The sequence below is a fragment of the Chelmon rostratus genome, chromosome 21, assembly GCF_017976325.1.
Source record: "Chelmon rostratus isolate fCheRos1 chromosome 21, fCheRos1.pri, whole genome shotgun sequence".
Classification (NCBI taxonomy): domain Eukaryota; kingdom Metazoa; phylum Chordata; class Actinopteri; order Chaetodontiformes; family Chaetodontidae; genus Chelmon; species Chelmon rostratus.
Window position 1 is genome coordinate 8678042 of NC_055678.1, and position 288358 is coordinate 8966399.

The 288358-nt window shown below is 42.9% G+C and overlaps 6 protein-coding genes across 16 annotated transcripts; 5 read left to right on the top strand and 1 right to left on the bottom strand.

Annotated features, from left to right (window-relative positions):
- The first annotated feature begins 219 nt into the window (after window positions 1–219).
- LOC121624762 (zinc finger MIZ domain-containing protein 1-like) lies at window positions 220–115982 on the top strand. Of its 3 annotated transcripts, none has more exons than XM_041962630.1 (23): window positions 220–335; window positions 30693–30791; window positions 72742–72861; window positions 78630–78743; window positions 83734–83839; window positions 104557–104692; window positions 105125–105239; window positions 105572–105789; window positions 105901–106132; window positions 106487–106762; window positions 106853–107035; window positions 107207–107284; window positions 107394–107562; window positions 107645–107786; window positions 109142–109352; window positions 109607–109712; window positions 109807–109967; window positions 110189–110256; window positions 110371–110439; window positions 110536–110780; window positions 110905–111068; window positions 111975–112247; window positions 112343–115982. In XM_041962630.1, exons 3-23 carry the CDS (start codon window positions 72793–72795, stop codon window positions 112448–112450), a joined length of 3243 nt encoding a protein of 1080 aa, XP_041818564.1. In that variant the 5' UTR covers window positions 220–335; window positions 30693–30791; window positions 72742–72792; the 3' UTR covers window positions 112451–115982. The 3 variants fall into 3 exon arrangements, with proteins under 3 accessions (XP_041818564.1, XP_041818566.1, XP_041818567.1); XM_041962632.1 differs by having other exon boundaries at window positions 105901–106102; XM_041962633.1 differs by lacking the exons at window positions 220–335; window positions 30693–30791; window positions 72742–72861; window positions 78630–78743; window positions 83734–83839 and adding an exon at window positions 89779–89879.
- A 1417-nt stretch (window positions 115983–117399) lies between these two features.
- On the top strand, window positions 117400–122081 carry LOC121624424 (peptidyl-prolyl cis-trans isomerase A-like). Its single transcript, XM_041962046.1, has 6 exons — window positions 117400–117630; window positions 117826–117856; window positions 118520–118608; window positions 118695–118791; window positions 119483–119558; window positions 121601–122081. The coding sequence occupies exons 1-6, from the start codon at window positions 117478–117480 to the stop codon at window positions 121734–121736; spliced, it is 582 nt and encodes a 193-aa protein (XP_041817980.1). The 5' UTR covers window positions 117400–117477; the 3' UTR covers window positions 121737–122081.
- Window positions 122082–122807: 726 nt separating this feature from the next.
- Window positions 122808–137740, bottom strand: LOC121624641 (zinc finger CCHC domain-containing protein 24-like). The gene is made up of 4 exons (XM_041962440.1): window positions 137464–137740; window positions 135941–136141; window positions 125115–125279; window positions 122808–123877 (listed from the first exon to the last, which is right to left on the bottom strand). Exons 1-4 carry the CDS (start codon window positions 137674–137676, stop codon window positions 123764–123766), a joined length of 693 nt encoding a protein of 230 aa, XP_041818374.1. The 5' UTR covers window positions 137677–137740; the 3' UTR covers window positions 122808–123763.
- A 2045-nt stretch (window positions 137741–139785) lies between these two features.
- anxa11b (annexin A11b) lies at window positions 139786–148674 on the top strand. The gene is made up of 15 exons (XM_041962439.1): window positions 139786–139892; window positions 142277–142643; window positions 142820–142860; window positions 143050–143184; window positions 143310–143397; window positions 143503–143597; window positions 143762–143875; window positions 144122–144212; window positions 144691–144770; window positions 144911–144967; window positions 145072–145165; window positions 145300–145395; window positions 146079–146137; window positions 146277–146399; window positions 146493–148674. Exons 2-15 carry the CDS (start codon window positions 142286–142288, stop codon window positions 146550–146552), a joined length of 1491 nt encoding a protein of 496 aa, XP_041818373.1. The 5' UTR covers window positions 139786–139892; window positions 142277–142285; the 3' UTR covers window positions 146553–148674.
- Window positions 148675–152201: 3527 nt separating this feature from the next.
- Window positions 152202–185292, top strand: LOC121624491 (disks large homolog 5-like). 3 transcript variants are annotated; one of them, XM_041962165.1, is made up of 33 exons: window positions 152202–152877; window positions 158289–158357; window positions 159239–159407; window positions 159764–159907; window positions 162039–162222; window positions 163874–164130; window positions 164472–164784; window positions 165352–165582; window positions 166868–167052; window positions 167177–167302; window positions 167564–167696; window positions 167786–167910; window positions 168111–168286; window positions 168532–168635; window positions 169056–169148; window positions 169912–170871; window positions 170981–171104; window positions 171520–171664; window positions 172365–172486; window positions 173761–173841; window positions 173937–174096; window positions 174855–175017; window positions 175109–175242; window positions 175567–175731; window positions 175870–176053; window positions 176333–176481; window positions 176780–176950; window positions 177081–177277; window positions 178496–178639; window positions 178826–178953; window positions 179827–179936; window positions 181864–181973; window positions 184155–185292. In XM_041962165.1, exons 1-33 carry the CDS (start codon window positions 152580–152582, stop codon window positions 184256–184258), a joined length of 5958 nt encoding a protein of 1985 aa, XP_041818099.1. In that variant the 5' UTR covers window positions 152202–152579; the 3' UTR covers window positions 184259–185292. The 3 variants fall into 3 exon arrangements, with proteins under 3 accessions (XP_041818099.1, XP_041818101.1, XP_041818102.1); XM_041962167.1 differs by having other exon boundaries at window positions 159254–159407; XM_041962168.1 differs by lacking the exon at window positions 158289–158357.
- Window positions 185293–186195: 903 nt separating this feature from the next.
- On the top strand, window positions 186196–272853 carry LOC121624492 (calcium-activated potassium channel subunit alpha-1). Of its 7 annotated transcripts, XM_041962174.1 has the most exons (30): window positions 186196–186855; window positions 199562–199705; window positions 224119–224180; window positions 228450–228543; window positions 228629–228740; window positions 234633–234708; window positions 235601–235676; window positions 235827–235997; window positions 238079–238170; window positions 241428–241538; window positions 241681–241786; window positions 241894–241976; window positions 242765–242834; window positions 242974–243129; window positions 243370–243479; window positions 244200–244268; window positions 244758–244844; window positions 245760–245836; window positions 250826–250858; window positions 254557–254650; window positions 260263–260386; window positions 260742–260966; window positions 261204–261396; window positions 262325–262438; window positions 263754–263884; window positions 264619–264813; window positions 265567–265685; window positions 265792–266013; window positions 266519–266520; window positions 270555–272853. In XM_041962174.1, the coding sequence occupies exons 1-30, from the start codon at window positions 186622–186624 to the stop codon at window positions 270704–270706; spliced, it is 3534 nt and encodes a 1177-aa protein (XP_041818108.1). In that variant the 5' UTR covers window positions 186196–186621; the 3' UTR covers window positions 270707–272853. The 7 variants fall into 7 exon arrangements, with proteins under 7 accessions (XP_041818108.1, XP_041818103.1, XP_041818109.1 ...); XM_041962169.1 differs by lacking the exon at window positions 266519–266520; XM_041962175.1 differs by lacking the exons at window positions 250826–250858; window positions 266519–266520 and adding an exon at window positions 269670–269698.
- The last annotated feature ends 15505 nt before the right edge of the window (window positions 272854–288358 follow it).

The following is a 288358-nucleotide window of genomic DNA, read 5'->3' on the forward strand; positions in this document are numbered from 1 at the left end:
TCGGTAGCACCCTCGGAGCGGGTCTCTCCAGCAGATCCAGTGCACCAGATGGCTGCTGAGCGCAGCGACGGAGTCCGGCTCCGCTCCCGGCTCTCGTCCTGACGGCGTCTCCGCGCAGGAATCCGCGACACATTTTGTCAGCAGCCACCGAGCACGGGTCCCTTTGGTAATAGAATAGCCGATGTAATTTGACACTTCAACTTACTGCGCTCTCTCCGAGTCTGTTCAGTTACTCACCCACTGACGTTGAGCCCATTCTCAGTGGCCGTGAGGGGGGAAGATATTTAAAAACAAGAGCCGAAAATTACCGAGGACTTTCTCCGCTTAATAACCCGGTGAGTAACTGCAAACTTAACGCTGCTTTCTCCCGGTGCGGCGCTGCGAGGCGCTTGTCTCGGGAAGGTTTTGTTTCCACTTTGGCTCAGATTGTTTCTCAACAATAGAGTGACCACTTGAAGTGGCAGTGAGGTGCGCGTCGGAGCCTCTGATAATCAACCGCGGCTTTTTATTTACTATCAGTGCGCCGTGCGCCGTCGGGATTGAACCGGCGGGCTGTTGAGCAGGTTGTGCATTTCGTTGGTAACAGATGCCGCGTTGATCTCCAAAGCGTCGGGGCTTGGAGGCTACATTGTAGCAGCCTGTGTGCGTTTTGCTTGCAGAATGAATCATGCCGCGCTGTGTGAGCCTGTGTGTGTGTGTGTGTGTGTGCAAGGTTTAGAGGTAGGTCTTGCTTTTTTTGTACCTTTGGCTTCTGATGTGCACAAAGCACATGGTTTGCCCAATGTGGGTTTAACGGTGCTGCGAGGGGATTCACGCAAGCTGCAGAATGACTGTGGACACGGCGAGGCAGCGGTCACTGCGCGGATTATTCATCAAATGTCACGCTGAATGTTTATTTCTGAACTTTGGTAACAGCAGCACGTGTGTATACTGTTTAAATATCAGTGTATTTATGTCACAGCCTGGAGCCATCCTGCTGCTGTAGGTCATTGCTGTCTCACAAGGGTTTAACAAGTTGACTCCCCAGACTCCTGCTGTCTGGATAACCAGTTGGGATTGAGGGGGCCTCTCATATAGAGCTGGTTTCATTTCCACTTGCTGTACATCTGCCCAGGAAGCAAACAGCATGGCCAAGTGGAAAAAGTAAGCTAGACTCCCTCATCTGCCTCCTAACCATTGTCAATGGAAGAGTGTGTGTGTGTGTGTGTTTGTGTGCTTCTCACATATGCACATGCTGTGTTTCTTCTTCTGCTTGCTTCTGAAAATCCCAGTTTGGGCGCATCGAGCAGGCAAACAAACACACGTGCAGATGTTTTTCGTCTTTTTCTGGTGAGACGTCCAGGAGAAGCTCTTCCTGTTTTTGTTATGCTGCTGAAAAGTTCATTCTCTTCGCGTCTGCCTTCAGCTGTCTGCTGCAGCATCCAGATCCGTCCTGCGTGGAGCAGGCTGCCCGGACCCAGCTGCAAAACTTCTGTGGTGGTGTTGCCGGTCGTTGGGCGGCCGCAGCCGCTTTGTGTGCGCTTCTGTCGTGCAGCTCGAAGGGTCTGGTTGGGTTTAACAGCCGCCTGACTGACAGGCTCCTCCATTCAGCCGCCTGTAAAACTTTCAGATGTGGCCGTGATGCGGGACGGGAGAGGATGTCAAACTAGGAAGCTGCCATTTTTATGCACCTGGTCCTTTGAATGCTCTTCACTCACATCCCTGCATGTGCCACCTTGCAGTCTGCCTGCATCACGAGCACTCGATGGCACGTGTGATTAAACGCTGATTGAGCTCTGCTTGTGCTGGGTGGAGGGGGGGGGTGGAACTTCAAACTTCCAGTGGCTTCATAGACTAGGGTGGTGTCAGACAGAGTAGGAGGTTTTCTGCCCCATCCCCTCCCTCCCAGTCACCCCACCTCTGTGGGGCCCCAGGTTGGGCTCCTGAATAACCATGGGGCAGACCCCACCAGGCTGACCTTCTTCTATTCAAGTTGAGGATGTTGAAACACCAGCCGTCAAACAAAAGACACATTGAAACAGAGATCTGCAACCCAGCACGTGCGTCTGGGTGCTGAAGTAGCCCATTTATTAACTCTGAGACTGACCACTGAGGAACGTCAGCACACGGGGAGGCAGAATAAAACGGTAAAAGGACACGGAGCTGCTTCTGGCACAGATTAGAGAACAAACTCTAAAAATAGAGCTTTAAAAAAAATAAAGCTTTGCTTCTAATTTGAACCAAATCGCGTTTATCTTTTCCACTTTTGAGGCAAATCTCTTTCTGCCTGGACTGCAGCCAGCCCGAGGTCTGTGTGTGGCTCCGTGGATTGACAACGGCAACACGTTTTCAGTGCGGGGTGGGAGCTTTTCGCTCTCGCCTCTCCACCCACCCGACGAGGTGAGAGTAAAGGCGGAAGCTGGAAATGGCCGTGCCACATGGGAAATAATTCAACTCTCAGATCAGAGAGGACACACAAGAGGCCTCATTACCTCCAGCAGTACCGCCGGCCGGCCTGCGAGCAGAGCGGGAGCCGCTGTGCCTCCGCCAGCCACACTGCTGAATTATTATCTGCGTGCTGCATCTGATGCTCCTTTTGTCTGGAAATATTCCTGACACACAACATAGTGTGCAGTGTCATTTTACACCCAAACAGTCAAGAGATGAACACTGCATCAAACCCTCTCCCAATGGTTTGCAGCCCGAGCCCCCTTTTACCAACAATGTGTGCTTAAGCAGCTGGTAAACATGGCTGTTAGATGGTGAATAACGTCATAATGTTATTGATTCGACTTGGGAATTCCACTTGTGGCGAGCAGCCCTCTGAAGCACTCTAACAGGGAAAAAAAAAAAAAAAAAAAGGCGAGCGAGCAAACGACCGACTGCTCTTCCTCCGCGGTCAGAGCCTGTGGGAGGTTTGTGTAGGTTTCGCTCAAGGTCCCTTTTGTGTTGTCTTTGCAGGAGAGAATAAACTCCTGGGATGAATCACCCTGCTGGTATGGCTATTTTCAATGAGCGGGGAGAGTGCGCTCAGAAAGTGTGTCACCGGACAGCTGGAGTAGCTTAATCATGAGGTTTAGTTTGGTGTCAAACAGCACTTGTTTTTTAATAGTCCTGCTTTAACGTTACCCGTGAACAATTTTGACATCGTAAAGGGTTATTTTGATGCTGCAGTATCTCTGGCAGGGAGATTGTTTCGGATAACCAGCGGTGGAGAGTAATCGAGTACATTTACTCAAGAACTTTGAGCACATTTGAACCTTCACTCCACCACATTCCAGAGGGAAATACTGTCTTTTTTAACTCTGCTGCATTTGTTTTGCAGCTATAGTTGCTAGTTATTGTGCAGACAAAGATTTAACACACACATGATATTTTTATAAAATATGTTGCATTGTTGTAGCTTAAACCTCTGTTTCCCAGCCTTTATGGCTTGTGAGTCCCTTAATGAATGACCCGAACCATCTTGCTCTCTGCCCATCACTTGTGCTCACTCTGCTGAGGACTTTTCGGTCCTTAGACCTTCATGGGGTCCAGTATTCCCTGACCATCTTCAGGTTTGACGACTTTTCCCCCGAAGAAGCTAAAAGTTTGCAGGGAATGTTAATAAAGCGCGTTCAAGTGATCAACAGTGTGCAGGATATTTTGATTCTGTCAGTCAACCTGTTAGGACTTCTTGGAGCGCCAGAGCGTTTGTGGTGAGTTTTAATGGCTCGTGACCCTTTAAAATGACGCAACATGTGCTTGCAACCCATTGCGCACAAACACAGAGCATTATTCCGCTGTGGTAGTGCCAGTTTCACTCCACTAAGGCATCTGAATGCCTCTTCCAGCACTCAGAATAACAAAATAAGCTCTACATCACGCCACGGTATTCTTCCCACACGTGTTATTCTGCATTCCTCATGTGTGTGCCTGTGCTGATTTGCGACGCTCCACCTCGGTGACACGCTCGCCGTGCCAACATGTGTACATCGCAGATATCCACAGAGGGGTTTTATGACGGAGAGAGCGGTCAGACTGTACCTGTCAGCCTGACTGTTGACTGTTAATATGAAGCTTCTATTTTCAAAACACAGCTCAGGGAAAGGGAATCTGTGTGTGTTTTGCGTTCGTGCAGCGGGGAGATACAGGGCAGAGCGAGGGATGGGAGAGGTGCTGGGAGTGACGCCAGACCACACATCATTTAATCATGTTAGAGTGTGCAACCGCTCTGTGCATATTTTCAGTCGCGCTGGTGATCGGAGTTGTTATTGTACAAACTGCTCGCAGAGAGGGCTTGACGGGAGGGGAGACAAATAACTCCTATTTTGGCGTATTTGAGATTTGTCAAATTGTTGATTAATGTCATTTTTTCTGACCAAAATATGATAATAAAAGTCAGATTTTTGTCGCGGGTGCATGTTGTGAGATGTGTTGTGAAATTTGAAGCAGCAGCATTTCAGAGCGCTTCAAATCGGAGCCTGTGGAAGGATGACCATTGTGCATATTAGCATTGGATTTGAACGTGTCCCTTTGGCTTAATCCCACTGTTGACTCGCCTGCTAAGCACTGAGTGTGTTATTTTTGCTCTTTTTAGGGAGCCCCTCTCTGCATAATCTCACTTAATCTAATCTATCCCCCTTTATAATAGACTGGGAATGATGTGACTTTATAGGAAAAGCTTTAGCGTAGATCCATACCAAACAGACTAGTGTGCCGGCTTCTTCCTCGGGCCCTCTGGCAAAGCTCTTGTGAAAATGCAAGTGACCTCTGCGCCCCTTGTTAGTCTGAACAATAGGCCTGCCTCCTCTTACAGCTGCAGCCATGCTGGAGGGGAAGTTAGCCGGAACAGAAAACACACATCTCGTGATTAATAGGTCTAAATACTGTATTTTGGGCTTGATCCCACGCTTGCTCGGAACACCAGGAAAATTCCCTCTTTATTTATAATATCAATTATGTGCGGGATTCCGGGGCTGCAACTAATGGTTATTTTCATTTTGCCTATAAAACGTTGAAAAAAATAGCAAAAAAAAATGGCTGTTTTAGTTTCCCACATCCCAAATTGATGTTTTCAAATGTCTTCTTTTGTCTCAAGAAAAGTCCAAAACCCAAAGATGTTCAGTTTGCTATCATGCGTTTCAAAGAAAAGCATGAAATCTTCACATGTGGGGCACTTGAACCAACAAATGTTCAGCATTTTCGCTTAAAAATATTTTTCGATTATCCAAATAGTTGCCGACTCATTTTCTCTTTGCAGCTCTTGCTGGATTTAGGTGGTTGGCGCTCAGAGTGACCAGCAGAGTTCCCGAAGATATGGATGGCATGAGACGATAAGGCGATTAATCAGTTGTTCAATTAACAGGAAATTTTGATAACTGATTATTGGTTTTAGTGGTTTATTAAGCGACAGTGTCAAACAGTGTCTGGCTCCTCTAAATGATGAGCAGTTTTAATTCAGTTCATTAAAGAATAATGAAAAGAATCGGCTCTCCGTCTCAGCTATGAGCAGGATTCTGGTGACTGGGGTTGTTTGTGCGTTGGCTGTCAGCTTTCCTGAAGGTCTGGATGACGTGGAAGTTAAATATGAAATGCAAATGCAATTAAAACACACTGATACTTTGTTTACACGCTTGTTGCCACGGGGCAGGGTTTGGGAGCCAAGCAGGCAAGTTGGAGGGCGTCATGAAAAAAACAAAATCCAGTCTGAAAGTCTTAACCCACGATGGACCTAATTGGAGCTTTTGAGGCCCCCAGCAGTCGCGGACTCATGCATGTTGAATGTGACATGCTGTGAAAAACATACGCAGATGATGTCACAGCGCGGCGCCGCAGCGTTAAGTGTAAATGAAAGGTTCTGAATCATGAATAACATCCGGCTTCTCCAGAGCCTCATCATCTATAAATTAAACAAGGTCCAACCCAGGAACCTTGAAGGGTTGTCAAGACCTGCCGCGTCGGATGGTGTTGCATGGCAGACATATTTTCCCTCCTTAAATTTCAGCGTAAACCGAGAAACCGGCAGCTGCTCTGGAAAATTTGAAGAGGTGTAATCTCGCTATGAGGAAAAAAATGGGCGCTGGAAAGACTCCTGAGGGGCTCTGCTGAAGCATCACAGTGTCTAGTTATGGGAGTATAGAAGAGAGGGAGAGATCCACACCTCTGATGAGTAATGAAGGTGATTCTGAGCAAGTGCTGGAATTACATTCAACAGAGCCCGCGGGGGTCCATATCTCATTGTTCTGTGACAGGGAAAATTAACTGGGATTTACTAATACGCAGGGAACGTCCTCCCCCCCATCCGCTCTCTGGCTCTCAGAGAAAAGGTCTGAGGGTAATCTCTTTCCCCAGCAACACCAGCCCCCCATCGGAGCCCTCCGCCACCCCTCCACTCCGCCCCGAACACAAATGTCAGATGCCTCCAAGTTCGCTATCAAGATGTGAAACACAAGGAGACAAAATCCCCGACATGTTGCGCCGTTTCTCCGTCGTCTGCTGCCGCTCCAACACACGAGAGGCTTCCATTCAAATGCTGTTTTGCATGTCACCTGTTTTCCTTTGCATAGTCGCTGTGGCAAAGCCTGAGATGACCCAGAGCGAGGAGGGCTTCATGGGTTTTACCTCTCATAGGCTTTGATTCGGGTCGGTATGTTACTGGTTATGATTTCAGAACAGTTTAACACTCTTGCTGCTTTTCTCTAGTTTTGTATCACTGAACACTGAGTGTTGTAGGACTTTATGGGGTTTAAGACTGTTGGATGAGTCAAAAACAAGCTATTTGAAGGCGTCACCTTGGGCATTAATGGTGGCTATTTTTCACCATGTGTCAATTAGACTAATTTAAGCTTCTCTATTGTTAAATTTTGATTGATGTGTGGAAATAATTTACAGCTGGTTTCACAGTCCACAGAAAAACAAAAGAAAAAAACAAATGCAAACCCTTTCTTTCCAAATAATCCGGTAGTTTAATCTTTGGTTTCCCTAAAGGGAAGAAGCTGAACAAGAACATTGGTTTTCCAGATTCAGTTTTGGTCCAGGTTTGGTCACCTCTCTGACAAATACAAACATAAAAGTGTAATACAAACTCTGTCCTGAACAGCAGCAATGATTCATCGGTAAAAGCTGCAGTTTGTACAGTAGCATCTCACCCACAAGAGTGCTGCTGTGTGAGAATTATGAGGCCACATAAATTAACATTTTTATAATCTATCAACAATTTTTTGATCATTTCTTTATTAATATTAGCCTATAAAACGTCCAAAATAGTGAAAAATGTCCTTTGCAAGTCCCCAGGGCCTAAGGTGATATATGAAACAAGCCTGACCAGCCAATTAGCTGACCAATCAAGCAGGTCAGCATCTGTTGACTGAGATCTCTCTTCAATCAGTGCAGCTTTAACCGAGTCGTCAAGTCCCTTTTGTGACGCGATCGTCTTACTGTTCCTCACGGTGCTCAAACAAAACAGTCTAACTGATGATGAAGCGCAGACAGCAGCGACGCCACACCCACCGCCTGCGTGTCAGCTTACACTGTGCCCTCACTCCAACACGCTGTCTGTGTGCGGTCGCCTTCCCAGGTGCAAGGCACGCATCGCAGACCAGAACCGATACACTAACGTGACAGCTGTGGGCAGTGAAAGAAGACCATGACAGACGTCTCGGCTCCGGATGGGGTGGAATACGTTAACCCTTGGCGTCCGATTGATGGGCAAAAATCGCGCCCCTCCTGTGCCGCGTCTTACTCGTTCCAATGATGGTAGCAGTTCAGTCGTCCATCCTGGACAAACATCCAGAAATCGCCAGAAAAGTCATCATAATTTTACATTTAGCCTTATTTGATTTGGTTTCGTATGGTTGGGATCAGCACTTCAACTTCCATGTTTTTACAGGTGAATAAATGGATCTTGAAGCTTGATCTTGTGTCATAATAATCAAATTTAGACCCTGATGAAGGGGATGTTGGTGACTTGTGTAAGCAGAAGCTGCTTTGCCACAATGTAAACAAACATAGGCCAAAATGCAGCCTGCAGCTAACTTGACATCTCCATGGCAACACAATACTTCCTGTTTACATCACCCAAAGCATGATGGGAACTGTTTGTGCCAAAGCATTTGCATCAAAAATGGAAATAAGACAGAAAAACCAACAGCTTTTTATTTTTCAATTTTACATAGGACGTCCAATCAACATGGTTGTTATGCTCCTGGAACAGTGACACCCGCCTCCATCACCCATGTTTGTGCTCTGTGTTCTTAGCACGTATGAAACAAAGGACATGTTAAATAAGGGTATTTCTGAGTAGCCAGACTTATTCTGAACTTAATTATGCAGGTTAACAGCTAGTTTTACTGGATATAAAATGTGCATTTGTGTGTCAGCACAGCGTGCAGGTGACCAAAAACATGGCTTGTAGCCACGTGCGACGCCGCCCTGGCGTGACTTTAAATAACTCTGCTGTAAACACATCCTGTCTGTTTACTTACGTCGGCTCGTCCGGCGGCCGGCGTGCCGTCCCGTCCTCAGCGGCGGCTTTGGGAAATGAACAGGAGATTGTTTCACACACTAATAGTAATCACAGATATCAAAACAACTACAGCCTGATGATGAATGCTAATTAATTGGGAAATAGCCGTCTGGATGTAAACACACAGTGAGACACATATGCAGACACACTTCACGCTGCTATTTATAGGTGCAGATTGCATAAGCTGTGTTTTTTTTTTTCTTCTCCTAACAACAGGGTGTTCTCACTTTGTCAGTATCATGCAGAGAGACGCTGTAACTGACCGGATTATTTTTACACACACATACATTGCACCCCTACTCCTTCTTGGCAAACGGCGTGTGGCCCGACGGGTCCCACGGCTTACAAAAATGTTGACGGCGGACGCTATTTTTGACCATCTGCTCTAAAAGGAGGGCACGTTTGAGTCACAGACACTGTGGTGTGAGGCTGCGCCCGTGATGTGCCTGGCATGTGGAGAGACAGAGAGACAGAGAGAGAGAGGTGGCTCGCCCGAGGACCCAGCATCCTTCGCGTCACCATGGGCGTGCACAATGCGCGGCTGGTTTCACTAATGTGTGTTACATTAGCATGAGGGGTGATGGAGGCGGGGGGGTCGGGGTGTCGCGGGGAGGGAGGAGGATCCTCCTCGTCTTGGACGAAGAACAAGAGAGATGATGTCCTTGTGCTTGACTTATGGTGTAAACATCGTCAGTGAGATGAAATGGTCTGAGGTCAGAAATGTCTCAACAAGTGTCTGTGTCTTATTCCACCTCTCTCTCTCTCTCTCTCTCTCTCTGTGTGTGTGTGTGTGTGTGTGTGTGTGTGTGTGTGTGTGTTATTTGTAAGGTAGGAATGTGAAACCTAATCTGGTCTGGCCGGGGGGGTTGGGCACAGTGGGTTTCTTTTGGAGAATTAGTTTACGACTCCTTTTCTTTGGACTATTTTGACTTTTCATGCTTGTTCTCGTGTTTTTCACGTTCTTGTGATTCTGTACTTCCAACATATTTCTTCATGCATGTGTGCAGATAATCTTCCATAAAGTCTTCTTTTCTTAAAACGAGCAAAAATCTGCACATGGAGTAGCTTTGGTTTTTAGAAGTTAGAAAACCTGTTGATTTTCTGGATTTGGCTGTTTTATTTTGCTGCTGAGGCACTTTGTAATGTGGATTTTGAGAAGTGCTCTATAAATCAAGGTTATCATCATATTATTATTGTGTTATTTCAACCTGGGGATCAACTTGTTTAAAAAAAAGTTCAGTTTTTCTTGATTGAAGTGCAGCAACTGTCTTTATTTATTCTTTTTCTCTTTAATGGAAAACGGTAGAACTATTCTGATTTCACTGGCAGATTTGTAGAAGGGTTTTGGACAGATTTGACTTGATTGGATGATGTTCTGTCAACATACAATTTTAAAAAGTAGGACTGCAACTGATGATTATTGTCTCTATCTGGCCATTGTTTCCGTGATTCATCATTTAGCCCATCAGACATCAGCAGGTGGTGTCTTTAAATTATTTGTTCTGCATGAACAACAGTCCAAAACCAAATAATGTTTGATTTGCTTTCACAGAGGACTAAAAAAACAGCAAATGTTCATATTTGAGAAGATTTCTTAAAAACGCAGTTTAGTAGGTAATCTTTCAATACGATCATTTTCCATCCACCCTTCCATCCAATTATTAGCTGCAGCTGTTAAGAACCCCCCCCCGCTGCCGTGTGCTCTTCCTCTGTGGTTTCGCTTGACCTTGGACGTCTTGGATTTGGTGGCACAACTATCCTCCATTCAGGAAAAAAAGTGCATCGCTATCGAGACCTCCTCTGAGCGCTGATGAATCCACGATACCTTGTGGCTTCGTTATTGTCGTGTTTGGCATCAGCTGATCTTGAGGAGCAAGTTGAAAAAGCAAATCGCTCGAGGCTGCGCTTCCTGCGCCCTCTTTGTGTGGCGTCGGCAGACACCTCCTTCGGAGGAGGGAGGTGGAGATGATCATGTGAGCTGTAATTATATTTATGTTGGGTCCCATTCAATCTGTCACAGTAAATGTTGCCTCACTTGTCATATTGTAAATCATTACAGCGGATTAGATGCTGGTTATGAACTCAAAAGGCCGGGGAAGGATTCCTTTTTTTTTTTTTTTGCCCTTGTGATCGCTGTATTTGTTTGTTTTTGACAAGCTAGTTGTGATGATATTAGCCGTGCAGTGTTTCCTGGATGTTCTCAATAAATTTTAATTGGGAGGAGAATGGGTAATGTCACCGGCGTTTGCTTTGAAGAAAACCCCTTTCAGAAGAGCGGGCAGTCTTCCAAGAGTGGAAGAATGCCTCTGAAAGCCTCCGTGTTTCACGAGCCGTCCTCGGCTTTTTGTTTTCTTATTTGTCTGCGATCAAAGACGCCCGATGAGCGCCGATGGAAAGTTTGACTCTGTTTTTGGCAAGTGGCTTCTTTCAAACTAGTGCGGTTGAAAGAAAGAAAAAAACCCCTTTTGATTCATCTCAATCAGCTGCTCAGCGCTGAAGCGGGATGGACTCCTGGTGGCCTCCACGCTCTCGTCCCGACTTAAGATAGCGATCGGCCGCACGCTTGCTTGTAGCAGCCGGCGCAATATTAATCGCAAATATCCTAATCATTAGCTCAGTCCCTCATTCATTAGTGAGTGGCACGAACCGTTACTCCCAAATCACTAAAAAGATTAGTTCAGAATGAATGAACTTCTCATGCCGCTCGCGCTTCCACCGCCGCTCACACAGCAATGCTTTTGTTGGGCCCCCGTTTCTGCTCGCCCCTCATGAATTTTCCCGCGGCTAAATCGGCTCGCGGCTGCGAGTTGTCGCACATGTGTTCATCCACCTTGAGCACAAAGACTCACATGTCTGAGCAGTTGCTTCATTTGTCTACAAAATTCGCTTGTTTGGAGAAGCGCTGAGTGTTGCATCCCGCCATTTGTATGCGAGTCACATCTACCCAAATAAAGCCTCAAAAATTTCCCTAATGTTTACTCCAGCAAAATCACATTTCAGCCTTATTTATGCTACTGTCTACACCTGAAGACATAATTTCATCCTTAATCTTTTAGGGACGCTCTAACTTGCTATATATTATGGATTTCAGCGTGCCAGGAGTTATAAGAGGGAAAGTGTGAATTATTTGTGTCATTACTTTTGCTGCTGATAGGAAATGTTTTGCATAATAAACAGCCAAGACAACAAGTGAAAAATTAATGAGAAATATATAGTTTATGATGCATGCGGTGTGATCTTTGCTGATGACTTAAAAAAAAAAAGCGCTCTATTCTCTTTGGAATGATTGTCAACCATCAGTTTTCATAACGTCATTGTTCAGCGAGTGAGTATTTGTTTTTATTAATCTCCACAGTTTGTATTGTCATGTTAATTTACTCTACAAGGGTCTCGCTACAGTGTGAAGTCTTAAGAACAATGAGGATGAAAGGCAAGAAGGCGAGGCTCATATCAGCGGAGAAGGATATTGGAGAGGAGTAGTCTACACTTTGCTGAACTCCCAAAGCGTCTTTTTTTAATATTTAGCTCCTGTCAGTTAAAATCAAAAAGTTTCTCACTTTCTCTAAAGCTCGCAGAGAGGGAGGGGGGGTGGGAGAGAAAGAGAGGGGGAAACTGCTTCACGGGTGAAAGCCCTCGCACATGAATATTTAATGGTTGCATTTTAACCAGAGTCATAAAATCCAAGAGGATGTGGCTGAAAAGAGAGCAGTGAGGAGTGTGCAAAGTAGGCTACTTTGTTTCTTTATAGTCTGAGCTGAATGCCTGAAAGTCATGTAACTCTGTTCTGGCTGCACAGTGAATCAAATATGTGGATTGTGTCGGGCTAATTTAAAGCCCGGGCCACGTTTAGCGATGTGTTGCAGCCTGTTTTTGCAGGCTAAGCAGCTTGTTCTACAGCAGGATGAAGAAATCCTGGACCTTAAGGGGCTAAATTGAAAATGTTTCATTTTGACACTTCCTCAATGCACTCAGGAAAATGGATTTGATACACTTAATCCATTTGGCCAGTTGACCAGATTCAGAAGCAACATCTATTCAATACGCATCGGTTTTAGCTTAATGGAGTTTGAGCCAAAAAAAAGGAGGATATCTGTGTATATTTAATATGCAACCTCTCCTCCTCCGTCTTCGTCTTCTTCTTCTTCTTCTTCTTCTTGTCATGCATTTTTTAAATTCTGTTCAGCCCTCCGCTGAGCCAGACTCGCAGCAGACAGACACTGAGCTGATTGTTAAGTTTGATAAAGCTCAGTCTTGTGCGTGCGTGGCGGGGGTTATTTTCGTGTATGTAAGCTTTGCTTCACCGAGGTAATCATTTGTCATCCAATATTAAATCTAGCTAAATCGACTCATAAATTGCAATCACTTAACTCTGCCCAACTATTATGTTTAATATTGCTTTGTGGAAAAGGTCAGCCGGCAGTAGATCAGGTTCCAGCAACCCAGATAATTCGGCTGCCTTTTATGAGTCTTTTTGAGCTCCGGAAAAATCAGCAGTCAGGCAAACTGAGTGTACAGTACTCAACAGCGGCGGCGGCAGCAGCACACAGGATATGCTGCAGCTACTGTTTATGTTTTCTATCCTTAGATATCCTTAATGCAGTGTTTAAAGTGTGTGTGGTTGGCAGCTTGCTGATAAACCACAGTGGATGCCCTAAAGGGAAACAAAATAGAAGGCTTTCCCCACTGAAAGGTCCAAAGTGCAGTTGTCCACTCTGCACAGCAACAATGGAGCGGTTGTGCAAACGGAGCCATCAGCGGCGCTGGCAAGCCTGGCAAACCAGCTTATCAGGAGGCAGGGTGCACTGAGCATTGACGGCGAAAGGTGGGGGGAGGTGGGGCGAGGGGCTTGTAAGCGGAGGTTAGAGTGCATGTGTGGCACACAACCTCTCAGTTCACTCGGAAGCTGCGTGCTCGCCGGGGATGCAGAGATGCAGCCGGGCGGCGCTCCACGCGGGGGCCCTTTGTGTTCGCATGTCACTGACAGCTCCGATTGGGAATATATGGCGTCTGCATGTGTGTTTATGTGTGCGATCATGTGTGAGCCGCTAACCATCCCCGTTAAAGGGATACGCCGCCAAAGATATTTCCATCGCGAGTATCAAATACCTTTTATTAGAAACAGGCTGAAATCAATATGAGAATAATTAAGGATCATGTTTTCACTACATAGCAACAGAATATGCTCATGTCAAGACAGTATGATTCTAGTGAACACTAGCAGGGCTACAACACATGATAATTTTCATTATGGATTCATATGCAGATGATTTTTGAGATCATTGTATCGGTGAAATGTCAGAAAATAATGCATGCATGCAAAACCTAAGGATATTCAATTCACAATGATACAAAACAGAAAATGAGTAAATGCTCACATTTCAGAATCTGGAATCACATAATGTTAAAATTACTAAAACGGCTCTGAATGCTAGTAAGTAAGTATAAGTGACACTTACAGGAAATAATTGAACATTTCCTGCTCTGCAAAGTGTTAATGAAGGTAGAGGTGCTGTTGGACGAAGCTCTGAACCTGAACCTATAGACCTGAACCGTGATTGGCTGATGGATAAAAGGTATCAGCATCAGTTTTCAGAATCTGTTGATCGTTTAATTGATTGCTGTATGAGAAGCGTGCGCTTGTTATGGCGAGCGGCATGAATTATGCCTGTGATGCCAGTCAGTGCTGAATTAACGAACTATCATCCGATCTATTAGCTTAAAGGGTGGCTCTGAAAAGTTTGGTTTTTTTTTTTGACATCTGAAGGATAGATTTTGAGAATGGTCTTCCATGAGCCCCCCCACCCCCCTCACCTGGAATAGCACTGAGCAGATGTTAAATGGCTCTGGCAGGACAGGTCCAGTGGATAAGTGTGGCGAGGACTATCAAAGTGTCAATATTTGCATTACTTTTTCTCGTCGCCGTAACACATTTAAATGCACTCGCTCGTCTCACACTGGAGCGACTCTGATTTTAAGCAGCGCAGTTTGTTGGTGGCAGATATTTTTTCTTTCTCGGAGCCGTTTGAGGTGTTGGAGGAATGCGTCTTGTGCTCGGTGGAGTTTACTCGCTTGCAAGATAGTCTGTCGTGCTTTCACTGCATTTCCTTTGGGACACAACACTTGGAAAAAAAAAAAGGGAAGTCTCAAGGTGCCTGTGTTAGGCTTTAGATGTGACTCTGGGTTGGTAAATATTTAGAGAGCAAACATTTTGATACCAGCAGGGATTATAGTTGAGGGAAACATGTTTTTCTAAGAATGTAAATGTCAGCATATTGCAAGGCATAACGCTACATATTTTCATTTTAATGCCAGTTTCCAAAAAACAGCACTTTAGCAACTCAAATCCCACAGAGGAAATCAGATTGTTTTTCCAAGTCCAGCTTATTTTGATGTTGCTCGCCCACTGAAACTCATTCTCTTTGTTCAAAAACCATCCAATTCATCAGCAGGGATTGCTGCCGCCCACAAACAACCAACATATTTGTTCTGCTGCTTCACCTTGTTGGCTTTGTAGAGGGAAGGTGCCAAAGGTGGATGTTAAACATGTCAAGTGCTATCTGCCTTATTTACCCGGTCACTGAATATTCATGAGCCTTGATACCGGTGTCAGCCTTCAGCCAGCCGTGCAGAGAACCAGCAGCAGCCTCTACAGTCGTCGGACAAGCTGGAGCCTTCGTCATGCGGCCCCTTCCATCCTTCCCAGAGATCCCCTTTCACGTCACATTTACGTTTGTTTTCTAATAAGGTGGTGATTTCGCCCGAAGCTGACAATCGCTTCCTGTTCCAATTTGTGCACGAGGGGAGCCGCGGCGCTTCTCGCTCTGAGGCGCTCTGGGACGAGTCCGCGAAGCCACCCAGCGAAGAAGAGGGAGGGTATAACCCCGTGTTCTGCACTCATGCCCATTTACTTCCCCTGACACCTCCGGGGACACGCTCTGACCTCTGCAGGGATCTTGCCTCCCTCCTCGCCCTCACTCATGCGTTTCCTCTCTGCTCCGAGGAAAACCGCACCAAATTCCTTGTGCATTACAAGAGCTTTCAGGCGGCCCGGCCGCCGCTCGGCCTCGTCTAGACTGCCATGACTGTTGTTTGGCAGCGCCGCCGAGCTGCGGTGTGGGTCAGACTCACTTAGGATGGCAGCGGAGTTTGCAGTGGTTGTCTCATTAAATATATGTTTCCTGTGTTAACATGAAAAGCTCATGCTCTCTGCTGCTCCTTGAATCGGATGAAAGACACCCTCTACAGGCTGTACCCTTTCAGAGCTGTCAACATGCTTAATGCTGTACATTATTAATTTGTAGGTTGTTGCAACGAGATTTGGGCAGTGGTGGAAGAAGAATTAAGGTCCTCACCTAAGTAAAAGATGCAATACCACTGTGTGAAAATATTCCATTATATGGCCTGTAAGTCCTGCATTCAAAACTTCACTACAGCACAGCAGAAGTACAACTGAGGTACTGTACAAATTAAAGGTACTAGTTCTTTAGTTGGAATTTTTAATGCATAAATGCCAAACATGGTTTCAGCTTGTCGAATGGGAGGATTTGCTGCTTTTTCCATCTAATTATTTTAAGAATTTTAGGCTTCTTTTCAGTTTGACCAATACATGAACAAAACAAGTGAATTCCATGTATTGATAAATCCAATCTAGGCAAATGTGATGCCATTTCACACAACTACAAATCAAGCAATCAATCTATTAATCAATTTAATTGATTTGTTGCCTTTATATAAAATATTTCTAAATTAGCTCCACCTCAACCAACTACGAAAGTAAAATGCTACAGATACACTGATGCAGGAGTAATAAGGATATAGTTTAACATTTTTTGCATTAATTGACAGTTGGGGGTAGTGCAGCTAGCTGTAAACGCAACACTGATATATTAGCAAGTTGTTATGGCGACCATGTTAGCTAACATGTTTACATAGACATGGAGCAACATTAGCATTAATAAATTGGCATTTATTTGGAGTCATCTCTCCACCTCATGAATGTAAGTCCAACATTCACTCTCCTTTTATCTCTATTTCATTCAACACCAGCTCCTGAGGCAAATATTTGTCTCTTTAGTTGCTAAGTGCTTCACAAAGTTCACCAGCTAGCTTAATTGCTAAACTTTTTGGCGCTGGGCAGGTAGCGCACAGACGGTGCAAAAGTACATATACTTTGATTTCGTTCATGGGTTTCATATTTTCTTATAAGCTGTGAACTCTGCAGTTAAAAATGAAAAGTTGTTCATCAAAGAATTTTGGTCAAGTATGGTCAAACTGTCCCTGTGAGGGGTCTTCCTGATGAAATGGAGAGCTAACGTTAGCTAAAAACTGGCAGTTGGTGATGCATTTTTCACAATATAGCAGCCCAGAAGTTGTCCTTACTGATGGCGTATTGCTGGTCCAATAAATTTATAATAAATTATGTATTAACCATAAACAAAGCCATTAGTTACAACCTACAAATCATTTATAAACTGTGATATATTCAAAAGTAGTTAAATGTTAAAGCTGGTGATGGATGAGCTCATGTGACTTGTATGTAACATACAAATATGGAAAGTGACTGGAAACTGTATCTTTGATTTGAGTAACGAGTACAGTATTTACCTCTAAATGTAGTGGATTAAAAGGGATTAAGCAGCATATCATGAAAATACCATCAAAGTACCATAAAATAATACAGTATTTGAGTAAATTGACCTCCCAGCACTGGATTTGTGAGAGGAGGAGCAGAACGAGCCTGAGTGCAGGCTCCAAGTCCTGATACATGATACATGGCTGCAGCAGAGGGAATTTCATCTCCTGTCATCTCCCCGTTGATTAGTATTGATTGGTTGGGCTGAATTGGCCTCTTGAATGGAAGTTGCATCAAATAATCCCTCGTTCTTGTTTCCCAAATCCATTGTGAGGGCTGGGGAACGATTGTATCAGTGGCTTTCCGAGCACACGGCGGCAGGCTGAAACATTTCCTGCGGGGGTCGGAAAAAAGACGAGTGTTCTAGCCTCTGTGTTTTACCTCTTAATGAGACTGGGGTAAAGTTGACCTACCGAGTAATTGTGACAAACATAGCCGAGGGGGAGCTCGGTGTCGCCCTGCCCCCTTTTCACTGTGGTGGTTTAAGAAAAAAGCTCGCTGCACCTGCGGTTTGTATAGACATGAATCTGTTCCCAGACAAAACGAGGAATTCACTGCAGCTTGGAAGGATCCCCCCGCGGTGCACGGATGACACGGTCTGCTGTGTTGCTGCCACCGCCACTGCTGCTGGTTGGCTTTGGATGGGGGCAGCTTGAGTGTAATGATGAAATGGAAAAGTTCCAGCACAGTGAACACTCGCACGCAGAAGGTAATTGGAGATCTTGCCACCAAAGAACTCTGCACGAAATGCTTTCAATTCCGCGCCACAGAGAGACAGACCACAAAGTTTGATTATGTTTGCTGTTGACTAAACGCCTGCTGTTGTCGAGCGAAATGAGATCCTGTTCAGACAGGACGCAAGGTGGGAAGGTGAGAAGGCAGCGACTCGGGCTGAAGGTGTTTTTTATTATTATTCTGTTATATCATAAAAGTAGCATCATCGTTAATATTTCAGTCCAATTCAATCTGTAGTTTTCACCATTGAGGTATTTTCAAAACACAAAGACACACACAGGAGTCAGCACAAATAGGTTTTGGCAACCTATTCGTAATTTATGAGACCTGAGTGTTGTGTGGTAAATGACTGACAGGTGACGGATTGTCAGTGCGGCTGCTCTTAGAGCAGGTGTTTTGGGTTCATGACATGTTAGCTTCGTTTAATTAAGGAAAGACTTTGGATTGGTGGTTCTTTAGCCACTTCAAGTCTGATTTGACACCAGAGGATCGGAGTGTGTTCAACGGAAAGCAAATGAATGATTGATAAGAGAAGCAAAGCTGCTTCAAGTCCTGCTCAGCTGACATTAATAATGGAGGACACTTTGAGCGCCTCAGTGGCGTATGGAAGACAAGAGATTTCATCACCTTCTGGATTTTGCACTACTATTTTTTTTTTGTGAAGTTTTACTGATAATTTTATTTTGATTTTAATATTTAGATTCTATTTTACTGTATGTGGAAATGAATCCACCCAATTATTGGTTTCTCCACTAACAGCCAGCAATATAAGTATATACATATATGCATGCAGTTTTAAGTATTGTACACATTCAGACGCCATGTCATGTTTATAATTTTTTGTTAAATCTGGCCTGCAAATTATGTATTCATTTTTCTCCGTTTTTCCCCAGATTTTTCTTATGGTTAGTTGTTGAAAAATAAGAAAACACCAGCTCGCAGGTAATTTGTGTTTGAGACCCATAAACTACATCATTAAGTGCGTTTCCACCCATGTTTTTATGCGCATTTTCAATTTGTGCATAAAAAAAACCTGAGTGGAAGTGCCAGCAATTCAACAAAAATATTGCAAAAAGCATAATCTCAGTATAGTGTCTTCTTCTGCAATGGTGTAATGATACCTGACTGAAGAATTAGCTGCTTATCTCAATGCGCCCAACTCCAAATATTTGCATATCAGTAGAGGATGGAAATGCACATTTATCCACATTTTCTTTTGCCAGTTTTCTGGAAAGCCAGTTGAAATTTGCTCTGAATTTGGATGGAAACAATTGATATCTTCCAATTAAGATTCGCTTAGCTCGTGCCCAATTGTTTGGCAGTGACTGGCTTGTTTCGCTCCACAAGGTTGTGCTCATGGTGGTGCTCAAAGTTTGATTGTTCACTTTTGAGTTATGAGTGCCAGAGGTGCCAAAACACATAAAAGATGTTGGAAGGGGAAAAAGGAAGATGAGGAGATGTTTTTTGGCAGTGTTGCTGCTCTGTGAAGCTGCCTCTCCTGTCTGCAGTGTAGATCCTGCTGCTCTGTGTGTGTCTGTCAGGCTCCATGTCATCCTGCTATTGTTCGGGCCAGAAATCAGCACAGACTCCCATTGTTCTCCACACAGATCTGCAGCTACAGGCTGTTCTGCCCAATATCTCTGCACTTTGTCATGTTTGTAAAATACAGTGTCATCTCTCAGCTATGATAAGAGGTCGCCACGGGTTCTGCTACCCCTACTGTGCTTTGGAAGTTACAACAACATCAAATTCTTCAAACTAGCCATAATTTATTTCATCCTATTTGGGCTTTAAGTGCAATTGTGGCAAAAAAAATTAGTCTGAGCATTGCCACAGAGTGTCTGCACAAGCATCTCCTCTCCCTCGATAAACCCTAACCGGCTCTTGACAGTAAAGGAAGACATGCCTCAAAGTGGATCAAAGTAATTCCTCCCTCCCCCTGTCTAAACGGAGCAACATGTTGACACGGTCCCAGTCAAAAGCTCGGTCGTTTGTGGAGGAGGAGAGCGGCTGAGGATTGCTCCGGCTCGTGGGAAAGCATTCCGGCTGAAAAGACGTCCTGACATTTGTTTTCCAAACAGTGTTTGTCTGCCTTCATGTTAAGGGCCAGTGAGGATCTTGTGTTCAGTGGGTTTTCTGTTGCACAGCGGTGTTCATGCAGGCTGACTTCTCCTACGCGAGCTGATTGTATGTGCTTCCGTCATGTGGTTTTACTTTGTGAGGCACCTAACTTTCACTTTGCCGCTCCGTCTCTTCAACCTGGCCAGCCTGTGTCCCAGTCAATGGCCACTCAGCACGGCTCCTCGACAGGCTACAGCAAGTAACCTTTCGTTCAGAGGAAAAAATCATTTTTCTCAGTAAGAAGTTCGCTCTTATGCCACATGCACCTCTTGGCCCTGGCAATGTTCCCTCTTATACTGTAGTCATGAAGTGGTCTCACATTGAGCAAAATAAATGATTGTGTTTGCATTAAATCTTGCAGAGCTTGGCTTGATGCTACTAACTCCACAAGAAGAAAAATGCAACGTAATACATACTGTATTTGCTGTTCAGATGCCCACCAGACTCACCGTAGTGAAAAAGAGGTTATTTTTGCTGTCTGTGGTTGTGGAATAAAAGTCAGAATTTTCTCTATAGATAATGTTGTGTCACCGCGGGAGCACTGCTAAGGCTTGGATGGGCAAGAAAAACAGTTGAATCATCAGTGCAAAAGATGAGCAACATGTTAGAAAACACTTTGTTCTTTGACAAAAAGTCAAATGTATAAGCCTGTGTGCATAAAAGCCTAGGAAGAAAGCTCATCTGTGATTCCCAAGGAGCATTTTGCAAGAAAAAATCTCGCCACAGAGTTTAAAATTCTGTTGTGCATGCCACCAAAGGCCTGCAGAAGATAGAGGCACAACCCTGCAATACATTCAACAATTCACTTTTTGTTCAGTTTTGGATAAATTCAGCACTGTGTTTGGTTCCCAGCATCACAATAAAGCATTGTGTAGTTAAGATTAGATAAGATCATCTTTTTTTGAGCTCCCAGAGGGGAAATTCAGGTGATACAGCAGCAAAAGGACAGAAGTAAGCACAGATAAATAGAGAACTTAGCGAAAAATAATAAAAGCTGTATGAAATAAAAGTAAGAATAAAAGAAAATGAAATAGAATCAATACAGTAGCAATTAAAACTCAAAATTACAGGCAATAACAGTACACATATAGCACCACATATAGTGTTATACTATACTATACGGATTACTTATCTCAAGCAAAGTGGCATAATGGTGTGATTAATAATCAGTTAATTTGATTGTCTTTGACTGGCTTCATCTCTGTAGGAACAGCGGCTGAAGCTGATAGTTATTCTAGCATATATAACCATCTACCATGCCGGTGACTGAAACCATTTATAACACACCTATTATGAATTCATTTAAACTGACAGTCAAAACAAAGACCTGTAGTCTTGTTACGTCATCCAGGACAATGGGAAGACCCAAGAATACCAAAGAATAAGTATTAAATCTTAACTTATATATGTTATAGATCAAGTTATCTGCCAGCTGCATAAATGACACTGATGATCCAGAACAGTAATGTGAAGCAACTATGAGCTGGAAGAGGTGAAAACACTGCAGAGCTGGATGATGACTCTCTGCAGGTGACTATGAGCAACCTTCTTTTATGTTACTCATACTGTAGTAATTTTTCCATTCTTAGCATAAAATATGGTTCTGTGCAGCTGTAATTTGGCAATAGCAATCTGAAAGTGCACACGTATTGTCATCTGTTGGCCGTGCATCTTGTATCAGTTTGTGTTTGTATAGAATAAAGATAAGTGCATTGATTTTCTTTGCATACAAACTGCAAATGGAGTGCACAAGAATTATTGGTACATACTGTGTGTTAGCATGTTGTGTATGATATATTAGTATGTAATATGTGTGGAATTAGCCTCATGTGTCTATTTTGGGACTTAAATCCTCATCATTCAAGATAACCGCTAAGGAACAGCTTGAATGTGATCAACATTTGATTGAATTCTTAATTTGTCCTTGATTGATGCCGAGTGCGTAAGAACATATGGCTCTGGTGTCTGTAATGGCCTGCCGGGTTCTGATGTTTTGCTCCAATAAGCCGCCAGACATTTCTCAGCCAGCATTGCCTTCGCTATGACACATGAAGAGACCGCAGATGAGAATCACCTGTCTGTGGTGAGCCCCGGGAAGCAGAGCCCATCTCCTCTCAAGGCAGGTTGTCACCGCGGCTATTAAGACTAATAGCGGCAGCCTGTGATAAGCACAGTTAGCTGAATTCATGACCCGAGTGGCTGGAGCGGCGAGATCATTTCCACTTGTGTGTTTTTCTGCTGATGCGTTTAATTTTTATCCTGTCCGGTGCTGTGACACAAGAGGGAAACCAGAGAGTGCCAGAAAGAGAGAGGAAAATAGAAAGGGAGTGATGGATCCTTGGGTGAAGTATCGATTGGTACAATCCAGGGTGAAAGCACTGCAACAACAGACGTACATTATATTTTCTCATATGACACACAAGAAAGCCTCTCTGTATTGCTGATTGCATAAGACTGAAAATCCATCCCTAGTTTGTCGTTGATGGTGTCTTTTAATGGTGATTTACTTTTTTCAAGGCAAATTACATGAAAATTACAAATCACATCACAGTGTTTCTGTTTCCATGAATGGCGTCGAAATAATCAGCCAGGTTGAGTGGTAAAGTGACCTCCTTCAAGGGTCCGTTTCATTTTTCCACTTACCTCCATGGTGGTAAGTGGAAAAATTAGCCACACAGGGTTTTGGGTTTTATTTGCCCCAGTCTTTTTTGTCGACGCCCCAGTACAATGGAGGTGAATGGAATTCCATTTGTGATGCCCAAATTATGGGAAATTTACATTTCAAATATTCAGCAGCAATGCGTCTGTCAGTGAACAATGTCCTGGTTATGTTCACACATCTTGCTGTGAGCAGTTTTCACTAGAACTGCTTTCTTCTGGAGTCCCTGTTGGCCCTTTTTAACCAAATATTTCAGGGAGTTTAGGAACCGCATGAACTAAGCCATTCCTGTTAGCTTCTCAAGAACCATGAAGATTAGGAAATGAGTCCAGATTTATGGTAAATGAGAAATAACAGTTTAAATTGAGGTTACAAAGTAGACCTACAAGGTTCCTGGGTTCCTAGAAAGGTTTCTGAAATGGAAAAAGGCTCTCAGTTTGTCTCTAATTTGGGTGAACTGGCCCTTTAAGGCAACACGATTGGCCAGATGAGGTGTTTATAAGATTTGCTTCTCCTCCTCCTCCCACATTTGCTCTCCAATCTTTCTTCCCAGTTAAAACCAGCCAGATATTTGTGGAGCATCAGATATGTGTTCCCCTCCCTGACCCCCTCTCTGCCAACACATGGCCGGTATTAGCCGATTTCCTAGAGATCAGTGGAGGATGTCGTCGGAGCACTTGTGCTCCTCTTTCTCCCTCTCACTCGCTCTGCGTAGAGTGGCCCGCTTAATGCATTGTAATGGTTGACCATTATTTACGCAGGGGATAAACAAAGAGAAGCGAGGAATTGATGGAGTAATCCACTCTCGCAGTCATTAGGCATTGAGATGGAGGAGCTGGTGGGAGCAGCCTCCTCCTTATGCCTCTCGAGTTGAGCAGCTAATGGAAATGGGACTCATTAAGACACCTTATACTCCGACGCACCCAAGATCATGAGCAATTGCTAATTGATTGTCGTTAGTGCTCTCGCAATGAGACGCTCTGCCTGTTTTCTCATTTGTTATGAACGGCTTTGTTTTCTTCCCCCCGTCTCCTTCACTTCATTATTGATGTTGCTGTTTTTCTTTCTCTTTCCCCTCTCCCTTTTACCTCCAGAGTCCTCTGTAACTAAGTCATTTTAACACTGTTTTACCTGGTTAGCCGCAACAATCACAATGCTGAGGAATGTGTAAATTCTGTCGTATTTCCTATAATTAGGACGTAGCGCTGTTTTAAAAATCAATATCCTGGACCCCGCTAATGACTGCATGTGCGTGAAGCACACAGGCCATAGACTTGTGTAAAAGGGCGGATGTAGAAAATGTGCTTGTGCCGGCTTGGTCATGGTTGAATAGCAGGGAGAGGCAGGTCTCCCTGCGATGCTTTGATTATTGGCTCTGGAAATTCCTTCCTCTTTCCTCTAGAACCAGCAGATTGTGTTCATCTCAGCCTTTAATCATTTTTGCCCTCCCAGTAGTAATGTGCTCTCTTTCCCCTCCCTGGATTCCTCTGTGTATATGTCCGCTCCCCACCTTTCTTTCCTCTCATTGCTTTTTCTTTTTCCTTATTATGACAAGAGGGAAGAAAAGATAAGGGAGGGAGAAAATGCAAATACAGGTCCGTGATTCTTTTTTGTGACAGATCAGGCCTCATTACACCCGCCTCTCCTTTGCAACAGGCTCAGGACGATCTCCCCTCTATATCTCCTCTCTCTTGCCTTGTCTCCATTATATGATGAAGTCTTTCACCTCTAGTAAACCCTCCTCTGCTCCCGGGCCGGTGAAACTGTGAGGACGGCCAGTTGACCAAAGAGGAATCTCTGGCTGCAGGGCACACGATTTGCTTTGCAGATGAAGCAGGACAGGAGCAGGGGGGGTAGGGGGCATCATTTTTATGTCTGTGGTCAGACGGTGCAGCATTTCCTTGCTTTAGCGCTCTGCCAGCAGCCTACACCTCTATCTCCATCTCCCTCGTGGGAGTTGCTACCACCTTCTCGCTCTGATAGGGAAAGACTGGAAACAAAGGAAGAAAAATACAGGCGCCCTCTTGGGTTGCTCTCGCTTTTGAAACAAGATATACGGTGGAGAGGGGGAGGAGGACGAGAAATAATATTGAAGCCATCAATTCATGTGAGACCCACATTAAGCATCAACTCACTCCTTTGAATTAAGAAAAAAAAAACAGACATTAAAGTGGAATTCTGGTTTCATACAACTTTGGTCATATTTTCATGGTCTCTAGCCACGCCACTATCACGTGACAATGTGACGATAAAGTTCAGCGCCTCTTTACTGAAAATCAGAACCCAAATTGTCTGTCATCATAAGTCATCGTAACTTATCGAAATCATTCAAGCAAAATGAAAACCCGAGTTTTAACGAGCCTTTTAAATTAACCTTTAAAATGATTCTCGTTTGTAAGAGGAGCCGCTTTGGCGTCACTTCATTCAACTGCTCCGCTTGTTTTGGCGATCCTCAACACAAACAATTGATGCTAGAGGGCAAACACATTGGGACGTTATGCGCAGCAGGAAGTAAATTACCTGCATTTGCTTGAATAAGAGACATAATTGGTAGTTGCTGTGATGCTGATCTAGTGGCACACAACATGTATACGACAGCACTGTTCTGAGTGTGTCGGCCTGCGTGCGTTGTATAAGTTATGTGTATGTGTGAGTGTGAGGCTCCACATAATTACAGCAGCGGTGGTTAACTAGGCGCCGGCGTTTGTGTTAATCAGTAGAGAGTGAAGACTGGGGAGCTAGCTGAGCTGGTGTCTCATGCTCTCTAAATGTATCACGCTAAAAACCATTATCTCTAAAACCTGTAATCATGGCCACAGCACTCATTCACTGCAGTGATACACTTGATGTTTATGGCTTTACCCCACAACAACAACAACAACATGTGACTCTAATGTGATCATTCCATGTGATGTCCTGCAGCATGTGTTGTGTCAGTACAGTGCATACAAAATACAAAGGCATTATAACCTTACTGCAGTAAATTACAAAATTAGGATAACACTTAATAAAAGTGTTGGTTTGCAATAACCTGTCTTCTCCACTAACCTAAATTTGCATGCTTTTTTAAATAATTGGGTTACTTGTGTCTTTGGGAAATTAGAAGTGCCACAAAACCCAGAATCATTGTGTTTACATTGAGTAATGTGTGCAACTATTAGTTACATAAAAAGAATTTTTGCTGTTGCACCAAAAAAACATTTTCTTCCACCCTTTTTGGCCGTGCTACTAAATCCCAGTAAGCATCAATTAGCTGGTTAGCAGGTCAAAAGGTTAAAATCAGGCAAAATTTAGTTGAATAATGAAAGTTTATTACACATCTAGGTTACATATAACTACTCTTTCAATGGTGTTCCAATGGCAGTATTTACATGCGTGGTTATGACCTGTTTTACATGGATATTTATAGTCAAATTGATTCATAGAACTAGCAATCAACAGATTTGTTTATAGTGAAATTAGTCTTTAGTTGCAAAACATGTAATCAGAATGATTGATGAGTTATCGACGTTTAACCTTAATTCTAGTAAAATAACCCAATAAGAGCGTTACATGAAGGTTGCAGAAGTCAGAGTGTCCCCCTTAATTAATTTGTCTGTAATCACGTCATTAGTGTATGTAAACACGCCGACTGCGAGGCGAGAGCACACGGCCCTGCATTCATCTGAAAACCTGCTGCTCTGCCGAACGACCACATGTGCTGTTCCACAGCTCGTCCTTTGACATCAGCTGTCTTCGTCGGGCGTCTTTTGAAAAGCAGAGGTTCGCGTCTCCGTTGATCTTGCGTGTCTTGAGCGCATCAACAACAGGAAGCAGCCTACAGGAGGCGTCGTGATTTCTGTGCCAAGGCAACGCAGAGTGAGGCAGTGTTGAAGGAGGTGAATGGGAGGTCAAACCTTTCAGAGCTGGTATTTGCTGAGAACATCGTGGTGTGATTAAAACCGTTCCTTTTCACACATTTCTCTGCCTTTGTCTGCTTCCTAATACTTCGAATCATTGCAACAGACTCTCATTATATGTGAATATGTGGTTTAAAAAAAGGTCGAGGTCATTTGAAGTTATTAATTTCACACAACAAACAGCATTTTAAACACAAAGTAGCTCTGCGCATTTCTAAAGGACTGTGACAATAACCAAATAGGCATCACATGCACATACTATATATATATATATATATATATATACACATACCTGTACCCCAGGGTTGAGTACTTGTGATATCTACAGATATTAAATTGAATATGTAATACACAGACATGACAAACAGAAGTGTAAATTAAACAGTTGGAGTTCAGTTGTAATTGCAAGTGCTTGTAGGAACACTACACAGCGAACACTAACACTTATAGTGGTAAACTGCCAAACTGTGGGGATACGTTGTTTGTTCAACACGGTCAGAAAAAATCCATACCATCACAGCTCCGGTTTGTGAGCTGTTTTATCACCTTAGCTCATTGTTTCCTGTTTTTCCATTGAAGCCAAAAAAAAAAACCCAGCTTAAAACCTCTTAAATCCTTATCCTGTTCCATTTGCTCACATGTTTCGTGTCCGTGCGCATTCAAAACCTACTGTATTTACCAGTTAAAATGCAAATGTGGCGCATTGGGAATAATAGCCCCAGAGAGCTGGCTGGGTGGACGGGACAGCCTGTGGCTCTCAAGAGCTTTTCCCACAGCGTTGAGAGCAGGGCCAGGTGAGAGTTTCTCCCCAGGTGTCCCTCTGCTTTGCCATTGTCCATGCTTAGCGGGTGGCGTCCAGCTCCCGCCACCCGTCTGACTCACCAGCGGGTTTCATGGCCACTTTTTGCAGAATGACTGTTCTCCGTGCAGCCACTAAAACCCGGTGCTGACTTGGGAGGAATGAGTCTGTCCAGCTCTGGCGGCGGCAGCGACAGTGGGGATTTTGACTCCATGAGGACCCAATTAAACCTGGGAGGGCCTCTCTGAAGGAATAATAACAATGATAAATGCACCTCTGAGGTCGGTTTAAAGGAGGCAGGGAGAACGGTTTTATTGTGCTGGCCTGTCTTGACACAGTTTGCTCCCAGCTTCTGTTTTTTGCAGTATCAGGAGGTTCAAAATCTCACCTTGTGAAAGCTTTTTTTTTTTTTTTTTTTTTTTACATTTTTTTTAGTGTCATCTTTTAAACATTTGCATGACTTGGCTTTAAACCCTTCAAACCCTGCATGTGCTTTGAATTGGCTTGGGAAGTAGTGACTCCCTGCCAAAAGTACAAGTGTGTGTGTGTGTGTGTGTGTGTGTGTGTGGGGACTCGATTTTTTATGTGCGTGTCATTTTATTGATTAATCAATTTACAGAAAAATGTATCAATTGTGGTCATTAATCAATCGTTGAAGTCAACTGAAGGCAATTTGAAGGTGTTAATTTGAGTTTTGGGAACTTACGAGGGAAATTTTCTCAAAGTGTTTGCACATTTTAATCAAAAGATAATTGACATATTAATTGAATTAGTCTGCATGACTAACTTTACACTCCAGACCATCTGGGAAGTTGTTCATGGAAACTGTTTGGAAAAGGGGAGGAACTTAAAAATATTGATAGGTGATTGGTTGAACCATTTCTCAATCACCATCTTTTACAGGCAAACTTCAACCAATCAAATCAATGAACCATTTGGCATAGTAGGAGAGCAAAATATCTTTTCCCATCAAGACAATCCTTCAGTGCCGTTGTTTGGTTTTCTTTCAATGAAGAAATGCTCTCCAGGTCTGATTGGTTGCTGTTATGGCAGCGTCTGTGCTCACCTCTTCAGGAGCCGCCATTGTTGTTCTCGAATGAACAGTCGCGCCGAAACCATGCCCGCCCGAAGCTGGCGGTACTTCCTCTTTGGATGCTGATTGGTCAGAAGGATTGTAATTGAGGCCTTAGCAAGATGGATTCTCGTGATCTTGTGTTCTTGAGAATCCAGCTGCCTCGCAAGGTAATAAACTTAAAGAAAAGAACACAGATCCCTTTTTAAAATTCTGTCTTTTTTTAGTGTTTTTTCAAATCATGTTTAATTTTATGGCTTTTAAAAGCCTTTATTTTGGCTTTACTCTGTCTGAGAGAAGATATGCAGTCACTGGAGACTCAAAGTGTATTTTCCTCTGTCAGGTGGTAATTCAGAGAAAAACTACTTTAATTAGATAACAGGCCTCTGTATTTCAGATTTGCACTTTGCCAGCAGTTTGTCAATTACTGCTTGTGGTTTCATAGTGCCAGTCAGTCTTTGTCTGGGCGCTCGAGCCTCCTCCTCGCCGCGCTGCAGAGCCGTGTTATTGTACTTAAACAAATCAATTCTGTTGCAGTTGAGCTTTTTTTCCTCCATCCCCCGTCATTATGAACTGTTTGCAGTGCAGAGCACATTGATTTTTCACAGCCCTGGAAAAGCTGTTGATGAATAGCACAGAGGTATCTGGGGAGAATCTGGCTTTAAAAAGGAGGCACCCAGCGTCAACCCCTCCTCCTCTCCCGACCCATTGAGCCCCCAGCGCTCCTCCACTTTCTCTTTTCAGAGAGCGGTACTTCCAACAGGGGAGAAATGCTGCCTGAAAAATCTTCCAATGATTAAAAAAAAGAAAGAAAGAAGGATTAAAAAAAAAGTGCAAGAGCACAAGGGACCGCCTTCTCCCGCTGAATGTGAAAATACACCTTGTGGTTCGACAGTTTTTATATTTGGAGCATTAGCCTTGTCCTGTCAACCAAAGCATGAGCTCAGGAGGGGCCAGAGGAGTTCTGGCTGGGGATAGAAAAGCCTAGCATGCTGTGTCACTATGCAGACGCTTGATGAAAATGATACTCTTAACAGGATTCAGCGAAAGACTTTAAGGTGGAGAGGATAAAGGAGCAGAAGGGTGGGAGAAAAAATGCCATTTGTCACATACTTATACACTCCACATATATATAAGACATTTTTGTTTTTATTATGTCCTTCTACCATCTCAATTAGCTCCTTGAAATTTGTGTGCAACATTTTGGGAGTGGAAAAAAAAAGCTCGATAGCGCCCTCTTTGAACAAAGGAGGGAGTTTAAAGAAAAACTGAGTACAAAACAAAAACCCACAGAAAGGGCAACAAGTTTGTTTCACCTGCTGAGAGTCGTGCTGCCTTAAAAGCTGACTATCTTTATGTGCCACCTTAACTGAAACCCTTCATGCAGGGTTTAGGACTTTTAGGACATTGTACTCACCCTCTCATGAACACCTGATCCACATTTGACATTTTTCTTCACATTTAAGGTCTTGTGGAACTACACAATAAAGTTTCAGCGCTCAGATAATCCGCAGCCACTCATCTGAGTGTTGAATTCTTGAAAATGTAAATATACAAGTGCTTTTCCTGTCAGATGCCATCAGAGGGAAGTGTGATTTATGGAACGATAGCATATCATAGACTCCAGCCTATGTATTTTATGCTAATAACTACAATGAACTATGATTGATTCACGAAGGAAAATGAAGTCTCTGTACTTAGTTGCTTGGATGAACATAGATAAGAGATGATTATTAACTGGGTGAGATAAATATGGTTGTCTTTATTTAAAATTTGGTCACTTTTTAATGCTGTATTATATTCAGGGTTGTTGTGTTAAGACCTTTACTGGCTAATATTTAATGTTTTTCTTAACTCCAATAACTAATGCGGTCATTTTCAAGGCTCTGAATGTCACTGCACCAGCCCTGCCAGCCCAGGCTAAGTGCAAAACGACAGTGAAGGCCTCTCTTAATAGGCTTATCTGTCAATCGGGAGTGAATTGTGAGTGTGCCACGGCAGTGAACCTACTCTGTGCTGGATGTTTATGATACCGCACTGATCATGTGAAGTATCGGTTGCTCTTTTGATTCGTCCTTCATGTGCAGGAGAGCGTGAAGGAGCTTATCCGTGCAGGGAAGACATGCAGCACGTTAAGCAAGGCGCAGATGGAAGCCACTCAGAGCCCGTGGGCTTGATTTTCAAGCAAAAAAAAAAAAAAATGCAAATGTAATAATTCAGTGTTTGGAGATTGGTGGATAAAGCAGCGGTGATTGATGTATTTTCTGTTTTTGTCCCCGGTTTCTCTCAGGGGCAGAAGACGTGAGGCGCTGAAGTGTTTCTCCTCCTGGTGTGTGAATGGGTGGGGGGGTCCTTCGAGGAGAAGAATCAAGGATTGAAGTCAACGCAGGTGAGTTTTTATGTTGTTGTTTTTTCTTATACACATGTGGCGGGTCCTGCAGAGCCCAGCAAGCATCAGGGCTACATTTTCTATTAAGTTGTATGCACAAATTGGAAATTTCTGTTCTGAAACTGGTGTTACTGTAGGTAGACACTGAAGGTGGAGGTTGTTGTGGCTGGTGCAAATATAATGAATTTGCACCGTTGACCAACAGGAACGAAGCAGGAGAGTCCAAAATGAAGGAAGCCATTGTGAAAAAGCCTATTCTTACATTATTAACCAAGCCAATGAGTTTGCTTACCAATAGTTAGCAAGGTAGCTAGCACAGAGAGCATCAATAATTCTTTTTTTGAGATACACCCCTGAGAACAAAATGCTCTGGGGGAGGAAAAGGGACAGTAGAGAGAAAATGAAAACAAGCTTTTAGAGCTAATTTTGCTGATTAGCGCCAGCATAACCCACATTAACCATCGACAGTAGTTCACCAACTAGCCTGGAGAGTAGTCACCTCTAGCACATGAGAAAGCACAGGTGACATAATGAATTAAGTTTATGATCTATAAATTTGAGAGCAGGAATTACTCATTTGTGTGCAAGAACTGAATAATTTGAGAGCAAAAAATAGCTATCAGTGTGTACATTCATAGTTTTTTTTTAATCCCTGAAGCTTTCCGGCCTCTGTAAGGACCTTTTTAGTTGCCCGAGATGCTGATTTGCCTGAAATATCTCTGGGAAAAGATGTCATGTCACAACTGGAATGAAAACAAAGCTTGTTACTGGAAACAGATATCTGCCCCCCCCTGTCACTACAGTGATTTAAAGACTACAACTTTGTTTGCTCGGACATGCTCCATCGTCCGCTGTGCTCGAGTGTCTCTGGTAAACATTCGATGGCAGCGGTTCGTGTGTGGCCCCCGTCAGCTCACCTCGCAGAGCATGTTGATTTCATTAGGAGAAATGCAACATGGTCGGGGGAGGGGGGGCTTTGAATAACAAAGTGCTGAGATGTTGTGTCCATTTATGTTTTTTGCAACATCCAGGTCCTTATGAAGTCTGGTGAATGTGTACACACACACAGAAGGTCATAACGATCCACTTCACCAGCAAGCCACCAGTTCATCCTTATGCAAAATGTAGCTCTGTGTATGTTCCACTAAAAGGGAGAATTATGTTGTTGAAAGGGAATGTAATTGGTTCGTCCACTGTATTATACAATACAGCCATGGCTTTATGGATTAGGAATTGGGACATCCAGCACACACACACACACACAGAATGATAAGAGTGGTTAATCTTGATTAGAGCAGTGTGAATGCAGAGAAATACGGTGCCCTGACAAACATCTGCCCGCCACACAGCTGAGTGGGATAAACCAAAGTGATTATTGTGGAAATGTCAGGCGAGGTAGACAGTGAGAGCAAGTGAAACAAGGGGGGGATATGACATGAACAGGGGCCATGACATGAGTGCTTCACAGTCGGCTCTCTCTCTCTCTGTCTCACCCTCGCTGACAGATTTTTTCACTCTCGCTGTCGATCTAAAGGCTGCCTCTGTGGAGGGAAAATCTGGCTGGGTTTGATGGAAAGGCTGCATTCAACAGTCGCAAATAGAGAGGTGTGATCTGTGAGGTTCATGGCCAAACACAATCTCCAGCAATGGAACGTGTGTTTTTATTCGCTGTCGTTAATGTTTTTGTTAGAAAACTGTAAAACAATGGCCATCACAGGTTTCTTGAGCACAATGTGACATCTTCAGATTGCTTGTTTTGTCTGAGCAGCACTCCGAAACCAAAAGGTATTGAGTTTCCAATGATATGAAATAGAAAGAAACTGGAACCTGGAACCAATGAAAGCCTGACAATTTTTTGCTGGATAAATGACTCAAACAATGATTGAAATCTTTTGTGTTTTCTGTCAATCAAGTAATTGACTAGTACTTATAACACTAAGCAGTTTTGGCTCCCAGTTTCATATCAGCCGGTTGATGTCTGAAGGTTGCCAGGTTGGTCTCTGTTAAGCCCTAATGAATAACTGCTTTCCTCTGTGAAATGTGAGGGGTGCAGACATTCTGTTAACCTCGCTAAAGGAAAAAAGGGGAGGAGAAAAAAAATCCCCTTCCTGTCAGTGGCCTGTCTTTCTCTCTGTTCTTGTGAGATCTGGAACTGATAAGTGTGAGGCCTCTGGTAACTGAACAGGAAGGATAGAGGGCCTGGCCCCGGAGCCCCTGCCTCTGCACACATGTCCACCTCCCCTGCAAACAAAGACCACAGAGCCTCCCACTTCAAGTTTAAAAAAATATTTAAGCCTATTAGAAGGATTATTATCACTTGTTAGAGTGAACTCTTATTCTTAAGAGATTGCTGTTGAATATAATAACAGGGAGCTATTTTGATTAAATAGACCTGAGCCAAATTAATGCTTTGCAGCAGCTTCACACCCAGGCACGATCACAACTCCCTTGTTCCACTGACCAGTCAAGTAGAAGTACTTGATTAAACAAGCACACGGCAGAGCAGTGAGAGCTTAACATTCAACCTGAACACCCGGAGGTCTGAATGACAAGCTGTTAAACTGATAACCGTGATGGCTGCGCAGAGATGTTTCCTGAAGCTGGTGCTCTAAGGGGAAAGACACCACAAACAAAATGGAACGTAGAATGAACTCTGACATTGTGCGTGAAATGCGTGAATAAGCTGTTGAAGAGAGGTCGAAAGATCAGTTTCGTGAGTTAACTTTGCCGCTACATCAAAAAGTTGTCGGGAACTATTTCGGTGAACTTGTTGTGCCAACAGAACAGACAGGATGGCATTTGTGAAGTATTTACTGCATGAAAACAGAAATTACAGACAGGCTATCTGTAACTTCAGGGTTATAAACAACAGATTGCTCAAAGTTAGCGGAAGATAAAAGCGGCTGGGACGGAAAAAGTAGATCTGTAATCTTTGTAATGATAATAGTCTAGTGCACGACTATGATTCTTTCAAATGTAAAAATGACATAGTTTAAACCAGAAAAGTGTTTGCCAAAGTGCTGTTAAACCCATCCGGTTATGTTTATTTTGCTGTTGCAACCACATAAGTCAGAAGTTGTATGTAAACTAGATGCTTTCTTTAAGGATGCCATCCATTAATTTGTGGAATACAGGCTTCATTCCTGCCGTGTGCCATTTTTATGGCATTATTTTGTCATTGTTTGCACTCCGTACCGTGCTAATGTCGTCATGACTTAATAAAAATGAATCCGCCATTGGGAGGGTATTGCCTTACATTTCTGGGCCATTTTCTTCTCAGACTGTGCATTTTATTCCTATCAATGACAGGCCAGGATATCAAGATGCTTTCAGTTACCATGGAGAGTGATTGAAGGTGTTTTTGTCATCACATAAACCATCAGTACCAACAGTGCAGTGCAAAACTGTTTTACTTGCTCCGTCATCTAGAAGAAAGGTCCTCTGTTTCTACACAAACACTAGTTTCAGTAAGTGAAGTGAAGTGCAGCGCAGCCGCAAGGCACGTTGCAGGTTCTGTATGGGTTTTCACTGCACTTTTTACCAGCAGCTGGAGTGTCCAAAAACATCCTGGCAAATTCAGGAACTCACTTAAATAGATAATAATCCCACAATTTGTGTAAAAGTGGCTACAACAAAATAGATAGAAATACAAAGCACTTTGCCACAGTGAAAACCCTGTGAGATGAATTGACACACTCATATTGATAATAGTGAACAGTTATCCAAGGATTTTGTCCTTGAAGCTTTTGTGTCATCATGACTGAGATGGTGCAGACTATTAACTCAAAGTCTCAGCATTGATGTGTAGCAGATGAGCCGGTTTGCCTTGTCACAACCATCCATGTATTATCTAATCTAGCTGGGTTTTCCTCTGTACTTAATGCTCATGTGGATTTTCCACCTGATCCCATCTTGTTCTCTTCACAATACCTTTAGCTAAAAAGCAACTTTGGGAATCTAGTGCATATCTTGTTCAAGGCTGAGACTGCGGCGGAGATGTTCCAGGATGGTATCCTTCTCCTGAAAAAGTGCAAGATAACGTTCCAGGGTGACAGCTGAATTATTAGCCCATTAGTCACCGGAGAGAGAAAGAGGTGGATGAACATGGCATCCGTCATGAAAGTGCCTCTTTTTTTGCAGATAGCCTCCCCTAAAAGCTGCACAGGAATCTTGTAAGTCTCTCCCACTGATGTAGGAGCCGGAGGGCCGGGGTCAGGGAGCAGACCTGGAGCTATCCCGGTGCTCTGCTGCTGATGATGACCCGGCCGGCTGTTCGAGGAACAGAGCAGCACAACACAGGCAGAACTCAGTGTACTAGACTAAAAATAGACATGGTGTCAACCCTGCTTTCCCATAGACACATACAAATGTGGACGCGCTCATGCCTGTACGCGCACCCCATACCAGCGTGGGCACACGTCTTCAGAGGCGATCGCAACCGCTGGTGATCGTCGGTGACATGCCAGAACATGTTTGATTGACAGGGTGACTGCGGCGGTACAAAGCGCGTGTGTTCAGGACAGATGTTCTCCGCAGCCCGCTCAGATGGTCTGAGTTGACATACAGCAGGAGGAAGCCATTAAGCAACACTTGGCTCCGAGATGAACCTCCCCACTGTTCCGTGACCCTGTTGAATCTCCCAGCCTCCTTTACATCTCGTGTGTCTTTGTGTGAGCTATCTGCCTGGCTCTTCTCAAACGAAGGCGCCGCAAAGAAAACGCCAAGTATTGAACAAATGGTGTAGCGCTTGCTGCTTCCTTTGATGCAAAATTAAACCTGATATCCCTTTGACATGCCTTCCACGGATAACTTGTCAATTTCCTGCTCATGATGAATAGCCTGAATAAGCTTCGCTTGACAAGCCAACAAATTAATTAATGGCATGGCGTAATATGTTTTAAGAACGCTTGGCATTGAGATGCTGTTGGCTTGTGAATGGTCTACCTTGATGCTGATTCGTGAAATACGACCGCATTAACGAGCCTTTCTTCTGCCGAATGCTGCCATATTATTGCATTTGTCTTTGTCAGTGAACACTGTTACTGTGGTCTCATTAGGTTGGTAGAATACACCAGTCTTATTGTAGAATATAACCGAACAAGCTTGACTTGACTCCACACAGCTTCTGCTGAATGTTCTATTTGTAATATGTCTCTTTAAAGCTAATGAAATGATGATGGTGGCAGCGCTGCAGGGCCTTGAATTAGCCCATCAGCTGATCTGACTGTCAAGTGGCCCAGTTTGAAGATGTATTTACAGCATGAGGACAAATGTAAGCCCTGATCCTAGTTGCTATAGCTGAAGTTCATCAAGTTTATGTGTCTTCTTTAGTTACATCATGCTTCTTCCCCACTATATTTCAGATATTGTTGATTCTCCACTACATTATGCTCAGCTTTATGAAGCTTTATAATAAGTTTCAGCCAATTGTTTAGATTTCTGATGAGAGGAGGCAGCTGTTTTCAGCAGGTGGAGACCAAAAACAGAGCTAAAAGAGCATGAATATTCAGTCATAGTCATTCATCAGGTGGACACAAACGCGACTACAAAGGAATGATGATGCTGTTTGCAACTGCTGGATGTGAAAGGAAGAAACAGTTCACTATATCAGACCTAAAACCTGATAATTCTGTAGCCCAGATGTGGCCGAAACAAAGGTTTAAAAGAATGCTGTGTTTTCTGAGGGTTAGATGAGAAGATTGACACCGCTGTTATGTCTCTGCATTGATTAACCAGGAGGCAATTAGCTTAGTTTAGCATAATGACCAGAAGCAGGTGGAAGCAAGTAGTCTCTCCAGAGGTGGTGTTACACCACCTGTGCTGTTTCCAGTCTCACTGCTAAGCTAAGCTAATTTCCTCCTGGCTCCAGCATCAGACTGAACTGATATAAGAGTGATGTTGATCGTCTCATCTTACTCTTGGAGGGAAAACAGACAAAGAGTATTTCCCAAAATGTCAGACTGTTCCTTTAAAGTTAGCAACAAATACTTGCAAACTTGGGGAGAATTTTGCACGTCAAACATTCACTTTCACATTCATATAATTGAGTACTTTTACTGATCCACGGCTCTTAGATTTTCTTTAGCCGTGGAGAATCGAGAAAAACAGATATTTGAGTATTTACAGATATACAGCACTTTGTCACGTCAAAAAAAGCGAAATTAAGAATTTGTTTTTCTGGTTCTTTCAAAGGCTTTGATATGAAATATGGTGTATATTACCAGTTTATCTCTTCAAGCTCTGTAGCACGATTGACATACAATGAAGTCAGATCTTTTCAAAAGCTCAGGAATTCATGGCAGACGGGCTGATAGTCATCAATTTCAGACTTGTTTGGTAATTTTTGGGATCAAAGGCGATGATGAGGATGATGATACTGATGCTAATCCCACTGAAGGGGATGATTGAGTCATCAAGGCAAAACAGCTGTCTTATGTGCCCCCCCTCCCACCCCACCCCCCCACTAATGGCTGATGATGACGGTAGCAGAGTGTAAGTGAGTGCAATTGACAGCGGAGTTCGAGTTTCCTCGGGGAGGAGGGAGAAAGGCTGAGTCTGAGCAGAGGGAAGCAGGCAGCAGGGTGGCCATGAAACATTCATGCACCTGGGGACTCTTTGCATAAGGAGAGCAAGCTGAGCCAGTAATGAAGTAAAGAGCAGAAGACTTTTAATGGCTCTGTTTGTCCTTTTATGAGATTAGCTTTAGTCTGGCTTCTTATATGAATTGCGTTAAAAGCCTAATTGCATACAGTGATTTAGTGATTTGTACTCACACAAAAGGTGCTGCCTGCTGCAGTGCCCTGTGGAAAATATTATTTACATCTGGAATAATCTAATTGTGGTTGGCTACAAGATAATTGGTACCACAGGTGCGCGGCTGGTTAGAGCTGAAAGCCGGACAGCAGAAGGTGAGTTATTCCCAGCCCTCGGCCCCTCTGCCTCGGACTGTTGACATGACAACGGAGCACCAAATGTGGACGTCCCCAGCTGTGCCGGTGGAACAGTTGTCCCTCCTAAACTCATCCTGCTCGCGCGGGGACAGAAAAAAGCGAGAGGAGGAGCAGAGGAATGGCGAGATGAAGAGCAGAAGACGGGAGAAGTAATATTTAGACAGCTGCACGTGCAGTTCTGCGTATCGCTGTCAGCGGGAGGGGGGTGGAAGTGGAGGGATATTTCAGTGTCCTCAGCTGGGCCTCAGACAAACTGCAGTATTGATGTCACTGCACCCTCCTGACTGTAAATCAGTCCCTGTCATCTATAGATTTACAAACACCTGCTACCCCAAGCCTATATCATAGCAGTATATTATCTGTGTAAACCGAGTAAAATGAGAAAACTTATTCCAACGTGTTTTTAAGTTAATCCTTGAGAGAAACCAATCTGAGAGCTCGCTGTCAGTGTCTCCGTCCTTACCCCTGACTGGCGAGACGCGGTACAGTAACGATGGTTGTGCGAGACAGCTGGTCACATGTCTACGGTCCTGTGCTAGACTGGCCCTGTGCCTTGAGGTGGTGGATGGCAGCTGACTGCTCTGATTCACTGGGAACTTGACTTGTGTGTTGTGCGCCTCACAATGGACTGACTCATTGGAGTACACGCCGAGCTTGTTCAGTGTCCATCTCTCAGACGTTTTACTGGAACGTTCTGTTTGACTCCTTTGTTGCCTCTGTGTTTTGATGGAGACAGCGGTCTTTTCTTATGAATGTGTATTTTTCCTGCATTGTTCCCTCTTTCATGGGAATGGTGAGTTTCCCTCCCTTCCCTCCTCGCACTGGGCTTCTTGCTATCCCTGACTCTTACGCTGTTTTCCCGGAGAGGATGTGGACTATTACATGGAGGTGTTTCTGCAGAAGTATGAAACATGCACCCAAATAACCACCCCATTCTCCTTCAACCTCTAGGATATGCTCATGATCCCTCACTGGCTTCCCAGCAAACGACTCCAGCTTCTTCCAGCATCACGTTTTCAAATATGTCATAACAGAGATACTAGAGAGATACGATAAATTCTGTTACACCACCACTAATCACACAACAGCTCACAATTAACACACAGTAAGGCGACGGGTTTTTCAGCTCCTGTTTTCCAGGTAGTCAGCAGTCAGAAGTAGCGACTGCTTTCGCAGCAAGCAATGGAAATATTTGTCACTGTAAGTAGAGCTCAAAGAAACGCTGACACGTCTCAGCCCCCAACACAGTCTGTGGCTCAAATCGAATCTGAGCAACAGAATTAAGATCAGATTGAGCGCTGAAAGCTACCAGGCTCACTGACCATGGAGAAACATTTCCCGCGGCGGGGTGCCATAGTTTCGAAAAGTATGGGAATGACTGCCAGTGTTAATAGTGTGTGGCGCTACCAGCCATTTTCTCCTCTCTCTGGACGATTGCAAATTATCCCGCAATTTCAATATTTGTAAGAAGCCAGCATAATGATAGAAGTGTATGCTCTTTCAGTGGTTTATGTTTTCATTACAGTTTTTTGCGCTTCCCTGCTTGCCTTTGAAACTGTTTTCTATTTCGTGGCTCTCTGTTTAGCCACGTGTGCACCATTCAGTAACCAGTTGTCTTTGTGCTCTTCAATGAACCGCTATGCTTGGCGACAGCATTCAGAAACCCAACATTAAATCTCTACCTGCGGTCACTCTCAGTCCCCTATCACATAATAACATGTGCAACATCCGCGCAGCAGCCACTAATTGCTGCTGGATATTAGAGCGAGGTCTCTGAAGACACTGACCTTGCTTTGGCCAATCATAACAGAGCGTGTTACCGGGTTGAGCTGTGATCAGAAGAGCCCCCGCAGCACGAACAGGAGGAATTAATTATTCAGACTGGCTGCTCGCACGTTTTGCTGGACACCACATTTAATGACATCTATAATGACATCTTTGTGAGAGATTAATGGTGATGTGAGGCTATCAAAGCAGAAAATGCACAAAAGTCCGGCCAGACAGCTCTCTGCGTGCCAGGTACAAACAAAGGGAACGAAGGGTGTGAGCATTTCTTTGCCCTGAAATTCATCACTTAGGATGTTCCACATCTTTATGCCTCGTCTCTCATTCGGTGCAGTCTGGAAATTCTGGCTCACGCTGACACGCGTGAACCTATGGTAATGAGATTTGCTTAAATATTTAGTATACGAGGAAATGAAGAGGTAAGAGATTAGAGCCTTTCCTCACAATATTTACATCTCTGCCACCGCTGTTTAGCTTCTACAGCTCGAGGAAAAGGCCGAGTTCTATAATGATCAGTAGTCTGGTTCCCACTGACCTTTTCGAGGCAGGACAGCACTTCAATGGATTGAAAATGTTTTCGTGTTACTTAGGAAAAGGGGAATTTTTTGACTCGGCGTTCTCTTGATCATGGATGACAACTTCAACACAATGATCCTTCAGCTGACAAATGAATTAGTCATTATTTTCACTGCTTATTCGGGCACAGTACATTACTGAGTGGAGAGAATTGGTTGAAGTAAAAGGCTGGAGAATTTAAAAAAGGCTGGGAACTTATTAATGGTTAATTAATGGTGACTTCAGACTTAAAACCTCTAAGTTTTGCCATTTTTATCTAGCTTTACTTTTTATTTTGCTGGTTAGCCTGTTGAATTTGCCGTTAGCACATTCTGTGGCTAATGTGGCTGGTAGCACATATTGTCGTCCCACACGCCACAGCAGTGTTTCATTCATTCATGATTGAGGGACAGTCAAGAGAAATGGTATGAATGTTATGCCTGATTTGAAGCCAATTAAATAGCCAGAGTTACTGCTTTTTCACGTTGCTTTTTGTGTCGTCTCTCAGAGCCAGGCGTAACGTTATCTCCACACTTCACACAGCAATGCAAGCTCAGCTGGTTTTGTTGTTAGAGGAAAGCTGCGTGCCGTTTGGGTACACGTGTCTGTCGATGCTGTATGTAAATACTTGATAGACATGCCCCGTGGTGCACTGGCTGTACGACTTATACCATGTACTTTGGGTTGTCTGACTAATAAATGCTGTTGAGATGCCTAAAACTACCCTTTGTCTAACTCTGAGAATGAATCACATTATACTTACTAATTAACCTATATTATGGGGCGGGTTACTTTTTCCAAAACGCAAATAGGTGGAGCCAGTAAACACATTTATTTTCTTTTGTCATACTGTGATATGCCATCACTGTAAAAAAAACAAACAAAAAAACCACTGCGATACAAATTTTATGTCTTATCACCCACCCATAATTGATATATAAGAGGCGTGTAGCAAGAAAGTACGTTAGTAGAGAAAAACTGTCAACCACTGCACCTCTCACTGCTTTCGTGTGTATTTGCTGTGAATAGTGCTTAGCAACAGCAAGGTTACTGACTCTGGTTGCATCTGCATTATGCTAATGTAATGAGTGCAGGAAGCCGATGGAGGCTAGTTGCTCCGGATCGCTACGGGGACACAATCGCAAGAGTCATCATGCGAATAAGCAGGATGGCTGATTGCTCGAAAAAAAAACAACAAAGTTTTAATAAGAGATAAAGCAGCCAAACCGGACCACACCTCCAGCGACAGATCAGACTCAGATGTTGAGTTCTGCCTTGATATTTCTATCGTTCTTATCGCGACCCCCCCACACCCGAGCAAACGTGCAAACAATCTGGCCTGTGTGTTTCAAGTCACATGGGTCTGAAGCTGTGGAGAGTCAGCCTGTCTGTCTTGGTATTTCCTGAGGCTTCAAAAACATACATGCAGTCCTGTCTCTCTTTCCTCTCTCTCTGTCTCACACACACACATACAGGAGGTTCTATTTAAACAGTTTATATTAATATAATGATCATGATAATGATCTTTACTTGTATAGTAGAGCAAGTGTTTACATGGCAGAAGCAAAGTAAAACCTGTCACCATGAGACATAAAATGAAATGAAAGATAAGGCATGTTAATACAGCTTCTGCTAGTCTCTAACTCTTTGTTATTGCTACTGTCTTGGCCAAAAGGCTTCCCTGATTAAGTAAGGGTTAAATAAAATGTATAAAAAAAACTGTAAATATTGTGTAAAATGCAAGAAGTAGTTTGCAAGGTCAAATCTGTAATCATTCATAAGTTAATAGTTCCATTGTTGCGCTTGCCTATCTGTCTTTTTTCCAGCATTTGGTTGTTATGTTGCCGTTAGTGGAATAACTGTGAATCTGCCTCTAGCTTGTATTTACTCCTGCCTCAGAATAGAATAGAAAAACAGAAGGAAGTGTGACTTTGTTTTGTACTTCTCCTTTTTTTTTAATCTTCTCATACTCCTCAAGAAATATCTTTACAATAAATAAAGGTGGATCAAAGCTCCAAACTGTACACCCAGCAGAGAAAGCTTCAACTATACATTAATAGAACACAGCTTAATCCACTTCTTATGCATTTAGCTTGCTAAAAAGCATATTTTTAGCTATTGCACCAGCATCACTAAAGCCATTAATGGATGCTGTTTGTGTGTGAGTATGATTATTGTGCTGGACTTCGCCAGAGGATGGCCATGCATTAAATCATTATTCGATTTAACCAGTTGAAATGTGTGTGTGTGTGTGTGTGTGTGTGAGTGTGAGTGTGAGTGTGTGTGTGTGTGTGTGTGCGCTCGCACTGGTCCATCTAATTGATTTGGAGTGTTAAAGTGCAGGGTTCAATGAATACTCTAATCAAAACCTTGGAGGCTGCTGCTAAACGGTAAAGAATGATTTAATGTGTCTGTGGCTTTTGTTTTTTAAGCTTGCGGCTTTAAGTGGATTGGTCTATGTGTTTTAGCTCCGCGCTGTAGTCCAGAGAGGGAGTCAATATACGAACTGTAAAGACAAATGTTTGCGTCTCAAACTGTCAAGTTGGAATTAAATTAAACAAACTGATATCACGAGCCCACATTTCAACCTCCAGATGCGTTACGTGCTGTCAGTATCTCTTGCCGCTAATCTCCTTTTTTACCCATTTAGCTGCCATCTAACACAATTTCATGGTGTTGATGCACAATCTAAAAATTCAATAGCTGAGCATGTATGCTGGGATTATAATTTGGAGTCTCTGTGGGGGATGTAGGTCAACTGAAAGGCTCTATTTCCTCAAATATTGTAATCCCCATTTGTTCTGCTTTTTCACCAGAAACACAGCTTTGAGGTCTTTGTCAGACCACAATGCCCTGGGCAGGACAGTGGCTCTGAATGCTGCTGTCATGTTTCTAGATGATTTCTCTACTCGAGTGCCCCTTTGCTTTTTTTGTCATTTCCAAATCATTTTTAAATTGCTGTCTTCACCTTAGCTCCCTTCTTTTTTTTCTAACAAATCGCACCAAACACTGGAAAGCACAGCCTCAGTATCACTTGTTTTCCTTTACTTCCAGCTCAAACTTTCACTCCCTGGGTTGTGCACTCTGCCCTGCTGCAGTGCAGGAACCAACCCAGGTCGTGTTTATGGTTGAACTGGTGAGCGGGGTCAGCAGGATATGCCCGTTTAACCTTGCTGGAGACCTGCGCAGCACAGAGAAAGGAAGTCATTCATTTAGTCTTGAGTGATAACGCACGGTTGAACGGCTTAGTCTGTCTGCCTTTTCATTGACTAAAATAAGAAAAAAAGATTTCTCCATCACTTTCCCAAACGGTTCCACTAATTCGGCGTATTAACGGCCACACTCAGCCAAAGTAATTTCGTGCCTGTTTCTCTGGGCTGGAGGAATAGTTTTGTCAAACCATGCATGAACATAAAAAATTGATTTGTTTATATATCATTTCAGTTTAATGGGTTTTTGCCCTGATTCAGTGACAAAACCTGATTTACCTTGCAGGAGGAGAAGTGGGGAAGGATTACTCCAGTCGCTGGCATGTTCATATTCTGCTCCTGTGTTGTATAAACCTGATAACAAGTATGGCACAAGACAAGGCTGTCCATTGTGGAAAGAGCTTTTTCAACAAAAGTCATTATGCTGGATCAATGCTCCCCAGAGAAACAGCAGGCTCAAACGCCACACACAGAGATGGAGGAGTGCGTCAAAATATGTAACAGCCCCAGGCTTCTTCTTGATGGTTCAGCAGGCCAAGGTACACACCACATACCTGCAATTATGTGGATGTTTTTATTCAGCTCGCAGAATTCATCTAATGTCCGTCCTGTCTTTTATGAAAACTGACACACAACATTAAAATGACATGGAATTGTTTATGCACCCACTTTCACACTTAACTCTAGTAGCTGTGCAGATTTTATTCTCCCAGGTTTTAAGGTATATGCCCACAGGACAAAAAAAAAGGAGGTGAATGGAGTTATTTGAAACATTAAATAAGAAAGATTCAACAGCACGATATCTTTCCAGAAACAATGTCAAGGTTGCTCATTGTTAGGTTTGTGGCAGCAGAAATTTCCAAGATGAATGCATCCAAACCCGAGCTAATAAAACCGTGACTGTCCACGTGCTGCATTGTGGATGATGTGGGCGCCAGGTTTCGACAAGGAAGAGGAATGCATGGAATAAAAAAGACGATTTCTCCAGTTCTGCTGCATCAATTTTGATCCTTTTTATTTCCCACTGTCCATCATGGGTCTGACAGTGTTACAGGAGTGCGATGTTAAATTGGTGGAGTGCTCTTTTAAGTTAGTATGAGGCCTCAACAGTGTGAGTTGGACAAATCAAATGGACATCTTCCAGTGCCAAAGTCTTTTTTAGTACAAAATTTCCTCTGCTGCAGCTCAGCTAGGAGATGCCGTCTTGGGGGAAACGAAAGGGTAGTATTCAACTGAAGAGACTGAAAGCTCGGAAAATACTCACTTGATTTGTCCAAGCCTCATATTCACTCCAGCTGAACTTTTGAATGCAATCTTGCAGGAAAAGAGGACTGTGGATTTATGTCCTATCACTTCCACTGGAGATACGCTCTCTTCCACAGACAGTATGAACAGAAGAAGCAACTACAGCAACTAATAACTCCTTTAGTGTACATACAGACATGTGGGTAGTGTAAAATGTAAACATATCCTTTAAGTGAGAAAACATGATATTTTTGTAATTTGGGGGATCTGACACTTTAAGATAAGGGAGCCACACATGAGGAAATGAATGCGCATGAACTCTAGTGTCCTCCGTTCATTAAATCATGTCTGCCGGTCTGTCTTTGTCATCAGCCCGCAGCCTGTCTGGGCAGTTCCACATGACAGCAGCATGTGTATGTATGGACAGCGCATTTAGCCTCTCTGTCTCATCTTGAATGTTTATACCCGCGGGTCAAATAACATCTCATTTAGACAATAAACTCAGAAGGTTGTGTTGGGGGAGCTAAGTATTTCCTGGTTATATGCTCTGAAAAGTCTGTCTGCATGGAGCTGTGTGGTGGTGGATCTGCTGGAGGGGGATGTAGAGGCAAGTTGGGGAGAGCAGGAGAGGCGGCGGGGTTGGGGGGTTGTAGGTTCTGTAAATAGCCCACCCTGCGTTAAGAACTGGCATGCCGGGGCTGCGCTCTGTGCAGTCCTGACCTCACCGACCAAGCCGCCGCTCACATTTCCTCACTGTGCGGGAGGCTGTGGAAGTCAGCGCTGACTGTTTCTCCACTTTATCCAGGTCAGATCTGATCTACTCTCACTAGTAAAGCACTGACGCTCGTGACCCCGCTGCCCCCCTCACTGCCAGCCAGTGTCAAAATAACACAAGCGGCTCTGCGGAGGGCCTCCGCTGCCTCTGCCTGCTGTTATGAAATCACCCTGCCCTCATTTGTGTTTCTAAATATCTACACTCGGGTACATTTTCAGATCAAAACAAAGCGCCGGCTCGATTTGATTTCCGTATTCCTCCACATTAAGCTGTTAAAAGAGAGTTTGCCTCGCAGCGTATGTGCAGTGGATATATGTGTGTGTGCTTGGAAGTAGGTCATTGATTTGGAACTTGGACACTGATTATGTGCTGGCCTAGAAATGAGCTATAATCGGTGTCTCTCATACCAAAACAGCTTTTCATAAGTGGCAGTTATTTCAAGGTCAGGACAACAGTTGTGTCTCAGTGCTGCGCATACATACAGACTTTATTTATCTTTTTCTCAGTTTCAACAGATTGCTGCGTCTCGAATCTGTTCAATCTTGTGAGATTGCTCATTTTAGGATACATTACCACTGGGGAAAAAAGACTCTGAATATCGTGTTCATCTCTCTTTATAGGGATGAGAATGTGCCAAATCTGCAGGCATGCCCTGTTCTGTCCTTGATGGGGGTTTGATGTGCTCATTCGGATGCCATTTGAGCCAATAATGTAAATATTCGTGGTCTTTGAACAAGCCAAGACTTGATCTAATCTGTCTCTTTCCAAACTCTCCTGGAACACGTGTAAAAAGGGAGTTTTCCTCATGACCATGTTGGAGTAAATCTTGCACTCAAAGCTGGGAATTAACTGTCAGCTAGCATCATCACAACTCCCTCTCTCTGCCTCTCTCTATAGCTTGAAGCGAGCGCTGTATTAGGAGTGGATTTTCCTGAAACGCCCTCAGGAAGAAGCCTTGATATTGTTTTGTAAATGTAGCTGGATATAGATTCAGCTCTGTTTACAGTATGAGCTGATATTCAGCTTGAAGGACTCGTCGTGCTCTGTGAATGGTGGTTGTGGGAGGTCAAAAAGGCATGTTTGTGTACTTCCTGTTCTCTTCCTCAGTCTTGGCTGGTGTGGGTCAAGAACAAACATTGGGAGCGTGCTAGCATGAATGGAGATCTTTTATTGTTAAAGTGGCTGCATTCCCTCGTGTGTTCTCGTGTTGTTGTAGCGTCTTTTCATAATGACACCAGGAAGAACTCGAAAGAGCAAATCTGAGTTTGCATATCATCACGGGTTTGCATGAGAGCGGCGTTGCAATCGCTCCTCCTCCCCTCCGTGTGTCCCACATGGAAGATCCTCAGCGTGCGCCTGTTTAAATGAGCCCTCGCCATGTTTGCATTTGTTTAGGCAGAGAGGCAGAAACCAACAAGCTGGCACAGACAAAAACCTATCAAAAAATGACATCAGCCGCAACAGCTGCAGGCTGTGGCACTGGGAGGAGAGGAGGGAGAGAAAGAGGGAAAGAGGGAGAGAGAGGGAGGAGAACAATTGACCAGAAGCGACACGGGAAAGAGAGGTGACCTGATTGCTCAGCTGGCCAAGAGCACGGGAAGGAAGCAGCAGGAAAGGCTGGTCCCCTCAGTCTGGCCTGGCTCTCTGCTACTCCTGGTGGGTCCCTCTGAGGCCTTCCTCTCCTCCCCTCCTTCCCCACCTCCTCCTCCCGCCCTCCTTCCCGCACTGCTGCCTGTCACGGCTCACTACATCGGAACAAAATGATCAGCTTTCACCTCCTCATGAACACGGGTCATCGTGGTAGCCATGCAAAGGCTGGGCCCTTTGTATTAGATAGGGATCACTGATATCTGGGGAGGAGGAGGAGCTGCTGCAGCCGACTGGAGGAGTCAATATTGTTTTGGTTTTTACTGCACATATATGTAAGGGTGTTTAATTTTTATTATTTTATTTATTAGCGATGGCCTCGAGGTTACCAATTTTGTGGCACTATTAATTTCATCTTGTCGCACTCAAGGAATTATTGGGTGTGTGTATGTTTATGATTCCTCTCTCCACAAGGAAGCACGTCAAGTACCTCTTTCACAGTTCCTGTAGCTCATAATGTAATTAATTCTAATCGCAATCATCGTAATAGCTTTTCAGATCAAATACCCAAGAGCGGTCCTAACAAAATAATCCATTGCTCTGAAAAACAAACACCCAAACTCTCTCTCACACACACCCTCTCTCTGTGTTTGGCTTTGGCTTGGAGAGAAGAGCAGTCAGTTGGATGGGGAGGGGGACATCAGAAAACAGAAGGACCTGCACATTTGCATACCTTTTTAGCATGTGGCTGAGGGAGCCTTTATTAAATTCAGCCCCCCTCCCCACCCCCCCTCCATTGGGCCCAACCATTGGAGGAGGGGGAGAGACTCAAGGGCTGACAGGGAGGGAAAGGAGGGGTGGTCTCATCTTGGAGACAGGAGGCACCATCTGAGCCAGCAGACGAACAATGTTTCCAGACACGAGAACAAGGTGGCAGCAACGGCAAAGTGTTTTACAGCAGGCCGGCGCTGCCCCTGTCATAGAGGAGGGGAGGGGGCCACGTCCAGAAACAAACATTAGCCTGAAGAAGAGGGTCTCTTTGGGTGCAGATTAGTGGTGCTGAAATGATTAGCTGAGAAATCAAGCAGATCAACAGCAATTCTGATAGCTGGTTATGTGTTTATGTCATTTACGAAACAAAAATGGCAAAAAATATGTTTGTTACAGCGCCTCAAATGTGAAGATTTGCTACTTTTCTCTTTTTTTAAATCATTGTAAATTCAGTATATTTTGGTGTTTGACTGCTGTTTTTGGACACTGAAGACATTGGCTCAGGCTCAGGGAAATTGTTGTGGGCATTTTTCACTAATTCTATACATACATACATTTGGTTACAACCCTATAAATCAGCACATTAGCCCGTCCAAAAATGTCTAAGATGACATGAATGTAAATAAAGATAGTATAAGAAGACTTCAAAATATAGCGGCCTGTTGATGTGAAAAATCCTCCCTGCTTTGAACAACCAGCTGCCACGTCATAGGTCTAAAGCTGTTTTCACTTGCACATACATTGTGATTGAGAAATTGAGTGCATGTTTTATTTTAGTGTTTAAGATGTCAAAAAAAAAAATGAATCAGGCACCCTTCTTGCTGCCTATCAGCAAAGCCTGCAAAGCTTGTTACCGCCACTGGAAGAAAACACCTATTAGCAAGTGATATGATAAGAGCACAGAGATGCTTTGTGTTTGCGTATGCCTGTGTGTGTGTGTGTGTGTGTGTGTGTGTGTGTGTGTGTGTGTGTGTGTGTGTGTGTGATGTATCTGAGGTGAAGTGGGGTAAGCCCAACAAGCTGTAAGTATCTGTTCAAGCAAGCTGAGGCAGCTTGTGGTTGTGCTGTACGTGGGCTGAGATAATGAACCAACGCGGCGAAGTGAGGCTTTTCCCCTGCCTGGACAGGGTTGAGCTGTTAGCACGCTACGCTAGTTAGCCTGTTAGCTCCCTTAATGAGCCATTTTATAAACAACTCAACAACAGCATGGCTGCAGAATTACAGGTTATCCATACGCAATTAACACCGATGGCAGTCTGACTCTTGCCTTTTGACAGCAGTTGTGTTCCTCAGGCTTTTTGACATTTGACTTGACATAACCAGGCAAAATATTTCATTATTAATCATTATAATACTTTTATATATATATTACTTCAAATCGAATCTAATTTTTTTTTTTTTTTTTTCAGTTTTATGGTTGTGATTTGTAGGTAAACCCTAAGCATGCAAAAATGCCTCCAGCATTTAAAATACGACTGAGGGTTTTTATTCCTAGACTGAAACAACAGGAGCTAACCTTAAAAAAGCTTCATGCCATGATGTGGGAATATCAAGCACAATTAAATGTTGCATGATGTGTTTTATTACTGTTGGAAAGCTGATTAAACGTAGCTTTCTAGCTGAGTCTAATTTTCACAGCTTGCTGGCCATGAAATAGACGAGGTATACGTTATTTTTAATATGAATCAGAGAAAACCTCTGAGCTAGAATGCTGGCTATTGCTGACTTTTCATACTAGTTCAACAGTAGGCTTTACCAACTTCGTCATTCCCAAGTCTTCTTTAATCTAACCCATAGTTCACCACTAATTAGCATGTGACTGGAGGTCATGAATGAAGACATTTGAGGTCTAATATAAAATTTCTGACAGACTTTGGTCAGCATTACAAGTCACGCTGTTTGATGAAAAGTCTAATCTCCAGAAAGTTGGGAGGGCACATGGCCATCAGTGGAAGCAGCACGTACAACACTTGTGCTAACCGAAAAATACCCTCGCTTTGCTGTTTTTCTAAGCCCCACCTTAGCATTTGGCACACCCAAGGCAAAGGGGGATGGGAGAACAAGTAAGAAGTGAAGAAATATCACAGATGTTAGTCTGCATGAACTCCTTCCCCTTTACAGCCTTCCTGCTCAATCTGGCCTCTTTAACCTCCGTTTTCTCCCCCCCGCTCTCCCCCCACAAAAGACAAATGACTTCTTCTAACCTAATTTCAGTTGCAGCATGCGAGGGTCTGCCTCGACGCCTGCCGGTCAATAGAGTTTGAGTAGACGCTGTGCAGATTCAAGCCAATCTAGAGCCCAGTTGGCTTGTTGTCTAACCACAGCATCCTGACTTCTGACTTTGAGAGGATTTTCCAAGGAAAATCCTGTGAACGCCTCACCTTTTCTCGCACCAACGTGCTTCTGTGTCTTTGTGTGCGCTTGCTTATTCACACATGAGGTGGTTTTTTGCACCACATGCCGCAGGGCCAGTTGTCTGTTCGAAGGGTCCAATGGAAACAGCAGGGTTAGGGTTTCAACCTATGCTACAACTATACTGTGTGTGTGTCTGGTTTGTGACTGCGACAGGGGTCACAGTTGTGTGACATGCCAAGCCCAGTCCGGCGGTGGTGGTGCTGTCACTCATCCGACCACTCGGTGCATCGGCTCGTGCTGTCATCTGCAGTATAATCTTGCTCGTGTTTAATTAGGTTAAAGCGAGGAAAGCTGTCTTAACCTCATCACAGTCCAGAACGGGACCTGTTGAGATGCTCTGGACTGATAAAGGGCAGGAAGTGGCAGAGTGTCTTTGATTATTTGGCCTTTCTCTATTTCCCTGGGGAAATGTTGCTGCTTCAAGCCTGCCAAAATCTTTGCCATGACCAGGAGGGACCTTTGATTGGTTCCTGATGTGTGGACGGCAGTCGTGTCTCAGGGGTCCGCAGCAATTTATCCAGAGGATATTAAATGACCTAATGGCCATATTATTTGCGCAGAGCTAACCTGAAGGAATCTCTGCGTGTTAGGTAAGGTGTTGAGATGTCTAGCCACTGTTCTGCCTCAGTGTCTGAGATGTAATTTACTGTGCTGTGAAGGTGCATATATTCTGCTTTCAAGCAGACATTTCTCCGAGCTGGATACTTGCCTTTTTTACCAGGATTTTAATCAAATGGTCTCTCACGCTAACACACAGGCGTGGACGAGCCGGTGCGAGTTTGTCTTCAGGATGTAATAGAGCCCAGAGAAGCATTGTAGTAAAAAGTGCAGTGCGCTGACGCTGGCCTCTCTCAGCTCTCCCTCTCTTCCCCCAACAGGAACTGGCTAATTTCCTGAACTTGATATACCATTTGGTCGACACAGAGGGAAACATCTGAGAGAGGGGGATCTCAGAGAATTCTCCACTTTAAAAAGCTTAATGAGTGTTCAAATCTCTGGGTCAACGCTTTTTAATGTTTTACAGGTGACGCAGGAGTTTTTCTCGCTGACTTTGGAGGCACCTTAAAAGGAAAAGTGAGCAGTCAGGAAATTAAAGTTTTGCAGGGTAAAGAAGGAGAAGCAGTTTTTTGGTTTTTTTTTTGGTTCTTCAGATTCTCTCTTGTGCTCAGTCGTTGCCTCATTCACAGATTTCCTCCATCTGCTCTCACAATGTCAGATGGGATCACCTGCACAGCCTCCGATGTGTAGTTTTCAACGACTGCTTCAAAGGATCTGAAGTTTACCTCACTCAGTGTGAGTTTATGTGAGTGTCTGTTTCTCCAACCTCGGTAGCTGCTCTGTGTCAAAGGTCACAACCTTAGCTTGAGGTCATCTCTCTGGTTGGCTGACAGTCGGCAATATGACCTCCTCTCCCCTCTCTCCCTCTCCCTTGTGCTTTCCTTTTCTGATGATCCTACAAAGTGGTCAACACATGTCACTTCCTCCGATTTAGATGAACCCTCGCCCACAGCGATCCATCCGACGACCTCAGAGCCGTGGTCGCCCCCATCCCTTGTCGCTGTTTCTTTAAACAGATCCAGTTGCTTTTGTTTTGCTTTCAAACAGTGGTCCTGGTGCAATAGAAAAAAAGGAATAATTTCCAGACAAAGCACTTGTCTGCCTCTGTACAGCTCAAACATTAAACTTGTGCAGAGTATTACTTGTGCCTATTGATCGGAGTCCTCTGCAGTAGGGAGGGCAGTGTGCAAAATCAATGCATTATTTTCTCCTAGGCTAGCCTTGTTCATGCTTGTTTTTTTGTCTGTGAAAATGAGAGGAAAACATGGGAGAAACCACGTACTTGCGCTGCGTTTCATCCTTTCCATTGACTTTAGTGACTCATTTTTAGCGAATTCAGCCTTGTTGTTTGTCATCTCTCTGGCCCTCATATTTTTTCACTCCTTATCTCCATCGCACTCATGAGCATGAATCCACCTCTTTATAGTGGTGGGTGGGTGATGTCATGCTTGTTTTTGCAGTGTGTTTGTACTGTGAGGTTTCGTGTGTCACTTTGCCACTCTGGGAAGTGTACAGCAGAGTGTGTGTTCGTCCTATGGCTTGTTTGCGGTTTTGTCTGGCTCTTATCACGTGTTTCTGCTCGTGATGATGATGACGTATCATGTATATCAATAGAGCTGCAACTAATGACTAGCTTTGTTAATGATTAAATCTGCATCTGTTTTCTCAATTAATTAATTAGCTGGTCTATAAAATATCCAGAAATTATCGCTACATTTTCCCAGAATCCTTGTTGGCATCATCAGATTGAATTTTGTCCGACCAGCAGTCCAAATATTGAGAATAATCAGTTAAAAATGATAGAAAACAGAGAAAACCAGCAAATCCTCATATTGGAGAAGCTGCAACCAGGGAATTTTTGGCATTTTTGCCTAAAAAAATGGCTAAAACAATTAACCGATCCGGATAGTTGCATATTAATTTTCTGTTGGCCAACTAATTGCTTAATCATCTAACCGTTGCAGGTTAATATACAAACTGCTTACATGGGCTTACAAGACACCACAAATGAATATAAACCAGATCCAGAGTGCAGCACATACATTTTCAAATGATACTAGTCTAAAAATAAAAAACACACTTCAATGATTTCATTTTCAGATGTTGATGTCTGCAGCAAAATCCATAAATTACTCATTTAATTTAATGGAAATTATACTAGCATCTGTAATTGTAACACAACAACCTCTTGTCTTTCTTTCCAAATGTTTGAGATTAAGTTAGCTCATCTTAAAAACATCAAAATCAAACTAATATTGCAAATTCGATTATTTGAACATGAGAATATTTCATGAATGTGTCCGTTTCATAAGTAACTGACAGTCTTAAGTCATCACTTTGTACGCTACAGATGAAAATGGGACTGACAATCCAGATCTCTCGGCTCTATTTTCTTCCTGAATATGTTTGAATCTGCCAACCTCAATAGCTAGAGGAAGAATACCAGTTCATAAATGTGCAGCTAAAGATATTTAGCTTCTGGATATAAAATATGGAAATCTTGATAAAAGCTTTGTTTTAAAACACCACAAGTTATTTCTGTAGACAAACATTGCAGCGTATTAACCTCCTCCATTGTGTAGATCTGAGGTGCAGCTCTGGTTGGACAAGTCCAAGAGAGGACAGAGAAACACAAAAAGGGGTCAGCGGACAGGAACATGGCTGGTGACAGGCTGCCTGCATGTGGGGTGGTTTCGCTAACGAGAAGCCATTGTGCCCTCGGTGAAGGTTAACTCTCTGATTCAGGGAGGCAGGAAGTGTTAGCTGCCTCCCCTGCACTTTTCCCATCCGCGGCCTCTGCCAAGCCTCAGCAGAACAATCCAGCCCCTGTGACTAAGAGGGAGGGAGGGAAAGAGAGAGAGAGAGAGTCAAAGACAGAAAGAGGGAGGACCAGAAAGGAGGGGGGGTTAAAAAAAAGAGTAGAGAGGTCCAATTCTGCAGTGTAACATCAGGCTCCTACGTTATGCAAGTGTTCCCTTTTTGTTTGCCTCACCCGGGGTTTTGATACAGATTGCATGAAGCATGATGGTAATGCAGAACATTCGCTCTGTCCCCTCTTCACCAAAACAGCCTCCATTTAAGGTAACTCAGACATTTTTTCCTCTACAATCGGAGCCGCAAAGTGGCCAGCTGTAGCCAAGTTCCGGCAGGTTTAAGCTCTGCTCGCACGCACACACACACACACACATACACACACACTCACACACACTCACACACACCAAATGGATATCACAAAATGCACTCAGAGACAAACACCCACACGGAAAATAGACATCTCGAAATATGCACACACAGACAAACACACAGAGAAAATAGATATCTGAGAATATGCACACACACACGCACACACACAAACACACACACTCATAAGTCACAACACCTCATACCGAATCAACAATCGCATCTTTGTTAAATTATCCAGGAAATTGTTTGCGGTGCTTTGATAACACAGGTGTTTATATGGTAATACCTTCTGGAGGCTGGATAAGAATGAAACAATAAAGTCATTAGGGTGTTACAAGAAGAAATGAAAGCAGGCTCCTGCACACACACACACACACACACACTGCAACTCATCACACACTCACATACACACACTGTCTCAACCAGAAGAGGCTGAACTCTTATACACAAATTCATTAAAAAAAAAGCTTTTGTCAGCTGCCTTAATGACCCTTGATGTGTATGAACCTGTGCCAAGTTGTCCATGGAGGAGCGATTTATCTCCACTAGTGTTGTGGTTATGTGGAAGATAAAAGAAAATAGAACAAAATAGAGTATAGACAAGATGGAATCGATCATTCATAGGAAGGTGGCCTGTTTGTCTCACCTAAGCCATTAAAATAGCTCCTCTTAAGAGCTTTTATCTTAAGTGTTTTGGTGCAGAGTTTACGTAAGTAGTCACGGATATGAGGTGATACCACCCCGTGCGAGTGTCTTATTGACATCAGGCTTACTTCCCATCATCTGTCAACATTTCATATGTTCAGTCGTTTGTTGTAATTGTCCTCGTCCTCACAGGCAGCCACCTTTGCTGAGCTCGCTCTGCTCTGAAATCATCCATACATCTGTGGCCGTTTCTAAGCTCAGTTACACGTCAATGCAAAACGGTCCAACCTGCAGGTCAGAGCTCAACCTTTGCTTCACCTTTAGCTCGGACGATGTTTCGTCTGTCTTTTAAAGCTGCATTACTTGATATTTTTGCATTAACCACGGAAAATTACTGCAAGCAATGTGAGAGGGTATGCTCGTAGTGGCAAACCCAACGACAATTATCACCAGACTCTGCAGCTGTCCACAGATTTTTTGCACTGCTTTGGCTTTACAACCCAACTTTTGGTTGAGTCTCTCTTCTCTTTTCCAGTAGTTACCTTCTCAAACCGAGGGGATTGTACCAATTGTTAGCTATACCATGCAAATTAGACAACTTTGTAGTCACCAGATGTCGTATGCCTTCTCATTTGGTGGATGCTTGCTGCCTCCGCACACCAAGCTAACACAGCTTAACCTATATTACGTCTCTCATCGAATCACCACCAAGACAGCAAACATGCTCTTCTTCCAAATGTTGGATCAGCCTAAACAATATCAACCCGACAACAGTCTGACCTGTCAAGTGTGATTTTATTCGGCAGAGAGGTATAGTGGAAGACAGCCAAATGTACACCTCACATGGCCCCGACAGAAAGACCAACATGTTTGCTTTCTTTCATCTTGTTTGACAACTTTTACGATGTTTCGTGTCACCATGTTTGCTGACGTCACCGTCTGGCCTTCGCACATCGTGCATGTTGCGAACGACTGGAAGCTAATATTGGTTGGGCTTCAGCACGGCCTGACACGTCTCTTGGTCAAGTCACAGCAGGTCTGATCTTCTAATCTGGCATGGTGACCATCTGGAAGGACATACAGTAACTGTTGTGTGTCTTGATCCCAGTTTATTGTGAGGAGTAATTACTAAATTTGAAATCGTAATCTCTGCACTGCTCATTTCTGAAAAAAAGTAATCACATTACTGTAACATGTTACTGTCCAGCGCCACTCTGGACGAGTACAATCATCTTTTCCTGACTGATGAAAACAGCAGCAGTAAGTGCGACAGACAGGCAGGGTGTGAACAAAGATGTCTCTCCACAAAGGTGCCCTCTCTCATCTGATCCCGACACATCTCTCCTACAAAGGAAGGGCTGTGCACAGCGTGCAGACGCTGCTAGCCTGCCTCTGTTGGTAAATAATGAATAGGTCACACCTGGTGGTCTCTTACAGGCTCGCTGCAGCCTCCATCCCTCCCTGGTGGTGGTCTGTGTGTGTGCCTGTGTGGCGGAGGTCTAACATTAATCAAAATTCACCTGCAGTCTTCACTTTTGTTGTGTTTTCTTTAACCTTTGGCTACGTAGTGTCCTCTCGTGTCGCACTGTAAAGCGCTTTAACAGTGTTTGCACTTTTAGTGTGTGTAGCAGTGACACCGAGACCCAAAGAGAAGCATTAGCCGAGCCGCTGTGTCGGATACGACCACGTAAAGATGCCGACAGTGACGTAGATCTCCACAGAGAATAGAGACGGTGCTTAAATGTGCCCAACAGTCCAGTATCCATCATGAGGACAGATGATCTCTTAAGAGAAGGTTTTTAATGCCTTGGGACCACAAATGGCTAAAAGCTAATTCAATATCATTATTTGTGATCACTTCAAAAGATAGAAGGACCCGCATGAAAGATTTCTCAAATACCCAGTTGAGATGTAATGCATCATCAGTCATGCCAGCAATCTCCCTCTCCATCAAAAAGGCTTGTCTCATTAAAAATACATGCGCTGTATTGAGCTGAAGTGGACCAATCATACGGGCTTTCCATAAAAACTCCTTATGCTGCTATACAGTCAGCAGGTAATGAGCGGCTACAGGCTAAAGTGGATTTTCTACATTTTGCAGCACTTCAGGAAGGGACTAGGGTTGCTACGAAGAATTATTTTCATCATGGATCAGTCTGTTTGGTTTAATCAATTAATGTTCACTCTATAAAATGTTAGCTTCCCATCACAAGTTTCAACAGCCCAAGGTGATGTCTTCAGGTAACTTTTTTTGCCCCCAAACCAACCCAAAGATTTTCAATTTGCAGGGATATGAATCAGAGATACGAAACAGCAAATCCTCACATTTGAGAAGCTATTATTTAATGCATTTCTGTCAACAACCAATGGATAAATTGGCTAATAGCTTCAGGAGCAAAACTTGGATTTTACTAGAATCTGTATTCCTGCCAGTCTCCTCCACGCTGTCACTCATGCCACTCAGGCTACTGAAATCCACAAAGCACCTCAGCGCCGTAAACGTCGATTTTTTTTAGAAATAGTTTATTTATTCAAGAAGAAACTCTCCCAGAAGTGGTAGATATGACTGGTTCAGTCCTGCTTATCAGCAGCGCGGGCCGTGTGTGGCAGAGATAGCGTGCGGCGAGTGCGTCACAGAGAGCGTGTGATTGGAGCCGGATTCAGCAGTCAAACAGCGTTTTATCTCTTGTATATCAATCACGCAGCACTGTGGCCCCTGCGCACACGAGCGCCAGAGCTCACCGCATTGTTTGTTGTAGCAACAAACCTACACTGAAGTGGTGTTGTGGTGCCCTTGTTTTTTTTTAATATTTTTTATAAAGGTTACTGCTCTGTTGTCAGGGAAGCAGAGAGAACAGAGTCCTCAGACTGCAGGTTCACAAAGCCCAGCAACAGCAAGAGCAGAAATCATACGAATTCTTTTGACAGCAGCTCCTCCAGTCAATAGTCTTTACAGGGTTTTGTGTTAACACCAACACCACACGAGGCAACAAGATGCACTCCACTCTGCAAGATAAACTCTTGTCATCAAGGAATTAGAGTAACTATCTGCTCTGTGTGTTTTCCTTGTGAGCGAACAACACAGCAAATCAAAAGAATGTTTACTGGGCTGCAAAAGAGAAGAAGTGGAAGTGGAGAACAAAACCATGTTTCCTGTCTAGTGATTTGTAAAACTCTTGAATTAATTTTGGCCTGGAAAGCTGGCTCTGCTTAGAGGGAGTTTTCCCTATAAACAGTGGAAGGGAGACTCCTGCCTCCTGAGTTCTTTCCATTCTTTCCACCATGCCGATGTACAACCCTCATTCCAGAAATGTTGGGACGCTGTGCAAAAGATGGATAAAAACAGAATGCAAGCATTTGCAAACAAACTGTGTTTACCAGCAACAGTTTAACAAAGTGTTCCTGAGCCCATGTAGTAACATCCTTTATCCAATCATGTGTTCACAAAGTGTTGAACCTCGCTCCATCCTCGCTTGTGAGCGACTGAGCCTTTCCAGGATGCTCCTTTCATACCCAATCATGATGCTATCACCTGTTACCAATCAACCTGTTTACCTGTGGAATGTTCCAAACAGGTGTTTTTGGAGCGTTCCACATCTTTCCCAGTCTTTTGTTGCTCCTGTCCCAACTTGTTTGAAACATGTTGCTGCATCAAATTCAGAATAAGCAGATATTTACAAAAATCAACGAAGTTAAGGAGGTGAAACATGAAATATATTCTCTTTGAGCTGTTTTCAATTGAGTATTTGTCAAAAAGAATAAACACATGATCACATTTTGTTTTATTTATGTTCAACACGGCGTCCCAACTTTTTTGGAATATGTGTTGTATGTGTGTTTGCACACGCTCACGTGCACAGATTCACAAACATTCACCTTATTATTCCCTGTTAGGATTTGACTTGTTTGAGCTTTTTTCACAATTTTCACCCAAGATGTTTTGACTGTCATTTCCTTCAGTTATGATAACCCATGACATCCCATAGAGATTTGGGGAAACTGCAACATCGCTACTGACAGGGCCAAAAAGAACAGTGGTGAGATGATGAAAGAGACTGCAAAGTAAATCACTTCATTTGGAAAAAAAAAAAAAAGGCAAACATGAGCACACCCGCAGTATGTACAGTAGGTGCTGCATGTCTTTGAAATTCATTTGGGTTGCACCAGGAATTACACTGTAAAACATGATAAGATTCACGTTCAAAGGTCCAACACAGCTAAAACTGCTGTAAGTCAAATGTAATCGGCAGACTGTTAAATGCTGTTAAAGAGCCCCCACTTCTCCTTTTCATTTGCCTGCCTTCCTTCTACTTTTTGTTTTGCATCGTGTGATCAAGATACTAAATTCTTTGCCTGAGGCACTTCTCTGTTTTTTGATGTTTCTCCCAACAACACTCTAGTCCACCGAGGCAAGGAAGAAAAACAACTTTTCCAAGTTTAGTTGTTGAACATAATATTGAATCTTGAACATTGGTATTGACTCGTGTCCCACCAGACCAATTTAATCTGTGATTCAGCTCGTACAGTGCATCCAGCAAAAGGAATCGTGTTATTAAGCCCCCTTAATGAAACAGTCAGGATGGACTCTCCATATCTTCTTGCACTAAAAAAAGCTCATCTAAATGGAAAACACATTGTCTTCATTATTTGCAAGTGTTGAATGAAGGTAGTTGCCATGGTTACAGCCATCGGAGGCTGAAGCCTGGTTTGAGGCCAGAGGGGCTACAGGAACAAAGTGGCTCCTAATGGTGAGATTGTACAAATGGCTCTCTGAGAGGGTTATATATCGCTGGCATTTCCATGTTGGCCAACACAGCCGCGGCGCAACAAATGATCAGTTTCACATCATATCCTCGTGTCAGCGCGGGCCCTGGTTAATGAAACAAGATAAATCTCACCAAGTTATTTTCTATTCCACAACACAGTCTGCTAAATATTCTTAGAAATACATTTCTAAATGGCTATTCTGTGTTGTTTTCCAATGCATCTGCTTTTAAAGAGCCGTGCGGAAACTTCCAGTGTACACCAATCAAAATGCAGATTGTCTACACAGCATGGTGTCCACCCAGGAGAATTACAGCTGAATACTAAGCAGGAGAAAGCTCTCCGCTTTGACTGCTGTTTATGCTTTTGAGACAGAAAGAGGGAGGCAAAACGAGAGAGAAACGGTAGCGCTTAATTCATTTTCTTGTCTGAATGTAGGTTAAATTACCTTTAAATCCCACACAGAATTGCACATTGCAGGTAAATGAGTCACTTGGCAGCTGATAAGCAGCAGAAAACACACGCTGGGAATCAGGGACAAGGTGCCTTTTCGCAGAGAGAGACACATTACTAATAATAGAGGAAGTGGTCATGTGGGACCTCGCTGCTCTACGATTCATGTCAGATAATAATTGGTTTACCTGATACGACGGCCTGTGTTTGGACGGTGATGGGGCAGCGGTAAAACAAATTACCAGGGGGTTGACCTTTGGTAGCGCGGTGCTGACCCCAGCCGGGGAGGCTTCCTGACAGGAACACCAACACACCTCGGTGCCATACAGACCAATCTGGATGCTACTGGGTGGAGCAGGATCAGAAATAGACAGGTATATAATATAAAATAATACTTAATACTGTTTCCTGCATTTAGATACATTACATGCATATATTGCATATATCAACATTGCAAATTACGTGTTTTAATTAATTTGCTTATCATGCTTTCCATAACAATGGCAGTCTATGGAAAGAATGTGAAATTATATGTAAATTGCTCAGACGCAGTAGTTTTACTCTCACTACTTTAGTTTCATTAATGGAGACCTGGTGCTTAACGATAATTTAGCAAAAAATATTCCATTTACTGTCTCATCTCGTCTGTTTTTGGGAGAATATTATAATTATACATCTAGATTAAATATTTTTTCTTGAAAAAGCATCCACAGAAGGGTGATGATTTTCAGCCCTGAGCCTTGTCTGCAGGTCCTCCGCTCAGCCTTTGCTGCCTGACAGACTAAATCCAGGCTTTAAATGGTCACTTTCTGCTGCTTGCAAAGCTCATTGTGTGAGTGGATGGTAACAAATGATGGGTGAGTGCATTTTTGCCTACTCAGCCACTCTGTCATCTGGATTATGACAGCAGGACAGTAAGGTGACATTGTTTAAGTGATTCTAATGAGTAAATCAAACGAGGGGCAAAAGTAAGAAAATTATGTGCTTGAAGACTGCTCGGTGACATTCAGAGCAAGTTTCAATGCATGCAGCAGCATATTTCTGATCATCATAGATACAAGTAAGCCATCAAGTTTTGGCCCTTGCTGGTGCTTTTAAACTCCTTTTTTGTATCAGACAATGCTGTCGTAGATGCATCAAGGTTCTGCACACCAGCGGCAGCTTGGTGTGTCCTGCTTGTGCAGGGTTTATTTTACCCTTGCAAACAGGTTGTTCACATGTTTGAAAAGAGCTCTGTTTGTGCTGTAGCTGGCCTTAAAGCCCGTTTCATGTCTTTGTCTTTGTTTATCTGAGAAGAGTTCTCAACTCTCAAGACTTGTTTGTCCTTCCTGGGCTCAGACGCTCTGCAGTGGCGGATCGAGGGGGACTCTTTTCTCCCTGTGTTCCCTACCAAGCATTCATTCATGTGATGAAAGAGATCTAGGGCTTTCGAGGGCCCCGGCATGACGTCTACAGTATCCATTTTTCTGTAGATCAAGACTAGATATCCTTCCTAATTTGAATTTAAATCCTAGCGAATTGTCTGCAGCCTGCAAGGCACGTAGCACTGTCTGAAACAGGCGCCGCTCGATATTATAACACAATTTGTATGTTAAGAAGGTGGCCCCTGTTGCTTGGATGTGTTTCTAAGTGTGTTTCTGTGTGTGGGTGTATGGTGCATCTGTGTGTGTGTGTGTGTGTGTGTGTGTGTGTGTGTGTGTGTGTGTGTGTGTGTGTGTGTGTGTGTGTGTGTGTGTGTCATATCGACCAGTGCAGGATGTGTCGCTGACAGGGCAGCCTCTCTGGCCATTGTGTCGGGGAGGGGAGGCTACTTGCTTTCAATCCATTATTGACTAATCTCATTAGGCGAGGATCCTAACGCTGAATGAGCCGCAGAAACTGACTTCTCTCCCTCCCTCTCATCGGGACACACCAATCACGTGCGCACGCACACAAACACATTCACATGCAAACGTCCGTACGCGCACGCACATATTGAAGCCCTCTGCCACAGAGAAGAGGGAGTCACTTGTAATTATAGACAGCAGTTTTGAAAGAAGAAGTTTTTTTTATTGCCCTTAATTAATCATTTTAATTAAGTGGCTGCCTATCTGTGCTTTCTACTGGATTAGCTAATTATATGTTCAGCACTTTCTACTTGTGTCCTGATGTATGTGCACATGCCCCCCTCGCCTTTGTCCCATGGCTGCTTGCGCTGTATCACCGCGACAGCCTGTTTGGTCTGTTGCTCATGGATCACGCTCACCTGCGCGTCTGTAAAAACAACCGCTTTGCATATCAGCTCGCTCCTGACAGCGTAATCTTTGCAGTCATGGAAAAGGAGATGCAAAGTGTCAATTTGATTTGCACACAGGCTTAATAATAGTCGGCAATCACGCAGCAGCTCGACGTTGCTTTGTTTTTTTTTAAGTGTGTGTGTGTGTGTGTGTCTCCTGGCGTCCAGGTGACTACAGGGCCGCACACCTCTGCAGTATCACCCGGCAGAGAGAGACAGCAGACCACTGCAGAGGGAGATTCATGATCCAGCCAGCCTGTAATTGCTGATGGTTCAGCAGTTTTCGGGGCCTGAAACAGGAGGATACGGAATTTCTCAGCTTTCTCCGCTTCTTGCAGCATTCATTTCCTCCTCCTCTCTGATCCGGTGCGTCTCTCTTTCTCTCCCTCAGTGATTCGCTGCCTCTCACACCTTCTCCTCTCTGTCTGTCTGTGGATGTGTTTGTCTTTAACTCTGTGTGTGTGTGTGTGTGTGTGAGTGTGTCCTGCACACTTCTAGAAATGCTACTGCAGGCAGCATTGTTTATGTTCACCTGTCAGGCTACCTCAACTTCCCTGATGGATGATGTGGAGCTCTGTTGTTTGCCAACAGCTAGAGATGGGTTGTAGCTAAATTACACCCGTGAACATACAAGATAGGAATATTACAAAAGCCATCCATCCACAGGTAGAAAAGCTCTGTCTTTACTAGTAAGGTGGAACTGGTGGCTGAATATTTGACCAAAAATGTATTAATCGTTCATTTGTCTTCATTTTACAAGCAAAAAAGCTAAACATTTGGTGGTTTTAGCTCCTTAAATCTGAGAATTTGCTGCTTTTCTCACCATTGTACTATTATATATTTATTGTCTTTCGGATTTTGGTAAAAAAAAGTGCAATTTCAAGATGGGTCCTTGGCGTTTGAGCACTTCTGGCGCGTGTCTTTTACTTGTTTTGGCAATTGTAGACTGAATGAATAACCACTTCATTAAAAAACAAACCAGTAGGACAAAAGTGACAAGGTGCAACCCAATTATTTGATATACTATGATACTCGTGACATGGCCAAAGAAACCTCTGTAGCTCAGCATCGCTGTATTTATGCAGTGATATGTCAGTTTGGCTGTTAGAATAAGCTTAAAGCACCCTTTGATGACACATAATGGTAAAAATAAACAAGTCCTCACATTATAAAGTATTTGTGCAGGCTATTTTCTTTTCTCCTAGCGTGTATGAAAGAGATTATTTGATGTTGGTGTGTATATGTGTGTGAAGGGATGGGGCTGTTATCGCTTCATTTGACAGCATAAGTCGTGAATTGCATAACGCCTCCTCTGTCCTAGCATTCAATATTCATTTGATGCTATTTTTAGCTCCTGTAAGATTATATAAAATGAGACATACTGTTCTACAAACATGTGATCCGCATCGCTGAGACTACTTGCATGCTCTCTGGCTTGCCTTTCGTGTTTTTATACGCTGTTCACAAAGAGTACCACAGGGTGGGATGGGTGAAATAATATATGTTGAATGAGATGATTCAGGATGCCTAAGAAGGGAAGATGTGCACAAAAAAAATATTGACTAAATGTCTCAGTATTTGATTGAGGACTGTGCTAAGTCTACTCCCCTGGAGAATCTCTTTTTTCTCCCCAGACACATTGGCATTCTTCACAGCCACACGTGAAATGAGAGGCTTCCCGATTCATTTACACAAAGGCAATCAAAATGTGGCAGCCCGCAATCTCTGGCAAATTAGAGCAGTACAAGCCGTGCGGCGTGGACCCGATCAGAGGTTGAAGAGGTGGAGGTTGAGGTCTGTCTGTTGCATGGGATTCATCACATGCCTGTGTGTGTTTACACACCCCACAGCCCCTCCATGAGGAAGATTTTGACACAGATTTACGGCAGCCTGTGTTACCTAACCTCTAAATCAGCCCCACACACACACATACGCACAGCAGACCCCTACCCCTCCTTTACATACAGACACACTCCGCCTGGTCATGGACGGGGCATGTAGGACGGTGGTGGAGAGAGGAGGGGGACGGGGAGGGAAGAGAGGCCGAACTGCTGCAGTCAAAAGCCTCCTCTCGGTGGATCAAGCGTCCGCCTGTCTGGTAATGTGTTGTCATTGACCAATTAGGAAATCCAGATCAAACAGGCGCAGGGAATGGCCCCTCGCTGCCCCTCTCTAAGCACTCTGCTCTTTTTAATTGAGCACATTTGCGGAATGAGAGGCTTCTCCCTGGAGGGAGCGATGGCTGCAGATACGAGCAAGCTGTTAACACAGGATCAGTCCGCTCTGCGAGGTTATCAAACAATCTGCTGATATAAAAAATCTATCTTTATGAGTCATGCCAGTTAGAGCATCATAATACAGGTCTGCAGGCCGGTAGTATAGGAGAGACAAAAACATGGCGAAGTTGATGAAAAGAGTTGATCTGTATGGTTGCTGAGGTGGTGTTCGCATTAGCAAAGTTTAACATCTATAGTCCCAAAGTTTAACATCTATAGTCCCGTTTATGGGCATCTATCCAATCATCGGACTCCGCTGATGATGTGTTTGAATCTGCGACTTGTTTACAGTCAGGAGATCACGAGAAAACATTCATTGTTTCATATTAAATACATTATAAGAGCACCAGACAAAAACAGCTCCTGAAAATAATAAGAGACGTCTTCCACCGCGTCCACGCCTTGGCCCGTCTTCTTCTTCGTTTGTTGGGTTTTATGGCAGTTGGCATCCATAAGTGTTGCACCTTTAGCTGAACAATGGCCACAGTGGCTATGACGCGTAATCTCATGATATTTTTTAAGTCAGCTAACTGACCCTTAATGTCCATTCAAGCGTTTGCTAACATTAGCCACCATAAGCTACTGGTCGTATCAGACCAAGTAAGACTGTAGCAGCAGATCCTCTGAGTGTATGAATTTAGCAGCTGTCTTTTTTATTGCTCATATTCAACTTTTCATTCATGTTTGGAAAGTTATATAATCTCGCTCTAATATATTTGATTTAACCAGGGAATCTCCCACAAAGATCTGTTTCACAGGAATATATTGTCTGAGATCGCTGTTAAACTTAGACAGTATAACAGACTGTGTGATGCAGATAAAGTCTTTTTAAAAAGAGATAAGAATAAAATGGATAAATAACATGGCAATATATCCATAAATCAAGTAAAATCTAGTCTATGTCTGCAGGATTAAATCACAAAGAATTGTTTTAAGTGATTTATCCAGCAAAAAGTGCAAAAGTGTCGTGGTTCCAGCTACGGAAATTTTCTGCTTTCTCTGTTTTATATCAATATGAACAGAATATCTTTGGATTTTGGACTGTGCATCTGACAACAAGTAATTTGATAATGTCTGTTGTGGCTTTGGCAACTTGTAATGTTCACTATTTGACAGGCATTACAGAGCTCAAACAACCAATTGACCAAAATGGTAATGAATAGCTGAATAGATAATGCCGATAACCGTCGGTTGCAGCAAAGATACAGAAACTCTGCTCATGAAATTTTAAAATAGAGATGTTAGCGAGGTCGTTATGAGCGCCGTCAGTTGCATGGTATGTCGTCTCAGGCTTCTTGGGTGAAACAGAGAAAGCTCATGTTGCTGCTGTCCATCAGCGTCTGGGCAGGTTGAGCTCATGCACTATTTAAAATCTCCCCCTCTCGCTCTCTGCGCCTCTCTCTCTCTCTACCCTCCCATTCACTCAAAGTCACAAACGGCCAAAGGTCGCCGGCACAATGGAGACAAGGAGGTCATCCATCCCCCTGCCCCCACCAACAACCCCTCAAAAACACACACACAAGCCAACAAACACACACAACCGCCACTGACTTATCACCGCTGCCCGCGCACCTCACACACTCGCGAGGCAGCGAGCACACAAACGCGCACACCCTCGTGTTCTGTTCTCAGCCTTCTTTGAATTCCTTCCCATGTATCTTGCAGCTTGCCTGTCACTCCTCCCCCCAGCGCTATCAGTCTCTCTCTCCCAGACCTCATAATGGCTCCTCCTGGGTAGCGGCTGCGTCTGCGGCTCCCGCTATTTCAAAGTTTTAGCTGGCCGGATTAAGCGTGGTATGTGGAAAATGAACAGCCACTCACAGGAGGGACACATGAGCTGAATGCATAATAAACCAGGAGACTGGCAGGGAAAAAAGAGAGCAGAGAAAGGAAGGAAGGAAGGAAGGGGGGGGCGAAAAAAAGAAAAACACTCACTCACAAGTTGTCTGAAGCAGTGTCAGCACCTACACGGCAACAATATCACTCACCCAAATGGAAATAAAATGCCTCTTTGACTTTTCCTCTGTGCTCACAATCAAAGGCAATTTTTAAGACAAAGTGTTTCAAGGGGCTGAGGGTAGTGGTGACGGCATTCTTTGTGAGATATTGAGTGCGAATTCACCTCATATCGCAACAGTTACTACGGTTTGCACTTGGCTCACTGGTTTCATCATCATCATCATCATCATCATCATCACATGCCTCCAGAATTCCTGGAGGACTGCTACTGATAGAGCACCGCGGGCCGGCACGGAGAGCGCGAGGCTAGCTGGCTAGCTGCTAGCTCCACGCTGCTCTGCATTCGGTCGGGGCTCTTCGGAAGGCGACACGCAGTCGTGTGGCTCATCTGCGCCCCAGGGGAATTGACCCCCCCCCCTCCCCTCCCGTGCTATTAGCGCAAGGGTGGAAGGAAATTAAAAGAGTAGCTGTTTGGAGGAGGCGGTAGAGGGCAAGCGGGAGAAGGAGAAACTGCTGCGACGCTGCTCATGTTCGCACGCGGCCAGGAGCATCTCCTCTCCCTTTGCTTGCTCCAGTAGGCAGGCGAGGGTAGGTGGGGGCTTGGTGGTGGAGAGAGACTGGCCCCCATCTGCCTTTGTCCTTTTTCTTTTTTTGAAATCGCAGGCGGCGATAGGCCTCTGAGACTTGGTGAAACGTTACACTTGGTTAGAGAGGAGATATTGCTTAGGCCCCTCTATGATCCCCGGCCCTCTGTTTTCTTCTTATTCTGCTGCTGCTGCTGCTGCTGCTTGGGGGGGGGGGGGGGGGGGTTGTAGCAGCAGTAGTGGTGGGGGCTTCAACTACCCCACCCTCCTGCCCCCACCACCATGCTCCCTTTGCTTTTCTAATCACGCTGCAGATGTGCCTGATGGCTGAACAATCTCTGTGTACTGAACGTGGGGCTCCCGCAGGAATCCAGGAGGCTTGCTTATGTGAGCTGTCATGAAAAAAAGAAGCGAGAGGGCAGGGAGGGAGGGAGGGAGGGAAGGAGGGAGTGAATGTGGGTCTGCGTGAGAGAGAGCGAGAGAGTGGAGTGAGTTAGAGGAAGAATGGGAGATGGAGAAAGACAGAGGGGAAGAGGGAGAGATCAGTGAACAGCGACCAACGCAGCAGGGCTCCTAGGATTGAGAGTGTGTGTGTGTGTGTGTGTGCGCGAGTGTGTGAGTGAGTGGCACAACTGCGAGCCCACCCTCGCTCACGGTTGCCGCTGGAGCTGCAGACCAAACCACATTAAATAAAAGAAATCCATTCCCAAGCCTGTTAAGGAGCCATGTGGGGAGGTGTGAGAGTGTGTGTCTGTGTGTGTGTGCACTCGAGTGGCTGTGTGTCCATATGTGTGTGCAGCAGAGAAATGGGGGAAGGGAGGAGGAGGTGATGGAGAAGGGCTGAGGGGAGGGGAGGTAGAGCAGGGAGGTGGGACAGGCAGGAGGCAGCTCATATTATCCTCCGTGCCAGCTCTGGATGGAGCCTGCCGAGGATTATGGCACATTCTGTAAAGCAACAATGGAAGCAGCGCCGATTCGTACACATTTCCATCCGCTCTGCTTTTTCCTCCGTCGAACAAACACAGCTTTGTCCTCGCTGCCCGCCTGGCCACTTACCAGGCAGAGAACCAGGCAGACACCTGGAGTCCTAGAGCTGCCCTCTCCAAACTAAACACCCCTCCCTTGGCGCAAGAAAACAGCGTCCCTACAATGTTGAGATAATTAAAGGGGAGCTTTCACGCAGGCCTCGGCCGACAGTCGGAAGAAAACAAGACATATCTCAGAATCAGAGCTCATTAAAATCATGAGGGTGAGGAGATGCTTCCTCCCCCTCCTCTTCCTCCTCCCCTCCTCCCTCATCTTTATCGCCCTTAAGCAAGTGCTGCAAACAGCCGAGCCCTAGTCAATGATGGCGCAGATTAGTCCTTTATTGCCTAATTCACCTACAATAGACGGCATGCGGGGACGCCATCACCTTGAGCAGGGCGTCCCGATGTGTCCCCACGAGGCGCGAGAGTGATGCCGATTCCTGCGCTCGGGCCACCTCGTTCCGTTTTAATAGTGTCAGCAGTACTTTGAGCTTTCGATTAGTGAGGTGTGTGTGTGTTTGGCTGTACGTGTGTTGGTGGAGGGGGGTGTTTCACACAGCTCTGTGGAGGTGTAACACCCCGCCTGTAGTGTTGTTGTAAAGCACATTAGGAGTGACTGAGGGTGTTGTTATGGTATCATGATGCCGGTCCAGCACTCAAGGGAAGGTGAGAAGATCTGTGTGTGTGTGTGTGTGTGTGTGTGTGTGTGTGTGTGTGTGTGTGTGTGTGTGTGGTCGGGATGGTGGCCAGCGTGCCTTGCTGTCTTACTGCTCCTGCAGCCGCCCTCCACCTCACTGCCTGTGTGCGATGATTCGGCCGAGTCCCTCTTGAGGCAGGAGATGCGTCTTCATTCAAACACTGCATCTGCGTCTCCCTTTAAAGCATAAGTTCGGTTTCTCGTCTGAAAAATGCGTTGAACTTATTCTCACGTCACCTGGGTATTTGTCGCTGTGCAGGATGAACCCAGTGTAAACTGCGGGCTTGCTCACCACCTGTCTGATTGTCTGACGGTTCATTTCTTGCCCTGTTGGACTTTGTTGTAACGTTGTCACAATGCTCCCGGATCTCGGCGATTACTTTGGCGAGCACAATATTGTTATAACCAATTACCAAACCTACCAAAAAAATAAGACCCGATGTAATAAACTGTAAATATCCTTTCAGCAGTAGTGTGCCCAGCCTCAGAGTAGCCTGACTTGCTTTGGTTCACAAGCCATTTATATGAATAAATTAAATCTGTTTACCACTTCTCTGTGCCTTGACAGCTCAGCTGAGAGTCTGTGTAAAGCGGCGAGGGTTCGTGATCCATTTGTTCTGCTGTGATGGCGGGATAAAGCTAATCATTGTCTACTCTTCTCCCCCTCAGACTGTTTTCATCCTGCAGAGCAGAGGCGCACAACTCGTCTGCGTTACATTAACAGGCTAGAAACTCTCTTTGAAGATGCAGGGATGGGTTTTGGGTGTCTGAAATAATGTTTAGATTCCAAACTGTGCGATTGTGACAGTTCAAAAAGCAATCCCTCTTACTTACTGCAGATAATGTTCTGCTTTAGTGTCTTCATTCAACATTATTTAGCGTCACCGTCTCCCAGTCCCCGCCGTGGCACAGTTTTGTCATCAAATTAAATCCGCAGCCCTTTTCAAGGTACACTTATGTAACATGATCACGTAATGAGACAAACACAGACCCTGCCTGACAGGAGACAATCCTGTCCTCTGCGGGGTGCAGTGTGGAAACAAAGCTTTTAAAGTGGTGGTATAGGGGGGAAGAACAACATTGTTTTACCCTAGAGGTGGGCTGATAGCACTGTGAAAAGCCCATTTGAAGAGGTAGGCCTCATCTGTCACTGGGCAATGGAGGAGGCAGCCATGCAGAAGCCCCCTGATTATAAAGAGATAATTTCATCCAATCCTCTGGTGGTGCTCCATCACCTTGCCGCCATCCTCCACTGCCTTTCATATTTGTTCCCAGCCTGCATCTCCTCACCCGTTTCGTTTTATTACAGCTCCCACTCAATACATATATTTTAGCTCCCCCTTGAATAGGGAAGGAAAGCGGGTCTCCCTCCTCCCCTCCCACACTCTATCCCAAGTCCACCCCCCCATGCGTGTCTTTTGTTGTGCAGGAATCCACAGCTCTCAACTTGTTGTGTAACGCCTGCCGTGCAATTTAGTAAATTAAGCTGAAGCTACGCGTGTATCTGCGCCGATTCCCCCTCATACTCTCAAAAGCGTGCGGTAGGATTTCTGGGGTAACTAGCTGAATCAAGGCAAATAAGTTCACTTTAGGTAATGGCGCAGAGAAAATAATAAGTGATAACATCTGCAAGATAGAAAAGAGCATGTAAATAGAGGGAAGGCTCATAATTGCATCTGTTGTCATATCTGCACAGCATCGCTGGTTTAATCTTTAATTTGGCTCTTGTTAGTCATTAAAGATATAACAAAGGACTAGTGTTTAATTAGAACAAGTGAATATCTGAAAATTAAATTACTCTCCAGCACTGTCGTCTCATACTTTTTAAAATTATCCTGGGAAACAAAGTAACTGTAAATATGTGAACACAGGGTTTTTTAGTGCTGGGAGGTCAGAAGCATCATTATAATGTGTGTTTTAACAGAAAAAGCAGGGGTGGCGAAAGGCGGCCCAGCCTCTTTTCTCTCCCCTCGTTTTAACTCGCTGTTGGAGGTAAGAGAGATGACATCGAGAGAGAGAGAGGGAGAGAGAGAGAGGGAGAGAGAGAGAGAGCGAAGGGAAGGGAAGGGCAGGAGGGAAGAGAGACGGAGAGAGCAGGTCGACTCGCTCATCAATAACCACAAGGTCAGACAGGCAGTGCCGGGCTGAGTGGGCCCTGTTAGGAAGCAGCAGCTGAGGATTTGTAGAGCTTGTAAAGGCTTAAAGCAACACCGCTCCGCCTTCTTTGTGCCACTAGCCAGGCCTTTGAAGGGCCAGGGAGACACCTGCTGGTGGCTGAGGGGCACGATGGTCATGGGCCGCCCTCGCCAGGCATCAGCTCAGTATCAGCTGGCATCGAGCGGGGGACTGTGTCACAGCAGCGAGCACCAGAGGGATGTAAAGAAAGTCAGTGCATGAACATATACCATCACTCAGGGTGATGCTTATCTCTTGTGTGGCACATACTGAAAAACAGAACAGCTTCTATTCATATGCTAGCAGGAGAGGTGTTGATACATTTTAAAATCATATGTTTAATGTATTTATTTTTTTAGTTTTAGTTTTTACCCAGAAATGAGAGACAGAATATCTTGGATCAGATTTGTTGAGTCCAGATTGTAAATACCTTCAAATGACCACAATTTTTTTTACAAATGTACAAATAATAAGCGTTTTCTAAAACTTTCTAACCCTTCCAAGTCACCCAGGTGTTCGACTAGTGAGCCCGCAAGCTCCTTCAAGCCTCAAACGTCCGTCTGTGTGAGGCTTCAGAAATGTCAACAAACAAATACTTTCCATGTGCAAAGAGAGTCAGAGTGGAAAAACTCCTGCGATGTCTCGTTTCTTTATGAGCTTTCTAATTTATGGAGAGGAATGCACTCGTGTGCCCTTCTCTCCTCTCAAGTGCAGGCATGAGCAGCTCCAATAGGTAGCATAAAAGCTCTTTAGCTGTCTAGTGGAGTAGATTACTGGCCCTACCGTTAAATCCAGCTAGAGACCCCTAAGTGAGCATTATCAGTATGGTGCAGCATGCTGCCTCCTCTCTCTTTTCCTCTCTCTCGCTCATCTCACCGGTACTTTGTGCAGTGAAATTTCTCACTGTGTGATGGTAATGGAGAAAGATGGCGTGGGGGCGGGGGGGTCTGAGTGATGGGGGCGAGTGTTTGAGTGAGAGATGAGGCACCGCAGGAGGAGATGCCCCTGCAGTAGCAAGAGGAAAGATTGAGACAGGAGGAGATAAAGGAGGAGCGAGGGGGGGTGGGTGAAGAAGGAGACGCTTTCCTACCACCACCCATATGCTGCATGTGCTTATTAACTCACTTACCCCTCCGCATGAAGCTGCAGGTCACTATGAGTTATAGCCGACACCCTGACTGTGATATTTATTTGATGTTGAATGCAACATTAAATCAGAGCCCCACAGGCAAAATTGATAACCTTTAATGTAGCTTGTAATACTTTTTAACTTGTGATAATGTTATGTAGCATGTCAGATCACAGCCCTATTGTTTGCCTTCCGTGAAAAATTATTCCTCTGGATAAGAAAAAAAAAAAAATAGGGGGGGGAGAGAGGAAGAGGTTTTCCATAAGCCGCTGCTCCAAAATCAATAGTACGCTGTAAGGGGTTTTGTTAGAGGAACTCTTATGTAGCTGGAGAGCGGTGGGAGGAGGAGGGAGACATGAAATGTAGAGCATGTCTGGGCCCAGGGTACAGATAATTGTTAACCAAAGATTACATAATGGCTAAGTAATGTAAACAGAGAGCCACATGCCAAGTTAATGTTCTCACAGGCCAGGATGGAGGGGTTTCATGCAGTTTTCTGAGATAATGCTGACAGACTGGCGGACTCTGTGCGCGCACGTGTGTGTGTGTGTCTGTGTGTGTGTGTGCGCGCGCGCGCGCCTCCACCTCTGTTCATTTTCACCCCGAGGTGCTTTAAACATGGTCAGACATCCTCTCTAAGTCATCCAGTGTGTCCTCTCCGAAGCTGTATGGCAGCGTTCGGGGCAACCGCCAGGGCTTGTTAAGGGTGTCACAGGAGCTGAGAGGAATGTCATCCTTTGGGCTCTCTGAGGTGCTTGTCACCTGCCAAATCAATATCTCCCCGCTCAGCTCACAGCACCCCACACACACACACACGCACACACACACACACACACATATACACGCTAAACTGCAATATCCTGGTGGTGATGGGATTGGCAGCTTCTCTGGGAAGAGGCGAGCTTTAACACGTGTCTGTGTGTCTGTTGCAGAACGCTCCAGTTTAATGGCTGGCAGGTAGAGGCCGAAGAGGGACAATCAACATGAACTCGATTCCGTCGATGGACAGACACATACAGCAGACCAATGACCGTCTGCAGTGTATCAAACAGGTGAGGCGCGCTGCGGTGTCAGCTGTCTGATTTACTGGGTCGCTGTATATGATTAGGCTTGACACATAAATCACATGAGGCGAATTTATGTTCCCTATTATTGAGGATACAAGTGGAAAGTAGCACTTACATTAACCTTATTATAGTAGTTAAAGTACTGCTACTTTGTGTTAACATTTCCACCTTATGAAACTTTCTACTTTTACTCCTGCATTTACAGTTTTTAGTTGCACATTCACGTAAATGTTCAAAACACGAGGCACAAGTGACACTTTAGGATGTCACCATTTTTGGGAATGTTTTATCTTGTTAGTGATGCATTTCTGCATTTTAAGGAGCAGGAGAGAATTGTGAAAGAATCTTTGTTCTGGAAATGTTTTCTGCATGCAGGGAAATTCCCAAAACTATCCTTCCCAACAGTCAGACTCAGCTCCACATGGAACATGGACAGTTTGAGGCTAACGGGCTAACAAATTTGTACTTAGACACGTGATTGCAGCGCTTTATTTTTTCACTGTGATAAAAATACACTGTGGTATTGCAACTTTTACTTAATTTCAGTCAGCCGTAGTACAGCACTGATATTTGGCATCCAGGCTCTGACCTCATCATTCCCCTACAAGGAAGCTCAGGGACCCTGGTGGTAATAATTCTCCCAAAGAGAATGAGGAACCAGAGCCTACAGGTGGATGCTCAGTGCATATATTATTGAGAAGAGTGCACCATGTGAGTGTAGCGTGGGACCTGAGTTTACAGCTTGAACTAGCTTCATTAGAGGATATTAGTACTTATTCCCCCATTTGGTGTACGCGTGCTATTCAGTCCATATGAATCCAGTTTTGGCGATTTCATCTTTTAAGTGGAGTTAAAGTCTTCAGTAGGTTGAGAGAATGTTCTAAACATTCAATACTTTTTCAACTATTTCTCCTAAAAAAAACACAGCCATCCAGCTTAAACGGGTTTTCTTACCGACACAAGTTGATTTGCTGGATTTCTTTATGTTCGGCTGCTTCTTGTTGACAGGAAAAAGTAGGAAACCATCACTTTGGGTTACTTTTCTGAGTTCGTGCTTGTACACACACTCACAATCATGGCCACAAGGCATCAGAGTCTTCCTGTTTGGCCACAGTGAAGTGACTAAGCTGCTCGGCCTTATTATCAGGACTGCGGTGTGACTCAGGTTACTGACTGGGGTCAAAGAGCGGAGGCTCCCCTCCCTCCCCCATCATCACCCTTCTTTCTCCCTCCACCTCCCTGACTCCCGGCAAGTCCTTTTGTTCTCGCCTCACCACCGTTTGCTGCGGGACGAATCTCTGGCAGAATTAAACAGACATACTTGCGTAACCCCGGGCTACAGGGCTCTCCCTTTGATCTCTTTTCTTAACTGACGGCCCGTTTTGTTTCTGGGCTCTGTGCTGAGGTCCAGCTCCTGAAAAGTACATCAGAAGGCCTCTGGGACAACGTATTGGGCTCGCACTTGAACACAAGTGTGGCTGTGGCAAATTGTTTTACCCTCGGCAGGGAGTTCCCAGCTATTACCGAGAAAGAGACAAGGTGAGGCAGATAGCAAGACGGGGCGAGTGTTTAGGGAGCAAACAGAGGGAAGCCCCTATGTGTAGAGACAGGCTTTGATGTCCTTAAGTAATAAGGCAGAGACAGGTAAACACTCTCAGCCTTCAGTCTGGTTACCTTCTTCACAGCAGGCTATTAAATATTCAATATCCACTCCTTCTTTAGTTGTATGGGAGGTGAAATTGGATTCTATTAATGCACTGTGTTGCTAATAGCTCATGAATTATTCTGTAAAGGAAGTTGACAGATCAGAAAGGGGGATTTGCATCTGTCTTACACAAAAGTGCAAACAATTCAAATGTTGCGGGGTCAAAAGTATTAACCCCGCAAGGCAAAAATTTAAACAAACACGTCCCAATGTTAGCGGCCGGGGACGCATCACATGGGTAAACATGCCAATTAGAGAGATCCATGGCATACAAGGAGGCCTCCAGTCCATCTAATAAATGGTTAAGCACCGGGTCATTTCAAACCAACCAGTAAGAGCCAGCACCCTGCTAATAGAGGCAGCTTTGTGCTGCAGACAATCAGGGTTTGGAAGGCCCGCATAATAAATACCATTTATGTCCTGCCAATTAGACTAGCAGTGAGCCCATTCAGCCGGTCGTCTATTCTCCTCCCCGCACACAAAGATGATCATCAGGGGAGATCAGAACAATTAACTCACTATCTTCTCCCCTGCTCCCCATTGTCCAATATCCAAGCCATTAAAATAATTAAGGAAATATTGTAAACCAATCCAGCTGTTTGCTCTAATTGAAAGTGTGCACATGCTGAAATTTGGCATCTCGAAGGCAATACGGACGTGGAGCAGGAATATAAATGAAGCCTCGTCCATTGTGTTGTTGTTTTCTGGAAGATGTGACACGTCTGTCTGAATACTCCCAGCCAGAGCAGCGGACAGGGGAACAAATTGATTTTGTTGCTCAAATGATAAATTACTGCTGAGCGCAATGATAAAGTAGAGGAAATTGGAATCTGTCAGCCTGATTGAATCATGGGTTGAAAGTTAAATCAGAAATCATTACGGTGGTGATTTTTAAATTACCGTCTTGTTGTGAAATTGTAATAATGTGATTTAGAAACAATAACTTACAATACGGACACTTCATAAACGGTGAAAACATGGTTATTTTTCACCCCAGTACGCTAATTTTGATACTTAGAATAGGTGTCTCATTAATATTTGCATTGTTTGACACCAGCGTGAGAAAGACCGAGCACCTGCGTGATTTCATGTTTGTTTCGATTTCAGCTTATAAAGTAATTCTTCTAATACATTCATCATTAACTAGTTGCTTATTAGCATGCATATTGGCTCTTTTTTGCTCATTATAAAGCACTTAGTAGTGCCTTATTCTGCATGACCACACCAAATAGACCATGAACTAATTACCTAACCCTACCCCTTCAGGAGCCAATATGCTACTAATATGCATGCTAGTTAATGGTGAATATATGAAAGTGTGAGGTAACGCAGAAACAATTAGCGGACCGATTGATTAGTCGGCACAGAAATTTACTCAACAACAAACTCGGTAGTTGTAATTCCTTTTAGCCAATTATTAAACAAAAATTAATGTGAGGATTTGCTGCTTTCATTCATCACTGGAAGCATCATTGTACCATTTTTACATGAATATTATTAAAAGGTAAACAATACTAATAGTGTTTGTTTCCTCCATGGTGTGTGCAGCTGGTACCAAATGCCTCAAGGGAACTTACCTGTAACTTATAAAGAGTGGCACAGTAATATAAATACGTTCACTTGTTTAACCTCCAAACAGACGAGGATGTTTAGAAAAATGATACATGAGAGCAGTTATCTGATTTCACCCCAAACACCCAGTTTCTCAGTTTGTTTTCCTCTCACCTCCTGGAATTGCACCATTGTGAACACTTTGGGGAAGATGGGCTCTGTGATACCGCTGGTATCTATTTCAGAGACAGTATTTTTCCTCTCACTGTGGGGAAGCCAGTTTGCTGTCAGACTCTCCACTCAGTGATACGTACAGAGGTTTGGCGGAAACTATGAACTCTCCTCTCGCTGCAGGAGCACTTCCTCAGACTGCAAGCGTCAATATTTCAAGAGAAACTGGAAAACAACCCACTCTGTACTGCTGCTGCGCTGCATGGCTATGCAGCTGTTTTTTCTGTCTGCCGCTATGTTCTTTCCAGGGTTAATTGTCTCCATTAATATGTTTTCAGTGCTCTGGGGCGCCGCTGAATGTAGAACAACAGCAGCAACAGAACCAAAAGCTGTGATTTTGAAAGGGAAGGGAGTCTTGGCCAGATCGCGTGTGCTGTCACATTCGGTTTAGCTGCAGATGTGCAGATCAAGTCCTTTCCAGACGTGACTACAGAGGATGATTGTATCTGAGGAAAGCTGTATCCTCGGGACACTGCGAGTCCTGTCCGTCTTTGTTTTCCCTCGAACTGGGCCGAGCTTTGACTGGAGTGTAAATGTTGGAGGATCCCTCTCACCCAGGGGATGAGGGTAGGGGGGGTGAAGGGTCTCTTGGCCACTAGTTTAGGTTTGATTGGTGGGTTTTGGCCGGAGAAGGGGGAACATCTGTGGCGTGGCAGTGCCAAGCTCTCCATGTGACAGCCACACTGGTGGGACCAATTGTTCTGAGTGCAAAGAACAGTAATCACTTCAAGCCCAAGTGTTGGTGTTTTTCCCCCCTCCCCTTTATATACCCCTGCACCCACCCACCCTTTCCTCCCCCTCTCCATCCATGGTGCACTGATTGCGTGTGTTGTCTAGCTTCCAGATTCATCTAAATTTAGCATCTGTGGATGTGTGTGTTTCTCCAGGAGACTTTATCCACCAGTAGAATTTACATGCTCAGTAGCCCCACCACGTCCCGTCCTAGTCTCCCCTCAACAAAGACGTGTTGGCGGAGTGGGGAACAGTCTCAGACAGAGCATAAAATAAACAAGACTGGTTTCATCCGGACCTTGTCAAACACTGGCTTTGTAAATTGATATGAAAGCTGCCTTATCAAATCCTGACCTCTGCTGCCCCCTAAAGAGCAAACAAGAAAAAAGCACTGCGAGGTAGTGACTGAACCGCTGTCACTTCCTCTTCTCCCTTTCTCCCTGACAGTGAAATCAAAGCACACAGACGTGTTAAGAAGGCAGCCATTCACTTTAGGCTGACAAACCTCTCTATTTACCTTTGATGCTGTGGAGTGGGAGCCAATTGTTCCTGGTTTGTACTGCAAAGGCTTGTGTGCATTATCTCTCCAAAGGCAATAGATTACTGCAGAGCTGAGGTGGTGTGTCCGCTCTTCTATGTATAAAGTGACTCATATTGAGGTTTGAAAGCTTTTAGAGAAGAAATGACCAACAGTGAGTCTGATGCGGCGACCCAGAGAGGTCCATTTTTCAGTTTCCTTTGCTGCTCTACAGCAAGACAGACAACAGGGTTAGCGAGTGGGCTGCTGGCTCCAGTTGGGGAATGAATAGCATAAAGGGGTGCCTGTAGGTCAAGGAGCCTGTTGTCAGATAAAGTCACAGCGCAGCTCAGGGCCGGCTGGTGAAATAAGGGCTTCCTCGGCTATTCATGCAGTCATACATGGAGATTTATTGCACTCAGTGGTGAGGCGTTGCTACAGAAACCTGGGGAGAGTGAAGTGGAAGCATGAGTCTGATGGGGACACATCCCTTAACCCCTGCGCATTAATACTTTAAACCTGCAACATAAGTCATCTAAAGTGTAACAAGATACATTTTGGAAATGTGGTTGTAAAAATGCTGTTTTCTTTTTAAGCCATTCTGAGTGCTTTTAATTATTTATCATATTATTGGGATGGTTGATATCTTGGTGACATTTTGTGTCTCAGGGTCCATCCACCCCTTTTCCGTCTCTTATCCGGGTTAGGGAGGCAGAAAACTAAGAGGGTAGTCAAACCACACCCTCCACATCTGTTTCTTCTGGATTTTTGTCCTTTTTTATTTAAATATATATATATATATATATATACTGAAAAGATTGGAGATGATGCAAATGTATTTAATCTTGCAGTATTAGTGTTTTATACCTATAATGATATAATATTCTTAATTTCTTATCCTGTCATGTGTACTTGGGTCACTTAACAAAGATATAATCTGTATTCTGTTTCCTGGTGACCTTTGAAAGTTACTGGACTCTAAAATATTCCCAAACTTTCCCATTTTTCTCCCTCCAGCACTTACAAAATCCAGCAAATTTCCAAACAGCAGCGACCGAGTTGCTGGACTGGTGTGGCGACCCCCGAGCTTTCCAGCGCCCCTTTGAGCAGAGCCTGATGGGATGCCTAACGGTAAGCCGCCAGTCATGACCTCCCCCTCCGCAGCCTCACACTTGGAAGGTTCAAGGACGATGAAAGAGGCACTAAAACAAGTGCTACATTTGCTCTTTCCATAACTCCCCCAGGGATACGAGGGAACTAATGTTTGGCTGCCTGATCCTCACTGAGGTCACTGGAAAATAAAAAGCATTTCGCCCTGTAGAAACTACTGCGATTCAGCCACCTTCAGTGACAGTTTGTGCTGTGGCTCATGAAATCGGCACAGTGGAACAGGAAAAGGAGCGCAGTGTCGTCCTCAAACCACAAAGCAATCAGTCCTTATAAGGAAATACACTTACAAAGCCTGTAATTCCCTTACTTAAATGTCAGGGGGGTTTTGATTAATTGAATTATTAGTATCCCATGACATTTGAAGAGAGGCTTGACTGTTTGGAGACATATACTGTAAACAAAGAATGATTTTGGCCAAAATGGCAAAATGCATCAGGGTAATTATCAAGAAGGTTTGCATATGTTGGCAATATTACACTAAACTGTCAAAGGAGGTTAACATTCGCATGCAGCTTGAAGAATCTTTTGCTGTATCTGATGTTCGACATGTATTCAAAGGGAATACCAAATATCTCATCTGTGTTATCACCTTCCCATCTGCAGATTTAAAAGGTGGCACTGAAAAGATTGCAGCTTGCACCTTGGTAGAGGACAGCAGCTTGGATTTACAGCAGTTGGATGTCATGCAGCATCATGGTGGAAAAAAAGGACCAATATGTCCATATACACCTGAGTGCTCAGTAATCTGTTGTCCAACACTCACATTTACAAGCCAAATATTGTCATTAGCCATAACCAACATTAGCAAATGTAACTAGTTACGTGCAACACAGGTAAGCAGCTAACAGTAGTAGCAACCAATGGAAGCCGTCCATTTAGCCATATTTTAGTATATTTTCTGCAAAACAGTATTTGAAACGTAGTGCATATGTTTTAACCACCAAACAATGCACAGATCACACAGCATATGTTGCTAGTGCGGTTAGCTGTTCACCTTTGTGCAACTATATTAGCTTAATTTGGTGATGAATTACAAAGTTAAACAGCTAACTGTGCTAACGACAAGCTGTTGTTTATTTAAGCCATAAATTGGTCAACATATGAGTGTCTGGAACATACTAGGGCTAGATTAGTATTTTCAGAAGTTTCTGTGGACGTCGGTTTGTTTGTTTGTTTGTTTTTGTCGTGGCTCTCGGCCACCATTGGAATCCATTGCAACTGTTTTAAATCGGAGCCGACTGCAGCTGCCGTCCGCCACAAAGGCAAAGCAAACTACAAACTGTTCAGATGAGCCACTTTTCAAACCTACAGGGGGTGAGCGTTTGGCAGATTTTGAGCATTTCTTTCAAAAGAATGGAATTATTCTGAATTATTCTGTGTCAGTGCAAGCTGGAGAGTTACTAAACAAAGTCCTCACTGTGTGGAAACTGTGGGCCAAAAGACAGAAGAGACAGACAGGTAGAACAATGGATGGACTGCGGAAGTGTCACTCACCTGTCACCCTGGGACATACTGTGCTTTAACATGCACATTTCCAAACTGCCTCCAGCACTAGATAAGAGATACATATAGCTCCTGTTGGGTACAATTTGTAACCCTGCAGAGAAAGCGTGGCTACAGCAAGCAAAGGAACCCAAGAGATTTGTACTTGAGCACCACAGTGAAACCGTTGTGACACATCCCTCCATTCAAGTGATTGTTTGTGTTACTGCTTTAATGTGCAGCAGCAGGTGCCTTTTCCTCCATTTCGCCAATTCAATTTGTTTCCTGCCGTGAAAATCTCAAGGCTTTTCCTTTTAGTTTATGGGTTGTATAGACCTTAGCGTGAGCCACTCTGGGAGGGAGCACAGAGAATCTGATGTGATTGTGAAATTACGACTGCAATGGCAAACACTTCACCCTGTTGCCAGCATGTTTGTGTCTCGCTGCTGCCTCAACATTGCCATTTGGTGATGTAAGACAGGTGGCTACACTGCAAAAAAAAAAAGAAAAAAAAATCTTCTACAAACAGCTAAATATTGTGTCATCAAGAGAAATTTGCTATGGCACCAAACAACAGATTTCCAGCGCAGGAAGCAAAACTGTCTTTCTTTCTTGAAATTACACTAAAAATCAGGTCATTGTGAAACAAAAAAACTTAAATGCAAGGAAAAGGCTGCTTAAATCAAGGTTATTTCTCTTTTAAATCATCTTAATGTAAGAGTTACTAAGACATCTTTACACCTGGAATTCCACTTTTTTGCTATGTGAAGTATGCCACTGCAAAAAGGGCAAATCACTGAAGTCTTAGTATCTTATTTTTATCTCATACTAACACACTAAAGTAAGGTGGATGAACATGGTAAGCATCAAACTTGCTAAATATCAGCATGTCAGCATTGTCACTGTGAGCGTGTTAGCATGCTGACAGTAGCATTTAGCTTCGCGCAGCCTCATGCTATGGCTGTAATCTTGTTATTAAGATCAACTTTATTGATCTTGTTGTTGCAGACAGCAAGAATAAAAAGGAGAATAAATAAATAAATAACTATATATATAGCTATATATATGTACATTATATACAAAAATTGTATAGAAATAATCTTGACTTAAGTACTTAAGTAAGTAAGTAAAGTATATATGTAGTAAAATAAATGTAATGTTGCACAAGGTAGTTGTACAGATGTAATGGATATTTGCAAATATTAAAATAAATAACAGGGTAGTGCAAAAAAGAAGGTTTGTGATGCTGTGATGTGAAACCACATCAACACAGTGCTACATTAAATGACGCTGGATTTATTAGTTTTGAGGTGTTTCATAGAGGCCTGATTTTCATGTTAGTTTGCTTACATTAGTGTCTGTTTTGTATACTAGCAAAGATGATTTTTTTTTTCTTAAATTGCACAAGTAGCTTAAAACCACTTACAAAAATAATAGCTTGGTTTTAAAAAAGAAGTTTTAACCAGCTCAAAAGCTTCACGTATGTGAAATAAACAAGATGTTGAATGCGAAGGCATATATTATCTGTACATCTGTCTCTCATTTTCCTTTGCCACTACCACTGAAACAATCACAACCCCAGTATTTGCCATAAATATATTATTTTGAGGTACTTGGGCGGGAAGATAGTTGCATTTTCAATAAAGCAGATATTTTAAAAAAACACTGGGGGTCTTGGCTTTCTTTCCAAACATGAAAAAAAAACAAAAAAATAAACCTTGCATTAATCATGGCAAAAGCCACCAGTTGCCTCGTGACAGCAATGTGGCAGAAAAGAATGAGTGACTACTGTATGGTAAACAATCCACCACCACAGCTGCGCTGACCGTGTACAATTTAAGTCCTGAAATTAGAACTACTTGTCGTAACTTCTTACACTAAAATTACCATTTAGCGAAATGTCCCTCACAAGTTTAGATTCTAATTAGCCAGCCTATACTCATATATCTTCTGCTTAATGGGGGATTCCTATAAATAAAGGCCAGATATACATACTCTGTTTTGGTGTCACGTCAAGACTATACTTACAGGAGATAATGACATGGTGCAGGGAGCAGTGTTCAGCTGTGCTACCTCAGGGCTTGTGTTGAACTTCAGAGTGTGACAGCAGGCTATGAAAACCCAGGCAGGGAGAAGAATTTGTCTCTAGTGAGGCCGTTTGGTCCGCTCAGGTCTTAGTAGGTCCTAAAGGTCTAAATGTCTGGAGCGGGTCCCTTTGAGCTGGTAATGGCGAAGGTAAATCAAAGCAGTGTGTGCCACATACGGGTGATTTACATCACCTCCTGTGGCATGTGGATGTTTCTGTTAATGTTTCCTCTCAGTGGGCATCGCTGCACTGGAGCGTGATGCATTTTCTGTCCACTGACTCATATGGAACTGATAAACTTGCATCCTTTAAGTTTAAGTGTGTCTTTCATTCTGCCAAACTTCACTCTTGTGTAACGGTCAGAATGTGAGAAAATGTCAAGACAAAATCCTTTTGAAAAGTTTAACCACCAGGATGAGCCTGTATTCAATCTGTCTAGCTACTTTAAAGCATTTTATCATCACTTTGGACAGGACGAATAAGCATCCATTCCAGTATTATTGCTTATAAGTCAGAAGGATCTCTCAATAACTAGATAGCAATTTGCAGTAATATTTGGCTTTAAAAAACAAAAGTCATGAGCATTTGATGTGGATGTTGGAATTTAAAGGAATTTCTAACATCATCAAAACTGCATTTTACTGTTTTCTCATCAGCTTCTGCAACCAAATGAATAGAATCAGGCACGTGTATCTCTTGATGGTCTGTCACCATGTGTACAGAAGCGCAGATGCAAATAATAATAAATAAAATAACACTTATGAAGGACAGTGCAGCACTTGTTTTCACACGTGGAGCCCGGCATGGTCAGACACCTGTGTGCACCTCTGACCCGCTCCATCCTTATATCACCAGCAGGTCACTGAGCTGTTCTGACAGGGCTTACTGGTTTTCCCTCGCGCTCGACTGAAAACAAAAAGGTGATCGCGTCTTTGAAGTTGCGGCTCCAGCGCTGTGGTTCGCCCTCTCCGCAGACTCGCGCTCTGTGGTGTCTGTTGACGCCTTTAAAAAGCAGCTGAAGGCTCATTCATTCAAAGTGGCCTCTGTCGCGTCTCGTGTCGTCGGCTGCTGCGTGCGGTTTTAAGGTCCGTTGCTGCTTACATTTTAATGTTTGTTTCTTTTACTCTTCTTGTGGTCTTATTTGGAACTATTCTTGTGAAGCACTTTGTGACCTTGCTCTTTGAAAGGTGTTAGACCAAACAAACTTTACTTACTTCCTGCTCATGTCTGCTGTTAAGCTGATAATGAACTTGGCGTTCTTGTGACCCTCTTTCTAGGATTCATTCAGTTGTTTCCTCAGTAGGAATGAACTTTGCACCGTAGTAGAAGAGAATGTCAGATGCTGTCCTGACTGAGTGCTGCACGCTGTGTCGTTGTATTCAGGTGGTCAGCCGGGTAGCAGCGCAGCAGGGCTACGACTTGGACCTGGGCTACCGGCTCCTGGCCGTGTGCGCTGCCAACAGGGACAAGTTCACTCCAAAATCAGCAGGTAAGACCAGAGTTTTCTCAACCACCGTCTCAGGCCATCTGGCCATGCTGGCCAGTCCGGGCTCAAAGTTCCTGTCTGCATTCTTGGCAGCATTTCATAATACCCACCCATTGCTGCTAGACTGTACAAGATCCTCTCACTCCAGAAAGTACTGCACACTTAACTGTGTTGGACAGCATTTCAAGTGTACCAAATGGTCGCTGCCATGTTTTAATTCAGGTTATTTAACATTTTAGCTGATTTATTGGATTTTTGGAAAGATTAAAAGAGACAAATGATGACAACAGCCATACCGCCTTTTTTGGGGGTTGAACAATAGTAATTAAACAAAATACATTTTCCTTCTTCACTCTGACTGAACATTAAGCATTGCCCTCTTCATGTCGCATTTCACTTCCAAACTCGGTCACAGCAGCCCAGCTTTTCTCTGGAGTTCTAGACAAAGAGTGTACAGCAGAATACTCCATTTGTCACACGTGACAAAAAACTACTACAAAAGTGATGATGAGTCCCTGTTTTCATACAGCACCGTCACCTCGGCACAGTGATGGATTATTGGGACGGATGTACGCTGCTAAATGTTGTTATCAAGCTGGCGAAAAAGCATGCTGAAGCACGATGGGAATGAAGATGTATAGGCTGTCAGCAGCTCGGAAGATAACCGGAATATTTTGTGCTCCTTTACAGTTTTTTGATTTGTGGTTTCCACCTGTCTTGGGTTATGAGCAAAGCGGGGTTGTGCAATTGCTTCTGTGTGCTCGGCCCCTCCGCTGAGCCGCCTTAAGTCGACTAGGACATGAAAGTCAGACGCACATATTGTTCGAATTTTCACTTGTGTTTGCCTTTTCTGATTTATGGCGTCCGTGGTTTTATATGTGGTAATATGAGGCTTCAAATCATGCAATGTCACTCTTGTGTCAGCCACGGGAGGGGAATCATTCTCTGCCTGCAATTAACTTACACTGCCAAATGTTCTAATTCTACTTAATGCTAAACCAAATCTCAGGCCCCACTTTATGGGCTTAGATAAGATTGCCAATTGATTCTCTGTCTGAATAATTTCCTGCAACAGTAGTCATTTGGAAACCGGCAAGTCCTCCAGTCTAGGCAACATCCCAAAGTGCATTTCATGGACAATTATGTACCTGTATATGCATGAATATTTTGAGAGGAGAGGTCTGTAGGAAGAGAGAGAGAGTCAATGGAAACCACTGAGGAGGCATTCTCCTGCAAAGCTCCCAGAAGCTCTTTGGAGTGGAGGCCCCAGTCGAGGAGGTTGTTAAGGCGGAGCGAAAGCCCTCTCCGGCAGCCATGGGAGATGGATCTTAAACGACACTCCCACGGGGCCCCACGGGCAGGACCCACTCCCCGACATCCAGCGGAGCCGTTGCCGAGTGACGGGGGAAGGGGAGTGAGTCACATGATAGGGGTGGGATGGCGGCAGCGGGTCAGCCACCCAACACCAGAGACAGACGAGTCAGTGTCTGCCGTTCATCGAGGGGACTGAAAAAGCCGAGAAAAATCTGAGAAACTAGATTAAGTGTGTGCAGGGAGGACGTCATGCACATCGTCCTGTGCATAATGTTGTTTTACCGCTAATTAATTTAGCCAACTCTTGACAGTTTTCCTGGATTTGATCCAAGTTTTTTTTCAATTCCCAGCTCAGTCATAAATACAGACAGCCTGCCATTTGTTGCGTAACAAGCTTTTTTATTGTTCTGGATAAAGACAGCTTGAAACTGTTCCACCTTATGTTTATTCCTTATCTCCGCTAACAAAGGGGCTCGTGTAGCCCACGCCCTGGGAGTGTTTCTTAAGAGAAAAAGTGTCCAGGGAGCATTTGAAGCCAAATCTTTCTCTCATGTCCACCGGCCTCCTCAGTCGCGTCATGCATCTTGTAATCTGCTCTGAAAACCCATGTTAAAAAGTGTGTGTGGTTCAGGGGAGGGGAGGGGGAGGGCAAGATCTCCGGTGGTTACAAGCAGGGGCCGTCCGCCACAGAGGACATCAGGTCAATGGATGAGCGCTAATAAGTAAATCAGATTTGGTGTCCCGTTTTAACCAGGCCTAACTTGTCTTGGCTCTGACACACAGCGTGGTCGAGCGACTACATTTCTGTTATGTCATCTGACATTCCTCTCGCGGACATGGGAGAAAATTGAAGGCAGAAGTTGCGCTGAGGGGAGGGCAGAGCTGATTTCAGCGGTAGGAAATCAATGTTCACAGTCAACTTACCGCTGAAACAGGTTGTAGCTCCGACAAATCGATTCATCGCGAAATGCCTCCGACAGATTAAAATGTTAGTTTGTTAATTTCTCTGTAAGAAAAAAGCTTAGGGGGGCAAATTCAAAGAAACAGACGTTGATGTTATTGACACCAGCAATATGTATCTTCTCGCCTGAGGAAAACTGTTTATTGATTTTATCAGTTAACATATCTGAATTTCAGCAAAGTGAGCAGTTTAGGGGTTTAGATAATGCCTGTTGTTGTATATTAAATGCCTCTGCAGCAGACTGGAAAGAGAAAACTCTGCACTCAGTGTGATTTAGTGAGTTACTGATCTCTTCAGTAGATGTACTCAGGGGGATCGGCCATTTGTAGTCCTTTTGCCTTTTTCGCAAGCGGCCCACAATCCTCGGGCAGGGCTGGGGGAGGGGCGTCTGTCTGCTAGTAGTGACCTCTTTGTGAATGAGATTAGCCTGCTCTATTAATCTGTGATTACTTGGACTGTCTTACCGCAGGGCGAAGCCACGCACGTGGAGCCGCGGTGACATCAAAGCAGGCAGATCACTCGCTCGGTGTGGATAAACTCATCAGGGCCTCTCTCGCCATCACAGGGTACATTAGAAGCCCTGTTTAACCCCCCCTGCAGGACTGCGGTTGTTCAGTCTGGTTCGAGAGCGTCGACAAAACGCTTAATCACGATTTTTTTTTTTTTTCCTCCAGGAGGGTCAGAGTGGCACATTCCCAATCGTTTGCGCCTCACCAAGCTCTTGGAATTCCTCAGCTCGAAAAGAGTGAAAGGAGGCACCACTTTATAAGAGGGGGGGGGGGGGGGCCAGTCGAAGTTCTTCAGCTCCTCGAGCCGTTCATTCTCTCATGTAACAAACGCCTGGTAAACCAGCAATTCAGCAGATAATTAGTTGGGCTTCAGCTCTCGCTCTGTCAGGCTGGTTTGTCTCCACACTCCTTTACACACTGATCAGCAGACATCGTGGCTTGTAGGTAGCAGTGTCAGCATGACAAAAAACATCCAAGCAGCAGAGTCTTTATCATTTGTTTCAACTTGTTTAGTTGGTTCGACTGTGGGAGTTTTTACGGTGGGACTTGTGGTGTCTCGGTTTTCCAACCAGTTCGAGCATGAGGAAGCAAAAGCCAGTGTGGGAGGGGATGTTGTGTTTGTTTGCAGTTTTAGGTAAAGATTAGGCACCGTGACCAAGTGTTTCATGCTGAAGAAAGCTAGAATCTACCTGGAATATCCAGCATAACATTTAGCCAAGTCGATTTTATCCAGAGTGTATGTGTTAAAGCACAAGTTTGTCTCAAGAGGGCTTTAAAATACATGCAACATGTGACACTCTCATTACAACCTTCATTCAGATGACAAATAAGCTTTATGTGCGGAGTGGGCAGAGGTAGCAGGATGAGACTTCCACTATGGAGAAACAGAATTACAAAGTACTTTTATATGAAGTCCAAAACACATAACATTAAGTAATTATTAAGTGTAATAAGTTAAAGGGTTTCAGGCAGAGTATGAAAGCATTTGGAGTGAAGGCAGAAGATAACAGTTAATTCACTTTAAAACAAAATCTACAGTCCACCTGAGAAACTCAAGTTTCTGTCAGACTTCTGAATATTTTTAATCATTTTCTTCAACGAAGTGGAAAGAGGGATTTTATTTTAATGCTAATGCTATCTTAATGCTAGTCTTATGTCAAGATACTGATTTTCTAAATGGAAGGTCCTGAGACAGGACAATTTCAGAGATTCTCACTGATTTGAAGCTAAAAAAAAAAAAAAAAAAAAAAAAGATTGTTAAGGTTAAGATGAACGTCTTTGTAGAGCTTTTATTCTTCATACTGAAGTGTTTGAATTCTTTAGTTCACCGGAGTGCAAATCTAACGTAAATTTCTTCTAAACAGTGGTTTGAAGTGTTGAGCGTACATCGACTTCCAGTGAAGTGGTGCTTAAGACGCGGAGGTCAGACATGTTGTCACTGAGCTGTAGAAACTTCTCCGATTCTACACACAATACAGAGGTCAGATAAACACATACGGGCCTGCAGGGCTGTAATTTCTCTTTCCACACCAAAATGTTGTTGTTTTTTTTCTTTCTTTAACCAGTTTAGCTGCGGCTTTTCCTAAATAGAGAATAACGCAAGAGTTCAAAAACGCTGCTGGTGGCCGAGACCTCGTTTGAGTATCAGCAGCAGTTGCATCTGAGAAATTAACAACCACTAGTTAATCAGACTTTATTGGCTTGTGTAGCAGCATTTTTTCAGATAGTGGTGCAGCCATGCTTCCTCACATGGTGTTTAGTCCAAGAATTGAGAGCCACTCATCCCACCTACAGTATAAACTTATAACTCTGTTCTTAGTCATCAAATCAAATACACTCCACATGCATTAAAAGGCCTACATAACATGCATTATGCGTCTGGTTGTTTTTATAGAAAAGCTCCTGAACTCTGGTTTTATCCTTAAAATTCCCCTTAATGTACTTTAAATTTTGAAAAAAACAGTTTTCACTACGACAACATCACGTGTTTATTCTGCAAGCTTCGAGTTCTTTATTCAAAGCCATGAATTTAAAACATTGTGCATCAGTTTATGCACATTTCTGCAGCATTTACACAGTTGCACGGATATGAAGCATGCTTGGCTGCAGATGATGGACCCACGTCACAGCAGATGTAGTTCTACACTTGCGTCCACTTTGGACAATCTGTGTGTTTTACGCTACATGATGACTGTGTGTAAAATCTTCCACCCGGCCATGATTGATGCGTTAACTTGCAGTAGGGCCGCAGGGCTGTAAGTCACTTGCTGTGCACTTAGCTGATAGTAAATACCAGGAGAGCAAATACAGACAGGAAAGACCAGAGATAAGAGCTGTTCAGCTTGTCTGTCCTTCCTCCCCTTTATGTAGTTGTGGCAGTTATTATGTCTGTGGCAGCAGGAGGTGATTGGTAGCATCTTCAGCCACTCACGTGTGGCTCCGTAATTTTCAGCGCGACAAAATCGGATGTTTCCTACCTCATGTCTCTAATTAAATGCTCGTTGTTGTATTTTAGCCACAGATCAGTTGCACCAATTTGACACCTGAATTGACTGGCTGCTGGTGAGCGTCAGTATTTTTATTTGCAGATGACAATAGACGCTCCAGACTGCCTCAGGTGGTGTGTCTGCCCACAGTTTACATGTTTTATATGGGTGTAATTATTTATCCAAAAGCCTGCTCGGGCTCATGTGTGCTGAAAGACAAATGTGGTCTAATTGGCCCCTCCCTCTCTGATTCCAACCCTCTGCGCATTAGGAAGCCACAATACCCAGCCTCCTCCTTCTCCTCCTCCTCCTCCGCCCGGTCCTCTATGCCCCTTAATTACAATGACTAGTTTGATGGATTAAGTCGACTGTATGCATAGACAAGGTTTGGGGGCTTGAAATCACTGCTTAATGTACCCACCTGAACCGTCTCTGCCGCCACTTTTTTCGGCGGGACTTCCCTCGCAACAAATGTTGCTTTAAATGAAATGATTGAGGCTTCTTTTACTCGTTGCTCTGGACCCGGGCCAAGATACAGGCTGTCTAGCACATTAGGCGCCACCCCCCTTTGCAGGTTTGAAATGTGAGCTGCCTGCATTTTTTTTTCTCCTCTCCTCTCCTCCCTCCCCTCCCCTCCCCTCCCCTCCCCTCCCTCTCTCCCTTCTGGCGAAGTGGCTGTGGCCGCTTCTGTGTGATGTGTGTATTGGGAGAGCAAGCAATGGATCACTAGACAGAAAAAGAAGATACATCAATAACTGCTGCATACATCCGAGGTGAGGAGATAAGCATTTGGTTCTCTCTTTCTCTCTCTCTCTCTCTCTCTCCCTCTCTGCCTGTCCCCACCACCACCACCTCTGCCCCCCCCCCTCTCTGTCTCCCCCCTCTCGCCCCCTCCGTCTTTAACCCTTTACTGCTGCAGAAGCCGGCTCCTAATTTTGCTGAATGATTTGTGGCGATCCGTACCTTTCTTCTTCTCTGACCACAAACGTGTGTCTTCCTCTTCTCCTCATGGCTGTTAGTGCTGTATGAAGTTTCCTCCCCCCCCCCACCACCTCCCTCCGTTTTTCCTCTCATTGTCTCTGGGGTATTTGTTGCTTGAGTGCAAAGAAGCCGGTGGCAAGTACAGCAGGAGCCCATTAGCAATGACTCCATCTGTGATTGGTTTTGCCTGCGAAACGGAGAGAGCAGCCATGAATAATTGATGTGTATTGTGCAGTCAGTCACTGGACACGCAGGGAGAGAGGAGAGGAAAACAGAGAGAAGCTGCTGCCCTGAGACACAGAGGGAAACGAGGGGGAAGAGAGAGGGAGGAGGGGGAGAGAGAGAGGAAGAATGTTAGAGAGAAGAGAGGAAGGTGGGAGGGATAGAGAGACACAGAGAAAGAGCTTTAAAATAGCTGCTGGCTTCAGTAGTGCAGAGATTAAGGCTGCCCTGTATCGCCTTTGTTCTGCTGTTGCAGATTTGTGCTCAGAAGTGTTTCTAGACACATGAGTCCCCCTCTTTTCTGTGCTGGGAAGAGTGAGAAATAAGCAAGGACATTGCTCGAGTTGGAGTTGAAATGCGGGTGGCATTTTAGACATAGACGAGGGGGGGGGTGTCTGCGCTGCTGTGAATAGGACAGAGCTGCGAAGCTTTGAGCTGTCAAAAGGAGGAGACAACAGTTAAAGAGGGTTGTGTTTGCAGGGGGTGTATTCAGTGACAAGAGGGAAGGTGGGATCTGCTGCTGCTGAGAGCAGCTCCGTGTTATTTTACCCCTGGGGGGGGCAGATGGAGGGTTGATCCCTGCATTGGTGGGTGCAGGCGGGCACCCTGCCACGTCTTAAACTAACGGAATGGGGTTTGACAGTATGACGAGTGCCTCGCAGCGCCCCGCGTGATAGAGTTGCAACAGCTGACTGCTGCGTTTGACCCACTTACAGCTCGCACAGAAGGGGTCAAAATGGCCTTGATTATCTCTCTGAGTCGCGCTGACCTACTTGAGGCGGCGTTTTCCGCGAGGCTCTTGGCAGTTTATCACACCCACTCCCCTCGGTGCCACACAGCACAACCAGCCAGGCTCGCTGCAGAGACACGCACAGATTCCCGTCCTGTGTAGCAATTCACTGCTTTCAGATCAGGGATTCGGTGTCTCTCATGGTCCAATCATGGCTTTTATCATGCTTTTTTAAATTTTTAGGCTTTTGACTGCGCTGCGAGATGCTTATGCACCTGCTCTCTTCCTGTTCAACTTCAGGGGACACTTAAGTGTCTGTAGGCTTTAAAGATGGCTGTGGAAGGTTGGTAGCGTGCTCCTTCACTCACAGCAGGAGACAAAACAGCCATAGAAACTTGTTAAACCACTCCTGCAGCACAGTTCACCTCTCCACCATTAGTCTGCATGCTCAACTGTAAATAAACTTATTCCATGTCACTCTTTCTCCTCCTTATAGCTCCAAATCTCCATTAGATGTATCATTTTTAGCTATTTATCATTGAAGTGGCCAGTGTTAGACCAGATAGATCAATGATGGGCAGGTGGATTTCGCTGGAGGAGTTTTTTTATATAAGTTCCTTTGGACATTTTGATACCATTTTTTTGCGAGTCAACCGTGAATCCAACCTCACAACAGCAACAAAACAACTTTTTATGTCACCTTCGAGGTAAAAGGGCGGAGTACTCCTTTAATGAATGAGCTTCTCTTAAGAGGTAAAGTCAGCTGGTGTGATTTCTCCCTCCTATCAGCCTCACTCGAGAATGATATTTTGGCATGTTGGTTTCTTTATTGTTCACTTCTCTCCATCAAGAGGGGTTTTGTTAAACTGTACAGTAAAGTCCTGGTTTGGGCAGTTCTTCAATGATTTTTCTTCCCCTCTAAAATGTGTCTGTGGGACAGCTCCCAACATGCTAAGACAAGAGAGGTTTTGCAACAGGCGGTGTTGGTAAAGAGATGTCTGGCTAGCTGCACGGTTCTCCACATTTCCAACTATTCATTACTGTTGTTTTGTCAGCTTCAATGAATCTCTTGTTCTCTCTGTTGGAGATGTGTTTCTTTTCCACCAAGTTGTGAAATTGCACTGACCTTTTTCTTTGAAGTTTGTCCCAATAAAGTCCCGCATCAAAATAAGAGCAGACGGCACGCAGGAGCAGTTGATGTCATTTGTGTATTTGCGGAAGATTCAGGCTCTTTTCACGTAGCCTTTTAATAAAAGAACATGCAGCCGCCGACAGGGATGCTGTTTGTTTACACCTATTGTGATCACCCAGTCAAACCCAGTGTAGGATTTTGATCACATTGGATATTGAATCCTCCAAAGATCAGATATGAAATGGGGATTGTAATTACAGGCGGTCTCTGACAGCGACACAATTTTGATGTTAGTCACAGTTAGTGATGTTGAAGTGCTGCTGGGGCACGGAGCTGCGACTCCACACATCTTCACCAACTTTATGACATGATGAAAGCCGAGCCCGTCCTCAGCAGAGAAATGGCCACACGGGCCGACTTTGAAGTAGGTTATTACAACCCATATTTACGTTTATTGTTAGGCGGCAACCTCTAGTGGCCATAGTAATTATGATGGGAGCAAAGGAGGACGTTAGGTGACGTACTATAAAGAGCAAGAAAGTCCACATTTGTAGGAAGGTGGGACGGATGGATGGGATCTAACACAAGACTTTCACCCAGAAGACAGCTTGTTTATGTCCTGTGTGAAACTGAAAGTCAACACTGACCCGTTTTAAGCACGTATGTAGCAGCAACATACTTTTAACCCATGAGCCCTAATAGCCCTTACCAAGTAGTTACCAAGTAGTTTTCTCGCCTAAACTTAACCAAACTGCAAACCTCTCACAACGTTGATGGCGTGAGGAGAAAAGCCAGGTACGTTGAAGCTCTGCCTTCATCGTACTGACTGGTCGCTGGTTTTGGGAGTCACTGGCCAACGACCTTTTCTGTAATTTAGGTATGAGGATGTGTTGTGAGTTCGAGTTGAACGAACCATTTTCAGCTGCCTCAGGGTGTGATGTCATAGCTGGAAAAGCAGAAATATCCTGTGTCTTACTTTTCAAACTAATTGTTTGAATATATTCTTAAAATATGGAATTTTAGAGAAGGTGTTAGTGTGGCAATCCAGTGACATTTGCTGAAAAAAAAAACAGCCACAGCCATTTGTCATACAAATTTGTCAAAAAAAATGGGACAAAGTTTGATGTGATCTCTGAACATGTTAGTATTCAGAGTACTGAAATTGCACTGCAATGCCAGGTATACCAGTAGGTACGTTTTTCTCCTCCTCCTCCTCGTTATTCTCACTGTGAGTCTTTTAGAGAACTAACAACAGTGACCAACAGCAGGCATTTGCAGGTTCACTGTTATTTGATCTTCATTTGTGATCAGTCCCACAGATGAAAAGTGAAAAATCATATATTTGGTCTCTTTTGTCAGCTGTGGATCAGGTATCACAGTGCAGTGGAAGTGCTTAACTTGATCTGCACCTACAGCAGAGCGAGTTATCTTCTGCAGAAAGGAAGTGAAGGCCTTGCAAGATCTTTTATATGTGTTGTTCAGACAGTCTGAAAGCGGTGAAAAGATCCTTTTAGAGATAAATTAACAGCAACCTCCAGGGCTGAAGTGGCAAAAGCTGCAGTTCCTCCAAGGACCACTTGAGGCTGGCTCCAAAGGCGAGTAAATCCCCATTGATCCCCATATTAAGATGCCCACCTTCATAGCAGAAATAAATATGCTTATAGCCTGGTACAAAAAGCAGTTCTGGTCTCTATAGCTAATTTCTGCATTCATGACAAATGTACGGGGGGGTGAATTTTTGTGTTAATCACTCACTTTATATTATATTAAAGTTATGAGTAATAAAGGGCAACCAGGCTTCATTCTGCCCACCTCAGCTCCACCTGTGCTCCTCCTCTTTGACTATTTTTGGATTACCCAGGAGTTTGGTGGAGTTGGACACTGCTGCTGTCACTCAGCTTCATAATGGCTCTTCAGAAACCAATGGGTGACGTCACGGAAGCTGCAACCACGCTTTCTAGCATCAGCGGTGAAAACAGGAAAGTGAGGCTGAGACAGTTAAGAGAGATTATGAGTGACGGTACTGGACCTTGCTAAAGCAGCACATTAAAGATGCATTAAGTAATCTATGACCAGAGATTTAAATGGAATCAATAGGACTTAAACTGTCTTTCACATGTCTATGGCACAACCCCCCTGCATATATAAACATACCCTTTTTCACCTGTAAAGCGTTCACTGCTTAAACCTTCTTACACATCGTTGTCTATCATAAATGAACTGCTCCGAAAGAGACTTCCACATTCTTTCAAGTCACGTTTTGAGCAATAGTAACAGAGAAGAGTTGTCTCATGAATTAGTACACATCCTATGGTGCTTAGATGCATCACCATGGACAACAATAACTAATAATAACAATACCTTTTAGTAATTTTTTGTAGTGTTAGTAGCAGGAATGTCATGACATGACAGCCAGAAATGTCAAAAATCCTTAAACTGCCCCCACTGGATATTATCATTATTTTATACCATGCCACAGTAAATATCTATATACCCATATATACCCATAATTTTGCTTATTTCAAGTATAGTATGTTCAATCATTCTCTCTTCCTCTAAGTAGGTTTTTAGACAGTCTGTGAACTACAAACTCATATATTTCTCTACCATTCAGTCATCTCAAAGGTTTTTGTTTGAATAAGGGAGCAACTCATAATCAAATGTTTGTCATTTACTGAATATCTTTAGAAATGTTTGTGAAGTACAGTAAAATGTAAAATTTGAACCCTACAGAAACCAACTGCTGCAGGAGGTGTCAGTCTGACTCAGGTACTTGCTGTGTGTTGAAGTGCTGCACAGGAAACTCATACACATTGGCTGAATCCAACCAACCATCCTCATCACAGCCCTTATGTCCTCACATTGGACGTGTGTCGACATATTGTACATGGAATGACATCAGACGTGCTTTCTTTGGTTGGTCATTTAGAAAAGCTACAGAACATGGCTGCTGTTGTGTTGTCTGTCGGAGCTTCACAGTTTTAAAGCATGTCACACACGTTGTTTTATCATCTTGCCTGCATCATAGCTCACACTTGTGGTCTCGGCTGTTCATTGAAGCCATTAACAACCTGAGTTTATGCCTTGTTCCTCTTGGTGATTTGTATGTTAATTATACCCCCCCCCTGCCTTCTCACTTATGTGAAAAAGCAAGTAGTAAAAGTTGTGACTGGAGCTTAAGTCAAAGTCAGAATAATTTGATGAAACTTTAATGGAAACAGGGACAACAAGCACAGATGAGAACATAGCAGACTGGATCTTGTAGACAGTAAACTTGTACAACAGAGTATCAGCACTGGGTCATAGAAAAATATGGGATATGAAATTATATTATGTTTATATGATGCAGATTTTAATGTTATTTGCATATGGACAAAATATCAGGGACTTAACTGAGACAGAAAATGTGTACAATAAAATATATAAAAATACATTTAATAAACATTTAAAAAGACAGTGTGAAATGCATTGTATGCAGTCCAAAAATGCATTGTAAAAATATAAATGCATATTATAAAATTGAATAAAAAAATTGGAAAACTAATAGAAATGAGAGACTTCAGTTTAAAGCAATGAGAAAAAACGCACAATATCTGCAAAATGTATATTGTTTTAAATTCTGCCTGAGGCCAAACATGCTGTATGTACAGAAAAGTCCGGCATAAGAACCATCAGAGGTTTCATTGTTTCCATTTGGCGGTGTTTGGTGTTTTTCACGAGGAAGCTTTTTATTCAAATCCTCCGCCGTTGCACATATGGATGACTCTAATGAGCCTAGAGGGGTGCCAGGACCCGGCCCAGGCTCCTCCAGTGTCTGTTCCTACTGTACTTCTAAAGGGAGGCTTTGACCCCAGGCCCACTGTGAAAAGGTCGCAGGTGAATCAGCCACCAGCGTATGCCACCATGACAGTGCCGGCCCTGCCCAGCACCCTGAGGTGGGCACTAGTCCGGGCACATCTGCTCCGTGCCTAATTAGTATCATTGTAGACGAGGGCTTAAGGGTGGGCCTTCGTTAATAGCAGCCTGTTGCTCGGGGAAACAGTCTGGCTCCTGTAAGCTGCTTCTTTGCAGGTCTGCTCATCTGATAATCTGGTTGCAGAAGTGCACAGTTAAAAACACACTGTTCTGGTGCAGCCGGCCTTACTGGGCAGATGGCTTTTAGGAACCTCAGTGCGGTCAGGTGGTCTTCTTTTCTCCTTATATGGGACCCTTTCAGTATTTTTGCAAGTTCTCGCTTAATTGTGAGTCAAGTATGCATTCTATTTTGCTTTCGATTTTTTAACTTTTAAATTCAAATTGCAGTTCTTCTGTATCTCCACACAACGATAAAGTGACAAAAATGCACATTTATTTCCACTTAAAAAAGTCAAAAAAGTTTAGAGACTCTGCTAGTTTATTTTTGTACACTACAAAAAGTAATGGGAATGAATGGTTGGCTGAAGCAGTTTGAAAAATGCATCAAAAATGTAAAACACAATGGATAGTTTGCAAGTCGGTTAGCTGTATATATGCTTTTAGTAAATGGGCTAAAACCGCTGTGGTTAAGAAAGCTCTGAAACTTGACCTCAGACACTTTGACATAATGCCGCCAGATTTTAGCTCCTGAATTAAGACATAAAGATGTAGGTTTGGAAGGAATTTTGCTTCCAATCTGCTTACAGTGGCAGGGAGCGACATACAGTAACAGATTGAAGATTGAATGTTGGACGTGGGAGATGTTTGGCTTTAACGCACAAGGAATTAATTCACACCAGGGGGCTGAAATGCTATAGATTTCCACCTTCTTGCTTTACAGAGACCCTGAATGGCGTGCCCTGTTTTTAATGAAGAGATTTGTTGCATGTGCCAAAAGAGATTATCTTTGAAAACACTGGCCTGCTTGGACGAAGGTTTGGTTCCCGTATAACCATGACCAAGAAATGACAGCCCAGTGATGAGATCTGCATAAATCATCTTGAGGTTGTGGCGTATATTGTATCTTATTCCTGTTGGTATTCAGTCAATGCCAAGTGGATTTCTTTAAAGATATGCAGTCTAATCTTCATCTTGAATCTGTGAACACAGATTTTATTTGAGCATAACTGTCTTATCTTTGACATTTTTGATTTTTCTATTTAGAAATCCTGCATTTTTATATGTGTATAGACAGAAATTTGCATCACAAAGCGGTTAGCTGGATATTTTAATGCTGAAGTTATTGTGACAGCACAAGTGGGAAGTTAAGCGGGATAAGGGACAGCTTTCCTATCTGTCAGTGAGGCAGTCTGCAGTGGTTTTTGATTTTGAAACAAAGAACTCAGGATGTCAAAACAGAAACCCAGAATTTTCTTTTTCTCCTTGTTCCGCTTGCTTCCACATGGCCACATATGCTTGTGGCCTCAGTAAAACCTTTTTGGCACGGGTCCAAGTGCCCCCCCCCCCTTCTCCTCGCCGGATGGACATGGCACGACATTGTGGCCATGTGGCCAGCAGGAGGCTGTATTTAAGCTGGGGCAGCTCTGAAATGGGCCATAAAACCTAGCCAGCAAGTCTGGCTCCCCATGAGGCAACGGGCCTAAGTACTCATTGACAAGACTCCAACATCACTGACTTTCCAGAGAGAGAGAGCGGGAGAGGAAATAATGCAAGAAAAAAAGCAGGAGACAAAGATGAGGTGCAGACAGGAGGCAGTTGTCTGGCCTAGATAGACAGGCTGTTTTATAACTGTTAGCACTATTGCTTTCAATCCACAATATGCAGCTGCTTCCCTTTGCTTCTCCACTGCTAAACACCTTCATTGTGATTTTGTTCATTTGTCTTTCAGCTCATTTTCACCTAATGAAATAGCCACTTAAATGCATATGTTTAAGGGACCTCAGGGGAAATATGTCACATTTTGATGCCACATGGCAGCCATGACATTCACATGTTCCCACTTCACACATCCTTCCCACTTCAGCAGCCTCCTGAAAACATCGCTCACCCTGAAATATGTCACCAAGTGACTCACCCGACTTTAAAATCTCACTAACTGAGCTAATGAAGTCAGTTTACAGACTTAGTTTTACAACACCCAGTTCACACTTGCTTCCGTGACAAAGTGTTGGGAAGTCGAGGGGCTGACCAGAGAGCTGAAATGTGCGCCATGTGTTAGAGGTGGTTAAACCTGTGAGCCTCGAATCTACGACCGTGATTCCAAAAAAGTTAGGAAACAAAACATAATTTGATAACTTTATAATCCTTTTTGACATGTGCTCAATTGAAAGCAGCACAGAGACAATATGTTTAATGTTCTACCTCATCAGCTTCATTGATTATATCTGCTTATTCTGAATTTGATGCAGCAACACATTTCAAAAAAGTTGGGACAGGAACAACTTAAGACTGGGAAAGTTGTGGAACGCTCCAAAAACACCTGTTTGGAACATTCCACAGGTAAACAGGTTGATTGGTAACAGGTGATAGTATGAATCAGGTATGAACGAGGCATCCTGGAAAGGCTCAGTCGTTCATAAGCGAGGATGGAGCGGGGTTCACCACTTTGTGAACACGATTGTATAAAGGAGATTACAGTTTTCATTTATTTTTTACAGAGCCCCAACATTCTTGGAGTACAGGTTGTAATGATTCCCCCTTAAAAACAAGTAGCACAGCTCTGGTCTGTCATGGGTTGATAAGTCCGTAACCTGTTATACCTGTTATACCCACCCCTTGAAAGCCTGCATGATTGAGGAGTTGCTCCCATTTCATTACCAAACTGGCATCGATGAATCATCTGTGGCATCTGTGAAAAGACAAAGAGGGGTTTGATTGCTGCCAGGCGGGCATCCATGGCTCTGCGGTGACTGTGCCGGAGAGCCGCGAGGCAGAGTGGGACATGATTTACGATCCAGCCGGTAGTTTGAGCAGGATAGTTTGGCACCGGCTGGGCCCTCGTCAGCATAGCAACCAGTTATTCGTGTAGTTTTCCATATTTTATGAGGAAAATCCCAGAATTTTACAGTTCTGGGAAGCATACACGAGGCACATAAGCGAGGAATTCTTTGGCTTAAACTAAACATGGCTGTTTTGCATGGCCTCTTAGGTGCTTTCAGTAACCAGGGATACTAGGGCTCCCTAGACTCTCTCTTATTTTAATTGACTTTGGCCTGCAGGAGGCTTGTGTCCATTCAAACCTTTCTGGGCAGAGCGAGGGAGGAGGGAGGAACAGAATGTGAATAGAGCTCCCTCAAAAACTGAAGAGTGCAGCCCACTAGAGCCGTTCTTGTTAGTTTGCTCATGGTCTTTGTTCTCCTTTCAGCCCTTCTGGCTAAATGTCTTCAAACAAGCCGTTTGGGGGTTGTGAATCTTTCCGACAGGTTTATAGCAAAAAATTGGACTTCATTTTTACAGTTAGTGTGGGAATAAGTGAGGAAGTACCTCTGATGATGTGAGTGTGATGTGATGACTGGATGTGTGCTCTGTGTTTGCGTGGACGTTGGTGACCGAGCCATGTGGGACGATGCCAGGAGGGAGTCCAGCGTTGACAAGGGAGCAGGTGTCTATTAGCTACAGAGCACAGAGGGAGAGAGGGAGGAGGTGGGAGGGAGGGGAGGGAGCGAGGAGGATCATAAGAGCTCTTGGCATCTGCCTTACCTGCTGCCTCCCCTACAGTCCCCTTGCCAGTAGACGGAGGGAAAGAGGAGGGGAGAAAAGGGACGAGACGAGGAGGATATTGTGGAACAGGCAGAAGTGAATGAGTGACCTTTAATATGGCGGCCGTGTTTTTAGGGTCATCCTCTCCCACAGGTTGTTGGTGCATTTGCTGCATATCTGTTTTAAAGGATTTGCTCACACAAGTTACAAAAACACATTAATTCTTCGTCCACCTCAAAGCATTGAAACATGAACAAGTCTTTTCTGAAACTGGATAATCCAGTGAACATGCTGTCAACAGTTTCTATAGCTACTACTCCTTTGCTAAGATGGATTTATAGCTGACGCAGAGGGATGATGGCAGTCTCACCCAGAGCATACGTTTTAATTTATAGCTCAGCGTCTGCTGCCGCAGTAGACAGATATATCGTTCATTAGCTTATAGTTGCTGCAGTAACTGTGTTTACACGCTTTCAGTTACTGTGTGATCGGAGCGTCTTGCCTTGTTTCATGGTGGGAAGAAGCTTTGCAGCGGTGATGGCTTTGCCTGATGTGTGTTATTTAAAAGGAGAAGACTGCTGAGCCTTTTTCTCAACTTTATGTTGTGTTCACTCTCAACGATCTCTACCAGCATCAGAAACTGGCAGCCTGAACTGACCACTTTCCGCTCGTGGTAGTTCTGAAGCTGCCTAAACCCGACGATTAGCTAGATTTTTGAGGAAGTGCACGACAGCTATGGTTTAGCTACAGAGCCTATATAACACCTTTAGCACAAATGAAATTTGACTCCCATCCGTTGTGTTGGGTTATGGATAGAAGTCCCAGAGACAGACATCTCAAAATATGGGCTAGACACCACCACAGATAAGTGCAAAAGTATCTGAACTAACCCTTTAATCCAGAGGCCTCTTTCTTTTAGTCGAGCATAAAGAGACCAAATCAAGCTATTGAATCAGCACAGTTTATCTCTCTGCCTCCTGTCTGTATGTGCGGTGAAAGGTGGGGTGGGGGAGCATTATCATTGGAAAGAGCATTGAACAACTGTCAGGGATGCAGTCCATGTCATTTGTCATGCCTCCCCGGGGCTTTATGACGGAGAGTGAAGCTGGAAGCTGCAGGCCCATCTACTGAACCACCCATCTAGTCCCAGCAGATGCGTTTACCGCCCTTCGCCATAGCTGACCATCAGGCTTCACAGCTGAGCACCAGAATATCAATACGGCTCAGACTCAGCCGGGCCCCTGGGACTATCTACAAGGCAAATAGGATAGGCTCCTCTCCTTATGGAAGACAGAGACCCGTTGCCGCCAGGGAGACCAATGCAAACAGAGCAAAAAGAAGCTCTGTAGCACCGAATGGCAGTTTGATTCACTCCAGAATAGTCACTGTGATTTTGGACGGTTATCTCCAGTTTTGGCTCTTCTCAGGGAGGGAAACAGATGAGTCTACTGAAGGGCCGTCTGTGGGAGGAAAGGAGAAGAAAAACAGTAATCCTTTTGTGTTCATCATCCGCACTGTCCTGAGAGATGCTAGAGTAAAGGAGAGGAGGAGGAGGAGGAGGAGGAGGAGGAGGAGGAGGAGGAGGGGGAGAGCGTGAGGAGTAACGCGTTGGCTGTTCCTCCTCCTGTCATATGAAACCTGAAGTTTATCCTCTGAGTCAATGACAGAGTGCCTCTCCTTTAAACAGGTCGGTGCTCAGCAGAGGTGGTAATTTTGTGTGGTGATAAGCCCTTTATCTAATGGTGGGGTAGAATAATTCCACCTTAAGTGGCAGCACTGGTGCTCCCCTCTCTCTCCTCTTCTTCTCTCTTACTCTTAGATATGTATTGTCATTTCCCCGCTTGGCTCAACGCCGTTGTTGTGTTTTTGTCTCGCGGCTGTTGATGTCGGCCTCGGTGTGAAACGAGGATACCGTCCCCTCAGCCAGACGGCCTCGCGGTGGCACAGTTAGGGGATAAATTGTGGAGACATGTTTATCAACATAGAAGAAGTGCAAGTTACCCCTTGTTGGAAGAGAATAATGGGACCTAATTGAGCTGTAACATGCTGGCTGTTCGCCAGGCCCTTGAATTGAAAACTCACTCCATCAGAAGGAGGTCTGGGGAGAGGGAGGGTGTTGAAACACTGCAGGACGTTTTAACATAGACGTGAAACTCGTAAGCCCATTAGCCGCGCTTGGACCCGGTTGTATTTAATGAAAACTAACCTACAAATCTGCGCATCTACCTGCGAGTGTGATGTTTTTAGGTGAAGAGCGCCCGAGAGGCCTTTTCCGTCAACTGAAGCACGGGCGCGGTGAAGTCAGATCAATCCTCTGGAGGAACAGCACAGCCTGTCTCCTGGCACCTGCCTTGCCAAGAACAGGAGGAGGAAGGAGGGGGGAAAAGAGAGAGAAAAAGAGAGGGAGCGTGAGCGGGTGGGAAGGAGGAAAAACCCAGCTGCCTCTGCGCCTGAGCCCCGTGCTGCTTTTAAAGGAGTGGGAGGGAGGTGGGGTGGGGGAGAGAGGGAGAGGCAGGGAGACTGCTGGCACCATCTGTACATGTCTTTTGTATTCCAGCCCTCATCTTTACACAGAGCGAGGCTGGTGTGCTCAGTGTTCAAATGAAAGGAGAGGAGGTGCCTTTTGGGGTGCGATGCTCTGAGAGGAGAAGGTGTGTGTATGTGTGTGTGTGTGTGTTTCGACGCTGAAATTCTGTTTTGTCCTCGGAAATTCGCCGCACTTGGAGGACATCTTGTGTCCTATTTATTTTACCTCTGTGTGTGTGTTAATATAAGCCAGTGTGGTGTCCTTCCTTACACGTGTGTGTGTGTCAGAGGGCTTGTACCCTGTTTGCAAGCACTCATGTGTGGTCAAATCTCTGGGTTGCCATGTTTGTGATAGGAGTCAGAAGCTTTTGTTTGTTCCTCCTCCCATCAGCCCCATTAGCCTGATGTCTCCTCTCTCACTGACTCACTCAACCTTTATTTCATTTTATTTTTTTTTTCTTATCTCTCCCTCTCTGTGTAAAACGCGCTGTGGCGGCCCGTCCTTGCATGTGGCAGCAGGGTGGATCTGCCTGCGAGGACAGCCTGCGCTGTCTGCTGTCATATTGACGTGGCTTTTTGCGCGAACCGCAGCTGAAATCACCCAGCACTCTGTTTCACCCACCCGCCCCTCCCTCGCTCCTCAGTCAGCCTAGAAGTGCTGTGAATCATAAGAGGAGGTGGCTGCCCTGCTCTTTGATTGAATCCACATTCCCTCTGTCCTCCGACGCCGCAGAGAGAGGCTAAAAGGAGGCACGGAAAGCAAGAGGGAGAGAAAAAGGAAAAGTGAGTCTTTTGTAGTTGGCACAGCACAAAAACATGCACTGCAGATGAAAAGCATATGATTCGATCAAACGCGCTCTGTGGTAGCTGCCTAACCAAGCGGTAGGTAGGAAGGTGGAGAGAAGGGAAGGGCTGGAGTCCATCTGCAGGCCCAGAGTGAACCCTAGTGGCCAGGAGCTGCAGTGACATGCTGGATTGAAGCTGTGATGTTGCAGCATAAAGAGTGCTTTTCTATAGTGGGCCAAATACTTTAAAATCTAATATTTCAAAGGCAAAAATAAATCTATTTATTTTCTATTGATCTGTGCTGTATTTGGATGTTGAACTGTTGGAAGGTGAGCTGCTTCTCACAGGCAAAAAAATGCATTTAAATGAATCAATAATGCAACACATTTTGTAAGCTTTAGGCATTTACATGTTAGAAAAATGTGTTTTTCAGGGTGAAGCCATGCTTGATGTAAGGTGTAATTTGGGGTTCAGTAGTAGATACTGTAAACAAATTCACCAGTGTGCATATACTTGACTTAACTAATGATAAAGAGAGTGCAGGTGCATATGATCCCACAATGAGGTTTAAAAGACAGCAAAACATTATAAAACAAGACCAAATTACTATTCAAATAAGAAGGTTATGGAGCAACAATCAGTCACTCAATCAGTAAAAGAGTACAAGCAAATGCATTTTTGATTCAATGATAAAGTTCTTCTGTGCTGTCACCTTCTACATCATATCAAGGTTAAGTCTCTGACTGTTTGCATTCATTCCCCCATACAGTCTTCATGTCATTTCCAGGAAGTAGTAGTGACACTCAGTGATGGAACACAACAGAAAAATGCGACTGACAGTAAACAGGCAGCTAATGTGCGAGCATGAATATAAGCGATACAGTTACTCTGCAGTCCTGTTCCTCATCTGAATATGTCATAAAAAAAGTCCAGTCAACATAAACAAGTCTGTAAGCGAAATAAAAGCTCTAATTTGTCCAAAGGTAATCTTAAAATGACCCATAAACAATTAATTTAAGCAAACAAACAAAATAAAAATACTAATTAGAAGACACAATTGTACCTAGAATCCAGTCTCACTTTTACTTTTTAGATAATGTCAGACAAGGTCCTCAAATTATTACATTTGTTTTCAGTGTCATTTATTTTTTCTCAGCTTATAGGATGTTTATATGTTTGATGTTGTTGCATAGTTGGGTGTACAGACACACTGTACGCTCGCTCTCTGTTGAAGGTAGAAAAGACTTTATACGTCATTTTGTCAGGCCATTTTAATTTTACATCCATATTTGCTCAGAAGCTTCTGTTCCTAATTTGTTGTTTCGTCGCCCTCGTCTTCTCACATAATCAGTTTTTGCAGGTTTCTGCAGTGCTTGCAGTAGTAGGGCTATTACCCCTGCAGTAATTTCTCACAGGACTCCGACAGCACTGATACACTCTTCCTCTGCTCTCTCTCCAGCGCTTCTGTCCTCTTGGTGCGAGGAGCTGGGACGCCTCCTCCTCCTCCGTCACCAGAAGAACAGGCAGAACGAGCCTCCAGGAAAAGTGCCCATGCAGCCTCCCATGAGCTCCATGAAGCCCAGCCTCTCACACGGGTCAGTGTTCACACTGCTGCACTTTTTGGCTTGCGTGTGTGTGTTTGTGTGTGTGTGTGTGTGTGTGTAGAGACAGATCAGGCCCTCGGGGAAAGCCCTTCCTCTCCACATGAATCCTGGTGTTCCTTATGGATCAGTGACCAGACAAACTGCCAGACTAACTGCTTGTAGCACAGTCAATAGGGACAAACAGTACCTCTGGACCCCTAGTACATGTAGTTAATAATTACAATACAATGTTTGTGCATTTCAACAGGAAGAACAGGCTTTTATTTTATAATCCTAACAATAAAACCTTCATCTTTCCCTGTCATTCAGCCAGTGCAAATATACTTGATACGAATGTGCTTTTGTGCACGGTAAATATTTGTGCAGTGACGCAGGGCACATTTTGTTTTTCCTACATGATGTGTTTGTGTCCGTCCCATGCAGAGATGGGTCTTTTCCCTACGACTCAGTTCCCTGGCAACAGAACACCAATCAGCCTCCAGGTTCGTTGTCCGTGGTGACCACCGTGTGGGGTGTGACCAACACGTCGCAGAGCCAGGTGAGATCGTATACCTGCTCAACAGAATAAAAATGTGTCTGAGTGGACTGTGCCTGATAGGATTGTCATGATGCCGTATATTATGATGTGGCAGAAAGTTCATTTGAGATTTAGATTGAATACATGTTACATCACCTTTTCCTACTCTTAGTTCTGTTGGTAGCAGCTTTAAAAATGCTGTCACGCTGTCTTGGTTTGCAGTTTTATTTGTGAGAAATCAGCACTCAAATACACCTGGAGTCTGATTTTGATGGGTTTTTTAAACATTATCTGAATGTTACAGCATCCAACATTTACATATATGTATGTCTGTTTATGTCTTTGCCCAACAGGTGTTGGGGAATCCTATGGCCAACAACAACAATCCCATGAACCCTGGGGGCAACCCTATGGGCTCAGGTATGTCTGGCAACAATCCAGGGATGAACTCTCCTCAGTTCCCTGGTCCTCAGCAGCAGTTCCCCAACAAAGGCAACTCTAACCAGGGCTACATGCAGCAGGGCATGTATGGACGGCCCAACTACCCCGGAGGAGGAGGCTTTGGTGGCAAGTAAGTGAACTGTGGATCAGCGCTGATGGCTGCAATGATTAAAACCGCTTCCAAAGACGTAATCAGTTAAATTGATCACGTTCACGTATATTCTGTTGCTCTTTGTCACAGTTACCCTGGAGGGCCTAATGCTGGACCTGGAGGAATGGGCATCCCTCCACACTCCCGTCCTCCTTCAGACTTCACCCAGCCTGCAGCTGCCGCCGCCGCCGCCGCAGTTGCTGCCGCCGCCGCCACAGCAACCGCCACTGCCACAGCGACCGTAGCCGCCCTGCAAGAAACCCAGAACAAGGACATGAACCAATACGGGCCGGTAGGACGCAACAAACAACTAATAGCACCTGTGTGTGAACATCTGTGTTCTTAAAGGAAATGATTGCATTTTTGTGCCTTTCAGTACCAGGAATACGACTAGAGCAGGGAGCTGAGAGAAGTGGATTCAGGCTTATTGTTGAAAAAGGCATAATCAGTGTTCAGGGTGAATAATTAACTGAAGTAGTTATGGAGCCAAATAGCACATTTAGCTTTAACAAAAGCTAACAAGCACACACATTTTTTCAGCAGTTAGAACATTTTTGACTTGCGTTGCTTAGAAGATTTTGTCGTCTGTGAATTTGAATAGACTCTATTAACAGCAAAATTTGCCGCATTGACAGTCAACTCAGAGATGGTTGATTGAGCCCTTTTTGTCTTCCAGATGAGTTCCTCTTTCCAGATGGCACCAAACCAGGCGTACAACAGCCAGTTCATGAACCAGCCAGGACCCCGCGGCCCTCCATCCCTCCCTGGGAACATGGGCACAGGCATGAATGCATCCAACATGAGCGGGCCCCCGATGGGAATGAGCCAGCCAAGGGGCCAAGGCATGGGGCCTTTCGGCGCCCACGGCCAAAGAATGCCCCAGCAAGGTTATGCAGGACCCCGGCCTCAGGGCATGGGTATGCAGGGTATGAAAAGACCGTACCCAGGAGAGGTGAGGGGATATAAATTCAACACTTTCACCTTCAAGTTTTAGCTTCTTTTCTGTGAATTGAATATATGTTTGTCGTCACTGCATCCACAGCCAAACTATGGTGGGCAGCAGTATGGACCAAATAACCAGTTCCCTAACCAGCAGGGGCAGTACCCCACACCCAACGCTTCTAGGCCACTGCCGTCCCCGAACTACCCTGGACAGAGGATGCCAGGACAGCAGCTGCAGGGCCAGTACCCGCCACCGAGCGGTGCCATGGGCCAGTACTATAAGGTGCAGTAATCCTTCTGTTTGATGATCATGATGGTGATTTGATGATCAAGAGGTGTCATACCAACAAAAAAAAAGGCTGCAATTTGAGTGTGGTGTCAGCAGCTTTTTTGTACAAACAAGAGCTTAATTTGGAGAAAAAAATAATTTCTAATCTGTTTTGTCAAATTACAGCAAGAGCCACCTTTTAATGGCCAAACAAATAACTTCTCTGGGAGTGGATACCAGTACAACCAGGGTAATATGAATGGGGTAAGTGCATTTTTGCACCAATTTTGTTTAATCACATTATCATACTCTTGGTTGTGTTGTTTGCAGCCCCATTAGCATTTGATTCACTAATCGATTGTGTTCATTATAGCCACCTAGACCGGTGGGTAACTACCCTCACTCCCCAGTGCCAGGCAACCCAACTCCTCCAATGACCCCGGGAAGTAACATCCCTCCATACCTGTCGCCAAACCAGGACGTGAAGCCACCCTTCCCTCCTGACATCAAACCAAATATGACCGCTCTCCCTCCCCCTCCAGGTCAGTAACTGAAATCTGAACAGTTATTTATCCCTTCAGAAGTTCATAATCGTCTGACCATGGCTCCTCTTCAACCACGTAGCCAACCACAACGAGGAGCTGCGCCTGACGTTCCCAGTGCGGGACGGGGTAGTCCTAGAGCCCTTCAGGCTAGAGCATAACCTGGCTGTCAGCAACCACGTCTTCCACTTACGGCCGTCTGTCCACCAGACGCTCATGTGGAGGTAAGACGCCATGCACTGAATCAACAAACAGTATATTTCTAAATATTCCTCCCAGATATGTTTTCTGTTCTTAGAGCTTCATGGTACAGTCATTTTCTTTTTCCCTATTCCTGTGGCCACAGTTTTAGCTCTCTGGAAACAGTTGGCCGTACCAGCAAAATATTCTCTGGCTCAGTCAAAGGGTTTTTCAAATGCAAGAACTTTTCCAGGAACCCAAACACTGGTTGTCACTACAATTAACGTTCGAACTAGAGATGGAAATTTCTTTGAATGTTTTTCGTGGTTGAAGTGACAGTAATACAGACGATATCTTGACTTGTCTGCAGAGCAAGATTGAGAGAGAGAGAGAGAGAGCAAGAGACCTTAAACTGTGGTTAAAGTGGTTACAGTTCTTGAAATGTTTTGGAAATACAATTATGAACGTGGAAAAATAATTTTTTACCCCTTTAGCTCCTAGCTGTTGGTTCCTGGGGCTAATACAGCCCTATCACATGGGATCCCACAGGGCGCTATACTAGGGTCAATACTATTTTCCCTTTACCTGACCAGCCTTGTTCAAATCATCCATATACATGCACAAGCCTAATTAAGTACAACGAGTGGAGATTCCGTGTGGGAAGCCAGTGAGAGATCATGTTCTTGTTGCAGGATCATCCATTCACAATTGGGAGAAAAAAGAAACAGTGCTAGAAAACATTTATGTATATGTACACATCCATAGTTATGTGAATGACACCAAGCTATACCTGAGTTTAAAACACTGTAACAGTCGGCAAGATTTTTTTTGGTATCTCTGATCATTTGATTCTCTTCTGGGAAATTTGGCTCCACATAAAAATGAAGAACCAACCCAAAGGATATCCTTCAAGTCCTCTTAACCTTTGGCAAGCAGATTGAAAAGGTTGTGCAGTCATACTGTCTGCAGCTGAGAATTATAAAAAGAAATCAAACCACCATTATTCCTAGCTAACTTGGAGAAGGTCAACCGTGCATTCATTTCCTCTGATTTATTGTAATTCCCTTTCCTCCCCTCTCAAACAAAAATCACTCTCACATCCGGAGCTTATCAAGATCATGAAATGATGAAACTTTCTGGTGTCAAACCATGAAATCACATCATCCGTTTGTTTTAGAATTATTAGGAGGCAGGAAAGGAAGAAGCATCATAGATTAGCACCCACAGGCTGTCGATTAAACAGTTTGAGGAACTGCTCTTTTATTGCTACATATAGTATAACATTAACTCAGACAGATGAGACTTTTTATAAGACCTATTTTACATCAGAGACAGGTTACATGATTAATGAAAATATACTGCTATCCAATTTACATTCTTTCTTCGCTCGTCTGTGTAGATCGGACCTGGAGCTGCAGTTCAAGTGCTACCACCACGAAGACCGTCAGATGAACACCAACTGGCCGGCGTCGGTCCAAGTCAGCGTAAACGCCACACCGCTCACCATCGAGCGGGGCGACAACAAGACCTCCCACAAACCCCTGCACTTGAAACACGTATGCCAGCCAGGAAGGAACACAATCCAGATCACAGTCACCGCCTGCTGCTGTGTGAGTACACAAATCTCCAGAACTAATAAAAGGAGGTTTACGCAAATCCAGACACAAATGGTAGTCAGCAGGTAAATTAAAGTCAGGTATGAAAAATCTACCTGCAGACGATATTTAATGCTGAAGCTTAGAACAAAATAAAAGATCGATCCGCCTTTTTTTCTACTAGATACAGATGTTGAAACAGTAAAGAGACCATTAAAGTGCACCATATGAGGATGTTTGTGATGGTGACAGTTTGTTTCCTCCTGCAGTCGCACTTGTTTGTGCTGCAGCTGGTCCACAGGCCCTCAGTTCGCTCTGTCCTCCAGGGCTTACTGAAGAAGAGGCTTCTGCCTGCAGAGCACTGCATCACCAAAGGTATATACAAAATATATAATAATAATAATATACTGTCCTGATCGTTCTCAGAGTCCTCGTTTACTCTTTATATTTCTCTCCTCCTGCATCAAAGTTAAGAGGAACTTCAGCAGCGTAGCAGCATCATCAGGCAACGCGACGCTCAACGGAGAGGACGGCGTGGAGCAGACGGCCATTAAGGTTTCCCTCAAATGTCCAATCACCTTCCGTCGAATACAGCTTCCAGCAAGAGGCCATGACTGCAAACATGTTCAGGTAGGCAGTGCAGGGAGAAACAAACACACTGAGAGTTCAGAATCTGATGCCTTAAAAAGATCAAATGCAACATTTCTGTGTTAAAATGTCTAAAAACGATTAGACCTTTGCTGTATATTTTGTTGAGTTGTGTACTTACGTTATCCCAAATGTTTCCATCAAGAAGTTACATACTGTGCCCCTGTGTCCCTAATAACAAATTAGACTTTCTCTTCTTGCAGTGTTTTGATTTGGAATCGTATTTACAACTGAACTGTGAGAGGGGGACATGGCGATGTCCTGTATGCAAGTAAGTTTATCCAGCTTCAATACATAACAGTGCTTGCCCTGTCTGTAGTTTTGACTGTGATCCACGTAATCGTCTCTCTCAGCATTTTAAGCCCTGTGTCTGTTCTCTTCTCAGTAAAACAGCATTGTTAGAGGGACTTGAAGTCGACCAGTACATGTGGGGAATCTTGAACGCTATTCAAAAGTAAGCTGAGACAAGAAACCAATTTGTAGTGCATATAATGTCTCTCTCTTCGTTTCCATGTATCGTAACATTTTGATTTTGTCTGTATCTCACCAGCTCGGAGTTTGAGGAGGTGACCATTGACCCGACGTGTAGTTGGCGGCCGGTGGCTATCAAATCTGATATCCACATCAAGGAGGACCCAGACGGACCGCTGGCCAAGAGGTTTAAAACGATGAGTCCGAGCCAGATGATCATGCCCAATGTGATGGAGATGATAGCCCAGCTCGGCCCCGGACCGTCGCCGTACCCGTTACTGTCGTCTCAGCAAGGGGGCAACAACAGCGAATACAGCGGCCAGGGTAGGATGCAAACATACAACCCTTAAATAGACAAGTAGACATATTGTAAACGTTTGTCACGCTACCAGACGAGCAATAACTGTCAGAAATGTACATGCTAAATGTTTTTTATTTTCTGTGCCAGGCAACAATTACCAAGGGCACGGGAACTTTGACTTCCCTCACGTCACCCCCGGTGGTACGTCGATGAATGACTTCATGCACGGCCCCCAGCTGTCTCACCCACCTGACATGCCCAGCAGCCTGATGGCCCAAGACAAGCCACTCTCCCACAACATGCCTGACTCAGTGAGTTCTCCCGACATTTCATTTATCGACGCTGCATTTCAGCCTCTCTTTTCTTTGGTTGCTGCTTTGTTTTATTCTCTTTCCTGTCTTTTTGTGGCATTTTTTCTGCACATTAAACTGCTTCTCTCTGTTTTACTCTGTTGTTTATCTGTTAAATGAAAAGTGCTGCATGCATCAGGTTTGAGTATTTATGTCTTCAGCTTCGTTTGGCAGGTGACAGTAGTGGATACTCACCAAAGAAGCACCCAGACACCTGAAAAGTTTCTTGCATGCAGATTGACCTTGGCCACTAATTACAACCCTAAAAAAAATCTGATTTTATGGGTTAAAAGAAAAATCTGATAGCGGACACTTCCTCATGCTAGAAAGGCTTAGCTTGCTACTGTACGCTTTTGTTTTCCAATATGATCACTAGAAACAAAGCAAACAAAGCTTACCAGCACCTCTCAGGCAAAATAATAAACATGTTATATCTTATTTGTTTAATCTGTGCAAAAATTGAAAAAATGAGAATTCATCGTTTTATGTAGGGTGAAATGCTGGATTATTTCTTGGCCAGGGCCAATAATGTCTTGGAGTGTCCTCTGGTCGCCTGGTAATCTTGGACAAGGCTAGCTGTTTGGCTAATCCAACCGCTGCTGTCTCCTGCTTTATTTTTTTATTTCAGTGTTTTTCACAAAATGTTGAACTATTCCTTTAAACCAAGATAAAGTCATCATGCTAAGCTAAAGTTACAAAGACTGTGATCAATTCTGAATTCACTCACTAAACTTGTGATTTGCCTTATTCACTCTTATCGGGCAGTTTTTAGGCTAAATGATTAAGCTTTGAATAATTAAAATAACTCACTGATTAATGCATAATCAGAATAACTGAGTAATACGTTTCCCGCCTTTCTCTGTCCAGATACCTCACTCTGCCGGCAACGACCAGTCGCATGGTCCACTGCAGCAGAGCTTACATGCATCTCCACACCCTGGGAGCCAATCAGGGCAACAGCTACACCACAGCGGGCCTCCTCAGCCGTCACGACAAGCTCCACCTCCTCAGCAACAGCAGCAGCAGCAGCAGCAGCAGCAGCCCGGCCCCAACAACCACGGCCACGGCGACCTGGCCTTCAACCCCTCCAGCAGTTTGGACAGCCAAGCGGGGTCGGACATGCCCGAGCCATCTTTAGACGTAAGTCCTGACGAACAGCAGTTTTTTCAAAGCCAGCCTTTAAATCACCTGTCTTCACTTTGCATGCCTAACCAACTCTCCCTTCATCTCCACAGCTTCTTCCAGAGCTCGCTAACCCGGATGAGCTGTTGTCGTACCTGGATCCACCGGACCTCCCCAGCAATAGCAACGACGACCTTCTGTCGCTCTTCGAAAACAACTGAGGCAATTCAGACACACATAAACTTTTCTGACTGCCTGCAGCTTCCCTGAGAACCCAGGGCGGTCGCTCAGTACTTGATAAACACAAAGATGCACTCCCTTTCTCTTCTTCCTCTTGTACAGTTTTCATTGGCCAGCGCAGATTGACTGAAAGAGGTTAAAACTCAAAGACACGGCGGGATGCGAGGGGGTCGCCCCGCCCTCTCACCCCGTGGCGATACTTTTGAACTGTGCAGCTATACTCAGTTGATTTTTTTATTTACGCCACACACAGGTGTATGTGTGCACACTAGGAACGTGTTGTAGCATTTTTTATTCATGTTTTGTTTCCTTTTGAGAAGAAAAAGGAATTCACTGTATAAAACAGAAAAATGACTGAAAAAACAAACAAACAAACTGCGCTATCTGGCCAGTGTGCGTTATATCCATGTCGTTATTCCAATCTGAGAGGCCACAGCTTCCTGGTGTCACAGCTCCATTCCCTGACTGGTCTGGTTAGTCGCACTGTTTTTGTCCATCACACATCATTTAAAAGCACAAAGAGATTTCGGCAATGCAAAAAAAAAAAGAAAAAAAAGGAAAAATCATTACGGAAGAAAACAGATCAGTTAGATCAGCGTGTGTCTGTCCTCGACAAAAAAGTTTTTTAAATGATTTTTTGCTTTTTTTTTTTAAAGAAAAGCGACTTTTGGGAATGATTGGCTTCCACTTTTTCCACAATTTGATACACACATATTTTTGTCAAAAAGAGACGATATCCCTGCTTTTCAGCCCTCTGAGGGTCGACAGCTGGCACGGAGATTTTGGCCCCTCACTAAAACAGAAAAAAACCTTTATATTGCATACCAACAACAGCATACCTGCACTTCTACATATTGTATAGTTATCGTCCTCCTGTACAGAGGAGTGATTTTAAAGGAAACGAAAGGTACAATATGAGAGATTGGGGTTCCCGTAACGATCCTGCTGCGTTTATTGCTTGCTGCTACAACTCGTTCCATGCCGTCTGCTCTGCATGAGCCCCGGTGTCGCTCGTGTCAGCATTTTTGCAACGTTGCATCTCTCTCCCTGTTAAATGATGTGCTGTTTAAGTAGTCTACAAAGTGCATGTGTGCCAAGCCCTTGTCTCGTGCTGTTCCAAGTGGTTAAAAAGAAAAAGATAGTGTGGTTTTTATCAGTTGCTGTTTCCACAGCTCTCTTGTTTGTACGTTTGTTTTTGATTTCCGTCAGATTTAGTATGATTTATTTAACACTAACGTTGAAGGGATAATGCTGATATCAGCGATACATTTGTTATGTATTTGCTGGATATACTGTATTATGTTTGTTTGTTTTCTTGTTCTTGTTGCTGCATAATTAAACTATCCATAAATCTTTTGGGAAACTGCTCAACATCACCAAAGTTAGAGGGGAGAGGATGGGGGCGTTTGTGTTTGTTCGGTGAGAGTGTGTGAGAGTGTGTGAGTGTGTGAGTGTGTGTTTCTATTAGTGTGATGGGAGGTAATATTGATTTCAAAGATATAGGGGGAGGACAAACACAGTTTATCCATCACTGCTGTTCAAGAAGTGGTTTTTAAAGCAGTATTGGTGCAGACCTTTTTGCCACATTTGTTTTCAATTTCACTTTTTGAGAAGAGTGCTGTTCAGTATGCAAATGTATTATTTTTTAAGAAATGCTATTGTACTGTAAATATCATTGTGAATATTTTTGTATCATCTTGATAATGTCTGTCCTTTCGATCATTAGTCGTCCAACCTAACCACGCGTGCTCCCGAACTCCCATCTAACCACTGACTTTGTTTGTAACCAGCGTTCAACAGCTGTCTCGCCTCCTCGTCGTGGGGAGGCCAGTCCAAATGTCTCATAAGCTATTTTCCTGCAGGTCGTCGTGCTTTCTGGTCATTTTCCCTCCCGGTGCACTCTGTCTCTCGCCTGCCGTTTACAGACAGGTGTCCCATTTTTATGTGCCCCCCGTTTCCTTCCCCGCGTCAGCTCGAGGTGATTGTGTAGCTTCATGTCAGTTTTCAGATGTCAAGCTCAGTCCGACGCAATATTTTCTCTCACGCTCAGATGTATTTGATTGAAAATGATCAATGTTGTCTATTCATGAGTTTATGTTAACATTTTATCAGTGATACTGAAGAGTAATGGTTTTAAAAAGATGTGGTATCAGCTGGCTTTCAGTGTAATTAGTGAGCTATGTGAATATCATAATTGTTGCTAATTGTCAATACACAGTGGTATTTTAAAGATATATCACAACCATATTTTAAAGAAATCCATGATATTGTTTATATTTTTGTTATAGAAAATGTGGCTTTTTTAAAAGCACGAGACCATATACATTTTTATCCCCTTTTGTTTTTTTTGGTAAATTATTTTGTACTGGTTTTCTTATAATCTGTAAGGCTAGAAATCCAATTTCTTTCAACTGTAGCATTGTGCTGATTTAACCGCCCTGGTTTTATGTAAACGTTATTTTAAACGTCATTTAAGATATATTATTTGTTCCAGTTCAGCACACTGACATGTTGTTTCATATTTATGTCACAAAGAGACATCAAATCAAATGATCCCTCTTTTACCGATACACTGCCACATTTTCATTTATTTACTCTCTGAATTGAAATTTTCCATTAATCCCATGGAAGTCACTATCACTTCATATTTTGTTCTCACTTTCAAGTGAGCCAATTTGGTGTATAAGGCAGCACCCCAAACCCGTAGTTGCACAATCACGATAAAGGGCCATTTCTGTGGGGGGGGGGTCGTTTTAAAAAAAAGTCAAACAAAAATAAAAAAAAAATACAGAGAGAAAGGGCACGTTCATCATTCTGGCCTGGAAAGGATGTTGAGGGCAAGGCTAGATCAAACGTCCCGAGGATGCCTGTATATATGTAAATGAATATAGAGACATGTGAACAGAAATGTATTCATTTTCCCTGGGAATGTGCATTGTTTCTTCAGAATAATAAAAAGCTTGCAACCCCTCTACTGGAAGTGGCTGAATATGGAAAATGAAACTTGTTAGTTAGTGTCTGTGGGTATCTCTCAGCATTTTGTTCCCCCGCTGTAATATACTTTCACCTCTTTTGTTAGGGGAACTGGGACAGCTATGTTTTACATGTAATATTTAGCCTAAGTGTTCTAGTCTGTCACCTGCATACTCTGAGGTGCTAAAGCTAAAAAAGGAGAAAAAAAGAAAAAAAAAAAACAAGGTTACAAAGAAAATCGTTTGCAGGGGCGGGAGAAAGGCAGTGGGAGGGACGGGTCCAGAAGATTGTAACCGAATCCATAGTTTGTACAATTTTTGATATCATGAGCAGTTGGAAAAATGATACAATCTAAGGTGATTCATGCAATGTGGCCATTGTCTCTATTGTGTACATTGTATGTACAATCATTTCATATTCTAAACTGGTCAGAAAATAAAGGAACTAATTGTGATTTTTAGTCTTGCAGAACTGTATGTAGTTAGATGATGTGACATCCTAATATTTATCTAATAAATATGTATTCAGATGATACCTGTATGTCGCTGTGGTCTTGTCTTTTGTGCGCTTGCATAGTCTGTTGATTCGGCCTGCCTAGCTCGCACAGGCTGTCTGTCCAAGCAGAAAGTGTACATTTATGGGTGTCAGATTTAGCTTAATAGAGCTTAAGGGCCAGTTTGCCGTTATGTGGAAATGATGTGAGCCCACATTAATTAACACAATTAGAATTAAGTAAATTATTTGTAAACCTGCTCAAAGGAATTATTGATGAATTTTGCAGTTTGCAATCTGTCATGAAGGGAATGAAATGATGAAGACGTGTGAAAACAGCAGAAAATGCATGTTTTGTGCTTCTCAGACTTTTTCAGACAATAATAGAATGTGACGGTGACCCCTGACAGAAAAGCAACCCCTGTGACTGATATATTATCATGAATTATATTATTAATATTGATGCATTTTTGCATTTATTGGGGCTGCTAGAGCTAGAGCTAGCTTTAACTACTTTATGTACAGCTAGTTGGTAAGTGCAGTGCTTCCCAACCTAAAGGTCTGAACCCACCAAAGGTCACAAGATACATCTGAGGGGTTTTTAAGATGATTAATGAAACCATGTGAGACGTTTAGAGTGGAAATCAGCATTTGGGGGAACTCCTAACACCTAATAGACATCTGAAGCTTGACAAGAGGCCACAACAAGACACCAAGCAAAAAAAAAAGATGATGCCATGAGTTTTTGTTCATGGGAAATGGAGACATTTCAGCACAGCAGTGGTGGCATCTGTCACAGTCTCTTGGTTAAAAACTAGCAAAGGCCACGAAAGTCTTTAAAACAAATCATTCCTAGACATTTGCACTCATGATGTGCTGTGTGATTTGATTTTGAGACTTTCCAAGTTTATGTAAATGCATTGTTAGAGATCTTTTGACATGTGACTCTATGTTGATAATATCTTTTAAAATCTTTATTGGAGTTGCAATGATTCATCAATTAGTTGGCAACTATTAAATTAATTGCCAGCAACTTTTGATAAAAAATGGAAAAAAAATTCTCTGATTCCACTTAATAGTGAATATTTTCTGGTTCTGGTCAGTCCTCTGTGAGAGTAAACTGAATATCTTTGTGGACAAGAAAAGACACTTGAGGACATCATCTTTGAGGAACACTTTGTTTTTTTAAACCATTTTCGGACATTTTCGGGCAAACAACTAAACAAGTAATCAAGAAAATCACTGATTAATGGACAATGAAGATAATCATTAGTTGCTGCATTAATCTTAAACAATTCATATGGGTTGTAAAAGCCCAATTTTGTAATTTTATAACAACTCATGTAACTACATCTGTTGCTGCTTTGAATGACATTCAGTCTCGCGAGATTAAAGAGGTTTTGTATTGGAATGACATACAATCTCGCGATTATCCGGAAATTACTTCCGGTTGTGTGAAGGAAAACTTCCTCCCCTCACATGTCAACGTGACTTTGCCGACTGCCGACCTGAGGGAAGTGACTGAGCCACATTAGCCTTTAAAATGCTGCTTTTATCGAACAGGATAAAGTTATGTTCGCTGGCGTTCACAGCCGCGCGCATGTACAGCAGCGGCCCGGCTGCCGCCAACAAGAACCCGACGGTTTACTTCGACATCTCTGCGGACAGCCAGCCTCTCGGCAGGGTAACGTTTGAGGTGAGATGAAAACACATACATGGCTTTTAGTTTCTTTTTTTAACGCAGTTTGCTTTTGAATGAATGAGAAAACAACAGCTGCCGTGAATTACACCTGCGGTTTGTCCCGTTAGAGCGGTTGACTGACAGTCGGTGAGTCACAGAGAACAACTTGTTCACAACGAGCGCCTGAGGCATTTTATTTCTCTGTTGCAGCTCAACGCCGAGGTTGTGCCGAAAACCGCAGGTAACATGATCTTTACCGTTTAATATCATTTCATTTCATACAAGTCTTCGAGGTACTTATACTTACCCGAGTATTTGCATTCTATGCAGCTTAAAACTTTTCCTTCATGACGTCTCAGAGGCCAGTATTGTATTTGTAAGCTTTAGCTACCAGTTTCGTTTCCGGTGTTTCATGCCCTTCCTGTCCAGTGAAAAACTATTTATGTGCAAATTTGGTGCTTTTGAATTTAACTCATTTTTGCTTATAATACGTACATTCGCTTAAAGAGGGTTTTGCATGCAGGACCTTTACTTATAGTGGAGTATTTTCACAGTGTGCTATTTGTAGTTTTACTTAAGGAGCTGAGTACTTGTTCCACTACTGTATACAAACACAACCAAACATACAAGTTAGAACAGAACCTAAACGTGTCAGACGTCAAGTGCGTTAATCTGACAGGAGGCTGTTAAATGGCTGGCATGTCAGGAGCTGAAGGGATGATTCACACTCTTAAAGGTCATGTTGTTTCTTTGTTGATTTAGTTGAAGGTCCGTCACTGGTATTCCTCTGTAGGTTTATGTAATCATGCAGGAAGAGCTCGTTTGGGAATTCTCCAGTGATACCAGACATCAAATGTCCTGTATGGATCATCAGAGACAATCTGACTGACAATCTTTCTTTTAGAGAACTTCAGAGCGCTGTGCACTGGTGAGCATGGCTTCGGATACAAGGGATCGACTTTCCACAGGGTGATCCCTCAGTTCATGTGCCAGGTAGGCGTCTTTATCTCTTTCTTTTGTGTCCCTTTGTCGTCCGGCGTGCTGTTACAGTGTAAATACAGCCGTGTATGTGTTTTCAGGGTGGAGATTTCACCAACCACAATGGAACTGGAGGGAAGTCTATTTACGGCTGGAAGTTTCCCGATGAGAACTTCAAGCTGAAGCACACTGGACCTGGTAATCATCCCGTTCTGCTTGTACACTGCTGTGAATGAAGGACAAAGCTGTGGAGTTTCCATTGCTCATTCATTTTGAGGTATTGCAGTTAGTTGTGAGGTATATTCCAGATGGGGAATGTCAGCAAATTTGAGAAATTTTCCTTGGACATTTGTTTCTGAAGACCCATTGTGGAGCTAAGTGAAACCTAGCGGCTAGCTGTCGCTCCAAACTCAGTTTTTCCTTTGGACAGGGCTGCTTAATCTGCAGTCAACTATAATGAGATTTAGCAGCACAGTGGGATACACAGGACAGTGTGACGTTACACAGGACAGTGCAAGTGCATCAGGCAATGCATCATGGTGTTTTTCAGGCAGTCGTCTCTACAGTAAAACATTGGAAACCAGTCTGAGCAGCAGTTTAGAATGAGCCAAAATCAAACATGGACCAGCAACAGATGAAATGTTATAGTCACCTTTTACCTTTGCTATAGCTATCTCAAAAATGAATTTAATGGGAATAAAGTTAATGCATACAGTTCTTCATTGCAACACCAGGTGGCAGCATTTTGCAAGTAGTGTTTGAATAACCTCTTTGAAAAGTTTGCCCTGTTTCCTTCATTGTGCACACAGCAGACAGTTTGACCTATTGTAGTAGGAGAAGCACAGGTGTTACTAATAAAATTATTAACCTTTTCAATACTGCATTGTAGGTATCTTGTCTATGGCCAATGCTGGACCCAACACCAACGGATCCCAGTTCTTCATCTGCACCGCCAGAACCGAATGGTATGTGCCTCTGATGCTACGGTGGTTATTCTAAAAATATGTCATTCATTGTCACAATATCTTAATTTATAAACTACCGATAAAGAACCCAACAAACCATGGATTTAGAGTGTGTGTAATAATCTGTATGTATAGATAATAATAACAGAGAGGACATTATCATTATCACTTGTCACAACCACATTAGTCTTTCTCTTTCACACACACGGGCATGGAAACTGACACACATACACATTCAACTGATACAAACATAACTCACACGGATTACTGACTCTTCCACCCTCAAATAATACAGATAAACAATGTACTTTGCTGCCTGCTTCACATTAGGGACAAGCCTGCAAGTTAGGGCCAGATGTAATGTTAGCTTGCTAGCATCACACTGGTCACCGACTAACAAACACATGAAACAAGCTGTTAAAATGCGCCACAAACAAGCACGAGTGACTCACTTGTCTGCTGTCAAACTGCTGCGTTCTGTTTTCTGGTCATTTTTTAAGCTCTCATTACTGACACACAGTATCTGAGCTGAACAGACCAGCAACAAAAGGAATAGCTGTTAGTGGATGTAACTGTGCGTGCAGCCCACTTGGACTCAAATATATGCCATTGTTTTGTATTTCACATAACAATGTAGTTCTGTGACCGTCCCTGGGTCGCGAACCTAAGTTTAGGAAAGGCTGCATTTCACCATTTCAAGTCTGTGACTGGATGGCCTGTTGAGACATCTGCAAAGAGCTCTGATGATTTGCTGTCTGGAAAAGTGAAGACCCCACGCAATGAGCAAAACAGACACGTCAATACTTAATCCAAAGTATGCAGAGTTACAATGGATAGTTCTCCTTTCTTACAGTGTCCCTTTGGCTTGGCTGAATGGTGCTCTATGGCTATGAAGGCATCTGTAGATTTGTCTTTTTAAAATATAGATCATGAGAAATCTGTGTGTTTCTGGCTCTTTTCAAACCTGAAATTACTTCAGAATTATGCAAATGCGAAAAAACATGACAAACAAAAACATAACTGCGGATTTTGCCTGAATTCTGTGCGTGCTTGCGGTGGCAGTGTGCAGTTTGGTCACGGCAAACTTTATAACTTTCAGTGAAATGTTAGTTAGGAAACATGGTAAAAAAGAGTAGCTTTAGTACAAAAGTATATGTTTTAAGTTGAGTATTGTTGCCTATTTGCATCCTTTAATCATAGTGCAGGATGCACTGCCACTTACAGCAACTTCCCCAGGATCCAAAACAGAAGAGGCCTCAAACCAGCACCAGAATCTTTGTTTTTAATATGTTTTATTGATTTATAAGGCTTTTATCCCACAAGAGTAAAAGATACAAAACATGTATATTTGACTTTAACTCACCTACTCATCCCCTAAATGCAAAATGAAATTGAAACTGAGATCCCCATCTCCACCACCCTCCCACTCACCCACCCAGGTTACAGAATACATTTAGGTGAAGGAAGGAAAAAGCATAATAAGACAGTAAAATGATAGTATGAAATACTCAAACAAAAAGAAGATGACAAGAGGCTTTACATACTACCTCATAACTGAAATAGGATATTTATATGTTCCATCATACTCTTTATCAAGGGGTTTGTGTAGAGAGCCATACAGAAAGTGTCTTTCATACACTTTAAAACTGCAATCTGTCCTCACCCAGCCGAATAACTTGATTAGTACCGTCCAGCTTTAAATCTTTGCAACCTTTGGAAAGCTTTTCTTATTGTGCCTTTTTTGAACATGTTAGATGTATATGCTAGTTTAGCCGTGTCAGTTATTGTTGAAATGCTGTTTCAGAGGTTTTTCCCCACCCTGCTGGGAACAAAACTCTTGTGTAAGCAGTGAATTCTTGTAATGTTTTGGCATGATGACAACAAAAATGTGAAGATTTGAGTGATGGCCTGCAATAGCCGAATCACTGCAGAAACGGTGGCATCACCCGACAAGAAGCCGTGAGTCAAACCCAGTTGGTTGCACCACGGATGGTCTCGCTGTCCGGGCGCAGAGATAACAAAGCTCCTCTTTCTTCATTTAGGCTGGATGGCAAGCATGTTGTCTTTGGCAGCGTGAAGGAAGGACTGGACGTGATCATGAAAGTGGAGTCTTTCGGTTCCCGGTCTGGGCGAACCTCCAAGAGGATCACTATCACAGACTGCGGAGAGCTCGTGTGAGATCCCCATGTGGACGCGGTCGTAGTCTCATCTCCTGCTGTAATTTCAACGTGAGAGTCTGAGTGAAAGAGGCTCTTTCTTCAGTCATGGCACAGAGTGATACCTCGCTTTGCTAACAACTGATTATTTCACAGCCACACTCAGATTTTATTCTTCTGGTACTTAAAATGTTAGTCTTCCTTCAGGAACGCACTTAATTGTGTAATGCTATAAAATGTGAACTTGTATTATAGAAGACAACAGGATGACGGGTTCTACTGTATTTGAATGAGCTATTAATTCTTCAACATGCATTGAAACATGGCATTTCTTTGCAAAAAATAAAGTCATTGTTTTCTAAATATGTGAGCTTGTTCTTGCCACTTGATTTGCACGACCTTAAATGTCAGTATTACAAAATCCATTAGCAGATTTTAACCACTTTGATTGAAAACTCTCACCTTGTAAGTTGATATAAAAATATCAACCATTACTGCTTTCAGCAACAGTTTTTCCCTTTGAACATGTGGCTGAAATAAAGCTGATTTAGAGTGGAGGGTGTGTCTGTTTATTGGTGGGAAGGTGAATGTTTGGTCACCGGCTGAGATCAGTGTTGCGTCATTCTTCTCGCCTCCTTCTGTTTCCCTCATCAGCCACAGTTGACTAATGATCTTATCCCGCTGAACATCCATTCTGCCGAGGGAAATGTTTCTTTTGAAATACGCCGTACTGCAGCTTCTGCCAGCGGTGGTATATGAGAGGGCAATGAAGCCTAATCTGTTTTGGTCTTGCTGTCAGTAAATTTTACCAGATGCTGCAAAAATCTGGAGAGTTTGAGATTCAGTTTTCTGCTTTGGGGAGATAGAAATGTGCAACATCTGGATCGGTCAACGTTGAAGTGAGAATGTGGTGTTATCAGTTGTGAACTATACAGCCCTGTGCAGACTTTACCAAATCCCTCCTGCCTTATGGATGAATTAAAAGCTGTGTGATCAGCTTACACTGTTAATAGAAAGAAATCACACAATGGATAACATGTTCAAAAACATTTTAATACAAAAAACATTTTAAACGATCAACCTCAGGGGTCACTCAAAGTAAGGCACATTAAATGGCGTTTCACACACCTTTAAACAGTTAAACGTGAAAGTGTATTTCTGCTCCATGTTCATTTATTCTAAAAGCCTCTAAAGCAACGTGCAACCTTCCACTTAACCCTTCATTATCTTTGGTACATTCAGATTTTTGTTCCCTTTTTGTCTCATGTTACGTTTGAGACATAAGAAAAGCACCTTTTTGAGTCTTTCTTAGCACTGGGTGCCAAAATATAACTAACTTATTTAATTCTTTCAGGAAATTAAATGTTTCTCCCGTTTTGCATCAGTTTACAGTTTTGTAAAACTTTTGAATGACAAACTACCCAAAAGATGTGTTCAGAAATACAGGCACATAGCATATATAGAATAAATGTTAGTCGGCTAATATATTCCTTCACAAAGTGTAATAATCAACAAGTAATGGCTTAAAAATATATTCCAAAATTATGTACCAGTACTGATAATAATGCAGATACACATTAATACTGCATATCCTTCCTAGTAAAGACTTGTTGCATATTTTATACAGAAAACATTTCACTTAAGTTATTTCTGGAATATACAAACATGTAAAAGAGAATCTTTCATCTGGAAACTTCACTCACGAATTTTGTTCCAACACGTTGGACACGAGTGAAGGCAGACACAGAGCTAAAGTTTCTTAATTCACAGTTGGTAAGATTCTTAAGGTTCTTCATTAAGACTCCAGATGAACATTCACATAATGATAACTGAGTGAGGAACAAGAACCCAGCAAATGCAAAGTGCTCGTGTCCACTGCGAGATACTGTAGGAAAAAAAAAAGAGTCACTTATGAGTCACAGTGTTGGAGAGGATACATCATGAGAAAAAAAACGTTAGATGCTGCAGTACACGTATTTTTAGTAATGAAAATATAAGTGTCCCTTCTTGGTAAAACTTCGGAGGAGAATATAAGGCGTGTGGAGTGTGTTATTGCACGCGGCGGCAGTAGTAGCCGAGGACTTTGCATTTTTCGCACAGGTGCTGCGGATGCTCCTTGCTCTGGTCCGACACGTCTAACCCGTCCGGTTTCTCCAGAGGTCGCTGGAACAAACAAACAAACAGCGAATTACTGTTACCGTCAGTGACACTGCAAGGTTTTCTCCTCAGTGCTGCCTCTGGGAATTTAAGGATTTTAACAACCTGTGGTGGAGTTTACGTTCTGCATTTAGACCAGGCATGTCAAACTGATTCCATAAAGGGCCGTGTGGCTACAGGTTTTCGTTCCAACCAAGGAGGAGCACACCAGGCTGGAATCAATTAATCAGCTGATTTCAGTCTTTAGCTGATAACTAATGATCCCTTGATGTTGATTGGTTGGCCTGGTGTGCGCCTCTTTGGTTGGAAAGAAAACCTGCAGCCACGCGGCCCTTTATGGAATCAGTTTGAAATATGTGGTTTAGACACAAGAATTATACTCCTGGAAATATTTAAGTTAACACTTTTTTGACTTTTTTATCAGATTGTACAGTATTGTTAAGAATCTGCATCAGGATCCAGAGCTGCATCAACATGCTGTATGCACAGTATTTAATTAGGGACAGACGAATCACCTTTAAATGCCATAAAATGATGCACAGTCATTCAGAGCTGATATTTGCATCCAAGTTATAGACCATGCACACAAGAATTTGCCCACCAAGTGTTGGAAAATTGGTTGGAATATCAAAAAAATAAGTGTAGTGGATTAGGTGAAGATGAAAAGTCATTTATAAATTACACTATTTGCACCAAAACTAAACTCCTCTAGCATATAATAAATTCACTTTCACTTTCTTACCACATGACTTTAAGACATCAAGACAAAAAAATGTGATGAGAGTCACAATCTTGGCAGAAGTAACTCATAACGGCTAGAAATTTCGGAATTTTGGTGGAACATCTCAGTTCGGTATCATCATACCAGCAGCGACACAAAATAGTGATAAAATCTAACATTAGGATATATTTAAATGCACGTTCCGATGTTTTGACTGGTAAAAACATTGTACCTGCAACAGTGTGCCTGATCTACAGTTACACAGGGTCTGATTTCCACTGCTAAACTAGTTGGTTTGAGTTATAAAGAAAGCATAAAGCAGTTCTTGGCCGCAAGGGTCAAACTACAAGAAATATACAGTCCCAGCATGCAGTCATAGAAAGTAAAACTGGTTTACTGCCATGTCGTGTGCTGTGAAGCAGTGTTTTCCTGTGAGGAATCGACCCACGAAACCTTCACGCTTCGCCTGCAGCCAGCATGGCTTTCTGCTGCCGTCTGTCTGCAGCTTGGATGTACTCTTACCTGCTTGTGAGGGTAAACGTTGATGTGGCACTTGATACATTCTTGTCCCATGTTGGCCCAGGAGTTCCCGCTCATCCACTTCCTCTTGCACTTGGGGCACTTATATTCACCGAAGCACCTCTTCTTTCCCTGATACGGGGTCAGGCCTTCACCTTTGGGCCGAGCCTGGACAGAGGTACACAGAAGACGTCAAGTTTTACATGACCGACCTCGTGTGAAACCCACTTTTTGATGCTGGATTGGCACTTTGGACCGCATTGTCCTCGCCCGAGCCCGGCCTGGATTTGGAAAGTCAGCCATTTATTTTATTCCCTCTTGGAATGATCTTCAACACGCGTTAAAAATCAATACTCACCTATGGACGATTTAAAACCATGATCTGTTTAAACTAATTTCTCTGTAATGTCACCTGTTTATTCTTAACTTGTCTATAACTCAACATGATTGTCAAAGGTTCCTCGAGTTTAAATAAAGGTTTGGAATGAAAACACTTAAAATTGAGACGTTTGTCAGCGTGTAAAACCTCAACAGCTTTGCCTCTCACCACCTTCGGGTGGAGGAGGCTGACTGACCTATTTGGTTTCCTTGGACGGCAGCCAATTCAAAGCTCTGCGTGATTACAACGGGAAGCGATAGCAGCCCCGCTGGTGGTCAAGAGCGAGGGCTTTATGGAGTAGTTTGGTCTCGGGAATGAGATGAGTGTGTATGGTGTCTGTCAATAAAAGCTCATTTGCTTTGATGCTTGATTAATACACAGTCCAGGAGGTGTGAGCTTTACATTTCAAAGGAACTCTTATCTAAACTCTAAGTGCTGAAAGTCCTGCAGGAGAAAAGCTTTAACGGTTTATCTGAAGGAAGTTGTGATGTATAGTAATGGTTAGGTGTAATTTATTGGTTGGACAGAAAAGAAGGAGTCTCAGCCTTCCCGTTAGAAATGAACTCCCTCCCTCCAGCTGTGTTCCCGCGGGACCATAAAGGAGGCCCCGGCCTGTGGGGGGACCAATGGGAGAGGCCTCCCTGCTATAGGACAAATACCTCAGGCTCTCAGTCATCCCTCCCAGCTGGCCCCGACCCACCAATCAGGACACAAAGATCTTAGCAGGGAGGAAATAAAACCCAGATGAACTCTGCACTTGTATAACATGACAAAATCCTAAACCCATCACAGAGAAATCATCTCGACGAGACTGGTTTAAATTAGAAGCTCCTCGGCTGAAAGTAGGGCAAGTCAAAATTAAGAGTGAATCCGCACCACCGGAGGAGTCCATGTCAAATCTTGTTTTGATTTCACAGCAGGAACATATGTCAGGTTCAGAAACGTCTCACAGATCATTTTACTCATTTCCAGGACTACATCTGTTTCACAAAACACAGCGGAGGCTCCGACAGCCAGATCTCTGTTCAGGCCACTGTGAAGCGTTTTTGAGGCCCGTGTTTGCATCACTTAGCCACCATGAGGCACTGTTGGAGGTCACTTTTGATGGCGGCCCTCTTTCTGGAGCGCCTACAGGGAGAGCAGACGGAGCATCATCTTCCTGAGGGAGGAAACAGCTTTCAATCTGCAGAGCAAGCAAAACAAACCGTGCCTAAAGCCTGGAGCCCACGGGGCAGCAAAGGGCATGGCACAGTCCGGAGTTTCCACCGGCCCCATGAAAGATGTGACAGCGACAGACTCGCACTTGTGACCTGACAGTGAAGGGGCTGTCTTGTGGAAAGCAGGAAAGTTTGAGTGAATGCAAAAAAACCGCTCAAATCTGTCATTAAGCTCTCTCTGTGTGTGTGTGCACGACACAACCAGTTTACTGACCACACCTTTGAATATTTTTCACTGCTTTTGTGAATGTTTTAGAAATAAAGATGATTTGGACGAACACACTGTGCTGAGAACAGCATCCCTCTCTCCCCCAGATTAATGTCTCAATAGCAGTGAGAATATTTATCCGATATTTATATCACAATAGATTGAATGCATGGAAAATGACGTGTAAAGCAATCAAAATGCAAATACAATGAACCGCCAAACACCTGTCCGACATCTGGAAGGAAAAGTCAAGAGATTCACCCAGTGGATTTCACTGGATAGGTGCAAAACTTAACCTGCTGGTGGCGCCGCACGTAAAGTAAGAGGATCAACAAAGTCAGTGGGCTTCATCCTCTGCGGACCATGAATGTCTCCTCCCCGGAGCCGCACAGCATGAAGCATGATGTTTAAGGCTTGGTTAAAGCTCGTTTTTTTTTTTATATATATTAAGACTTTTTTCCATTTTTCTGACAACAGATTCTTCACATTTGAGAGAAGATCTTTGCAGCCCGTAACCACATTTGAGAAACTGTTTTGTTTTAAGATAAAAAGATATATAATTAATTCATAATGTGCATTACAAGCCGCCTCTTCCAAGAGCCATAACTTCAGCTGTGTAACTTAAATCAGGAGTGCACAGAGCGATGTAAAGCCAGATTTCCAGGCTGCAGCAGATAAGCTTGGCCCAGATCCTTGTAGCCTGGTGAGAGAGGCCCGGGAGGTTGGCCGCCTCCCTCTGCCATCATCTGGAAACCATCAGGATAAACAATGGACTACTCCAAATCCTCACCCCCCTCTTTCTCCTTTCTCTCTCGCTCCTTCGCTCTCCCCCACTTCCATACCCCCATGACACATTTATCCCGGAGAACACAGCAACACCAGGCCCATAGGATACCATGTGGTCAATTACTCGACACCAACAAACCCACAGCTCTCTCCCTTCGCTGGGTTTCATTTGTGTCAGACCCCCACAGCAGCAGGGAGAAGCCCAGCTGTTTCCAAAGCCAAACAGCACGTTAATGCCTGGCCCAAAATCCACGGCAATGGCTCTCCAAAGTTTTAAAGACTCCTGTGTCGGCGTCAGTGACACTTTTCATTATCTTGTGAAATCAATTATGTGCAGGAGGGTTTGAAACAAACACTTGGCCTAAAGAGAAAGTTCATGGAAGACGATTATGAAGGAATGCAAAGAGAGGTGACACGATCAGTTGAGCAATTTCTCTGTTTGTTCATCTGTGATTATCATTATAAAGGAAACATCTTTGGGTTTTTGAGTGTTGGACGGACAAAATGAGCTATTTGAAGACGTCACCTTGGTCTTGTTGTTAACGCACATTCAAATATGATTAAAGTCGTACATCGGGAAGCACCAAAGGAGACAAATGTCCTGATCATATACTAACAATATACAAAAGAAATCAGTACTTTAGTAAATTCTGGATAATCCCTTGGATTATATGGCTGCTCACAATTATCATGACGTGTCAAGTGTCACTGAAAATATTCAGGAAATCCAACTCTTGGGAAGAAATCCGTCCTGGTTATAAATCAATACAGTTCTATCACAGACACCCTGGTGCTAATAATATCCCTTTCTTTAAATATTTGACTTATTGAAAGTATTAAGTGTTGCTTTGGCACTGTTGTTGGATTATTATGACAGTTAAGGCACAGTTGCGCTATATGAAGCTGTAATCCATCTGCAGCCTTTCTGCAAATCTTGCACATCTGAAGTAATGAACAGATTAACCGTCCTCCTCTCCAGAACAAATATGATTAGATTAAAAAAAATGGAGGCCAAAGGGCAAATGATTGGTTTTCGGTTTTCCTACGTGGCTCTCTGGATTTTCAGTCATACATCAAGCCCAGTGCTCAGAGCAGCAGCCTTTAACGATTTCCTCACATTCATACACATTATGTTTCTCATCATCTCTTTCACATATAGTGCTGCTTTCAGAAGAAGACTATCTACCAACAGACACTCTGATCCATCCAGAGTGTGACTGAGCTCCAGCTCCGGCTGTGGTCAAGCTGACGACATGTACAGCTGTGAGCTGGCGTTGTGTTTCACAAAGGGTGAATGACAGGGGCAGGTGGGCTGGCGGACGAACAAGAAGAGCAACAGCGAAATATTCCCAACTTCAGTTCAAAACACAGCAGAGTGAGTGGAGAGGGCTGCTGTGTGGAGGCTCAGTAACACAGTACCATCATGTTCACTGCGAGAGTGATTCTGAGGAAAAGACAAGAACAAACAGTTCTGCAGTCGCATTTTGAATTGTCATCTACCTTCATACCCCGAACTGCTCGACCACATGTAGACTACATAAGCAATGTGCATGAAGGATGTAAATCCTTTAGACTTTCTGTCAGTTATCCTCTTTCACAATACTTGAGCAACTTAAACAGCAGGGCTGATCCAAATCAGTTTGAGGCCATAAGCAAGAGAGAAATACCAAAAATGTGGTATAATGCCCGCAAACCTCAGAGTTTTGTACGCACCCCAGATCTGATAATAATTATTCTGCTTTTTACAACCCTGATTCCAACAAGCTGGAACGCTGTGTAAAACATAAAAAAGCTGTGTTTACTGACAACAGTTTTCTTCCTGAGCCCATGTAGTAACATCCTTTATACAATCCTGTGTTCACAAAGTGCTGAACCTCGCTCCATCCTCGCTTTCCTGGATGCTCCTTTCATACCCAATCATGACACTATCACCTGTTACCAATCAACCTGTTTACCTGTGGAATGATCCAAACAGGTGTTTTTGGAGCGTTCCACAACTTTCCCAGTCTTTAGTTGCTCCTGTCCCAACTTATTTGAAACATGTTGCTGCATCAAATTCAGATTGAGCAGATATTTCCAAAAATCAATGAAGCTGATGAGGTGAAACATTCAATACTGTAATTGAGTACATGTCAAAAACGATCAGCAAATGATCACATTGTTTTATTTAGGTTTTACACGACGTCCCAACATTTTTGGAACTGGGGTTGTACAATCACAGAATTTATTATAGTACCCCCAAATACCAATAATTAATATTGTTCTTCCGCCAATTTGTTATATGTGATAATTTCCTAATTTAGTACAGTATCCTCAAATCCAGATTTTTATGTTTCACTCGAAAAATCCCAAAATTTGATGTAGCTCCCCATAATTTACTTATAATCCCCAGACTTTGTAATTTCATTTGAGGGAGAGTAAAATGTATTTTACAACCAGCAAGGAGATAACACAATTCTATATAAAGTATTTTTTGAAAACTGAACACCTACATTTCCATGACAACTGAGCAAACTGCTGATGAAGATCATATAATACAGCTGAAAGCGCCAGAACAGCTACTAAAGGGTACCGGTGAGATTGTTTTGTCAACTGCTGTTTCCAAAGGTCTGAGAATGAACTTTGAACCCCAGGAATAACCTGGCAAGGTAAAAATAACGTAATTAAAGATGTGATACAAGCGCATTTGGAGTCGAAGACAGGGAAACTTATCTTTTCACACTCATTGTCCTCACATGTCATTCAAAGTGGAAAAACTGTAACCTACAATGACCAAATCCTCCAGGATGACTGAAGTGATCTCATCTTGAAAACATGCACTTATACAAAAACTGAGCTCCGCACCATTCTTTCCTATATATTCATGAGGTTTGAGCAGATGACAGCCACGGTTTACGGGGGGAGTCTATCTACCCCGCATTCCAGGGTTTCCTCTATCTCGCTCATCCTCCTCAGCAGATGATCTGGCCAAAAGCAACAGACAGCCTACTGAGGAAAGATAAGACGTTTATCAGCAGAGCAAACAAAAGGACCAAAGGAGCAGTAATCAGGCAGCTTTGCTTGAGATTCACCAGTTGCATGTTTCGGGTATGAGCTGTGTCGCTCCAACTGAGGTACGGCGGCAACACTGATATCATTGTCGGCATTTGTACCGACATATCAGCAGAAAGACGCTCTAAACTGTGAGATCAAACATCAGTGACACAACCATCTCCAGAGATTAAAATCCAAAAGCATTCATCCAAAATAGGCTACAATAATATACCTGTCTGTGAAAATGGCCCACCTGGTGAATCTAAATGCAACATCCACTCTCTTTTCGCTCTGTTTTTGGTCTTAAGCTGCCAAATGCTCCGCCTTGTTCACCAGCTGGTTGCTAACATGAAACATGGGTGTAGTCACAGTCTTCCATTGTGGAGCTCAGTGCCACCAAACTCCTGGCAAATCCAAATAGAGGCAAAGAGACGTGACTCAAAGCAGCCACGCCCATAATTATACATACCTTTAAGCCTTAATATAATTCAAATGTCTTTGGTCTATTAAAATTTCTGTAGAGTTGTCGTGAACAGGGAAATTAGCTATAGAGAGGAAAACTGTTTTTAGACCTTAAACATGTTTATTTCTGCTGTTAAGTTGGCCATTTTAACATGGGGGTCTATGGGGATTGACTGTCTTTCAGAGCCAGCCTCAAGTGGCCATTCGAGGAACTGCAGTTTTTTGACACTGCTAACTGCTAACTCACTGCGCTAACTCACCAACTGTCTGCGGTTTGGCACTGAGCCGGTACTGTGCGGTGATTTTTTTTAGAGCCTTTTCACTGAAAACAGCTGCCTGCTGATCCAAACAGCTAAACAATGAGCTGAAACTTAATTTCAAATCTCCGTAAAGCCGAGTGGCGCTGCAGATTCAGGTTATTCACTGTAGGTTCATCACTACAAGCAACATCGTCACAAAAAATAAAAAATAAAATACAGATTATAGCCGCTTTAAAAGAATATTTGTTCATTTTGGGAAATACACTTTTACTTGCTGAGATCCATATGAAAAGATCAATACCACCCTTCTGTCTGTCTCATTGAATATGAAGCTGCAGCCAGGAGACGTTAGCAATTAGCTTAGCATAAAGACTAGAGAAAGGATGAAGAAAAAATCTGCCTTCCAGCATCACTATTAATTTGCTGTATCTCACCTGCAAACGACTGCAGGAGGCGACTGCGCCTGGCCAAGAAATAATCCAGCACCAGTTGTGTTCACACTTTTTAGCCTGGATTCAACGGACGAGATCTAGTGTGTTAATTAGCAGATTTTGTTACTTTTGGATGGAGTCAGGCTAGCTGTTTCCCTCTGTTTCCAGCCTGCATGCCAAGTTAAACTACTCGTCTCCTGTTGCTTCATATTTAACTAATGTAAGAGTGGTATCAACCTTCTCATCTCATTCTCAGCATGAATATGAATGTCTTTATATCAGAAAAATGTTTAGCTTTTCTGTTAAAGCAGTAGTTTTGACGTCATACTCGCCCTTTAGAAACTAAAAACAGCCCCAATTCAACAGTTTCTATCAATCATTAACAGTTACAAGTCATAAAAACTACTAAAACTACAAGAATCAATCAATCAACTTGCTTTAGCTCGTCTGTTTAATTTCATGGTAAACTTTTGAACTAATGATGTGCAACAAAGCAGAGTTAAGGGTATTGTATCACGGGATGAAATGCTGATGAGAGTTTAGAACTAAAAATATCTGTTTCAGCTTTCAGAAACCACAAATAAATCAAGGCATTTCCTCTGTCAGCCTTGCACCTATCAAACGTTCCCCTGTCCAAAGTAATTACTGTAACCAAGCAGACTTTTTCCCCTGCATTCAAACATGATTAAACTGTAACTGTAAAGACATACACCCACTTCCTGTGCTGCACTGTTTCCAGAAAAACACGCTCTGGATGCAGACATCTCTGCAGCCGCTCTCTGGCCCTTTAAACGAGCGTCCGACAGCCGGCGCTCTGCACAGACAGACAGAGACAGAGACGACTGCAGCCGGGCAGAGCTGAGCGAACAATGCAGCCTGACTTCCTGACCTTCGCTTCCACAGCCTCTCTGGAGAAACAATGCCCTCCTTATTTAGCCCAGGCTCTTCCCACCGTACACCCATTTACTGTCAGCATGCTGTCACTTGTGCTTTCTCTTTACAGTAACCAAGTCCAGCCACTTAATTGGCAAGGGGCCATTAAAATGTTGTGACCCCGTTAAAGAGTGAGGGGTGATAATTGTGCAACACGTTAGGTCATCTGGTTGAAAATGGAACCAGTTTTTTTAGCTTTTTTTCCAGCTGAATTAAGTTGGAATTTAAGTCATTTTTCTGCAACTCGGCTTACAGTAAATGAACTAACAGTCTGTATTTTCAGTTGTCAGAGCTAAAAAATGCCTCAGATTCCAGCTAACAAGAACAAAAAGCAGTTTGTTCATTAGTTACAGCTTCAGAGGAACTCGGCTTCAACAGAAGAGGCCTTTTTGTCATGACAACGGCGCCGTAATCACTGCTTCGGATCGGGAATATTAGCAACACTTGATAAAATCTGACATCGTCTTTCTGAAGCCGAGTGAGCGCGGCAGAGAGCCAGCCAGCAATGGCTTCCAGATTTTGCACATTTTAAGGGGCGTGGCTGCGAAGAAGAGTCGTAAATATCTCTGAGTAATCCTTCGACGTCTCAACCTTCGAGTGAGGCCAGTAACACAACTCTCCACCATGCTGTCAACAGGATGTTGACCACTTACAGGCCGAACTCAGCATGGATAGCATAGCTAATACCTTTCAGTGTGGCTGCGTCCCAGATGCATGGCCTCCACCTTCACTGGTGCTTTTTCATTATTTTTCGTCACCTGCGGCTTCCACTGAGGTGCCATGTGTTTCTTTATCAAAGAAGCAGACTTTCAGAGTTGACATGGGCCCCATTGCGCCCAGAGAGAGGCCGTTAAAGGCCCCACACACCCACTTCCTGTGTGCTTCTTCTCTCATCTTACTGAGCCGTGACATTCTTTGATTCCTGTCCACGAGCCGGCTCACCAGTACAAACCAGTCAGCTGAGGAAACCAAAGAACCTCGCTGCTTCCAGTAAGATGTTTTTACCCTCTCTGATCCTCATTTGAAAGAAGCAATGCTGGTGTTACACCATTTCCTGCCTGGTCAGGCTCAACCTACACACTCATACACACTCCAAAACATGTGTCAGTGTTTTACACATTCTTCTTTTGAATGTGTGTGTGCATTGTTCTCACGCAGTGTGTTCAAGCTCTGACTGCACACCAACTTAAACCTCATTAACATGCAAGTGAAAACTGTAAATAAACAATTAAAAAATATTCAGTTTCTGCATTCTTAATTGCACGTTGCATTGTGTATATATTGCTGTCTTGCACTGTATGTAGCAGTTGCCATGGTCACTAGCATAGCTGTTAGCTTGTGCACGATTGTATATAAAACAGTTTTTAACAATCTCATCAAATGTCATTTTTACTGAACTCATTAGTGATACATAATTGTATAATAAACATTGCTAATACCAAATGAACTTATGGCATTGCCTCTTTGATGCTTCATATCAAGTAATTACTTTCAGAGTGTGCACTACATGACTGTCTCAGTTTAGCTGCTGAACCAGAGCCAGGCCATTTTTTAACTAAAAACATGTACCAACAAATGATTTAGAGAAAAAGGCGGTGTATTTCTGAAACCATGGGACTGACAGTCACACCTACTTGGTTGAAATTATGCCGTGATATGCGGTGATGGACAGGTGGTTCACCCAATCACCAAGCATTTTCTGAAAGCGCCTGCCCTTTTCCAAACAATTTCCATGGACGACTTCCCGGACGGTCCATCTGGGACCAGCACACCACGTTAGCCCAGGTGTGCACAGATGTGTCAAGCACTATAACATCATCTGCTCTGTGCTGGCGGTGATGGAGGCGACAAGCTGTCAGAGATGAGACGAGAGGACAGAGTCTTCCAAACGGGGAAGACGTTCTTAAGAATGGCCGGGAGAGATGTGCGCTGATGAGGATGAAGCAGCATGTTTTTCAATTAAAGGAATGATTGAGAAAATACGCTTATTGGCTTGCTTGTAGAGAGATAGATGAGAAGATTGATGCCGCTCTCATTTGCATCCATTAAACAGCCAGGAGACAGTTAGCTTAGCATACAATTCGTTGTTGTTGGGAAAGTCTTGTGCTTTGGAACAAAGCCAAGCTAGCTGTTTCCCCCTGTTTCCTGTCTTCATGCTAAGCTAAGATGAACAGGCTGCTGGCATGCAGATGTAATAGTGGCTCAATCTTTTCATTTAACTCTGGAAATTAAGTAATTTAAATGCTGTAGCCTGTTAATTGGTCTCTTGCACAGACAACTGCTTATGTTTTAGACGTTACCCTCCTATTCTGATGTTCGACACCCTAAAATATTATCTATAAGTGGCTGGTGAAATTGCTAGAAGATCTCTCAGTGTTAACATATGTGGAATTACCAGAGAATGTTTCAGCTTTCACACCAGGGAATCCTCTGTTTGCCTCACAAAAGGAAGTAATTACACTTTACTGACTCTTTTATATAATTGACCAGTAAAAGTTTACCAGCTTTTTGAACTTCTACTTTTGCTGCTTTGCTTCTTGGACACATCCTGTCCATCAGTCATTTGATTATTTCCATTATACCTAACAAATGTCAGGCATTTCCGCCTGAACATGATCAATGGGGAACCGCAGCTGCGCATAAAGCAGTGGTAATATTTCTTTCGTGTTTGGAGTGGAGGTCGTGCCTCGTTCCACGGAGAAACCTATCATCTTTCATTAAGGCCTACTCCGAGATCCAATCTGGCATCTGCTGCTCATTACCAACCTGCGGTGGTACATCGAACTCAAATATGTGCTGAGGAATCTATTTCACACTGAAGAGAGCATACAAACATAATATTCTAACTTGGAGTTTATACTTTTAATACCAGTAAATTGAAAAAAGGTGGTGAATACACCAACAACTGAGAGGACGCATGTGGATATGCATCAGATCTTAATGTTTTTGTCCTTGTCAGACAGCACTTTGTGTGTTCTTCTCATGTGCTCTTCGTCATAAATTTATGCATTTGATTGACAGCTCAAAATGGCCCCTCGCACTGCGCAGCTGTTTTAAGTTTAGGCTGCTGCCTGTGAGGAGCTGCACCTGACTGATGTGCAGCACCGCCAGCCGGCTCACCTGAGGGCAGTCTTTGATGTAGTGTCCTTTGTTGAAGCAAAGGTGGCACAGGTAGTTGGGCGGCGGCCTTTTGCTGGGTTTGCGTGTCTCGGGGGACAGGGAGAGGTCTGAGAAATGGTCCGCCAGAGAGCTCAGGCCGTCCACGATATTGTTGAGGGACCCGTAGGGCGAGGAGCTCTTGTAGAAATTGTTGTTCAAGGCCTGTTGGAGAAAAGACCATGAGGATAAATCACTGGCAACAGAGCCATGCCGAAATACACAGTGAAGTAGAGCTGCAGCTAGCAATTACTTCATTACTGAATCCTATGACTGCTTATTTACGTAAATATTCTTAGATAGCATATTTTGTCTAACCAATAGTCCAAAACCAAAAGATATTCCATTACAAAGCAGAATATTCTCACATTAAAGTAGCAAATGATTGGCAGTTTTTATTGATGAAGGAAATAATGGGTTTATCAATTGTTGGTATCATTTCAGCTCTCCACAAAAGTACCTCTCATGTCACAAAAACACAGAAGATTATTGTAGTGGCTCTGCGATGAAAGAGCATTTCAGCCAGCACGCCAGTCCATCACCCTGATTGATTGGCCCGTCTGTCTCTGCGACAGTAGCCCACATTATTTCATTTCTGCAGATGTGCTGCCTTTACTGCATCTACACTGTGGGAGCAATAGTGTCCATTTCCTCGTCCGGACAAAATGCCTTTGTCATGCATTCTTCTGACTCGTTCTATTGACGCGGCACAATCAGCATCATTGTGCCAGTGGAGGAGACGGGTGCTATGGCACCGCAGGGCAACCGTGAAGATGAGCAGCCTGCAGACGCTGGCTGTTTACTCTAAAGGCATCACAGAGGGCGAATTGTGATCGGATGCGTGTGCCCATTGCAGTGGGTGATGCTGTGCATGAGCCATCAAAACCACTGCATGTCTGTGGCATGTATGCAGCTGCAGCATGTCATTAGAAATGTTTCATTTTTGAAGTTAAAAAGTGATTTTAGATATTTTTAATGTCAATATTTCAATCAAAGCTCACTCTTTTATGGCTTCTGTCCATTTTTCCTACTTTTCCTGAATGTGTCAGTATTCCATGGAGCAGTGGGGAGCCTCACTGAGTGAACTCTGCATACTCCTCTAACCGAGCAGAGGCCAGCCAGGGTGAACTCCAACATTTTTAAAACCTTGTGAGAGCTCTTTCTCAACCGGCCGTTCCCCCTGCAGCTGCACGCTGACACCAGAACAGTCTGGACACACTCAGGCACTATACGAGGGTACAAAACACATATTCATATGCTACCCACTCACCACAGTGCGACCCAATGAAGGCATGCAGGTGAGGTTTACTACGGGCAACAAAAATAACCTGCAGTGCAACGTGTGAGTGCAACATTCATGCACGTCCGTGGAGTGAGCTTTCAAACAAAGAGCAAGGAAAAGATGGCTCAGTGGATGGAAGCGCCATGCAAAGTGTTAATCGCTACTATGGGCGCGTTATGGCAGCGTAACACGACATGAATTCTACCTCATTCCTCAGGTGGAAGAAGTTGTTGAGATAGTTGGAGCTCAGATCAGCTGCGCTGCGCTTGGAGATGTTCACATCCTGAGGAGAAATGTCCGACTCGGCTTTGAAGGCATCAAATGCGCCGCTCTGAGTGTCTTGCAGAGACATGTAGACCCAGTTGAGCAGCTGTGCAGGTTGGTACACGGGGGTACCAGCCTCTATAGCAGACATCATGTTGCCTTTGGAGGACTGCGCCTCTTGGAACAGCACCGTCAGAACCGCCGGATTTTCTGGACCACCCAGCTTCTTTCAGTCATCCCCCCGCTCCGGCTGGATGGGTGTGATCCTCGTGCTCACCTGGGGAGCCCTGAAGGACCCCGGTAACCGGACAGCAGTGGCGGGGGAGAGCGCAGTGGAAGCATGAAGCGCAGGAGCCAGAGTGCCAGTGGGAGGCTTGGAGCTGCGCTCCGGGCTGGACTCCGAGTTGCGTCACAGCGAATAGGAGGTCCGACATGAGCTCGCACCTTGATGCTCACCTTATCTATACAGATTCAGCTACAGCATTATGATCTAAAACTTGACGTTTTGATGGAAGGGAGAAAGTGAACATAGTGGTATATTTGTTGTTTTTGTTTTGTTTGTTGTCAAAAACTGTTTTACAATATAATGTTTTTAGGGACAGTCATGCAGATATTTTGGTTGATTTCATTGCAGTGATACGATAAATTGATGTTTCCTTCATGACGCTACCGCAGGTCCTTCATTCCAACAGCTGTCAGCTTATAGCTCCAGCATTGTATAATGTAGCACTGTGCTCACACACATCCTGTAAAACATCCTTCTACCTATACATGCTGTAACCTGTGCAATATTGCATCCCTTTTTCCTTAAATACTATACTATGCATGTATATTTTTATTTCCACTGTGACATATATATTTACTGTGCAATAGAGCAAATACTGTACTTAATGTATCTATAATCATGTGCAATTTTTTGTTTCAATCCCTGTGCAATTATTTTTGAATGTCTCAACGACTTTCGTTTTGCAACATATTTTCTATAGTCTTTCATATAAAATGTACATATACATGGTCAACTTCTTATTTGTATTTTCTATTGTCTTAGCTATTAGCGATTTTTATTGACGCTGCCTGTAACACCAAATTCCCCCCCAGCTGGGGACTAATAAAATTGATCTTATCTTATCTTATCTTATTAGATGTAAGAGTCATATTCATTCACACAACATAAAATAACAAAAGATACACTAATAAAAGTTTTTGAAAGCTTTTTGAACCCCCCCCGATTCTTGAGGATGCCTTCAATTATTTTTTATTTTTGTTTTTATTAATTTACATGTTTTTCATGGTAAAGTCCATGCACGTGTAACCGACATGCACATTTTGACTACAAGTAGACTGCTGCCATCTAGTGCTTTTTGTTGGTGCTGAAACATAATTCTTGAATTTAAGCAACAATTGCATTCTAATTATTTGGAAAGCCATAAATTGTGGTGGCCTGGAGGTTATTAAAATAAACCCTCTGAGCTCAGCTGTGGCTGAATCTACTGGCTGAATCTACTGGAATCTACTGGCTGCAAAAACTCATCTGTGGGGGAGAATTTGGGACATATCTATCAGTTGCCCTCCAAATGAAACCTTTCTAATACTTTGGTGCCGTTAATATCTATTGATATTTATTGTGATCTAATGATTTGTGCAGTTCAATATTTCAACACTAGAGAAAACAGGATGCAGTGCCCTATAGGATGCCATTCCAGGGGAGAAAACAGTGCAGTGCCCTCTAGTGTGCCCCTACAGTGGTTAAAAGGTGAGGCAAGGTTTAACTTTTAAATGTACAATATTTACATATTCATAGATTCTGGAGTGCTCATTTAAGGAGAGGAAGATTTGTTTTTCAGACGTCTTTTGGAGGAAACTTTTTTTCTGGACAAAAAAGCATTATTACTTCAGAGCAGGGTGTTTTTACATGTCTGGAGGGGATTTAAAAAGAGAAATAAGTCATATAATTATTTATAAAAATAGAGCTCTCAATGATATTTTAAACAGACAAATATTCAGAATTGTATTTAATTTTTCACGTGTTAAAACAGCAGTTACTCCCCACGACGTGAAGCAGATTCAAGTTTAACAAAACATTGCAACAACAAAAATGTGCACTAACATCCACACGCTGCGCCTGTTGTAGCACCACAGAGATAATAAATCTAATCACCTACAGACACATATCGCTTTGTCCGTGGTGCTGATACTGACACAGCAAGGCCCTGTGAGTCAACCCCCTCCCCGCTGACGGTCGACACCACCCGAGCAAAGGTGATTACAGCAGGACGGAACAATGCTGAGGACCCACCCACCTCCTCTCTGCCAAATCCCTCTGCTGCTCTCTGCTCGTCTCGTCCGGGGTCTGAAACCACTGCCAAACAAGTGAGTAACACAAATGCTTTTATTTTAGGCTTGAAATGCCGTGAAATATTAGTCCTAATAATTAGTCCTGCACTGCGTGAACAGGCGACAACTAAGTTTAACAAAGTACTCATCGGTGTCTGCTAACGTTAGCGTTAGCTTACTTCTCTGTCTGATGAGTTCAGGAAATTAGCCTCGCCCAATTAAACGGACAGAGCCGGGCGTTGAGCTGCTTAACGGTAACGCTGCTCAGTTTTCTTCCTTATAAAATTATTAAAATTGTTTCCCGATGCTTTTAACTTTATTTTTCTGACGTGTTAGTTGTCTCTCACAGTAACGTGAAGCGTTTCGAGTGAATGTTGGCTAAATGCTAAACCTTAACGTTAATCTTCGAGAGTAACATTATGTAACGTTAACGTAAACGGACCGCAGAGTCGGTGCAGGCTCTTGGACATCAAAGAAAATGATGTTGTGAAATTAAATATTAGATTGGCTTGACAGTACATGACTTTTACTTGGATGTTACTGTTGATGGATTAGGAGTAAAGTTGCTCTGAATTCTTGTCGTAGCTATTTGGCCAGTTGCGGAAACGCAGGCCTGTGATGCAAAGTAGGGGCATTTGCTGCTTCCACAACCCCTCGGAAAAATAAGCACTAGCTGCGAATGTGCTCATACTCGGTCTTGAACGTCTCATGGAGTGTACAAATTCAGAACAATATAACAACAACGATTAATTAACAACAGTTTGTTGTTAATTGGTTTGCTTTAGGAATCAATAAGTCTGTGACGGACATAATTAAAATCCCATGGTGAATTGGAATTATTATTGTATAAGAAAAAAAAGCGAAATACTGATCTGTTAGACGCAATTTACCGCTGGAATTATTTTATGTCAGGTATGAACTAACGTCCCACTCACATTTGTAGCATTATTGGGTTGTAAATGCCTGGTGTGTTGGAAATGTCAATATTTACGATAACACGTAAAAGCCTCACCAGTGCCTACAAGGGTCCAAAGGAGAGCTGGAAACTGCAACAATCACATGGCCTTCCTATCCTCACCCCGAACACACACCCCTAACACACACCCCTAACTCTAAGTGTATAGGTCTACTTAAAGAACCCACTGGTGCATCTCTGAATTCAGATTACTTCAATCTAAAATTTTACTAAAACTAAACTCAGTTGCTCTAAATAATTCCGGTTGTTACAGAAGAATTGTTTTCATTTGCTTTTAAATACCTCAAAATAAGTTGTGTTTATAGAGCCAAACGGTGGACTATTTGCAACATTAAGGTGCTTTTTACATTGTAAGGAATATCTGTTTTCACTCACCGTAGTCTGTAGATCGCCCCTTGTTTTTACAAAAAACATCAATTTCTCCCGGTACCTGGTTTCTTGTGTGCATGTAAACAAAGTAAATTTACAGTCTGCCAGATTATCTGTCATTACATCTGACAGACCCGCCACTGTAATTAGTACTTTTGCATCATTATGGGATGACACAGAGGCACCTAAACAGCTGTGTAATTCCAACAACAACTCTTGAAATGGATGGTATTCCAGCAGAAGATGGATCTTATGAAATGGAGATACCTCATGCGTAACTGAAAAAATCAGGGACCCTCGCTAGTTTTGTTATGCAGCATTTCCCCTGAGAAAGGGGAAGGAAAACTTGAATTCTGTCAAAAACAATGAGCACCCTCCTATCATATGGAAGGGATCTGTGCAGACGGACGTGGTGAGGCTCTGTCGTCGTATGTGAGATGTGGCTAAACAGCCTGATGTGTGTAGTCAGCAATGAGGGCCTTGTCTGAACTCATAGCTTATTCATTAACTTATATAAAGTACAGATGGAGGGTAGAGCATTTTATTAGGGTGACGTCCACTGGATACAGGGTCAGTTGGGGATGTATGTATTTTAAAAGAATTAGTAATAGCATTTTTGCTGACATTGGATAGTGCAGTGTTATCAGTTTGCTTAAACCTAATTTTAGAAGCAATTATTAACACAATTTAAACAAAATCTGACCAAATCGTTGAGTCACTACTTCAGGAGCTAGAACAGGTTAAAATCCCTGTTACACGTTCTTGTTTTTGTTAAAACGTCTGAATAACCATGTACATTAGACAGACAAATAACAGCAACCCCTTCTTGTTGCTGCACACAGGCTGTAGTCGCCCAATTCCTTATGTTTATCATCAACCCTCCATCATTAGCCTCCACCCCAATACCTCTCGGGCTATTGAAACACACCATCACTGGAGCAAAGAAATATTAGGGGTCAGGGTTGGCGATTTAAACTATGTTTGAACCTAAATGTCTGCACTTGCAGTTGAAAAAGAACCATATGATGGCCCTTATGCATCATAGTGACAAGCCACAACTTCCTGTCACCTCCAGGTTCTGAAGATGAGCTACCCAGGATACCCTCCTCAGTCTGGTGGATACCCACCACAGGCAGGGGGCTATCCATCTCAACCAGGGGCATACCCACCCCAAGCAGGCGGCTACCCTCCAGCACAAGGCGGCTACCCACCAGCAGCAGGAGGCTACCCCCCACAGGCAGGCGGATACCCACCCCAGGCTGGTGGTTACCCTCCCGCAGCGGGCGGTTACCCTCCCGCAGCAGGCGGGTTCCCTCCAGCAGCAGGGGGCTACCCTCCCCAGGCTGGTGGTTTCCCTCCCCAAGCTGGAGGCTTCCCTCCTCAAGCAGGAGGATTCCAGTCACAGTCTGGAGCAGGAGGTTATCCCGCCATGCCTCCTGCAGGTGAGGCTCCAAGACATGCTTTTGAGTTGTGAGGATTTACATGCAGTGTATATCTCCCCCCAAAATATTTCTATATACAGTATATATATATATATATATATATAAGACATATAGCAAGTATTTTAAAAAAAAGTTTTGTTATTAAATTGAATTGTATTATGTCATTATCTTTGCAGGTGGAGGCTGGGGCGCAGCACCAAGTGGTGGCTATGGAGCGGTACATAAATTCTTTACTCACTCTTCACCACTGCTGTTCCATGTTACTAATAACATATGGGCTGACTTAAGCTAAATCTCACGTTTGCTTTAAATCACCTTATCTTCACCAGCCCTACTTGAACCTTATTTGCTATATGCAAAGTTTGCCACCATGGATTAAACACTTACAGCTGTCTTCTGTTTGCAGCCAGGAGGAGCTCAGCAGGGGTACCCAGGGGGTCCCGCCCCAGGCCAACCCATGCCAAATTACCCCGGAGCCCCTGCAACTAACCCTGCATATGGAGGTGGAGTTCCGTCCAACCCTCAAGCACCTGCCATTTCTGTAAGAGGACTACGACTTCTCTGAATCTATGTTCAAATGCACAAACAGCTGCAGACACCTTCATAGCTGTGCTGTATTTTATCTTCTAATGTTTTTATTTCTTCTGTGTGCTTTTTTATGTATAGAAGGGATACAGGGGTTCTATTAAAGACTTTCCAGGGGCTGATCCACTGAGGGATGTTGAAGTTCTTCGAAAAGCAATGAAGGGTTTTGGTCAGTAAATGGTGTTTAATATGCTTACTCATCAGAAGCATCACTCACTATTGATGAGCATTGCTCATTGCCTTTTTTTTTGCACATCATAAATATTTTGAACAGGCACTGATGAAAACGCCATTATTGAACTTCTGGGAAGTCGTACCAACAAGCAGAGGGTTCCAATGGTTGCAGCCTTTAAAACAACTTATGGGAAGGTACGATCTCTGATATTTAGATAGATAGTTTTGGTTTGTTTTTTGCACTTGAAATTCATTCAGTAATCCATTACTATCTCTATGACTTTGTGTGGCAGCTATCTTTAGGCTGACTTTGCTCTCATGTTTTCATTTTTTTGTTTGTTCTGTGTTTTTCCTCTCAGGACTTAATCCACGATCTGAAGTCTGAGCTCACTGGAAACTTTGAGAAGCTGGTTCTCGCTATGATGAAGAGCCCAGCACACTTTGATGCATGTGAACTCAGAGAGGCTATAAAGGTTGGAAACTGGAGTTGTTGTCTCAGCAAATGCTTCAATTTTGGTTTTGTACTCCAGACCACTTTGTTTGACTCATCATGTAATAGGAAAATAAGAGCAAAAAAAGTAAAGTGCAAGTCGAGGCCAGACAAGTTGAGCCTTGAGTCATCGCTGATGACCAGAACGTTCACCGTTTTCACTCTGTGAAGCAGGTGTGTCTTTGAATGTCTTACTGAGGCTTTTCTGTGTTTGTTTGTTTGTTTCCAGGGCGCAGGAACTGATGAAGCCTGCCTGATTGAGATTCTCTCATCACGCTCTAATGCAGAAATTAATGAAATCACCCGCATCTACAAAGCTGGTGAGTTCTAATCTTGACATTGTATTTGTAGAAAGTGATGAGAGACATAACAGCCTGTTTTCCACTCCTCTGTAGCCCACCCTTTATATATATTTTAGGGTCATTTTAGATGTAATAAAAATTATTACTTCTGTATCATTAACACATTGATTAGAGCTAAGACCAAATATATTTTGAGTGATATAGACATACAGCCTGTATTTGAATAGTTTGAGTAATGAAAATAACATATTCCACATGTGATCATTATTCAGAATATGAAAATGTCTAGAAATGTAGGCTTTTGCTTAATCAATGTCATATCATTGATGGTCTTGTGTTTGTCATTCTAGTGTTTGTTTGTTTTGCTTTGATTTTAGATAGTCGAGCACTCTTTTGTTGTATTTGGATAATGGATTGTGAAAAAGTGGCGTCTAACCAAGATGCTAATTTTATGCAAATGAATGTATTTTCCTAAAAAGCAACGCCTTCCTTCCAGAGTACGGGAAGAGCCTGGAGGACGCCATCAGCAGCGACACCTCCGGTCACTTCCGCAGACTTCTGGTGTCTCTCTGCCAGGTAGCTGCTGCACGTGTTTCACCTGGTTCACAATGAGCTCTCTGAAAAAAGATTTTGGCTCATGCGAACTTGAACTCTGTCACTGTACTCCGCCCACGTGATGGATGTTTAACGAGCACATCGTGTCTTGCTCTGTGTAGGGAAATCGTGATGAAAGGGAGACTGTTGACATCTCCCTGGCCAAACAGGACGCTCAGGTACCGGTTTGAAGTTGGTTTGGTGTTGTAGCATTCATGGAGACTAATTAGCAAGCAGGGTCATGTTCCTTTTTTTGATTTATGTGTGTCTGTGTGGGCGACAGAAACTGTATGCTGCTGGAGAAAATAAAGTGGGAACAGATGAGTCTCAGTTTAACGCCATCCTGTGCGCTCGCAGCAAGCCCCACCTTCGTGCAGGTATGTGGTCTCAACATTGTTGCACTTCCACGATGTTATTTTTCTTTTCTGCTTTTCCAGTGTCATAACTGCACATGTTCACATATGTTTTCAAATATTCTGATTCTCTCACCTGGGATTCTTTTCTTCTTTAGTCTTCCAGGAGTACCAGCAGATGTGCGGACGAGACATTGAGAAGAGTGTCTGCAGGGAAATGTCTGGTAATTTGGAGTCTGGCATGGTGGCTGTGGGTACGTTCTTTTGGTCTCTTTTTTTCCCCCCAAACCTCAAACAAACTTAAGTGGCTTTCCAAAAACATGTTCAAGTATATATTGAAGTAATTTGTCAAAGATGTTTGTTTCGAAAGGGTTTCCTGGAAGGACTGAAAATATCCTACAGATGCAAACAGGCTGCTGTTTGACTAAATATCTTTTTAGTACTTGATGATAGATCGATGATTGTGGGCTTTGTAGAAATGAGCGTTTGAAAACCACGGAATTACAGCCATTTTAGTTTACCATTGCTGCTGAGCTCCATTAAATGTTGTGCTTCTACACAGGTTGTTTAAGTTGTTTGGGCCATACCGAAAAGAATTGGACAACCAGTTACAGGAAACCAATACGGAATATCTAAAAATAAATGTTGGGGTTCATCCAAATACGTTATGTCTTTAAATGTAGTGAAGATTTGATGGAAAAAGTGTAGCTGGAATGTTAAAACTGTTTTGCACAAATTAAAAATGGCAGAAATTGTGGGAGAACGAAACCTTTTTGCAGAGACGGTAACACAAAACCAGTGAATTTCAATGCAGCCACCTCTCTGTCTCTAGTGTATTATTCGGTTGCATTAAATTTGAATGTAAGTGTCTAATGTTGTCAGCCTCAAGCAGGCCTCATACCAGACTAATCTATTTACATCTGCTGCTTTTTCCCAGTGAAATGCATCAAGAACACCCCGGCCTACTTTGCAGAAAGGCTCCACAAGGCCATGCAGGTACGCCTGCTGTTCATCATCAACTTTTATTCTTAATGATCACAAACGGGCTGTTTTCGGGCTCACTGTGGGTGGTGGGACAAAGGAGAGTCGTTCACTGCTGCAGTCAGTGAAGTGTCACATTGTGATGTTTTGACAGGGAGCAGGGACCAAGGACACAACCCTGATCCGCATCATGGTGTCCCGCTCTGAGATCGACATGTTGGACATCAGACAGGTGTATGTGAAGACCTACGGAAAGTCTCTGTACACCCACATCTCAGTAAGTCCCACTAACCAGGTTACTATGACGAGCCCAGTTACTTTTTTTGTGCGATCATTTGAAAGTCATATTGATTGCTGCTGTGTTTCTCAGGGTGATACCTCCGGGGATTACAAGAAGCTGCTGTTGAAGCTGTGCGGAGGTAACGACTAAAAGAAAAGGACGCTCAACCTTCATAAGGACAAAATATATGTCCACACTGAAACAATGTTATAGGACCTTATATCACCTCTGATGCATGTAGTTAAAGTCAGTTTTCCTATGACAATAACCAATCATTATTACTTTTGTATTATTTTGTGATTTTTTTTTTTTTGCTACTGTATCATCGTAGGTGATTGCCAAATAGCAAATCTATATTAATATGAATATTTTTTAAAGATGCCCTGGATAGCTTTGTTGTTACTGTGTAGTGCCTGAAAATTCATACTTGATTTAGAAATTATATCATATAGCTGTACGATGTTACAGACTAGGGCTGGGCGATACGGCAGAAAACACAATCACAATAATTTCTTGCATTTTGATCAGGATCAGTATTTATCATGATATGTAGTTGGATAATGCTGCCAGTTTGAAGAGTAATGACTGAAGCCTGAAGAAGCCAGAGGGACATCAAATTTTCTGAGAACAGAGTTTATGAGCGTAACAAAATATAATATAAAATAAGAATGAAAACATTTAACCGTGTAAACATGGCTCGCTTTAGAGTGCATTTTGTCATAAAAGAACGTTGAATAACATCTAAATGTGAGCATTAAACTTTGCAAACATGCTTTATCTGCCTCGAAACAATACGAGTTGGCTTACCTTGTAAATTCTTAAAGTAATGGCGTGGTGGTGGGGATGGTAACTTTTCAGGTAATGGTAAAAATTTGTTGTGTTTCCTGTCTTGACTGGAGCTGACCTACAGCATACTTTTCCAGACCGTCTTTGAACTATCCAAACGACCGTAAAGCTGACGTCAGAGCATGTTTTCTGTCAACAGTTTTCTCAGCTTCAGAGGATAATGTGTTTCAGCTTTTAGCACTTTAGCATAATGAGATCTGTATGGATGTGTAAAACAAACCGTGTGTGGATTAAGTAAAACATGTCCTGAAGTTCCCCTGCTGGCTGCTGTATGCAGCCACACCACACTGGATGCAGTCGCCTATATTTTGGCTTTGTGATAGGCGGTTAGCTCTATGCATATTTAATAAAGAATATCCAAACTTTAATAGAAATGTTAACACAGTCCCGTGTTTCTTCGCCCAGCCCTGTGATAGAGAAGTAATTCAAGTGTCCAACAAACTGCTAAACTTCAAATCTGTGTCAGTTTGTAGTTACAAAGAAAACCTTGTTTGGAGGGTTTCACAAAATGTGAAAACCTGAAGATCCAGAACAAGAAGAAGTGTCACATTTATCTAATATATAAAGAACATGTACAAGGAAGCATTTAGCACATAACTTTAAACATGCATTATTAACTGCGTGAGGTAAATTGTACCTCACTACCAAACATTTCATCTGTATACAAGTTAATGTAAACAGTTTGCACATTTAGCAAATTAACTAACTGAATGTCACACAGAATAGATACGATCATTTAATGCTTGTTTAACTCGTAATTTAATCACTGGTCATTTTTGAATGTTGTGAAAGAAGATCTGTAAATGGCCTCTCCTCTGTCTTTAAGTTAACTAACCGGAGTTTCGCTCCTGCTTGCAGGTCTATGCAAATTAGCGTTTCATTTAATAACCTCTATGTCAGCTTTAAGAAACTCCTCTTTTTCGGCCTTGACATGCAAACCTTTCCAATCATTACTCAACATTTACAGTGTTGCCTTTTTCCTAAGAAGCCAAAGCCTGATGACAGATCATGTTGTGCCTTCTTGTCGGGGCTGCTGCGTGAGCTGTTGGGAGCTATTCGATGTTTCACTGTGGTTTATCAAACGGTCAATAATCATACCTGTGTGGCTGCAGAAATGTCATTTTTGCTTCTTTTGGTTCTCAGTATTTTGTTTACATTATTTTACAGTGTCCTTTATTGGTTTGTATGTTTTGCTGCCAGTAGAGGGCTCTTTACTCACATGAAGTGTCATTTCTTATGTCTCTGTGATTGTTCGGCTTCAAATCTGATCATCCTTTGCGCTAACTCAACCTTGCAGTCAACCTTGTAACATGAATAGCTGAAATTCAATAGATGTCTTTTTAATATTGTAACATTTTGCCATCTGATAGTCCGGGAGACTCAAAACAGCCACTTCTCATTTCAATTAAAAAAAAACAAAAAAACATTTTGGCGTATCTGGATTGTCTTTTGTGAAATGGGAGCGTGTGTTTTGCATGAAACATTGACTGTGGATTTTCCGCTCTGAGCCGGAACACAATGAGCAATTTGCATTTCAAAGCCAGCCTCATTTTCACCACCTTGGTCTGCATTATGACGACTGAGTCAGCCCCCACCACCACCACCACCATCCTCCGAGCATCACGAGCTGCACGTTCTGTTTAAAGGTGCGAGTAATGTGCCTTACATAAGTGATGTCTCTGTGCGTTTGAGTGATATGCCACAGAGAGCTTTTCTCAAGGCTATAAATAGTGTCCATATTGGAGACACGGATGTCCTAAAATCTTCTTTCTGTTGTGCTCGCTGGCCTCGAAGTGCAGCCTCAGAGGGGCTGCGATGGGGAGACAAATGACTTCTCCGAGCCTCACTTCTTCTACACCTTTCTCACTTCTCGTACACACTCAAAATGAAAAGCTCCCACTAGCCGGAGGACAAAAAAAAGGATAAATATTTGATGTTGGTATTTGTGTATTTTCTCTCTGGAGTCGAGACTGTTTTCCGTGATACCTCCTGAAATATATAGGTCAAAAGGAAATCAGCTGGGGGCCTCCCATTTGGCTTTTATATTTAGAGACAGAACAGAACACTTCCCTGATTTCTAGAAAAAGAGCTTTAATTATTAACATGTGGACGTGATAGCAGGATGCTGCACCCTGTCTGGGACCTGATCTCTCTCTCTCACACACACACACACAGATGGGATACACTGTCTCATTAGAGATGTCAACACATGTGCGTATATGGGAGTCATGTCTGTAGTATCTGTCAGTATGCTCTTAGCCTTTGCATTTCACATCACACCCCTGGAGCGTCCTCTTCTTCTCTTAAAAGACAATTTAAAGGATTTTGATTTGATTTTTTTTAGTGATTCAATGCAAGAAAATGTGACTCAAATCTGTTAAAAGTATCTTTCACATTTCTTTATTTTATTTTTTCTGGATGGTAATTTTGAAGAAACCAACACTATGTCTCATTAAAGGTCTCTCACAGACAGATTAAACATAATCTGCTGACAAATCAAATTCTGTGACTCTATGGAGATTAGTCGATGTTTTTACCTTAACTCACATCCCCATCACAGGCCTCTGACGTTAATACTGTGTTACAATCAGTAAAAGTAAGAATCGACCAAATTGTTGATTTGCTGTGGATTTTCTCTGGCCGTCCAATGAGGAATGTGCGGTTAAGTGACATTTGGTTGCCAGGGGTCTAATCCCGCTTTAAACTTCATGAGTGCATATAAGCAAATTACTAACCCGAGGATTAGATGAACAACACATAATGAGATGTAGCAGCAGATATCACTATCCAGCCTGCAGAGCTGCAGCCTGCACGGCTTGAGCTTCACCCTCTGATATTTGACAAAATAGGAGAATAAAACCCGTCCAACCTGTTCCTTTTATTTGCGTGTGCAGTCAGCATACGTCCATGTGAATAGGCTTTGAAGAAGAGCTGCAGACTATCTGCTGAAAGACAACATATTAGTTTATGAAAAGGTTTCCACTGCAAACAGTGTGAGTTTGAACTTTTAAGAGCGTAAGCGCCTCCTGTTTCAGTCTACAGCGATAGTTTTAGGAATTTACATAATTCCTAAACATTCTGCGTGCGCCAAGTGGATTTTCCCTGCAGGAAAAAGAAATTAGTCGAGTTGTTATATAACCACTTACATTGTTAAAGCTGTGCTAAACTTAAGTGGGGAAATGTATAGGCACACTGTGTGCCGTATTAAGCTTTAAAGACAGGCCCTGTGCGCTCCAGCTACCTCCAGATGAGAGTCACAATCCTCATAAAGGCAACACGCTGAAGCCCCTCAGTAATACAGAGTACTGTCAGCAATTATGTTAAATGCGGTCAAAGTAGATTTCAACATCCAACATGTCTACAGTACAGCTGTAAGCACATATAGATAATCCCTACATATGATTTCATTGTCTGCTTTTAGATAATTTGTTTCTTGAGGATATCAGTCTTACATGGCGTCTGCCTCCTTTGAGATCTGATGGATTATGTGGAGCAGAAGAAAGCTCAAAGAGCGGGGCAGATGTGTCAGGGGACAATCCAGATGAGGAGCAGCAACTATACGACCTGGAGATATACAATCTGCTCTAAAAAGGGATGGCTTTAACATGCATGTTAACAATAACCAATATACACAAAATGTCTCTATAAGTACCTTCTATATGTTATGAATGTCATTCAATAGAAAGTTATTTTATGATCATTAAGAAACCTAACTTCTTTCAACCAGTAGTAAACAGATGGCTCCATCATAAAGGATTTTAGGGGCCTGCAGAGGTAAAAATTCTGTATTTTGCAAGAAAAAAAAACAGCAAATACAAAAAGTCAAAAACAACATTTGCCTTTCAGATCTTGAAAGGGTGTTGTGAGCCTTGGTTGGGAACCATTGTCTTCCACAATACAAATACCACCTATGTGACATGTTATCACATAAACACATATATTAAAGGACAAGATCAACTTACAAACCACTGGTACACCAATACCTGGAATACCGCAAGAGTTATATAAATATCCCATTAGGAGCATTGATCCCATTGATTATATCCCATTGATTGATTGAACAACATTGAATGTTGTTGTTTGTTTCTTAATTTTAAGCCAGTTAAATAAAATGAAAATAAAAAGATTCACCATTACTCCACCACAATTTTATCCTTTTATTCCTGGCAGTGTAAAAAGGTTAACAGCATTAGACCAGCAAATTCAAAGAAGTTTAACTTGACAGTGATCTGGACTCCATAAATCCAAATAATTAGAAACTAAGGATTTTACTTTTAAATTTGAAGACCTTTATTTTGGTATTTGGGAAAGTTTCCTAGGGGTTGATGGTGTGTTTAGGAGGACTCGGTACATTAGTAATTTAATGTCCCAGTAACTAAAAACATTATTGATGATAATATGTACATTATGTCTACCAGCCAGTAAACATGGAACTTATTTTTAACTACTGTGAATTTCACCAAAGGTTCAATAAAAGTTTTATTGTTATTCATCTATGTCATTAATTGTTGATTATGTTTTGTATTCTTCATCTGAACCTTCAAAGTAAAAAAAAGTAACTAAAAATAAATGTAGTGGAATAAAAAGTACAGTATTTACCTCCAGAATGTAGTGGAGTAGTTAGCATAATGTAAAACGGAAACAGTTAAAATTGTAGTTCAGCACAGTATTTGAGTAAATGTACTTCGTTACTTTCCACCACTTCTCATAGTGGCCATTTTACTACATTACCAGTCCTTTTACTTTTTATCGGTGACTGAACACCACAAACCCTCCATAACGTCCTAGAAGACCATTCGGTGACTCTTCAATGTTGTTATATTTTTCTTAATGGGCCCCTCAGCGGCGGGGAGCCAGGTGCGTCCACGGGCGAAGCCCCGCCCACCTTTACCTTAAATGTCCATTGCACGGAAATATGATTGGCACAGAGCTACAGCTGCTTGAGCGGTGAGACATGGCGGAGTTAGTAGTCTGACAGAGAGGGTTGTTTCAGGAGTTTTTCACACTTTTCAACATGTCGAAAGAAGTTGGTTTGTGGCCGAGAGCGTCTCCGTAACGTACGCGGAGCGGAGCTTAAAGAGGCAGACGCGGCTTTTTTTCCGGGAAGCACGAAGCGGCGGTCGGGGGAAAATGTGTTCTCATCTTCGCGCAGTCAACAGCCTTGGGCAACAAATATGGCTACTTCTTGTGTATCCTTCAGTTCGGGTTGAAAACCGTCCCGACTGGGCCGAGCGGGAGAGTTTCGGGGAGTCGCCGCAGTAGTGCGGAGTGAAGTTGACCGCACGGAGAGACGAAGACGCGGGCTGGCTTTTGCTTTTAAACGCCGAAGAGATGGAGCCCAAGCATAAAGAGTTGTTGGAGAAATGTTACCAGAACTTGGTGGAGTCGATAACAGATGCGGACCGAGTGGTGGACGTGCTGGCTCACTGCGGGACCCTCAGCCAGTCGGAACGCTTCGAGCTGGGACACAACTGCTCCTCCAGCTCGGAGAAAGTGGACCACCTCCTGAAGATACTGCTCGGGAAGGACAGAGACCATTTCGCGGAGTTTTGCACGGCCCTGGAGCAGACGCACCCTCACCTGCACTCCGCGCTGCTCAACGGCACCGGACCGGTGGATCACACAACGGGTAAGAAGCTGCTGGGTCAAACCATGAGGAAATATCTGCTCATAACAATGAAGTTTGGAAGCTCCTATAGCTTTATTATAGGGGGGGGGGGGCTTTGTGGGGCACTTGTGTTGTTTAGTTTGCTTATAATCCAACCTGTTTTCGATCCTGCTCTGAGCATGATCTATCCAACATTTGGGGTATTGACCATATGACAGTTTGATGAAGGGCATGACTTTTCCTTTGGGCAAGAATAAACAGAGAGAGAGAGGGGGGGGGGGGCTACACAATCATGTGACCTGATGCTTATTTACACTCACACTACTGTGCTTGTTTCCTTTGCCATGTCACTAAAAGCACAGCCTGCTAGCCCCTTTGTGAAAGCATTTAATGGACCCCAAAAGGCTCCAACAATCGATGTAATGACAGCATGGCTGCCTCTGTGTGAGTGTGAGTGTGTGTGTGTGTGTGTGAGTGAGAGTGTGTGAGAATCAATAACCCACTGTCAAAGTTAAATGAATGAGTGAAGAATTAAATGTGTGTCCATGCACACAGCAGAGTAATGTGATGTGCGGGAGAATGAAGAAGTTTCATTTGCGTCCTGGTACGACTGCAACTGACAACTGTTTTCATTACCAATCAGTCTGTAAATGACCCTTTTTTCATTGATTAGAATATGTCCATCACGAATCTCACAACCCGAGTTGATGTCTTCAGATTGCTTGTAGAGCTGCGACTAATGACAATTTTCATTATTGATTAGGCTACTTATTATTTTCTGCTTAATGTTCTATTGGTTGATTGACCGATTAATCGTTTCACCTCTAATGTCCTATTTTGCCCGAATGCCAAATCCTGAGATATGCAGTTCACAACAAAATAGAGAAAATGAAAAATCAGCAAACATTTTAATTCATGTTTTTGTAGCTATTTATGGTCTATTTCAGCAGGACGCATCTAACATTTTCTACACGATCAAAACCTTTTAAGGGAATATCCACAGAGATTAACAAGCTGTGCATTTAAGTCTTATTCTGCTGTAACATGTAAATGGTCTGGAGAGTTTACACTTAACATAAACATGTATGAGATGATAAACGTGGCACATACATCAGCCTCCTGTCTCATTATTTTGGGATGCATTTACTCTGCAGAACAGTCGGTGTGATATGAGTCAGTTTGTCCTGTTTTCTCACATAAATTTACCACCTTTTCCTCTAAATATGTTTTTCCCACTTGCAGCTAAATCCTGCAGAAATACTGTCTTTATGATGGTAATAAATGCATCATCAAATTCAGCGTAAGCCCGCCAGGTGATGATTTATGTCCCAAAATGTGTCACTTTGAGCTCTAAATCCCCCATTCATATGTAGCATACAGTATATACATGATATTCAGCAGCGGCAGTGGCGCATGGTTCTTACTCAGCACCCCTGCTGCACCTTCGCATTTCAAAAGCAACATTTGCATTGCTGGTTACATTGTTCGCCATCAGCTATCGTTTCATACTCAGTGAGCTGAATGGTGAGGTGTTAATTATGCATTTTACTCTGCCCTCATTATTTATAAGAGAACTGAAGCCGCAGATGAGCCCCTTTTCCTAAGCTTTTTCATTTTTGCGCCGCACTTCACAAACGTGCACTGAGTCTGAAAGCGAGCACTGTTAAGCTTCCTGCTGCTGAAGAGGTTTGTGCACGAACGTGTTCTGGGCTGGTCTGAGTAGTCTGCAGCTTTCTTTTGGTAGTCACACAGGACACAAATGGGCTGAGCTGCTTTTTGCTACTGGGCAGACAGGTTCCTCCACTGCGCAGCCACAAGACGGGCCTTTCCCCAGCCGAAGCGTTAGCTTGTTGCAGCCGATGTCAGCGGCCTGATTGAGCTGCTCCCCAGTCACCCACAGTCCCAGAGGGTGAGGCAGCTAGATCATCTTTGAAATCAAAACAAGGTTAACGAGGGAGCGCGTCGTTATTTGACCCCAGCAGGCAGTCTAATGTCAACAACAGAGATGCAGAAAGCAGCAGATTGAAATGATCAACGAGCTGCAAGAATGTCGTTGTGATGTGACTGTGCGGTAGTTTAAAAGGTGTGTGCCCCTGAAGGCTTGTGTGTTTGGTTTTTTAATAAAAACAAGAACTCTGTAGTTTTATATAACCGCAGCTTCAGGGCTTGACAGTAGAGACCTTTTGTTTACAGATTGTTCTAACCTTTTCTGAAGAACAATAACACGATGGCAGCGTATCATATGGGCGTGTATCGTGGCTGACGTGTTCAATCGGCCGTGCTGTGCAACTGCAAAATAAGACTGGAGCTTTGATTGTAGGATATGTTTTCTTTAGAATTTCTTCCATTCGTGATCTTCTGCCTGTGAAGTGGGGAAGTTTCCTCTTTTGTTCCAGCAGACTTTAGGTATTACCACAGACACGAGTCAGCGTTTTGTTGCAGGACTAAAACCTTTTTTCAAGCTGATTCATACCCATGATTCAGCCTCATCAGGCTTTATATCGTGGAGCGTATTTCTTTACATAACAAATCAAAGGTCTGCAGCCAGGCTAGCAACTTTGAGTCTATAATGCTGAAGTTCACAAGGACAGTAATGTCTGCAACAAACTGCACGGTCATTGGTGAGACGTTTCACTCTGAATCACAAATGCCAACATGGCACCAGATCCATTTTGGGCACCATGAAGCATGAATGTCCGAACCAAAGTTAATTGCAATCAGTCTAATAATTATAAAAGAGGAACTGAAGTGATTGGTGTTGTTGGAGTGTAACTGCATGTGGGGGGAAAAAAGTTGTATAAGGGCGCGGTGACACGTGCGTGAATGCAGGCGGATGACCGTCGGCAGCCGAGGCGAAATTCGTATCAAATTTCACCAGAGCCGAAGATGTGAATTTGCTTCGCCGTCGGATGCGAGTTCATGCATGTGTGACCTTACCCAGAAGCTTACAGTGGCTGCAGAGGGAGCTGCATGAAATGTGATAAACTGCCATAAAACGCTGAGGCTGTCTAATAGGCCTTTTTCCAGTTACAGCAGGAAAAGCACGAGTGTAAATAACAGAATTAATGATGGCTGAATTCTGCACGCCGGCTCGGTGCCTTGTCTCGGATAAAAAGTTAATGTTATTAATAGCACCTGTGCTTTCTGCCTGCTGCGAAAAAGTCCTGTTTCATCATTACAGTCATTCACAGATTTTCACGGCACATGACCTCACAATTTTAACACTGGATGCTTGATTATCTTTGCTTGAACATGCAAAAAATGTCGACAAATCCACAGATATCAGTTGAATTATCTTGCCTGATGAATGTGTTATTTATGACTTCCTCAGTGCTATTACCAAGTCACTTCCTGGACCTGTTGCATAAGTGAATAAGACAACGTGATCTTATGGACTTGTACACTATAAGAAGCAGCTTTTCACCTGCAGATCATATTTAGAAGTATCAGATCTGTGGAGGAACGTGAGCCTGTTTTCAGACTTAAAAAAAAAAGAGATCAACCCAAATGAGATACTTGGGTGGTGAGGGTCAGACCCGCAGCGAGGTCCAGGTCACATGACTTCCACGGAGCAGAAAAGTGAGTGCGCTATGACACAGTGAACCTTGCCCATTGAGAGACCCTCCGCTCAAACAGAGTCATGGGAAACTTAAGCTAGAGCGAGAACAAAGAGAGCTTGATCCATGGGATGCCACGGTTCCTGAGGCACATCAGTCTTTTTTTTTTTTTCCTCTCTTTCAGTCCTTTGCTGGGAAAAAGAGGGGTGAGCCATGTTAGCTGGGCTCCTTCCAGTCTTAATCAAACTCATAGTCTCCTTTAGCTAGTGGGAACTCAGCCAGCCAGGGATTGATTTAGAGTACTGAGACGTGGGTAAATAGAACCGTTTGTCATGCTCCCGCTCCGAGCCGAGAGCTAGACTTTACATCAGGGGTGGAAGTTGCTGATTTAACCCAGCTATAAGCTGCTCATCCCACGGCCGAGTTAGAGCTCAGCAAATGTGCTCTGCTGGCTGGTTGAACAAGACTCTGCTAAACATTAAGCACCATTAAAAGTCCTTTTTTCTCCTGACACACTTATGCATGGAGGTTTCATTTTAAGAAGAGTAAACAACATTTTTGGCAATCTGTTAATTGTTTAAGTCAATGAAACATTTGCTGGTTTCACCTGCCAAATAAGAGGATTTGCTGTTTTTCTGTTGATGGATAAACATGACTTCACCTTGTCCTGCAATATTGTGACTGATGAGTTTCGCTGTTTAGAGATATAGAGATTATCTACTATATGCATGTAAATTTGAAACTATAGGCCAGTTGATGCTGGATACTTGATGCTGATATTGATATTTGACACTCAGGCGCAAATCTGATAATAATACATCAATTGATAGTCTGTCTTTTTTGCATGAACCCTTAACATTAAAAACATCTATTTATTTTTTAAAGAACAGAGCATGTTGCAGTTGAAGAATAAAGCTGTCAGTACTCTGCAGCGAACAAACGATGTAATGGTGACACTGTTAGAACTGAAACGATGAATTGATTAATAAACCAATCCAGCCATAGGAGAATTAATCAGCAGCTGATCAAATCTAACGTAACTTTGGGTTTTGCGCTGTTCGCCTGAGAAAACGTCAAGTTTGATATTATCACCTTTTAGTTGAGGTAATAATCATTGCCATTTTTTACTTTTTTCACTCATTTTCTTGTTGTCCTACACTGTTTCTAAATGACATCCATATATCTGCAAGAACATCCATTCTAGCCCTGGCTCTGACTTTGGTGCCCACGAGCAGGATCGACCTCTGAGCTGCCTCAGTTTTTAACACAATCATCAAATTTCTTGTTTTTTTCAAGAGCTTTTGTCATCAGAATGATATGAAAGATAAACACGTTAAAATTCTTCACAAAGATTAATCCTGAAAATAATCAATAGTTCCACCAATTGAAAACAATTGTTCCCACAGATTCTTAGAGTTACTTTAACTTTGCTTTTTCAAGTAACACAATCTTCTCCGTAATACCTCGAGTGCTGCACTGAGGCTTCCTCTCTGTACAGTTAATTATGAATCACTGTAGGCTATAAAAGAAGGGGCTTTCACAGGGGGGGACTGTGTGATGTTGTCAGAGGAGATAAAAGGAGAAGCTCTGAGGCTGCAGCCTCTTTGGGGCCCTGGCTAGTCAGTATTCAAGCTCCCTGCCCAACTGATAATTAGCCACACTCTGCTGTCAGCCCACAGGCCCGTCATCCCAAGTTGGGGAAAGTCCCACCTTATTATGTCTCCAGCTGGCCTTTTTTTCAGTAAAGGCCCCTGAATGTAACCTAAGCCACAGAGCCTTGATGTCGCGCACAATGCCGCAGATAATCATCTTACTGTAATGCAGACACGGTCGAGTACGCTCACAGCTGACTTTAATGTTTTGTTCGCCTCGCAGGGTCCACTTACAGCATCTTGTCCACCATGCCGTCAGACTCAGAAAGCAGCAGCTCCCTCAGCAGCTTAGGTGAGTGTGGCGCTCACGGTGGTGTTCAGGTGACAGGTGTAGATATATATATATGATCTTCTATGTACAGAGGAACCAACCTTAGCAACACTCGAAAGATAATATTCATCAACTAATAGTCAGTCATTGGTTGCTGCTTGTTTAGACTCTAAGCACATGCAAGTGATTACACAGATGTGAGAAGGATTTAGAAGCCGTCTACACACACACACACACACACACACACACACACACAGACACACACACACACACACACACACACACACACACACACACACACAGACCTGTTTCATTCAGTCATAGGACTTGACTGGTTCATGCCACTGAAAGGGAAACAGAACTTTGATTTGTATCAGCGGGGGGATTCCTGCATGACATATTCCCAAAAACTGCGGTTAATGAGTACAACAGCGAGGTCGATAAATAATGAAGTAGAATATTAAACTGATTGTGGCCTCTCAAATTTGAGCAATGATTAAAATGCCGTTTTCTTGTCACGTATTAGAAATGAATGTGTAGATTTTTGGTCTAGTAGCTGCAACAATGAGCTCTTGCGTACGATTGGTCAGTATTCAGACTAAGTGAGTTCAGATTCTTGAGTTTTGCGAGTGCAAGTCTTTCGTCTTCGTGTTTTCATGTTTTATTTTTCTCAAACGTCATGTTTATTGGACACATTTAACCAAAAACACAATCAATCTTTTTCCATTTTGTCTTTTTAATCTAAGTTTTCAGTAAAAAGTTGAGTTCGCACATGTCAGTTACACTTTTTAAGACTTCAGAGAAATTGAAACTTTAAAGAAATCGGCGGAGCTGCGCTAATGCCCCCATCGTCTGAGCTTTGTGAACGGCACATGCCACCAGTGACATGCTGACTCGCACAGGTACGCCCGGTCAAGCCTCCTCCCCCCCGCCCGTCCAAATGGACAGCCACCAGGTGAACGAGAAGATGGAGACGGTCCTGTTCCAGCTGCGACATGTGACCCGCGAGAGGGACGAGCTCCGTAAGCGTCTGGCCCTCTCTTCGCCCGGAACCACCTTCGATGACTGCAGGTACTGTGCTGGTCTCGTGCACCCCAGCGCCTGTTTTCCAAAACAAACATTTGCAGAAAAGGGCAGTGATCCCGTGTATACTTGCACTCTGTGAATAGAGGCATTTTGCCTTGTTCAGCCTTTGAAAGCAACAAAAAAACAAGTGAGTTAAGGTCATACGTGACGCAAAATTGTTTTAAAATATGCTCAAGTCTGTAAAACAAGGGGTAAGCATGCAATTTTTATGATGCCCCTCTTCCCTCGTGTTCCCGTAAGCACAAAGTTTGTGATGTTTATCTCGCTCTTGCTTCTCTCATCCTCCCATGTGGCGTCTTAAAACTCAATTTTGTCTGCCTTCCTCCCTCTCTGTGAAACAGACCAAACTCAAAAGCAGGTCATGACTACGAGCGTCTGAAGCTGCAGTGCATGAAGGCGATGGCAGACCTGCAGTCCCTGCAGAACCAGCACAGCACCACCCTGAAGAGGTGCGAGGAGGCTGTGAAGAAAGCAGACTTCTACCAGTGAGTGGAAGAGCCTACTACAGGGCCTTTGTAAATTTTTTAACAGCCGCCGCATTTGTGCTGTATGCATTTGCGCTCCGCCTGCAGGGTTTTAGCTGGTTTTCAGTTCCCTCTCTGACATATTCGCAGCAGATTGCATAGAACAGATTTTATTTCTGTGAAAGTAATAGGGATGAAGCCTTCATACCAGTCCTGATGAGTTAAGCCTTGAAAATATTCTTGTAACCCTTCATCAATTTAATTTCATGTTTTGTTTTGGTTTTTTTAAAGTTTTTATTGTCTTCTTAGCAGCATAAATCCTGAGTCGTCTTTTCGGACCAAAGGTTGAGAGCAGAGGCTGAATTACTCCTCTATAAGCAATGCCCTTAAAGAGTTCATGCCAAAGCATGGCTCTGTAATCATCATCATCTGAATCCTGTGTGCATGGCACGGCATCTGTGCCATGAGGATAATGCTATGAACAGAGCATTTGTTGTCCCGTGAAATAAGCTCTGCCGAGTTGACATGAAGGAGGGGGGGGGGGGGGGGGGGGGGTGCGTGGTCCATTTGTGTGATTCACTGAGGCCATACTGTCTCCAAAGTGTAGGGAACTAACATCTGTCCCCAATGCAAACAGGCGCATGAAGGATTATTACCACGTTTAAGCCTCTCCTTCTGAACCCTGTTTGCACATCAGAGAGAGTCTTTATTCATTACTGTCCTGTCTGCTTCTGCACTTATCCATTTTAACTAAACACCAACCTCTCTGGATGGGAAATCACATTGCACTGAGATCAATAAGTCACTTAACACGTAGGCTAGCATTAGTTCTCAGTAATCATGGAGGATTGTATTGATCCTAATAGTAATTCATGTCTGTGCTGTGTCCAGCTAAGCAGTATTACGTAAGAGGCTTTTTCATCTGTTAATATCAGCATAAAACTAATTAGCGTCTCTGTAGTGGCATTAATACCTGAAAAGAAGAGTTTTGCTTATCAGAGTCCATGAGAAAGTTCCTTTAGGCTACAAAAAGCTCTGCAGCAACCTGTGAGTGAGCTCGAACTTGGTAACAGTTTGCGCCTGTGTTTGATTTTTAATTTATTAATTTGGTTTTTTTTTTTTTTATATAAGGTAAAAAAAAAGAAGCTTGGGCTTGAGTGGGGCACATCTAAAAATAAGCCATATGTACAGAAGCCACAGGAGTGTAAAACCCTGTCCATTAATTTGTAGAAATTGTGGGGTGTTATTCCTAAGTAATGCTGGAATGATGAGTTGATTGAAAGGAAATTACAGTAATCAGCAGCAATTTTCATAATCAGTTAATCATTTAAGTAGTTTATCAACCAAAATGCCAAATCATCTCTGTTTCCAGCTTCTCTAATGAAAGGATTTGCTGCTTTTCGCTGTTTTTGTGTCACTGTAATTTTAATGTTTTGAGGTTTTGGCAACATGAAGACTTCACCTCACGTTCTGGGAACTTGTGATGGACATTTTTCTTGAAAAACCCTGATTCCAAAGAAGGACGCTGTGTGAATGCAATCATTTGCAAATGTAAAGTGTTTACAGACAATGGCTTTACGAAGCATTCCTGAGCCCATGTAGTAACCTCCTTTATGCAATCCTGTGTTCACAAAGTGGTGAACCTCGCTCCATCCTCGCTTGTGAACCACTGAGCCTTCCTTTCATACCCAATCATGATACTATCACCTGGTACCAATCAACCTGTTTACCTGTGGAATGATCCAAACAGGTGTTTTTGGAGCGTTCCACAACTTTCCCAGTCTTTTGTTGCTCCTGTCCCAATTTGTTTGAAAGGTTTTGCTGCATTTGCAAGCTGATGAGTTCAAACACTATTTTATTTTACACTACTACTAGTTTTCAGTTGAGTACATTTTAAAAATGATTAACACATTATCACAATTAGTTTTATTTATGTTTTACACAGCAAAGCCAACTTGGTTTTATGTGGAGTTAACAAATCTAAATCAATCATCATATTATTTGCTAAATAATCATTAACTGAGTGTTTGTCGGTCTGTGACTCAAAGGAACTAGTCATACTTTTTTCTTGGCTACAAGTGCTATGATGCTGATTTTAAACATGGCTGGCAGCGCCCACGGTCTGATGGTGCTTGCTGTGGTGTCTCCTCAGTACGCTGCACAGCCGTCTGGCGAGCGAGCACGCCCAGCTGAAAGACGAGCTGGAGGCGGTGAGGCAGGACAACATCCAGCTGGTCCGGGAGCACAACCACGTGAAGCAGGCCTGCGAGGAGCTGAGGAGGCTGCACGACGACGACCAGAGGGAGGTGGCTGACATGAGGATGCTGCACCAGCAGGTACCTGTGGAGCTGACAGTCCGTGACAGTTGTTCTTACACAGCAACATACAGATGCACTCATTCCCATCTCCAGCTACCCTTGAGATTCAATCGTTTGGATCTTGACATTTGAGACAGAAATCAATGTAGTTCTGTCTCGCTGACCATTGCTCACTCAGAGAAAGGGGGTCAGACAAGCTTGTCTCCATCAATCAAAACGTTCTTTCAAATGAGACAAATGACTTAACCTGCGTCTTTTACTGTTCCTCCGTCCGACATTCAGTCAGAAGGTCAGATCATTAAATGTTTGCAGCAGCTTACGTAACAGTGGGGGATGTCTTGCATTGCTCTTTGATAGCAAAGATACATGCCTCACTGTACTCACGCTCATGTCATCATTATGTAAACTGATGATCAGCGTCAGTCAGATTAGGAAACAAATTAGCTCAGTGATGTCAGTCCGCAGCCGACCTTTAGAGTGTAGTTGTTAGATGCCTGTGACAAACTACATGCTGCTCTTTCTCTTTTGAGAAACACGTCTTGGTTTGTCCTCTAGTTTTACTACTTGTGTACTGTAGCAGTTCACTAGAAAAAGGAAAAAATGGCCATGTGTCTCTATCTGGAAGGATGTGTGTGCATATGTAGGATTTATGTTAGACGTAGGCCTACCTGGCTGGTCTGGAGTGAGACAGAATCACTTTCACTTTCTGTATCAAGCGAAGTCCTGCACTCATGAGCTGATGCACTTGTACGACCATGGTGGCTAAAGTTATCTTGCATAATTATGTCTGTCTTGCTTTCTGTTTCTTGGATTATTTTTTTGTCTACATTTTCGCTTTGTTTTTTACCTTTTAGCTGCTAGTGTGTCAGTGTGGAGGCAGACAGGAAACATTATGAGAGTTAGGTCTTTATGACATGCGACAGTCTGTCTGAGTGACAGTTCTCATGATCAGCACATGAATTTACATGAGCATATCTGCTACTGTCACACAGTCCTGTTCACTTTACGTTAACACACAAAATAACTGCATCCGAGTCTGACTGGAAGATCGAGACCCCCTTTTTCAACTGGTCTTGGTGCAGTTGTTTGTCATTTGAACTCTGGTCTGGACCAGTTATCATAGCAGACTAAAACGATCCAAACCAAACAGGCAAGATGCACCAGAACCTGTATGAACTGCACCAAATGGGTTTGGGCGTGAAAGCGCTTTGTTTTACAAACATTACAAAACTCAACAAGAAACAGAGTTGCAGGCAGTCTTAACTTTTCTGAAAGCAGAAGCACCAGTGATGCACCACGGTTTCTGTTGTGTTTGTCCATAAAGTAAAGCTGTAAGTTATGCAGAGTTTGGCCTTAACTCCTGATCAGACCTGCTGCCTCAGCATACAGTTGAGTCTAAATCTTAAGTCGATTACTTAAGTGATGAAGTTACTTTTCTGTGCTGTTAACCTATATTTAAGACTTCATTATTACATTATAATTAACCTGAATTGTAGATGTAAAAAAAAAAAAATCTTGTCTTTATATAATTATATCGAAGCACTTGGTTCATGAGATTGTTTGTCAGCATCCCTGTTTTCCTTATTTAAATGCACCACAAATAGATGAAACTGGCAGTCCCATTGCACTCCTCTAATTTAGCGAGGCACCTGAATGATGTCATTTCCAGGTGATGAGAGAGGGCTCATCTGATGTCCTCAACAAGCTTTATGACACGGCAGTGGACAAGCTGGAGGCCATGAAGGGCGACTACGAGGCCCTGAGGAAGCGCTACAACGAGAAGACGGCCGGTCACAACGCGGACCTGAGTCGCCTGGACCAGGCTGAGGAGGAGAACCACCGGCTGCAGAAACAGCTGGACATGCTGCTGAAGCAGAGAGACGCCGCCATCCACTATCAGCAGCAGTACTCCTCGTCTATAAGAAGGTGAAACCAGCCGCACTAAAGCCCCAGCCCCAGCAGCTGTAAAAAGTCTAATGATTAACAGCAGCGGCTGCAAGCGTTGCTACAAACTCAGTGCTTGAGTTTAAGGTCAAGGTCAAATCTGCAGTGTGCTTAAATATTCTTAATCCAAGGCAGATGAAGCTTTGCAGATGGCCAGACACCTCTCAATGTATTTTTTTCTTTATGATGCTTAGATTGTGAGCATGGTCACTTGTTGTTTTTGCCTGTCTGTGTTTTTATTATATTTGTATATATATCAGTCTGCTGAGGATGGAAATTCAGAGAGAGCAGTAAAAACCTGCTACATTCCACATGTGGTGCAGGTTTGACAACACGCAGCAGGAACTGTCCAAGGCCGCGGCCCAGAACAAGGAGCTGCAGCGAGAGATGGACCGGCTGCAGTCAGAGGCGACGCGGCTGAAGACCCAGCAGCTCAAAGCGGTGAAAGACTGCGAGAAGTACAAGGAGGAGCGGGACTCAGTGATCAGCGAGTACCGCCTGATCATGAGCGAGCGGGACCAGGTGATAAAAGAGGTGGACCGGCTTCAGACCGGGCTGGAGATGGCAGAGGCGAAGCTAAAGAACACTTCCTCAGAGAGACGGGTGGCCAACGAGGAGCTGGAGGCTCTCCGACAGGTAAGAGTTAAATTAGGTTTAAACATTAAGGGCTGGGAGAACAGACTCCTGTCTGGATCATGGACTTGTTGAATTGTATCTGTAAAACACGTTAAATTTAAGTAAGTTGATGGAGAATGACGGCGCTCCAAATGTATTAACTATAGTTAAGCTGATTTTAGCTGCTGTCCTCATTTATTTTGGCAACACCCAGAACTTCTTTAGTCCAAAAAGTAATCATGTGTCATCATCGGTAAAAGAAAAAAGAAAGGGTTCTTTAAGAAGGGAAAGTCTGTAATTCTCAGTTCTTCACCTAATAGGAAGTTTGTGGTAGTAACACAATTTATTCTATAAGAGCAGATTTTATTGATCTCCCAAAAAGTGTCACAGCTGCATGAGAAACAGTCCAAAGGCAGATGAGTAGAAGAATCATACAAAATGAATCCTCATGTAAAAAAAGTGCTTTAGACATCAAAAATAAACACTCTTCATGGATCAGAGTGAGACAGAAAATTCAGCATGTTATGAGCATTCACTCGCTGTTGATCTCTATCATCCACTTGTGACACGTGTTTGTGTGATATGAAGGAGCTGGCCTCAGCGCTGGTGGACAGGGACCGGGCCATCTGCGAGAAGAACGAGCTGCTGGAGAGATACTGCCACGAGGTGAAGGACAAGGCCGAGGCCCAGAAGGAGCTGAGCCAGGCCTGCAAGGACATCGAGACGGTGCGCGAGGAGAGGGACGTGGCCCGCAAGGAGAGGACGGAGGCCATCATCCAGAGGGACCAGCTGCTGCGAGAGTATTACCAGGCCAGACAGGTAGCCAGACAGACGGGAGATTTATCTTTACAAGTGGAGGGATTGATTTATTCCTCTGACAATAATCCCTTCATCCCATCTCGTATAGTAGTAATAAATGTTTTTTTTTCCAGCAGCTGGCGGATTCCCACACATTGAATCCTTTGAGAAACGTGCGCATCACCCGTCACACTGTTTCAATGTGATTGTCAGATTAATTGCAATGAGAGTGATGAGAGTCCTGCATTAGGAAATTACCAGCAATTACAGAGAGAAGGCTCTCTGACTTTGAAGTGCACAAGAAAACTGCACTGCATCAGAAATGGATAATTAAGCCAAACAAGGGCACAGTAAAGTCTAATGGAATCAATTTAGTGATGGACTTAATTAATGGTCTCACTGCACTTGGCAGTCTCTCTGCTGAACGGTTATTTAGAGACGGAGAGAGTATGTGCTGCAGATACACCAGAGACATACACTTAATATCCTATATCTGACCCACTTCAAACCACACTGCCTAATCCAATCTATGACTGCTACGCCTCAAACTACCTTTACAAGACTGCATGAGCAGAAGCTTTTAAGTTTGCACAGTTTATTGGAGATGTTTATGGTTTAACATGATGAGAAAGTCCATCTTGAGGTCAGTTAAGTTGAGGGTTTTCTAATTTTTCTCAGAAACGGCACAGTTTTCTGAACTCACCATGTAAAAGGATCTTTATTTAGCCTTCAGACTGCATTAGTAAGGGATGTGGATGTATTGCTACAAGCAAGAGAACTATAAATGATCCAAAACATCAGTGGGTCTGACGGTGTAACACACGCCTTAACACAGCACAGCGGCTGTTACAGCTAATAAAACAAGATTTTACTGGCTGCAGAGTTACTGTGGACAATGACTGCAAGCTAAAAAGAAGAAGTAAACCCTTCATCTTACAAAACAATCCACTGGGAATGTATGTTTGCATGTATTTGATTTGCAAATGTGGCAAGTTGCTGATGATGTTCACACTGTGTGCCCAGGTTCAACTTCTTGTCAAACAGCTGTTTTTTTTATTTATTTTATTTTATGTTATTTCTGTGTGCATCAGAACACCTGCTGAGCTAATGCTGTGGTCTCATTGAACTTCATGAGGACACTGCATTTTAATGCAGTGCTAATGTCAGTATGAACACACCTTCAAGTGACTCAAATATTTGTTGCAGGGACAAGCACAATGTTAGATTAAAAGCTCTTTGCTGCCCATATCGTTTGTACAGCCCTACACCGAGCTCCATCACTGTGCTTTTCCTTCAACTCCCCCAGAAACAAGACTCTGCCACTCTGGACATGGAACGAGCCAACAAGGAGATCGACATGCTGAGGAAGCAGTACGAGGCCATCTCTCAGGAGCTGAAGGAGGCCCTGCAAGAGGCCGAGGTAGCCAAGTGTCGGCGCGACTGGGCCTTTCAGGAGAGGGACAAGATCGTGGCAGAGCGGGAGAGCATACGGTAAGGAGCGGGTCCAAAAGTCTGCGTTTGTTGTGCGGAAGTAGGTTAGATTTGTGTTGTCAAGTGAAGCCAAAAATAGATTTGTTTACATTTTGTTGTGACGCCTTATGAAAATGTGTGTCAGCACGCTGTGTGACAACCTGAGGCGAGAGAGGGACAGAGCCGTGAGTGATCTGGCAGATGCTCTGAGGAATCTGGATGACACGAGGAAACAAAAGAACGATGCTGCGCGGGAACTCAAAGAACTAAAGTGAGTCACTCCTCTGCACCTTCTTGCCATGCTGATTCTGTCTCCTGCACTATTTTCAGGTTAAAAACTTGAATGCTATTCAGTAAGTTTCTGCAAGAAGAGCGCCAAGCCTGTGCTCTTCTTGTTTTGGGGTTCCAAAAAGTCGATTCTTGTACTGGATCTTTTGTGCCACCCAGTGGATGAATTATGCCACTGACTGAGCAAAGTTCAGAGCTCTTCTAAAGGTGACTGTACTTACTACACATTTTATGTTTCCTGCAGAGAAAAGATGGAGGACCAGCTGGAAAAGGAAGCGAGGTTCCGTCAGCTCATGGCTCACAGTTCACATGATTCAGCCATCGACACAGACTCAATGGAGTGGGAGACGGAAGTTGTGGAGTTTGAGAAGCACAGAGTAAGAACCACTTCTCAAATGTACATTCACTAATTCACTTCTTGTACTGTGAAACTGTAACTGAATTGATTATGTTTTGTCTTATTCAGGATATGGATTTGAAAGCACTTGGGTTTGATATTGCTGAAGGGGTAAATGATCCTTATTTACCAGGAGATTGTGGCATATTTGTCAGTAAGGTGGATAAAGGAAGTATTGCTGAAGGAAGATTAAGGTAAATGTCTCGCTGCTTTGCCCCCTCAGTAAATAAAGTACATTTTTTTTAGTGCTGGTTATCTCTTGAGTGATAATTATCAGCCTTTTGATACTTGACACTTTTTAAACCTCAACATTCAGTCCTACATTTTATTCATGCCCTCATTTTATTTTGGAGAATTTAATTAACTGAACTGTCCCTCTGTTCTCTCTGTGCAGGGTGAACGATTGGTTGTTGAAAATTAACGATGTGGACCTGACCAATAAGGACAGGAAGCAGGTAATCAAAGCAGTGCTGAGCGGCGAGGGCGTGATCAATATGGTGGTTCGCAGAAGGAAGTCACTCGGGGGACGGATCATCACTCCGATCCAGATCAACCTGGCGGGACACAAAGGTCGGCTTCAAACAGGAAATGAACGTTGCCATTTAAATGCTGCTGTTAACATGCGACTAATGATGTTCCAGCACACCAAATAACAGTAGTTATTAATGTTATTTAGTGCTGCAAATGCTATGATTGAACTTTCAGCTGTGTATTTGATGTTTTTGTTATAAATAGGTGATTATATATTTGAAAGACAGACAATTAACATGACATGTAAACTGATTCCTGGTTCTTTTTTCTGTCCTGCCTCTCAGACAGCGGCATAGGACTGGAAAGTGGTGTGTTTGTAGCCACTTTGGCTCCAGGCAGTCCAGCTGCCAGAGACTGTGCTCTTACTGTTGGGGATAGACTGCTAGCTGTGAGTATGCTGCCCAGAATTTAAGTTTAACTTACACTGACAAGAAGCGATGCACATTTAATGCAGAGAGAGCTGCTGCTGGCGCCCTCTACTGTCCACGGACATGTTGTGTTTAATTAAAGAACACACCAGTTCCAAGTATGCACATATACTCATGCTTTGAAGGGCACGCTGTAAACTTACCTTCTTTGTATACAGTTTTGTTAGTTAGCGTGCAGGAAACTTGTGCATGTTACCATTTTATACTATCAGGAAATGATATAACAACGATACAGCTGCCACACTGAATAGCTTCTGGCAGTGTCAAATTTAGAGAAAGCAGTTATTTATTCCGCTCCACCATCTGTATATCATGTTGTCCGTGGAGGCGGGTCGTGGTTGCCGGCATTTGTCCTGACCTTGTGTTTTTGTCCGCTACAGATCAATGGAATTGCACTCGATAACAAGTCCCTCTCTGAATGTGAGTCTCTGCTGAGGAACTGCCATGATTCTCTCAGCATCTCACTCATGAAGGTGAAGACCTCAGCACACCACAGAAACCACCACTGATCTAATCCCTGTGACGTACACTCAAACAAAGAAGGCTTTTCAGAACGACATGCAGAACATAAACTCACAGTGAACCTTAAAGGTGTCCCTGTTAAAGGTGTAATGCATTCAAAATCAGTGAGACTTTTAAACCAATTGTTAGTAACAAGTAGTAGTAGTAGTATTTCTCCCAGAATTAAAAAAAAATAAATCAGTAACAGCAACTGTGACTCCGTACTTGTAGTCTTACTCCAATGTAAATCTTTAAGTTCCTCTCCTGGCATTAATTACTCCTGCAAACCTGTGCTTTCTCTTGAAGTTCGACTCATGAAGGCTCACTCTTTCTCCTTTTGCAACTTTGAATCTCACTCTCATTGGTCCGCTGCTCAGGCATGACATTGACTGCTTGATATGTCACATATAAAAAGCACCATATCGACCTGGTAACAAAGTTAAAAACTTCAACAACCCCTGTGACAACTTTTTTTGAGAGTGTTAATTTTACAAGACTGAAATGAACATCCAGTTTCCTGAAACAACTGCAAATGAATGTTTAAGGTCAAAAAGTCTACTGAGAACTTTTAATGTGAGGACTATCTCTAGCTCTTTGCAGGTAAGATATCTCACAAAGGCATCCAACTGTGAATTACTGAAGTTCATTTTGCAAAGAGGATCCTTGTATGTTTTAATTTCTTGAATAAGTAGAAATAAGTATTGTAAAATATTCATTTACCTCCTTCCTCGACAGTTCCTCCCTCAGAGCTGTTCTGGACAGAGTTTATTTGAAAGTTTGAGAGATTCAGAAAAGGTCTCCCGGCTCCAGTCCTGCGAGATCCACGCCAGGAACTGCAGGAACTCCAAGCACAACTGCTCCACTCAAACGGACGTTTGCAGCTGTGACAGAGGGGATGAAGCGTGTAAAGACACCGGCGACTCTCTGGACAGCAGCGGCAGCAGTGCTCACTGCCACCACAAGCCTTTTTCCAACAGCTCCCTGCACTCCCGCTCCCTTTCCTCCTCCCACAGTCCCTCAGAGCCCCACCCGGACTTCTGCTACAGGAGGCAGGACCTCCCCCATCGCCCCTTCACCTTCACCCCTGTGCTCTCTGACTGCAGCTCGCCTCAGACCGCCGTGGACCGAGTGCAGAGCTCGTCAGCGAAGCCCAGCGGAGGCACGTGGCCTAAAGTCATAGTGGGAGCTTCTATTCCCGAGTGCACCCAGCTCTCCATCTACAAAAAAGCCAAACAGAGGAAGTCCATCTTTGACGTGACCGCTTTCAGGAGGCCCGAGGCGCCTCAAAAACTGGACTACATGTCTCTGTCCCATTTGCCCAAGCACTCGCCGCAGAGCTCCATATCTGAATCTGCTCAGACCCCTCCCACCCCGCCAGCCAGGAGCGACTCGTTCAGGTTCAAACACCGGCAGCAGAACAGCTCGGCGTCTGACTCCACCATCACCACCGGCACTCCCCCGGCCTCCCCAGCCCAAGCCACAAGCCTACAGGATGAAGGAGAGGCTGACAACCAGCTCTATTACACTGATGCTCCTCCGGGAGAGTCCAAGAGCAGTTCCAAGAAACCTACCAAGGAGGACACAGCAGGGAGTCGACACCGGGTGGAGGAGCGGGGAAAGAGGAGGTACCGGCCAAAATCGGCTCCGGCACTGCGGCGAAACGTTACTCCATTACACATCCCTGTTCCCATGCAGGTATCTGAGATACTGTCCTTACCTGATCTGCCATTCCTTTCATGTTTGGGTGTGTTTTTACATTTTTGGTGCAGTTCTAGTGTTATTAGCTGATTGATTGCTCTTGCAGGTACAGAGCTTCTCTAACGACGAGCACTCCCCAGAGCCGATGGACCTGCTACGGTTCTCTCCTATGCGAACCAATCGGTACAGCATGCCCTTTGCACCTCCCAGCTACAGCAGCATTGCAGCACGTAAGTCATCTGAACAACTTCGCCTGTTAGGTTTTGTGTTCTGATGAGTTGGTTGTCCATCAGCATCTGAACACAACAGGCTTTGTCAATGCAAGGATGTTAACGGCGTCTCTGTACTTGACATTCATTCAGCATTTGTAGATTGTTGTCACTAGTATTGAGACTTAAAGGACCAGTGTGTAGGATCTAGTGGCATCTAGTGGTGAGGTTGTAGATTGCAGTTGAGTGAATACCCCTCACCTCATCCCTCCTTTTCCAAGTGTATAGGAGAACCTACGGTGGCCTTGAAACTTGCGAAAGACGTGAAAGGCGCTCTCTATAGTCAGTGTTGTTTGAGATTCAAATGTAACGTGACTGTACCTTTAGTGTTGAGTCTGGTTTGAGCTCTGATGTCGTTCTGTGCGTGTTCCTGCAGACCCAGCACAGCGAGGTCTAGCCCCGTGTCCCGCTGTGACGGCCGTGATGAGAAACCCGGTCTACACCGCCTGGAGCCACGAGATCCAGAACAACAACTGTCCTCCAGCTCCCAGCTCAGGCGTCCACCCACATTCACACACGAGGTGCTAACACCTGCCAGCGTGTTTTTTCAGACCGTCTTTTTTCTTTGTTCACGCTAATGTGGCCTTTCCACAGCAGCTAATTTGACTTGTCATATTAGCACAGGTGTTACAAATGACATCCGCGATGACTCTGTTCTGTTCAAGTGTCCCGTGACAGTGAACCAAAATGCACAGCAGGACCATGAAAATGAAGCAGCTAAATGGAATTCAGCCATCTTTAATAAGATTATTCACACCTGTGCTTTTCCTACAGTGACATGTCAAAATAGCGTCAAGAATACCTGATGTTTTGATTAATTTCATCAAGCAAAAGATAGAACATTGCCTGGTTCCTGCTTCATCAAATGTGAGGTTTTGCTGCTGTTCTCTGTTTAATATCATTGCAAAATGAATGTTTTCGGGTATTGGACAAAACAGGAAATTTAAAGACATCACCTTGGGTTTTGGCAACTTGTAATGGGCATTTTTTTCAGATTTTATAGAGTTAATGAAGTAGTCATTATTTGCAGCCTTATTATTGTTTTTCCACATTGAACCCTGATTTAATAAGCCCTGTGATGGTGTATTTATTGCACAAAGCAACAGTGTTTACCCCGCCCCAGATCTCATGAACAGATGGCATGTAGCAAATGATGTCTTGCTCTGGGTTGAATAATTGACCGCCTGGGGACTTACTGACGCCTTTTTACTCCACTTGTAGCCCCCAGCATCAAGGTCGCCTCAGTCTGGACCTCAGCCACAAGCGCACTGGAGACCTGACTGAGACGAGCTGCAGCCAAGCGCCACACAGCACCAACTCCCTGCCCTCCAGTGCCAGAGTGGGTACGTATGGAGTCCTAGTTAAAGGCACACCATAACTTGAATACGGTGTCCTGTAGATGATGTGATGTACAGTATAGGCTAATGCTTAAAGGGTCAGTTCACCAAAACACAGATTTTACAGCAGTTTTTTTGTGTTTTTGTAGAAATGTTTTTTCAACAATAAGCAACACACCTCTGCTGCACCTCTCAAAGACCGGTATCTCAGGGTTTCCCACAGTGTGTCTGCAGTGAATAGTAGAGGCAAGCTGACACCCCTTAAATTGGAGCTCCGCCGATTTTACACATCAAAGTGTGTTTACAGGTCTTGGTATTACTGCATATGTGGAAAAAGTTGTTTGAAGCCTTTCATGGCTCCTGATATGTCTGATTGATGGCCTCGAGGGATGTCACTTGAGTCAAGACTACAAGTGTAGAAATGTGAGGGCGCAGAGTTAAAAGAAGTGAGCTGACCAGACGCCCGTAACCCGCTCCTCATCTCCGCTTGAGGGTAGAGGCTCAAGGCTACATTAGCTGCCCAATCTTCAACCAAACTGCTGACTGTAGAGTTGCATTGTGGGTAATGTAGGTGTCATGTTTTAACAAGGAAGAAGAATGCATGAAATAAAAAAGACAATATCTCTAATTTTGATACTTCCTGTTCATCTTAAGTTCAAATATTTTAATGGAGAGCAAACTCAAAAGAAATTACACTATTACAGCTTTTCTAAAATATATCATCAACCATCAGTGTCAAAGAGCAGCAGCGTCACTACATATCATGCAGGAAAGACCACATATTTAATGAATATTTAAACAGTCATCTAGCAACTAAATTGGATATAAGATGCATCTTGCTCTGTGTAGTGTGATCAGCAGATGTGGACAGTGGGTATGAGCCTGGAAAAACAACAACAACAATAAAGTTGGTCGCTAATGGTAAAAAATACATAAAAAAGTTAGCAGCTGTTACCTTTGCTTTTGCTGGGTCAGTTTAATGCCAGCGCTCGTCGCCCCACGCGCTCAATATTTAGGCACAGCCCTGTCGTCAGGTTACGTGAGGCTGCTCTCCGTCTGAGCTCAGGAGATGACAGTGACTGATCAGCCAGGTCATACACTATCATTGTATTAATTAATCAGAGCAGCGTATCACAATGTGATAAAACAGCTTGCCACCTTCTCTAAGTAATGTAGTAAGGGAAACTGTGTCTACATGGCTTGATAAATAAACAGGTAAGGTGTTTCTAATTTTTGGTGAACTTATTCTGAAGTGCATTTTCTCTGTTTGTGGCCCTTAGGCTCCTCCGCTTTACAGTTTAGGGCGGAGCGCATTAAGATCCCTCCAACCCGTTACCCCCGCTCCACTGGATCCGACCGAGGTACGGCTGAGTTTGGCACCTACAAAGTCTGATAACGAGCGTCACAGCAGTAAACAGCCAGTCTGAATTCATACCTCGCTCCTCTGTCACTCCAGGCTCCCTCTCACATTCGGAGTGCAGCAGCCCGACACCTCCAATGTCCCCCGTCAACCTGGAGACATCGTCTTTCACCAGCAGCCAATCGCAGAGCTCCATTTCGACCCAGCCCAGGATATCAGTCAGCCCCGCTCCAGTTGGCGACAGGAGGAAGGATGGGTAGGCCGGCCCCTCGTCCGGGTCATTATGCTGCCATCATTCAGCAGAGCGCGACATGTTTTCCACCATTTGTCTGTACTTCTGTCTGCTTCATTGTGATTAAGTGCTTGTAAAGCAGTAAACAAAGCTGTGAGCCCCCATCTCATATCATTAGAAGGCAGAGTCTCCATCTATCATTTTATTCTCATCACTTTCCTCTCTGCCGCTATTCATTATAACCTGAAATCTCCCCTCTCTTCCCTCTCTCTGTCTCCTTCTCAGATTTGTCTCTTATAACACTTCCTCTGTCAGACTTCCACTGGCAGTTAAGCCCAAGTTCCTCTCTTTAAGAAGCTTGAGGTTCGTCCCGTGCTGCTTGTAGCACACGCAGTATCTGCGAGACTGTTTGAGCACGGATCTAAAGACCGTCTGTGTACACACTGCAGATATAAATGCTGTCACCATCTTTGCTTTGCTTGTTGTTTATTCAGAATGCTGTCGGATTTTGTATTATTGCATGACTGTGAGTTGGCTTCTGAAATGTCCTTAGCACGTCCCACACAGCTCCAATATTTTATTGTTTAGCCTTTTTTAACCTCAAGGCAAATAGGTGCATCTTTGCTGTAAACAAATCATCAGAAGCATCACAGTACAGAGGTCTACAGTACATATTGATCATATTAAGTTTATGTTATTCAGTGTTGCTTTCTGCCAGCAGTCTTCATGCCTTCCCACAAATGTCAGAGCATTACAAAATGTTCCTCTTTGCTTCCCTGAAGGCCGTACTTGGAGGAGCCACGCAATGTGACAGTACAGAAAGGAGCAGAACCACTGGGGATCTCCATTGTGAGTGGAGAGAACGGGGGAGTGTTTGTGTCCAAAGTGACAGCAGGCAGCATCGCACACCAAGCCCATTTAGAGTACGGAGACCAGCTCCTCGAGGTACAGCAGCCACCAAGCTTCAGCTGAATATCTGCTTATTGATCTGTAGATTATTTCTTTCTGTTTCTAACGAATGACTGCTTTTTTCCAGTTTAATGGAATCAACCTTCGCAACGCCAACGAGCAGCAGGCGCGGCTGGTGATCGGGCAGCAGTGCGACACAGTCACCATTTTGGCTCAGTATAATCCTCACATGTTTCAGCTGGGCAACCACTCGCGCTCAGGGTAAGAGGGAGCGGAGGAAAGAACGCCACAACAAGAACTTTCACAGATTGGTTTCATGAATTTTTGGTCATCAAGTGAACTGTTCTGGCAAGAAAAGCCTGTCAGAGCACAGAGCCAGTGAAAGTTTTCAGTATAATGTGAGAAAATGAATGAAATGTGTTATGCTACTCTACAGATATCAGATATATAACCCCGTCATTCTGTAGAGTAAATACTCAAAATAAGTGTTAACTCAACGTTTAAGGTTGCCATTGTTTTTGAAACTCACCAAAAGTCATTTGGCGAAGAGTTGACAAGATTTGCCTCCACTCCTGTTGGTCTTAGTTCTCGCATGGAGTCCATCAGCAACCAGCCGACTCCCCTCGACAGCGGCGCCACCACACCGGACAATCACTCCACCGTCGATACGCTGAGTGAGCAGGACGAGGGCACCATGACGCCGCCGTCCAAACAGACGACCCCTGCCACAAGCCCTCAGAACTCCTTCAGGTCGGACCTTAACATCACTATTTTTATGTTTATTTCATGTCTCATATCTCAGTTTCCCATTGCTACAGCTAACAAATATGAAATATAAAGCATGATGACAAATTCAAAGCTTAACTGTTTGTTGTTTTTCTTCTTCAGGCTTCCTGGTTCCAGTACGCGGCGGGCTGCAGAGCCTCGTCTGGTGAGGCTGAAGAGGATCCAGGTGGAGCTGGGAGTCCAGATCTGTGGAGGAAACCTTTATGGCATCTTTGTGGAGAGTCTGGATGACGACAGCCCTGCTAAGAGTCCTGATGGCCTGCTGCCTGGAGACTTCATACTGGAGGTACCTGCAATGTTGAGCAGTCACTTAGATTAAGTAAGAACGTCATGTGACCAGAAAACATGACTTAGCTAGTTAGTGGTAGCACATTCAAAGTTCAAGGACTGCTCCATTGTAGCACATGTGGTTGCATATAGGCGTGTCAAATACAACTTTAGTGTATAACTGTTGTTTTTTTGTGCATTGTTTGGTTTTGCTTTTACTGGAAATGATGAGTCATTCTGTGTTGGCAGCAGAGCGCAGCGTCCTTTTGTCAGCTGTGTAATTGATGTTTTCAAACAGTACAACGGCATCAGCATGAAGAACAAAACGAAAGAAGAGGCTTACCTGGAAATGTTGAAGCCGGCAGAAACAATCACATTCAAGGTTCAGAACTGCGTGGACAACCTCGCTGCGATCAAAGAGTCCCGCGGAGATGGATTTTACATAAGGTACTGTGACTTTTCATCAAACAGACCAGTGCAGCTCCACTTGTTTCATAGCACATTTGGGTTCTGGCACATGCAGTGAAGTCAACACACGATGTTAGAGGCCGAACAAAACAGGCGTAAAGATATCCTCACCCCACGTTTTGATGTTTTGTGTTTTCTATGAGCGAATCTTAAACACAGAATCTGGTTTACAGGCTCTTTACTCTTCGGTGAATTTTTCTCTCGGTCTGTTATGTCCTTGTTCGGAGGTCAGAGGAATGCATTCATCATCACGGCTTCATTCTTCATCTCTTGTCAGAGCACTTTATGAGAGGGTGGCCGAGGTGGAGCAGGAACTGAGCTTTAACAAAGACGACATCCTGTACGTGGAAGACACGCTACCAAATGGTAATTTTGGCTACTGGATGGCCTGGCAGCTCGACGAGAACGCACAGAAGCTGGGAAAAGGGCAGATTCCAAGTAAATACATGTGAGTCCGGCCGGGCTACTCCTTTGTAGCTGCCTTCACGAATCTGCCTTAACTCTTCCATATTCATCAAGCGTCAGTGTTAAAGAATGTGATTACACTTCATGCGAACGTGCCCGTGTGTCTCCATAAGGATGGACCAGGAGTTCTACAGGAGACACTGCATGGCCGACATGAAAGACGACAACGGCGCCAACAAGACGCTGTCTGCTGCCGCGAGGAGGTCCTTCTTCCGCCGGAGGCTGAAGCACAAACGCAGCGGATCCAAGGACGGGAAGGACGTGATGGCTCTGGATGCCATAAGCACCGATTCTTTACCCATCACGGAGGGTGAGAAATCATCCACTGAGGCACCTCAACAAGCACCTTAAAGGATAACTTTCGTTTTTTACAACCTTGACCTTATTTGTAGCATTAAATACGACCATTTACTCACCCAGACAACTTTGGTGGTATTTGGAGTCGTTTTGAAGAAATTAGCCCCAGAGGAGCGGCGCGTATATCCGTATAATGTGAGTAATCGGGGCATCCGACCGATGCCAGCCGGCGGTCGGCTAGTTTAGCTGTAGTTTGGCACAGCTATGGTTCGTTATTGCGTATTCGTAGCCGACCGCTGCAGAGTCAGCCGTGTTTTGGCTGGCTGCTGGCAGCGCGCGGCATTCGGTAATGACATCATCCACGTCAGAGGTATTGATAACATGCCACCACGGGCTCAGAGGGGAATAGCACCAGCATATCTTAACAAAATATTGGAATATGAACGAGTTTCGCCGCAGATTATGCGCATGGATGCCCCGAGTACTCGCATTATACGGATATACGCGCCGCTCCTCTGGGGCTAATTTCTTCAAAACGACTCCAAATGCCAAAGTTGTCTGGGTGAGTAAATGGTCGTATTTAATGCTACAAATAAGGTCCAGGTTGTAAAAATGTGACAATGTGGATTTGGTTTATGGCGTTCGCATCATCTTAAAAGCAACAGAAGGAAAGATATCTTAAATTTAAATTCTAAAACTCTTAAAAGTCTAAATTTCAGTGACTTATTGAGCTGAAACATGACTGCTTTTTAGAGATTTTTATCCACAGCAGTGAAATGTATCTAGAAAATCTATATAATATATAAAGCAACACGTGGTTGTCCGGTAAATGTAGTGGAGAAAAATACAGATATTTGTCCCTGACGTAAAGATATTATATGCAAAGCTCCAGAATATAGTTCCAGTACTTTAATATCAATCTTAATTTAATTTCTTCAGTAAATATGTATGCTTCCTCAAGTGCATCAACACCATCAAGTTCAAGAATCAAGCTTGTGGCTCGATTGAAATATCTGGATGGGAATGTAAATGTACTGTGACTTCAAACCACTGGTAGTCAGATGTGTCAGGCAGCAAACAGGATGGTGCTATAAAAAGCATGCCGGCTCAACAGAGCCTCTCCCAGGGTGCATACATTCATAACTGTGGTTATTAAAGAGCAGCTTTGTCTCTATGCAGGCTTGTGTATTTTAAATGTATGTTTAAATGTATTTCTGCATCTCCCGCGCAGACGGCGTGAGCCTGATGTACCAGCGGGTTCAGAGGGTGGAGTGCGCTTCACCCAGACCAGTGCTGGTCTTGGGTCCGTTAGTGGAGGCCAGCAAGGACATGCTGGTGAAGGAGACTCCTGACAAGTTCTGCCGCTGCCTGCCTGGTGAGCTCGTACTCGTTCATTTATTCATGAAGGACATGTTTGTATCATCGGCGTCATAGCTTAGAGACGGTTTTCTACAGTTAGAGAACTAAAGTCGAGATTATGAAATTAATCCAACAAGCAGAGGGAGAAATATCAGTGTGACGTTTTTTTGGAAAGTTTTAAAAAATGCGATGTGTTCCGCAGAGATTATGAAGGCGTCTCAGCAGGCGATAGAGCGCGGCGTGAAGGACTGCGTGTTCATCGACTACAAGCGGAGGAGCGGCCATTTTGATGTGACCACTGTTGCATCCATAAAAGAGATCACAGAGAAGGTGAATTCATCTCGCTGTGGATACTGGAAGAGGTTGTGTCTTTTGAGTTTGTGCTCTGCTGTCTTTGTAACCATGGAGATAAGTCTGTCTAGATCTATTTAACAGAGAGATGCGCCGACCCACTTTTTTTTCTGTTCTGATCTGATTCCAATACCTGAATTTGGATCCTTCTGCTGCCACTCCTTCTCTTTCTCTTCCTCCTCTGTCTTCTGTCATTATTGTTGGCATTATTATGTGTGAGGTCACAGAGCGCCGCAGTTAACCACACAGTGCTTCTTATTAAAAGCGTAAAAAATATGCAGATATAAATTAAATTTAAATGTATTCCAAAGCAATTTATTTGATCTGTAGGATAAGAAGGCTTCACATACAAACAGGTGCATGTGTAGGGATGTAAATTACTATGGCAACTCCTTTAATGTTTTGAAAAACTTAAATTAAGTGCACAGCAACGCAAAATCAGCTACTAGCATAAGTAGATTTCTATATGTGAGTTCAAAAGTAATAGAATCATAAGGTTTTCAGAAGTAAATAAGTTAACTCAGTGTCTGTGGAGTCTGAGTCTGTGACGTCAGTCCGATATCCGATGAGTGAATTACGTCAGTATCAGCAGCTAATGCCAATATCGGATCAGTTCCAACTCTGATTTAACAGCACATCTGTGCATCAGTATTCAGATGAAATATTCATCTTTAATTGCAAATAATAATGATACAAGTTCAGCAATGTCAGTGTTCGATGTTAATTATGTGTCTGAAATCTTTGCCGAGTACGAGAGACAGATACAAGTCATTTGGCATATTTTCTGCAACATTCTGCTTTGAATCATCCCTCATTCTTCATGCAGTCTTTTGCTGTCACTCTCTCCCATAGGACTGTCACTGTTTACTTGACATTGCCCCTCACGCCATCGAACGTCTTCACAGCGTTCACATCTACCCAATCGTCATATTCATTCGCTACAAAAATGCCAAGCAGATAAAGTGAGTAATCCCATGCCTTTTTTTTTTTTTTTAAAAGATCTTTGTTTCAGGTTGTTTTTTTGTTTTTTTTATGGTTTCTTGCCTGAAAACATGTCAAGTGTATGTCAAGTGCGCTTTGTGTTTTGGTGCCACTGCTGTTTACCCAACTTCACTTCAAGTTCAGATCCTTCAAACGACAGTCTGAGGAAATCATTCATCCAAGGCTTTTAGCTCTGGAGGATTTTTATGAGAATATAAATGTGATTTTACAGAAATTTAGGCCATTTTGATATTCAGGTAATATCAGAATATCAAATATCAATGCACACAAGGCATCAGCAACTGTTGCAGATGAAGATTATTTGGCAGACATCTTCATCTTTACATGCTTTACCCAGTCAGGACATTGTTTTGGTTAATAAAAAGGATGTTAGCATGACTCAGCTGCACAGTTCTCCAAAACAAATGCTTCCATCTGTGTCGGTGCAGGTTCTCCCTTCAGGAAATCTAATTTTTCTCTCATAATTTTCTTCCTATCGAGGCAAGACACTCAGGAAATTGACATCTGCAAAAGTCTTGCTGCTTTCATAATCATATTCATGCTGCAGACACAACAAGAGTGTGATTGATCAACCTGATTTGATCACAGTGTCATTAGTTCAGGAACCACAGCCTGCTGCCTCCAGCCACCTGCCGGGGTTGTTATAGGATGATGGTGATATTTCAAAGATCCCTCTGCTTTTTCATTTGTAATCGCATGGGAAGATTAAATCTGCTGAACCCTCAGCATGGTACTTTATGCACACGCACACAAATAAAGCCACGCTCAGGTCCGGCAGGAACAGGCTTTCTCGGCCACACGCGTACACACACCCACGGCCGTAAATCTATGAAGTGGTGCAGCAGGCGAACATGGTGGAGATTGATTCCTGCTAAGCCTCCGCTGTCATCAGCTGAGTGCCAGCTGTCCAGGGAGCGCTCGCGGGGGCCCGTGGCTCCGCTTCGTGGCGTGGGTGGTTAAAACACTCGCTGACCCCACCCGGCACCGAGTACACACACACAAAAAAAAACCCCACCTCCCACTGCCTGCCTGCTGCACCGACTGACAGAAGCTCGAGCTTTTTCATGTTTTTTTTTTTTTTATCCTCAGGGAGGCATCAGCAGACCAATATGTTGACGGCATACTGAGCGCCAGGGAGAGACAGGAGCATGATTCTAGGTTAGGTCAGGGGCTCCCAGTGGATGAAGGCTGAGGACGGACTAGTCACGTGACTTCTTCTTAAGACTGTGTGCAGATAGTGAACCAGTGGGCTGGAAGGGTTTGCAGTTGAGAGATGTCATAAAAGCTCTGTGTGGGTTTGTCTGTAGGTTTGATGATGGAAATTAGAGATTTTACTATACAAGTTCTGTATTAAAATGTCCTTTTAATACAGTATCTCTTATTGCTTTTGTCATTGTGGGTTACAGTGTGTAAATTCAGGTGTTTATTTATCTGGTTAATCTCAATAGAATTTCCAGAAAATGTTCTTTTTATTATTTACATACTCAACTACAACACCATCAGTCACCCACCCCGACTACCTGAGTGTGCAGTCACATCCTACAGACACAGGTAAATTTTATCATCCTGTCAGGCCAGAATGACGACATGTTCAGAACAGACAAATCAGATCAAAAGAAACTGTGTCACAAATGGAAAGGGAGAGTAGAACAAGCAGCTTTAAAGAGATACAACAGCTGAGAAACAGGAATTATGGCGTGATTTACTTTTTAATTATGACGTCTGAATGACATGCGGACATGAGGTGTCACTCCACTTTGAAAAGTGATGTCCTTGGTTTTGACAAACTCGACTCGTCCACACAGTGGTGTTGTGTCATGTGATGACTGTGCGTGAGTGAAGTGAGAGTTTCATGGCGGCTGACGGGTGCTGATGTTGTGTCTCCAGAGAGCAGAAGGACCCTTTGTACCTGCGGGATAAACTCTCACAGAAACATTCCAAGGAGCAGTTTGAGGCGGCACAGAAAACGGAGCAGGAGTACAGCCGCTTCTTCACAGGTTGGTGGATATGACTGATTTTCTCTGTGATGTACTGACGACAGCGTGGTAGCAGAAAATTACAGTTTGAGCTTATAGAGACATCAGGGCTCAGTAAATGTACTGAATGAGCCACTAAATGTGGATATGAAGCATCACCCCAGGGCTGAACGCCACAATAAGTTTTTTGACCCTAACCTCAGATCAATTAAAAGGTCAGTTCAACTAAAGAAAGAAAACCCCACATTTCACACTTACCGTTATTGGTTTCTGTTCTATTCACGTAGATTGTTTTAGTTTACTTTTAGTCAAAAGTCCAGGAAATAAAACTGCAAATTGTTGTCCTTGACACTCTTTTTCATCCCTGATGCTTCACATCCCCTCAGATTTATTTGGCGGACATAACATCGGAGAAACCTGGCATAACTTTGACAAGGACGCAGTCTAGTCGAGTTTTTCAAATGTGATTTTAAGAGTTCTTAAACCACTACGACGAAGAATAAGATGCATCTCCAAACCAAACCGCCTGTGCTAATAGATCTCAGCTGGGGTAGGCAGTATTTGGGTGAGCTGGCCCTTTAAGGCACAGTGTCCATCAGGCGAACCCAGTTACAATAAGTCCTGGTAACAAATGTCATACTTTAACATGGTCTAGTTTAACCAATGTGAGTCTGTGACGCCACTGGAGGTTACATGAGGTTTTTGGAGCACAGTATCTAGGGTTAAAGTTTCGGTATCTGGAACAGCAGCCAGTCTGAGACACCCAGCTGTCCAGCTGATTAATGACTCTATAAAAGGAGGTGATTTATGGGGAAAGGCTTTTGGAAATGAACACATACCACCACTGATCCCTTCTAACAGGGAGAGGTTGCCGGCCAACTTCTGCACACAAGCCGCGGCGATGAGGACCGTAATTATCAGCAATTATAAATCTGAGTGTCTGGTGGTAGACGGCATGAAGTGGTGCTGGTCACACCCCAGTCGTACTGAAATAGTCTGGCTGCACAGTCCTGTTTGTCCACGAGAACATTTATAGCTCTGAAATGATGAGACGCTCGACAGAAAGGTCCTCAACAAGGATTTGATGCTTTTCTCTGTTTGAGAAAACTGAAAATTGTAAATCTCGGCATTTAACATACATGCATAATGAAGAAGCTGCATTGGGTTCTGGGAACGTGTGGTGTATAAATGTATTAATCAGTAAATGTTTTGCCATTTTCCAAGTAAAAACACGAAATATTTTCTGGTTCCAGCTTCTCAGTCGTTAGGATTTGCTGCTTTGTCTTATGTGATAGTAAAGACAATATTTTGGGGTTTTGGACTGTTGTTGTCACATTTACCAACTTAAAAAAATTAAAAACTATAGTGATTGTATGCATCAAAGGCTGTTTACAGGTCTTGCGGAATACCACTGCGTAAGTTATATAAAGCCTTTTGTGGCTGCAGAGGAAGCTGCGTGAAGTCTGATTGGCTGCCTCAACTGATGTCACATGAGTCCGTTTGAAAATGAGAAACGACTGGGGGAGAGGAGTTAGAAAGAAGTGAGCTAACCAGACACCTGTAGCCCACTCTTCATCTCTGCTTGAGGCTAGCAGCTCGATGCTACATGAGCTGCTACTAGCATAACACACCCAAATCTCTGAACTGTAGGTGGTCCAGTTGCATTGTGGGTAATGTGGGCACCAGATTTTAAGATATAATGTTACAAAGATATTAGCCCTGGTTGTGACAATTTATATTAAGGTACACATAACCATTATTAACTAATTACTTATTAGCATGCATGTCATAAGCATATTAGCTCTTTATTAGTCATTCTAAAGCACCTATTAATACTTCATTCTGCATGACTATATATGACAACTGTTAGGCCATCAGCTAAGAGTTCTCCCTCAATAAACTCCTAATTATTGCTTATCGATCGAAGTAAGGAAGTCGATGAACCCCCCCAGGATGAGGCATTAAGTAATGCTACTAATTTGTATGCTAATAAGCAACTCATCAATGGTGAATATATGTACATACAGTGTTCCTCTCTGGATCTGTTGCATCAATTTTGATCCTTTTTTTTTTTTTTTTAAACTGTCCATCATGAGTCTGACGGTGTTATAGGAGCCTGATGCTAAGTCGGTGGAGTGCTCCTGACATAAATATTTAACGCTCCTCATGTAAACACCCCCCCCCACCCTCACTGTGTTGCAGGCGTTGTCCAGGGAGGCAGCGTCTCCTACATTTGCACTCAGATCATGACCATCGTGGAGCAGGAACAGAGTAAAGTACTGTGGATTCCAGACGGAGCGCCGTAGAAATGTCACCTCTCGCCACATGTCACTCGGAAACATTGGAGAGGATGTGATTTCAATTTTTTTTTTTTATTATTGTTATGGGACACAATGAATCGGTACATCATGGTCGACTCCACGGCTTTCTCACACATAGCAATATCAGCACTGATGATCGTGTAATATTCCCACTACAATAGTGATGTACTGTACTACAGATAGATTTGTTTACACTAGTATTTAATACTTGAATGTTTTATTTCCCCTCACATCTAGTAGCACTCCTTCAATCCCACTTTGTCCCATGAACATGTCGGACCACAGGAAGTCTGCATCGATGCAAACTGAAGACTTTATTCTTGAAGTGAAGATAGAGTGGACCACCACGTTCCCTTCTCTATATTTATACATATTTTCCTGTCATTTAATTTATCTAATCAAATCAAAGATGTTGGTTATGAACCTTTTGTTATACAAATGTAGTTGTGTAGTTAATAGGAAGGATGATATTTTCCAATTAATGTTTATTTATAGAGGAGAAATTGGGGCAAATTAGCTTCCTACCTTCACATTGTGTTGCAGTCTTTCTGTTTTTTGTTTTTTTTCATCATTTCACTCTTCAAAAATAATATTGTGCCAAGCTAAAGATATTTGCTAATCACTATCCACTGCTGGATTTATTAACACACAACTTCTAATATAAATCATACAGCTGGTATGTTAGTTTCAGCATGGTTCGTCCCGGTTTGTGTGTTCTACTGGTATTGCCAATACTTGTTTGTCTTTGTCAAGTGGATTTTTAAGAAGGGATGTTTTATTTCTGCTTCACACTCGGCTGTCCACTAAACATTCACATGCACCTCTTGGATTTGTCAGTAGATCGCGTTGGCAACATTTCATGTTCAAGTTGGATGAAACGCTTTAGGTCCGGTTTTCTCCTAATGAAGGTTAATATTTCTATAAAATATTAAAAACAGAGTACTGTTAATGGACCGCAACTTGTCTGTGTCTTTCATTGAAACAGATGTTTTACTCGTGTGTTCATTTCATGTGTGTTACCTTTTTAGTTTTTGCAAGGTGATGCACAAAGCAGGCTGATGTTTGGCAAGAGAAAATGCCACAAGCTGGACCTCGACGATCAATGCGCTTTTTGTCCACTAGGAGGAGCCACGAGCCGCCGTAGGCGAGAAATGGTAAGATGTGCCTGTATCACTTTTCATACTACATTATCATAGCTGACTGTTTTAGAAAAATACTCTTATTTATTGAGTTGCTTCACAACTAGATATATGAACTGAACCTCTATCATGCTCTTTATTATTAGTTGTAAGAGCTAAAATATTTTGCCAATGCAGCTGTTATGAAGTATTTAAGGTCATACCTTATTACACGAACCTTATTACAACTAGACGTGTTACAAGAAGGATGAAAATGTCAATAATGTAAATCCTGTAATTTAGATCAAATAGAAAACCCAAACGTTATGCTACAATAAAGCAGAAAAAACACTCGTGAATGAGCTGAGAGAAAAGTTTGAAGTCGGCTTTTTGGATGTGACTCGTTAGAAAACTGAACGTGCCCTCAGAATAGTTTCAAAGTAAGTGAGAATCATGAAAGATGGATGAAGCGGTCACTATAAATAACCAGACATCCAGATAAGCATCGACGTCTGCTATTGATGGCTCCTCCCCCGCTACCTGTAAATCTGCGATGCCATCTCCCGACAAATGGATGTGACGGCCGGCCGCCGGAGCCCGGACAGCGTCGTCCACTAAATCCGCTCCTGTTTTCAAGAAAGCGACACATTTTTCTCTGCTCGCGCGACGTCTCCTGACGGGGTATCGACAAAGTGCGCGCGGTTCACGCGAGGAGCGCATGCAACAGTGCGCGCCGCGCGGAGCTGAAGTAGCGGACCTGCTGAAGGCGGCGCGGCTCAACAAGGTGGAGCAGCGAGTGAATCCATCGACCGCTGCGGAGGCAAACGCGCCTCTTCACCTTCATTCTAACACTTCTAGAGTTTTATCCATCGGGGCTGTCGGGAACATCGTCAGTTTTTGAGGAGTTTGCGAAAAAAATTGATTTTTTTCTTTTTATTTTACGCACAGATCAAAGGATGACGCGCAGTTCTCGCCATGAACGCGCACCGCTGATATCTTGATTTCAAGGGAAGTTTTTCTTATTGTGCGCCGGTTTGCTGTCCACTCAACTTTCCCGTCCTCGCTCGGTGAAGCCAGATGAGAAGGCAGAGGAGCGGGAGGAGGTGGGCTTAACATGGCTGAGCCGCTGGGGCATCAGGGGGCGCTGGCCGGAGCTCCCCAGAGCGCCTGAATCCCGCTCGAGTTGATTGCTTATGGGGGTGGGGGCTGGCAGGTGACCGGAAACCGATAATGTCGAAAAACAGGGAGAAATTCAACCCGGACCCGTCCATCCTCATATCCAAGATGAATGTGATCATCCCGTTTTCACCAGATGTGCCCTGTGACAGCAACGGCCAGCGGATGTGGTGGGCTTTCCTCGCCTCCTCCATGGTCACTTTCTTTGGGGGTCTCTTCATAATCCTCCTGTGGAGAACTCTCAAGTACCTGTGGACTGTGTGCTGCCACTGTAACGCCAAAAAGAAGGTACGACCGGGTGTTTTCTCAAACCACCACCCCTCAGTGGAATGACTTCTTTATTACCGGGGCTTCGTAGAACAGCCTGTGCGTGACAGCAGTGTGTCCAGCATGATTTATGAAATGAGCTCCTAATTAAATCTATGTTGAGGTCTATAATCATCAACTCAAGATTGCTGCAGACTAAGACAGCTTCACTCTTTGGCCACATCCTGCTGAATAACGGTGTGTTGGAGGTGCAGCTGACACTTGTTGGTGGAGCATCTTTAAATTGAAAAAGATCCAACACACAAGCAGGTTACCATGATAATTTGTTGATGTTGAATTTAAAAGCCATCATCTTTGCATAGCATGCATCGTAGCAGATTTAAATTTATACCAGCAGGATTGTAATTTTTGATTTTTTAACCTTAGTTGTGCTTGTTGTGATGTCAACACTGGAATATTTAAAGAGTTTACCCACCAAAAATGATTAAAAGAAACCAAACCTCATGTTTTCTGACCTAATGCTAGAAGCCCTATCAAGTCCTGCAGATAATTTAGCCTTTATTTGCCCACGTTTGAAGACATCTCCACTCCAGTGCAATGGAGGTGAATTAAATTTCTTTAGTGCTGCTGGAAACAGTGAAAAAACACTTATAAAATAAAAAAAATCAATGGCTTGTCTTTCTAGAAACAATGTCCCCGTTTATTCTGCGTATTCTGCAGACCTCCCTGTGAACGTTCTGCATTGGAACCACTTCCTGTTGAAGAATTAGCTCCAATGAAAACTGTTCACAGCTTGTTCTGTGCATGAATCAGAGTCACGGACGCTATCAGGAAAGAAATGTTGCTCTTGGATCTTTCAAGTGTAAGTTCCTTGTTTCCTCCCTTCTTTTGGGGTGGAGACATAGTTTGTTTTGCAGCTCAGATGAACCCGCCCTTTGAGACTTTCAGGCACAGACAGAAGTAGAAATGAAACTGAATCTGAAAAATGAGCATTTTAAAAGGTTGGAGAAGTGAAGCTTCTTGCTTTGTTAAATCCAACTCCAAAAAAAATGTCATCCGTGTCACAGTTCCCCTTGATTTCTGTGCTCATCAGCGCAGTCTGAGGTCATCATTATTTGCTGCTTGCAGCCCTCCAGTGAACCGTGCAGCACCATCCGTCTGACACGCTTCCAAAAGTCAGGAATAGTTTTGGCTGCTCGGGACTCGCGGTCAGCTGCTGCCACACGGGTCGTACACTGCTGGATGTCCAGCACCAGCGGTGTATGTCTGCAGAGTCTGTGCAGTTAGGATAACACTCATGCCACCGTGTAATCCCCAGAAATCATTTTCATAACATTTAAGGCGGACTGCCACTAGATTTCCTGCTTCGCAGTTTTTACGACACCATCTGCCCGAGGCCGGCCGCCTCGTTTCTGTTGTGTTCACCAGGCTCTGTTTAACTGCGTCTTAAAGTTTGTATCCTTCCCCACGTGCTAGAGGACAAAGATGTCTGATCCAGCTGCCAGAGATGGAGCAGTTTATCTTTTCACCTAATGTATGTGCATTCATCTCTCAGACAGGCCGGAAAGAGGAGAAATGGCAGAGGCTGCGTGCAGGGTGGTGCTGACCTTTCTGAAGGGAGACGTCTGTATCATTTCCATGCTTTGGCTGGAGCTGGTTACAGTTGGGGCTGCAACTAATCATTGCGTTCATTAGCAATTAATGTGCTGATATATTGTTTTTGGTTATTTAGTTCATCTCTTAGGCTTTAAAATGTCTAATGAGCCTGAGGTGTCCTCAGATTGCAACCATTCAGAATCCAAAGATATACGAGTAATACTGATATAAAGCAGCAGCAAATCTTCACTTGTGAGACGGTGGAAGCAGCAAATTTGAGAATATTTCTCCTTGATAAATGACTTAAAGCACAGATCCGTCAGCTGGCTCAGCCGTAGTCACAATATTTAAAAGGATCCGTCAGCTTGCATCAGAGTTTTATTTATAGGCGTGCAGAAATGCAACAGAAATACATCTGTGAAAATAAGATCAGGATGAGGTTGTTCTTTTCAGAGTCCACAGTCGAACACTGTTCATGTGTGAATGCAAGAGCGCCGTCGGATTTTGTGTTTTTCTTCACATTTTGCCAAGCGAGGCTGGTGAGCTCCACCAACCTGTTGTGCTGCTCTGTGGGAGTCAGCCAGAGACGGGTCATCCTTTCACTTTCAATCTTCCCCTCGCTGCCTTTTGCTCTCCTCGCATTCATTTCGTAACTCCTGCTCTGTCTTCTTCTCACCCTCTTTTTTTTTTTTTTTTTCCCTCATCCAAGCCAATCTTCCTCCAAAGTGTCAGAAATGCAGTGTCAGGCGCATACGGTATGTGCCATATGAATCAGTGTTTTTGTTGCTAAGCAACTAGCAAGCAAAGGATTTCATTATAAGAGTAAATCTCTCTCCGTTATGCAGTTGTCTGGGCTGTGAGATGTGGCAGGTTGTGTTGGAGGAACACCTCCCCACCCCCTCCCAGTCTGTGCATGTCATTAGCAGCTCAAACATGGAGCGTTCAGTGCATTGTTCATAGATGGGAGTTGATAATCCGTTTCCTCCTTTTCTGATTTTTACTTTGTTTTCCCCTCCGCGGGGCCTTCGCTGCCCCCTTCGCCTTCGTTCTGACAGCTCCCTGAAACTGAGCCTCCGTCTAAGCGGCTCTGCCTTCCCCGTCTGATGGTAATCGATGAAACGTGTCGTTTGTGGGGTTCTGATGAATGACGGCTATTATCTGTCTGGGAGGAAGGGAGACACTGCGTTCACTGTAAATGGCACTGCGCTCACAATGGCAGGGTGAAGAGCTGAAGCAGATTCACAGTCATTTTTCGGGCTCACGGTAACCAAGTTTAAGTGAAGGAATGTGTTTGCTTGTGTGGCACCACCTCTGCAGCAGATGCAGCATTGGCCCGAGTGCGGTGCCCAGAAAGAGGCCCCTGTCCGCTCAGTTTTTTTAGCCACCAGCAGCGAGGTTGTAGGGACGGCGATGTCATCCGGTTGATCGCTTTGATCCCATGATTTGCATGGGTTGCCATGAGATTTGGTGCAAACTTTTATGAGGTGGACATTTGAGTGAAATATCCCAGCAACTATTGGATGGATCGCCAAGAACCCAGGATCATAAATTCTAAAGACTTAGCGGATGACTGGCTTTTCCTAAAGGGCCATCATCTGGTCAACATTTAATTAGTCCAATACTTCAGTTTATGACTAAATACATGCAAACTAATGACATCAGCTGTATCAGCACATCAGCTAATAACACTAAACTCTGTGACATGTAATATTAAAGTACACACAGTCATTATAAAGCACTTATTAATGTCTTATTCTGCATGATCAAATTCTACAAATATTAGGCCATTCATTCAAGAGTTTCCCTTCAATAACTTCCTAATTACTGCTTATTGATAATAAGAAAGAAAGTTGCTGTGCATGAATTATGATCTTAACAACCCTAATCCCCCTAACACAGAATAACACATAACACAAGTTCTTTATAATGTTTTAATAAAGAGCAAATATGCTTAATGGCGAAAATGTTTATCTTAATATAACGTGTGACTGTAAACTTTATTTATTTGGCACTTTTCTTAGCAGGGTGAAAAACAGCAGATAAAAGCAGCACATCGGGGGATAAGATCCAGTTAACAAATGTTAAAGCAGTAGAAGGATAAAACCCAATAACCTTTTTTTTTAGAATTCATAAACTCCTTCCTTTAAACAACATTGCTATGAGATGTTAGCATTTAGCTCAAAGCGCTGCTGCAGCCACTAGCATGACAGAAGAGTTTTATTTATTTTGCATTCATTTAAAAGTTGCTCTTTAAAATTTGCATGCTATTCCTCTTATTTTAATTCATTACTTACATTTATACACACACTGTGTTGTTATTTTTGAGTGTGTATTTGATCGTCCATGTGCAGTTTTCATGTGGAATCCAGAAAGGCAGTTATGCACAGCACAGTCAGAGTCATGTGCATCTCCTGGGAGTGACTCAGTGTCCGTAGATGTGTCAGGTGCACGGGGCGGGTGGAGGCTGGGGGGAGGGTGGGTGATTGGGGGATTCAGATGGAGAGTCACTCTCATGGTGCTTTTAAGTGCCGTCTGAAATATTGTAATTATGAGAGAGTGCTCATGATCGAACAGTGGTAATTACGTGTCAGAAAGTTGGAATATCTGAGTGGCACTTTGCTGTTGTGTCTCTCTCTCACACAAAGAGACATGCATATACACACACACACACACACACACACACACACACACAATGGCAGCAAGTCAAGCAGAGTGAATGTTAATGCAGCACAACATCAACTACAATTGCTATCAGAACTTATTTTTACAGTTCCTGTTCACGATTTCTGAAACACAAACTGAAAAAATACAATAGCCTGATTTGGTTAGCCTCCATTTCTCTGTATTTATCTGTAGCCGGGGGCCCACGAACACATCACACACTGTACTTAAATATGAACTCAGAAGAAGAAGAGGCGCTTGAAGGCAGCATCATTTATTCAACGTCCACACCCTCAAACCAGTCGTCTTTGTGAAGAAATCACGTATATTCCTCGAAATGTCTTTTTTAATTGGCTGTGTAATTAGTTAGCAAGTATTAGCTACTCACATTGCATAATATAAGCAGCATGCTGCAGCTTGGCCGTCAAAGCACCATCTGGGATCCAACAGGTCTCAGATTAACACAAATGACGGTGCCAGGGCCTGCTGCTTTTTGTCAGTCAGAAAGACAAGAGATGCACTTGATGATGTTTACAAAATGTTTACATGTCATGTTATTTGTTTCGATTTTTGCAATCAAAATCCAACTTAATTAGTGAGAAGGAAGGAAAAGTTACACCACTGGCTTGTGCAGATAGTCCGTAGCTATTTTCACTGATTTTCCCAGCTGCATTTGACTTTGTTATTCTTGTTGCATGAAGTTTTCAGGTATTTCAGATAGTTTGTGATAATCAGCTTCATCAGTAGGTGAGTCATTCATTATAACTAAATTTTACTCATGTCCAATTTTAGCCTCTGATGCCACGTAACGTTCATGTTGGAGCTGGATTTAGCTGCAGACTGGGGCCTCAGTTTCTCTACTCTTTGATATTAGCAAAATAATGATGTTCATTCATTCAGTGATTCATTGATTTGAAGGACATGGGGCCAAGTGCTGTATGTGATACAGTCTTTCTTCACACAGCTGAGGGGCCATAGATCAGCTGTGAGACGCAGATATTTCAGGAATTTTTCCTCCTCTGAAAATCTCCAGATTTATTATTAATGTGATTTATATTAATATATTCTTAAATAATTCATTCACTTGTGCAGAAATTGAGTCACAAGCCACATGTTCTATTCTGGTTTAATGCACTCGCCCCTTGAGCAATGATCATGGTGGATCCTGAGAATAGGCCAACCGTGGTGATCAATGACCTCTGGTGGCAGGAGGACTCAGACGAGATACTGAAACCTAAATTTGGAGGCTCAGACTATTGATCAAAGTGACAAAGAGGAGATGTGCCGCCGCCCGAGCGGGTGTAATGACTGCATGTACTTTTCTGGTGTCCGCCGCTATTTAAGATGCATCCCGTCCATTTTCATTTCATTAAAATAAAGTCTAATGGAAGATTGTTTAAAACTACTAAACTACTTTTACAAAAGTAAATATTCCTTTAGAAGTACACTTTAATTATAACTAAATGTTTTTCATGTGGGCAGAAATTAGAGATTTAAATGTCAAAAACGAGGCTCTCCATCTTCACATTGAAGGTATCTTCCTGCATGTGACCTTAAGATGAAATCAGCCGGCTGACCCTTTTTAAAAAATAATTGGACAGACGCACGTCATGAATCACAAATGATTAATCTTTGAACTCTGCCTTTACTGGCATCAAAAATATCATGGCCAATGTGCTTTCGGGGTCCACTTTTAGATTTGGTCATTAAAGTGCTGGGGGATAACAGCGTGGTGCCAATTAAGCCTACTTAACGGCGATCACTTCGCTCAGCCCGGCCCGTGTCACCTCATTCATTAAAACAGGGAAGCGCAGTGTCGGATAAATACATCAGGTCGAGTGATTCATAGAGTTTGGACAGACGATGCGTCATATGGATTGCGGCATTATTGCAAAGTGCTTCGACAAAGTTCATACTTTGAACTGATTTCACTTGGGGAAAAAACAGCCAATCAGACGACGGTAGGAACACCTCTCGTATGCACAAAAATTAAGGTCAATGAGCTCTTTAGATATAAAAACTGAGTTCTTTCAGTTGTAAATAGACAAAGTTAATTTATTATTACAGGAAGTAAGTTCACATCACACAATAAGGCCCTACATGAGGTAAGATTTCTTTTTCAGTCCAATATTAGACAATGTAGCTGAGAAGAAGATACTACAGGCAACTAAAAATGGAACAAATCTTAGTAATCACAACACTTAAATCATCCACACTGACAAGGAACAGATAACAGATGTATTATCAGATAACAGATAATACAAAGAGAAATAGAAATATATAATATATCAACAGGGGAACTGTATCTAACCAACATCTTAAGCCTTCAGCTACACAAGACTAATTTATTACTAAATTGATTTTCAATGAGTTTCGATCATGCAACTTGATTACCTACCTCTAAATTCCATTAAGAATTATTAGTGAGCCAATTAGACTGATTGAAGCTACTTGCAAGAATTACACAGATTAAAAAAAACGAGTGGTCAAAATCGAAGCAGCAGAGCCTGAGAGATAACTTGATGTTTAGTCCTTAATGTGGGTCAAACTCCAAAAACCTCTGGATCCTACAATTCCCATAATGCAACTGGATAGCATCTTTCATTAGAGTCATTCTCCCTTTTAAGAAGCCTAATCATTTGCACTCTGCCCCCAATTTATCATTCAAGGTTTTTTTAATTTATATTTTAATATTCGAAGGCTCACGCCTAAATCAAGATAACCCTGATGACATCATAATGACGTCATCAGTGTTGTTTTCTGACTTTAGAGCCACAGAAGACTTCAAAAACTCTTTTTATAGGCTAAGGAATAACCAGTGGCATTAATTACTAGATTAGACATTTTTAGTCAAATCAATGATGGAAATGTGAACCGACTATGGGAGCAGAAACCCTTGGTTTTCCATCACATCATATTTCAATGTTTCATTCATTCATATCAGATGCTCAGAAACATGCGGCCATGTTACCCTGACTTCCTTGTGGAACCATGGACACAGACGGATGTTTGTTAAGAACATCCTAGAAGAACTCTGGGATCCACCATCCTCCAGACATAGAAATATTTAGAACCACCTACTCCATCATCCGAGAAGAATGAAGCGCGTCCACTGAGCCGTGTTAACGGCTCATTTCACTGAGTGGCTGTTTTAAGCAATTTGAAATCCGTGGCCATAAATATAACCAGCCTAAACGTCGTATTTATTATTGATTATGCGACTGCATTTCATGACGGCAGCAGATGCAGGACTGCATATCAACAAGTACTGACCCATTCATACAGAAGAAATAATTTCTGTTGCTTTGCATCTTTTCACCGTGCAGTAACTCCTCCTTCTGGCTTAAACGTAGATCAGCAAAGTCGACGGGACAAATTTGAGTGCAACACCATCAAGGGAAGGATGGCTGCCAGGGAGCCGCCTCTACGTCTAGACAAACTCCATTCATTGCTCAGATTTTGATTGTTTCTTCTGTTAGAATTTGCACCGCCTCTCGTCTGCCAATCAGTGTTGAGTACTGCCTGGTATGAATTCCTGTTTTTAGGACTACTCAGCTTTATTGTCCAGTTTAAAATATTTGTATTTGACAAGTAATCAAAAAATTATCAAATGTAATAAGCTAAATCACATTGTTTATTACTTTTCTAACAAGGTTAATCTATTACAATTCAAAAGGAAACTTGCCAGCTGGTCACAAAGTGCTTGCTGGAACATCTTCTTCTCCTCGGCTCTTCCTGTCACTTAACTGCAGTGACTGTAGAGGCTGTAACAGTTTACCACCCATTCAACAGGCTGCAAACAGCATGTTCTTTTCCCTTTCAGCCTCAAAGCCACAGTCTGATCCACTCACCCTGATCTCCATAAGGGGATTCAAAAGCCAGATTTAACTTAGATTTCCCCAGTGGCTCCGCTTCAAGTCTGCTAAGTTTTCCTTTTTTTCTTTTTAGATAAATTATGCAACCTTGGAAAGTTTTAGTGGTTTGGGTCACAGTGTAAAATAATTGCTGCAAAAGCGCCTGTTTACGCCTTTTATTAGAGCAAAACATGCTCCACTCTCCACAAATTAAAACGGCGCTGAGGGCAGCTCACAAATAAACACTGGAAACCGCTGCCTGAAAGCAGCTGATACCTGTTGCCTCTCGTTTCTAAACTGCTCTTTCACAGAATTTGCCATCCCTGTGTCTCGTCGGCTGCATTTGCCGCTAAGTGAACTGGACGTGTTATTATACTGCGTTATCAGGTTAGTGCTGCAGGGCCTGGACCGGCTGTAGGAAGTGTAATGTGGTCTGCTAGTGGTCTGCTTGTCTCTGATTAATGGCTCTGAACATGATTGAATTTCGTAGTGCAGCCAGCTATTTAGTAATAATAATGAAGACGGTTGAAACGTGTGGCGTGTGGGCGGGCGTCATTATGGAATACCATGTTGAAACCCTTTTTTTACGTTAAAAGGTGTAAAATAAAGACGTCGTTTTACGTAAGCGATGCTCTGTCGAGTTTTGAAGCACTTATATTTTCTGAGACGTCTGAACCTTTTACTCCACCACATTTATCTACTGGTATTGGTAAAGTTGGCTGTGTGAGTAGGGTTGCACCTTTCTCTCAACAATGCTAATGACGTCTGCTTTCAGTACTTCAGGAAATAAGTGCACGCTCATGCTCAGCTGATGGCATTTTCACTGCTTTCCGACAAGTTTGAAGTTATTTTTGATGGTTTTGTGCTATATTGGAGCACAATTTTCAATGCAAGACATTTGTTTTTCATTTCTAATTTTAATTCCATCTAAATCAACTGGTATATACATGTTTTTGGCAACAAATCCCATTAAAAGACCAAAACCAACAATAAATATTTCCTGCGTGGGTGAAGATATATCCTCTGTGCCATACACTTCCATTTTTGTCCAAAAACTATTAAAGGAGTTGTTTTTTTTTTTAAATATATTTTTGTTTAGGTCAACAAATCGATAAAAAGACCAAAATCAACGCAGTAGATCATCTCTCATTCAACTTCCTTCCCTGTCGCTGGCACTCAGCACCCAAACCCATTGGTTAATTATGAAGATATAAATCTTTACAAATGGCTCACAGGCGTAAAGTTTCATTTCTAAAAAGACTTCCTAAAACAGCCGACCACTGCAGTTTTTAGCACAGGGTGTGTATCCAATGGGGAATATTTCTAGCGGCGGATTAATACACATTTGGTGCTTTATTGGGTATTTACAGCAGCAGGATGGTGTATGTGGGATTGACTCATCATAATGAAGAACAGGTCATGTGCAAAAGTGACCACATTTACATGCACACTAATATTCCACTATTATTACAAATATGACAGTATCCTGAATTTGACACAGGTGATGTAAACGGCATATTCCAGTTGGATTTTCTGAATTAGGCCTTTTTTCTGAGTGTTTTGCGATTAAGACATGTCAGATATGCTGATATTATTTAGGGTTTAGGACACATACACAGCGCATTCAGAATAAGCATCTCAGTTGGGGTTATTGCCGCAGTCTGCGACACGCCCGGGGTAGAGATGCATGAAAAGAGAAAGCCCAGAGTTCTGTTTGGAAGGAGAAACACACCAAGTTTTAAACGTTATAAAAGACTTGAATATCAACAGGTATTCAACGCAACCTTTTCGAGACGGTGGTCGAACAAATGGAAGAGGGAGACTGTTTGTTAAAGGGAATATGCGCAGCTGGCTGTAAATGGGAATATTGCTGGAATAAAAACTGGAATATTTTGCGCATGTAAATGTATTCAGTGTGGCTCATTACTGTGTTTGTGGACACAGTGGAGCTCCTAAGAGGAATAAGTCATATCAGGATTTGGCTGCACAGGCTTGTTAGACGGATCAATTCAGTGTTGGTTTTCTCACAAAACTAATTCTCTAAAAACACATAAAGGAGCCACGCTGTTGCAGTGCATGACACGTGCCCTTCATTACGATGAACATGGGCACTGTAGTTTATTTTAAGTTGTTCCCCTATACATCATCCTGCTGCCATAAATACTCACTTGTGAGCTAAATTCACAGCTAAAAATAGTCCCAAACAAATGCACTATTACCCGTTTGAGTAGCTTTTTAAAAGCTGTATGTATTAATGAGCCCTTTGTACAGAATCAATGGGAACCAGTAGGCTTGGGATTGAGAGCTTGGGAAGTCAGAAAGCATTGTTACCCACGCTAATGCTCAAATCTTTGTCTTTTTTATGGGATTTGTCGCCAGTGCCATAAATATAGATTATCACCAGCCCTGCTCTTTAACTGAAGGATTTCAGCTGTTTTCCCACCCTCCTTCCTAAACCAGACTGCTGGCAAGCAGCTGCCCTTGTTGTCTAATCACAACTGTGCACCCATAGTTGTATGTCGCAGACTATATTCATTCGTTCATTCCATTATTTCAGCGGTGCTGCGCCACCTCCAGCTTTGCAAAGATTGATGGCGGAGTGGAAGCACAGCACATGTTGCATGGTTGCATGCCAGAAGTTCTTTGAAGCTGATGCCCTGTCACAGGGACACACACACACAACAGCCCATCCTGCATCTGGAGTATGCGGCATGTTGAGATCTCGGGCATTAACGCCACAACAACAAAGACTGCCGTAGTAGTGCACACACACACGTATGCAAGCCATATAAACTGTCGCCGCTTTCAACTGTGTGCAGCCATTTTTCCCCTCCAACTATGCAAACTGCATCAGCTTAATCCCACATGACGAGCAGAGCTGCAGGAGAAAGGCCTCAGAGAGAGTGATGTGTGACACCATTAAGGTAGAGGAGGAGCAGGATGTCACGGGGGAAAGAGTCCGAGTCGTGTTAGCCTTGAGGCTGAGGGCTGTTTCATCAGGGAGCGCAGCTAACCTCTGCATCCTGTCTCGATTTCCTGCTCTGTGAATCATGCCAGTCCCTGCAGACAGACAGTCAGTCAGACAGACAGACAGGAGAGACAGGCAGGCAGGCAGGCAGCCCACTCAGTGGAGCAGAAACACCAGGAGCTCAGTGGCTGCCATGGATACACTCCTGGAGCCTCTTTGCTGCTCTCACTCTGTATGTTTACTGTATGCATGTGAGCATGCATGTGTGTGGGCTTATTTTGTCGGCCTTCAGCCTGGTCACCACATAAAGAATGATGGCTTTATGTTTTTAACAGGTGAGTTTTGGTGTCGAGCAGCTAGTTCATGTCGTGTTTTTGCATAGCTGCCAATCAAAAAAACGTAGGTGCCCCTTCCTGTTGACAGAGTTTGGATTTCTGTCTCCTTTATGTCGTCATCGTCGCAGCTCTCCGGAGAGTTTTAGCGTCTTCCAGCTCATTGCTTTCGTTTTACGGCTCGCAGCTTTTGAGAGATGTTGGAAGCTCAAACCTGAACTACAAGGGGAGAGTAAATACTGGCCTTGTAATTGACGAGTGGCCAGAAACACGACTCCAAATGAATGCTAATATCGCTGTGCGGCTGCTAACACGTTAGCCATAAGCTACACAGCTAACTGAGCAGAGCCAAAGAGGACAAACACATCAAATACAGTAATGGAGGTTTAACAGGGTATTTTGGCATCATTATTGAAGATATAGCATTAAATATAGATGGAGGCAAAGATTTCTAAACACCTCCACTAGTGGCCAAGAGCATTTTTACTTATTTACTTGCTAAGCTACAATGGCTGTTATGGTGCTAAAGTTAGCTCAATCCTGATTCTGCCTCTGTGCTGTATGTTTGTACATTAGGGACGGATGAGTCAAAACAATGAAAATCCTTTAACTGTTCTGTTTTTACTAACAGCTAATGATACAGCGACCATATAGTCAAATGCACTCTCGCTTCTATGGACGTTGGCTGTTTCTTTAAACTTATAATGAAATTTCAAGCTGTTGTCCCTCAAAGCCTCTGCACTGCCGGACTTCACTGAACTCAATGTGGCTCTACCTGTTGGCCGCCTCTGTCTTTATTGGTCTCTGTGCTGTGACCTGGACGCTAACTGGACAGCTGCTAGCTGGACACAAATCTGCCGACAGAGAGAGACGGCATATGCAAACATTTCTCTTTTAACAAGCTGTTTTTGCAGCTCAGATCTCGGACTGGTCGGTCATTTCTGGAGTACAGCACTGCACTGACAGGGGACTTGACAGGTTTAACACCAGCCCGCTGCAAAGGTGATTTAGCCAACCAGCTTATGGTCCAGCACAGTAAAAATCTGCACTTTGCTCAAGGCAATTATATATTGATTTACAGGTTCTGCAGGATAGCAGTGTTGATAACACCATCATCCCAAAACTCACAGAATATATTTCTCTTTCCCGCCCAGTTCTTCCCTCTTGTCTTATTCTGTTCCATCATACCTATATTTAAGAGCCGGTAAAGATTTAATTTGTTCCTGATTTAGACAACAAAATGACACTACTGACCAGTTATTTACTATTAGACACCAAGTCAGATTTGTCTTTATCTTTTTTTTTTTTTCTTTCAGGAGGTCCACCGGATCACCACAGGCGATGGCATCAAGCGCACCGACAAGGACGACGCGGCGGCCAGCGAGGTGGGCTGGATGACCTCGGTCAAAGACTGGGCCGGAGTCATGATATCTGCTCAGACACTGACAGGAAGAGTCCTGGTGAGTTCACTATCAGCCATCATCTTTCGTTTAATCTCTGACTGACATCTCGAGCTACCTTAGCCTGCATGCAGCAGGCTGCCGCTTAAGACGTCGGTGAGTTGAGGCGTGACGGCCGATCTCGATCGCCCCCAAACTTCCTCCTGACAGCGCGGCACTCGGGCTGAACTCCCTCGCCGTATATTTATCTGTCAGGGGGCATCGTGAAAAATATTTGTTATTAAAGGACAGACCTTGCTGAGGAGGAGCCTGCATCTGACAAGCCACAAATCGGGCACGCCCGAATGTCCCTTGAATTTATATCTGCTTGTCCGACGCATAAATATACTGTTTTGAAGTGCGTATCGTGGTAGCTTATCTCTCAGACAGGGAGGCAGATGCATTAAACAAAGCCAAGGCAACAAAGAGGAGAGACTTAACAAGTGTATTAAGGTCATACACCCCATAATGCCCTCAGACAGCAGAGAAACACATCCAGAAGGAAGGAGGGAGGGAGGGAAGTAGGGACATGGACCGTTTACCAATTGCATTTGGTCAGTTGAAGTGGTTGCCATGGCGCCCGGTGTGTGTTGACAGCGTCCCATGGAGAACACATGCCTCTTCGACCACATGTCATCTTGTACTGTACGGCGGGATTTAAATGAAGGACGAGTGACCTGGCTCACCTGGTCTGAGGGCGTCTGGTGAAGGACAGTTTCGCTATGATGGAGATTCTGCTCCACTTTTTCTTTTTTTTTGTTTTTGTTTCGCGAGAGTGCTTGATGATTTGGCTATAAGTGCTTGGCAATGCAAGGGCAGGACTGAGGAGTGATGAAATGAAATGGCGTGAGTGGGAGCGCCGTGCCAAGGCTTGCCGCAGTGCTCGGGGCTGATCCCGCTTTCACCCACCCCCCTAAATGTGGTGCAGCATCTCCAGTTGGCTCGGTGCGTGTGTGTGGAGGTTGTTAATCATGGGTGCTGGGTGGGAAGCCACATTCTAGCTTTATGGGGAATATTAACTAACAACTTAGCTCATGCTCATGGGAAAAAAACTGAGTGAGAAAAAGCTGATCATCAGAGTAAATCACAGTATATAAAATAATAAATAACATGCACAGTACAGACAATAATATTGGACGTGGTTCCAGTGGGAATGGTGTTTACAAATGGTATGAAAGACTTTTCGAAATGTTCTTGGCTGCTGCAGCGGCTCTATGGCGTCCTCCTGAGGGCAGTTTTATGAATTCTTTAAAAGGGGGATGAACAGGATCAGACACAGTTTGTCTGATATACATCCCAATAAGTTTACCATCCTCGTGTGTCATTCTGGAAGTCTGTATCAGCCCATACTGTAACCCCCTTTCTTTTTTTTCCTTTTTTATTTTGCTCTGTTTGGGCTAAAAACAGCACATTTTCTTCACCTTCCTCCAAATGTCGTATGAAGCTCTGATGACTCAGGCTGAGCTCAGGTTGTCCCCACGGCGTCTTCTATTAGTTAGTCCTGAGCGGAGACGCTAGTGACGGTTAATGGTGACAGCAACATATTGCTAACAGAGGCGTGACATCATCTGCTTTTCCTTGTGTTTTCACTTTGAATGGTGTGTGCGCGGTTCAAGTGCCCTGTCTCAATGATGGCTTGACACACAACTGTTTAGTGAGTGCTCGTCTGTAACCATGGCAACTGCAGCTTACCTAAACACGGCAGATGTGTGTTTTGTATGTCAGCCTGTTTGGGGCGGGGGTGGGGGGGGGGCATTAAAGCCTATTTCCAGGCCATCTGAGAGAAGTAAGAGCATGGATGACTTAGATGAAAAGAACAGTGTGTTTGAGTGTGTGTTTTTATTTCTAGCATTTATTTGTGTGTGTTTTTGTTGAGTAGGGGTGAGCTGCTATTCCCACATCTTCACCCACGTTGTTGTTTTCTTTTCTCAAGTACATGCGAGCAACCTATTTGCGCTTGAAATATTCTGAAACAGCTTTCCACTCGAGGATATTAATCTTTACCTGTTTCATGCTTGCAGCCTTCATTAATAAAGGCCAGCAGAGGGTGAATCGATCGGTGTTTAACTTTCTCCCATACCCAGGGAGCAGACGTGTTTCCACGATACACTTGGTGCATGTGAATCCAAGTCAAATGCATGTCGTCTAATTAATTTTACCAATTAAACCGGCTTAAATGATTGAGTGCAGATGTGGATGAAGCCGAGGAGAGAATAAATCTAAACCTTTAAAGACAACCGAGACATGGATTATGCAAGAAGGAGGCTCAGCTGCGGGATGCTTGCGATATTTTGCATCAGTCGGAGGGACATCGGTCGATGTCTCTGCAGAGTAAATTACTTGTTTTGTTTTTTTTCTTTAGGTCAAAATAGCAGTTACAAATTGCTTTATGGAAAAGGAGAAAATAAAAATATGAGACAAAATAAGCAATACACATAATGTACAAAGCACAACAAATAAAGTTATAAGATCAAGAAAATGAGTGAGCATATGATGACAAACTCATCATCCCATAAACAGGCCACGACACGCATCAAAGGTTAAGAGGCTGGTTAATGTTTAAAGTACTCGACACAAGCCTGCAGCTTCTTATGTTTTTTTCATACTCCATGAAATTAATTTCTCTCACTTCTTTATAATCTGCCATCTCAAACTGGAATTTGAGGCAACAGTCACAGCATGACACATTTCGCCCGAATGTGACGTGTAACGCGGTGATGCTCGCTGCTCACTGTTTACCTCTGACTGAGGATGCTGAGTGATAAACAGGTGCAGGCTGCCCCGTGGAAGGCCCAGAGGCCTGATGTTCATTTGCCCGGCTGGCTCGGCATCTCGGCAGATTGTGAAAGATCAAACCGTGCCTTCGGGGCTATTTGATTAGCTGGGAGGACACTTCCTGATGACCTTTCAGCCTGTAAAGGTTGACTCCTCATGCACTCAAACACAACAGAAAAGGCGAAGCCTCGTGTTTATTCTCTAATTTCAGATCAGTGGCACGTTGCATGTATAAAGACACGGTTTCCCCCAGATTGGGGACACAGACAGATCCCATCTGTCAGTTTATGCATTATTGCGTTCCCCCTCCCCCCCAGTTACTTTTGCATCATACAGGACCACCCTCCCTATTCATCAAAAATGTCAGCACGCTCCTGTTTGCTCGCGTCAATACAAACAAAACTCGCTTTGGGGGTTGAACAGGTGGCTGCAGCTTGTACCTGTGCCAAGAAACCCAGCGGGTCTCCCGTAATGTCATGCATCTATTTCCTGTTCAGTCACACGAAATCATCCAGAAATTGTAAGATTGGGAGTGTGTGATGGAGTCTGAGGTCAGTGTAGTCTGGGGGAAAATGTGATTTCTCTTAAATGATGGCACCCCGCTGAGTGACATTTAGCCCACGTGTGCTCGGTTCTCGAGGTCCACAGGGGGGGCCTGAGATGTCGCAAAGCTATTATTCTGGCAACAGAAAGGTTTTCTATTAATGGAAGCACAGAGCTACCATTTGGCACTATTCCCATTGCAGTCTTTGCCCCCTAACCCCAATCGCAGTCACAGGTTGAACAGAGTCACAGATGCCAAAGTCAGACCTGGATGAATTATCTATCCTGTTGTTTGGCATGTTGGCCAACTCTCTGCTGTTTTTACTCCATTTTAAGTCTTTATTTCAGTGATTCTGACGCTGCTTGTCTCATCTGGCCATGCCATTAACTGCTACTGTCACTATAAGATAGGCTATTTAGAAATGCCATCATTTGGCATGTGAATGGTAACATGTATGGGTTTTTTGCCTGCATGTGCAAAGGTTTTCAACACACAGCAACTATCTACTGCATGATGTAAATATGTATATAAAAGAGGTGAGTTTCAGTGTTTTAAGAATGTAAGAGCCACATTGACGTTCTACTGTATCAGTAATGTGAAAAGAAAAGACGATTTTCATGGGTTTTTTTCAGGCTTCTGTGTTCAACAGTTATATATGACAATTAAGATCATGACATATCTACTTCATGAAAACCTATGCTACATTAGCCACTAGTAGTTCCTGAGGCAAGATCTAATGTTGTAAAGAGCGCTTTTTAAATTTTTTTTCGGCCGATTTATGGGTGTTTATCCTCGATGGACATCAGAGAGCCTGCGATCACTCAATCAGATCTGATTTCAAAATTATGCGCATGTCATCTGTGTATTTTGCTTTGACTGAGTTATGATTCTGGGAAGAATGGGTGCAATCTTTGGCACAAAATGCATCAGTTTGTTCCTAAAGTGCACAGTACAGTTGGGTCATCAAATAACGTGAAACGGCTGCATCCAACAAGTTCTGTAAGTTTCTGAAACAGAGACTCCATCAAGCATGCTCACATACAGGCAGGTGTTGAACTCTCTCAAACCCTTTTTTTTCATTCCTCACACTGCTATTTCAGGAGAGACTGTCTGAAAGTGTGCATCCATTTCCTCATTTGTCGCATTCAGTGCTTGGAGACTGTGAACATGCAAAGTTCTTAGCAAAGACGCAGCGTTCTTGGAGAAAGATCAGGGATGCCGTGGGATGCAGGTTAACGAGGTACAAAAGGTGTCTGCAGGCTCACTTCTAGCTCATCGCCGCCAGCTGCCAAACAAAAAGTGCTGCAGATTCAGGGTCGTGTCGGATTACCGGGGTCAGCCTTTGGAGGAAGTCTTATTGGATGACCAGGTGAAGGAGTCGTCTTCCATCTTGACCGCTGTCGTCTGGATTTGATGTCGCCTGGGAGCAGCCGCAGGGAGAGAAAGGAGCTCCGAACGAAATTATAGGTGGGCCAGAAGGACATTTTCATCAGACAAACTCACCTCCTCCTCCTCCTCTCAGAGGCTTGCTGAGCAATTGTATCACTACATGGAAAAGCTTTTTGTCTGATGAGACTGAAAAGATGGAAAGAGAGAGAGGGACAAACACTTGATCTCCTCTCACACAGGCGACTGTGTCACTGCAGCAGCAGAAATGTCCGTTCGGAAGCGATGGAAGCACTTATTCTTTACATGACTGAGAATTCAGCTTTATTGTTACATCCGCAGCGTTCAGCTCAGCATCAAAGCACTCCAACAGGATTCACTGTATGTGCCCTTTTCTTGACATTCCCAGTTGACTCTTGGCTCCAGATTAGACGTCAGTGTTGTTATGTGTAACGGATATTCTACCAGCATGCCCCGTGGCCTTGTGTGAGACGGGAGGCTGTTTGCCACCTGTGGACTCTGGTGCCAAGGGGATCGTGTGTGACTTTCACCGCGCCCGGTGCAACAGAATGAACAACGTGGGAGCGTCACTCGGCTCTCTGCCCGCCTCTAAGTCTGCCGCTATTTTCGGGTGACAGCAGCTGCCAGGCCTGTTTTGTCAGGGCCTTCCAGAAAGAAACAATGCTATGTGAGACTTATTTGTTGCCTTTATTGTCCCCAATCAAAAAAAAAAAACATCTTATTAAGCCATTTCTGTCCGTTGACGAGTCTTAAAAACTTTTTTTTCTGGAACCAAGTGAAAAAATCTGCATGTGCATTGAAAATATTGCATCTTCTTTTCAATAGATTTTGATGTATTTCAAGAATTTTCTAGAAATTGCACATGGTATCTTGAAATTGGAAAGATAAGGACACAAAAATTAATAAAAATGTGACTTGATTTCAGACAATACTTTACAAGTTGATTTGAGTTACCTGAAATAATTTTACTGCACTGTCATAAACCTCAAAAAAGACTGAGTTACACCCAATATCAATTTCTTTAAAGTTTTCATAAGACAAAAAAAAAAAAAAAAAAACCTTCAGGAACATATCGAACTGGTCAAATCTGATGCAACCATTGTCAAAACAAAAAGAACCAGTGAAAATCAAAATGAAAAACATTCATGTCCCCTCAGGATGAATACTATTGAGTTTGCTGATCCCTTGTCCAAATATGTACTTTTTGTATGTACTTTGAAAGTTAAACTTGCAAAACCAGCAAATGTTACACGCTGACACACTAAACTAAGATGATGAACATGAAAAACATTATTCCTGTTAAACATCAGCATTTAAGCATTGCAATTGTGATCACATTAGCAATTTCTGTCTGTGGTCGAGTCTTAAAAACTTTTCTGGAACCAAGTGATCTGCAATCTGCAAGTGCATTAAAGCTATTGCAATTTCTTTCCAATAGAATTTGTATTTCAAGGATTTAAAAAAAAATACACTGTGAAGATCAAAATGATAAAATGCGTCTCTCTAAAGATGCAATGTCAGTCAGACATTCATTTCCCCTCAGGATGAATACTAATGACTTTGCTGATCCCTTGTCCAAATATGTATTTTTTAAAAATAATTTGCATCTTAAACCTGCAAAACCAGCAAATTTTAGCACACTAACACACACACTAAGATGGTAAACATGAGAAACATTATTATTCTGAACATCAGCATTTTAGCATTGACACTGTGAGCACGTTAGCTTGCAGATGTTAGCATGGAGCTCATATCGCCACCGTGCCCTCACAAAGCAGCTAGCATGGCTGCAGACTCTTACTTAGATGGAGCCCTGGTGCATAATAAGCAGCCCATTTGCATTTTCTTCCCATTTTTCTCTCCACTTTTTATGAACAGAACCATTTTCGGAGCTGTAAATGTCAAGGGGACCTTGTTTGCTGTAAACTGCAGCCGTCAGTGTTTCCATGCTGCAGGAAACTGTTGAGACCATGCATGCAATGTCTTGTGTTCTGAGTTTTAATGCAAATGACGAGACTGTCGAGAGTCTGTCTAAATTGATGACATAACTAACACTCGCCCTTGGTGCAGCGCACAGACAAATCTGAGTGCTGCTTTGACACATTTATTTGAGGTTGTCTTGACCTGTGGCCCATCTGTGCCTGCACGGTCTACAGATCTGAGAGCTGATCCTTGATCCTTAACTCTCTGCACCAGTGAGGCCAAATTCTTGCAGCAACCACACCATTAGTCTTGGACTCCAGCAAGTATCAGGTGTGATAATTACCATCCCCCCAGGACCTGGGGGGGTGAGAAGGCTTTTCTAAATTGGAACTTCTCTATGTTTGGCAGCCACGTTTTCAGCAGGGTCTCATTTGGCACAAACAATCGGTTGAGTATAATTAGTTTTGTGGAGTAGCATCATATTCAGAACGGAGGAACTGTGAAGAAGAGGTTTGCGATAACACTCTTTCCCCACCCCCACCCCAAAATCAAAGTCATGAGCAGTATTATGATAAGGAATTCTCAACCGTCACGAATTGGGCTCTCCAGATTTCATTAACAATCATTAGCTACACAATGCCGTAGTAGAGCTCACTCAGCCTTCAAAACTCATCGCACTCTTCTCTTTCTTCTCGCAGGAAAGGCAGATAATTTTTGCAGCTGGCACTTTACATCAAACAGGCTTTCCTTTTGGCGAGTTCAGCTTAATTAATTAACATGACCACTTAGAGAAAATGAATATTTGGAGGTTAATAGATGTTGTTGCAAACTGGTCACACGACAGGTTCTAACTTTGAAAGTTCACTTTAGGTTCAGCCCTCGTTCTGAGCGCCTAATTGCAGCCAGCCTGTGTCAGATTGCAGAACACAAACTCAATCTTATGCATTAATGTCTGAGAACCGTTCTCCACCTGCAAGCTGTAGATGCTCATGCAACCGAGTTCACACTTGCATCCTGCATCCCCTCCACCCTTAAAAATACAAGCAGCAGCTACAGTTACAGTATGTCCGTATTCCCAGATACAGAACATGATTTACATTTTAACACATGCTAGGAATTTCCACTTCCATTGTTAGCACAGGGCAGAGTTTGTTTTCTCCCCCTCTCGCCCTGAGAACCCCTCCTCTCTGGAGAGCTGCCAGAGAGGTGAGTCATCGCCTGTACGATAGACATCAGAGTTACTTATTCAGACAGCAACATTTAATTTTTATGTCAGTTTTCCTTGTCAGCTTCATTCTCTTGTTTGCAACACTCAGGACAAGTGAATTTCAACCTCATATTTCAGATGAGACGGACAGCGAGCGGTTGGGGAGGGAGACACATCCATCCCCTCCCATCCTAAGCTCTTTATGCCTCACTGTGAGAGTGGTTGGTCCGCTTCCAGGACGGCTTAAATCATGGCTTAACCGCTGCGGGATTTGGGGTTCGACACTGCATGTTTTGATTGTGGGCATTTTAATAGCTTCACAATGGCGCAAACTGTAGTAGTATAAGTTTAAGTCTCTTATTTATAACAGAGCAGAACATGCTGTTGTGGTCCAGTGAGAGTATTTCTGGATCCTGCCGCATCAAAGAGATATAAAAAGCGAAGAGAATCCCAAATAGACGTTCCAAAATGTTCATGGATAGCGTTATTGTTTTCACAGCTCTGAGTGGACGCCATGGATCCGATCGCTCTCTGTATACTGTGACCGATGTTGAGCAAACAGAGGATCAGGTTTCAGGCTCGCGGGTAGTTACAGTGCAACCTATACATTTTGAACCTGAGCAGTAATGCGTAGCTGCCAGGGGTTTAAGGGAGGATCTAGTTTCTAAGTGCTTTAACCTCCATTCTTTTTTAAATATCTGGGCATTATTGGCTAATGGTTGGAAGCCAAATAACACGATTTAAATCCACCATGTTGGGATATTTTTTAAAAGAAAAAAGGAGAATAATATTTAACCAATAAGGTGGTTTATGTTTTTGGCTTTGTTAATAAAAGTCCAATGGACTCCAATGGATACGCCGCTGTGTTCGGTATCGTGTCAGTGGGAGTAGGAAGAAATGTTTTGACTCAGCTCAGACTCCAAAAGCACTCTGTGAATATGTCCTTACTTGCACAATTATGGGGTCGGTGTCATGGGTTTTTCATCAAAAGAGAAAAAGCTTGCTCACCGCTAATTTCACAGTGTTGTATAAACAGTTTAAAGGCGATCTGAGTGTCTCCCTGAAATCCATTTACCTCTCGGTCATACCTACAACACTCGTCAGGCCTCCCCAGCACAACTCTGACTCACTGCTTTGTGGCCTCACTCCACTCGTCTGCCTTCGACACGTGCGTAGACGTTTTTAGGAACTAACCAACATGTTTTATCAGAACAGCAGGCATGTTCTGTACTCATTGCACCCGGCTGATGAGCGTGGCTTTGTAACCATTTTTTTCCTCACAACCCCCCTGAATCACCTCAGTCTTTTTCTCCCTACGTGTTCAAAATGGATTTTTGTCTTATTTTGTCTTTTTTTTTTTTTTTTTTTTTGATTCCCAGCAGAAACCTGCAGGAGCCCGTTACTCCACGCTGTGTGCTCTGAACTTCACTGAGCAGCACAGCTCGGCGTAACGATGTGGGGTTACGGAGTGAATCAGGGTTTGTGAGTGGCTGTAGAGACCCTGCGGGCTCGTCCCCAGGCTAACCTCAATTCTCAGGCGCGTCCTGCTTATTGCTGACAACAACAGCCATTTTCATCTATGGCGTTTACTGCACCAAGACAGGAATATCACTGATGTTCCTTTCATTTTTGGGGTTTTTCTTTCATGTCCAAGAAAAAATATTTTATTCTTAATGTTTCTCACGTTTGCAGTTATGTTGGATGCATGTCACATTCAGAGAAGGTATTATTTATATGAAGAAATGAATCAATGTGCATCAAGCTGCCACATGCTGCAATTTGGACAGCAGCTGTCGGGAAACGATCACCAGTTATTTTTGACCCACTGTTTTCAGCACCAGAGTGTTTGCTAAAAGGGTGTTGATAATTATACTGCCATCAACATGCACGCTCTCTGACGATGCGTGTTAGAGAATATGATAATGGTCACAACAAGTAACACATGATTATATATGAAAGTAAACCTGTGATATTTCCCTGCCTTAAATTCACTTAAAATATCATTGAAAGTAACGTGCAAAACTGTAAAGCAAGACTGGAGAGTTTTTAAATTTAAGTACATCCTCGATGTTTTCAAAGACCCCAAAAATGGCATGTGCATAGTTTGGGATGGTGTGTTTGGAGAGGTGTTTAGCAAGAGAAAGAAGCACAGATGTTGTGTCTCACAGTATACACCCTGGACGTTCCTAGTTCCCAAACTGGTTTTGCCCCTCGTGTGCAACATTGGTCTCTACCTGCCGACATCAGCGAAGGCGTCCGTTAACTTTCCTGTTCTCGGTCCCTCAGCACCTGAATGCTGTAGTGTTTTGATACTTTGCAGGAGCTCCTGATGGGTTCTGTGGCTCCTAGAAGGAAAGGAAACTTATAATGAGCTACCAGCAACCGCCGTACCACGAACTTTCTTCTAGTGCCCCCATATTGACCGAAAATGATGTTCAAATGTGCGTATTATTTATATCAGCTGTATAAATCAGGGATATATGATACGTAAGGACACACTAAAAAATCTAACCTTGCACCTGTAAAAGTGCTTAATTTGTCTCTGTGCTCCAGAACATGTCAAACAGATGCTATATGAGGTGCATGCAAGCGTTCTCAGAACAACAGGAGTTGGTTATGGTTTGACTGCTGATTTGGCCCGTTTATCAGCAGCAGTGGCTGTGACACACAGCTCATGCAGGCAGAATAAGGTGCTTTTATTAGCACTGGATTGCCACAATTTGCATCAACATTTGTCCTCCTCTGAGTCATAGCTCAGTCTAATGGGAACACACAGACATGATACACACATTTTTAAATTCATCGTGACGTATACTATTGGATAATATCAGTATCTCTGGTGTCCATGGCCAAGCAATTTCCATTAATCCCACATAGGAACCGTAGAAAAAGACGCTCTTAATAACTTCAGAACTTGCCTGAAAATCATCACATTTTTAAGTTCTCTTCAATATCACAATAATCCAGTGATAGTTGTCTGTACATCCATGGGTACATTACAAACAGGAACCAATAACAGCTAATTCGGCATACTTTTAATGGTGCCAGTTTGCAAAAATGTATATGGGCTAAAAACAAACAGGGCTCAAGTTGTAGCCCACAGCTAACTTGCAGACTTGACGCCAACATTATACTTATATTTATATTATACTTATTTACTGGTTATTTTCTGTTCGTTTATTTCTTTTAACCATAAAGATGATGATTTCCTAAAGTAAAGATTGTTCTTGACCGCACTGACAAACTACTCATGTGAGCATTGCTTTAACAAAGGGAGACATAAAGTACATAAAGTAGCCAGAGCTCTTTAATTGTGCTGGTCCCCTACTGCGAAAGAGCCTCCTTTTTTTAAATCAAATTGACAAAGAGATTCTGATGTGGAAATTTATTTTTTGGGTTAGCGTCCAATCAAACCAGCAAGTGGAAAACAACTCAATTAATCTGCACAACATCATGAAAAGGTGGTGCTGGAAGCTTGGTGACTTCCTGCAGGTTGTGCCTCGTTTTGTTAATGGAAAAATGGACACGAAGAGGAAAGCTCTAATAGCATTGCTCCTCATTTAACGGAGCAGTGGTACATAAAATTGGAGACAAAGATTGTCAACATTTTAGACTTCACAGTCTTTCCGTCACCACAAACGTAAGCAGTGTTATGAGTATGTGCATGTCAGAGTTAACCAAACTTGACAGCACGTGCATGTGTACTTTGCTTCCACTTGTGATTCCACTGAAATTGATTGATTTTGGTCCAAACTTTTTGCTCAAGCCCTTGATGTAAGTTGGCTTTGAAATACCTTTTGGATTCAATATGGTTTGTTCAGTTGATCCATAAATAAATCAAGTCAGAGGATAGTTGTTGTATGTATGTAGGTCAGGGGCTTTTATTTGTAAGGGTCCTTTAAATGTCACACAAGATATTAATTTCCAATTTTAGGTAATAATGAAACAGACAACACATGTGAAATGATCAGTGTTTACTGAACAGGTTGTATCCTCTGCACACATTCATTCGCTGCCTGGTATGTAGCTGTGTTAATTCTGCTGTTAGAGGCAGATGCATCCAGATTTGGAAATGATGATGTTATCACTGAATAGCAGGTCTATCCCTTTGGAACTGCTGTAATGCTGGTAGTGATTCCTAATGATGTGGAAACAGCTGCATGCGGCTCCACTGGAAGCCTGGAAGACAAAGGAATAATCTGCTTTTATTGACAAGATGAGAGAGAAATCCCTTAAACCCATCGGTTTTACTCTTGAGTGCGAAAGTCTTAGGCACAAAAGTAAAGCCACTGATGAAGCCGTGCTTAGGATACTGTACTGTCTGCACAATGCGTTCATCTAGGGGAATACTCAGAATGATGCAGTACAAGCCAGAATATTACATTCAATATGTCTGTCAGGGTTTCCAGGGATTTCCAGCAAATCAAATTAAAATGTCTTAAAATGACTGTTCTACTCACGCTGCATGTTGCACTTTAATATCTCCCCCATGTACAGTGTGACCAATGTACAATTCAAAGCTGAATGAATCAAATTCACCTACATGGGTGCCGGAGGTCCCATATAGCTCTGAGCACACCGACAGGATACACACGTTTTTAAAGTCATGTGCCTTATGCTTTCTGAGGTTTTCATTATTTTCCTCCTTTCATGTTCATCATGAATAAATGTTCAGAAATCCACTTAGAATTCATAGAAAAAAGACTCATCTTATAAGAGCAGAACTTGCCTTAAAGTCCTCACATTTTTAGGTTTTCTTTAGTATCAAAGTAATCCAGTGATAGCTATCTGTACACTAATGGATACAATGCAAACAGGAAGTGCTAGCAGATAATTCGGCATACTGTTAATGGTACCAGTTGGCCAAAATGTAAACAAATGTCAGACAAAACAACAGGCTTTTACAACTGTCATAGTGATAGGCGATTTTAGTTTTCCTCAAAGCAGTTACCAGGTAAACCACAGAAACACAGCGTTTACAGTCCAAAGTTAAACTACCAGGAATATGTGACTGCATGTACTGTATTTGATTGGTCGACACAGTTAGGTGACGTTCCTTCCTCCCTGTCTTCTTATTTTTTTTTAAAGATTGACTTAACACCAGGCTGAAAAGCAGAGTTTCACTGTCTTCTCTGGAAGTTTTAGGTCTGTTTCTCCTTAGACTGCACTCGGCATCACTGAGCAGGAAGCTGCTCTTTAAAAGATGGCTGACTAGTCGCGCTCAATCCAAGAGGGAATCCTCTGCAGTGGTTTGCGGTTTCTCTGTGGTTTGTTAGTGGAAGGAAAGCGGGCCTACAGCTACGGATCAAGCTACAGTTGTTTATTTTTACTATTTACTTTTCTGTGGTGGCATGAGGTTTTTACAGATTTAAATTTCCTCTACATGTTCCTGCGAAACCTGGTCGTCTTTAATTTTTGGTTTTTTGGACACTGCGAAAATGGAAATTAAAACAATTAGAAATTGCTACTCAAATTGCTGCAAAAAATGAAACTTACGAAACTTAATCTCTATTTTTTCGTCTGACTGCCATACCTGGAGGGTTTCTGTGCTCTCTATCGTCTTCTCACAGCAATGAACCAACAAACCTACAGTTCAACACGGTCTCTCAGTCACCCTGCTCCTACTGATCAGTGTAATGTCCTTGATAAAGCAGTGGGTGAAGAAATACCTCTGGCAGGGTCACTGATCCCGCAGCTTGCAGGCTGGCACATTGAACCCGTCCAGCTCCGCGTCCTTCGGCTTCGCTTCAGTCATGAATCAGATTGACAAAACAGCGCAGGCATGATCAGAATGACACATGATGAGCTCATTTCTTACCACACACACACACACGTCTGGAGATTCTATAATATTCATCATCCCTCTGCTGCTGTCGTCAGTGACTGCAGCCCATTATGCAGTCTGATTGTTATTGTCTGCTGATGAGTAATGTCACACTTTCTGCCAAGCTGAGATTCAGGTTTTCAAGATCTGATGCATTCATATATCTCAACACAGTGCTGTGAAAGAAGCTTCCTACTCTGGTAAATCCAATGAAGATGGCCCACTCAGGCTTAATTTTCCCTTCAGCCTTTTCTCAAAGTGTAAACTTCTCATTTGCAGCATTTACAACACTTTGCTCTTGATTGTTAATTGGTGTTTTTGCTGAACAACTAAAAAATGAGGAGCACTGGGATACTTTCCCCTTGAGTCTGATCCAGGTCATTGTATCATTGCTAAAAAGGCGGGACAAACCACTCAAGATTAAAAAAACAAAACAAAACAAAAAAAACTGTAGGACTTAGTCAGTACACTACACAACACACGAATGACTGCTCGGTAACTACTGGAGTTCTAGTTACGCCAGCTGGTTTGTGTTCTTGCACCAAAACAAGCATGGATGGCAACCAGCAGCTTGTATTGTTTATATGTGCTGAAAAGGCCCAAAACAGTGGAAAAGGGTGCAGAGTTTGGGTGAAGTCCTGGATGGATTAGACTCGGTACATATCACACACTATATGATGCATCTGACTGTCAACACCAGATGACCCAGTTGTCATGCCCCAAATCATAATTAGCTCAACAGTCGTAACGTGTGTTTCCGCCTTTTGCAAAGAGTTGCTTATTGTAAATCTAACAGAGACAAAAACATCAGCCTTCATTTGTCCAGTATTCATTCTTCTGACAGCTCTGTTTTGGTCTCCACCACCTCCTGAGGGAAATATCTGGCTCTTTAGCAGCTAAATGCTCTGCTATGTTCACCAGCTAGTCGCTAAATGCGTCTGTCTGTTTAGTGCTGGGCAGGTAGTGTAGCAGTGAGTTTTTAGAGCTTTTTTACTGAAAACAGCTGCCTGTTGCAGCAGGAAATGATGCTGATGAGAGCGGCGAGAGTGAGCCACAACAGTAGATTTGTTAGTAAAACCAAAACAATGAGCTATAAAGGTGCAGGGTTGGGTAGTAATTCTCTGAGGGTTCGTCATAATGACTGACACCTTTCACTTTACACATTGATGTTGATGTTCACATAAAAATATTGATTCATGCAGCTTTAAGATTGTGCTCTCTGTAATTTAAAGTAGCTACGCTGTTAACTAGCAAAGAGTATTAATTCTGATCGACAATCAAATGTAGAAATAATTGTTATACCATGGTCTGGGTGAATACTTGATTCTGATTGGCTGCAGGGTGTCCGTTAAAAGGTGTTGTAGGACACCTATAAATCAAATAGCTTGATTGTTCCAAATTATTGCGCTGGCTCAAACGCTAGTTAGTAACCGTGGCAACAGAAACTCAGAACATACGTTAACATACGTTATTTCACAGTTTATTTATCACAACAGCAAGACAGTAGACAAAACATGAGTGATTTTATAGTTTCATTTAACCTATTTGGTGAATTTGATAATTTTGAAGACTGGGATGCAGCAGAAGAGAAAGAGAGAAGAGAATATTGAATCTCCGCCTTCAAATGCCACTATGATGGACATGCCAGTATCTCTGGCAAATTTCACGATCAACGGCAATGTTGCATTTAATTTTAAAAAGTTCGTCGCCATTCTGTCTTCTGTCTGTGCTTACCTTACTTACTTGCAATATCTTCAAATCCAGGAGGACTTTCTTGATCAAATGTTGTTTTTGTTGTTGAAAATGTGAATATGTGTTGCTGAATATTGCTCAACACAGTGCACATTATGACAGTGATTATGAACAAAGGTGATTATCAAAATAACTCCTGTGCTGTTAGTTAATTTAAACACAAGATACTTGTGCTCAAAAAGAGGATTCATTCTCAGTGAAGAACCTTGGAGCTCTAATCTGCCTCTATACATGCCAAAGAGCAGTGATTCCTAACACATCTCTGGGGGTCATCAGGTGGAAACCTCCCTTCAACAGTGTTTCGCCTACTTAGTCCCACTACACCTCCAGGAGGTTAGGCAGTGAACTCCGGCGTCCCAGAGTCACCCCCCCTAGTGCCAGTTCACACTGCTCCTACACAATCCAAACAGCACCGCCACGTTCAACTGACCCAGAGATGCTCCAGGTAGTGGCCAGTACCGATGCTACCATTTAACTATTGCTAATGCTGATGCTAACCGCTAAGAAGAACAGAAGAAGACAATACAGTTCCGATGCTACCATTTAGCTAATGTTACATGCTAACCGCTACCTGTTAAGAGGAACAGAAGAAGACAATAAAGCTAGATTCACCTATACTGTTAATGTTAATTGCTAGCTACCAATACTAACTGCTAAGATACTATCATACTCTCACCGCTTTAGCTATTGTTAGCTGCTACAATGCTACCACAGGCCTAGATGCCACATGTAACTGCCGATTGCCACACAACCATCATCTACACCTGCCTCTCACCAACTGCACCAAAAAAAAAAAAGCGGGGTGGGAATACAAACCCTGGTTTGGGTAGGGGGTAGAAAATAAAGAGGTAGAGTCAAAAGATGAAAGTAGGGATTGGATACAGACCCTTGTTCGGGTAGGGGGTGGAAAATTTAGAGGGTGCTGAAGGTGGAGGCCTAAACCACAGACTAGATTTAACAGCCTCTTCTAACATTTTCTTCAAGAAGCAACAAACCCTACCATTTCCTTCAAAAAGCAAACAAAGCAGGAAAACAAACCCTAACATTTCCTTCAAGAAGCAAACAAAACAGGAAAACAACCAAAAGATCAAAAAACAAGCCAACTCTCTATCTTACAACGCAAACTCACCTGAACAGGCCGCAAGGTCCCAAAGAGAGACTCTAGCTGGCCACACCCCCACGTTATCTAAACTTCCTCTTCCTGGTTCTCTTCCTATTGGCAGAACGAGAAGATGGGGCGGGGAAAGCAGAGCAGAGGAGAGGTGTCTTGTTCAGACTTTAACCTCTTCTCCCGCCGGGTTAGGCATGCATGTCCTCTGCCCCCCCCCCCCACTGTCCCTATTTCACCCCCCAACTACTATTATTTCTCCTGATCCATATCCACTGACTAGACCTAGCAGCCTCATCTGACATCTCCCTCACTGTCTTCCTTAAATTTTGCCCATGCACTCCCAGCTCCCTCAACAGTGAAACAGCTGACCCTGCAACAAAACCTCTACACCCCACTTCAACCGGACAGACCCTGGTCTTCCATCCCCTCTGCTCAGATTCTGTCTTTAAATCTGCATACTTAGTCTTCTTCCTTTCATAAGCTGCCTCCACTGAATTTTCCCAAGGGACTGTTAACTCAATAAAAAACACAGTCTTTTTACTCATGGACCATAAGACAATGTCCGGCCTCAGATTACTATAAACTATTTCCTGGGGCACAACTAGCTTTCCTCCCAAGTCGACCTGCATTTGCCAATCATCAGCCCCTACCAGGCTGCCACCTACCTGCCTTCTCCCTGACTTAGCAGCTCTATTTTTCTCCCCCTCTCGAACAAACTGCACATCTAACCTCTCCTTTCTAGAACTTCCAGAATTCACCTGCTTCCTTCTCTCTTCAATGCCTGCGGCTAAGCTTCTCAGCACCTGATTATGCCGCCATGTATACCGGCCTTGTGATAAGCTATTTCTACAACCTGACAAAATGTTCTTTAAACTTGCTGTACCTGAGCAGAGTGGGCACGATTGATCGCCCTGTACCCAGAGACTTAGGTTCTGCGGGGTTGGCAACACATCGTATGTCGCCCCTATCAGAAATTTAATACGGCCTTCCTCCATATTCCACAGGTCCCTCCAACTAAGTTTCCTCTTCTCAACACCTTCCCAATTCAACCATTGTCCCTGTTTGGCTTGACTAACTGCTTTTGCCCCCCTTAACAACTCCTCCTGCCTACGCACCTGTTCCACTACAAGCTTTCTTTTCTCCTTTAGACCTGCTTTATTCCACATTGGTTTGCCTGGGCCAAGCCCCAAGCCTCCCCGGCCAAATTGAACATTTCCTACTATTTCTGCATGCCTAAGAGCTGCCTCTGCCTCCTGCACTGCTGCCCTTGGGTTCCATTTCCTCCCCCCAGAAGGATTCGGAACCACATTGCTAACTAACATGTCCTTACTCCCAGATAATAAAAGTTCTGTCCTAACCTTAGTGCATTTAAACTCCTCTGTTAGACTGGATACTGGCAGCTGAAGCATTCCTTTCCCATACAGAGCTACATTGCTTAAGCACCTGGGAGCACCCAACCATTTTCTAATATAAGAGCTAACTAGCCTTTCCATTCTCTCTGCTACAGATAATGGGACTTCATATACTGACATTGGCCACATTAACCTAGGATACAAGCCAAACTGCAAGCACCACAACCTCAGTTTGGTACTAATGGCGCTGTTTTCAAAGTGCTCTTGACCTTTAAACTGTGAACGTCTTACCTTCCTGTGACCTTGTCAAACAATGACAGAGAGCACAGTGACTTGGACCGTTTAATCACAGCTTCTTGTTCAGGCAGATGAAGCTATGGTTTGCTTGTGAAACACATGCTGGGTAGGTTATATTAAGATCATGCTTGAGGAGGGTGCCAGGCTTCAGGAGCACTATCCAATGCTCCATTAGTATGCATGTTGTGTTTTTGCCTGTCGCCACAAGCATGGGGCACATGCAGACACAGCCAGCGAGTGCAGGCCTGAGCTGAAAAGGGACGCAGCTGTCTTTTAAAGTCCCAGTCTGTCATTTTTTTAACAATATAATTTACAGGTAGATCCTCTTATTTGCATGTGTAATTGAACAGTTTGACATTTTCTGTCACAGACGGACAAACAATCCTCTTTGGGTGCAGATTGTGATTAATATACTGTAGATGTATTAAATATACAATATACCAGGTGTATGAATGGAAATACAGAATAGGTATAAAACAGGGAGAAGTCGGTGTTTCTGTTTGCATCTTGTTTGCATCTTACGTACAGGATAGGTCCATCTGGAATTCTTCAGCATTTTGGGAAACATGTTTGTTTTCTGGCTGAGAGTCGGATGAGAAGATTTATTCCACTCTCATGTCTTTACGCTAAATATGTTGCTGAAGCCAGCAGCCTGTTAGCTTAGCTTAGCATAAAAACTGGTATTTCATGGGCAGTTACATGCCGGACTGTTTCTTGGCTAAGAGCAGTGACTTCCTGGAGTCCCTGCTGGTTGCCTGGCAACTGCTCCAGGTCAAAAAATGATCCGGCGCATAACTGTAAAACTGTAAATTGCTGTTTTTACACTTTGGTGTTTTGTACGGATCAAACAAATGAGATTTGTTAGTCGGTTAGCTGTAGAAGTGCTGGTAGGCACTTTTAGTATGCTATGCTTGTTTGGACAGAGCCAGGGTAGCCTGCTAGCTGCTAAGCTATGCTAACTGCTGCCAGCTACATCTTTACTGTACATATGTGAGAGTAGCATCACTTAGTTCCTCACTTTCTTACCTGCAGGCTTCAAGATTTACTTTATTTTGGTTTGACCAACATGAATTTAGCTTTTTTAGCTACCTAAAGGCAGCACAGCAGGCTGTTGTTAGCAAACATTTCCCTTTTTAGGAGTAAATGGAACAACGTTAGCGTGTATCTGGTGTCAGGTTTCTGTTTTATAGTCCAATATCATGTACTGTAGCTCTTTTTGTGTCTCTGCCAACTGCACAGTCCACACCAGACGAAGTAATGTGATCCATTGTTAATGTAAAAATAAATGTGCAGCATGAATTGTGCTGTCGTATTTCAAAATAGCCACAAGGTTGTTGCCCGAAAGGTCCATTAAATAATTGTTTACCCTAATCAGCAAAAAAACTGTTAAGTGTGATTGACAATCACAGACTGAAATCTAGCAATATAATCAGGATTACTGCTTTAGCCATAATTGTGTAGCCCTATTTCAGGCCTGACACACGCTCTGTGTGTACTCGGAAGTGCTCCAAATAGACAGTGGAGAACTTCAGAGAATCAAAAGGTCATAATGAGGTTGGTGGTCATCATCCATCATTGTGCTGATACATCTTTTTCCCAAGCTGCCAATATGGAAACAGTAACAACAGCCTGAGATCGCAGAGCTGAAGTCGCATCGCATGTCACACACGTCATGTCAGCTGCGAAGGAATTCAGCAGCGATGATGCCGTAAACGTCTCGAACATTCGTCTGGTGTCTGTGTTTGTCAGGGCTGCAGTCACTCATGTTTATGCCTGTTGTTGTAAACATGCTAATTTGCTGTTATCACTCTGGGCGGAGGATAAACTGTGCAGGAGCTCTGTAAACGAAGTCCAGTTAGTGAGGACAGACACGGTGACCGAGGTGTTTGTACAATTCAAGGCTCATCACACATTTACAGCTGCTCCAAACCGCAAACGTTACCTGTTATTAAGTGATTTTATAGTAAAGTTTATGAGTGTGATGAGTTGTGTTTTACATTTTCTTTTTTTTTTTTACAATTCTGTACTGTAGTTTTTCATGAAGGCAACATGATTTCTGACTGAAGTGTTTGCCGCATAGAATTCATGACCGGAAGAAATCAATATTCAAGCCAGAGACATTTTCTCTTTCTGTTGTTCAAGTTCTGAAATAGAAATCTGAAGGAGAAAAATGGATGTTCACGTGATGTAATTCACACAGTCTGTAAATGCACTATTAAGCTTAAGGATGGCACATTGATTTTTTTTTTCCCTCCTCTATTGTGCAGTTCTGTATTTCTGTGTGTGCCATTATGTCCAAGATGCCTTGTTAATCTAAGTGGCACTTGAGGACAGCAAATGGGCCGGCTTGAACTCACCAGGATAGTCCCCAGGTCATTTTATTTTGGATAGCCGCGCCGTGTTCCTGGGGAAGCTGCTGAGGGTCAGACAGTCACCCGTGAGGAAGACCAGGTCGGGGACTTATGCTCCTGTGAACATTCAAGTTGCTCGCAGTTAAAGTGGGAGACGCACGAACTGGATGTGACGTGCGGGAAAGTGGAGCTCTGACTGGACGAGTTTACTTAAACACAGATGGTCTGTTGACTGCACACACAAATGCGTGGCATCCCACCAATGACAGCTTTGATCCGACAGTGAATGCAGGCTTTAAGGGAATATGGAACAAACTGACCCCCCGGTTCTTCTGAATCCTGTTTTTAGATACTGCAGCAACTCGGAGTAACACAACCTGCCTCTGGAGAATTTGTAAAACATGTTTCTATGTTACCTGAATGTCAATGAGCCCTCATTAGATAGGATTCTTGTAACTGGACCACTGCTGCACTGTTAAATTCACTTAATGCTTTTAACCACTAATGATGATGTTTAATGCATTCTCGTGCAACTAAAACTCTGCTATTGGTTGTCTTTACATTTAGTCTTTCTAAATGCATGTTTAGTACAATGCTTAACATCTTTTTTTCATTGTTTAATATTGAAAACACAACATTTGCCTCTATGTCAACCTCTTTCCCCAACTACAAAGGCAAAGAAAAGTCATTTTTATGTGAAATATAAGTGAGGGTGACACCACCTTGGGCTTTGAGCTTGCTCTCCACAGTAAACGTGATTTCTCTGCCCAAGTGAAGTTGCCATTTCTTTGGCTGGTTATTCATGCTGGCTGATGGTGAGTCACACTTCAGGAAGAGTGGAGGAGCATGAGTGGGTTCTCTGATGTTTGCAGGTTGACATCTGAATGCTTGAGATCTGCCGGCGCTCTCTGCAGGGCTGTGATGTGCTGTGCATCATTGACAGGATCATTGGCGATATCATAATCTGTTGTGAAAGTGGAGCTGGGAGAATTCTAATTGTTCTATTTTTAACGCACGGTATGTAATTAAAAATGCATTCTGAAATGTTCCCTCTTCTCGACGCTTCACAGCTGGATGTGGAGAGTTCAGTGAAAAGATAGTGCTCCAGATTAGCTGCTTACTCTGTCTTATTTTCATTTTTAAAGACTTGGCTTCAGCTTGTTTTAAGAACTTGAGATTTGAATTGGATTTGTCTTGAATGACTTGAGATGACGAGACTCAGTCTGGCAGACTTGAGAATTGACTCAGACTTCTTTCAAATGACTTGAGACTCGACATGAACTCTTTTTTTTTCCAGATCTCTGACAGTTTAATAAATCACTCTGTGTGGTTCCTTGAAAGCGATTTCCGTCCTCGCAGCGAATGATCATTGTCACATTTGAAAGAAAACATTTGTCATTTCCTTTTATCGCAGACTGATTTTCCCTCATATCTTGTAACAAGCTGCTGCATCGAGTAAAATTAATGCAAACTGGACTGAGTATGACTTGGCAGCCCTCTGGGTCGCTGTGCCGTGGTCGGGCCCCCTTTGAGTCTGATCTCACTGTGCCCCCTTGTGGGAGGAGCCATCTGCCAGCAAATGGCTGAAGGTGGCTGGAGATACAGATGTGATGCATCATTATCCAGCGACTGAGATTAATGATGAATGCTGGCACCGTCTGCTGTCACCTCACTGACAAACCCAGCCATGATTGCCCCCTCCCCCTTTGTTCCAGCCTGTGTTTTATTTACCTCCCTCACCGAATCCTCCTCTGCCGGCGGCATTAGCATTTCTAGGGTTGCACCAACATTGTTTCCAGTTTCTAAACCGGGATGGTGGTCAGAGGCATAGAGAGATTTCCTGGCTCTCAAAGAAGAAGGGTTGATTAAAAATGCATGCGGGTGCTTTTTGTCATTAGGGAGCCATCAGTGGTTGCAGGTTGACAATGCAATTTCACATCATGGAAATGAATTAGGCTGAGCTCATTCATTATGGATGCCCATTGGCTTCTTGTTCAGGATGGCCATTGTGTCATTTCTAAATGGATGAAAGGCAGGTAGGGTTGAGATAACCTGGTGGAGCATTTCAGGATGTAAAACATTTGCTCCGCTGTCCGGCAGAAACCTTTCCGTCCATATCTGTGTCCCTGTGGGTCGAGGGCTCGTCCACATAAGCATGGCTTTTAAAAGGGGAATCAGGACACTTGTTTTGCAGCAGTATTAATGAGCTCCCGTGCTTTTTGACTTTTAAAAATCAATTGATGAGAGAATTAAAAATCTAGGTCTAACCCAAAATGGCAGGAAATGTGTTTTGTAACAGCTGTGTGCAAAATGAAATGCATAAACTCTTGAACTGTGTTGTGGTTTAGTTTCTTTTTAGCCTACTTTGTGCTAAGTATGCTCTAGTTAGGTAACAGAGATTTTGTCCTCTGCCTCCCATCTCTGATAATCTTCCACCTCCTCCTCTGGTTCGACAAACACGACATGACGCTGTTGAATTTTATTGTGGGGTTGTCAGTGGCGGTCGCGTTGTGTCAGGTGAGAGCAAAGGTTTTTCTCCTCCAGGTAACGTTGATTAAATGACTGAGTGGCCACCTCCAGCTCTGTTTGACTTTTAAATATCTAGATATGCTGATTTCTGTTTATTTCCCATTTCACTATTTGTATTTACAGTTGAGCCTGATTCGCCGTCTTACTCCCCACAGCTATTAAGTTTCACCTACGCTCTATCAGTGTCAGAGCTGTCACCTGACAACTCTCGCTTTGTTCTCTAACACCCCTGGATCTAGTGTTTATTACCTCGCAACCTGCCTGCTCTGAGCGTCTAGCATCCTACTCCAGGCTTCGGTTTATTCAGCAGCGCCCCCCCCCCCCCCCCCCCCTGCAGAAAGGCAGAGTGACAGTAAAAAGCAATACCCTGCTTTTATTATGCCGCTGCTCCGCTGTGGCCACCGGAGCTTCGGGCTGCGCTGCTGCATCCTGCCTTGTTTGTGTCTGTGAAAGCTGAAGCCACGTTCTGTCACCTCGCCCACTCTTCCGCTGCCAATTTACATGATGAGCCGAGCTCTTGTGTATTTATTTACACTGTCATATGTACGGTAACTGATGAGGCTGTTTGTGACCCTGCTGTTCCAAACTGTGACTCTTTCTTTCTGGTTTATATAACACAATTATAACAGGCTTCACGAGATGTATCAAGGTCTGTCAGTGCTCGTTAATAGGCATTAAACATTTGTTACACACCTTGAAACACATCCCTGCATGGCACTGTTTCAGGTACTTTATGCATCTGAGGAAATAAGTTGCAGAATAGAAAATTCAACAGCTGCAACGAACAACTGCTCTCATTATTGATTTGTCTACTGATTATTTTGTGAATTAATCGATCGTTTGATCTGGAAAACGTCAGAAAATAGTGAAAAATGTCCAGCACAGCTTTCCTGAGCCAGTATTGACGCCTTCAACTGTTTTGTTTTGTTTGACTAACAACCCAAAGATATTGAGCTAAATAATAATAATGAATCAGAGAAGAGCAGAGAACTTTTACAGTTTTTGCTTTAAAAAAAAAAAAGAATTCAGATGAATTTTCTGTTGATCAGCTAATTGGTTAATTGTTGCAGCTCTAAAAAGTTCATTTAATCACATGTTTTTAACATTATTTTAAACTTGCATAATCTTAATTTGTCATAGTCTCTGAACATTTATTGAATTCTTTAGTTTAATTGTTAATATTTTAATTTATGCTGATTCATCGTTTTTTAAAGTTTCCATGCAAACGTGCTGGACGTATGAGGCTTGTGTCCTTTTCCATTTGCACAGTCGAGTTCTAAACTAGCTTCTGTCTAAATGTACAGTTTGGATGATTTGAGAGTCTCGTAAGTAAAATGGTCCTCTTTTTGTGTGTTTTTCCAGGTGGTGCTCGTGTTTGCGCTCAGCATCGGAGCCCTTGTTATATACTTCATAGATTCCTCTGAGTAAGTATTTTCATGAGTACAATCTTCACTGCTGCTGCTGCTCGGGCCTAGACCAAGTTAGCCCTGGTCTAACCAGTTCCAGCAGGATGTGTGGAATGCTGCTGCAGTTAGAATTGATCGGCGCTGAGCGTAAGATCAGACGCAGCTGTGCAAATGTTAAGTGTTGTAGCCTCGTAGCGGCTGAACAGGTCTGAAGATGGACGGATGACAACTGGGAATGTAAGAGAAATGAAACTGAGAAGTGGTTTGACTGCAGGTGTTCGGCCTCTATTGTCTGAGAAAAATGTGTATTTTGCTCTTATTGCAACCTGCTGGAAAAACAACCTGCTTCAGTCATACAGATAATAAAGGTTTGTTGGATAATTGTATGTATTTAATTTATGTATGATTTAGATAGGCCTCAAAGACCTCAGCCATTTACTGGTTCTTATACACTCATAAATCCTTATGAAGTACATATACTTCAGTTCTAGCCTTAATAACACTGAGTGCTCTATGCTCTGTATATGGTATTGGAGAAAATGTACTTGCTGGCTGGTTTTATCCAATCCCCTTCCAGGTAAACTGCTCTGAGCTTACTGGTGAACTGTGCTGACAGACACCCAGTACCCACAGATGAAATTTGTTTAATCTCTGTAATGAAGGGATCAGACCCTCAAACAGGCAGGAAAGACCAAAGTCCCCGGTCAAAACAATCGCCATCGCTCATCAAGCCAGAGGAAGCGGAAGACCCTTTTAGCCCCATGCGCAACAGTATACTGTTACTGCAGCCCGGTGGTGTTTGGACAGGACGTGCCATTAAGAAGCAGAGCAAAATACAGCAGGATAAAAGCTTTTATCAAGCCCAGAGGGAGCCTCCGCTGGGAGTAATGTTAAGGCAGAGAAGAGAAAATGGGCTGTAAACTCACGTAATTTGGCTGACGGTGCTGGAGGCAGGTTGTCAGGTTATTTGTTATTTCATAAGAACGCACACAGCCGAGGGCTTGGCCTGCTCTGATGTGGTTTGCGAGCATGATCTCATTTCATTAACTGGACAAGCTCAGGTAGAGTTACATCCCCACCGATGCCATCTGCGGCCTTCCATTCTCAGAACTTGCTTATAGCGGCGCCTGATACCTTTTCACCTGATGAGGGCTGACCTACGACCTCTGTCTTTAACCTTTTCACGCACAAGAAGGGGCGTTGATAAATACACAATGAGGGATGATGCTGCAGCACCTGTTCAGTGACTTATATTCATATTCATCCCACAAGGCTCTTTGTCCCACTTTTCATTCAGTGTCGTCCAGGTCTTTCTATTATTCAGACAGTGTTTTTTCACTACCTGCCAACCCAACAAGCCCAGTACTTAAAGCCAAAGAGCAGCCAGTTAGCTGCTCTCTTGCGTGCTTCTAAGTGGCAGCGGACTGTAATAGATACAGCCCTTCCTGTAATTAGTCCTGTGGGGCTGCCGAGGCTGTTATATGATGGACAGGCTGACCTGGCTGGAAGCGACACACAGAGAGACGTCAACACAGAAGACCGACTTAGATTCATAGAAGAGACCTCAAGCAGTGAAGAAGCCGGTTAGGTCCCAGAGGGAGATTTCTTCATGCCGAAGTTTCATTCATTGATTTCTTTGGCCACTTAGGGGGCAGCAAAACTCCACGACAAGCTGACACACCCACAGCCTGGAATAGTCTTAAAGTTCATTTATGGCAGAGCTGGTGTTAACGTTTATTATTCATTATTTGGTCAAAAACTTCATTTAAAGCAGCATTTTCCATTTAAGAAATCCGGCATTTTGCACCCTTCTCTTTGATCTGAGTCTGAATTGAACGAGGGTGAGAAAGACCAGAGCTACTGTGGGCAAAGAGGGTTTCTGATCCATAACAGACTCAGTCCTCTTCTAAAACAGGCCTACTGGAACTCAATTATTTAGCGCTGCAGGTCTGCCTCCACTGTATGGTCCGTCACCCTGCTATGACAGGGATTTGCCAGGATGACGTGTCATTACAGGGAATGAGGGCAGAACTATCCTTCATGTTAGGACTGATCCTCGAGGTGCCTGAGAGACGACTGGGAGGGGTTTTCAGAAACTTGCTCTATTTTTCCATGAACACGGCACTTAAAGATCTTTCATTTTCTGGTGGTCATAAAGTATAAACATTCAGAACAAAGTGATGGGATCAAGTGGAACCTTTTTACACATCTGACCAATAAAATCCAGACACACCCAGATGCAGTGGAACAACAAGTCCAGCATGCACTTGAGGGTTATATACCGCCCGCTGATGAGGATAGCTTGAGTCTTCCTCATGACATCACCGACCTCTTGATCATCAACCAGAAGATCAACCGAGTGTCACTGCAGCGCATCAGATCAGTTCAAACTAATCCCCGAGGTATTTTCATGTCACCTCATGAACTCAGCGAGGACAGTGTTTTATCAAATGCAGTTTATTAGATTTTTTTTTTTTTACATAACCAAAGCAATTTGCTTTAATCCGAGCGGTATTAAACAGCACAGGGGAGGTTGTTGCTGCTGAGTGGTGAGGTGTGTGTTAGTGAAGCTTGTGGATGTGAGTAAAGGGACCCTGCACGAAGAAGACTAACACTGAGGCATGAAAACAAACTAACGACATGGCACTGACATGCTGCAGAGACTCCACTGCATTTATTTAATCGTTATTATAACTTTCATCACTACTTGTTACTCTGCAGATTCAGATTTATATATAATAAGAACCAACTAGTTAATTATGATGTATTGTTATAGATGAAGCTACCCAATTAGTATATGAAGTGTTTAAAATGAGCCCCACCTCTACCATCTGCAACATTAATGCATCAAACATTAAAATCCAGTAATATAATATGTATTATTCTGCATTTGCCTTTCTAATGTTTTACCTTTGGTACTTAAAGTATATTTTGATGTTGATACTTTTGTACTTTTGCAAAAGGACTTTAACACTGCAGTGTTGCTTCTTGTACTAAAGTAAAAGATCTGTCAAAAGTTGCTTATGTCCATGAATATTGAAGACTAACCAAAGAGTACTTTTTCCTTTTACTCAAAAAACAAAAACACAATTTATCTGTGTATATTTTTGCTTTTTTTTTATCCTGTTAATTGTCTCCTACCTTGTGACCCCCAGGAGAGGCCAGACCCTCAGGTTGGGAGCCCCTGGTTTAGTGGCAGCAGCTACTCATTATTTTCATCATCAATGACACGACAAATTATTTTTCCTGTTTGATGAATTGCTCGTTTTGTGTGAAAAAGTTGAGTTCCTGAGGGTACGCTGATGTCTTCAAATAGTTTGTTTTGTCCAAAACTCAAAGATACAAAACCTAGAAAAACAGCAAATCCTCCTCCAAAATTTGAGAAGCCAGAACCAGCAAATCTATTATCACAATGGTCGTACATTCATTCTCTGTCAAGTGACTCATGGATTCATCCACTAACTGTTTCAGCATTAACACGATTACTCACTCACTGTTTCCATCATAGAAATCGGTTCTATTTTTATTCATTTCACTCAACTGTTCATTCCAATCATGTATCAATCACACATGAATCAGAGCTGCACACTAAGTTAATTAACTATTTTTCTCCTCGCCTCGTTACATTTTGAATGTAAAGTAAACCTGTGTGAATATTTTTTCTAACTTCCAGCCCTACTAACCTCTTACAATCGCATTTACTTAGTTATTTATTTCTCTTTATTTGAATTCTTTGGGCCAGATACAAGCTTATGAGGGTGAGACTTACCTGCATTGCAACATTTGCTATGGCTGCCTGACTTTATAAAAGAGGACATGAACCCTGCATGCATTTAACCCTTAAACTACTGCCTTGGCTCTGCATTTCCGTCATGTTTGACTTATTATCTATTCCATCTATTTCTTGTATTTGTTCCATCAGATAGGAAATGCAGGCCTGACAGGAAAACAGCATCATTTCCATGATGTGATATTGCATCAGACAGATTGTTTTGCAGTTATTTAAGGGTTAATCAGGTATCTTGACAAGTTATTGCTCGTGTGACAATAAATGCATGTCCTTTCTCAACAGAAAACCATTGGAAAATACCAACTATTGCACTTTTTCAACACCTAAGTTCCTTTTCTTTTGAAATCTTAAAATGCATTTTCAGGAAAAGAAGAATGCAACTTTTAAGCTTTTTTTTTTTAAATGAAACACTCTTGATATATATCCAAAGCTTTCCTCACTCGACGGCCAGTATTTGTAAGACACTATCACACTTTGTTTCTCCCTCTGTCTCACAGTCCCATCGAGTCCTGTCAGAACTTCTACAAAGACTTCACGCTGCAGATCGACATGGCGTTCAACGTCTTCTTCTTGCTGTACTTTGGCCTACGTGTAAGTTCAACACAAGAGTGTTTATTTGCACCCTTATCTGTGTACCTGAAAACCACGACTCTCATCCGTAACCCTTCATTTCCAGTTTATTGCTGCCAACGACAAGCTGTGGTTCTGGTTGGAGGTGAACTCGGTGGTGGACTTCTTCACAGTTCCTCCTGTGTTTGTGTCGGTGTACCTGAACAGGAGCTGGCTTGGTAAGGATGCTTACATCTCACACATGCTCATGAGCAGAACCAGTATTGCACAGTGGATCTTTGGGCTCTTATTTAGGAGCCTGTGGTGCCACCCGGTGGATTTAACGGGTGTAGCAACAAGCAGTGACCGCGTCATATGATCTTGGCACGCCACTAAAGCTGCAAAAAGAGAACTTTGTTGTATTTTGTTGTCATTTACACAGGCACACCTACAATATTAGCCATATAAGTTTGATAATTATGTCATGAAATGTTGAGATGCGCATGACATGCATGAAAAGTTTGAATGAGCCTCACTATTACTGTGGAAATAGTGCATCAAATGAAAAACTCCAGAACAGCATGAAAACTGAAAAGCACGGTGACTCCAAAGCTGCTCCTCAAACTAATGCCTGTTTGCATGACGACACTATCAAATATTGTATGGCTGTCAGCCGGTGTGCCGTTTAAACTTGCATTTGTGCAAGTTGATTTGAATGGAAATGTGATTTTGGATCATGTCGCTGGCCACGTGTTGAGGGCAGGGGGCGTCGTGCGGCAGGGGTCGTTCACATGCCCTTCACCTGCCCAGCAGCGCTCTAGAGAACACCTGCAATAACACTCGAATGAAATCATGCTGTGATTGAAAAGAACATGAATGGATGGAAAAGATAATAAGCTTTGCGTTGGGGCTCGAGTGCGAGGATGGGAGTCAATCTGCTAAATGTGTGAAGCTCATCACTCGGAGAGGTCTGTGAGGAATTAGAGGATTAGGGAGGATCAGTTTTTTTTATGCATTATGGGTTTTTATGGCCGCTTTTTTCTTCCCCTGTCAGCTGAGGAACAAACCTGCCGTGTAGCCAACAGCAGCACCTCTCTCTGCAATGCTCTACTTTAGAGTCAGTATGACAGCTTGATGAGTGCAGTTGCATAACAAGCCTCTGTGTTTTCCCTGGGCTAATGTGCTGTGATCTGCGGCGTGAAAACAATAAAAGTAGGAGAGGCTAGTGCTGGCTGCTGGTGCCATCTAGTGGACATGTGGGAGTATGGCTGGAATTTGAGGAAATTTATGGTAGATTTGGGCAGCTGTTATCATTATACTGATTGTTCTAGCCCTGTTAGCTACAGTACATTTTTACCGTCCATTTTGGTGCTACTGTTAAGGCATATAGTGCTTATAGTCAAGCTTAAATGAATTGCTGATATCATTTTCAGTCTGTGTTTTCTTGCAACCGTTTCATGTGCAAATTTTCAAAATGTGTGCTTTGCTCTATCTTGTTTTTAACTTTTTTTTTAAGCATTTGCATGCACACACACCGGCTCCACGTCTCTACACAGACACCATGCTGTTGTTTGAATGCGTATTGCCAACTAACTAAATCACAAATGAATCCCTCAGACCCTCCTGGCCTGCACTGCATCTGTTAGGTCTGTGTAGATGTGGGTCCATGTATCTGATATTACAGATACGTTTTCTAGAACTGTAATCAAATTTTGCTCTTAAAGTGGTAACCTGTGAGATTTCTATTTCAGTGTTGGTGTTAGTTTTAGTGCTCATGGTTGTTTTGGCTCAGAGTTCCTGAGTCAAACAGTGTGAATATTCCTGCGATTCTGTTGTCACTGCTACCATCCTGTTGCTCTCTTGTTACTGTTTGTGTAGGTGTTGCTCTTTTTGTTATCTGCTCAGCCTCGCATGGCTCTCGCCGCTCATCGTAACTGTGCCGTTCTTCTATTTACTGTCTTCTATTTACCTGCCACACACCGAACAGCAAGCATTCATGCACCTGGTTGACCGAATAGGTTTGAATACTTTTGTGTTTCTGAACAAATGTACTTTAAAGTAGATTTTTGTCATTCAAATCAACATGAAGGATAAATACTGACTTTCTCTGTGGCTTGTCGAGCTGGTTCCTGTGGAAAACCATAATCCCTGTCAATATGGTCACTGAGCAATTGGTCATGTAAGATTAGTGAGTGATTTACTGTTTAGTTAAACTGAGGTTAAACAGGTGGTGAGGTCATAACCAGCTCAGCGGCGTCTGCTCCCAGCTGTCAAACTCCCTCTTCTGATCAAAACTCCATATTTCACCCGGCACTCAGCCAGGCCGCCGGTCTGCCAATCCTCATGTCTGAACATTTTGACACAAATACTCACACAGTGTGCGCTAATATTCTCTCACACTAACGCACTCATTGATGCAGGACAAGCCTGCGGGTGCGAGCATGACACACATTCTGGATGACAGAAAGTGCCTTCGTGCAGAAACAACATGCAAGAAGAAGAAGAAGCACAATAACAGTTTTTACTGCAAAGTCTGACATCCTGACCTGCTGCAGGTGTGAAATACAAGCAGCACATTTATCTCTGACATTGAACATATTCCAGCGCAGTTCTTCCAAATATTGTGAGGTAAACAGAACATTACTCTTCCAGATATTTTTGGTGGAGGCCACATGTTGCAGCTTTTTCCTCCTGGGCTGAAGTGAAAAAACACAGCTTTTAGTATTAAACTGTGCACTGAAACTAAATGTCCTCAAATGCAAATGCTCTAAAGCAGCAGCTCCTAGCTTGAGGGTCAAGCCCTCCAAACATGTCGCTAGTTAAATATGCTGCAGAATGAGTAATGGAAAGCAGAAAATAGAGTAATGCTTTATCTTAAAGGTCTGTAGTTACATGGAAAGAACTGTGTATGAGTATGAGACACAGTTTTGAGATATTTTTGCATGTTTAGCTGTGTACCCAGTGGGGTGCACAGAGGGGGGGCAGGGGGCGACTGCCCCCCCTCGTGGCCCAATTGTTGAAAAACGTGTGCTAAAGTTCCACCTGGGAGCCAAAACACGCGCTAAAGTGCCCTCTTGGACACCAAAACACGTGCTAAAAGGCCCTCTTGGACACCAAAACGCGTGCTAAAGTGCCCCCGGGAGCCAAAACACATGCTAAAGTGCCCCCTGGGAGCCAAAGCCCGTGCTAAAGTGCCCCCTGGGAGCCAAAATGCATGCTAAAGTGCCTCCTGGGAGCCAAAACGCATGCTAAAGTGCCCACTGGACGCCAAAACGTGCATTAAAGTGCCCTCTTTGACGCCAAAATGCGTGCTCAAGTAAAGTCCTTTTCGCCCCTGCCCTTCAAAAAGTCTGTGCACGCCACTGTGTGTACCGACTCTCTTTGTCAGGGGTTTTAAACCTTTTCAATCAAAGCAATGTCATCCTGCAACCCCTTACTATTTGAATAATTAGTCGTAAAGAAGCAAATAATCCACATAAGAACAAAATTGAGGAAAATGTGAAAAGATAAACGTAAATTGTGTGGCAGGAACAACAACTTTCTTTCTGTTTATTATCGTGTGGCCTCTCAGATTTATGCTGGGGCCACAGCGGGGGTCCTGACCTCCAGGTTGGGAACCACTCCTCTAGGCTGTGCGACTCACTGGATCTACATGACGGAACTGGAAGCGTTCCAAACAAACATTGTCTCAGTTTTCCCTGCAATAAGTACAAAATCCCATAGACATGTCCACAAACCTGCACATGAATTACTGTCACTGCATATATCTGCTCATTTGAGGACATTATAGGAAACTATAGGCCATGTACAGAAAATTCATTTTTTTCATACTCTTCTCTAATCTTTCCTTTTTCCTTCAGAAATCTTGCATGCAAATCTAAAAAGTTTTCAAAGAGAGGGAAAAATAATCATTTTGGCGGAAGTACTTTCAGCAAATAGATGTTCAACAATTCTGCAGGCAGAAGTGACACATTCAGATTTAATGGACTTCGCAGACTCGGACAGATTTCAGTCAGCCGCTGTGCTTTCTCTCTTTGCAGTAAAGGCTTTTTTCATGCTGCGCATTTAGTTTTAACCTCAACTACAATAGCAGTTATTACATCAACTGTGATTAATTTAGGGATTATTGCAGCATCACTAAATCCATAGAAAAACACAATTATTGCCAAAGCTTCTCATTTCTCCATACACAGCTTTACTGGCTGTTCACATGACTTGTTTCCTGCTATAAAACAAAGATACACGCTGTTCTTGTGCAAGATTAGAGAGTGAAATTTGGTTTGTCAAGAGCAGTTGTGGGGTTATCGGATGAGATGTAGGTTACATTGTGAAGCCAGCTGATGGACAGACTCGCTGTCCGGCCTCTTCCTTTCTCTGGATGAATCCTAAAGGAGCTTACACTCTAATATCCTGATGGGAAAAGGGTTTGCTTTAAGCTTGCCGAACACGCCTCATCACAGCGAAAACACTATGGAGGTCTGAGGTAAATCAGATAAAAAATACTTTTGGTCCTTTTTGTGCCAACCTGTTGGGTGCGACGATCATGAAAGCAGCTGATTCTCTTTGGGGTTTTTTTCTCTTTTTGGAGGAGGATCGTATTTTTTCAACATGATACTGAGCAAGGTGGATGCAGAATAGTGAAGACGTGGACGTGAAGCAGATTTTGGACTTGACTTTTGCGCACCAAAAGTAAATCTACAGACATGATTCCCACTAAGATGCTAGTGTACAGGGGGCCCGATGGCGGCACACACTCTCAGACGATTTCTAACACAAGGAGGCGCAAGAAATCGACCGGGGAGCTCTTCCAGAAGGGCTACAGGGTCAGGATGGGCCACGGCCAGGTCAGCGAGAAAGAGGACCAGGACAGCATCTGGTACAGCCTCGGTGCATGCTTCCATGTAATCTCCTACTGGGGTAAGACCTGCAGGACGTGGGAACGGGGGGGAATCTCCACTAAAGCTGAACGCTGGTGTGTCCAGAAGTCCTTGGACTCTGTGTGTCAGCTGGAGCAGGTTCAGGTTCAGGATTTGCTCTGTATTACGCTTCCCCATCTGGCAAGCGCTCACTTGAAATAAAAAAAATGAGCTTTGGCGAGGCACACCACGGTTCACGTCATTTTATGAAAGATTATTTCTTTCTATTTTTCTAGCTGAATGATCGCCTGTAACGTCTTTGATTTGTGTCATTTGGCGTTCAAACAAATCTGCTCCAGCAGGGGAATTCGTCTGCTCGATTAATGCACGAAGGGATAGATTTTACTTGATTGCTCACTCTTGGCTGATGTGGATTTTAAATTGTTTATGCAGCATTGACACTGCAGTGGAGTTTTTTTTGTTGCATATATGAATCATTTAGCTTTTAAGCTCAGGTGGGAGTTTCCTTTAAGCAGGTAGTTTACTGCCATGCACCGAAATGATGAAACATAACCAATAAAACAGGTGTTATTGTGCTTTATGCTATGATGTGTTTCTGAAGGAGATTGTGGTTTCTGTGTTGATTATCTGAGCTTTTGGGGCATAAATGGCTGGAACAAGGTTCTGATTTGACATATATGCAGCTTAAATGACGATATGACACGGTCAGTAGTCATTTACAGGAGGGCAGGCTGCTGTTGTCGCTTCTGGTTTTGTTGGCGTCATGCCGTCCTTGAACTCTTGGCAGCGGGCACAGGCTCTATTTTTTCTTCCCATAAGTTCCCTCAAATTTGGGATTTGACGTCACGCCTGTTTAGTGAATCGGCGTGCCGTGACAGCGTCCACCTGTCTCTAATCCAGACTTTCATCTCCTCCTCGCTCAGAGTTTTATCCAGCAGGAGTGAAACATGTATCAGGTAGATGCCGGTGCTTTGTGAGCTGATGAAGAGGTAGACATCTGGGATGTTCAGCTTGTTTTTTTTACCCCCTTGTACTCCAAAATGTTTCTTTGATGCTGCAGTAACGTTTAATATCGCCTGATCAGTTGGAGTTTTTTTTTTTATCAATATGAATCCAATGAAGTTGATAAACATGGATGAAAGTATGAAAGGTATGGTGTTCTTGTTGAAGCCCAGTCAAATGCTATTGATGTTGTTTCAGATGTTATCACTGATCTTAAAGTAATTTCTCTATGGTCTTTTTTTCCCCTCGCAGGCTTGAGGTTTTTAAGGGCCTTAAGGTTGATACAGTTCTCAGAAATTTTACAGTTTTTGAATATACTCAAAACAAGGTAAGTGTGTGAATATTTTCTCACTCTTCTCTCAATGTAGCAGTGTGAACATTGCATGTGAAGTGATAGTGCTCTTCTTTTGTAGCTATAAGCATGGATATGGTTTCATTTTGAAGGGGAGAAAGTGGGCTTTTTTTAGCATTGGCACCTGCTTTCATTTGATTCGGCAAACTTTAATATAAGTTAATATTGACTGGATTCTTCAGCCTGCAGTCGGTAATGAAACGGCTTTCTGTTTGTCTCCTCGCTGAATTAAAGCTTTTTGCCCAGCTGTCAGGAAGAGCTTATAGAGCTACAAAATGCTTCAGAATAATCTCCTCACTCACTCACTCACTCACTCACTCACTAACTCACTCAGAGAAAGGTAAAGACATAAACACAAAGTAGAAGAGAACAGGAGTCATGCAGGGTCTCGTTCCACAATAAGACCAGTGGTGTAATGGAAAGCTTACATTCGTAGTGAGGAAGACCTTCGCTCACAAAATGCATGGGTTTACATTTACTTTAGTCATTTTTTTAAATGCATGGGATGAAATTCTCCTTTTTTTTAAGGAAACTGAATGGAAATACAGTATATTGTAAACCATAATAACCCAGTATGCCCTGTAATTCAAAACTGAAATGCATCAGCTTGAAGGACTTGCGAATTTGTGCAGCATGTCATTGTGTTTGTGTTGAATCACGTTAAGATTGAATAGATCAGGATGATTTCTGTATCATTTTTCACAGTTTCTCTCACATTATGACTGAACACAATACAAAAGGCGTATAAAGCATTTCAAAGCATGCATCTTCCAGTCTGACTTGTTTTGACACATTGGACTGTGATACCAGCGTAATAACTTTATTCCTTAATAACTCACACTTTATGTTCTGGATCTTTTTCAAACAGCAACTCCATAAAGCTGGTGAACTTGTGTTCAATCTTTATAAGCACATGGCTAACTGCTGCAGGCTTCATTCATTTGGTAAGTTAGTAGGAGCAGTCAAAGTTAAGGTGGATGTTGGTAAAGCGATGCTATAGATGCTTTTAATTACTGCTTTGTCAAAGAGGATGAAAAAATCTCCACTTCTGTGTGTTTTTCGTGGTTGTTGTCAAATCTCCACCTCTGTTCCAGGTGGAAAACTCAGGGGATCCTTGGGAAAACTTCCAAAATTCCCAGGCACTTTCCTACTGGGAATGTGTCTACCTACTCATGGTTACTATGTCCACTGTTGGCTATGGAGACGTGTATGCAAAAACCACCCTGGGCCGCCTGTTTATGGTCTTCTTCATCCTTGGTGGTTTGGTAAAAATCCCTCTTTTTACTTATTCCTGCTTAAAATCCTCCATGCAACCAGTCATCACACCCCACCAGGTGTTATCAAACGCCGGGACGCTCTCAACTCAGGACGCTCTTCGCCTGTTGTTTACACTGAGGTGTTTTTGTGGCTCACCACTTCACGACAGTATGTTGTATATCATGTATTGTATGAGTTGTCTACAGTCTTGCAGCATTTATTCAGGTATAATGCAGAAGTTTTGTCCTGTTATTTATTAATTCCTACATGACATGTAGAACATTTGAGGATTTTTGCTGTTATTAACTGTAAAAGTACTGCGGTTTCAGGTGGCTGTACCCTGCCTCTCCCCCCTCTTTCCAACAAACACAATGACACAGGGGTGATTTGTTGTAGCCTAGCTTGATGGATGTAGCAACATTTTTTCAGTCTGCGCAAATATTTAAAGGGATATTAGGGAATAAAATGCAAGAAGCAGAGATTTTACAAAATAATAATTTGAGACTGAAACAAGTCCTAAATCTTAAAGAAAGTATGATTCTGATCTGATCTCATTCTGATTTGCTGCAGTTACCTGATAAAGAAAGTAGCCAAAGATCATTTAGAGGACACAGTTATCCGGATCATAAAGTATTACTGAGGAGCGGATTATACAGCATGGTGACATATTGTAAAATGAGTATGAAATCGGTTTAAAGGGTAACTTCCGTATTTTCAACATGGACACTACTGGAGACAGCAATTTTTGAAACTGGTATTGAGTGAGAGCTCTGCTTCATCCTACACGGCAACTGCACAAAGCCAATGTAAGTGCTTCTTTTTGCCACTGATGGGCTGAGATTGTTATTCTACAGATCTGAAAAGGATCATAGAGAAAAACCTTTTTGTTAAAGAGTGAGATACAGCTGATATATCGCTCCCGTAAAGCCACCAGACTCCATGTACAGAAACAGTAATTTTATCTTTGTTCAAATACACTTCACTCAAACTTGACAGAAACAAAATAAAACACAAACCTTCTTGGTTCGTCTTTCCAACACAGCAACAATCACCAACTCAAGTCCCCGAGTTAGATGTGAAAATATTCATACATGTCGTTTTCCCTCTGAGCTTCTCTGATGTTGTTGATGAAGTTTCCAAAGATACAAAGCTATATCTGGCTGAATTTGGGGGAACTGGATTTTAACTGATGCCAAGGACATCAATGTTCCCATCTGATGAAACTGTGCAGCCATTAAAAAGTCTTGGGACTGAATATTTCACCGCGTAAACATCATATAGATGTAGCGTAAATGGTTTAAAGAGCCATTTTTGTTCATGCTTTATAAGAGACTGTTTTTATTCTCTTGTAGTTTATTTTTGTGATTGCAGATCTGTTGTATTAGTGTAAAACAGGACAAGTTTTTCGTTTTTGCTCAAATACTCAAGCAATTATCAATGAAAACATGCTAATTTAAACATCATAAAAAAGATGCAAGGACTCCAAGTTGTTTCGCTCTCCTGTAAAGTCTGTGAAGCGGCACTTTTGCCCTTTTACACTCAGTTCCTAGTTTGTAAAATACTGATAACAGACAAACATATTGTGGCAGTCTGACACTGAAGTAGAAGCCAGCAAAGTTCAGAGTCTCAGAGTTAATGTCTGCCATCCATGTAGCTGCGTTACCCAAATCAACCCGACATGTGTGTTTGTTGGACAAAACATGGCACATAAGGCTTTTCTTAATTTCTATAATTTTTATCTTTCTATCACAGATTGACATATCGCTCATCAGCTGTCATTTTTCTCCTTTATTGTTCCAATATCCGTAAATATTGGCCTCATAATTTCCTTTTTCATTTTCATACTACTTCTTCTTGACATTTGGAATGTAACTGTGATAAAACTTCAGGCTACATTTAGTCAGTGTTGACTAATTTGAATGGACTGCAACTTTTTTATTTTCTTTCTCCTTCTTCCTGTTAACAAGTAGATGTTACTACTGCTCCTGCACTTACAGTAGTGTTCGTCTTTAAAGTAAAAATAGAGGACCTGCTCGTCTTTGCCTTTCTTTTTTTTAGTCTCTTCTTCTGTCTCCTATCTTCTCCTTAGGCCATGTTTGCAAGCTACGTCCCTGAAATCATAGAGTTAATAGGAAACCGCAAGAAATATGGTGGTTCCTATAGTGCGGTTAATGGGAGAAAGTAAGTATTCAAGGAGGCTCTACTGCCTCCGCCGCAGTAGAACCTTCTCTGCATGCCCTTTTCTTTTTCTTTTTCATGCATGTAGGCCATGTTTGCTCGCTACGTGCCAGAAATTGCTGCTCTCATCCTTAATCGGAAGAAATATGGAGGGAGTTATAACTCGACCAGAGGCAGAAAGTAAGTCAAACAAATGAAAAAACAGCAAACTCTTAATGGTGTGGTTTTGTGTGACTCAAGTGGCCCTCTCATAAAGAGGCGACATACCCTGATTTTTGCTTAAACGGACGCCATGAAGCTGTAATACGAGATGTAATGATCTCAGTTCACACTAAAGTCACACTGTGACTGAAGAACTTGGCCATGATTAATGTGTAGAGTTTATTGTACTGTATTGCTGCTGCTTATATGTGTGTGCAAGCTGTCATCGCTGCTTATCATGAATGAAAGTCTGCTATTACACTGCAAAAAATGAATCTCAACAAGTGATTTGTTGTTTGAATTTAGCCCAAAAGTCATTTTTTTTCTTTAAAAAAAGGTGAAAAAAATCACTTGTTTTAAGAAAATGACTTTTTTCAGATATTAAAGATATTTTTGCAGTGCAGTCATGTACATGTTCTATTGTCCTGCTATGAGGTTGGCACATGTAGGATTTTCTATGATATAAACTGAGTATCCTTGCTGCTATTATAAAAATAAAATCCTTGATTGGCATGTAAAAGGAATAAATCATGGTCACTTACTAAAGAAAAACACTCCTCATCCACTCTAAAATGAATCTTGGTCAGTTAAACACATGATAAAGTTAGCTTGTTGCACCATTGACTCAGTTTAAAGCAAATGTAACTCACTGAAAAACTGCTGCTGTAAAAAACAGATGAGTTATTAGTAACAGGTAGGAAAGAGTCATAAAGTCAGCAGGCTGGCTCTGTAATGTCAGCAGTATCCACATTATGCTAACAATAGCTAACATCAGCTGCTGTAAGCTACAGGCCACACCACGCCAAGTAAACCCACTGAGTGCTAAATGATCTTTTAAATGTTACGTAGTCTCGCTTTGCAACTCCAGATAACGAGCAGTGATTTACAACAGTGGTTAAACCACAGCTACGTTTGTGGTTTCCTCTGATGCGATTTACCGCGGTCCACAGGTGCAGCTAAGTTTATTCCAGTTTATTGAGAGAAAATCCTACATGTGTTGTGGTGTCTTACTTGTAATTAGGCTGCTTATTGTCAATGTACATTTGTGCCAAATTTGTGTTTTCAGTCATTCACGCAGTTTTGTTCACTCATCTTACTTTGAGTCTCACCCTCTCTCAAGCCTGAATAACTTCACATAAAATACAGCAAAGTAAAATAATGATTGATAGACAGCCCTTCTAATACGCACATATTAACTCTGTACAGTGTAGAGTTTACTAAGCTTACGTATGTTATCTTAAGGGGAATAATAATAATCACTCTTTTACGATGACATAATATACATAAAATAATTACATTTAAAGGCAGAGCCTTCAGGACGGCAGCCATGACAAAATGATCATCTTGATGAACTCAAGCTTACCTGAGATCAGTATTGACGAAATGATCAAACTCATCCACCCACCCCTGTATGCCGCTGCTTGTTCCATGCTCATTCTCAGCACAGTTTTGTTTTTCTGCTCTGGAAAAACTTGTCTTGCTTGTCGACGCTTTGCTTTTGAACGTTCTTGGCCTCTATCTTCAGTCTGACCTACACCCTCAGGACTAAAAACAATCTTTACAGGAATAGTTTGACATTTAGAGAAACATTCGCTTTCTCGCCAAAAGTCAGAGGAGAAGATCGCTACTGCTCTTCATGTCTGCATGGTAAATGTGAAGCTGGAGCCTGGAGGTGATTAGCTTAGCTTAGCATGTAGCTCCCCATAAAAATGCAACTAGTCTTTACATTTCTTTTTGTGTGTGCATTTAAAAAAAATACAATGAAATACAGTGTGTTAGTTTGTGAGCTCTAGCGGCGCTGGGAAGCATATTTTTACCTTTGGTCGGAAGCTAAGCTAAGCTAAGCTAATCGCCTCCTGGCTCCAGCTCCATACCCAACCCAGACGTGAGAGTGGTATCGATCTCCTTGTCTAACTCTCAGCAAAAAAAAAAAGCAAAAAAGTCCCAAAATGTCAAACTGTTCCTTTAACATATACACTCAAGCTCTGCAGCTGTTTGTAAAGATAAAGTGAGATTCTGCTGGATGCCTCTAAACAAAATATGCCTTCTTGTAGCATGCTTTTAGCATGTATGGTCGTTTGGAAAAAAAATGTCTCAGACCAAATTTTTGCTTCTTTTGTTGGTCAGTTTTGTAGAAAACTCACAATTGGAGCTTTTCAAGTCATTTTTTGTTTATCATGTACAATTCTGTGTTCAATTTGTTTTTCATTCTTTATCTGACAGAAGCACTCACACGAGCATCTGGTCGGTCGCGGCGTCACAAATTTAACAGCACAGTAGCTCCATTTCACCAACAGCCTGTTTTGACAAATGTAGAAAGTCTGTGGATGCAGTTTTATAAATGCTTACTTATTTTTAATGTTTATATTTGGTAATGTCCCAGCTGGAAAGAATTATTAGCATCATTATATTTACTATTATTTCCCTCTGTCTTCTTCCTTATGTCTGCTAGTATCATTAATGCCATAGATCCTCTAACATCCTCTCAACTGTTTTCCTTTACAAATTAGTGGTGCAAAATCATAATTCTAATGCATTTATTGGACATTAAAGCCACAAAGAATCACTGCAATACAGTGAGATTAGACAAAATGTTTACCAGAGTAAACATCTGACACTATTTTGTAAATAATTTATAAATAAAAATCGAGTATAGACATATAGGAATGCATCTAAACTGGGTTCCTTACATAAAGGATCTGTGATATGAGGCGGTCGAGGCAGACTGTGATCTGATTTCATAATCTCCATCTAAGTAAACTCTGATCCTTTATAATCTGAAATCCACAGCGCTCTGCACATTCAGTCCCAGCAGGAACATCACACATCCCTCCTGTCACACACAGCACTTTCTGTTACTTCCACACACATTTTGAATCGGTCACCTGAACTGTGCTGACTGCGTCTCATGTCCATAACGTCTGTCTCATCTCAGATTTACCTTTTCGATTCCAGGACAAAGATTAAGATGAAACATCAGTTTGTGTGTTTTGTTGTTTTTTAGCGTTTATTTCCGATTGCGTCGGCGTTTCATTATTACTCTGCACCTCGTTTTCCAGGCACATCGTGGTCTGTGGTCATATAACACTTGAGAGTGTGTCCAACTTTCTAAAAGACTTCCTACACAAGGACAGGGATGATGTCAATGTAGAAATTGTTTTTCTCCATAAGTGAGTACAAAACCTTTTTTTTCCACCTGTGTCTCTAAAAAAGAAAAAATTTCATTGCTCGAGAACAAGCAATCATCTCCTCCTGGGAGATAAGACATGGTGTTCCTCCTCAGCTTTAAGAGTTTCTCTTTTCCACTCTCAGTATTTCCCCTAATCTTGAGCTGGAAGCCTTGTTCAAGCGGCACTTCACCCAGGTGGAGTTTTACCAAGGGTCCGTCCTCAACCCGCACGACCTGGCCAGAGTGAAGGTAACCGACGGACCAGACTTCCTGTGCTGCTTTTGGTGTCTATGAAGTCTGAACTAAAGGCTGCTGACTGATGTTATGTGTTTGCTGTGTGTGATTTTTGTTTCCAGATCGAATCAGCCGATGCCTGTTTGATCTTAGCCAACAAATACTGTGCTGACCCTGATGCTGAGGATGCATCCAACATCATGAGGTTGACCATGATGTGTTGTTTGTTTGGTTGCTTTGTTGTTCAATGTGCTGCACCTTCTGTGAAACATAGCTTAGAGGGGAAGCTGCACCTATTTTAATGAATTTCAGGGATAGTCGCGTGGTTAGTATGTGAAGAAGTGCAATGAGTTCATCATTTAAAAACTAATACTCTTTTAATGCATAAACCAGTGTAATCACGCAAAAGAAATATTGATGTTCTTCCCTTCAGTCGGCACTTTGTTGACACTGGCTCATCTTGTGTAAACAATACGGAAACTTTGAAAATCTCTGCAACAGCATGTCCTCTAGACTGCTGACAGGTATTTGGAAATCCAGACACAATAGGCAGTGATATATGAAATGCTCCCAAGCGATCATACTTCCCAAAGTGAGTGCCAGTGTTTGATACCAGTTCCCACTTCTTCCTGGACTTAAACAGTGAGTGTAAGCGAGCATGTCGGAGCTGGCTCTCGCTGCAAGCAGACAGACTCTCAGCATGGACGAGCTCCTGCTGCTCACTTTCCCTTTTGGACGATTACCAAGAACTCAAGAAGAGAGGAAACGTGGATCTGTTACAACACACACTGTTTTCTTTCATTAAAGGACACGACAAACTTTGGTTTGACATCTCTGGGCATGAATGTAAAGTGTCAGCTGCAGCTGATTTGAAATTGATTTGTTAGAGCTGTAAGGAGTTTTTATCGTGTGTTTGTGAATGATGGAAAAAGCAGAGTATGAATAGGAAAACTCAGATTTGCTGATTTGCTTTGTCCTTTTTTCATGCATCAGGGTAATATCTATCAAGAACTACCATCCAAAGATCAGAATAATCACTCAAATGTTGCAGTACCACAATAAGGTTGGTGTAATCTATTACTGTGTCATGAACTACAGAGGCTACTGGAGTCATTTATGTTTGGATGTTTGCCTTGATATAATTCAGATTTGATTTTATTGCTTTGAATATCTGTGAATCTACTTTGTTTTCCTCCCTCTAGGCCCACCTTTTGAACATCCCAAGCTGGGCCTGGAAGGAGGGAGATGACGCCATTTGTCTTGCGGAGCTGAAGCTTGGCTTCATCGCCCAGAGCTGCCTGGCTCAGGGCCTCTCCACCATGCTGGCCAACCTTTTCTCCATGAGGTCCTTCATCAAGGTAGCCACAGCTAAGATTCATCCATCTGTGCTCACTGGATTAAGAACAAAAGTAAAGTTGGCCATAAACTTAGTCTGAACAGATAATGATTATCCCAGATGAGGCCCATGTGCAGCATCTGGTGAGTGGGTGGGGATGAACTTGTAAAACAAAGAAATTAAACTGAGACATTATTCTGTTTTTTGTGTTCAGTTCTTTTTGTGATAAAAAAAAGCTTTCTGTGATAAATCTTTGTTGTAGATTGAGGAGGACACATGGCAGAAGTATTACCTAGAAGGTGTAGCCAATGAGATGTACACAGAGTACCTGTCCAGTGCCTTTGTGGGCTTGTCCTTCCCAGTAATTTGCGAGTAAGTACACCAACATGCTTCTTTAAAATTAAAAGTTTTGCTTTGTGGCTTTGTCTTTTTCTGCTACACTGGGATCAGGCTTTCCTGGGTGCAAGAAATTGATGCTTTGAGTCATCTGGCATTAGTCTTTTTAGTAACTTAAAATTTTAAAATGCAAAAAGGTGAAGGTTTACAAATGGCTGTCTGGACATCTAGGAGTATAAAGATTAGATAATGTTTCAACCTTAAAGCTACAGGTTTCTCTACAGAAGCTGAAAGCAGCCATGGTTACAGTTGTTTTCATTTTTCAACACTTTATTTATCTCAAGATGATAAAATAATCATGTAAATAATTATCTCATTATGTCTTAGTAATTTTCTGAGATAGCAGGTTAAACAAATCAAAATCACAACAATCATCATAATAATTGTAATATTTGGTTATTGTGACCATTGGCACTATATGGCTTTCGTACATTTATGAGCCATTTCTCTACAACATCCTTAAATGTCCATTTCTAAACACTCTAATTACAATAATACTTTTTCAGCTACTGGTTTTGTGAGTGAGTGACTCCAAAAAAGAGTGTTCACTACAACCGAAATACAGGCGCTCATCTTCAAAAATAGAAGTCAGACCTCAAAGTAGAAAAAAGGTGCCACTCAAAGCTAAGAAGATTTTCATAAAACTACATATTTAGCATGCATGAAGTCTAATTATATTGTTATTCTCTTTTGCAGACTCTGCTACGTGAAGCTAAAGCTGCTGCTGATAGCAATAGAGTACAAGTCTGATCAAAGGGAAAGCAGGTAAGTGGATGTGCTCGCAGTGGCTTGTTGAAGTCATTAAAATTCATGGATGCAAAAACTTCAGTGCGCAGGTGTGTTTGCTGTCAGTGTTTACTTTCCGTGATGAAGCTACTTTGAATCGGCTTCTCTGTTTGACTGCAAACACAAGGCGCCCTACAAAATGCGCTAAATTGGTTTGTTCACAGACATCACAAGCGTTTCTGATCACATCATGACAAATTAATAGGGGAGGTGGCAGTTCTTTAAGCACAGCTGAAGCTTTGTTTTAATGGTTTCTCCAATGCCCTGATGCTCCTTTTATACCATTTGAAGTGTCACCGCTATCTGCTTTCATCAACTTAATTTAATAAACAGAGGCTATCCTGCCAAATGAGTTGTGAAAACTAATCCAGCCAGCGTCCCGGCCACCGCCGGTGATTAGTGCGAAGCCTTGCAAATTCTCTGATATAACTTTTCGCTGTGACATCTTTGGTCTATAAATCCTCGCAGCACCCTGATAAACCCTGGAAACCACGTGAAGATGCAGGAGGGGACCTTGGGCTTCTTCATTGCCAGCGATGCCAAAGAAGTGAAGAGGTAATGAATGGGATTAAATGGCGGTTAAAAGTGAAGTCATGCAGTTTTTTTTCCTGCTCTGCTGCATTAGCCTTCATGCCACACAGCATTTCTATCCGCTTTATGTCAAAACAATATAACACTAGATGCAGCACAGATGTAAAGTTTGTGCCTTATTTTGGCGTGCTGCTCCAGGTCCTGTGAGGGTGCTTTGCTGATGCAGACAGATCACAATAAAGTTACACATTTTTACAGTCAGAATGATCATAAGATATGTAGATTGTAAAAAGTGGGTCCAGTGTTTACTTCAGTGAACATGCGGCGAAGTAAACTCTTCTTCCTGGACTTAAATAGTGAAGTGCTCATGTTCACTTCTCCCATTGGAACGAACAGACCTGCCACTGGTCTCTTAAAGGGGCGTGGCAATGGGGAAACCCACAAGACACAGACACAGGAAATGACTTTAAAGTGCACCATCTTGTTTCCGAGTGGTCTCTGCTGTTATCTGCTCTTTGCTCCAGCGAGCGTAGGATTCAAAGGCAGTTTAAAGGTACTTCAGGTCAGTGTTAGAGAATAGTGTCACCGCTCACAGGGCTCTGCACAGCCACTGCAGGGCTCATAATGGTCAAAACATCATTTAGCTGTAATACTGGCCTCCCAAAGGAATGCTCACCCCACTCTTGACATATTTCATCCCATATGTTGAGAAATTAAATGCCGGCTCGACTTGTTTTTGAAAACCAGGTATTAAATTTGCTTAATTAACCTCATACTTTCTAATTAACCGCTTCAACATTTTTATATGAAAGCATCAAAAACAAAAAAACTGAACTGGAACTACTTGTTGCAGACGCAGTGAATAGAAACTGTCTGTAAACATTTGATTTCAGTATGTTGGACAGTAGTTTACATGGAATTTTTGTTCTTCTCCAATAGGGCTCTGTTTTACTGTAAAGCCTGCCACGATGACATTACTGATCCCAAAAGGATAAAGAAATGTGGATGCAAGAAATGTAAGTGACAGCATATAAAAACACCGTCTTTGTTTGCTTGACTTGATTAACATTTTTTCACAACCTACAGTGAAACAGCGCTGAGCTCCCATCAGTCTAGCGGTGTGATGGCGTATTTACATGACCTACATAGGCATGTGTCCAAACCACTTAGTTCCTGCATTAATTATTCATTTCCTGAAACCTTGTAACTTGTGCATGAAAAAAAGGTCATTGGATTTCTTTCTGCAGCCAAAATAAACAGGTGCGCTCCAAGTTTCCCTTGTAAAACTACATGTCTGGGCCTCTGCATGACATAAATACCTGGCCCCATTAATGGGTCAGTTCACCCAAATTACAAAACACAGCTCACCATCGGTAGCTGTTCTTCTAGACAGTTGAGTTTTTATGTGCTGAGGTTTTGAGATATTCTCAGATTTGGGTGAGCTGATTCTTTAGATATTCTTTATTTTTTGTGCATGTAGATACCACTTCTAATGTACAAGATCAACGAGCAGAGAGAACTATTCAGCATCAATAGCATATTCTCTTTCCAATGTGATTCCCACCTTCTATAGATACACAGATAAGTGAGAAAACAAGCTAGTTAACTCCCCTCAAGCCACATGTGAATACAGTCTAAGTGTGCATTTTGTCTGTTTGCCTGTGTGGATGTTTGCTTTGTTTTCTTTCGTATAATAGCTGTCTGGCCTGTTACAGTGAATTGCTTACTTTGTGAAGTTAACAGGCATGCAGAGAGACACCACAGGTACCAGGATGGATCGTGTGTTTCTATACCTTAAAACCATCATGTGTCACTTTGTTGATCTTTCACTAGGATTTAATACAGTTGGTCTTGTCTTAACCATTACAGCTAACAGCTAACATCTGCTGTATTCTCTTCCTGCTGCTTGGGAACTTGACACACTTTCCTTAAAAATTCACTTTAGTGATATATTGTGAGTAATGTGGATTCATTCCCCCTCCGAAAACACAGCCTGCTCCCCCTGATTGAAGCAACCTGTTTGAGTGTTACTGTAAATGTTGCATGTACAATGGTTGATGCTGCCTGGATCCCCCCTGTTGTCATGTGCACGTCGCTTTCAAATTGAGGAAAACGTTCAACGAAAATGAGCAACAACCTTATAAATTATTCTATTGCTGTTATATAATAATAAAATTTTGGGAACAAGACCCAGAGAGTCAAGGATAGACAGTTGAGCAGTTGGAGAATGCAGAAAAATAAGTTATTCCAGCATCCCCAAAGTATTATTAACAGAACATTTCATTCATGCCTGCTAGAGGCAGCAGTACTCCACATCACCACCAGATGTCCCCGCAGTCCTTTGACAAACACAACATCCCTGCAACTAGAGCACAACTGAAAAAACCACTAGGAAGAGAAATGAGGAACATTTCATTTGAGCTGTTTTGATAGAAGGAATAAATCTTTTGACACCCCACAGCGATCAAATTCACTGAGGTGACTGAACAGTTTCTCCCAGCACATCTGATATCAGGAATGTTTCGGGACAAAAGCAAAGGCGCGGCATGTGTTGCTTGAGAATGTCAAATGAATTTATGGTCTAATACAGTTTCACACAGGCGGAACTTGTCGTTTTTGTTTTTGTCCTTTCCGGATGCACGTACAGATCTGTCTAAGATCCAGAAAACTGTTTTATGTGAGACATCGTCACATTTACTTTGACCTCTTGTTGGATGCATTTCTGCTATCTTGCCCCAGAGTTTCAATTCTCAGCTGAAACCAGTGCAGATATTTAAGAGCAGTAAAATGATAACACATGCTCGAATCGTTTCTCAACACGTAGTGGACATACAGTACGATTGTAGGGCTTATGCTGAGGTGAAGGGGGTGAAGGCAGGAGGTCAAGAGACAACTGTGGGAATTATTGTTTCTTCTGCTGCTGAAAAAGTACACGACCTGCCCTCCTTCACCTCACTCATGTCACATTTTTAACCAAAAACCACATGACTTTAGGACCTCGTGATATTTCTGCCACTCGTCCCAGAAATGACCCAAACTGAACAAACCACAAAAAGTGGAAAAAAATTCTGATTTCCTCGTCTGACATTTGCACGCTGTCAAGACTAAGTTTATCTTGTGCATCCCAGCAGCAGCCTTCCTCTGTGCCCTGTCTTGCCTTTGTCCACTCTTCCTCCAGAACGACCCTCAACATTAACCTGCTCTTCCTCTCCTCTCGTCTGAACCCGTGACTGTAGCCAAGACGCCCGCCTACAAGAAAATGAGACTGGCATGTTGTTTTGATTGCGGCCGCTCAGAGCGGGACTGCTCTTGCATGCCAGTTAATGTGCGTTGTAACATGGACTCCCCTCAACGCGACATCCCACTCTCTGCTGTCTCTGTTAATGATTGCTCAGCCACTTTACGTGCCTGTAAGTTGTCGCCATGACATGTGCTCTTCAGTGTTTGAAACATGCACTGTGTTAACCGTGCAGTGTGTCTTTAGCGTGTGTGCTGTCTAGCTCTAGCAGCTGTGGTGTTACTGTCATGGATATAGATGTCGCTTTGTCTGTGCTGCTACTTTTGGAGGTGATTTTTAGCTGTCGTGAAGCATGCCAGTATACTGTTTTGCTGGTGTTTTGTCAGAGAATGTGAATTCAAATTGACCTGTAGTTTAAATTAGACCGACGGTCACTAATGCAAAATTTTTGCAGAGTGTGAAAACTAATTCTCCCCTGGAAAAAAAAAGCACGCTTCCCCCCTCCAGTGACCTCACCGACATATTTCCAAGAAATTAAAGCCGAAGCCATGAAAAATGTACAGCTGTGCATCCCCGCCGCAAATCTCCTGATGCACACTCAAACCTGGGAATCCTGGGGGAGAATTTGCATGCATTTCTTCAAATTATCTGTTTTGATAGGAGCGTACAAGTGCTATAATGATGTCACTGGAGAGGGTAACTTCATTTCAAGAATAACCCAAATAGCATTCACTTAATCCAAATATTTCACTACTGTACCCTCCAGAAATGGGTGAACAGGATAGGATTTGAGATATTTATATGTGTAAACGCCACTGACAATTAATTTAAAAAAAAAGGGCGGTTTTGAGAGCACCTGAGGGGATTTTCTGAGGGTAGCAGTACATAATGAGGTTAATGTACTGGTTTTATTAAATTAAGATCAAAAGCTTGAACCACCACTGGGGGTAAAATCTCCAAAACATATTCAGTACACAAACCAGTGCCAACATTCACTGCCAGCAGATAAGCTCTGGGTTTCTAGCTTTGAGGTTTTCAGTCTCATGATATTGATTGATTTGTACAATAAGGTGAACAGAATACAATGGAACAGAACTGGATTGCATTTGATTGCAAGAGGAATAAAAGACTGTAGAATTGTGCTGGATCGTATTTGATAATTGAGCTGCAGATGAATACTTAATTCAAGTGTGATTCCCCTTTAAAGCCAGAGGGCATGTTAAATTGTACTGATGTATCGCAGACGGCATGAAGAATGTGTCTCGAGTTTGCAGAGCGTTGATACAATTTGCTGGAAAACATTGTAGACTGTCATACAGTTTTAGTGAATGTTTCTTGATCAAGCACCATTCTGTGTATAGTTGAACGTCTCTGGGCATTTGCAACCCTCGACATGTCTTCCAGGGTTGTGTGCTGTGAGCATCGCCCGGCTAGCTAAGCTCAAGCAGAGCTCCGGAGTTGCTGTCGACACGGTGCGGGAGACGCGCGGAGCGAGGCCTTATACGGCCTGACATGGAAATTATGTTTGCATTTTCATTTTTGGAGTGCTACCGGTTGTCATGAAACTCAGCCTGACAGTTCCTAACCACCAGGCAGCCGAGTGCCCCCGCCCCTCTCCTCTCTCTCGTTGTGGGACAGATGCTAGCCTGTTAGTCCTGTGACTCTGCTCGCGCCCTCCGATTGCAGGCGACAGATGCCAGGACCAGCAAGGTCCCTGTTTGAACATTGCTGTCACTGTCCTGCCTTAAGCTCAATGCATGACCTTTATTATAAGCAAGGGGTTGAAATAAGGTACTAATGAGCACGTGTGGGACTCACGGCTCCAAAAAGTGACTCACAGAAAGTTCCATGTATCCGTGCAGGTTGTGTCCGGCAGTGTGGAGAAATGGGAAACAGATTTTGGGAAAGAAGAGGGAAAAAAATAAACATAATACTATTGATTTAAGAACAAGAACACACACGCAGTATTGCCACATAGTGACTAAATGTTCAAGCAGTGCTACACAGTAAACATAAGTTCTTTTCTTGTCAAAAGACATCTAGACAAGTTAAAACCAGGCTCAATTTGGTCTACATTGCTGACGTCAAGGTTAAACAGCATTTTAATGAATACAATTCATTGTGTGCTGTGCTAAGGAGCTGCTTCATATTGACATATAGTCATATAATGTTGGGCTGAAATGAACAAAATGTGCAAAATTTTGATTTGATCCATTCATTTTTTCAAGCAAAACCATCAAATATCCTCTACTATCTGAAAGTAAATCAGTAATATTTGTGTTCTAAATTGTTGATTGGACAAAACAAGCTGTTTGAAGATGTCAGCTTTGGGCTTTAGGAAATTGTAACAAGCCTTTTTCACTGTTTTCTAAGCCAAATGATTAATTGATGCAGGCCTAAACCTCACTGCTCAAATGTAGCCCAGGTTCAACCTCGACACCTGGTCCTCTTTTGACTTGCAAATCACCAAATCAGCACTTACTGGAACACATCAGACATGACTGATTCAGCAGGTGACCTCCTCCACACACTGACAACGATCCACTGTTCAAGCTTACAGACCACATGGCTGAAAATCATATTCCTAACTGACCCGTGTTTTATTTCTCATTGCTTTGTCCGTGTTGTCTTCAAGGCACCTCTCTTTTAATAATGTGCCTTAAAGAGAAATCTCTCAGCCTTCAGTTCCCAGCTGTCATTTATAATTTGCTTTCATTACAACCTGTTCTTCCCTGTAACCTCTCATCTGTCTCTGCATTTTCCTCAGCTAAAAATAGCTATAATGGATATATCAAATCAAGTAAGTTTTGATTTCCATTCTCTCTCGTTTGTCTTTTTTTTTTCCTCTAACCCTTCCACTTGTGCGTTGTCAGCTATCACCACTTGAACTGTCTCTAACCTGCTGTATTTCACTGTTTGCTGCTCATCGCTCTATCCGGTCTACCATCATCCATCATTATATTTTCTATGCAAAGCGTTAGGAAAATTGTTTCTGAGTGGTTTGTGTTGGGTATCGGTTACAGCTCAGCAGTAGATGGTGCTACTGCTGCGCTGTGCGTGGGGATGGATTAATCCAGTGTGCAGCACATATGCAACAGTGAAACATCTAAAGTCAACGTATGCAAGAATTTCTAATGGAGATCCAGACAGGAGGCATCAAAAAAGAGTTAGTCTAATATTTTCTCAGCTCTTGTGTGTGTGTGTGTGTGTGTGTGTGAACCATGTGGGCCGTCCACGTTAACAGGATCTGTGACAGGCAGCAAATCTGCCACAACGTGTTGTCCTGGAGAAGTGCTGTGCATGTTTGACATGGGGCAGATGAATAGTGGAGGTCTGGAGCAGAGAGGATAATCTGCCAGACAGCTGACTGTTGAAATAATCATCTCTATTCTCCAGTTTTAGCTCCTAGCCATTTTTTTTAGAGTAAGGGGAACACTTTTCCTCTGCTTCCTTTTGTCTGTTTTATCATGTTATCTTTACCAGTTTTACCTCTTGTGGAGCTGTAAGCTTTCACATTTCAGATAGTCAAGTGGATACTGACTCACTCCTCCCTCATCAGGGATAAACTGCACACAGCAGCTAGTGGTTGTTAATGCACATTGTCACCTCCTTGTTCTTAAGACATAACAATCGCTGGAACACCTGAAAGCGTATTTATTAATTCATGTTTATTATGAATATCAAAGCGAATGTCAAATCCAGCATTTCATTGGTGGCTATGCCAAGTGGTTAAGTGGTGTTTAATAAAAATGAGGTTTTTTAATTATTCAGCTATTAGCATTCTTGTGCCAGAAAGAATTACCCCCCAAAACCAGTGATTCCGCTTTCATTATGATAAGAGTCACAAGATGTTTTATTAACATACACACTGCAGGTCTTACTGAAGTCAGTTCAGATCAAATCCTATCGTGTGGAGAATGTGAAGACTTAAAGGGTCGGTCCACCTAAATCGCAAAGCAAGCATTTTATAACTTCACATCTGCACATGTATGTTGTTTCAGTTTTATGAGATCTCCAACTAACACACTGAATCACAAAATCTGATATAAAAAGAATTAACAGCAATGTGTCTATCCATAAATAATGTCCTTGCTACTCTGGATAAACTATAAACACACTGTGAACAGTTTTCATAATGACTATTTCTTCAGAAGAAGGTAGCTCCAATGAAAACTGCTGACATGAGGCCTGTCCACATTTTGAAGTATCGCATTAGAAAAGGTTGACTGAAAAGACAAAATAAGAAAAAAAAAAGCATTATTCCACCCACTTGAGGTTGAGTCAATGCGCTTAATGGGAGACGGAAAACGGCTTTTTCGAATAACTTGCGACACATGACTGATCAGCTGTTCCCGCACATTAAAACGTTTCCTCATCGCTTCACATGCATCTGCCGTAACTGCGTAACCTTCCTCACTTTCATACATGAAACAAACAGAAATGTCATATATTGCCTTGCTGCACCCTCTTCTTCTGCAATGGTCTGACGGTTTTCCAACAGGATGACTGGCGCCACCTACTGCTTATCTCAATGAACCAATAATAATAAACTAATAATCGCATTGTGGCAGAGGATGGAAACAAGCATGCGTTTGCATTTTCTTTTGCCAGTTTCCTTGAAATTTGGTTAAAATATGCGATACATTTGAATAAAAACACATTTTATGTTTATTTGTGATTTGGGTAAACTGACCCTTTAAAAAAAAAACCAAATAATCCATTCACTTGCATTGTACAAATCCTGATTTTGACTCCTCTTCATTTAGCAGTAAACGACGGTCCCCTAATCCAGTCGTCGACATATCAATACAAGTCAGCTAAACTGAACCACAACTCGACCGGCGAGGTCTGTAGGGGGCCCTGTAGCGGAGTCGCTGCTGTGTCTGTCCCTCTAGTAAACAACCGCAAGGGAAGCCTGCTGCTCCCCGCGGGGCCCTCTGCTCTGAGACTGAGCTTCATGGGCTCTGGGGACCTGGGCCAGGTGGGGCGGCTACCAGGGGTGGCAGAAGAGGCCAGCCGGCTCCAGCGGGCACGTAGCCTTCCGGTGAAATACAGATACCACCCCAGTCAATCCAATCACGCCACACTCAGTCACAGGCACTGTAAGGGCCAGCCCCCCCCCCCCCCCCCCCCCCCTTGGCGTGTTTGGCAGGCCTGAACTCAACAACAGCACAACCAAAGCATGTGCTTGCCAGGCTGGAGTGGTTGCATGTGTAGCATTCCTTACTAATGACCCAGTGTGTGCAGCTGTCAGCTGTGAAACATTAAATATTGAACAGGCCGAGCAAGATGTGAAGGGCCAGTGTGTTGGAGCATCCCTCTCCACTGGAACCCCCCCACACTTCAACATTTTCCATTATGGTGTCACTCTTGGACATGCTAGCAATGCTTGAAATCCTGCGTTCACTTTCAGAGGAGCATGATCTTTGAGACTTTTTTTTTTTTTTTTTTAGTTTTGACGACAGCTCTTTTAAGTTTCTTCGTTCAAAAAAGCGCCGTTGACAGCTTGAACCGTCATTAAAAGACACTCAAGCGTATTTTCCATGACCTGTAACAAGCTCTTCCCACTATAAACAATGGCTGTTAAAATGCAATTAGCGAAAACACATTTTTTGCTGCTTGTGTTTATTTTACCAGCAACTTCCACAGAGTTGTTTTCTTCAGCCGTGATATTGGCTCGTGCAAATATTTTCCTGATTACTTTACTCCAGGGTAAAACTTGTAATTCGTTCCCTATGAAGAGCTCTGTGCAGTTTCTTGTAGTGATAAAGACAATGTCCATGGGGCATCTCAGCTGTACATAAATCACTCTGGCACGAGGACCAAGCTAATTATATGAGCCAAGAGCGTCACTCCCAAGATGAAGAAAGACCAGCAATCCAGACTGGATTCAGTATTGGCACAAAAGCGGCCTTATTTATAATATTGGATGCTTGATGTTTATAGGTTATTGCCTTAATTAAATAAGAATGTGAGTGATTAGCATGGCAAAAAGAGAAGCTATCCAAGTCAGGTCTGAGGAAATTCGTACTAACAAGGGATTAAAAAAAATTAAGTATCCTAATACCCTTTGATGTATTTGTGGTACTACATTATCTGAATTCTAAACTTGTTGACATGTGGATTACACCAATGCTCTGGTTTAGAGTGCGGTGAATAAAACCTCACAGATTAGACATTAGCAGTTGGCATGATGGTTGATGATGGCAGTATTGCATGTTTGCATCTTCATACACAATCATGCAAATGTTGTGCTAATGCATCCTGTTGTCGTCGTGCGAACATTGGACTGTTTTCCGTTGCACACGTATTAAAGTGTCCTGTCCACTCCATCTTGTTCACCCAACCTCTCTCTCCACTGTGTCTCTGTAACCGTATTATCTCTTTGAATTCACTGACCTCAGATCCTGCTGTCTTGTTCTTTTGCTGTCACTGATGTTTGGTTTTTTGCGTGTCTTCTGATAATTCGTTCCCTCATACTGTTGCTGTTTCTTGTAGTTGAAGAGGACCAACAGTCGGCGTTATCGCCTAAAAAAAAGCAACGTAACGGAGGCATGAGAAATTCTCCAAACTCCTCGCCCAAGATCATGAGGTAGGACAACAATGATGATTTTTCTGCTTTGTCTGTTCAAAATATGTTCACCAGAGGGTGCTGACAAGTTTGTTTTTTAACTGTAAAATGTACCACTCAGTACATTAAAAACAGTCTTTACTAACCAAACTTAAACTTAATCAGCTGATTTTTAGGCCACTTGGGGGCAGCAACAAGCTGTAAACACATCACATATTATTGAACGAGATAACAAACAGGTGCTTATGTATATGCACATCCAACACATACGGAGCAACATTATCATACATTTTGAGTCATGTTTCTGTTCCCCCAGTGTCCAAAATTCATTCTTTTGGCTCCGTTTTTGGTCTCCACCAACTCCTCATGGAAGTAGCTAACTTTTTCGCTGCCAAATGCTCCATCATGTCCACCAGCGTGTCACTAATTTCATCTGTCTGCTGTTTGGTGTTCACAGTAAATGCTGTGATTTGAAACAAGGTTGATACGAGCGGCGAGAGTGACCCAAAACAGTAAAGCTGCGAGCCATAAAACCAAAACAATGAGCTGAAAAACGCTAAACTGATGCGCAGAGCTGAGAGGAACTGCAGAGTTTGGTAATAATTCTCTGTGGGTTCATCACTATGGGCGATTCCTTTAACATTACACAGTCATTTGATTTACAGTTGATAAGAAAAGATTGTTAAGTGCTGCTTTACAGGTCATCAAAAATGTTTTTCATTATGTGTTTATGTTAAAAGCAAATACCTGCATGACAGTTTTTGTATTTTTAAAACTCTCAAACGTTGATATTGATGTCAATCTCAAAAGTCCAGCGTTGGTCGGGCTCAGCAGGATGTATCGTGGAAAACATCTTAAAGAAAATGTTTGCGTGCTCCTGTTTTCATGGCAAACATGTCAGACTTGCAGAAGGTTTCAAGTGACAACCACAGACTGCAGCTCTTAAACAGGCCTGGCACTAATGACAGCACCAGCTAGTCAGAGAGGCTCTAAAGGATAGATAGCCCAAGGCTATTCATCTATTGTTGGATCCCTCTGAGCTCTTTTCAGCACGTAAGGCCACAGATGATATGTATCATCACAATGAAAGGCGAATTCAAATGCTACCTTGCTTTTATCTTGTCCCGTAAAATTAAATCGCCGCTTATTGATTTTGACTGGAGATAACGCTGTTATTCAACAAGAGGCCATTACAGGGATGATAATAGTAATAGTCATTGTCATTAAGTGCCGTGTTGTAAGGAGGCAAGGCAACAAGGGAAGTCCTGCAGCCTGACGTATACAAAGTGGAATTGTACAGATGAAATTGAATTAAAACTGACAGATGACTTTATGTTCCCACTGCTAATATGGCTGCTATTCATTTGACATTTAGAAATGAAATCCACAGATACACATATTGTTTAATACTATGACATACAATGGAGATCAGCGATAGTAGAATAGTTATAAAAATGATTTGGTATTATATCTAAAAGGAGCGTTTATATGCATAATTCAGCATTTTCCTTTGATCTATGGCCTGTGATTTTTTCAGGTGGGCGTTTGCCCTTCTCTGATTGTTTGATTTAGTTCAAAGTGGTGTCAAAGTTGAATCGCTCCAGGTGATTTCCAGACTCTTGGGTAACAAAGGCAGGTTTTTCTAATGCTATAGCCATCAGCTAAATATCAGCCCACCAAACCAATCTACTTGTCATGCTAATACACTCCACAGTACAGGTGGATGTGTTATTTCATCCAGCGTGTCTGCTGCCTACACGCTGGAGAGGGAATCGCTGCGGTAGCCTAAGGGATACTTCATTGCAACAAGCGAGGAAAAAAACATCTTGCTGTATACTATATCAAATGTGTTTTTACAGGACCTGCGGCCTCAAGGCCTTTGTAAATAAGTAATGATCAACAGATTGGCTGTGGGTTTTGAAGAGCAAGCCTTTGTCAGTTTGCATGATGGGGAGGATTTTCAAAGACTTTGCCTGTCCTCGCTGCTTGTGCACACTTACAGTCAGCTAGTGCAGTGAGTCTGAAATAGAAAATTTACATAATATGCATGTTTAGCTTCTACTTTATGTCTCTCTCAGCTGTCACCACGCTCCTCTGGAAGACACCTGGCTTTATGTTTCGCGGTCATGACGTGTGAAGTCTTGTCAAACGTGTCATCTTACCACTAAAGCAGTGAATTATGCTGCTGATCATTCTGAATGTTTCGAAGTGCGCTCACGGAGACGACACCCGCAGACGCCTCTACTCCGCGTAATGAAACGAACCGCACAAAAGAAGGAAGCAATCAGCCGTGGAAGCGGAGCTGTCTCCTGTTTCCAGATGTATCAGCAAACTAACGCGTCCAGTCTGAAACTAAGCAACGACGACCTCGCTGAAATTAACACCATTTCCACAGGCTCCTTGATGGGTCATAAGACACATCTAATTGTGGGATGTCACAACGCGTTCGGTCACATCGGACTGCGCCGTGACATACACGTCATGTCTGCTACAGCACTGCTGAGGCAATTGGCAGTGCAGGGTAGTGACAAGCCGTCATGGCTGACAGTGAGCGATAGCTATCCTGGCAGAGCTCTGCCTCACCAGTCATCTCCACAAGGACAAACTGAAGTGACAGGAGCTCCACCGAGCGAGTGCTGAAACATTCGACTTCTGATGAAATATTTAGCCGAGGTGTAAAACCACTAAATGCTTTCACTCTTATTAGGACTTGAATTTAAGACTCGAGCACAAGCCGATGAAGCAGAGCACCGCCAGAGTTATAGAAGATGACTGTCATGGATAAATAGCGCTGAATTTATGGATTTGTTGATTCACAGGAGATTTATGAACATCACTTCTCATGCAAAGATATGAAACATTTTCTGGTTCCAGCTCGTGAAATGTGAGAACCGGCGGCTTTATTCTGTTTTTATATCATTTTAAATTGAATATGTTTGGGTTTATACTGTCGGTCGAATGAAAAAAAAAAATCTTGAGATGCCACCTTGAGCTCTGAGGAAGTTTAGTGAGTTATTTTCACAACTTTCTGACATTTCATAGACTATTAATCCTAAAATAAACCAATTAACTGTAAAACATAATCAGCAAATGAATCAATCATTTAAGCTATCGTTAAAGTTAATCCCTGCGTGGAGAGCTTTCAGTGTCTCTCAGTTTTTCCAGCAGTTTTGTGAGAATCTAGGTGATATTTTCTCACGAGCCTTTGCTCTTACATTTTCAAGTTCTGGTATTTTCATAATGATATTTTACATGCTTTCACCCACATAATTTAATATGCGCACACGCTCTGTCCAAATTAGAATTTCTTTGACAGATGAGATCCTAAGAGGCAGAAAGTGGCAGAAAAGACATTTCCTCCTCCGACTCCTTCCATTTTTGAAAGGACATCCAGGTCTTGCCTAGGGGTATAGAAGCCCAAGGCGGGCTTTTTTGGCTTCAGTCTCTCGGAGCCCGAGGGATGGAGGTTTCGGCTGACACTTTCATGCATACTTAACATGTTACTTTAAGTGGCATTCTTTTAAGTACTCACGTGGATTAAAGAGATGCTCTTCTTACAAGGAGATGACTTGAAGTATTTAAAAGGTTTTGGACGGAGACAGAAGTCTTCTGTCTGAGTCTCAGATGATGACATCGCCAGCTCTGATCTGACTCTGACAAAGTCCAGTAGGTGGAAATAAAGTTGTTTTGGGCAGCACACGGCCTCCGTAGAAGCACTGTTGCCACTGTAGCTGATGGTGTTCGACCACATCGGCTGGGTAGGACTTTACTTTATTCAGTCTCCATGTTCTCCTTTAGTCTGTGTGGGACTCTACCAATAGCCCAAAGACATACAGGTGAACCGGAAACTGTAAAAATTCAGTATTATCGTAAATTGATGTGATTTCACTAGATGATGTTGTCCAAATCAGTGATTCCAAGTGGATTGTAATCAAAAATTGGGATTAGTAAAGCTTAATTGATCGTAGTCATTAAGTTTTTGTTTTATATGTGTTTATAAGAGTTTGCATTGCACTGAGTATCACATTATTTAATTTGATTTTGCACACGTACACAATATATAAATATCAGAAAAATATCTATATTAATCATGAAAGTAATTCCAGCTCTATTGCATCGTCGTACCTGCCCGTAGGTGTAGATGTGTTCTTCTCTCTGCTCTCTGTATTTGCTCTGTGGTAGACTGGGGACCTGTTCAGCATATGCTCTGCCTCTCTCATAATGCATGCTGGGATAGACTGCAGCCCCAGAACAGTGACAGACAGATTAGACCTGGATAAATGGGTAATTGTTACAGTGGAGCTGCAGGAACTTTACTTAAAGACAGCATGGAGCTCCACTTTTAGGCTAAAAGGCAGGTAAATGTAAATGCTTCAGAAAGTATGGCTCAGAACAATGGCCTCATATATAAAACGTGTTGAGAAAAAGTTACATCTCAAACGGAAATTGTTCTTTTTCATGAGGATGGGAGTGACTGACGTTTGGTATGAATGTGTACCATTTCTGCTAAGAGCAAGAAATGAGATATGATTTTCATACATGTACATGTTTTATTTAACTGCATTTGTTTGTCGTCTGTTTGTTTACAGATTAATCTGTATGTTTTTGGTAACCCAAGTATCTTAAATTTGAATATATCTCTAGGAACTGTGTCCAGAGATCATACCACTCTGACCAGAGCAAAGCGTGTTACAAACCGCAGGAACTCATGCTGGGAGACCACTTCAGTGGTCAGTGCTGGGGAGGATGAAGCTCACCACTGCGTTCAGTGAAATTAGTTTATGTAGTTCTGATGCTCTGTTTAAACATTAATGCCCATCACTTTGAAAAGCAAATATGATTGGGCAAATTGCTGAAATATTTAAAGTCTGGTCTGTTAAAGCTTTTACCACGCAGCGCACTACGTCAAAAGCTGTATGCAGTAAGGGGGCGTAATTGCATCTCCGTGCTCGTGCCAGTCAGCGCAGTGTGTTGCTGCCATCTCCTTCCGCCTGGCTGCCGCTGCTGATGTCACTCTGCTTGATGACATGGCAGTTTTGTTGGCATTTCTACAGATGGCCTCTGACAGGAATGAGCAAAGGGGGGAAAAGGAAGAAAGCTACTTTTTGAGTACAACTGATTTGTTTGGAGATCCCTAAATATTCTGTCTATTGATAAATGTTTTTGACGATGAAAAATCTGTCTAACTTTTGTTTTTCTTTTTTAGTCATTATTATAATTTCTTTAGCTCAATTTATTGTAAGGTATTTAATTTTTGCACTTTTTAATTGAGTTTACTCATCTTATTATTGTAACTTGTATCTTAAAATGTTTTAATCTTATCAAGGATACACCAGAACAGACACAAAACAAAAAACAGGCAATATACTGTATAAATAAAATATAAAATAAATTTAATATATAACATCCAGAACAGCACAAGCCATGCATACAGAGATATCAGCCTAAGCACCGACAGCCCAACGATTCTGTCTCCAGGTCTTCCAAAGTGGATTTAAAAGCATTCTTTTCTCAGGATTATCGTATTATGATTTTGCTTTATTAGTCAAAAGCCAAGAGCGAGCTCATTTAATCCACATTTACAGTGTCTGATGAGATTTCATTCCCTCCCTCCCGTCTTTTTGTTTGATTAGACATGACCCGCTCCTCATCCCAGGGAACGAGCAGATTGAGAGCATGGATGAGAACGTAAAGAAATACGACTCCACGGGGATGTTTCACTGGTGCCCGTCCAAAGACATCGAGAAGGTCATCTTGGTGGGTTCTGCTCCTTTACTCGGCACACGTCATTTGTCCCCGACACTCTTCTCTCCGGTGACAGATGTGTCATGTCACAAAGCACCATCAGAGGTTGACAGGGCACTTAAACACTCTGTAATGAGGTGTTTGACGTGTCATTTGCTATATGGGGGCCCTGTACATAGAACATTTCTTGTACTAATACATATGCCATTTTTCATATTACTTTCATAGTCTAATGCAGTCATGAACTGCATGATAGATTTTTCTGGGTGAACAGGCAACTGAAAAAAGAGAAAGCACTAACATTTGCTAGAAAAGGCATTTTGTGTCATAAACACTTTTTTTTTTTTTTTTTTTTAATCCTTCACAGACCCGGAGCGAGGCAGCCATGACAGTTCTCAGCGGTCATGTGGTCGTGTGCATATTTGGAGACGTGAAATCGGCGTTGATCGGCCTCCGAAACTTTGTCATGCCTCTGAGAGCGAGCAACTTTCACTACCATGAGCTGAAGCACATCGTGTTTGTCGGCTCCCTCGAGTATCTGAAGCGGGAGTGGGAGACTCTTCACAATTTTCCGAAAGTCTCCATTTTACCTGTGAGTACAGTAAAAAAAACAACCATGTCTCCTGAAAATACATCAATATGCAACAAATTAGCATTGCACGTATGCTGTATAGCAAACCTGATGCTAGCAGCTTGATTCTTAAGCATTTTGTCTTAGACAGGGTTGAGATAACAGGATGAGGACTGCAATTTGAAAGTCGCTACATTTTCATCTACCTCGTATCATATAGGTGAGATAACAAATTGTCTCCTTCGCTCCCTCTCAAAGGGCACACCGTTGAGTCGGGCAGATCTGAGGGCTGTCAACATCAACCTCTGCGACATGTGTGTCATCCTGTCAGCCAATCAGAACAATATTGACGATGCATCACTGCAGGACAAAGAATGCATCTTGGCGTCACTCAACATCAAATCCATGCAGTTTGACGACAGCATCGGGGTCTTGCAGGCTAATTCCCAAGGTAAGGAGCGCCCTATCATAGTTCACTGCACCGCCTGGAAGGGACAGGGCCCTGGCACAGAGAATATCCCTCACTGGGTGCTGCCTGGCTGACCTGGTGTCACTGCGTTTGACAGTAAACCCTACTGACTATTCCTCAGGTTACTGTAACAACTGGTTTCTTCACAAACCTAATTGGTGGCAACAAGCACAGCGCTGCAACAAAAGCCTTACCTGACTTAACCATATTTACTTTTCAGTATATGCAACTACTGTGTAAAATATATATATATATACTGTGTATAATTTATGAATATTGCATGTCACAGATCTCAAAACAGCGACTGAAGCACTCAGTTAGCTTGAGATGGCCTTCAGTAATGGTCAGTCTTTGGTACTGAGAGAAATGCTTTTAGAAACCTTTTGACCTGAGGAGGGAGGAAAAAAAAAAACCCTGCCAATTTCATTATTTCTCTAATACATGTATGACCTCGCATTTGCCTTAGTCAGCAGTAAGTGACGGATGTCAAAACACGGCCTATGTATAATACATACAGCATCACTGATTTAATGTGCTTACTTGTCAGTCTGAGGAAAGCAAGGAATGTCAAGTCAATCTGAATTCAATCTTGCGTCACTTATTTTCTATTTCATGGCTCCATACTGTACATGCTTTTGTGGGTGTGCGTAAAAGGTTTCCGTCTCCGTGCACACACAATCTAAGGGAAACAAAATGAGCAGCATGTCACATCTATTATATATGTACTAATACTGGACTTTGTCAAGAACACAGTTACATCGCACTCAGCAACTTTATGCGTTAGCACTGGCTGGGAAAGATGAAACAGCCCCGGCGTTTCAGTTCTGCTGATATGCTTCTTCGCAGCCTCTGATGAAAAATAAATATTTCATTAACAGATGTGCTTTATGTTATGTGTGTGTCCATTTAGGCTTCACGCCACCAGGGATGGATAGATCGTCTCCTGAAAACAGCCCAGTCCACGGATTAGTGAGGCAGACTTCTGTCACCACTGGAGCAAATATTCCCATCATAACAGAGCTAGGTATGCTGGCTGCTGTATATTTGTGTCACTTGATTGATATGCTAGCTCCAGTGTTGCATGTTTTTTTTTTTCAGTTAAGTAGTTGTTAACAGATCTGAAAACACAATTTCTGCAATTAGATGCTGTCAACACTTGATTAACGCACTAAAAGTGGAGTATTTATGTTTTTCTTTTCTTGTCCCTTGTTGACATGCTCCAGTAACTGTTTTTCCTCAACACTTGTCTAGCACCATTAGCAAAGCCAGGCAAAAAACTGCCTGTGATTTCATTCAGTCAGGATAAAAGCAGTGGGACCAGCATACAAATGATAACTGAGCTGGGTAAGAAGTGCCTCTGTCCTGTACTGCAGTGTTGTAACTGCTGCTGCCTCCATATCAGCTTTCTTTTGATTTCTCTCGCTGCACAAGAGGCTCAGTCCATTCCCATGGCATCACTTTGAGCACATTTTACCCTTGGTTCTGGTCGAAATTGCCTGTCTTGTTTTGGCCCCTTATCTCAAAGCAAAATTTTTCCCTTTTATTTTTCTAAGAATTGCAAGGCCTTTGATCCCTCAGAAGTCCTTGTGGCTGTTTTCATAGCATCTTCTGTCGGATCACATTCTCTGGCCCGTGCCCGTCTTTCATCTCAGCCCCGTCGATATGACTGACATTTATTTCTGTCCTCACAGAAGTAGCGCTTCTCCAACTAAATTTTACATCATTACTTTCTTCCAGCTACTGCATGTGTTTTTGTGCTCAAATACATCTTCAAAGAAGGTTCTGGGGCAATGAGATACTTTCATTTGTTTTGACGTGCAAGTGCAAGTAATTGGAAGTTCTGTCTTGGATTTGCAAGACAAACAATGGCATATTGGTGTTACTGATATTAACTTCAGGAGGACTTTGAATCAAGGCCTGGAGCTTTGACAATATGCATGGTGTCATGAGTGTGCATGAATGGCCTGGATATGGAATGTGGCAGGGGCAAATTGGCCACAAGGCCGAACACAAATACCAGACACGATTTCATTTCAGCCGCTTAAAAGAAGCCATGATTTTATTTTAATTTGGAAAGAGGAAATTAAGTAGAATTTGTCAAACCATACACAGATTTCTAATACAGTCCATATCTGCAGCCACTGGTTGTTGTGCACAACCACTCTTCTTTTCTGCCCTCCCCGTCACGTGAATCGAGTATTTGCCTGATGTATGCTTAAGCACACAGTCCATGCTTTTTCAAATCACAAAACGTTTCCATGAGATCTGGTTTTGTGGTGCAGAAGATGAACATGAAGAATTTATAATAAGCAATGAAATCTACATGTTTACCCCCGTAGTGAATGACTCGAACGTTCAGTTTCTGGACCAGGACGATGATGACGACCCAGACACGGAGTTATACCTCACTCAGCCTTTTGCCTGTGGGACGGCCTTCGCAGTCAGTGTGCTGGATTCCTTAATGAGTGCTGTAAGTCATGGTGCACTGACTTATAATATCTGGTGTGAAATATGCAAAGAAATCTTGTGTTTTGATATGAGGACAGGTGTCAGAATACCTCTTCCCCCTCCAAAAAATGTGGGCACTCTCTGCTCACGTTAAAACAATACACGACAAGACTGGAACTTGTACTCGGCATGATGGCTTCACTTGTCTGCCTTTCAGTTTGAGGGAGGTTAGAACAAAGCTGCCTTCAAGTGCGCTCCAGTCTAGACAAAGGTAATGCTACCTAATGGACAGCCCTCATCCATCATTTTAGTCAATAGCGCTGTCAGCAGCCGAGGGAGATGTCACCGTGCTGTACAAGCAGAGGGAGACAAGAGACTGCAGTGTAACGAGAAGGGGAAGACATTTGGGCTTGTTAGGATCAACAAAGCAGAAACTTCACTGGGAAAGTGCATCTGCAGGTTTAACATGCAGTTTATAAAACAGATTTTTTTTCACAAAATTGTGAGTTATTTAGCTCTAAGAAATGCCTGGACAGCACGAATGTGCGGACTTCCTTTGCCTCTCTTTGATGGAGTGAGCGTAATCTTCAGTAATTTGATTCTCCTGTCTTTTCACTCAGTGTGCAAAGCAATGTGACCCAACAGAGCAGGGCGAGATAGCACCATTCGGCCTAGCTGGCACTCCGAGGAGGTTCAGTTGTGACTTTGATAGCGTTTGCTTAAGGATTTACCCCCTCTCTACCTTCATTCCTTCAGACATACTTCAATGATAATATCCTCACCTTAATCCGGACGCTGGTAACAGGCGGGGCGACGCCAGAGCTGGAGGGGCTGCTGGCAGAGGAGAATGCTTTACGGGGCGGCTACAGCACGCCGCAGACCCTGGCGAACAGGGACAGGTGTCGCGTGGCACAGCTGGCCTTGTACGACGGGCCCTTTGCCGACCTCGGGGTAAGTGACTGATCTTGTCACCCGGGGGCTAAGCACATCTTTGTCTGATTGGGTTGTGGGAGCTGACTTTAGTGACAGGATTCAGACTAAAAGGGACGGCTGTGATCCAGAGTTGAAATGAGTAACAGGGATTGTATGTCCAAAAATAGGTGAGTTCTGTGACAATGAAACTCACAGTTTTAATCCACTCCAGTCATCCTCAAATAAGTCTTTCTAGGAAACAAAAATCACAGCAGTTAGATTTAGTAATCATACATTCAGACAGTATGAGATGGCAGCTATGTAGTTATGGACTGCAAAGAGACGGAAAAAAGCTAATGTCGCTAACAGGGCAATAAGTTAACGCAGTTCATTCAAGACCACCGAGTCCTGTCTCTAAACCACGCTCTTGTGGCGCAGTTTATGCTCAGACAGAGGACGATTAAGTATAACTGGATGGTGCAACACAGCTAATAAGCTAAAATAGCTTCCTCCATCTTGGATTTTCTAGCTCTTTGTTATTCCTGCACGAGTCAGATGGTACTGAAATGAATTGCACTGCGAAATGTTATCGTTTTGAATGCTGGTGTGGCAAAGGCTCTCGGGTTGACTGATTGATGTGCATCACTGTCTGTATCAGTATATTTAGTCCATGTAAATGATTATTTTGATGCATTTTTATGTCATATTTTATATGTATTTTTAGTTTTGCATTTGTTAAAATATAGACTATGTACGATACAGTTTTTCTTTGTTTGTGTCACTGTCTTACAGGATGGTGGTTGTTATGGTGACCTGTTTTGTAAAGCCCTGAAAACATACAACATGCTGTGCTTTGGCATCTATCGGTTACGAGACGCACATCTTAACAGTCAAAGCCAGTGTACCAAACGGTGAGTGCAGACCTTATGTGTCCTTACACTGCAAAAGGCTTAAAAACTCCCCTTAACCTCCACTAAATTTAGAGCCGGCCTCCCATCTGCTCCCTCTCTCCTCCAGGTACGTCATAACCAATCCACCGTACGCGTTTGAGCTGGTGCCCTCGGACCTGATATTCTGCCTGATGCAGTTTGACCACAACGCTGGCCAGTCTCGAACCAGCCTCTCCCACTCTTCACATTCGTCCCATTCCTCCAGCAAAAAGAGCTCCTCCGTCCACTCTATCCCAACCACCAACCGCACCAACCGCAACAAAAGCAGGGACTCTCGAGACAAACAAAAGTATGTGCCCCTCTAAAGCTCTCTGACTGTCTTTGTCCGTGAACAGTGCCTGCCAGCAGTTGCTGTCCTGTGTGTCCTTTTGCAGGGTCCAGACAGACTGTAACATGTCTGGGTGTCCATGTGTGTATGTTTGTCTGAATGTGTATGTATGTTACTTGTATGTCTTAGTTTGCATCCAACGACCTCATGCAGTACAGAACAGTGTGGTTTGCCCCTTGACCAGGGCCGCCTCATTGTATGGGGCAAAGTACCAAAAAGGGCTTCTGTCTTTCCTTGGGGCTGCAATACAGTGAGCTTTTTTTCGTGTGTGTTATTTTCTGTCCACGCCGTGGTTGTTACGGTGGTTCTGAATTTTTCCATCCTTGTACATTTTTATGCAAAGAGCTACAGTAAACCCTCTCCAGGGCTGTAAGTAATTCTATCATTCAAAAGGACATTCTGCAATTATCTGAATCAACGGATGACATTTTGTTTACATTACACTTTGAGACACTTACACATTAAGAAGTGAGATAAATCCTCTTAGTGTCCAATTCACTACTGACTTTGTTTTGAACCAAGTTTTATTGAATGTAGTTTAAAGGATCATTTGAGTTATTCAGCTTCATTGCTGATTTCACTATTGTGCTCTTACTTGCACACACAGGTGAGATAATGACTGTTGGTTAGAATATGAAGGACAGGCCCTTGTAGCAAAAAACAAACAAAAAAAATTAAAATTAAATATGTGTGATATTGGCCAACAAATAATAATAATACACAGTACAACAGAACATGTCCCCTCAGAGTTGGTGCTGCCAATTCAAACTGCAGAGTTGGCAAAAATGTCAAGACCTTTAGTTTTACTTATACTGTGTTTATTGTTCACTCTCACCTCTGTGATAAAGGTCACTGGGTCTCTCCATCTTACAGCATTCCAGGTTTTGCTCTGTTTTCAGCCTTCTTATTTATTTTGTTTAAACTAAAGCTGGATCTTATTGTACTTGTACTGCACTTTAGTTAAAACACGATTCCAGAAAAGCTGGGACGCTGTGTAAATGATAAATAAAGTCTTGTGGTGAACCAACTGAGCCTTTCCAGGATGCCCCTTTCATACCCAATCATGATGCTATCACCTGTTACCAATCAACCTGTTTACCTTTGGAATGATCCAAACAGGTGTTTTTGGAGCGTTCCACAACTTTCCCAGTCTTTAGTTGCTCTTGTCACAACTTCTTTCAACCATGTTACTGCTCCAAATTCAGAATCAGCAGATATTTACAAAAATCAATGAAGCGGATGAGGTCACACATAAAATAAATTGCACTGGTCTCAATTGAGTATATGTCAAAAATGATTCTAAAGTTCTCACATTCTGTTTTATTTATGTTTTACACAGCATCCCAATTGTTTTGGAATCAGGTTCATTCATATCTTTGAAGTTCATATTATGTCATGTCATGAAATACTGAGCACCATGCCCTCTTAATGCCTTTTGATTTCCATTAACATTCAAATGTTCTACTTAACTGTTATTTGCCACCATGAAGTATCAGTTATGTCAAGATATTGACAAGTAGAAGCTGTTAAGGTCATTAATAAAGTTACACCACCATTATAATTACATTGTCTTCACATGTGAATCACATTTCAGTGTTATTTTGTTAAACCTTTTTTACAAGACATTTTAGAGAAAGTTTGGCAACCTAACAACATGATTATTATTACTTTGTGGATTACCACTTACTACATTTTTACCAGAAACTGGTTAACACATTCTGCACAAGCTGTCCCAGTGTGTGCTGAAGGTCATGGTTCAAAGAAGCAAACAGAACTGCATCATCAACAAAAAGGCAGTTATCTAGTCCTGAAGTCACCAAAGCAGACAATCGCCACTCCCCAGCTGTGCCTATTGATTCTTTCCATGAAAACCCCAAACAAAATCCATAGCATGCCTCATCCTTGGTGGGACACAGAGCAGAACACATTTTCACTTACTGCCAAAAACATAGAAATGGCTTTCACTCCAGTTATACAAGGACTGAATGCCAAGCCAGAAAAGCTTCCTTTACCACTGGTGTACAACGGCGGGCTCTGTAACAAACACAGAAGACATTCTGGCCGTAACCCTAAACGGAGCCGTTTCTGCAATGGAGACTTTGGACATGACGTCCAACCTTCCTCTGGATGCAGTAAAGATTTCTCCAGTCAGACTTTGTGGAAAGGAAATTAAGCCAGATGTTCCCAGTTCACCATCACTTTGCATTTGGGTTGACCAGGTCTGTCTGGCAACCCCCCACATCCACCTCATAACCCTCAGTGGAAAGTGATGACCAGTGAACAACTCTGCTCCTCTCCTCACCTCAGTATCTAAGACAAGTGGATGATCGAGCGTTGTTCTAGAACCATGACCTATTACCACCCAATACTCAAACATGTTTTATTATGTACAGTTATGACTAGCATAGAGGTCCTACAACAAAGCGCTAACCGGGTTCAGATCAGCAGGCAGATCCTCCCAGGTTTCCAAACTGAGCTACTTGGCAAAATTCCTTCAGGTGGCACCCTACCTAGGACCCAAACCAGAGACTTAGAGAAGGCTGAAAATTCCAGTCTAACATTTGTTATACAGACACAAACACACAAAGAATAGTTTGAGCCTTCATCTTTGCAGAATGCAGTCATATAGAGGCAGCTGCCTCATTTCCTTGGAAAACTCCAACACAGCAGTGCTCAGATGGAGGTTCATGTGTATCACTAAGCCCACCTGGTGCCTCAAAACACCAACAACTCCAGAACAGAAGAGAATCCATCTGCTTTCCAGGAGCAAGGCATTTTGACTATGGTTGGCAATACAGCAACATGACAAATGCCATGCCATCACTCATTATACTGTACAAGGAGCCCAGAGAATACACAGTATTCCAGAGTGTGTCTGTCATTGTGTGCATTTTGATAAGACATATCTAAACATGTTTTATTGTTTACACATTTAGAGGATTTTGCAGAATTGGCACAGGTATGCATTCTCCAAGCACTTTTTTCATATAATATTCTTTCTATGGGAAAATATTCACTTTCAAATATTCTTTGATTCATTCAAAAGATGAATGAGCCCATGTTACATTTTCACAGCTGCTGAATGAATACTACAAGCATTATGGTTAGTAATCTGTGCCCATTTGAAATAAAAACCTTCAGCTGCACAAATACATTTACATTGCGCATTTTCTAGAAATTATTTTATTTCTACATGAAGTTGCTGAGCCCTCTTGTTTTGTGCTGATCAAAGTACATTATATAACACATTTGGTATGTTAACTGCATGCTGGCCATTGGGATCCGAATTACATCTGAAACATGGACAACATCATCCTTCCAATTGCTTTGGCAACAGGCATGGATTCAATATGGCTGCTTGACACATGCTACAGTGGCTAGATGCATAATAACTGCACTTGAAGATTTTCTGACATGATACATGTTCTGTTTTTCTTTATTTTCTGTTGAGCCGTTGGTCGCACCCTACTGTTTAACCTACTCTACATCCACATGTAATGAGAGCATCTGCTGTTTTTATACCTCTGATCACCATGCTGTGCAGTTTCTGTTATTAATGGTCACATTAGTATTTCCCATTTAGCTTACATTTAGTGTACTACTCTCTTTTTCCAAAGTGCAACAAGGATGAATAGAGTGGGCCAAGGTATGGAAGTGAATGATTATGCATGATGTTAAATAATGCATTGAACACGGTCATGTCCTTGCTGACATTTTGCCCTCTGAATGAAAGCCAAGTAGTTTAGTGTTTCCAAATGATTGCATCAGGCCCGCATGGTTATGACCTATGCAGTGCATCTCACTTTAGGTCTGTCTGTAGAATGCGTGATTGCAACTGAATGGTTTGATGCTACTTCACATTATTCTGTATCAAGTGATGTTTGATGTTTTATTATTGGCAACATGTATCTACTGGCATATGTGTTAATGCACTGTAGCACCACAGCCTTAAGTCATGTTGATGAAAATGCATGACCATGGGCATTGCCAAGTGGATGAATCACCAGCGATATAATGCGAGACTATCTAGTTCCTTCTATAAGAAAAGAAAAGTTGCATCAAGCCAAAAGCCTGAAGCCCCACAAAAAGATTAAAAACAAAAACTTTGACAGTATGAATTGTGAAGTTGAAAGTGTTAACTTCTAATTTGGTACAGGGACGTATGAAAACAGATTTTGTTTAACTGGTGATCTGCATGCCTGCTCACCCAACAAAACAGCATGAAAAACCTGAGATCAATGACATTCCAGAGGTGAAAACTGGGACTATGGGACATTGAGTGATACTTACCCTCCATTCAAAACCCCATCTTGGAGCATATTTTTATCATGTCAGAATTTCTTTCTACAAAAATCGTTTCTTTTATAATATGCAATGTCTTCCCAATGTTCTGTGTGCACTTGAAACACAAACAAACACTGAAATTGTGATTAACGTCCATGTGGCATTAACTGTCTCATGTCCCTCCTCTTTGTCTCTATATGATTTTGGCTCTTTCTCAGAAAAGACATGGTTTACAGATGAGCAAGAGAATACGCACCTGAGGACCATACAGATCAAGCCTGTAAATACTCTCGCCGTCAACCAAGTCAGTCAGTATAAATCCACAAGCAGCTTGATTCCACCCATCCGAGAAGCAGAAGACGAGTGCTGAGCTCCAGACCCGCACCGACACCTGAGCGCTCGGACTCCCAGAAGACTCAGCATGCAGGTGTCAGACCGTGACTCTGGGTTTCCTCTCATCTGCAAACACGAATCATCAGTTGACGTTAGAAGAGACGAACCACACTGCTTTGCTCTTTCACCTCTGCAGCAAGCTTATTGTACAAGCAGATTTACAATCGTACATGAAATACACATGAAGACAATCATAGTCAAATGTCGCAGCCACTCAAATATTAGTTTGTGCAGCTAATCTTTAGTGGTGACCAGACTCCATGATTTTTTTGTTGCATTTTGGGGAATGAGGGTCACTTGAAGTAAAACGGCAAATGGCTAAAGGAGGGGATTATTACAATAACTGGATCCAGTTTTGCAATTGTAAAAGTTGCCTTTTTAGCTGTTGATGAACAACTACTACTACTACTGCATTTACTTCACCCAGTGTTGCAGAGTTATTCTGTACAGTATGTTAAAAATGTGTATTTTACATCCAGCTGCGATCCCACCACAATGGCATTGTTAGTGACTGACTCTCAGTGATTCCTTTGCCATTTGGAGCTAATTCACAACATTTGTGACAGTTAAGATAGCCAGTGTCCATGTGTAAATGGCATTCGGCTCCAGCCTTATCTCTATCCAATTATATTTGTCTTATCTTTGCCTTTTTGAGTCGTTTGTTATAAATGTTTTCATGTTGCTGTTTGGTTGCAATGTCCAAAACCCCAGAAATCTTATTAAGTAAGGCTTTTAAGTATCTGCAGAGTTTCTCCAGGGCTAAAACATGAGGATTATGTTGTTTGTTTTTTTGCCAAAAGCCAAATATGATAGAGCTGTTTTGTTGTTTCGACACGAAAATACAAAAATCTCACTTAGTTTCTGATATAGTGACAGAGCTAAAGACAACAATAGACAGCAAAGCTACTGCCATATGTTAAGTCGAACATAAAAGCCACATATCGCATAAAGTGGGCATCTTCAAGTCCTCCTTTGGCTCTAAGCACTGCCTGACACAGGATTGTCTTGGAGGCCATTAAACGCTTGTATGTACTCCATGACCAATCTTAATGCCATAATCAGACACGTCCATGCTCTTTTGTAGAAACTTAAAAAACAGCTCTATCATAAAATGTGTTTTTGGCTATTTATGTTCTGATGGAATCTATTCTGCTGGCAAACCATCTTGGTATTTTCATGAAACAATTCCTGCACATCTAACGAAGCACCAATCATCAGTTTGTAAGCCCACGAGGCCAGAATGCAGAGCTAAGAGTGGTTATTAATCTTGTCTTATTTAAATAATGCAACATAGCTATAGCGGCACTGTTGTCACTTTACATCAGAATCGATGAAGGGGAAAGAAAGGTTTAAAACAACAACAACACAAGCAATCCATAAAATCCTTAATCCACAGTGGATGTGTCACAGTCTAGCCCAGGATTCATGTTGGATATGAAAAGAGAGAGGTTGTGACATTTTTACTGGCACAGAGAACATCCAAACCGTCCATTTTTCAGTGCCAGTAATGTGCCAGGCAGTGCTGAAGCCAACGGAGGACTCCAGAAGACCCACTGCTGCGAAAAGAGGCTTCTAGTTGAACTGGATTTAGGCAAAATGTATTTTTGCTATGAGACTGAGAAATGTACTTTTCTCTTTGCTTTCCATCTTGCCAGCTCAGAGACCATTGTTTTAAAAACTACTCTTTGAATTTTCTTAATACGAGGTTATAATTCCCTGGAGATAACTACAATTTTAGTTAATAATTTGAAGTCTTAAAACTATTTTTTAAATGGCCCATTGTCAATAGCAGAGCCTGATAGCAATTAATTTTTATGTACTCTTCAAAGAAATCTGTAAAGCTTAATGTAAAATATTTCTTTCTGGTGTGTTCTTGTTTGACAGATATTCTTGTTTTACAGTACCTGTGGGGTTGAGAGACATTCGACATTGCAGTCTAGTTTGTATTTTTTTGTGAATTTTCTTTTAGCACATCGACTTGTGGATACAATGACAGTGCTAAGTTGATATTTCTGACTATGTCATAATACCCAATAATAAATACAGTTTATTGTCTTGTACAAATAGGCTTGTACATAAATTGTACATGATTTCATTTTGTATTTTCACAAATTAAAAGCTGATGTATTGTGTTCTACAGAGTGTCCTGCCATTTATTTTCTCAAACCTTACTGGGAAGTTACTGTACCTGAATGGCTGATGTTTGGAAATGTGATGATGGCATAAGGCACTTTCTGATTGCCAGACTGATCATGTGACACAGGACACCTCGGTGCACTCTGTGGATAATGGCTGATAAAAAAAAAAAAAACTCTCCACCTTCTCGCCTTGGGGACAAAGGGGACCCGTCATGCTGCTTGTTAATGATTTTACACACCATGGCACTGTTGGAGACTGTCAGCATGCCAATAATATTTACAGACTCACACCTCTCAGAGAGGCCGCTGATTTTCCTGATCCTCCTGCCAGCAGCAGTGTCACCTTCCTAGTAAACAAACACATGTAGCCATCTCACCAGGAAACACTCAGACTACTGTATATAGCAACTATAAGGAAATCTGTATTAATTTGATGTATTTTAAATAAAGATTTTTCACTGAGCATAATTAGAAAAGAGTTCTGTCAAATGATGGAATTTGTCTCAATGATTAAGTTGAACTATCAACCAATATTGCATGAAGGCTCATAAAAGGACTGCAGAGTTAAACACTGATCTGTTTGAGAACTGAAATACAGGCAAAGATCAGATTGTCAGCTGTACAAATAGAAATAATCTAATTGGTTGAATGAAATCCCAACGATTACTAATGATTTTTTTTTTTTTTTTTTTAGCTCAGTAATAAATATTTAACTGCAACTCAGAGGAAAAACAAAGGAGGGACTTGATATAAAATCTAACTGGTGTCATCTAGCCATGAATTACATTTGTGCCTTCCTCAGTGATTCCCAACCAAACCCCAGGGGTACCTCTGGAAAGCTAATTTGAAAAAAAAAAAAAATTGAAAAAAAAAAAAGATTAATCGGATCGGAAAAATACACACACATACAAATATATCTGTGCCTCGGAGGAAAATGAACACATAAATTGGATCAAAAACTGATTTGATAATAACTTCAGGCCTAGCCTACGTGATATCCTGGCAAAGTTAGTTAGCTAGCAAGTTAGCGAAATTGCTAGGAGGAGAGAGATAACACTGGGTCATTCTTGGAACAAGAGATCTTTGAGCTTAAGGAGGGTTGAAAAACATTGAAAACAATCAAACAAAACACTTTTCTGCCTTATTTATGATTTTTGCTAGCTGTTAAAATAAATAACCCACCAGTTACTTAGAATACTGTCTTAGCAACGCATTAGCCTCAGACAGCTAGTATAATGGCTTTAATTAAAATATAACTTTTAGCTAACGTCTATTCTGAAAAACTAATTGACTGTCTCTGAGAATAAAGTGAAACTTCAAACTGGAGTCACTACATGTAGCTACACCGGCATGTGTACATGTGTACACACACACACACACACACACACACAAACATCCACGATCCCCTCTGAACACAACTCTTGTCCAGCTGCACAGGCTTGGCTGGTGATAATAGTTTCCATGACAATGCGGCACTCCAAGTGCATCAATGCCAGCCTGGATAAACAGTGATCCTTTACCAAAACAAGGGGGTCATTACGGCAGCTTGTCAAATCAATGTTGAGAGTGTCCTCGCTGATTAAGGCGTCCCCTCTCAGTCCTGACACAGTGTCAATACTGGCTGGCCTGTGGCGGCACACTCCCATGATTGGACTGAAATGCCTATCAGTCAGGCAGCTGAGCTGGACTAATGATTCCCTGTGCTGCCTATTAGAGTGACATGACAATTTAATCCTGTGGGCCAGGCAAGGAAAAAGTGACCTTGGTGCTTTATATTGAGGCTGAGGTAAATTGACAAGAGCAGATAAATCTTTACCTTAGGCTATTAACAGAATTAAAGAACAACAACAAAGGCAGAAGGTCCTCTCTTTTTTCTGTTGTTGTCCCGTTTGCCTCCGTCTTTCCAAACACTGTTAAATAAAAAAAATCCTTTAAATGTGAAAACAACCATAAGATATCGCTGCATCATTAAAACTGCTGTATTTTTATCATGTCCAAAACATTTCCACTCTGCACCGGTACGATTGATCGGATTCTTAGAACAACAAAGAGTCAAATAAAAGCCATGGGTTGAATTCTTCTTCTGCTTTCCCGCAAAGCTGGAATATTGAAAGTGGATATTGCTTGAAGCTCAAGGTTTTTCAGATGTTCAAAGCCATTCCAGCATGGCCCCGGGGCAAGGTATATTGCCTTGGACATCTATCTTAAGGCTATGAGAACATTGTCTACATGGTTGGAAAGAGGCCATGTGTTTACACAGATGTTTCAAGCTTTTAGCACACAGATCTTCCTGTACCGAGCCGCACCACCATCTTTTGTGCCAAGGGCCATATACATTTTGCATTAGTTTACCCTTTGATACAGAAATGAAGGAGGGCAGGGGAGCTTGTCGACTTGCACGCAGTGTCTAAAACAAAGTGAAGATTCTCGGCGCTGCTGCTCGAGCGTTTCCCCGAATCTGATTTAAATCGAGGAAAACTTTGCTGTCAACAGTCAATCACCACGGCTTCATTTGTTCCTGTTTTTTAACGGTTGCTGTGAGGTGACCAGCACACAGAGAGAAACACTGAGCCTCTTCACATTTCTACCAAAGGAGAAGAAAACAAACGGCAAAAGATAAGAATTTCATCCCTGTTGTAAGGACAGATCGCCGGCAATGGGAGGCAATGTGCCCGTGAGGCACAGTTGCCGCACTGACCCTTTATGTTCCCTGTAAAGGTCAACATTTCCCTTTCTTTTGTTTCACTCCATGCATGCATAAATCAAAGCTCTTGGCTATTTTCATCTTTGAAGTGGGAAATGCCAGTCATCAAAAAGAAAATATAATATGTACAATAAGAGTTTTTGCTACTTGAATAAAATACCATCTGTTGTTAGGTGCAAATGTTTTGATAAAATACGAAATGTTGAATACATTTTTTAAGGGTTGGTTTGAGAAGTGAATGCTTGCAGTAAAGATAATTTGGTTCAGCATCATCCATCAGTGTTTTCCCATATCTGTTATGCTAAATCGTAATATTGCACATTAAAAACACCCTCCCTGTTGCTTCCGTGCAAAGAAATTAGCAGTAACAAACAGCAAACAGATGGCACTATCCCATAACATCACTTCTCAGCCCAAGTTGTAAACATGATTTACAATTTGCAAGATATTATTTACTGTGATTCATGTTTCTGTCAGTTCCACACTGGAGGTTAATAGAAATGCCAGCATGCTCGCTGATTTACTTAGTAAAATTTTCATCCCAAGGTTCAGGTTCAGAAGATTGGAGTCAGAGAGAGTTACAAGATTCATGCATTATGCAGAAGAAGCTGACACGACCTTCAGCCATCACAGTCTTCTCTATATATCACACTGGGCTTGACCCTCCCAAGGCCAGAAGGAGCATTTGATATATTTAACCACTACTGCCATTAAATTACTCACGTTCTTTAAGAGCTGAAGACGTTTTATGTAGCTCGCAACATGGAGGCAATATAATTTTGATTAAAAGTGGTTTTACACTTTGTATTTGCCTTTTACCGCAGGTGATGCTTCAGCAATAAGAAAGCCATTCATAAGTCAAAAGCAAACTAAATCAACAAATAAATCTCCTGCATGGCCCTTCTGATTTTTATGCCGCACATTATGGCCCCGCCATATGTCGGCCATATGTAGAAATAAAGAAGAAAATCTGCTCCTGCTGTTTGATACAGAACACATCATAAAATGATAGGAAATAAAGTGCTGTTTTAGAGGGTGAGGTCCATTTTAATATAATTGGCTTTAGAATTATTTATGACATTAATTGCCACATTATCGACTTGCTGTCAGCTCCTTGGGCTTGCAGTCCATTCTTCTTCACGAAGAGCGCCAGCTCAGCCTAAAGTAGACTGACAAGCTAATTATACCATCTTCCCTCTCAATGATAAATGTCACTAATGTGAATCTGGCCCAGAAATAAGACTCCTTAGTCACCTCAACCGCAAAAGTCTCCCACCCCAGCCAGGATCTTTAGATAGGGACGCTTCATTTCCCCCTGAATCAAGTTTTGTTAAAAAATTCACACCCCAAATTGTGAGATTGCTTCTGTTATTATCTATTGCACATTCAGACACACTTGAATCAACACTTTTTTATATCTAAGGCGTCGCTCGTGGATGACGACACTGGATTGAGGAGAGATGTTTCCGACAATTTCTGTCGCTTTCCGAAAAAGATAATCTGACGTTCACACCCACATCACGCCGCGATTGGCCAGCTGTGCGGAGGTGAGAACTACTTCTTAACACACAGCCGAGTACAACACTGAATGGCCTCGTTATCACCACATGTGGACGATACCATCCTTTCTGCATGACCGGGCTCTTACTCTGTCACTCAAATATAAGATGAATAAATACACCCTAAATGACAAATGCACACTGGGTAATATGTTCCATTCCTTAAATGGTTAACGGTATCTGGATAATTATACCCACAAGTGTTTTGAGGTGAGCGAGAGCAAACATCAAAAACATTTTCCTGTCACTCCACCCCAAAATGTTGCACATGAATTCCCTTTTTAATGATGCTGTTTACATATTCCGACTCCACTTAGGACGTATCCTGACAACAACGAGAGCTGACACATACCAAACTTGGTATGTCCCAGAGCCATCTTCCGCGGCTGGGACGCTGTCAGCTCCACCTACATCAGCGGCAGTGTCTCAATGGTAGTGCGACACATGTCAGAAACTTTTAAATGTCTGCTCTTTTCAGCAGAGCGCTTCTGCAGCCCGAACATGCCGTTTTATGTGTATTAATGTGCGCATGAATACTGGTCAAAGAGTAAGTCGTGTTTGCTGCAATATTGGCATAGTGTCAAGCATGAGGCTTGTACTTTATTATGATTCCGAGGCTCAGTTGAACCCTCTGGATCGATAAACTCAAATATTCTTGACACATAAGCTTTTTATCTTTTTTATTATCTGATAAATTCCCAATAATTAATGACATAATAACTCGGCAGCTCAATCAAGCGGCCGTCAGCGAAATAAAAATTCCGCCTCGCGCTCGGACGTGTGAGGAGAAGCCACCTTTGGTGATTGCACATGCCTCGTGCAGCCAGACACACATCTGAACTTTGACCTTCTTTGATCAGCAGTTTTGGCAAGGCAATCCATCATGGTGCTCTTACTGTCAGAAGAGGTGCCTGGCTGCAGCTGTGTGTCACTGGCTAAGAGGGGCTGCTTAAAGGCAATCATGTCAACCTCCACGCGACTGCTCAGACTCCCAGATTGAAGGAGGACTTGACAGGGCCAAAAGAGTCAGCTGAAGACACTGGAGGGCTGTGTCTGATTGCTCCGTGGCCACAAAGTGATGGCTGATTTTATCCTCTGTGAACAACCGACTGAATGAAGTCAAAAATGGTGGAAATTCAACAAATGAAAACCCGACCTTTGTACTAAAAGTACTGTTTCGCTTTTGAGCTGGCATTGTAAAAGCAAGGATGGTGCTCTGTATGAACAGACATTATATTCCGTTTTTAATTGAAAATCACTTTGTACTGCATAAATCATAATTCTATACATGACAGAAATCCATTAACAGTGATCTAACGCTGCTCTGTTTAACATTACAAAAAGACAGGATATGACCAATTTTTCAGGTCTGACCTTCAAAATATGTTTCTGCCTCAGGACAAAGTCTAGACAGGCCGATTGAATACGCTTTAAAGGGACCACTGGCTGAGAAAGAGTGTGCTGCTGAGCCATGACTTTAACGCAAACTTCGCAATTAGTAATGTAATGTAAAATGGCGTATTATTTTTAGGCTTCTTTGCAGCGAGGTTTTGTGGTGAGCTGACCTGACACAAACACACCATGAACAACAAATCCAGGGGGAGGAAAATATATTCACATGCTCGGGAAAAATTGGTGGATGAGTGCATTTTTGCAGAGGGCAGGAAATTATATGGGTGTACTGTGCTGATGTACACATTATAGATATTTGGAAAAAACAAAAGCCTGGATTCTTGCATGTAAAGAGACCTGCAGGGGAGCAGGTTAGGCTGTTGTCTTTCACAAAATGCCACTTGTCAGATACCAGAGATGCATCCTGGTGTAAATAAGGCGAGCGGTGAGTGATATTCCAGTTCCACTGCCAATGATTACCTGATGGGAAAGCAGATAGCGTATTCCCTGTCACTTCTATACAGGCACCGAGCACATTAACGGCAAAAACGGGCCTGACTTTCAGACAAAGAAGCTGAGTGACGGCTTGCTGACTGCAGCTCCGAGTGTGGAATAACATGATGTGAAAGGACATTGTCAGGAGCCGAGGAGACGAGCCCAGATTGTACATAGTGACAGAAAACAGAGATGAGGACAGAGATACTGGTGCCATATTAGTGGCCAGCATATTCAAACACCATCCTTGAGTCTAAGCAAACTTGACATCACCTCCAACGGCTTCAAAGTGTCCGCTCCCCTCCACCACCACCACCACCACCACCTGCCCCCTCCCCTTCTGTCTGCAGCCAGCTTTCCTCTCTGATGTGTCTCCAGACTCTGTTCTCTCTTATGTAGAGAGTTACCAGCAGGCCTGTTCTGTCAGGACAGGAGGATAGGGGCGCCGCGGCCTGCGGATACCCTCAGTCAATCTACATTTGGTCACCGCGGTGGGAAGTGTGCTCATTTTTTCCGATATATCTGAGCTACTTGAGGTGATCCGAACACTGAAGTGTGAGGAGCTGTCAGCTTGCATAAAGCTCCGCACCAGCGGAAGATGTACAGTTCCTGATATGCTAAGCGGGGGGAGGGGGTGGCGATGTCTCTGTGCTGATAGGCTATGGGGGACACTGGAGACCCTATAAGAGAGAGGGGGGGGAAAGAATTCCACTCTGTCCGCCTGGGGACTAAAGGTCGGCGGGAAAGGAGGCAGCTCATCACCAGGCCCCCTGCAGTCTCAGGACAAATTTATGCTGTTACAGGGGCAAACATGGAGGAGATATTTTAATGCTGTATCAAAATATCTACGAGGGGCCAGCAGAAAGATGCACCAACAATATACCATTGCTTTTGCAGAAATTTGGCACTGTTAAAGCCTGTATAAAAGAATTATTTCCTTGGTAAAACTCCAAAAGGAGCTGTTTGTTTTAGTTTCGTGTTTTCACTGGAAGGTGTGCTGTGAGCCTGCCCAGTGGCAGTGGCGGGCACTGCTGTTTGCACTCTACAGGCCATTAACAGTTCACCCCACGTTCTCCAGCAGGGCAGCAGCTGGGGAGAAAAGAAGCATGCGGCAGCGGTGCGGGATCACACCGGCGCAAAAAAAACATGGCCAGAGGCAGGGAGGCTGGAGTGCGCTCCGAGTAAAGTTGGCAGCTGTGCGGCTGCGTGTGATAAAGTGCAGCTCGCCGTAAATACACTCTGGGGCTCCCTGCACAGCTGGCGACTGTAGGTTACAGTTCTGAGAGATGGAGTGCAGGAAAGGGATAGTGGGAGGAAGAGACGGATGGGAGAAATGCAGTGCTTGCATCTACGCATCATCTGTCTGAGGTGGAGAGGAGGACCAGGGCCAAATTTATGAGAACAAGGAAGATGAGGAGGAGGGTAAGAATGTTATTGTGTCAGTGTAAGAGAAGACATTTGTGGGCATCTGTTGACAATTTAAGAGGCGCATGCACACACGCACACACGCACACACACACATGCACACACACCAGTGAAATAAATTAATTTTTTATACTGCAATCAGCTTTTAGCCTCGCAGGGTCATTATTGCGTCAAAGGGCGGCACAGCCAAAGGATGTGACACTTAGCGTTGAGGCTAGCTTTCTCTGTTGTTCTCTTTCACTGAGTTCGGCAAGGGTTAGAAATCTATTAATGATGCAATTATACTATTTCCATTGTTGACAGCTTCAGCAATGTAGAGCTTATCCATAGCCGAAGAATTATGAGATTATGTAGCTAAAATTATGACAAGGATTTCATTTTATGTCCAATATTTCGTCATCTGCAATGATAAATAAATCAGTACTCTGCCATAATTTTGAAAACAATATTGTAAAATAATATCTAATTTGTTTAAACTTGTTATTCATCCATAGATTGTATTTGAACAATGACAAAGTCCATAATTTGAAATAACTGATTGACTGAAATATAATGGAAATGTCACTGTTATGTAATGATGAGCAGTAAAGTGTTTATATACAGTAAAATATGTCAAGGCAAGTTAAAATGCAAAGTTAAACTGACTGACATTCAGACGTTACTAGGGCATGTACTACTTCATGAAATGTTACTTTGGCCTGCTCAATATTTATATACAGTACATATTTCATCATAGATTACCCAAAACAACCAACATGAGTGGACTGAAATATTAGTTTAGATGATAAATCATTCATTTCCACTGTTGTTTTTGCTGATATCCTCCTGCTCCCAAAGGAAACATGGAGGCATAGCTGATAAAGTTATGCAGACATTTATTTTTCACTTCCAGTGATTTAGCGTGACTGTGCTTGTCACCATGATTTAGAGGAGGCTGCAGTCGGCATTCTGTTTGTTGTGACCAAACAAGTGCAGCGCCTGCACGCTTTCAACTTCAGGGTTATTGATTAAAGTTTTAAATGGTTGCCATATTACCCAGGGACTTCTGGGAGATTAATTTGCATCAACGTTCGTCTGTAATTCATTAGCCATTGAGACAGCTCAACCACAAGGACTCTGTCTGGAGAGAAAAGGCCATTTTTCATAGTGGAAGGCAAACTAGATGCTGGAAACAGTAACATACAATGGATTTCATGTTGTAAAGAGGATTCAGTGCAAAACTAAGGATCACTAGGAGTGAAGTTTAAACTTTTTTAGAAATTTGTAGTGAGTTTTTATAGGATAAAAGAGAATCTGGTCTTTTCTATTTGTCCTACATTACAGTATAGAACGCTTTAACTACTAAAACTGCACAAACTTAAAGCTCCACTAATGATTTTTATTTTTTGTATATCAACAAAAGAATCAAACGACTATGTGCAATGAGAAATGGGTCATTCACCGAAGCCCGTAAAGGATTGCCACCCAACTCCAGCTCTACTGAGCGTCTACCCTCTTTTAGCTCATTGTTTTGGTTTTATAGCACATAAACTATACGGTACAGACCGTGCTCATTAGCCTTGTTTCCAATAGGCAGGCCGCTGTTTCCAGCAAACAGACTCTGATAAAGCCATTGCACACACCCTGTCCAGCACCAGACAGCACACAAAGGCAGTAAAACTAGCAGCTTTAGAGCCAGGAACAGCTTCCAAGTGGAGACAAAAGCACAGCTTCAAATAAATGCTAACGTTGGTGCCTCTCTGCTGAATTTGTAAGTAAGTAAATAAATAAATTTTTTGACTAACATGTCAGCCATTGCAACTCGCTGCATAAACCTCATTCAAAACCCCAGCAACATTAATGCAGATCACTAAAAAATCAAGCCTTAGAACACATCCGTATCAATAACACGTTAGCTGGCTCACTCCAGATATCTGCATAAGGATGGTACTTAAAAAAAAAGCCATCCATATTGTTATTTATGTTACAATCTTGTCTTTAATGGCCTTAAACACCATTTCCCATAAGCCCTTGCCCACCGCAGCTTAAAGGCCGCCAGCTCAACAGAATGTGGTGAATCTATTTCTTAATACATCAATGGAGCCCACCGAAAGCACAGGTTATAGCTTAAATATTGGAATGATGACTTTATCAGTGCTGTATATGGAAGAGTTACAGTACCCACAATACCCTGCTTGTACATTTAAATGGATGCTGCACGCTAGCAAATTAATCATTCAATTTTGCTAAAAATCCCAATGGTTTCAACTTGTTTCTTTCATAAAGGCAGATGAAAAGAAAAGCTGAATGAGAGGCTGAATCGAGTTACAGAGGCTCGCCCGGACTGGACGTCAGAACTTGCGTCAGGTGATAATATTTTAGTGCTGCGTGTCTGTTAGCTTATTGTGGAATTTTTCTGCTCCAAATGGCCAGATAAATCGACTGAACTGAACATAATTCACTCAACTCATGAACATTTTTCTCCACGATAAAAGGAGCGGTGAATGTCCTGTACGATGTAAAGTAAAAGCCTCGGCTGCAGAGACATTCAACGACTTGATTTCTTGAGAAATAGTATCCAGCCATCTAGAGACCACATAGTAAATAAGAAATGTGACTGTGAACATGAAAACCGAGCTGGCTGTGTATGAAGGCATGTTGTGTCCTGAGGCTTTGGGTCAGCAGTCAATTAAATTATCACACTGAACTGAAAGACTTTCAAAATCCCCTTACTGAATAATGGTTGTCAGACACTCTGTATCCTCCATGATGTTCTGTAAAAAAGGTTGCAGCAATGGGATTAGGGCTTGATCCTCAGCTACTGCTGTGCCCAGTCTAAAATGACTATCCTCTTATCTCAAGGCAACAGAGCTACATTATGTTATGTACCGACTTCGTCAAGATAGAATGGATGTCATTGAAATTAATTTAATCTTCCTTAAATTAGCTTCTGACTATGAGCTCTTGCAGTCAGAATTTATGTCCTCCAGGATTCAATTTCCTCCGTGGTGCGATATGCTTTTATCAGTTGGTAACTATTCGGTGGCCTCCAATAATGAGAGCTGTCACAGAGGCCAGAAGCGGATAGTGTTTGATGGTGACCATCTTGTGACCACTGGAACTGTCGCCCACATCTACCATCTACCGGGGGGCAAAAAAAAAAAAAAAAAAAAAAAAAAAAAAAGGACTTCAGGGTTCCCAGACATTAGGCAGCAGCTCTCACTAAGGCAACAGTAATTACAGAATCACATGCTGATCAATCTGGATCCACTTTAATCCAATTATTAGTCATTAGACCATTAGAGGGGTATCAGTGTTTGATTCATGGTTGCTGAAATGAAAGACAGGCCATCTGATGTCGAAAATGTTTGAGTCACGACAGCAAGATAACAGCCTGCAAAGATGCCTTTAAACTCATTTCCACACCAGCTCTTACGTCTAATTATACAATAAATCAATTAGCTGATAACACTCCATCGAACGTGATGTTTATTGGATGTTTAACTTGTTGAAGTGATAGAGACCATAATGTAGATTGCTATCAAAATGTGACTCCAGTGGATTACTTTCATGTAAAATTGATAGCAAGCAATGATTAGTCAACTGATCAATTAATGAACAAAAATTCATACGTTTATTGTTTCGTCATTTATGAAGTCACAAGAGTAAGAGCCATGCTAGCAGCTCTGTGCAGCTGTACTTAGGCACAGTGGGTGCTTTGAGCTAAATGCTAACATTAGCATGCTTGTACTCGCTGAGCTGTCTGTCCTTTTTTTTTTTAACTATGCAGGTACGTCGATTGAGTGCAATGTTCAAACCCGAGTCAGATTCCTTGACTGCGCACACCTGGCCAATAAAACTGATTCCGATTCTGATTCTAGCATGCTCACGATAGCGATGCTAACATGCTGATGTTTAGCAGATTTAATGTTTACCATTGTAACCATCTTGGTTTTGCCAAGAAGTAATTGCTAGCATGCTAACATTTACTACTTAGCACTGAACAAAGAACAGCTGAGGCTCATGGGAATGTCATTAGTTTTGCAGTTATTTGGTCGTGAACCAAAATAATGGATGAAGTAAGATTTTGAGCTAATGATGATATATACATATATATGTGACTGCATGTACTATTGTTGATACATTTTCTGTATGTGCGTACTGTGGAGGGCGCTGCAACTACATTTCACTGTGAAAACCAATAAAACTGAACCTTGAATAACTGAAGTGGATTTTTATGGCAATCCATCCAACAGATATTTCAGTCTGGACCAAAGCGGTGGACTGTCAGACCAATCAGCGGTCACCGCCATGTCTAAAGGCATGGCACACCTCCACCAATGTGAACATTAGCAGCTTTTTTATGTCTTCATCATGTAAATTCAAGCTGTGGGATATTTTTTTTTGTTGTTTGAGCTAAACAATCAAATTGAAGGAGTCACCTTGGGATCTGTTGGCTCTTGATGGCCATTTGTCATTATTTATCTTGACAACTTCTTCCAAGAATTCACTGAATGATGAAAAAAGGGAGGATTCATTGATAATGAAAATAATCAGTCACCACATCCCTAGTTTACAGTACAACACAGAACCCTGAGCAGGTTGCTTTCCCAAACATTAACAGCTGAAATGTTCTGAGAGAAAAACCTTCTTTAGCCGAGTATACCAAAAGCCATTGCTTAATAAAAAAAAATAAGGGACTGACTTCTATCTGACAACTTGACAACAGAGACAGTTATGCATTTTGAAGCCACATAAGCTCTGCCTGGGTTCCTTTCACCAGAAAAATCCCAAATGTCACTTCCTACCTGAGATGTTAGGTGCCCACCCGGCTGTCTGGTCCCTATTATTACTTTCATCTCCTCTCAACTCCTGATGCTTAATAGGCAAGAACCTGAGGGTCCTGCCTCCATCTCTAAACTCTGATTTGATGTGGCAAGGAGACAGAAAACAGGGAAGAGGGGGGACAGAAATAAAAGAACAAGGGATCAAAATAACTGTGCCTGGCTGGCTGAGTGGAGTGGGGCCCATCAACACCAATAACCGTTAGCTGCGAACACGCGTGTCACAGCGAGACAAGTGTCATATCACTCAGCCCACTGCTTCATTTGACTGGAACACATCAATCACTCAGGGAAATCCACACAGACGTGCTGAGATAGGCCTCACCTCTGGCTCCCTCATTACGTTGCGTCAGTGTTAGTGAAACCTTGGCCTGTCAGGAATTCACTGCCGACTTTCTCCAAAAGAGTCTCTCTTGTCCAGTTGCTTCTATCAAACGGCAGGGTGAGAATGCAACAGCGCATGGGAATCTTACAGCTATTACATATACGTCAACGTGCTACGTGTTGTGGCTGACCTCCGCTACCAACCGAAATGCAAAGTGTCTGCATGGCTGCACGTGTCTGTGCCCATGAGCTTCAGTGGAAATTACTGACTCACTAATATGACATTTTAAAGCTTTATGGCTGAAACAGATGATTGCTGCTATTATTGATTATGCTATAGAGTATTTTTAATAAGTTATTTGATTTAATGTCTAAAGTGTCAAGAAATTGGGAATAAAATTCCATCACAAATTCCTATAACCCAAAGGGATGTGTTCAAATTGCCTGTTTTTCTCAACCACCAGTCCAACCCCAAAGATATAGACTTTTAATCTATGAATAACTGAAACAATTAGTTGATTATGAAAATTGTTCACTTTTATGTAGTTCAACAGTTCCATCTGGTGTTCCTTTTCCACCTTAAAATCAGATAATCAAATGTTGTCCAGTCATTTTCAGTCCACTGACTAATTGATTGACAAGCACGCTCACTTTTCTGCACCATTGGTCACACGTCCACGCCTACTGACATCCACATAAATCAATGGGACACGTATCATCAATATCACATCTACGACACTGCAGCCCTTTCATAATAAGACTTGTTATTTCAGCTCAAAATCTCTACGTACAGAGCGAAAATGAGAAAGTGTCCCTCGGCGGCGGGCTTTAACGAAGGATTAAAGGCTTATTAACAAAGGCGTCCCTTGAAAACCCGGCTCTCTCCCTGGCCACCGCCATGCTGCGCCCAGCTGTGTATACAACTCCGACAGGTAGAATAATAACGGTTATACATCACTGCACCTGAGAGCCCAATCATCTAAATTTTCCCCTGCCACCACCTCCCAGACTCCATTACTTTATTGACACGCAATCTGAAGAAGGAGAGAAATATTGCACATGTAAGGTCACTTGGTTATGAAGACGTATTATCATATTATCTGCATGAGGGTTGTAGGGCTCAGGCCTGACAAAGCTAATTATAATTGGACATGATACAGAGCTCAGAGCATATTACGTGCTTGGCTGCATGACAAAGTCGCAGCTGAGATATGAGGGGAGAGAGGGGAGGAACATGAGCTGAAACTCAATGCGACGAGGGTGAAGCTGTACAATAACAGCAGCGGGCTCTCTGATGATAATTTATGGATACATCCACTATAAGCACCGGGCCAAACCTGTTCCTGCTTGTTCGCGAGGCACGAGATGGAAAGAGCCAGTTGTTCAAATACAAATTTCTTACGCACGCCGACTTGAAACAGCTCTAATGCCCAAATGTCACATTTTGTTAGCGACAACAAAAGTGGGCCCGTGGCTTCTTATCTCCACTCCCAAGGTTATTTCAGCATCTCCAGACACAAACAACTGTTTCTGTTTCTCTTCTTAAACGACTGAACCCTCGTTCTGCCTCCTCCAAAGCGGCCATTTACCTCCAAACAGATCAGCATTATTTTTTTTTTAAAGCTGGCTTGCTCAAACTAGGATCAGTTATTGAAAAATCAAATCAACCTCGCAGACAAACAGGCAAATAAGAGAAAAAAACGGAGTCAAGTGATACTGTACATCTGTTCTCCTCAAGTTCCCGTCCTGCAGCTTCATAATCTCATCACAGGGGTCGTGATCGGTGCCACTTTGAGTAGCTGCGATCTGCGAGCAGACCCAGAGGTCAGATGTTAACTTTAGTTTAATAGTGTCAGGCACTAAGATGGTTTTTTCCCTGCTCATTTGCAGCAATTCATCATTTCAGAGGTCTATTCATATAATATGCATTCACTTATTCTCATGAATATGACTATTTTTACAACTGGACTCAACTCTATTACTGTAGTACAGCACTATTTAACTCCCATCTCCACACTTAAACAGCCGTCATCTGTGCACTTATGGAAATGTACTGAAATGGAAAAAGCTGTGATAATTCCAGAGAATTTTAAGTTAAATCTGTATAATGTATGATGTAGCGGTCGGTTAGGCTGTAACCCCCATGACTCAGCCGAGTATCCTCTCTCAGTGAAATGTCAAATAAGATTGAAAATGTTTCTCACTTACGCCGACTGACATCTAGCCATGTGTAGTGTTAAGGTTTTTATATGAGATATCCACCACGACTGCTGCCACCGCCTCACTCTGGGGTCAGTGAATGGGATTTCATTTTCAGCACTCGAAGCTTAAAAATATTACATTTGAGCAACAGTCTCCTACTCTCTTTGGCCAGTTTTCAGTTCTTTCAGTATCTATTGGTAGAGCATAATTTCTAATAAAAACTGTTGATAGGAGGGTTTGTGGATTATAGAAGAGAATCTAACCAGGACATTATTTCTGGAAAAAGACAGACTTGTTGGCTGTTTCCCTGATGAAAATGAATTAATCTCATGATATGACAAGCGTATGGTTAAATTGGGGCAGCTGTAGGTTTGGTTAGGTTTAGGCACAAAAACGACTTGGTTAGGTTTAGGGAAACTTTTCAGTTTGGGTTCAAATTAATTCTTTGTTAATGTTAGGGGAGTTTCATTGTCGTGGATACAATGATAAACAAGAGGTTGAAGTTATAAAATGATCGTGGTCATGCTTAAAAAAAAGAAAAAGTAACACCAAGTCACAAACTGCGAC

Coding starts and splice junctions, on each gene's coding strand:
- LOC121624762 (XM_041962630.1), top strand. CDS start 72,793: ATGAACTCGATTCCGTCGATGGACAGACACATACAGCAGACCAATGAC. Junction 105,790..105,900: donor GGAGGAGGCTTTGGTGGCAA/GTAAGTGAACTG, acceptor TCTTTGTCACAG/TTACCCTGGAGGGCCTAATG. Junction 112,248..112,342: donor TGCCCGAGCCATCTTTAGAC/GTAAGTCCTGAC, acceptor TCATCTCCACAG/CTTCTTCCAGAGCTCGCTAA.
- LOC121624424 (XM_041962046.1), top strand. CDS start 117,478: ATGCTGCTTTTATCGAACAGGATAAAGTTATGTTCGCTGGCGTTCACA. Junction 117,857..118,519: donor GGTTGTGCCGAAAACCGCAG/GTAACATGATCT, acceptor TCTTTCTTTTAG/AGAACTTCAGAGCGCTGTGC. Junction 118,792..119,482: donor GCTGAAGCACACTGGACCTG/GTAATCATCCCG, acceptor ACTGCATTGTAG/GTATCTTGTCTATGGCCAAT.
- LOC121624641 (XM_041962440.1), bottom strand. CDS start 137,676: ATGATGTCTGCTATAGAGGCTGGTACCCCCGTGTACCAACCTGCACAG. Junction 125,280..135,940: donor ACATCAAAGACTGCCCTCAG/GTGAGCCGGCTG, acceptor ACCTCTGTCCAG/GCTCGGCCCAAAGGTGAAGG. Junction 123,878..125,114: donor ACGTTTACCCTCACAAGCAG/GTAAGAGTACAT, acceptor TGTTTGTTCCAG/CGACCTCTGGAGAAACCGGA.
- anxa11b (XM_041962439.1), top strand. CDS start 142,286: ATGAGCTACCCAGGATACCCTCCTCAGTCTGGTGGATACCCACCACAG. Junction 142,644..142,819: donor TCCCGCCATGCCTCCTGCAG/GTGAGGCTCCAA, acceptor TTATCTTTGCAG/GTGGAGGCTGGGGCGCAGCA. Junction 144,213..144,690: donor CACCCGCATCTACAAAGCTG/GTGAGTTCTAAT, acceptor CCTTCCTTCCAG/AGTACGGGAAGAGCCTGGAG.
- LOC121624491 (XM_041962165.1), top strand. CDS start 152,580: ATGGAGCCCAAGCATAAAGAGTTGTTGGAGAAATGTTACCAGAACTTG. Junction 165,583..166,867: donor AGTATTACCAGGCCAGACAG/GTAGCCAGACAG, acceptor CAACTCCCCCAG/AAACAAGACTCTGCCACTCT. Junction 167,911..168,110: donor ATTGCTGAAGGAAGATTAAG/GTAAATGTCTCG, acceptor CTCTCTGTGCAG/GGTGAACGATTGGTTGTTGA.
- LOC121624492 (XM_041962174.1), top strand. CDS start 186,622: ATGTCGAAAAACAGGGAGAAATTCAACCCGGACCCGTCCATCCTCATA. Junction 235,677..235,826: donor CTGCAGGCTTCATTCATTTG/GTAAGTTAGTAG, acceptor CCTCTGTTCCAG/GTGGAAAACTCAGGGGATCC. Junction 241,539..241,680: donor GAAATTGTTTTTCTCCATAA/GTGAGTACAAAA, acceptor TTCCACTCTCAG/TATTTCCCCTAATCTTGAGC.